The 266,357-nt window shown below is 39.7% G+C and overlaps 11 protein-coding genes across 17 annotated transcripts; 3 read left to right on the top strand and 8 right to left on the bottom strand.

Annotated features, from left to right (window-relative positions):
* Positions 1–7,490: 7,490 nt before the first annotated feature.
* Positions 7,491–14,616, top strand: slc35a1 (solute carrier family 35 member A1). Its single transcript, XM_028604934.1, has 8 exons — positions 7,491–7,804; positions 8,373–8,553; positions 9,190–9,349; positions 9,886–10,038; positions 10,198–10,264; positions 11,271–11,447; positions 11,529–11,663; positions 12,688–14,616. The coding sequence occupies exons 1-8, from the start codon at positions 7,795–7,797 to the stop codon at positions 12,819–12,821; spliced, it is 1,017 nt and encodes a 338-aa protein (XP_028460735.1). The 5' UTR covers positions 7,491–7,794; the 3' UTR covers positions 12,822–14,616.
* rars2 (arginyl-tRNA synthetase 2, mitochondrial) lies at positions 13,871–27,111 on the bottom strand. Its single transcript, XM_028604933.1, has 20 exons — positions 26,824–27,111; positions 26,551–26,624; positions 26,365–26,467; positions 25,765–25,848; positions 25,577–25,677; positions 25,419–25,474; positions 24,538–24,621; positions 24,378–24,454; positions 23,696–23,854; positions 23,424–23,530; positions 22,384–22,479; positions 22,182–22,242; positions 21,180–21,256; positions 18,648–18,772; positions 17,161–17,228; positions 16,943–17,052; positions 15,307–15,402; positions 15,121–15,195; positions 14,970–15,033; positions 13,871–14,082 (listed from the first exon to the last, which is right to left on the bottom strand). The coding sequence occupies exons 1-20, from the start codon at positions 26,857–26,859 to the stop codon at positions 13,996–13,998; spliced, it is 1,740 nt and encodes a 579-aa protein (XP_028460734.1). The 5' UTR covers positions 26,860–27,111; the 3' UTR covers positions 13,871–13,995.
* A 1,335-nt stretch (positions 27,112–28,446) lies between these two features.
* On the bottom strand, positions 28,447–32,628 carry akirin2 (akirin 2). The gene is made up of 5 exons (XM_028605782.1): positions 32,083–32,628; positions 31,116–31,247; positions 30,328–30,477; positions 30,167–30,238; positions 28,447–29,074 (listed from the first exon to the last, which is right to left on the bottom strand). The coding sequence occupies exons 1-5, from the start codon at positions 32,252–32,254 to the stop codon at positions 29,064–29,066; spliced, it is 537 nt and encodes a 178-aa protein (XP_028461583.1). The 5' UTR covers positions 32,255–32,628; the 3' UTR covers positions 28,447–29,063.
* Positions 32,629–34,170: 1,542 nt separating this feature from the next.
* cnr1 (cannabinoid receptor 1) lies at positions 34,171–38,424 on the bottom strand. 2 transcript variants are annotated; one of them, XM_028605252.1, is made up of 2 exons: positions 38,074–38,424; positions 34,171–37,326 (listed from the first exon to the last, which is right to left on the bottom strand). In XM_028605252.1, exon 2 carries the CDS (start codon positions 37,279–37,281, stop codon positions 35,872–35,874), a length of 1,410 nt encoding a protein of 469 aa, XP_028461053.1. In that variant the 5' UTR covers positions 37,282–37,326; positions 38,074–38,424; the 3' UTR covers positions 34,171–35,871. The 2 variants fall into 2 exon arrangements, with proteins under 2 accessions (XP_028461053.1, XP_028461052.1); XM_028605251.1 differs by having other exon boundaries at positions 38,069–38,423.
* A 26,718-nt stretch (positions 38,425–65,142) lies between these two features.
* Positions 65,143–153,874, bottom strand: rngtt (RNA guanylyltransferase and 5'-phosphatase). 2 transcript variants are annotated; one of them, XM_028605866.1, is made up of 16 exons: positions 153,390–153,874; positions 152,023–152,132; positions 151,829–151,932; positions 151,646–151,734; positions 145,142–145,217; positions 143,893–144,142; positions 141,334–141,443; positions 138,963–139,064; positions 124,834–124,969; positions 118,827–118,898; positions 110,110–110,274; positions 92,452–92,520; positions 83,161–83,261; positions 75,864–75,930; positions 68,497–68,620; positions 65,143–65,559 (listed from the first exon to the last, which is right to left on the bottom strand). In XM_028605866.1, the coding sequence occupies exons 1-16, from the start codon at positions 153,451–153,453 to the stop codon at positions 65,393–65,395; spliced, it is 1,806 nt and encodes a 601-aa protein (XP_028461667.1). In that variant the 5' UTR covers positions 153,454–153,874; the 3' UTR covers positions 65,143–65,392. The 2 variants fall into 2 exon arrangements, with proteins under 2 accessions (XP_028461667.1, XP_028461668.1); XM_028605867.1 differs by lacking the exons at positions 151,646–151,734; positions 151,829–151,932; positions 152,023–152,132; positions 153,390–153,874 and adding an exon at positions 150,395–150,606.
* Positions 153,875–154,288: 414 nt separating this feature from the next.
* On the bottom strand, positions 154,289–174,539 carry LOC114573764 (interleukin-6 receptor subunit beta). 2 transcript variants are annotated; one of them, XM_028606091.1, is made up of 17 exons: positions 174,512–174,539; positions 172,278–172,334; positions 167,095–167,364; positions 166,866–166,992; positions 166,592–166,764; positions 166,368–166,480; positions 165,256–165,279; positions 164,933–165,092; positions 163,295–163,377; positions 162,948–163,164; positions 162,682–162,846; positions 161,286–161,387; positions 161,054–161,194; positions 160,817–160,957; positions 156,712–156,796; positions 156,447–156,528; positions 154,289–155,631 (listed from the first exon to the last, which is right to left on the bottom strand). In XM_028606091.1, exons 2-17 carry the CDS (start codon positions 172,330–172,332, stop codon positions 155,221–155,223), a joined length of 2,349 nt encoding a protein of 782 aa, XP_028461892.1. In that variant the 5' UTR covers positions 172,333–172,334; positions 174,512–174,539; the 3' UTR covers positions 154,289–155,220. The 2 variants fall into 2 exon arrangements, with proteins under 2 accessions (XP_028461892.1, XP_028461891.1); XM_028606090.1 differs by lacking the exon at positions 174,512–174,539 and adding an exon at positions 172,451–172,655.
* Positions 174,540–177,620: 3,081 nt separating this feature from the next.
* On the top strand, positions 177,621–180,424 carry rdh14b (retinol dehydrogenase 14b). The gene is made up of 2 exons (XM_028605257.1): positions 177,621–178,258; positions 179,475–180,424. The coding sequence occupies exons 1-2, from the start codon at positions 177,905–177,907 to the stop codon at positions 180,105–180,107; spliced, it is 987 nt and encodes a 328-aa protein (XP_028461058.1). The 5' UTR covers positions 177,621–177,904; the 3' UTR covers positions 180,108–180,424.
* Positions 180,425–182,171: 1,747 nt separating this feature from the next.
* Positions 182,172–219,818, bottom strand: si:dkey-174m14.3 (brain-enriched guanylate kinase-associated protein). Of its 3 annotated transcripts, none has more exons than XM_028605580.1 (8): positions 219,655–219,818; positions 205,737–205,774; positions 195,411–195,615; positions 192,835–192,996; positions 191,277–191,343; positions 188,676–188,783; positions 187,906–187,986; positions 182,172–184,471 (listed from the first exon to the last, which is right to left on the bottom strand). In XM_028605580.1, exons 3-8 carry the CDS (start codon positions 195,506–195,508, stop codon positions 183,044–183,046), a joined length of 1,944 nt encoding a protein of 647 aa, XP_028461381.1. In that variant the 5' UTR covers positions 195,509–195,615; positions 205,737–205,774; positions 219,655–219,818; the 3' UTR covers positions 182,172–183,043. The 3 variants fall into 3 exon arrangements, with proteins under 3 accessions (XP_028461381.1, XP_028461382.1, XP_028461383.1); XM_028605581.1 differs by having other exon boundaries at positions 182,172–184,453; XM_028605582.1 differs by lacking the exons at positions 195,411–195,615; positions 205,737–205,774; positions 219,655–219,818 and adding an exon at positions 205,332–205,533.
* Positions 219,819–222,257: 2,439 nt separating this feature from the next.
* Positions 222,258–231,274, bottom strand: nt5c1bb (5'-nucleotidase, cytosolic IB b). The gene is made up of 6 exons (XM_028605551.1): positions 231,016–231,274; positions 230,683–230,850; positions 227,298–227,427; positions 226,993–227,115; positions 225,284–225,465; positions 222,258–223,670 (listed from the first exon to the last, which is right to left on the bottom strand). The coding sequence occupies exons 1-6, from the start codon at positions 231,127–231,129 to the stop codon at positions 223,305–223,307; spliced, it is 1,083 nt and encodes a 360-aa protein (XP_028461352.1). The 5' UTR covers positions 231,130–231,274; the 3' UTR covers positions 222,258–223,304.
* Positions 231,275–232,103: 829 nt separating this feature from the next.
* On the top strand, positions 232,104–249,075 carry syt14b (synaptotagmin XIVb). Of its 2 annotated transcripts, XM_028605615.1 has the most exons (9): positions 232,104–232,159; positions 235,133–235,180; positions 239,643–239,789; positions 242,161–242,298; positions 243,615–243,874; positions 244,829–245,266; positions 246,106–246,286; positions 246,689–246,745; positions 247,652–249,075. In XM_028605615.1, the coding sequence occupies exons 1-9, from the start codon at positions 232,147–232,149 to the stop codon at positions 247,966–247,968; spliced, it is 1,599 nt and encodes a 532-aa protein (XP_028461416.1). In that variant the 5' UTR covers positions 232,104–232,146; the 3' UTR covers positions 247,969–249,075. The 2 variants fall into 2 exon arrangements, with proteins under 2 accessions (XP_028461416.1, XP_028461417.1); XM_028605616.1 differs by lacking the exon at positions 246,689–246,745.
* A 1,438-nt stretch (positions 249,076–250,513) lies between these two features.
* On the bottom strand, positions 250,514–262,079 carry extl3 (exostosin-like glycosyltransferase 3). The gene is given in 6 exon segments (XM_028605527.1): positions 250,514–254,010; positions 255,620–255,748; positions 255,863–256,007; positions 257,357–257,484; positions 259,781–260,850; positions 260,853–262,079. Coding segments are annotated over 6 exon segments (2,745 nt in total). The 5' UTR covers positions 261,916–262,079; the 3' UTR covers positions 250,514–253,800.
* Between the last annotated feature and the right edge of the window lie 4,278 nt (positions 262,080–266,357).

The raw sequence follows: 266,357 nt of genomic DNA, 5'->3' as shown, positions 1-266,357 counted from the left end.
TCATGATTACCGTAATTCAGATATGAGGTTGCGCTGCCTTTACAGTCTGTTATCTTCCCTCAAGGACATTTAGTCTGCATTAACCACCTGCTGAAGCATGGCTTTTATCTCTCTCATCTACTCTAATCTTTGAACAGGCTTACATGGGCTGAAAAGTATACCCTGTAGTTACACTTCTGCATATGAAAAATCACTATGACATGTCATCCTCGTGATCTGTACAAATAAACTAAAAACTGATGGGCCTGATTTGACCTGGGATTAAAGCACTTCCTTCTTCCTTCTTTGTTTCGAGAAAAGGTGGAACAGACGAAGATTTCATTAAAAATCTTTAAACATCTGACCACAAACAAAACTGGTACCTATTTTGAAGCCTGAGACAGAGAAAATGGTGTTTCAGGTAAGCTCTTGTAGCTGGAAAAAAGATAAATCAAGTGAGGAGATGCTGCTTGAAAAAAGTGCTTAGTGCTCTGCTGTTTATCAAACTGCTAAAAGTAAAATCCTTGACTTTTATTCATTCTTCTAAACTTAACAATCAAAGCTATAATGTAAAAAAGCTGCAGATGTTTCTGAAGTTTGTGCAGATCCTTGACAACATCTGTACAAAAACAGAGGTGAGTATACAGCTTCTGAGACATGTTTTGGAGTGACTGTACGGAGACTAACTACTATTTCCATAGTAAGTCTTTTCAGTTTATTAAAATGAAGTATCAAAGGAGGGAATAGACGAAACAAAAATAAATACTACCAACTGGAGCGATAGACCACTGGATGGATATGTTACTGTTACTTTTCGGGCTGCTGAGAGTAAACAAACATGATTTGTCAACAGATGCAGTCAGTCATCCTGAGGAGAGAGATCGCTTTGCGGTATTTTGGGAGTCGGGACATTCCAAATCCCTTGGCTCACTGTTAAGGTCAAAAGCTTTGAAGTTTTAGAACAATTTGATGAAGACATAAAGGGTCATGGGAGGATGGGGAGTGCATACAGTTGAAAGCAAAAAGCCTGCTGAGCTGGTAGAAGTGGAGCAGGAAAGCATGTGATAAAAGGGGGTTTATAGTCAAGCCTGTTGGATTTTATATTACACCTATCTTTTTATTTGAAAATATGCCATGTATCAGCAGGTAATTCACACTGTCTTGATTTTGTTAATCTTAATCTGTTACTTAATAATAAGTACTTGTATATATATATATATCCCCTTAACGCTGACTGTCGCTAATTTGCATCAAACCCCTTCCATTGCGACTGCAGGCGAGATAGCGTGTGTATTCCCCCCAATGCCGGTTTGTTTACATGCGATACATACCTTGGAACCTTTTGCATGCACTGGTTTCTCGTAGGACCGGTCGGAGTGGGAGATACATCCGGTTCACGGAAGCGAAATTAAACCTAACCCTACCCCTACCCCTAACCCTGCCCCTACACCTAACCCTACCCCTAACCCTAAATAAACTACTGTCAATGTTAGAGAGTAGAAGAGTGTTTTCTTTCATGCCGTTGTCAAGATCCATGTATTTGTCAATTACAGTTTAGAAGTTCTAACAACTTTGTGACATGAATGAAATCTACTATGTGTTTTATTAATTTTACCAATTTGTAAAGAATTTTACCATAATGCCTGTTGTCGCTACTTTGCATCATACCTTAATTTATATCTATTCCATATGCTATAGACAAATTAACAATCTCAACTTAATTTAGCATCAGCTTGGAGCCAGAAACACACATAATATTTTGTTTATATAATTGTGAATAAATTCAGGCGTCAAGGGGATATATATATATATATATATTGTATATATTGCATATACTGTATAGTGATATCTGGGTAGCACATCGGAAGGTGTGGCCTGTGGTTGTCTTGAGCAATGCTGTTCTATAATAATTAATAACTACGTGCACTTTCTTTATCTTCTTTCCAACAGGCTGTTGACTCTGGTGAAGTCACTATGGCTGTAGTGTATTTATGTACCTTTCTGCAACATTAAATAAATTACACAAACTAATTTTCAACACCTGAAAATCCAGGGACTGATCTTGAAGGATAAGGCTGGCATTGTTCTATATTTTCCTATTTACAACAAATCCCATAAAAAAGACCCAAACCAATAATGTGTTAGTCCGTCTCTCAATGCTATCTGACGTCCCTACCTGGCCTATGGCACTCAGCCCATTGGTTTCTATGAAAGATGTAAATCTTCAAAAACTATAAGTATTTATTTGTAGGAAGACATTTAGGCATTGTAATTTTTAGCAAATATTTTTTAAGAACTTGTGCATATTTTAGGGACTATTATGTGTTTTTAAAAATGTCTGGACAACAATGGAGCTCTGTGGCACAAAGGAATAAGCTACATCATGCTTTGGAAACACAGTACTTGTTATTGGGCTCAATTCATTGCTGGTTTTGGTCTTTTCATGGAATTTTTTTGACAAAAAATACAGAGTATCACCAGACGTATCCTTTAATGTGTGTGACTAAACTGCTAACTCTTCAAGATCCAAAATCTTCTCTTCTATAGGTGTCCCCAATTCATTTCAATGCAGCTTAATTTAATCAGGACATTCCATTAATGTCAGCACAGCTTTCAAAGGAGTCCTGAGTGCAAGTATTCATGTTTTACAATTGCATAAAATTAAATTGTGGGTAGATAACCATCCTGGGAATTCCACCATCTGTGGGTTAGTATGCTCTGCTGCCCCCTAGTGGCCAGCATCCAGAGATACACGGAAAATACCAATGGAAAATACTATGGAGACTGCGCATTTAAAATAAAAGCATAGACCTTGTAATTGAATAGAAAAAAACTGGTTACAACTAAAGAGCATGGCGTTGTAGATAGTGTTCGGTAAAGACTCTACTACAAGTTTAAGATGATGAGTGTGGCCGTTATCATTAAGTTTTTACAATTTTAAATGGTCTTGACCAATAGAAACATCAGCAGGGAGTTTTTTATACTGTTGATGTAGCTGTGTCACTTAAATAAAGTTTAAAAAAAAAAAGAAAAAGATTATTAGACTAACCAAAAAATTTCTAATAAAGGAAGAAGTTCCACTCCCTCGTTACTTCCGCCTCTGAACTGGTTGCAGTTCCACCGGAAATCCATATAGGGGGCGCTCACAGGCCAGTGCAGAATGAATGGGACTCTATGGAGCTATACCCCTCAAAACCCACTTTTCTCAGGATATAGTTTTTTGTCTAGTAATTTGAATGTTGCATTCGAAAGGGGAGGCAAAGAAAATACACACTGCTGGGTGTTAGATTTTTTTAAATTCGCTTTTCTGTTATTTTTTTTTTCATTTTTTTTAGTCGCCCGTCAGTGGCGTCATATAACCTTTTTTTTTTTTTGCAAAAAAAGGGTACAAATCACACGTGAATAGCCAACATGTACATAACATACAACAAGGAAAACGATAAACAATATAAAACAGAATTGCTAGGGGAAGCTTATAGGTCATCATAAAGAGAAAGAGGACCATATGTTGACAGTTTTAACAGCCTTTTTGTTGTTTGAGGCAGAAATCAAATTAATATAATGTTCAACTTCATGGAGAAAAAGTACAAAACTAGGTTTTTTAGTGCTGAATTTACACTTATGAATGTGAAATTTTGCCAAAAGAATTAATAAATTTATAATAAAGACTATATTTTCTTTACTATGATATTTATAAAAGCAAAAAATAACATCCTTCCACAATAAGGCAAAGTCTTTATAAATATGGTCAATGATGAATCTGCTGAGGTTTTGCCAAAATGTTCTAGTGTGCGGGCAATGCCAAAAGAGGTGCAGAACAGTCTCTGGGTGGTCTTCACAAAAAGAACAGTATGTGTTGATGTCTCTTTTAAATTTAATCATGTAATGATTAGCAGGGTAATATCTGTGAATTATTCTGAAAGATACTTCTTTCACCTTGTTTACTATCAAGTATTTGTGAGGAATCATCCAGACCTTTTTCCAATCAATGTCATTTACAAATCGGGTTCCAATAAAATTTAACATTTGGAATAGAAACAATCTCTTTTTGAAATAATGCACGAATGTTCTTATTATTATGAGGAAGTTGGGAAAAACAGATTCTTCCAACTGGTGATTCAGCCATATCAGGGAGGGAGACAGTAGGTGGAAGTCTGCCAGTATACTTAAAAAGCATGATTGTGCCTGATGGAATGGCATCAAATACAATTGCGAATTCTTTCGGTGTAACTGGAATGTTATATGTTGATAAAAACTCTCTATAGGAGAAAAGTCGCCCCTCTACATTAAATAGCTGGTCCACCAGCAGAATCTGATTGCGTACCCAATTCTCAAAATAAAGTGACTTGTTCTTATATAAAATATCTCTATTATTCCAAATTAGATATTGTGAGGTGAGAAATATGTTTATAAATAAGAGACCAAGCTAAGAGGACCTGCTTTTTAAAAGTCGACAGTTTTACAGGAAGTTTGTCTACATTGTAGTTACAATTCAAAATAAAGCCCAGACCACCAAAACGAGAGAATATATAATGGGGAATAAAATTCCAAATCGAGAAAGGGTTTTTAAGAAAATGCTTAGTCCAATTAATCTTAAAGGTATTATTTAGAGTATTGAAGTCCAACAAATGTACAGTGGGGGAAATAAGTATTTGACCCCTTGCTGATTTTGCAGGTTTGCCCACTTACAAAGAATGCAAAAATCTACAATTGTAATCATATGTACATTCTAACAGTGAAAGACAGAATCCCAAAGAAAATTCCAGAAAATCACATCATATGAATTTATTAAAATTGATAACCATCTGATGAGGAAAAACAAGTATTTGACCCCCTGGACAAACACCATGTTAATATTTTGTAGAAAAGCCATTATTGGCCAGCACAGATGTCAAACGGTTTTTATAGTTGGTGACAAAGTTTGTGCACATTTCGGCAGGGATGTTGGCCCACTCCTCCCTGCAGACAGCCTCCAAATCATTCAGGTTCCGAGGTTGTCGCCTGGCAACTCGAATTTTAAGCTCCCTCCAAAGATTTTCAATCGGATTCAGGTCTGGAGACTGGCTAGGCCACTCCAGAACCTTGATGTGCTTCTTCTTCAGCCACTCTTTTGTTGCTTTGGCGGTCTGCTTAGGGTCGTTGTCGTGCTGAAACACCCATCCTCGACCCATCTTCAGCTCTCTCACTGAGGGAAGGAGATGTCGGTCCAGAATTCCACGATACATGGCCCCGTCCCATCCTCCCCTCAATACGATGGAGTTGTCCCGTCCCCTGGCTGAAAAGCACCCCCAAAGCATGATGTTGCCACCACCATTCTTGACGGTGGGGATGGTGTTCTTTGGGTTGTACTCGGTGTTCTTTGCCCTCCAAACACGACGAGTTGAGTTGAGGCCAAAAAGTTCTATTTTGGTCTCATCTGACCACATCACCTTCTTCCAGGCCTCTTCTGAGTCGTCCAGGTGGTGAATGGCGAACTTCATGCGCCTGTACATGTTTCTTCTTGAGCAGGGGGACCTTGCGTGCGCTGCAGGATTTCAATCCATGACGGCGTAGTGTGTTACCAACCGTTTTTTTTGTAACTGTGGTCCCAGCTGCCTTCAGTTGATTCATCAGTTCCCCCTTGTGGTTTTGGGATGATTCCTCACCGTTCGCATGATCAGGGACACCCCACGAGGCAAGATCTTGTGTGGAGGCCCAGACCGAGGGAGGTTGGCGGTGGTGTGGTGCTTCTTCCATTTCCTGATAACTGCACCGACAGTTGATCTTTTCTCTCCAAGTTGCTTTCCGATTCTCTTGTAGCCCATCCCAGCCTTGTGCAGATCAACAATCTTGTCCCTGATGTCCGTAGAAAGCTCTTTGGTCTTGCCCATGGTAGTGATGTTGGATGCTGGTTGTTTGGGTGTTCACAGGTGTCTTTTATACAGGTAACGAGGTGAGGCAGGTATATTTGATGTAGATAATTGGTTCGGATTGGGGCTGTGTTTTAAAGAAAAACTAACTGGCTTGTAGGAGCCAGAATACTTGCTGTTTGTCCAGGGGGTCAAATACTTGTTTTTCCTCATCAGATGGTTATCAATTTTAATAAATTCATATGATGTGATTTTCTGGAATTTTCTTTGGGATTCTGTCTTTCACTGTTAGAATGTACATATGATTAAAATTGTAGATTTTTGCATTCTTTGTAAGTGGGCAAACCTGCAAAATCAGCAAGGGGTCAAATACTTATTTCCCCCACTGTAGCCTACCATTCATATTTATTCATAACAACACTTTTTTTGATATAATGGATAGGTTTTTCCAAATGAAGTCAAAAAGCATTCTATCAATGTCTTTACAGATTTTACTATCCAAGTGTAACGAGAGAGCTGCGTATGTAAGCCTAGATATTCTTTCAGCCTTGGTAAGCAACACTCTGCCTTTTAGAGATAAGTTTTTTTAATGACATCTCATTTTCTGATCTTTAGTGATAATAATACCCAAGTATGTAACTTCTTTCTTGATCGGAATGTTGCAAATAGTTACAGTCTTTTAAAGGCAACAGCTCACATTTATTAATATTTAGGCATAAACCAGAGGCCTCTGAAAACCGCTTAATTACTTGAATAGTAACAGGTATCTGGCTTGCATTTTTTTAAAAGATTGTGGTCAGCAAGCTGACTAATGATGATATCCCTACCTGCAATAGAGATTCCTTGTATAGTACTATTACATACATAAGTTGTGAGAATTTGTGTAGAAAGTAAAAACAAATAAGGGAAATTGGGCATCCCTGACGAATACCCCGTTCCAGATTAAATCTAGGGGAAGTTCCATTTTTCAGTTTTATAGAGCTATTTCCATTAACATATACGGTTTTAATTGCTTTGCGGAAAAAGTGACCAAAACCAAATTTCTCTTAAGATAGAAAAATATTTTTTGTTCTAAAAAGCCTTTTAAAATGTCAATGACGTCATACACATATACGGCCGGAGATACTGCTTTACGGCAAGCTCGGAGTCCCTTCCTTCGTTCTCTCGAGGCATCGACAACACAGCTAACAGGTTAGGCTCTCCCTGTCAATACAGATGCTAGAAAGAGGTTTGCTGATGTTTTAAAGACCACGCCGAAATATTCACTCTGACATTCTGGCTCTGCTTCGGATGCCGTCAAGCTGGAGCTCCGATCGTAATCAGTCCTTCACTGACCAATCAGCATTCATTAGCAGAATGCTAGCGTGTTATGGGCTACAACGACTCAACCTGTAAGAAATCAAAAGGACATAAGTACTCATTCATTCAACTTTCGACCTATAACCCATATTGAACTTGCAAAATCTACAATCAAATCTGAGGTTTCTCAACGACACTCAGACGAAAGAGACACATTTAGCCGTCTAGCTCCATTTAGGGTCCCATTCATTTTGCACTGGACCGCGATCACCCCCAGTGGAACTCTGGTGGAACTGCAACCTAATCCGGTACAATGGGACTGGATTTTATATACTGTCTATGGGCTGGATAGGGAGTGGAACGGCTTTCCGTAGACCGGCTTTGGTCTAACGGAACATCGGGGCATAAAAAACAAACACACCTCTCTGTAACGTCGTCTCGCGCTGCATTCTGGGAAACAAAGCCAGTATGCTGCCAGGCAGGCAGGCAAGGCAAGGCAAGGCAACCCGACCCGATCCTGACTTACTTGATGATGTGTAGCTAGCTGTTAAGACAACGTTCCTAGAGTCGCACTGGATACTTTGGTTAACGTTAGTTTTGACGGCATGTAAAGTGAGCAGGATAATCGACTTCCTTGCCTCTTGGACAGACACAAATCAGAGCAACGATGGCCGTCGGTGAGTTTACCCAGTTTAGCATGATACGTCGTTTTTAAGTACCGTTATAAAATGTTAGCTACATAAATCAGGCTATAAATGATATATGAACAAACCCCTCTGTAAAATCTTTAAGAATAGAGATAGGAATAAAACTGGAAAGTACGTGCTACTGAAGTGGAGATTTGCTGACTCAAAATATTAGAACAAAACCTACAGGTGAAAAGGTTAAAAAAAAAAAAACTTTAACAAACCACTATGAGATTTCCCCAGTTGAATACTTACATTAAGGCAATTATTTTTTGTATTACAAGTTTTCTAAAGTTGTTTAAATATGCAAATGAAGCTTTATCTAATTTAACTAACTTTTGGTGAATTAAAGGAGAACTCTACAGGCGCAAATAGACAAAGTGTGGTAAAATAAATACCTAAATGTGTATTTTGGATGTTTTTTCTTTTTTTTTGTTCAGTTTGAAAGAAGACATGTTATGAAAGCAACAGCTCAAACCTGAAAACGTGTTTTTCCTTGTGGTGTCTCCCCTTAAGTTACCATTGTGACTCAAAGCATTTTTACCCTGTCTCTCCTCAGAAAATGTGAGCGTGGCCTTTAAACTGTACTGTCTGACAGTGATGACACTGGTAGCAGCTACATACACAGTGTCACTGCGGTACACAAGGACCATTTCATCAGGAGATCTGTACTTCTCCACAACTGCCGTGTGCATCACTGAGGTCATTAAATTAATACTAAGTCTGGGGATGCTGACAAAGTAAGTGTTGGTCACTGTTACACCTTTCACAACAGAATATACTTGAAAAAATACTCTGAATATGGAAAAAGGTTTTTACAATTTGTAAGGGACCAAGTAACCTTAAGTGGATACAAGAATGATAAATAAGATCTCACAGCCTAGAGGTAGAGGGACGTAAACCACATTGAAGGATAATGTGAAACACAGCAGTCCATGTGTATTTTGATATTTGTTCTCAATGAGAGCAAGTATTATTGGTAACAACAGGGATCAAGATCATGTAAGAACATCATTTGTTCTCCTAAACCTCAAACCTTAAAGGCTTTTTATCACTTGTCTGCTGACTTCAGAACAGGACATGGTTTCCTTCTGTAATCTCTTCAAGCAAACCTTATTTGTATAGCACCTTTCATGCACATTCATTCAATCAATCACCTATAAAGCTAAGCACACTCCAAAATGCGTTACAGGTGACTGAAGCTTGTAATTGTAGTCCAATAATACACATATAATACAATATGTGTCCTCTGTGCCTATACACATTCAAAAACAGCGATTCAATAACTTTGACAATATTTTTGTCTATTTAAGTGAATAGTCTTAAGTATTTACACTTCTTCCTCATCAGTCTGTTTTTTATGCCTCGTCTGCCAGAGAAACAGGAAGCCTCACCAGACTGAAAAACGCTTTAGTGGAACATGTCTTCTTTAGCCCAAAAGAACTGCTGAAGCTGAGCGTGCCCTCCGTAGTGTATGCAGTTCAGAATAACATGGCCTTTCTTGCCTTGAGCAACCTCGATGCAGCAGTTTATCAGGTATGAACTGAATCCTATTTTTAATATGTTCAAATGAGTGTACAATATGTACACTTAATACAGTTGCTGGGTGTGGATGTGAACCTTTTGTGTGTTGGCTGCACCCACTTACTTTACAGTTGCAAAAATAAATATGCGAGCTAAAACTAACATATTTTCATTATCAATTAAACTGCTGATTGTGATGCTTCACATGTCTTGTTTCAAACACAATGACAGTAAACAGATGAAAGCAGCAAATCTTCTGGAGAAACCAGAAAATCATTTTTGTCTAAAAATTCGCCAGTCTATTAACAAAATAGCTGCAGATAAGTTCTAATAAACACAACTGTTGAGTAGCTCTTTTACTATTTATTATTTATTTATGGTGAAATGAGTGTACAGAATAATTTTAGCAGTCTCTATAATATCTACAGTATGTGTTAAGGTTTATCGGTGTGTTACTGAAAAGGAATGCTCAGTTCACCTTCTCTATAAAAATAGGTTTTTAAAAAAAATCAATAGATTTTAGACCTAACTTGTGTTTTCCTGTGTAGGTGACCTATCAGCTGAAGATCCCGTGCACAGCCTTGTGTACAGTCCTCATGCTGAACCGCTCTCTCAGCCGGCTGCAGTGGTTCTCTGTCTTCATGCTCTGTGGGGGAGTAACACTCGTTCAATGGAAGCCTGCAGAGGCCACTAATGTTCAGGTGGGGGTGGCATAAGTTAAAATGTAAATGTTATAACCATCCTGGTGACTCAATAATTTATAATCTCTCCTGTGACTTGGTTTATTATTACCTGTATCACCTTAAACTGCAGGTGGTAATTCCTGTCTGGTGGCTCATGTCATTTCTTTTTCCCCCCAGATTGAGCAAAGTCCTTTTGTTGGGTTCGTCGCCATCGCTATTGCTGTTATTTGTTCTGGATTTGCAGGTAAAGTTTGCAAAAGGTTCTGAGGAAATTACCATTATCGATTTTCAACTTCTTGTCCAATATTAATTTAGATACCACACACACAATACAAATAACAAAGTATCTAATATCTATTTCACACTAATGACCAGGGTTATCTGACCCGTGTTCAACCCTTCTTTTGTCAATTCCAACCAAGCCAGTCAACATGGGTTGATCCCTGGTCATGACAATTTAGATATGACCTGCCTCACAACCTGGGAGCAATACATACCAATTTGCTCACGTGCTGGAAATGATAGGTGGGGTTAAGTTGCGCTGCGAGCTCAGAGATAAAAAAAGAGAGCAAAGAGAGTGGAACAAGCTTTGAATGAGAGAAATAAAACAGTATTTTCTGATTGTTTCACAGCAGTTGCGTTATAAAGCACAAATAAATAACAATCAAACACTCAACAGATGATTTTGTGGAGACAGATGCTCTTTTCTACTCTGCACTTCATTCATTTCAGATTCAGTAGTAAACAAGGACGTATACTCTAGTATCTAGTAGTAGGACAAGGGGAGAACATTGCTCTTTGTTTGATAACATTAAAAGTAAAGTTGGGCTTTGCTGTCTGCTTCCCAAGACCGAAAGAGAGAGACTTGCGCGAGCAGAAAGAAGCGCCGTAGTGCTGTGACGGAGAAAAGGCACAGTGAGACAAAAGGTGCCCTGGAGACCTGGGACAATTGTGTCCCGACTGTGCGCCACAATCTCCAACAATTGACGTAATTGGTCCGTGCAATTTACATTGAAATCGACCTGTGTCGACCCACCTCCCAACCTGGGTGGTGAAGCTGAGTCTGTCTAAACAGGTTAACCCATTCAAACACAATGTCAACCCTGATTGACCCCTGATTGTGAAAAGGGTATAAACAAACACTGCCAAGGCATTTGTAATCATGTTTTTAACATTATTTGAGCTACCCATCGCAAAATATTTTAGTATTTACTTGCCCTAATAGTTTTGTGTCTACTTTCTCAATTGAGGTGTGTACTTTGAGAAGGTGTTGAAGAGCTCCGACACGTCTCTGTGGGTGAGAAACATCCAGATGTATCTGTCCGGCATTGTGGTCACCCTGATTGGTGTTTTCATGAATGATGGCGAGAAGGTCCTGGAGAAAGGCTTCTTCTTCGGTTATACGCCCTGGGTGTGCTTTGTAGTATGTAAGTATGACATAACCTTTTTCTATCTGAATTCACTTTTCTTCACAGTATTTTAGCTGACACTGCTCTTTGTGCTTCCAGTCTTGGCCAGTGTGGGTGGTCTGTACACTTCGGTGGTGGTGAAGTACACCGACAACATCATGAAGGGTTTCTCTGCCGCAGCCGCCATCGTTCTTTCAACTGTTGCGTCCGTCCTCTTGTTTGGACTACAGATAAGTACGTTTGTTTCTCAAAACCACATGGAATACGTTTACATGCACATAACATTCCGGTTTTTGCCCTTATTCCAAAAAAAGACGATATTCTGACTAAGCTGTTTACATGGCTAATGAAAATGAATATTCAACTAATATTCCTATTTACATATAGCCGTGCAAAATGCAATTTCTTTCTTTGCTCACCAGCAGACCGTGCGAACAGAGCGTCCCTCTTTGATTCAGCTTCTTGAAAAGGTCGCCATAGCTGTGTGTGCATATCCAACAACCTGTTGATATCCAAGTCTTTGATAATGTTTAAAAGTAGCTGTGTTCCTTCTTCTTATCGGGTATGCAGCCTTGCAAACTATTGGCTAGTTGGCTTGTGTACAGCAACCTTAGCAACGCACAGAGCTGACCATAAGCTGTAAAACCTCAGATTGAGACGCATATTCTGAATGCGCTGTATACATGTCCAAAGAATGCTTCTAAAACCTGAATAATACCAGAATACCCCATATGTCTTAATCGAAATATGCTGTTTACATGACCTGTATCAAATTCGGAATATTGTCATATTCGGAATAATGGTGTGCATGTAAACATACTCACTGTTGGTATATTGATTTATTATTCAAGTTTTTGCAGTCCTTCTGGCTCATCAGGCGATGGTATGTGTTTGTGGCTTATGATTGTCAGTTTTATTTGTATAGCCCAATATCACAATCTGTACAGCATACAACAACCTCTATCCTAACATTGTGGCTCAAGACTTGTATGTTTGCAGACATTTAATAGAAGGCTTTGTTTAAATTGAAGCCACACAGCTGCTTAACATTTAGCAGAGCGTATCTGAATCATGCAAATGCACTCATGCTTGTCACTAAGCTTGAGAGATACCAGAATCTTTCGAAGCATATTCAGGAATGCAGATTGTTTTGAAACAAAATCTTTGTAAATCAATAATAAAAATTAAAAAAACGCTACCAGTGCACAGTCTTTTTTTTCTAAATGTCTCATTTTGCTTTACTTTCCCTCTTGTGCAGCACTCTCGTTTGCCTCTGGAGCCCTGCTGGTGTGTGTTTCCATCTACCTGTACGGACTTCCAAAGCAGGACACATCGAAGCTGAGCCAGAAAGACGCAGACACGGAATCCAAACAGAGACTGATCACAGTGTAAGTCACCGATTTGCAGCAGAGGACTCTGTCAGCTTCAGCCATGCTGGAGCAAAAAGCACTTTGTTACTCTTATTTCGATGCCTCCATTTATCTGTTCTAGGGTGTGTGTAAATATCACAACTCCTTGTATATTAATATTAACAGTATTATTTTGTTTTTTCAATCGGTAATTAGTCTGTTTTACACAGTGTCTTAATGTTAGTGTCTTATGTCCATATCACAGTGTGGATTCTGAATGTGCCCAACTCACAGGAAAACATACTTGAATGAGAAATGACTGTGTGATTATGTTTATAATATCATCTCGCCCGTGTTTGTCTTTTACCCCATAATGTCATGAACATTCAGTTGCCAGTTTATGTGGGTACACATAGTCAAACCTAATGTATTCTACCTTCATAAAGGTTATAATGTTCAGTTTTTGTTGAAGCTGTTTAAGGGAGGTAAAGATTGAACTTGATCCCGTTAAGAACAAGTCACATAACGCAGATAACATTTCCAGTTTCAGTGAACCAGTTTCACAGCCTGTCATCAAGATAATGACATTTACGCCACTGCAGATGCACAATAGAAACCTTTAGAGTTTGACATGTTTCTAGCTGTCAACAACAATCGGTATGAAAACCGTGGTCATTACGAAAATAGGCATGGGCCGGTTACCGGTTTAAAGGTATTCTGCGCTTTGAAAAAGTGTGTCTAAGGTATGAGTTGTTTTTTTGTTTTTTTTTATAGTTTGAGTCTTCAAGGACAGACAGTGCAATTTAGAAATCCCTCTCCCTGCCAGTGTGCAGTGTGTTTCAAAATAAAATACATTGTGTTCAATGGAAAAGTTTAAATTTTTTATATTTTTGAAAAGTCTTTACCCAGACATTTAAAAAGTAATACATTTATAGCGGTCATCGTAATACCTTTTAAAACGTGATAATTTTGCCGAAGGTTACCATACCATCAGAATCTTATACCGGCCCAAGCCTATATGAAAACAGTGTTTCACTAAGGAATAACTTGCTTTAATCACGATCTGTGAGTGGAAAATACTTGAGACAATTGTAAGAAAAGCAAATGCTTCTGATGAATTTATTCTGAAAATGCAAGGCTTTTTATTTACAGTACAACTAAACTAAAGCAGTATGGTACCTACAGCAGTTAAAAAAACACTGATAAAGTAATTAGTTTTACATTTTATCAACTGGTGTGATTCCCAGGATCCTCATCCCATTGGCCAGGACTGAGCAGGCTCCACTGAACAGTCGTAACCTTGCCTGTTGACATTTAGCAAATCAGAACCTTTTTTTAAATATAGGTTTAATTATTGCAATTAACAGATTTTTCATTTGTTGTCAAGTTCATTTACAGGCAATCACTGATGTTAGCTTAACCTAAAAAAAAAATTCTGTACCTGCGTTCAGCCTTTTTACTCATTAATGCATTAAAAGGCAGATATTTCAGTACCATGATGCGGACGTTGGGCTGAGAGGTATTCCTTTTATATTTACATCAGTATTTGAAAGAGTGATTATTTTCAAATTGCAAGACTAGCACATTATTAGCGATGTCTTATACTATGAAAACAAAATCTGTAACCACCTGTAAATAAATGTTTCCAGCAAATGTATTCAGCTGCAGCTAATTAACACACACAACTACAAAATTAAAAGCTAGACTGTTGTCGGGTTAATGTGTTCTCTACATGCCAATGTGTGTACTGTGTATACGTGACCAAAGATGGCTTCCTTAAAAAATCAGCACTGTCCTGTAATCTAATTGATGTAACTTGTAAATGGACTTTTCTCCAACTGGCTGGTTTTGAATCATTTGATCAGATTATTTTCTTGTAGAAATAAGTTTGTTATGCTTGGTACACAATGGTACTGTGTATAACTGTATATTAAAAGCAAGACTATGTAACGCTTGAAAGAAGAAATAACCCTTTTCTTAAAATGAAAAGTTCTATTCATAAGCAAAAAATTTTTTTTTCAGTTTTTCTTCATTTATCAGTTTAATTGACTCAGAGGTTTTGGCAATACGGCCTCGCTTGGTTTGGTGTGACCGGTAGCTTATGGTGGTTAATGTTAGCTTGATATTTATGGTAATTGCTTTGATGTCTTGTGTGGTAAGGATTTACTGATTGTACAATCAATCTTTCTACCTGTGCAACATCCTGCTTGCTTCCTTTGACTGGCAGCTCTCTATGTGCTGAAGCAATCAGGTGGCTGGAAGAGAGTTAATACATCAGAGTACACAGTTAAACATTGCAGCAAAAGTTTCCCAACCCCTCAAGACTAACATCCTGTTCTTACCACAGCTTCAATAAAAAGTTGACCAGGTGTTTGGGCTGCAGATCCTGGGCTGACTGGTACAACACCTCATCATAGCTGCAAAGAGCACAGAATACAAATATTGATACAACACCGGCCGACTGTGACGGTTTGACGATATGCAGAACAAACCAAGTCGTGACAGGGTTCAAAAAGTGGTTTGCTTACCGAAGGAGGTGCTGCAGGATGGTGATGCTCGTCTGGTCAAATAGAAGGGATGGCTCAAATATAGCTGCCTTGGCACCTTCATTTCTCCTTATTAAACTGCAGTAAGTTAGAACACCACAATAAAAGTTTAAACGAGCAACTTGGTATATATTTGGACAGTATTCATATCCAATACCATGCATATAGATATTGCAAACAAACACTAAACCAATATTAGAGGAGACCTAGGAACTTAAGTCAGCTGGTACAGTGTTTAAAATAAAAACGTTAGCTAACCTGATGGTTATTAACTAAGTACTTGAACTTGATTACTTCTATTTTAGGCCTTATTCTTATTAGGCTTATTCTACACCACATTTGAGAGGCAAATATTGTACTTTTTACCCCACTACATTATTCTGACAGCTGTAGTTAATAGTTACTTTGCAGATTCAAATTATTCTACATGCAAAACATGATCAGTTCATAAAATATGAAGCAATGTTAATTATTAAACAACCCAGCAGCATATTAAAGGACACATTTTCAGGTATGTCTTAGTCAGGTGCACATATGAACATTGTTACGTTTTACTAGCGGTAATCATACCTCCTGTTTCCTTCAAGTACTTAAATTTAGCCCTCAACCAATCACAACAATAAAGTTCTGCTTAAATGATAATGCATTATTAATAATTATCCAATAAAATAATACTCTAAAAGGGGTCATTAGTATTTTGATACAAAAGTACATTTTACTGATACACTACCTCCAACAAAACATTACCTTTAATAAAAAATAGTCAATTGATTAGGTGATCAAAGGAAAATGAAATCAACAACAATACAAAAGTAATTTATGAAGTAAAAACAAATGTGAGGATGTGCTTTTCTTGGTTTTAAATCACTGCGAACTGGACATCAGGGTCAGACAAAACAAGACATTTGAAGAAGTCACCCTGGGCTCTGGGAAAGTTTGGTGAACTATTTATGACTTTTAAAGACTATAGATCACACGTTTCAAACTCAAGGCCCGCGGGCCAAATCCGGCCCTTCGCAAGTTTTGATCCGCCCAGCATATCAATTTAGGTTCACAATAGATTTTGGCCCGCCTAGTTGTGCGCAGAAACCAGAAAGACGGGAAACTCTTTTCAAACTGTAATAAGGTCAAAGCAGAATTTGACAGATTTGCCGACTTTGAGACTCAGGAATTCCCACAGAAGCAGAGAGTTTTCATATTTAGACTGTGAAACAGGTTGCTGTAAAACATGTAATCATTGTTTTGCAAAACATATGATGGCTAAGGAACTTTTTTTTTAGGGCTTTATGTTGACATAACTGTAAGTGAGAAAGCTATATGAGACATGCAATAATACAGTCAAATATGTTAGACTTCGATTGAATAAAAGCATGTCAATAAACTCTACATGTCTGGCCCCTGATGTGATTCTTACTTCCAAGTGTGGCCCTTTAGTGAAGTTGAGTTTGACACCCCTGCTATAGATTAATCAATAATCATAAAAACAATTATTTGTTGCAAACCTACCATAATAGAATGACACTACAAAGATTCACAGAACTAAATCTCCAAAATCAACGAGGGACTACATGACTACTAGAACTCGTGAAATAGTTTTGTTATTTTCAGCAATACAGACCTGCGGAGTCGAGCATGTGTGTACTGGAGGAAAACTCCCGTGTCTCCCTGAGCCTGCAGCATCCTGTCCCAGTCAAACGTATAGTCCGACAGCAGGGGACCTTTGAAGTCCTGAAACAGTCAACGGAAAACTAGAATCTCTTTTATCACACTGTGCAGACAAATCAGGAAAAGAAACTATAGGGTGTAGATGGAAGGTTTACAACTGGAACAATTCACCTGCACTATCAGGGCACTGATTCCAACTTTCTCTGCTGTGTCCTCTGTGTTGTCCATTTCCTTTGTTGCTGTGGAAAGAGCAAGTCCGACCATTTTCTTAGTATTTGCCATTTAAAAGTTTTTCTTTCGCACATTTGCTTCCATTGCTATAACAACCGCAGTAGTTTGGACCTGTCCATCAATATCCTGGCTGAAGAAATTTCTAATGTGACATTACCAAAATGATCCCAATATAATGTAAAAATGAATTATTGTAAATTATACTGTGGTTGAGACAACTGGGAGAATCCACGTTGAGCTGGAGGGGTTGTGTTAATTAAGACAGCGTGTCCCCAGTTCCATACTACATACTGATTGAATACAGTATGTACTCTACACTTATCTTTAAGTGTACTGTTTTTGCAGTTAGCATAGCAATAAATCAACATTAGCGTATACATACAGTAGTATACAAACAGGTTTATGTACGTTTTTAGGATACAATTGCCAATTAAACTTCAGACACAGACAAATATTTTTTTTACAAAATGTAAATGTTGTATGCCATCCACAATAAGTTTTAAATTCTTTCAGCTGTGAGCAGCTCCATTTCAGGGAGAACATTATCAAATAACAGCATGCTCAAAAAGTCTTTTGTTGGTATGCCTAATAACCAGTTTTGTACCTTTTCCAGTCAATGCACTAGACTTCCTTGTACTGTACTGGAAGAACACCAATGCCCTGTTGCATCAGGCAATCAGAAAATCTCACTTGATGCTGTAAAGCAATCCCTGCGACTGAGACACTGTAAAATGCTGTGGAGAATAGTATAGTCTGACAGTGCTTAGAGCAATTTCTTTATCCAGTGAGGTAATTATACAAATGTGTCAAAGTTACAATGGTGATTTTTATTGATGTTAAAATTACTCATGCACCACCTATAAAGCACAGGTCCATATATAATTAAAAAAAAAAATCCTATTTGAGAAGCGCTTTGTAACTATGCGTTTTAAAAAGTGCTATACAAATATTTACACTGCACAGTATTAATTGCTAGGGGTGCACCGATCCGATATTAAGATCTGATATTGGTCCCAATATTGACAAAATAGCTGGACCGGGGATCGGAAAAATTAACAGATCCACGGGCCAATCCAGATTTTCCCTCTGTCGCAGGTGTGTCGCATGCTGGAAGAGTTGAGTTTACAAATAAATAAGAATTCAATACATTACATCTATGTTATTTTGTCTTAGTTAGGAAAGTCTGGTGTCTTTAGTCTCTTCCACATGGTAGAAGGAAGGTATAAGGTGGAAGGTATACAGTGTATTATTAATTCAACAACGGTATCAGATCGGTATCTGGTATCGACAGATACACAAAGCCCAGGTATTGGTTTCGGGACTGAAAAAGTCGGATCGGTGCATCCCTATTAATTGCAAGGGAATATGAGGACACATGCAAATATTCTTTTGGCACAGAATCATGCCTAACGTGTGACAGGCTTTACTTTTTGACTGGCTCATGTTGTGGAGCATCCTGGCCCGAGCTTCGTCCAGCACATCCTCCAGAAACACCACCTCACCGCTCCGGGTCTTCATGCCCCGCACCAGGCCGAAAGGTACATGCTTACACCTGCAACCGGTGGTGGAATACACATTTATATATTAAGTAAAAGCAGTTCCACACTCTGAAAATACTCTGTTACAAGTAGAAGTGTTGTATTAAACTTGCAGAACGTTTATCAGCAAAAGGAAAGGTAGTCATTGTTAGGGCATAACCACAACCCTGGGAAAACCTGATGCTTTCATTACTCGTCTAGGGGCTTCCAGGGCTTGGCTGCCCGTGCATATATGAATCTCTACAGATTAGTGTTCCACTGCCAGGCTAAAAGGTAAGGTGAACAGTAGGGGTGGGGGAAGAAATCGATACAGCATAGTATCGCGATATTTTTCGTGGCAATACTGTATCGATACACAGACTCCAAGTATCGATCTTTTATGATATATGTGTTGGTCAGTTTGTCTGCTTGACAATCACATTTTGCAGCAATAAAATTGAAATGAGATGAACAGACAGAGAAATGGATCTTTTTAGATAAAAACAGATGTTGACAAAATTGTCCTTTCGGGAAAAATCTGAAGTTGGGAAAAAAGGTAATACATTGCAATATATCGCAGAATATTGCAATATGTTTAAAATCGCAATAATATCGTATCGTGACATAAGTATCGGGATTATATCGTATCGTGAGGCCTCTGGTGATTCCCACCCCTAGTGAACAGGCCTGACGCCTCGCTGCCCTGGCGCTGCTCCGATCCATCACCCGGTTAGCCCACACTCGGATGCTGGTTAGTGCTCCGTTGACAGTTCATTTAAAGATGCGGACAATCATTTTAACACAATTTAATGGGGGAAAACGGGAATCTAGTACGTCCTCCATTGCTGCACTCAGAAAACATTTCGATATATACCAAATTCATCATACTAGTACAGTGCCCGTTGAAAATGTGCCTGTTTGAAACGGGCCGATTGCTTGGCCTATGGTATTGCTGCTTGTAGAATTCTTCAAAACCAAATTGTACCCCAAAATGACAGGAGGACCCCAAACCACTTAATATGAAACTCCACTGTAAAGCCTACTGCTGACTTACAGTGTAGGCTATGTCTTCATCAGAGGAAGACATTGTACTTCTATATTTACCTGACAGAGAACGTTGCAGATTCAGAATTTAATCACAAAATATCACAATGAAAATGTGGCAGGCCGCTACCCACAATCAGCACCTATCTGCATTAATCATTTGTGTGTGTGCAGAGAGAGAGAGAGAGAGAGAGAGAGAGAGAGAGAGAGAGAGAGAGAGAGAAAGAGAGAGAGGGTTATTGTCTTGTGTCGTATGATCATTAACGAATTTAACACTTCATCAGAGGTGTTCATTTCCATACAGGTTTAGAGAGAGAGAGAGAGAGAGAGAGAGAGAGAGAGAGAGAGAGAGAAGAGAGAGAGAGAGAGAGAGAGAAAGAGAAAGAGAGAGCGGGAGGAAAAGAGAGAGAGAGAGAGAGGGTTATTGTCTTGTGTCGTATGATCATTAACGAATTTAACACTTCATCAGAGGTGTTCATTTCCATACAGGTTTAGAGAGAGAGAGAGAGAGAGAGAGAGAGAGAGAGAGAGAGAGAGAGAGAGAGAGAGAGAGAGAAAGAGAGAGCGGGAGGAAAAGAGAGAGAGAGAGAGAGAGAGAGGGTTATTGTCTTGTGTCGTATGATCATTAACGAATTTAACACTTCATCAGAGGTGTTCATTTCCATACAGGTTTAGTGGCTTGACGGTTAACAGTGAAGTAGGGGATTTGGATTTAGATTTCGCGGGGGTATTTTGGCAACGGTAATGTTATTAGTGTTAGCAGTAGACTTAATTAACCAGACGTGAGGTGAGTGTGATGAAAACTGCAATGTCTGCCCAGTTCAGCTCTGAGATTTTCTCACATTGCCCTGCGCTGTGAAGGAATAATCTCAGAGATTAGGTTATGTTCTGCCTCTGTTTAGAAGTGGTGAATGTAGGCTACAGCTCACAGCAACTGTGTCTGCCTCTTGTTTGATATTTAGTGTTTGCAAATGGCTTTGTATTGAGTTTACTCTTAGTGAAATAATAGACACTGAAAAGCCAGCGTTATGTAGCGCCTTTTTCCCCCCCAACCTTATTCCACACAACATTCGCGATGTTCCTTTCAGCTATCCTCTCATGCTCCAGGAAAGTGAAGAAAAGTTAGTTTGGTATAACCGGCAATCATGTAACGTTGGATGTAACATTGAAAGCAGGAAAACTGTACTGGAGTCACCATGTTCCACCCTAATGGAGGAACATGATTAGCCTATCTAATCACCATCAGATGTTTGACAAGTGTGGTCTATTTAACATATTAGTGCACGTGTTTGACTGTGATTATTGATATTGAGGAAGGCCTGAGGGACAAAACGTCATCTGTGCGACACTTTTTTCATACTTTCATGTGTTGTTGTGTTCAGGTGTTTTGCGTTTTACCTGTCAGCCCAAGAATGTCCCATAGCAAGCAGGATGTGGAACAACTGGTGGAAGTGATTTGCCTGACTTTTATCTGTCTTAAAAAGAAGAACAAACACAGAAGAAAAATTATATATATGTAGCAATAAAAAAGGAGTGGGTAGAGTGTGACAGGAAACAAGATCTAAATTCAACAGTAGTAGCAGTGGCACAAACATATAATCTAAACTCAAATTAACTAGCTCTGCATATTGCTAGGCAAGTTTTGTTTTTACTGTACTTAAAGAGGATCAAAAATGACATTTGAAAAAAAGGCGGCACTTCAGTGGTAATTAAAAAAAAATGGCACCTCATTTTGGTGAAATTTACGTACAAATGGCCAACTACCTTACTTTTTTCAGCATGAAGCCTTTATCAGAGCATAATGGATACCCCATTTGGTAATCAAAACGTAATTTAAATAAATAAGTAGAGCTGAAACTAACAATTATTTATCTATCTATCCATTTGCCAATTATTTGATTAATCGTTTCAATTATAAGAGGACCATAAAAAAACATCACAATTTTCTAAAGCCAAAGGTGAGATCTTTATATGTATTGTTTTTTCCAACCAACAAAACCCAAACATATTCAGTTTACTAGACCAAAGTAAAAAAAAAAAAAATAGGACAAAGCTTGGGAATGTTTGCAATTTTTGATTTAAAAAATCACTAATTATGAATGAATTATCAAAATAGTTGTCAACTGACTAATAAGTTGAGCTCGTTATGCGAGTGCAAAACTAATGTTGAAGATAATTAAAGCTTCACCCTATATTATGTATTCTCACTTACATATGACTGCAATGCAATGTGCTATTTCCATGTCTTTCACTACTGTAGCTCATGTTGTACTGTAGATAAATGTGTCTTGTGTGAAGTTACACCCCCCGCCCCAACTGTTCCACCCTGTCTTTTAAGGACAGCAATGAAACAATTTAATAAAGAAAATGTAGTGAGCTCGAGTGCACTACTTTCCTTACCACATAAATCATCTCATCAAAATGGTACTTTGCTTTTCGGTCAATCGCTGCGGCAACATCTCTGAAATGCAGTAAATAGAAAATAAGCCATTATTGCGACTTCTGCTTTCAAAATTGATTTCTTACACATTATTCATTTAATACCTAAGCTTTTTTTTGTTGTTGTTGCAGATTTTAATTGACCTTTTCTACGAGCACTGACCTGGTGATGTAGAGAGTTGTGCCGTCACTGCGGAGCACAGTGCAGACGCTGCTCATGTCTCCAGCAGGGGAGAGATCCACAACACCGGTTCCTTTCCTGTAAATACAACAAGTGCATGTAAGCTCACAGTTGGTATTAGTTTAGTTTAATAATGCATCAATGTCAACTGCAGGGAAAGAGCATTCAATCAATTATTTTTACACACGAAAAATTATACCAAAAAAAGAAAGAACTCACAGCCACTAGATAATAAAAATGACTGAAATCTGTCCCCATCTTGTCTTAAAGATATGCTACTGATATCAAAGTAGTAATTTAAGTAGTGATAACATAGAGAGGCAAAAACTTCTGTTAGCAAGTTCTTTGACTATTTCTCCATATTCTTTAGAAATGGCCAGCATAACAAGCGCATTACCACTATACATATGTACATCACTCTGCACTCATTGTCTCAGTACTCTGCAATGACAATGAAATGGAATCTAATCGAATGACATGTACTGATTAGTAACAGTGCCAAAATCAACATGTTAGTACTCTCTGGTGGACAAACTCTAAACTACCTCAAACATTTGTTATTTCTGTACTACAACACACATGCCATGGGAAAATGGAAAGGATATATCTGAGATAAGCTAAAATCAGCTTCCAACACAAAATATAAGATGTGGTGAGTAAGAAACACAAATTCCATGATAATCAAAAAGGTTCAGTGACAAAACAAATCTTATATTACCTATCAAAATAAATAAATACATAGATGGTCTGCAAATACTTTCAACACCATACAAATAATAAATCAATGACAGCCAACTAAACAGTCCATTTGGTCCAATTATGTGATCAGTCAGACATTAGTGGCCACCCAGTAAATAAACCAACTGGGAGCAGGAAGCTGACCCACGGGCCTCCTAACACATGTTTACGTACATGGTTTTTCCTACGTACAGGGATTTTTTGAATTTTTGGCTGACACACTGTGACACACTGAGTGTGTCATGACAGCTACTGATTAAAGGCCATCACATACGGTCACATACTCAGAGGTTTTCAACAGGCCTTGGCTCTGTAGCTGCTGCACCACCTCCTGGGCTTGATCTTGGTGAAAAGACTCTCCAGAGTAAATATCAAAGTGGACCCCTAACCGCTGAAAAGATTTGAAATAAATGTCATTAAATGTAATTTCACATTAAAACAGATTCAATTATATTCATGCAACTGATATTTTCTTTAGTTTATATTTCAGAGTTTAGGTTTTTTCGACCATTGGTGTCAGTTGGTCATGCGTGTTATTCAGTCCGGCTGGTTGAACCTTGTAAATGTGTTGATACTCGTCCACTGTGATCTCTCTGAACTGTTGCCATAACGACACAGCCTCGCTCTCATGCTGCTCCAGCTGTCTAAAGAAGTCTCTGGCAGCCTGCTTCATATCCTCATTGTGCTCTGCTTCCTTGTTCACTTGAACATAAACCTGCAAGACAAAAACAATTACTGCCAAAAAAAACGGCATAGTAATGTTGAAGAACACACTTCTTAATGGGGGTGGGAATCACCAGAGGCCCTATGATACGATATAATTACGATACAATATTATTGCGACTTTAAACATATTGCGATGTTCTGCAATATATTGCAATTTACCTTTTTGCCAACTTCAAATTGTCTCTAAAACTTTGTCAACGTCTAGTACCAAAACATTAAGTTGTCATGTACAATTTATATAATAAAAAGATTGATATTTGGGGTCCCTGTATCTATACAGTACTTCCACGGAAAATATCGAGATATTATGCTGTATCTGATACTATGTCCCCACCCCTACTTCTTAACAGCATATAAGCCACGTAACATAAACTCACAACTCAAAAATCACTAATGAATCTGTTGGCGGCATGTCGGCTAATGGTTTAAGCAGGCGATTAACATAATGTGATAGTCAGTGAATTATAAAGATTAGTGTGGCTATCTGTCTTTATCCAACTATGCAGACTAACCTCAAATAAATGCTGTAAGGGATTCTGTTTCAGTTTCTCCTGACATCCAAACTGACCAAACCCAGCTCCCAACAAACCTGAAATTAGAGAAGGAAAACTAGTTTTGTCAAAAGAGACACTTTTATGAGACCAGAGGACACCTGACACAGTGTTTACTCACCAAACTGCATACCCCAGTCACCGAGGTAATTCATGCGAATTACATTGTTTCCAAGGGACAGCTTTAAGTTAGCAATGAAGTTACCTGGAGATGGGGATTATATTTTTTAGTGCAGTTGACTGACTGTACTATGATTTTAAAATGCAAGTTTACATTAGGGCTGCACAATTAATCACAATTTTATCGAAGACAAAACTATTTGTTAAAGGCAAAATATGTGTAAAAATACCAAAATGTAAAAGTATTGTGGTGCTGCAGAGATGTCCTGGCCCACGCATCATATACAATAGACTCAAGAAAAAGAAATCATTGTTCTGTACAGATAATCGCAAAAATCACACCACAATCATTTAAATATACTTTTCAATGAAAATAATGATGCAAAAATGATCATTTCCTCCAATATCGTGAATCATATCGCAATTACAATATCAACCAAAACTAATTGCAATTAGATATTTACCTCATATTGTTCAGCCCTAGTTTACAGCATAGCCCAACAAAAACAGGATTTCTGAGACAAATATTTATTACTTTTACTTATTTGAGGGTTTAAATCTGATAATGATATATTGGACGATACATACAAATAAACATTTTAATAAATTTCCTTTTTTTTTAACCATTATGAAGATACTGGGCAGAACATTTTACAGTTCAAAAATAAACTTCAATGCTCTCTGGAGGACAAACTACAAAATTAAACACATATTTGGCATTTCTGTACTTCGATTTCTTGTCATTTATCGGTTGAAATATACGCCAATACTAATATTTCTGCTATGAGCTAATACCTGCTGATATTTAGTTCAATGTTCAACTCACATGCATGTTAATCAATATAGCTATTTTGGCTTCAGTTCCTGAATAAATTAACTCACCAATAATTGTCGATCTTAAGTGTCCAGCATGGAATTTTTTGGCAATATTTGGAGAGCTGCAAGATAAAAACACATTAATTCTGTCTGATGACAATCTATAAAGGGGAAGACATTGCATGTTGTGTTAAAGACATTATACAAACACTTTACAAACATACCTATATTCAACTAGCGTTGTTCCTCTCTTGAGAGTTTTGAAAAGTTCACTAGTTAACCCAAATTTCACATCCTCCTCTTTTCCAAATGGCTCCAACATTTTCTAAAACAGATGTAGTAGGTAACAGATAATAATCACAGTAGAAACAGTCAAGATTGTTCACCAAAGTGGAAAAGAAAACAGACAAACCTGGACAAGAAGCTTGCGATTCACTTTAAAGTTGATCACTCCACATCCAGCAGATATGTCCTCCACCACACTGTCCTGCTTCAACTAAAAAAATACAAAGTAGATTTCAAGGAACCTAAAAGTCTGTCTTATTGAATTCAGGATTATATTAAGCACAATAGATTTAGAGAGCATCTTTAAAAAAATGAAGTAATGTGCATCACATAATTTTATATTACACATTTCATACAAATGGGAAAACTCAGCCAATAATTTGAGGACATACAGTATGTCCAGAAATATTCTTGGTTTTCTTAGCTTATGTTAAAAGTGTGGCTCCAGCTTTCTGACTGATCTGCAAGTATCCCACCATCTTCTGTGGAATAACAGAAGGAAGGCCACCACACAAGACTATTTTATAAGTTATAAAAGCATGTACAAGTCTGTTTTTGTGGAGTATACTCTGTAGTATACTGAGTATACTGGTTTGTGCAAACCAAGGTTGTGCATCCAAAAGGATACAGAGACTTCTAACATCTTTAGCTTTCTTGACAAATGTATGTAATGAAAAATGAGACTTAAATTTGTCGTTCCTTTGCCTTGGCACCAAAGAACCCTTACCCGAGTGGCCAGGTCTTCTGTCTGCAGCTGAATGTCACCACTGGATGGTAAAATCCCACTGATCCGTAATGTGCTGATTGACAGTTTGAAGTCAGCAGTCTGCCTGAAGAGTACAAGTTCAGGGAGCTTTAACAGACAGACACATATAGAGCATCTGACTGAAAGAGAGGAGTAAACACACTTAACTGTTTCTTAAAAACTGGAACTGCTGACAGAGCTGGTATTAAGGCATCCTCAGGCTGCTGCAGAGTCCGACCCAGCTACACATCAAAACACACAAAGAGGTAGAAGATTTCAATAAACAGGATGAGATAAGCTATTAGATTATTGTCTAACAGTTATGAGGAAGACTTAACAGACAGTCCTGCCTCCCTCGTTTTTACTTGCTCCAGGGTCAAGGCATGCTGCAAGTTAGCATTAGCATACAGACTTGTCCTTTGTGACTTTCAGGTTCGTTACCTTTTCTGCAATTCTACTTCTGAAGAAACAAGCCATGTTTCGCGAACGTGCAAACACAATGTAATAATAAACTTTTTGCAAAATTAGCAACAATCAAATGCTGTATGATCCATTCTACTGTACTTCCGCCGTAGCCACGCAACGTCCTTTTAGCTGGTCCAATCACAGGCTTCATTTGCTAACGACGTCTGCAAGTAGAAAAGGTTCGCTCGATTCCCGTCTACGTTGCTCCCGACGGATTAATTTTTAATCGTTTAACAAACTTAACTTCTTCATGAGTACTGTTGGGTGTGATTTGGGATTTGAGCCAACTTGATGACGTTTCCTTGGCAACATGAGCAAAAGCCCGACTGGGACTGATTAAAATATCACATCCTCTAAAACCAATGTCTAAAACAGGAGTCGTCAACGTTTTTTAAGCCAAGGACCCCCTGGCCCCTTGACTTAAAGACAGACGGAGCAAGGAGCCCCTTCTAAATTAAGTTGAATATTAAACTGACCCTACAATAACATGTAGGGCGGTCTAAAGCATTTATACCTTTTTAGTGCATAGAATACTAGCTTAGCTATTCAAATAATTGTTGTGGGCATGATTTTAGAAATGTTTTAATATTAAACATACAAGTGGCAAGTGAATCCTCTTGGATTAACTGCATCTGTGGATGGCTACCTTAGGTCAATAAGCTTTAAGTTTTTTCATTAATAGGCTGACTTATGTTTGCTAATATGTTAGATTCCTGTTAACGTTTTTAATTTAGAGAAGAAAAAAAAAAAAAACTTTCAAAAATTGATTTGGTCCCCCTGCAGTAACTGAGGAGCCCTGTTGAAAATCTCTGTTCTAAAATTAAATCTTGTTCATTATAATTTGAGCTGGGTGATTTTGATATGCTCCTTTTTAAAAGACAGCTGCATTTTTGGATTTAAAGCCCACCCAAAGCATGAGGAACATTTCTTTCGTAGAATATTGAAACCTGGACTTTAAAGCCATGATGGTGTTAAGTTTAGTTTATGACTCAGGAGGAGGTCCTGATAATGCTTTTCCAATACAACCAAAAGCTTGAAACTGCAATGACCCTGCCCTTTTGTGAGTTTCCTGGTTTCTAGAAGCCCAGCTGTTGTTCGGGGGGTCACACATTAGGCTTACTTTCTTAAATATTTATACTCCTCTGCAATACACACGCAAGTGTGAAGTTGATTGGATGAACGCATATTTAGATATGTGAAGGTCAGTCATACATAAACACGAGAGTCCTTGCTTTTTATAGACGTACATAGTTGAAGTTTTTGGCCTATTTCATAGCCACTTGCCTGCATCGTTGTGAAATCAGATGCCTTGCATATATCAGTGTCTGGAGATTAAACCATTTCTTAAAGAATAAACCCCGGGGTTTAACTGTTGACAGGAAGGTCTGGGATTTACCACAAATAATACAGGACAGTTTGTGGAAAGAGACTTTGTTAATGGGACATTTAAGACAAAATAAATTCCACTCACCTTCATGGCACTGTGGTGGCAGCATGAAGAAAACTGAAAAGCTTTTGAGATTTGTCCGATCTTTCAAAAAGGTCATTAACTGTGGTGACTCGAACCGCGTAGTCAAAAACAGAAAACCATGCCAAACATTAACATTTGTGTAAACACTTTATTTGTTTGCTTTTCTTGAATCAAAAGCCCCTTTATACCTACAGCAAATAGAATCATGAAATTTTGGTACAATGAACAAAAGTCAAGCAAAAAATAAAAAAATACAGTGTATACAAATGTAATTGCCAGTAAAACAATGCTGAAAAAAGCCAAGATGCCTGTTGCTGGAGTCCAGTCTAAAGGCGGTCTTGGTTCGTCCACTCTTCAATGTTCAATCCCTTTTTCAAAAATGTACATATAGAGAAGCTGCACAACTAACATCCTCTCTGTGAAATAACTAAATTTGACAAAAAAACTGAGTAAAATCAAAAGGCCAAGTGGGTGGTGGCAGTCAGCCTTTTACGAAGGCATTAGAACAAAGCCAAATAAATATTGACACGGCAGTTAAGAGGCCACTGGTAGAGTCACAGAGAGTCCTTGAACAAGTTGGCAGCAGGAAGTCCTCCCAACTCTGGCAGACACAGCAAACGTGGATGCCACAAACTGAGTCCACATAGAGGCGATATAGCACAGCTAGGAGAAAAGTCCAACTAGACCCACAAGTCCCTGGAGTAGCTTGTAGCCAATTGTATTCCTCAATATCAGACGCTGACACTCAGGAAACATCTGTAGAGGACAAACGTGGCAACAAGAGCATGAGGACACTTCAATAATACATTTGTATCATACCACGAGATGGCTTCAGATTGACTTCAGAAGAAATCACACTGTCCTTTCCCTGGTTGTAATGGACAATCACCCAGTGGAACTATTGCAGCAGTACAAATATCTTGGGACTGTGATCGACAGTAAACGGTGCTTTGAGTCCCAGGTTGATGCGGTGTGTATAAAAGCACATCAGCACATGCACTTTCTTCGTAAGCTTCGCAGTTTCAATGTCGATACGGTTTTTATGAAAATGTTTTACTCCTGTTTTATCGCATCAGTTCTTACTTTCTCTTTTATTGGCTGGCACGGGTCACTTTCTATTAAACAGAAAAATCGCACGCAAGGTAACATGAAGGTATGCAGCGAAATTGCAGGCACACCCTTAGATGACCTACACGACCTGTATCAGGTCAGATCCTTTAAGAAGGCGAGAGCCATCCTGGCTGATCCGAGTCATCCCTTGTGGGGTGAATTTATGCTGCTACCCTCCGGGCGTAGATATAGTCTGCCGTGATGCAGAACAAAGATTTAAAAGGTGATTCATCCCGGCCGTTATCTCCACTGTTAATAATATCCTGTAAATTCAAATTATGTTGTACTGGTTTGTTACTGCTGGCTGTAATCCAAATTGCCCTTTGGGGATAATAAAAGGGACCTTGTACAGGAGTGTAGGTTGGCTGTATGTCAGTCAGAGGAGATACAGACTTAAGTATAAAGCACCCCTTTAGAGACACAGGCAGGCTATCTATCTATATAGTGTCTGTAAAGGGGTGCTTTATACTTATTATATATTATATTGACAGTATAGGCAAACTGGCTCTCAGGAGTGTGTAATTCTGCAGATTCCCAAACTCAAAACAGAGCTTGGTGTCATACAAACTGTTCGCCAGATTGGATGTCTACACAGGAAAAATTTTACAATTTAAAACATTGGAAAAAGCAAAAACAAACTGAAAAAAAGGCGTCAAGGTTGACCGGAAGACCGCACAAGGGTTAAATGTATTTTTTAGCAGCCAATGCTACAAAGAGCTACAAAATAAATATACTCACAGCTGGCAGGCTGCTCTCCAAACCTTCGCATCAGTTGATCATGCGTGAACTTGACAAACGCATCATATTGCTCTGTTGGAAGAGTAAACACTTATTGGCACACGGTATGGATTACGCACTACTAATTGTTTACTATGCCACTTAAAAAATAAAAATCATACCAGCAAGCTTTGTTGTCAGTATCTCGTCGTACTCCTCACGGATTTTGTCCTCTCGCTCTTTCAGCAGTCTTTCACAAATCATCCCAACTTGTCTAAGGGAAAATAAAGGCTGCTCTTTTCTGGTGGGAGATGAGGCACCTGAGGACATACCTGTTAGAAGAGTTAAAAATCATACAATTAATACCACATTCATGACATTATACACTGAAACAGCATTGCAAAGTGGTCATGCTCATATTGAAGAAGAGACTACATTGAAATTGGATTGTCTAACTTTAATGCCAAGCAGCAGGTATGGCAACATATTTATGTTCCTCATCTATCTGCAATACCTGGTGTACACTGCCCCTTGGAGCATCAGTCCATCTGACTTTTTCACAGAGTGAAAGTAAAAAGGATGAGGGGGCTTTCCATCTCTACAAATTATTTTTCTCTGGGAGTTGGCTAAGGATAGGAGATTCCCCCTTGTTGTTGGCAATTCAAAAAAGGGAACAAAAAAACATAACTTGTTGACATGGATGGATATGTTTAGTAGCCAAAATCAAATTACCCTCCAAGAGAAAATGGCTAACATGAAGGAAATATCAGCCTAAATTATAAAGTTGGCCAGTCTAAATATCAGGCTTGTAACCATGTACGGTGGCTAGCTAATAGTATCCACGTTTTCATCCTAACAAAGAACTAAAACCAACCAGATTAAACTTGCGTTTGAGTTGATCAGTAAAATGATTTGTGAAAACGATGGCTTTGTGAAAACTAGTCAATATCTTCATTAAGATGGGAGCTACCTGGTACAGCAGCTGCACTGTGAACATTCTGCAGGTCCAGAGGACAGCAGCTGTCTGCCTGCTGGAAGGTGTCCAGGTGTCGTCGTTTCTGCAGCCGCTTGTACTCCTGTTTGATGTTGTGTAGAATTTGCTCTGAAACAAAGAAAAACATTAGCTCCATTATATCAGTGAAATCTTCACACATAGGTGCTGCACTTGTATGGAGAAGAATCCATTGCATAATTCACAAATTTGACAATTTAATGTGGCCTTGCTGATGCAGTACATCATGACCTTAGACATTTAAAGAGACAGTGTAAATCATTCTCCAGTTCAGTGAGCATCAAATACTGCATACATGTATTAAGCAGGCCTGTACACAATAGCATCACAAACCTTACTTTCCTTATTATTCCCACACTTTACTTCCCCAAACCACTGTCAACTAATACAAAAAAAAAAAAAAATTACATTTATAAAAACTCCTATAAAATAATTAAATATAGATAAAGATTTACATTACATCAACAATAGGTTAACCGACAGGGAGAATTAACAACACTCAATTACCTTAGAAGATTAGCTACGTGTGGAGTTGTTTGTTTCATCTTGTTCATTTGCAATTACGGTCTTACATAAAATTGATATTAGCTTATTTCACATTTCATCATGTAGCTATATTTTTATACCTATATTTTAACTTGCACTACTTGAGGTCTAGTTTTTACTTGTGCTTTTCTGTTTTTAAACTAATTTAATTAGCATTGTTGGAGGGAGCCTGACACCCAAGATTTTCAGTGACAATGATAGCTTCTGTAACTTATCTGTTGTTTATCTGACAATAAACTTGTTTGAACACCACAGACACCGGTAACGTTCCACACGGTGTAATGCTAACATTGTCCAGTTTACAATACAAAAGTTGTTTTACTATACAGAATTTGGGATTACATTGACATAACATGTGGATTTAAATTCCTAACGTTACCTGTGGTGAGTCTGGACGAGACTTCCCCGAACGGCGAGGGCTCCATACGCAAATATTTCTGAGGTGATGAGACTGGAGACATGATCGGGGCGCACCTCCTTCTTTTAGGTGAAGCCTGGTTCATTAGTGGATCAAAGTCCAGAGTCCTTTTAAGAGTAGCCCCACAAGCCATCACGCTAAAATCTGTCTAAAAAAAACTAAAACGGAAAAGCTAAAACTCCCTGTTATTTGGGAAAGTCGCTGACCTGGGCCCCGTCGTCTGTGTTGCTAGTGCTAGCTAATGTTAGCTAGGTCAAACAGCGGATGCAATTCCGGGCAGCAGACTAATACGCACTATTTTCGTCTCTCGTTGCCTTCTGCCGATAAATCTCATGTAGATCACGTTACTGAATATATATTGAGATAATATGGCCAAAATAATCTAGGGTAAATGTTCTATAAAATCGGATGATTGCAGATTTTGCTGCACTAGTTCCGAGTACTAGCACCCACAACGGTTCACAAGTTTATATTTCATTCCGTTCAATATGATCGGCTATGAGCATGCGCAAAGAGACGGTGGTATGCTGGTACTTGTAGTTTTTGTGCCCTTTCGGGCCCATTGTTTAATTAACTTGAACACTACATTTCCCGAGGACCTTGAAACGATCCTTTTTTCAAATTTGTTTTGTTTGCTAACAACATCCAAAATCCCCCAAACCACCTCTAAGTTTCAGTTTCACCAAAGATTCTCTAAAACTAAACCGTATCTGGGTAAACTTAAAACGTTTGTTAAAAGGTCTTTTCAAACGTATAAATGCAAAAAAAAAAAAAAACGTAATAAAATATATGGTCAGATTTTAAGAAGGAAATGAAAGTTCCACAAAAGACAAATATTTCTGCGGTGGGGGGGATCAAGGTATGATTTAGTAAGCGTGATTAAAATAATATAGGGCATTTTTTAAAGCTTACTCTGGCTGCAAAACTCCCTGTCTGGCTCGTAGTTTTTGTTTTGAAACAACCCCCCACCCCAGACGTTTCCCTTCCATCATTACCCATTCCTCAACCACCCCTGTACACAAACATATTTTGAACTGTACAAAAATGGAGGAGGATGTGAGAGTAACATTGTTGATGTAACACTTGTACTCCAGCCAAAAAGAGCAAAACATTGTAGGACTATACTAAACTGTACTTTTTGTGTTATTATTCTGCAGGGTAGAGTTGAAAAAGGTACCAAATTTATTGGACAATATGAACAAAGTGAATTTTTAAGTTAAGTCAAGGTGTTATACTTTGAGGTGTAAGTGCTCCAAACTAGGCCTGCAACAAAATATTATTTTCATTATTGGTCAATCTGCCAATTGTTTTCTCAGTTGTTTGTTTGGTATATTAAATGTCAGAAATGTGAGTAGTTTAATTGAAGACTTTCATGGTGGAGTAAATCCGTCTAATGGCTTTTCGCAGATTGGAGTATTTGGTAAAGGTACTTTATTTGTCACATACACGTACATGTAGCGAAATTAATTCTCTGCATTTAACCCATCCCTCAAGGGAGCAGTGGGCAGCCAATGACAGGGCCCGGAGACCAACTCCAGATCTGAGCCAGTGCCTTGATCAAGGGCACTGCCTGGAGAACCTAGTATTAATAATATATATAATATATATATATATATATATATATATATATATATATATATATATAATATATATATATATATTTAATCTTATTTACTCACTTATTAATTTTCCTCTGAGACGACTGTTGGTTAAGGGAGGGAGGGAGGGGATTTTATGACTGTTATTGTTTGTTCATTGTGTATTGTTTATTAATAACAACCAAAAACTCAATAAATAAAGTTTTGAAAAAAAAAGAAAGCTAAAAATCAATGTGTAGAAATGTTCTCTTTCCTCCGAAAGGCTGCCACTCTAAACAATGTTTTTACCACATGGGGGCACTAAAACATCACTGATGACTTTAGGTTGCTGTCAGCTCCGGATTTGGCTCCCTCTCTCTTGAATCAGTGATTGTTGGATGAATTAAGCATCATGTACTGCAACCTCCTGTTTCCTTTCATCAAATAATCAATCAAATAACTGCAGGCGAAATGACAACCAGCTGCAACTTTATTCAAAAGTTTGAAAACAGCGATACTAAAAACACTTGACTGATTGTGGTTTTTAAGTCCTCATTAAGCCACCACTGTACAGAAGCCACTTGACAGTTGACATTTTGATCTTCAATACTCAATAATACAAGAGGCAGCAAAGCATACTGATAAACAGCTGTCTGGATAACTTTACAACACGATAAATGTCTAGAGAACAATTGTGCTGTGAGATTTCTAGATTAAAAGTACTACATCATCTATTAGAAAAAAACACATCTTCTTAGATTATTTTACACGGTCCGTTGTCGGGTATCCACACAATGCATACACACAGACTTCCATCCAAGTTACTAGCTAATGAAAATACCCTTGTTTATTTGTTTAGATAAGTAAAAATTAACAGCAGACATATCTGTATTTAGAGTTACGCCAAAAGTACTTCACTAGGCCTGTGCATGGTTGCTCTTATTTTCCTAAATGATGCCCCACTGCAACAGTAGCACTAAAACAACTCACTGCAATGATCAAACGGCTTGGGGTTGGAAATATATCACCAAGTCACAAGGTATCACGCACATACAAGGCTGAATCCAGTAAAATCATACATTTAATGAAAGCAGCTATAGTCAAAAACCACTTCAGTTTGTTACAGTAGTGACCAGCACACTGCGTCCAAATGCAGTTTTGATGTGTTCAAGCTTTGGTCCAAAGCTTGTTGTTGTTGTTGTTGTTGTTGTTGTTGTTGTTGTTGGCTGTATAGCTGAAGGAGTGGATTTGAACACGTTATTTTGCAAGAAAACACTGTACAGTTGTTAGGTATACATTTGAACAAAGACACATTACTCTAAACGTCTAACAGCTAGCGGGGTAAAGAAATGGACAACAGGGACGATCGTCACTGCCACAGAAAATGCCATTACCGATTTGACACTCAAAAGCTGTGAATCCATTTACCTCCATCTTATTAGAGTTTATTTGTGATGGTGATAAATATGCTTGTTTTCTTATCTTGAGCATGAATCACCTCTCATTTCTCAGTTAGTGATAAATATGGTTGTTGTTGTTTTCTTTATATTGAGCATGAATCCCCTTGTATTTCTCAAAATCTCTTAACACATTTTGCCACCCACTGAGTCTTGTCATAAAGAAGTACAAAAGTGACATGTTTAATGGTAATTTTGGAAATAAACAATCAGTCATTTGAACTTTTTTCTTTACCATTCCCTCATAGAAATGTCTGTATGCAACATAAAGCCTGTAGAAAGTCTGGTGCAAGACACGTTCTAGATGACACAGTAAAACATCTCAAATTAAAAATGTCAGTAGCCCCTTATCCCATAAATGAAGATATATTGTTTTCAAAACCTGAAATCACGGTACAAAAATATAATATGCCTTCACTAACTGGATATCACTAAGTCTATGGTTAACAGCAGACTTTTGATAGTCTTTGATAAATCCTTTCAAATCGTGAGTCCTTCCTATTAACTTGCAATATCATTTGGCACTTTGGCAAACCATGTACTCACAAACCAATGCAAAATAATGCAACCACTAAAGCGTCTATATGAGGATGTATAAGTCAATACTTTCAGGAGTGGATTTTTTTCCCTCTGGGATATCTAACATCTGCTTTATTGTGTTGAATGGCATTGTTTGGGGAGGATGACATTTACACAGTTTCTCCCGTGATGGCCAATTAGACAGCCTCTCCAGAAGTTTCAGTTGACACAGACATTGTTACTTTGGCTATTTTCACAGTGGTCTTCACACAGCTCTCTGCAGCCCTGTTGGCAGAAATGTTGGCATTTCTGTTCTGGCAGTCTGACTCAAGGCTATTATCCAACTGCTGGGCACTGCCCCTGCAGGCATGGCAGGAGCTGAGGAAGGCACGCCGCATGTCTTTGCTCCTCAAGGCGTAGATGATTGGGTTGACAGTGGAGTTGAGCAGGCAGAGCATGCTGCAGAATGCAAATACCGTCTTGATGTCATCGTCCATCTTCCAGAAGAGGTCATAGACCATGATGGCGAGCAGTGGGCCCCAGCAGATGACCAGCACCACCAGGATGAGCACCAGGGTCTTTGCCAGACGGATGTCCATGCGTGTCTGCTCAGGGCGCGTGGTCTGGACTTTAGTCCCATCTGCTGAGTAAACAACAAGGCTCTTCTGGGAGGTGCGGCTCAACATGCGCACAGCATGGTGGTGTGCTTTCCACAGGATGTATATGTAGGCGTAGATAATGAAAAGAACCAGCACGCTGGTTATACCAATCCAGAACAACAGATAGTTCTCGTCAATCAGAGGGAATATGTCTGAGCAAACAGAATTGAGACGTTTACAGTTCCAGCCCAGTAGAGGCAGCACTGCGATGATGATGGAGATGGTCCACATCACACAAAAGGCAATGACAGCCTTGGTCCGTGTCACAATGCGCCTGTAGGAAAGAGGCCGGTGTATGGAGATGTAGCGGTCGATAGCAGTGAGGAAAAGGCTCCCCACAGAGGCAGTGAACGATGCCGTGACTCCACCCAGCTTGAAGAGAAAAACATTGGGGCTGTCCTTCCTGTGAAAGACATGGAAGTCCAGAAAGCTGTAGACAAATATGACACTTCCAAGAAGGTCAGCCACAGCCAGACTGCCAATGAAGTGGTAGGATGGCCTGCAGCGAAGGGTGCGAGACTGGAAGATGACGCAGAGCACCACCAGGTTCTCAAGCACTGTAAAGGTACCCAGAGTCAGAGACATCACAGCCACAGCCAGCTGCTGGCTGGGTGTCAGGATCATGAAACACTCCATGTCCATGAAGTTCTCCCCACATTGTAGATTGTTAGTCTCATCTCTGAATGTGCTCCTGTTGCCGAACAAGTCTGTGGCATTGGTGGGGTAGAAGGGGATGCCCTTGAGGATGAGCTCCTCATCCGCAGGTACTTTGTTAGGGAAGGAGTTGCTGCGGAAAGCAGATAAGGGCTTCTGCAGAGAGAAACCCGCCTTGAAGTCTACATCATTGAGGGGGTCGTCATAGTTAGCGTCGTTGGAGCCCAGATACCGTAAACCAGATGTAATAGTCCGGAAGGTGGTGTCCGCCACATCATCCAGCACAGATTTCATGACTGTGTCTGAGGGTAATGCTGCAGTCTAAGATGCCCGGACAACCTGCAAATTGATGACAAATATTTTATATAAAAAAAAACGCCTTTAACATGAAATAACCTTCACATTATGCAAATATTTGGAAATATTTTGTACAACTGTAGATATTGTTTTTTATTACATTTTATAGAATGCCTGGAATTGGGCATGAACTACATTTGTTCTCTGAGAGCTGGTGTAGCTACTTACAGATACTGCATCATGCACCTTATCAACACACATACAATTTTCTTTTAAGAACTGAAAACCTACTTATAAAAAAAAAAAAAAAAAAAAAACATGAGGGTGATGATAAAAACGCCTCTTTTTTATGAGGTGCAGAATCAGACAATGCTATTTATCTCTACCTGTACAGACTGGAACACTATTGCAAAAACAGATACACATCTAAAATCTAATTTAATATATATATACATATATATATACAGTATATGCATGCTCAAATGTTGGCAGTCTAATTTACTGTAAGAGTAAGCTATAAAAGCGGCATAATTGCTTTTAAATATTTCAAATGTATGCAGGTTTGGAAAATTATTTTCATATTTGGCTTTTTAGAAAGTCTTATAATCTATGCACGAGTGCCGATTTATCATTGATCTGGGGCAAAAAGCAAAAATGCATTCAGGAATCCGCAATACTTCCATGTTGGGACAAAAAACACATAGCATTTAAACTTCTAATAAAAGAAAGAAAACAATATTAAAGCCGCATTTAAACATTTAAAAGAAGAAAAGTGCTTCTTTACCTTACATAATGTTTTTCCAAGTGCGCACTGCGCAGAATCGTCCTTCACCACCGCGCGTTAATCCAAGTCAGAAGCGCATCATCCAACCAACACAAATCTCACATAAAAATAGAGACACACCAGTGTGCATGTGTTAGAATGAAACCATCATTATCATCATCATTATTCGTTTCTATTTCAAATTCTATATGTAACATAAGTTTATCAGCTGTTGAAGTGTCTTCGCTCTTGAGGTGCGCTCCTGCTTTGTGGACACAGGTTGCTCCCGCGTCTCTCCAGTCTTCCTCTCTGTGTCTTCACTTATGAAGCGTCGCTCCTACAAGCCCTGTGACGTGTTTCCATATAGCTTTATCTGCCCAACCCATGAAGCTAGTGCGGTGCAAATGAACAAGGGCTGACAACAGTGGTGGTGGTGGTGGTGGAGGGAGGCTTATAAAAAGGATCTGATTTGAATTCCCAAAGCTCCTCCTAGCAGACGATGTGCTCGGACAAAGAGCCGGCATCAACACAGCACAAAGCACCAAAAGAAAACTAGATTAAGAATAGCTTTGAATATTATCTTCCTAATTCATGAGGTAATTGTGAAGACAATTTCTACATTTCGCAGGAATAAAAAGCTGCATTTCTCCTATGCAATCCCCACATGAAGGTAACTTTTTATCAGGGCTTTTCTTTTTCTTTTCATGCAATCAAAGGCAGATAGAGGCTGCAGACTTCATTGCTAGTCAGTGCATGTCTGTTTATTGTGTGAATAATTAACCAAAATGGAAAACAGAAAGCAGACTTTATAATTGTAATGTTTCCCCATTGATAGCTGTTTTTTGACTGTGTACCTATCAAGTGTTTCACTTTCCTGATATTGTCAGATCCAAACCAATTATTTGGTGTTTGCATTTGGATGAAAATACAAAACAAAAGTGCATTTTACAAGCCAAATATGTAATTTATACACTTATAAATAAAACTCAGATAAGATGAGCAGTGATGTGACCACACAAGATGATTAACATATTTTATTATGTTTTTTGTTTTTTTCTGATGCCCCTTCCCCTCAGGGTGAATCAGTTAGCTATCAGCACATTCAATCAGATTACACACCACTAAATTAACGAGTCAGATCCTGCTATAATTCACATTAGCAACGATACGGCCTTTGCCTGGCCTTAATAAAAACAGATAAAATTCACTGATTATGAATGATCTAATTTGCATGTATTCATTTGGCCACATCCATGCAAACAGATTTGAGTGATGTTTCTTTTTTTTTCTTTACACCGTCTTCCACAATGGCAGAATAAATGGTGCAGGCCAAGGAGGCAGGAGTTGAGTGGCTGCATCGTCGTAGATAAAATCAGAATAGATGAATTAATGTGACATTTGGCGGCCACAGATGACAGAACATGAAAACCTTTTGCCACTTCAGGGACTGAAATGAGGCTATAACTCTATCATCATCACAGGTGTAATTATTAATATCGTTCAGCCATGGCTGCTGTCTCTGTCTGAAATGACAAAAATGTTCTATTTCACAAAATCAGAAGACATTTACCGTCAAAAAATGTCTAATGAATTTCAGGTTCATTTGTCTGTGAATTTGTTTCCTTTTTGTAGCAAAATTGTCTGCTGGCAGCTTGTCAGTGTGAGCAGCTGAGTTACTTGTAAATCTTCTCATCAATCTTTAGGCAAACTGAGAAAGAACACATTATTTAACGTCAGTCTGCAGTACTAGATACAGATAAAAGCTGAGCCCTCCACACGCTGATTCAAACCTGAGAGCGGCCCAAAAATAAGAGCCCTCCACGTTGATAACTGATTAGTTCTAGCAAAGTAACAGTAAAGGTAAGATAAATGCCTTGTTCTAGGACACATCAAAGGACTGAGAACAGAGAATCACTGGTTCACTTCCTTTCTTTAGAGTTTCCTGGGTTGTACAGAAGAAATAAAAGTGTATCTATACTAGCCGCTTCGTTTATTGAGGGTGTCTTTTATGAAGAAATCCATATCTCTGCCACCTCCATGATGGATTTCTCTATTAATTACTATGGGTCCTTGTAAATTGCAGGATTATTTAAAAAAAAAAAAATCCACAATGTGTTGTTTATCATTGACGTTTTAGATCACTGAAAAATGAACTTTATCCTCTATCTTCAATTTCAATTTTATTGATGGTGTCAAATCATACCAGACGTTATCTCAGGACACTTTACAGATGGAGTAAGTCTAGACCACACTCCATAATTTACAGAAACCCAACAATTCTCCCAAGAGCGTGCATTTGGTACAATGGCGGGTGGCCATCTGCCGCCACCGGTAGGGACAAAATAATACCTAACTACAATAAAATATATACATATATATGACATTTGGCAAGTTATTGTGGTGAAGACAAAACAGCCACTCTAATATCGTACCATACCAAAAATGCTTACAGCGACAATGCTAACATGTTCGTGTTCAGCAGGTATAACGTTTACCATATTTACCATGATATTTTAGCATGTTAGCATGCTTACATTTGTTAATTAGCACTAAAAACAAAGTACAATTAGTTTAACAGGTATTAGATCATAAATCAAAGCACTGGACGTATTGAAATGTTGACCGTATGAGATTAACGATCAGTGATTACCAAAGATTTACAATCAATCCAGAAATGTGTGTATGAAATTAGATTTAGATGTTGATATTTTCTGCTGGATAAGTGAATATTTTTTTTAGATATTTCAGTCTATACCATAGTGGTGGACTAACCGAAACAGGCCAACTGACCAACATTTTCATCACGAAACAGGACCCAACAAGTACATCAGTAAAAGCAGTTCTCATACATTTTGGTAGATGGTAATGGTAGATTGAAGTATGAAGTATTCACACCCATTTGATTGATAACCCGACAAGAGCTAAACGTGTCTCTGTGAGACTGAGTATTATCCTCCCTGTCACCTGTGTGCAAAGTAACCAATTGTCTTTTATGTCTGTATAGACCTGCAGTACACATAAATAGCTATACATCTGACATAAAAAAAATCTGCATGCATGGTGCAGAATAACGCACCAATCTTACTCTAAACATAACAAACACCTGATATAGCATAACATTGAACATTGTACAACGTAATTTGACTTTCATCTGCTTATTTTTCTGATCCCAGTTACTGAGACTTTTTAATATCCACCACATGGAGCAGTTAGACTTTAGGCAGCAAGGTTTGCCAAACTGACTGCTGTATTGTGACAGTTTTCTCTGACTTGATGGCCATCTGCGTGTTAGTTGTGGTGCATAACATTTTGTCCTCCAGTGACTCATATTGAGTCCATGGATCAGAGAAAAGAGCTCAGGGGGGGAAATAAAAACTGCAGTCAGAAGGAATTATCTATTCCAGTTGTAATTTGACAAACTGATCGCTATTTAGTGCCAAATGTCAGACTCCCCAGTTTAGGGCCGTTTGGCACACTTTATTGCCATTTAAGCACATGCATAGAGGACAAAAGTACCTTCTGTTCACATTAAGGTGCAAGAACCGTTTCACCATACTATTTGTAATTTTAAACATAAACTATTCGAATTTAAGTGTGCTAATGAAGATTTAATAGAATAAAGCAAAGTCAAAGGACTGGCAATTGACGCTATATGTATTTTGTCTGGCCTATTATTTTTGAAAGTTGTGTTCAAGCTTGTTGTTGCAGTGATTTCCTGGTTACATAGTAGGCCTAGATTGCTTTTTCTTCGCAACTACTTAGGAATGGCTTTACACATAGACTTAGAGAAGGGAGTGCATCCTTGCCTCACAGGGTTCACATTACAGTGATGCTGCCTGGATGAGATGCAGATATGAGCTCACTCAGGGCTCATAATGCATTTTGCACCAGCCTAATATCCTGCCTCTTTCCTACAAGTTGTTCCACATTCAGAATCTGAGCCAGAATGTCCCAGATACCTCACTAATGTATGTATGTAATGTAATGTAACCTTATCAATATGATAGACTAAGGTTGAAAAAACAAAATCTGTCTAGGATTTCTGCATTCATCTCTGCTCTGCTTCCCACCGGTATTCCCCTGATCTGAATCTTCAAATCGCGGCTTCCTTGAGAAACAGGAGAGTTCAGTTGCTCATGCTGTTATTAAATAGGCTAACCAGTGATTAAGGTTATCACATGGCCTCTCTATGAGTGAGTCAACCCCATCTGAAAATAGTGTACAATAGCCATGTGTAGTATGTGCATAAGCAGATACTTTTGCCAGTACGCAGTTCTAATAACTTAGAGCTAATTTTTCACATGTGCGTCATCGGTTCATAACAAATTTCAGTTTCTACTGAACTACGACCATACTGAACTTTTGCTCCATTCTGCTAAACAACGTCTAGTCATCAGCATTGTGATGAATATATTTGATTAGTTTCAGGGGTCAATTGTCGATGAATCTCATCTGTGTTCACTGTGGCTGGGAAAGAGACGTCACCACATTGTGTATGAAATTATTGGCAGATGGATGTTTTCATTGTTAGTTCTTCCCCCTTAAAAGCCTCTGTAATTTCCGAAGGATACCCCATATTGAAATTCGGTCGGTCAGGTTTGTTTATGCTTTTATTGATTTTATATTTTTTTTACTTTTTTTAATGTACAAACCAAACGACCTTGCTCTCTCAATAACAAAAAATACAACAAAACAAAAACACAAAAAAAAACACAGACAGAAAGTTTGACAGTGCAGGTAAAAGAACAGCATTTAATGACCCAAATAAAGACTTAAAAGACTTTTAAAGGGGCGGTTTGATCAGCTGGAACTACTGTAATCTCCTCCTACACATGTTTCTCTTGGTGTAGGTAGGTAGTTACTATCCTGTATATTGTATGTTTACAGTGTACACTAGAATTATTGCAATGTGGCTCTAGGGATGGCAATGTTGGTTTGTCTGTCTGACGGCCACACTGTAATTACTTAACAACTATTTTACTGAATGCCATGAATTTTTGTACAGACATCATGTCCCACAGAGGATGAATCCTACTGACTTTGGTGATCTGACTTTTCCTCTATAGCGCCACCATTTGGTTGACATTTGTGGTTGTGAGTGAAATATTTCACTATTCAATGTATTGCCATGCCATTTGGTACAGACATTAATGTCCCCCGCGATGAATTGTAATAACTTCGGTGATGCCCTGACTTTTCATTTAACTTCATTGTCAGGTCAAAATTATTATTTTGTTAAAGGGATACGCCACTGTTGGTTGAAATAGGGCGTATCACGGTCTCCCCTAGCTGTAGATAGGTGGGCCAACGAATTTTTTGTGCATGCATTGTTTTAGTCCGGTGCAACACCGGCAGCGCCGCCGCTAGCTTAGCGTAGTGAATGGAATCCTATGATGCCGGTTAACATGTTGTGAGTAAAAGTGAGCCAACAAAAGACAAAAAAACAACCTAATTACTTGCACTGAGACAAAAAATGCGTTGGCCCACCTATTTACAGCCAGGGTAGACCGTGATAAGCCCTATTTCAACAAACGGTGGCAAATTCCTTTAATGTTTATGAACAAAAACCTGCAAAATGCATAAGATCCCATCCATAATTAGCAAATGTTAGCATACTAACAAATTAAGATGGCTAACATGGTAAACATTATAGCTTCTAAACATCCGCTTGTAAACATGTAATTGTGAGCATTTTGGCATGCTTGTACATGTATGTACAGTACATATGTGTATGTTACACGTGTTCAATATGTTCAATTTGTCAGTATACAATATATGTCTGTGAATATACTGTATGTTGTTTAATTTATCATGAAGTAATAAGTCAAAGTGGATGTTGGACGAGAGGCTTTTTGGTAGTGAAATGGGGGGCGGGGAATGCTCTGCAAGTAGGAAAAAAAGGACAATCATCATTTGTTTATCTCCCTATTCCTGCTAAACTTATACAAAATGCAATAATATTGGAATGTCTCACATGGATGAACAGTGCTGCTCTCTGCTGCAGTCTGTGGACGGATGATACTGTCTTTGCAAGCATCCTCATACACATTTTAACACACATTTGAACTGAGCATAAAAAGGTTCATACCTACTTCACCTTATCAAGTGTAAGCCTCTATTGGCTGTATGTACATCCTATAATCCTAATGAAAGAAGCATGTGTGCAACTAATATAAAGTAAAGGTACAGAAAGATTGCTGTATTTTACAGGACTGTAAGTTGCACTTTTACACGGATTAAACAAACAAGGTAAAACATGTAAACATTTGGATGTGGATTTTTTATTTTTTATTTTGGACGGAGCCAGGCTAGTTGTTTCCCCTTTTTATTTTCAGTCTATTTGCTAAGTTAAGCTAACCAGCTGCTGGCTGTAGCATATTTGATGTACAGAAATCTGCATTCTTGTTGGCAAGAATGTGAATAAGCATATTTCTCAAATTGTATTTTCCTAAGGAAGTGGATGGAACACATGAAATATAATATTTGTTTAACATTAAGTCTAAGATGACAAGTGCAGTGTTTGTGTCAGACAACAAATATTTGACAAAACAATGCCACCTCAAGGTCCATTTAGTAGCAGTTCTGGAGCTTTCAATCAGTTTACTTTTTTTTTTTTAACCAACTCGGACAAGTGCTCAGAAAAAAGTAACTTTTTTAAACATCTACCTTTTCATGACGACTGAGCAAACTCCATCTGTTGATGAGGATTGTATGATATAATCGATACAGCTTCTAAATGGACTTTGAGGTGACATTCCAGGGGATCCCATCACTTCCTGGGGAAAATATAGAAAATTCCAAATGGAAACATGGTGTTTATCAGACAATCAGGAAGACAAAAGAATAATTTTAAAACTCACTGCAGATTCACAGGCTTATTTAGGCCAGACAGCAGGCTTGTAAATTTACTCCGCATCATAAATAATGAAAGATTTTGTAATATCATGAAACTAGAAAAAAAATAAGACTGTACCAGCCATATCAAAGCGTACACTCTGACCTACCTAAAGCACCTACCTGCCTGTCTGTGAAGTGCAAACATCTCATCTCTCCACTACTGAACTGGCACGACTTAGATATACTGTTGGCATGACAACCAGTGAGGACTGAAATGACTAGTCACATGACACAGCCAAGGTTGAGCACAGACAAAGAGAACATGAAGATTTTTTCCACTGGGAAAGACTTCACAACAGAGAGCACTGCACCAAAAAGAAAAGGGGGGCCCATGACAAGATGTTCTGTGCCAATTATCCGAGGGACATCCAGTAGGTGCAAGAATGCCTCCTTTGCTGCCCAACAGAGCTGAAGTGGGTGTATATTCCCGGCCAGCACATCGTGATCCCACAGTTGTTACTGAGCTGCGCTCAAATGGTGCATTACAGCTCCTTGAGGAAAGTTGAGAAGACAAAGAACAAAAAAAAAACATAAGTAGAAAACGGTAAACATCTGCTATCTGAACCACTGCTAAGCATCGGCGTCATGGCAACTGCGTCCCTCGAAGCCCCCCTCTGAATGAGAGGTCGCTGCATCATGTGGCTGAATAGCAGGCCTCTGCACAGATATGGGCTGCGTTTCATTAGTGTTTCAACAGGCCCTCCTTCACTTACCCTGAGCACTAACCCTTGGGGGAATCCCCGCCGCCATCTTAAGTGTCGTTCCAATTGTCTGAAAAACTGAAATAAACTTGGTGAGATCGACCCTCGGAGGGCTGAGGGAGCGAGTGAAAAATGGTCACTCCAGAAGTGGATATCACCCACAATGCATTTCGTGCAAGAAAATACATCCATGGTTAGGTGGCAGTAATGTACAACCGCTAAAACGCCTCTTGCTGACCACCAAAGAAGGAGAAGATGAATAAATACATTCCGACTTTTTAGTTTCCTCATTGTTAGCTATATATTTTATTGAAACATGAAGGCTAATATCACTAATGTCAGTTAATGTTTAATTTGTACATTTTATTTACTAGATGTAAATGTTAGTATGTGTGATTTCTTTATTTCTAACATTGTCTGTAAATGCATGGAAGAAATTCTGTTTTTGCGAGATATAGTCTAAGCATTTACACGATCAATCATGATACAGATCACAAACTTCTAACTGACTTTCTAAATCAGAAACTCATGCAGCGGATTACCAAGCCTCATTAAAATGCAGGTATTATGTGTAAAAAGCAGTAATAATACTTTTTATAAATACTTTTTGTATAGTGATTTTCACACAAGAAATAGACCTACTGTACACCAAGGAAATTGCATGACATAAGCAGACAGAATAGATAGAATAAACATAAAAACGGGAATAGAATGCCATAATTAATGGAAATAAGATGGAAAATAAAAGACAGCAGTAGCGCTAAGCCTACAACTGGCGGTCGATCCATATAGTTTGGGCTAAAAGTGAACGGTCATGGAGTGGGAGCACTGAGGGGGTGCAGTCATGTGCACATCTGTTGGGCATCGGTCCCCTGAGACTTCAACAGAAGACCCAGTGCTACACACAAGACACACAACCTTTACTGTGAAAGGCTGAGACCTTCAGTCAATAAAAGGTGCTACATCATGTCTTGCTTCGGTTAAACATGAATACCTACAGTATGGCCATCAGGTCACAATCCTGATTAGAAATGAGTGGATTTTGTTGTTGCTCATATATTTCTTATATATATATCCGTTCACTACAGAGCAATTTTCTATTTTTCAGAAATTCAAATGGACAAAAGTCATTGAAGCTCAGCTGAAGGAAATCTTACTGGAGGTAAAGTTCATGCTTGTCTATCAGTACTATCAGGGCATTAGCCAGGAAGATTTTGGAGATACTGAGGTCAGGAATCCAAATCCCCTCAGCACAACCTCTCCCTTTGACTAACCACCAATCATTACAGTCGGGCTGCAACTAACTCGAGACATTCTTTGGTTCATAAAGTGTAAAAAAAAAAGAAGAATTTCCCAAAGTGCTTACTTGCACTTTGGGAAAAACATTGAAATTGTTAGTTTTGCCCGACCAAAAGCCTAAAACCCAAATGTAGTTAATTTAATAGCATAGAAGACTGCACAGACTGCAGTGTGTTAAGTGGTGCAGTAGTAACACACGCAAGAAATACTGTATGTGCTGCTTTATTAGCATCAGGTGATAATTTCTAATGAGAAAAATGCAGTATCACAGATGGAGCTGCCATTTCTACATGAATATGCTTCTCAGTTTTAGAGTAATGTTATTTAGCAAACCAACTTACTTATCCTCTTCCCCACCACGACTCAGCTTACTCACACTTACACAAGCTTTCCGTTTGAACACACAGGTGGGCACAGTGATTATCAAACCTCTGACTCTAAACTTTGCCAAAAACACTCTCACACATTTTTGCTTCAAATTTGAACAAGATAATTATTTGCACTTTGGCAGCTGCAAAATGGCCAAGAGAGGGTAATTTTCAGAGTTCAGTACCCCCAAAATGCACACAACCTGCTGATGTTTACCGGGTTTCTGTTGACGGAGCTCACAGTCACTGCTGTGGGGAGACATTTTGTGTTTCAGTTTCATTATACCAGCTGTTCTAACCCAGCTCCAGAATTAGATTTGGGAAAAAAAGTGAATGTTTGATATGTCAGCTATTTGGGGGTGAGACGCTGCTCTCTGTTGCAGCCTCACCTTGAAGTAAAGGCTGTGTTTTTGTGTTACAACTTTTCCTAGTGCACATACCTCATTTGTACGTGCCCTCTAGAACGACACATTGAATCTGAGCTGATCTTACGCCCCTGTCGGCAGGACAACATCATTTGACTGTTCCTTACAAAACTTATGTAAAAAAAAATAAATCAGGAAATAGTTTGGGCTATGATCCTTTTTATGGATTCAACTAACCAGATAAGGAGTCAAATAGTTAGCTTTAAAGGTGCAGGAAGGCAGATTTGTTTTACTTTAGTCATGCTAGCTGTTTCCCCCGATTACAGTCTTTATGCTAAGCTAACCAGCTGCTGGCTCCAGCTACATACTGTACAAACATCAGAGTGGTTTCAAGCTTCTCATCTAACTCTCTGCAAGAAAGTCAAAAAGTTTCCCAAAATGTCAAACAATTCATTTAAATTCAACATTTTAACCTAAGAATTCTTTTTAGGTTAGATCTCCATTAATGCATCTCTGTGATGATGAAAATGTGCAAATCTAAACTTCACTGACATAACGGCTTATCTTTACAACTGTCATTAGTATTCACTTTGCGTCATCTGTGTCCTGATATGATTTATGACAGATTGCATTTACCATACATATCCAAATTCAAATCTTATTTTTCTCTGCTGAAAAACAGATGAAGATAAGATAGGAGGAAACTTAACGTATATCACAATAATACCACACTATAAAGAAGAATATTAATAATTATGGGTGTTTGGAGGTGGACTAGTGCAGCAAAACTTCAGCTCAGGAACATTTAGTAGAAATACATGATTTACTGAGGAACAATAATGCTTAGCAACATGTTAAGTAGCAACAAGAATGAAAAAGTATGAGTGAGTACAAAAATACATGTACAGTATGTACATACAAGTGCCCAGCCCACATGGACTTATAAGACACCAGCGTTGCAGTGGTGAAAGAACATACCTTCTTAACATTACATTGTAAATTAAGAACTGTATCTTCTGTTTTAAACATCCAACTAGAAGAACTAGTGAGCAATAAAACATAAAAGGAATTTCATCTTTAGTCTCACCTAAATCACAAAAAAAAGAACTATTTCTCTTTCGGGAAACCATTAAAAGAGTATTCATGCTTTAAAATCCACGCATTCTTCTTCCTTTTCAAAACCTGGCACCTACATTACCCACAATGCAACTTGACCGCTGACAGTTCAGTTCAGAGAGAATCAGGTGTGTTACGCTGGTAGTAGTTAATGTAGCCATGAGCCGTAGATATGTGATGGAAAATGACAGTATATAACACAGTGTGTGTGTGTGTGTGTGTGTGTGTGTGTGTGTGTGTGTGTGTGTGTGTGTGTGTGTGTGTGTGTGTGTGCTTTGTACATAAGGAGACACCTTGGCAAGTATCTTTACGTCACAGATTTAGATTGTACAAATTGTACAGGTCTGAGTCTGTCCATAATTTCAATGCCTCAGAGTGAAATAAAATGAATAAAAAACAACTGAATGCAATATAAGTACAGAGCAATGGAAGTCCAAAATAATGTCTAAAGGTAAAGTCTAAAATCAAAATTAGTGTATAAAGGCATCTCTCCAAAACAAACAACAAAAAAGATGACTAAAATTATCATAATTTTTGGTTCACAGATGAACCCAGAACATTGACCTGTCACGGCAAAGTGTGTGTGAGGGAGAGAGAAGGAGGGAGAGAGAGAGAGAGAGAGGGAGAAAGAGAGAGAGCAGTTTGTACATGCGGTGCAGCAGAAAACATTATGCAGCCTCAGAGGGTGGGAGGTGTTTTCTAAGATGGAGTTCATGTTGAGTGATGCAGGCAGGCTGATGGAGGCCGGTGGGAAGAAGGCTGAGCATGTTGACTGACAGACAAGCTGGAGGAGGGGAGGGACGACTGTCATCTTTCTCCCCCTTGGACTATTTATGCACCCTAACCATGTCACATTGATGTCATTTTTTTCCTTCTTTTATTTCTTCTTTTTTTAAATGGAAGAGGAGGTTTGACATAATTTAAAGAGCTTTGGCTGAGCTGACAAGGAGTGAAAAAACTCAAGGGTGCTCATTTGTCAGGACTCTTAACAGAAAATCAGTGAAAAGGAAGTGTCAGGGCATTATTAAGGCATATATTTAAAATGTTAAGTTCTCAAGCACCATAGCTTCTGCTTATTAAAATTGTCTACAAAGAAAGATGCCGCCTTGTTATCCGAGGATCGAGACGTATTCGTGAGGGGAATACAGAAACTGACCAACATGCGGAGGATGCTCAAAAAGTCTTAAATTAAAAGTTTGAAATATGAAATATAGCAATACAGTAACCTCTCAGTGTAGAGTAATATTGCTTTCCACTTTTATCTTATGCTCAGGGTAAAATGAAGACCTAAAAACTGATGGAAATAATGTTGTAAAACCTCATAGTGAAAGCTTCACACAGTTATTAAAGTATGTTGAAAAAAGTGAACACAGATGCATGTGTTTACTTATTAATTTAATTAGTAAATAACAGTGTACAGGCTTGGCAATGGATGTATTAAAAGGAATTTTAACAGTTTCATGCTGCTGTTTGAAAAGCTCAAAGCTCAAGTGATCAGTTTCAGCTTATAAAAATGTATGTAGACAGACAATCTGATCCCCAAACAAAGCCAGAAGTAAGGAGACTGTGTCCTAACACAGGTAGCACCATACTTAAAGTACAGATTCAGGCTTAAAGTTAAACTAGACAGGAGCTTTGATGTGTTTGTTATCTAAAGCACTGTCTAACTCAGGAGATAAAGCACAGCCCTGTCAATAGCTCATTACTCTGGATTCCGTGGTCTGTTAAAACCTCTTGCATCTACACAAGATGAAGAGAAAGAAAATGATTATAAACTTAGTTCAGTAATAAAAAACAAGCCTCATTTCCCGTATCAACCTGCAGTATTTAGGTATATAATCCCATTTTCCTTCGGTTTGTCTTCTCACATCTTTCCCTCTTTAACTGTTTTCCTTTTTTTTCTCTTTCTCAGCACTGAACCTCATGGGGGGGGGGGGGGTGGGGGACATGCCTCATCAACAACATGTTGAGCCTCAACCCCCTGGGTTCCTCGACTTGACTTTCGTCTGCTCTCAGTATGAAAATCGACTGTCGTTCCCCTAATGTGAAAACCTTTTTTCATCTCTGTCCAGATTTTTGATCCCTCTATCTCTACAAAACAATCTTTAATTTTTGTTTTTCCCTTTAGTTTGCTAAAAGTTAAACAGCCAAGCTCCACACATTCACAACACATTATGAAAACTGTAACCCTTTTTGGTGAAATATTTTTTCAGTTTACTCCGGGCCAATCAGCCGGCCAAACCACCAGGAATTCTCCCCATGCTCCCGAGCCATTCTGGGCCTGTAACCACTGCAGTGCTTCTTAACCTTTTTGCCCTTATAATGAAGCAATATCAACTTGTGACCCCTGATCACAAGTCTGAGCTGTACTGTGGCCCAGACCCATTAAACTGTCTCATCCACAGAGTTGGAGTCTCAGATGCTTCACATAGAAAAGCTCAGGGAAGCGCTGCTCTTTATTGGAGGTGGGGAAGTTATTAAGTTAGAGGTAAGTGATATCCCAGCGCAGTATCCCTAGGAGTTATGTCATATTGGACAATTCTTCACCTCTCAATTTATGTAGGCTACAATGCATTGCGAACACTCAGTGCCAATGCCAGAAGTAGTGTGCTGAAAGTAAGGGTCTGGCCGTTAAGGTGTGGAGGATGTGCTGGGTGTTAAACTTTTAAGCAGGATACCAGAGTTCACGTTCTGCTACAGCAGCTTCCTAAAAATGATGTTCCCAAAACTGCATTACACCTGAGGGAAACGTATTTTGGCCCAGATTATGTTTCCCTTTGAAGTATCACAAATACGTTTCTAATCAAAGTCTGCAAAAAGTCCAGATAGGAAGGAGTTCAGGGTGAATGGATGGGTCGAACAAACACAGGACTTTCACCCAGTTCATCGTTGTTCTTGTCCAGTATGAAACCAAAAGTCATGGTTGACTTGTTTATTTAAAGGTCCTATGACATGCTGCTTTTTGGATGCTTTTATATAGACCTTAGTGGTCCCCTAATACTGTATCTGAAGTCTCTTTTATATAGACCTTAGTGGTCCCCTAATACTGTATCTGAAGTCTCTTTTATATAGACCTTAGTGGTCCCCTAATACTGTATCTGAAGTCTCTTTTATATAGGCCTTAGTGGTCCCCTAATACTGTATCTGAAGTCTCTTTTATATAGACCTTAGTGGTCCCCTAATACTGTATCTGAAGTCTCTTTTATATAGGCCTTAGTGGTCCCCTAATACTGTATCTGAAGTCTCTTTTATATAGACCTTAGTGGTCCCCTAATACTGTATCTGAAGTCTCTTTTATATAGACCTTAGTGGTCCCCTAATACTGTATCTGAAGTCTCTTTTATATAGGCCTTAGTGGTCCCCTAATACTGTATCTGAAGTCTCTTTTATATAGGCCTTAGTGGTCCCCTAATACTGTATCTGAAGTCTCTTTTATATAGGCCTTAGAGGTCCCCTAATACTGTATCTGAAGTCTCTTTTATATAGACCTTAGAGGTCCCCTAATACTGTATCTGAAGTCTCTTTTATATAGGCCTTAGAGGTCCCCTAATACTGTATCTGAAGTCTCTTTCCCGAAATTCAGCCTTGGTGCAGAATTACAGCCACTAGAGCCAGTCCCACAATGAGCTTTCCTTAGGACGTGCCATTTCTGTGTCTGTAGCTTTAAATGCTATTGAGGAGGAGAGAGGGGGGGCAAGGTGGAGGGTGGGGTGTGGCCTTGACCAGCTTGCCATGGGCAAAGCAGAGAAAGGGGAGGTAACCTTTCCCCGTATGACATCATAAAGGGAAGATTCCTGATTGGTCCATCTGAGCTTTCATTTTCTCAAAGGCAGAGCAGGATACCCAGAGCTCGGTTTACACCTATCGCCATTTCTAGCCACTGGGGGACCATAGGCAGGCTGGGGGAACTCATATTAATGTTAAAAAACCTCATAAAGTGAAATTTTCATGCCATGGGACCTTAAACATACTTAACCTACATAACCTAGGTAACTTAACCTAGCCTACATACGTGACGTACTTAACTTGCATACATACTTATTTTAATCCAAACCATCATCTTTTCTAATAACCAAGTTCTTTTGTTTTTATTCACAACATTAACCACATGTTTAAAACAGCACCTGTTTCACAACGTGCACCGGTCGCTGGGAAATATGTTTCCCTCAAAACAAAATGCAGTTGTTGCTTTTTTAGGAGACAGTGCTGGCTACAGACCTGCAATCAGCTTTCACTTTTTTAATTAACTGTAACCATGATTTTTCCACAAATCTTACCCATACAGTTGGCATGTGCAGATACAATTACATGAATGTGATGAAGTATAAAACACAAATCAGTGTAATGGCTTCAACAAACTGCAATGTACATTTTTTATTCTTATCCTTGTGCTCAAGTGCACTTGCTGCTTTTGCTTCAAATGGGATCCAACCATTGATCCACCATCAAACAGCATGCAACTGCTGCTATCTGAAAGCAGTTTCTGATCTGAGAGCATCACTCAGCTGGAAACAGAGCAAACTGACTGTATATGTGGTCCTTTATCTGAAGGATTTAATTGTTGTTTTAGGAAGGTGGTAATCCCAAGATGTTCTGACAGTCATGGATGCTGTGCACTATTAAACCACCACGGATGCTGAACAACACTCAGCCTTTTGCCTTTTGAGTTTGTTTTGAGTTAGAGGACCCTCTTTGATGTAGCGGGGGCCAATATTGTCAGGGAATCCAGCCTCTTACAAAATAATGCTGTAACTCAGATCAGCTTAGTGTTGCCTCTGCTCGGATGGAGAAAGAAGCTTTGCAGCAGCACAAAGTCTTTTCTCTGCTTCTGCTAAAGCTCTAATTTCAAAGCTTTTCCCCTATAGCTCCCTCATATCAATTACAAACATCCCCTCACACTAAAATCCTGATTTGATTTTCTGCTCTTGGATTTCAAAAATGCAGTTACAAATAGCAGCCAGGGTTCAATCTTTTTCCTATACAGCCTCACAGCCAAATTCGTAGTGGAAATGTCTTTTTGAAGGATATAATTTTGAAAAGCAATTTGTCATATGTTACTACCATTGTGTTTATTTATGTGTGTGTGTGTGTGTGTGTGTGTGTGTGTGTGTGTGTGTGTATCATACTTTGTGAAAAACGATTATTTCAGTTTTCTCTATCTGGAGGACAGAATAACAGAATAAAGACACTGTTGTATGTTTTCATTCACATGTCAATCGCTCTGTTTAAGGCCTTTAGGAAAGTGTCATATAAGCAGGGCGTTGAAAACCACACCAGCTACTGCAGTGGAACACACTGTTGGCTAAATGAAGCTCGGAGTTTCCCTCCGCTCTAAGTGTCTCATCCTCGGCTATCAAATACCTCGCCAATGACACGTGTCATTAGTGTAGCTGGAAGCCGATCAGAGGCGGAGCCCATAGAACCGATCCCGATCCCTGTGGTGACAGCTGTAGTGTCTGAACGGAGCAACACCAAGATCCTACACTTCTGCTGCTACATTTCAATAGTTTTTTATGAAAGCTGCTGGGAGGGAGTATGACAGGATTGGCCAAAATGGCCCCCTCACTTTTAAGCTGTATGGGCCTGTAATTGACTCCAGAGATAAAGTCATATTTTCAAATTAGAGGCAAGCAAGCTAGCTGATTAGAGTTTCAACAGAAACAATGAATGGAAGATACATCAACAGGCAAAGTATGTCAGTTAGTTAATGGCTTTCTTTGCTTAGTCAGATCATATTCTGTATTTTTCTTGTTACCCATGAAATCACCTAAACCAACAATGAATTGATCCCACTAACAAGTATTGTCTGTGTGGCCAAAGCTTCCTATGTGTCATAGAGCTCCATAATTGTCCAAAAACTATTAAAAACACATCAGTGAGCCACACTGTTGCACTGGGCGAAATGTTCCTTCGTTGTGATGATGATGACGGGCACTGTTAGTTTGTTTTGAGTCAATCCAGAACATGCCTCATTAGTACATGAAATGTGTACTAATACGCCGCTAAAATAGTCCCCAACAAACACACTAATACTGATCCCTTTGGCCATTTTAGCCTTGCTGACAGCATGGCTGCAGGGTCGCCAGTGGCGCAGACAGAAATACTATAACTATTGGATGGACTTTCGATGAAATTTTGTGCAAAAGTTCATGATCCCCAGACGATGAATCCTACCGACTTTAGTAATCCCTTAACTTTTCCGCTAGCGCTAGTGTTTTATAGTGAAATGTCTCAACAACTATTGAATGGATCGCCATGAAATTAGACATAAAAAAACCATCATCTTTTCTAATAACCAAGTTCTTTTGTTTTTATTCACAACGTTAACCACGTTTAAAACAGCGCCTGTTTTACAACGTGCACTGGTCGCTGGAAAATACGTTTCCCTCGAAACAAAATGGAAAATGCAGTTGTTTTTTTAGGAGACAGTGTTGGCTACAGACCTGCAATCAGCTTTCACTTTTTAAATTAACTGTAACCATGATTTTTCCACAAATCTTACCCATACAGTTGGCATGTGCAGATATTGTAGAAAGCACACATTTTAAAAACACTGGCACTGGACCTACAACAATGATGTCATTAAATGTAATCTGCGTTTTTGTTTAGCGATAGGGTTTATCATGATGCCATTTCTCCTTTTTATTGGTTGCCAGACATTAAGAGGGCATGGTCTTACCAAATATCAGAGGGAATACAAATTCAGACATTAATGTCCCCTTTTAGGATGATTTGTAAGAACTTTGAGTATTTTTTTTCTATGCACTTACCATTATTAGGTCATTACTTTGTGTTAACACTAATTAGCAAAATACTAATACACATTAAACTAAGATGATCTTTCGTCATTTTGAAGTCCAGGGCAGTAAAACAAACACCCTTTCAGCTTGTGGAGTTTTAAGTTATGAGACAAAACTGGCTTTGAAAATCTGTCTGCCAAGAGTGTAGCTATTGTACACAAGCCAGTAGAGACCTCCATAAAAACATCTCGCCTTGACCAGTCCAAGAGAACATGCTAAATGTACCACAGAATGAGTGATGCTTGTTTAGTGTGTTGGGCTCACAGTTTGATCTGCTAACACTGGGAATAATGATCTGATAACACATGAGTCATGATACAACACAAATCCTCATGACTAACACTCATATTATTAAATTCCTAAAGCCATAGTCATTACTTTTGCACTTTAACGTCTTAATACATTTTGTTGCACATTCATTCGCTCTGGCTGCAGGCACATGAGGGTGATATCGGTGCTGTGATGGTTTAATGGAAGCAGGGCAGGCTTAAAAGCAAAACCTTATCATTGTTTTGAAGGAAAAGGGTTTGCATGAAAATTTGAGCCTCAACCACATTGCATCAAAAGTAATTACTATCAAAACCTTCACATAAACAAGGTTTTCCCGCCCTCTATAGCTCATAGCTTTCATTCAATAACAGGTAAGGTAATCTTTCGTGTTTGGTCTTTGCACTTGGACGTGACGATAACAGTTTTACTAAATAACAAAGAAATAATCCCTTTGCAAACTGTTATAAGTATCCCTAAGAACAAAGTTCATAAAATGTGCAGATTCCGCCTTGCAAGTGCAAGTTTGGTATGGAAGATACATATGATTTTTTAAATCTCACATAAACTTATGCAGGACAGTAAATGGAATAATCATGAGCAGTGAAGGACTCATTACTGTGTCTGCACATGTTTAAATGGAATATTAATCCATTCAATCTCACCACAAATGGCAGTTTAATGGGAATATTGGCTATTTATTGGTGATTTGGTGATGAGGCTCAAGTAAACTGTGTCTGCAGCACTGATAATGAAACATGCAGGAATACATTTATATGATAATTAGTCATACAGAGCTAGACAAATATGCGATTTATTACAGCAATTCCATTGCTGCTTTTTTTTTAAATTGTGCATCAGTGTAATGATTGAGACCGATCTACATCAGCCGGTTGGAGAGTGGACTGCGGTTTTAAATGAGGCTGTATTCAGCATCGTTTGTTCATAAGAGGGAACATAAAGGGAGCTTCAGAGACAGAGATTGAAGGGGTGAAATGAGTGTTGAGAGCAGTGGAGACATATCAATAATATATATAATAATGTAAAGATATTTAATGTCTCAGAAGAGAGTCACTGCAGTCAAGAATAACTTGACAGATTCTCCAAAGACAACAAAGTATTTTCTCCTTGTTCGAGGATCCTTTGTCGAGTCCATTTCCTTTATGGCTCCTCATTGGACGCATGCCACCCCTCACTGTCGCTGTTTCCACAAACATAATGATGCGTGGCAAGATGAGACTATACCTTCTAGCATTTTTACGATAAAAGTTTGTCAAGGAAAAAGTAAAGTATATGGATGTGCCCAGTGAGCATAGATTAGTTATTTTTCCCTCTCCCATTATTTTCATACACAGCAGCAGCTGCAGTTGCACACAGTCCTGCAGCTATAGGCTACCACATGAAAAATGACTTTTGCTGTGACAAAAGCTGCCCCCTCCTTCCTGACTTTCCAACAAATCCAATTTACTTGTCTCCAAACCACTCCGCCGCCTCTTTTAAGTATGATAATCTGTAGATCTGTCAAGTCAAGGGGAGATTCTGGTAATAAGTAATTACTTCTACTGTGAATATCAACTATTGTATATTTCTGTTGTACATAAAGTAGCAGACCCTACACATATCCAGATGTCCAGAGAATAATCTTATCCGGGTTCAGCATTTGAAATTAGCATTTAAATTAAATAAAGTGCTGCCAGTTCATTGCACACAGCAAGCATTTACAGACACAAAGGTGTGCTGATGCTTTAGAGACAAAAGATGCTCATGATCAGCTTCATCCAGCTGCCTTGGGGCAGAACGCTTTTTTTGATTCTGTTCAACTAGCAAATTTTAAGTTGAATTGTTTCACTTTCTGTGGGTGGAGAGGATTTTCTCTCTGTGACTTTTAGGATGTGGGCAACAAACACCATCTCAATTAGTTAAAAAAACAAAAACTGCTGCTCTTTTCTGTCGCAGCAGAACTTTGTGAGTTATGATGATAAGATGGACGCAAAAGAAAAATCCTGTCAAGAGCAGCTTTAAACTTTGAAGAGCAAATCAGCTGCATTGCAGCCCTGTTTTCGTATTTTATTTGTCGTTTCCCATTTCATGCAGCAGGACAGTCTGAAGTTGATTTAAAAAAGTTCCCGTCATAAGGATTTGAAGAATAGCATTAAACAGGGGGAAAAGGATGGAAAAAGACATTTTATCTGGAAGGAAACATTATAACTTTTCTAACACCAAATTAAGTTTAAGGCTTTACCTTGCCTGTGTTAATAAACAGCCAATAAACAGCAATGCAGCAAAATTCTCAATTTAGAGAAAGAAATGAAAGAAGCATTGTCAGACAGAAGAGCAAACAGAGTAACAACAACAAACTGAAACAAAACCAATTAACATTTTTGTCAGTAACATCAAGGTCACCATAGCACCCAGGAGGGCATGAATGTACGGGCAACAGATCTATTTATTGATCATGAATGGAGAGCTAGTGCAGCTCTGTTCTCTGCAGGGGTCTGAATTTTTCATTAGAACAGCGTTCCACTTTGAACTATTGAACTTGCGTACAGATGGAAAATATAAGAGCGTGAGGTTAGTCGAGGACTGCTGTTTTGGGAACATTTTTTGGTGCTTCTGTGATGGAGCATGCTCTTAATGCACTAAAGTATCTCCAACTTGCTATTGTTAAGTACTCCCACAGCAGAGGTTGATCAGTCTCATGTCCCTGGAACAAAGATAATGCTCTGTGCAGTGTGCACCAAACAGGAAAATCACCTTATTTCCATTTTTTTTAAAATAAATGACATGAAGAGTACAATACTGGACTTCCATGAAATGTAAACACAAATGTTACAGAGGCTGAGATATACCTTGAAATATTTAGTTCACTTACACAGTAATTCACTGTGGATCATAAATTTACCATGATGCAACTCAGTAGCCCCTCTGATCAAGATGCTTTCAGATAGAGAACAGCACAACTTTCATTCATTTCAATGTAGTCTATATAAACGATGTTCCACTTCCGGGATTGTGCCTCTTTTGGCCGGATGTCCGCTACCTTCCACTTTCTTTGTGTTGTAATTTTAAACTCCGGTGGATTTATGAGGACTATGGTTAACTGCTCCTCAGATCTCTGCAAGGTAAATCCAGACAGCGAGCTAGACTACCTGTCCAATCTGAGTTAAACAACTTTTGAACGTACACAGGTTCCTTCCCGAGGCTATTTTGCAGCGGCGCCGTTGCTCTATACGGCACCTAGCTCCGCCCAATATGATTGTGATTGGTTTAATGAAATGCCAATAAACCAGAGCACGTTTTTCTCCCACCCCGGAATGCTGTGTGGACTATCCAGACCTTCCTCCGCAGTGCTGTGGAGGAAGGTCTGACAAAGTGACAATAATTTCAATGAGACCATGCTCCAGGAATATGACAAACAAACAAAAACAAACATTAAAAACAGTCTAAAAGTTGAACCTAGCTCAGTTTTCTTGGAAAGCATTGCAATGTCTGGCAAAGAATTTTGGCTGATGAAATAAGTCAAAGCGCACATTCCATCATTACTCCATATACCTATAGTTTACCTTGTGATTGTTATACTTCCCGGAGTTGTAAAATCCTGTCCCATAGTATCATCAACTTTGTGCTGCTGTCCTGTTACTCAAACCTGACTTCCTGGATCATGTTTTATCAAAGTAAAACTCCTGCACCAATGCAGCCTCTTGTGTCTTTGTAATGTCAAACTCTACACCTCCAGTTTGTGACATCTGTTTTAAATGTTACAACAGGCGCGGTAGTACTTCCCATGTCTACTTAACTGACTTTGGGGTGTAAAATCAGCAAAGTTTTGAAGGGTGGTAGTCGCCACTTTTCCATGTTTGCATAATTTACTCAGTGCCTGCCTGCTCTATTAAAGCCCCAGTGACTGGATGCAGGGTGGCAGGGAAATAAGTACCGTAGCAACAATTGCCAACATTTACACTGAAAGGGCCAGGCCATTTTGTATTGAATTTCCCCCTGCTTTTTTTTGAAAGATGTCTCCAGGGACTATAATGCAAACGCAGCTCCTTCAGCACACCAATAGTGTAATCAACATCAAATCACTTCACCAATAAGTTTTCTGCAGTTCCACCAAGTGTGTATAAAGTCAATGACTTTTTTTTCTCCCCGCTGGCTACTGAGGAGTAAAAACCCAGAAAATGAAAAAATTAACTCATTCATGATTCATTCTTTTTCTATCCTGCATTTACTTTGGTGCATGTGAGAATATCAGCGAGAGTTAGAGGGACACATTCAGTCAGTAGGTGTAATTTCCTTTTTTGTTTTGTGACTGACATTTTCTAAATCCTTTGGAGTCCTTAAGAGTGACTGCAGTTTGCCCTAAAAGATTGGAAGTTGATGCTTTAAACCCAAACCAAGCGTTTGATCGTTCCTTTCATCATTCGCTTAACTCAGAATAATGCCACATTAGCGCTAAAGATGCTCATTTTACTGGGACTTTAAAGTTATTTCAGTGGCTTGAGGAGTCTTCAAAAATGCCTCAGCAGCCACCACTGCAGTTTCTGTCCGCCTCAAGCTCACCTTTGCGTCATGTTCATTTAAAAACTGTATTTGAGCAGAGAGATCAGACTTTAACGTGACGATGGCAGCCTCGATGTGCTCCGGTTACAAATGATGCCAGCAGAATGGCACAAACAACCACCTCCTGATTGCTGCTACAGATTGAGACCGAGGACGAGCGCTGCAGCTTCATCGCTATATTCCCCTCGAAATGGGAGTCATTTGTTGCACCATGGCATCACGCCTGAGAAGAGCTTATGAGGAGGAGAATCTGCGATAATAGATTTGTGGTGCCATGCTTCCCCAACTCCAGCAGCTGAAAAATGTATGCAATTAAATTTCTAATTTCAGCGGGCTAATCAGGTCAACGCTGTCATTTCATTATTAAAAGCAAAGCTTGTTGTAAAAAAAATCAATCAGATTATTCACGATTCTGAGATCAGTGCAGTGAGCAGTTAACTTCTTTAACCTCTGCAGAACCTTAGGATGAAACTAAATAGACATAAATATATAACAGATAGAGCATATAATTTGACATATGTTGGGGCAGTTAATGAAAAATGAATAACTCCCTTTTAGTTAAAATATGGACTAAAATACATTTATTTGTTGGATATGTCTAAGTTAGGAGCTATTTACACAATCTTGAATTTAGAGAGACCCACTCCATCCATTTATTTCATATCTATGGAAAAATGATTAACTCCCAAATTAAATAAAAAATGTAAATAGATAAAACGTTTGTGAATTGTCGATTTGTGACAAGATGATGTGCAAGCCAAGATAAGCTGGGAGGAAGTTTAAAGTCGTCTCATTCTCATAAGTTTTTAAAATGTAAAACCAACTGAGTCAAGGTCACTAAACTTGAGATAAGAAGTTCAATACACGTGAAATATGCAAGTATGACAACAGGTAAGGCTGCTCTTAATAACTTGTTACATTTTAAGATTAAGGGGTCGGGGCGGATGCGGATACTGTCCTTAATTGTCATCACAAAGGGTCTCAAACAATGCATGCTGGGAAGTCTGCTACTATGCTCAATACGTTTCTTTATTTGATGAGAATTTAAGTCAGAGAAACTCTTGGTGGTCTGAAAATAAAAACTAGAAATTCAAGTTGAATTAACTTGAAATTAATAATTACTTTTAGATTATTACTGTGTCATGAATATGTATTGGACATTTTTTGCATTATTTTGAAGATGAAAATAAAAAGGGAAAGTATAAGAAAGTACAATTTCAGTAGGCGACACTGGTTTGAGCTCCACAGAAAGCTTTGCAGCTTCAACTGCACGTGAGACAGTAAGGGCCAGATAAAGGCATTTTTCAAAATGCAGATGATATTGGGATGATAATGGCCTGCAAGTCGTCTGTGCCGATTTAATATCGCCGTGGAGCTTCCAGCTTCTAAGCACCTGAGCCAAAAAAGGAGCGAGCCTCATAATCTTTGCTGCACCACCTGTGCTCATGCAAAGAGTGTTTACATTCCCAGATCCATACAGTCGCTCCCCTTAGGGGCTTCCTGCACTAGATGACACCCAGTGAAAACATATCTAATTATATACCTGGATCTGCCTTTTGGTGCGTTTGTGTGCATTTTCTCAAGCTTCCACCCAACTCTCATGTGTTTTCCCCATAGGTTTTCACAAGGAGACAGACGCAGATACCCCCCCACAAAGAGGCGACCATTTTGCGGAAAGGGTTTTGGAATAAAACAGGTTATATTCGATAAGGTAGCTTCAGTAGCAGCTCGGTTTGAGAGGATGGATGACGAATTTAAGTGAATGGAATTTAAGAAGAGAAAAACTGGTATAAATGTGTCTGCACCTGCTGCATGAGTGGCGATGTCTCAGTGGCAGCAACCTCATGACAAAAAGGTGAGAGAGGCTTTAATAAGAATCAGCCAGCTTTCATGTGCAGCCAGAGGGGAAGAGAGCCCTGGGAGTACAGCTCATCCATATCTGCTATAAGGAGAACAGTCGCCTCAGGCACCAGAAGACAGGAACTCAAAACACACACAGGATTTGATTTGTTACACCCTTGTGAGTTATACTCCACTGACTTACATTTATTCCTTAACTTCTGATCTAAATTCTCCACGCTGCATGACTAACCACTGTCGTCACGCTCATCTTAAAAAAGGCATACATTTTGATGCTTGTCGCTCGGGCCTAAAAATAAGCCATTTCGCTGCATGGGAGCGCAGAAAATCATATTTCAAACAAACTTCCACAACACAATTGTTCTGAAATGCACACTGTTTTTTTTAGTCAGACAGAAATAGAAATATTTCCTCAACGGTGAATCATTTCTTTAGCATCATCCACTCTTGGTTAAGAAGAGAGATTATCCCTCATAAAAAACAATAACATAAATAATAAATAAAACTGATGGAGACATTATGGCATGGTGAGAGCTGCCGAGTAAATCATTTCTACAAACACTACAGTGGGTGATAAACAGTGCAGATGGGCGACACTCCTAGCAACAGGCAACAACGTGGGCAACAGGGTAAGAAAAAAAAAAAAATCAAATGTTCCCTGGTAACAAGGTTTTCCAATGGGTTTAAAATAAAGCAGTGATTATGAGCATGTTTGAAATCCGATGGGAAATCATCTTCATTTACCTGCCCTCCACTGGGAGGTCAGGGATCAACTATGGCGTGTTTAATGCTGCATTCATGTAGTGTTGGAATAATTAGTTCCAGACTGGGAAAATGTATGTGAACGCTCAAGTCGGAACAACAAGAGTTGACGTCATATTACGCAGTAACGTGGCGGACGAAAGTAAATATTGGGTTAATGGTAAGAAACCTTTTATTAATTCACGTATTGCATGTCAAGGTTTTGCTCACATGTAATTTGTAAAATGGTATTAGGTTGTAACGTTAACCGCTAGTAGCTGTGTACGTAGAGTGACCTAGATTAGGTAGAAAAGTTATTTATTTGTATTGAGCCTGATAAGTCAGGTAAAGCAATATTTTAGTGGTTTTAGGGAATGTACTGGTGCAGCAACAAGTCACGGCTCACAGTTTCCTTTGTTTTTCGTTTTCACGCGGAAATAGCTTTCAACATGTTTAAATGCTCTTCTTTTTAGCATCCATGTTGTTGCCACATAACGACTTAAAGCCCGTGAACACACCGAAGTCGGAAGAACAACTTCCCAACTCGGGAAAATGGGATAATCTGAGGAGCAAGTTAATGCAGCTGGTGGAAATTGCAGTTTTCCACTGTTGGTTAAACAGTCAACCAATCAGAGCTTTGTAGGTGGGATTAAAACATCCATATCCATGTTAATAGCATCAAAAGAAATGGCAGCCAATATGGATATAATGGAAGCAGCTGCTGTTTTCAAGTCCACAAACAACGCAATAATAACTCTAAAATCTGGATTTTTGAACACACATGAACGCAATGAACATCTGAATCATCCGAATGCTGAGAAAATTCTTGCTATCAAAATAGCAAGAGGGGAAAAGATGTGAGCAACTTTATCCTATGATGAAACTTTTTTTGAGGGGCACTGAATGGTTCAATCAGTCTGTCATGCTTATAGGGTCTTCACCACCAGATCTCAACCTGATGGAACACCTTTTTGTTAGCCTTGATAGATAGACCTCTCCATCTTCAAAACACCACTTGAGTGAACATCTTCTGGTAGAATGGTGTTCATCCCTCCAGTAGAGTTCAGAGACTCAAAGAACACTAAAACTATTCACCTTACTAAGAAACTTTATGTTGCTTGATGTGGATTTGACACCCATCTGTAGCTTGATTTCACTGTTTCTACTCATTTGTAGTTTGTTGAGGCTTCATAATCACGTTGTCATCTCCCGCCCACCTGTGTGGCCTTTAAAACAAAAAAGTCCACACAGATGGGCTTCCTTTGGACATAATGTTATGGAACAGAGCCGAGATCTTATCAGTTTAGATATATATATATTTGGAAACTTCTAACTTAAGCTTGATTTATGGTTGTTCAGAGGCTCCACGCAGAGCTTTCGCCATAGCCTACATAAGTGGCCTGAAATTTACACTTGTGCGTTGGTGTATGCGTCGATCTCTTGCAGGGCCGGCATGTGCGTGCGCGTGGGGAGTGTGTGGTAGAGCGAGTGATGGCGATTAGCTTCAGAGCGAGTACCGACTAGAGTCATAGTGAGAGAAACAAAGTGTCTCCCTGGGTTTTCTGACCACGGTGGGAAATCTGTAGCAGGAAGAGTTAACCCTCTCCTTGATTTCATGGTGTTTATGGAGAAGGAGAACCAGGAAATGAGTCGGGGAGAAATGCAACGCTACCAAGCCACAGCAGAGCGACGTGTAGTTACATTTTCCGAGAGTTGCACATCAGGCTACGGCGTAGCGTCCAGCGTGGGGTCCCCATCTCCACGTACCTACGCACGTAGCCACGGCGATTAAACGCAGAAGCATAAATCACACTTTAGCATTATGGGTTAGAAGGAACATTATTCTGTTAATTGAACCCAAAACACCTGCCCCTTTGTGTAAAGATCTAAATGAGATCTTTGACGCGGCAAACTATTTTAAGTGTTGTTTTACTATATTTTTAAATGCATTCAGACAGCATACTGAGTGTTGATGATGTTTACTCCTCTTTCAATACAAATAAGGAACTAGTTGACAAAACATAAACAAGGTCTGCATTGTCTGGTGTTATTTTGTAGCCATAACAATGTCCCTGTTGATAAATAGCTCAGACTTTAAAAAAGATAAATAGGAAAAAAAACTAAGCATCATGTTTTTAATTTTAATAAGAACACCAGCAATTAAAGCTACAAATAAGTCTACAAGGTAAATTCATGACGTTGAGGCAGTCAATCAAAGGTTTCTGGAGTCTTTACATGTACAGCCTGATAAAGCAAGTGTGCTGAGGGTAAGAAAGCCTTGAAATGTCCGTTTTCTGTAGGGGGGTTGATGTGGCTGGTGATGTCGATGTACACTGTGACTGTAGAGCAGTCCGGAGAGCCCAGCTGCGGGCTATGGGATGGCCCGGTTGGGTCTCTTTGGAGGAGGAGGGGGCATTAGCTCAGAGTCTGGGTCTGGTGGGTGTTTCCGGTTCTGGGCTTGGACTCCTTGAGCACAGCGGTCCACGTACTCCAAGAGGATTTCCTTTGTGACGGGCTCCTGGATGCTTTTACACACAGCTGGAGAAACAACAAACACAGGAGGAAGTAAGGAAGTTTCTACCGCTGTTGTGACAGGCTTCTGCACCATCCTGGAACACAGGCAACTGATATTTTATTTATTTTAGAACAGGCACAAAAAAATACATTTTATAAATAAATAAGACATTCTTGACATTCAATGAGTTTGAAAGGTGGCGTCTTTTTTTTTTTTGTCTTTTAAAAATAAAAAACACAATAGCATGCCCAGCTAGCTAGTATACTACCAACAGAAGTAACCACTTCAAAGGATAAACGTTAGCTATTTTATGTTGTGTTTTTTTTTTTTTTTTTTTTTTTTTTTTGGTGTTAGAAAAAGGCCCGTTCAGGACTGAAATATTCATTGTGTAGTACTCCTGCACTGTCTCGAAAAGAAAAGCAGTGGGATTCATAACGCAACGCAAGAAAGTTGGTGAAATTAACTAGCTAGCTACAGCTGCTAAAATCTGGGCTGGGCAAAAACAATGGCCGCAAGCTAAAAGTCTGAAATAAAGGACAGATTGTTTCAAAACGTACTACTAATGTTGATAGATAGATCTGCCACCATAGATATAAGACAATAGATGTGACATATATCTATGTCTACAACCATATTCACTGTAAACACCATTTGTGACATTATATAATGCAAAGCTTGTCAGGCATAGCAACTATGGTAACATCCCATGGTAACATATCAGAACATTCATGACCATTCCATGATTCCAACAACACATAGACTAGACTGTGTAGTTTCTAAATAGAACACAGTGTTGTTGTCAGCTTGAGGAGAAATGCAACGCTATCTGTTTGGATTTTAGATAAAAGGGCTCCAAAGCTGCACAACAGCCTGCCTGAGGCTAAAGCTCAATAATTCAGTACAATCTTTTCTATATTCTTCTATCAATTCAATTCATTCTTTAAATGTATTTTCTCTCGCTTGTGCTTCCCGTTTTTATTGCTTCAATTTGTACTTTTATGTGCCACCATGTCAGGCATTGGAAAGTCAGCATTTAGGGTTTAAGTGCTACACACAAATAAGGTTTATTGGGGCGGCCTCTAGCTCACCCAGTAGAGCGTGCACCCCATGTAGGCTGAGTCCTTTGCAGCGGCCATGGTTCGAATCCGACCTGCGACCCTTTGCTGCGTGTCAAACCCTCCCTCTCTCTCTCTCTCCCCACTTTCCTGTCTATCCACTGTCACTATCTAATAAAGGGAAAAAGACTCCAAAATAATCTTAAAAAAACAAACAAGGTTTATTACTGTGGTAAACCATTATTTTTGTTTTCGTTATCAGTCTTGCTCCCTCTTTGTTTTCCTCTATTTGTTTTTTCAAGAAGCTTATAGCTGTGTAATGGACCATTTCAGAAAAAAAGTTTTGTTCAAATCCGAGTTGATCTTTGTTTTTCTTTTATTGAACAGTGACATAAATAATAAATAAAACTGATGGAGACATTATTTGGAGACACAGCTGAAGACATGAAAGGGGAGAGAGAGGGCAAAAGGCCGCAGGTTGGAGTTGAACCGGCGGCCGCTGTGTCGAGGAGTAAACCTCTATATACCTTGACCAACTGCCACTTTGCTTGTTTGCAAGCCATGATGTCTCTCTCTCATGGGTGGGCCAAATTCTCTGGGCGGGCAAAGCAGAGAAAGGGGAGGTAACCTTGCTCCTTATGACCTCATAAGGAGAAGATTCCAGATCGGCCCATCTGAGCTTTCATTTTCTCAAAGGCAGAGCAGGATACCCAGGGCTCGGTTTACACCTATCACCATTTCTAGCCACTAGAGGACCATAGGCAGGCTGGGGGAACCCATATTAATGTTAAAAAGTGAAATTTTCATACCATGGGACCTTTAACATTATAAAACTTAAAAAAAAGGCTTTATCAAAATGCTGAAAGAATAATGACAAGCTGGATCTAAGAACTATTTATATCTGCTTTAATTACACTATTGGCTTCAATAACCTTTTTATAATGATTTTTTTTTTTGCGAATCATTTTACATGGTGTAGTGAAGATAATGGGTAGACACTCAGACTAGGTGCTAGTTCTGGGTTTATCACCACGTTCACTCAGGTGTATCGGCCAGAACACCACTTAAGGCCAAATATTCCAGAGTATAAAATGAAGAGCTGAGATGGTTCTTATTCTGTTTATTTCTTCCTCTTTCGTGTGTGTGTGTGTGTGGTTTTCTTCTCATTTATGCACACTCTGAAGAAAGGTGCTGCTCACAACCACAATCCAACTGACCAACTAACTTTATCATACTGCTTATTAACTGTGTGACGTCAGCTATAATATACAAACCAGCAAGCGATTTGGCTACCCTGTTACAAGCACTGAATAAACCGGAGTAAATGTGAAAAATAGAAACACCATATGGTCAACTAAATAACAGCAACACTAACATAACTTTGGGGCCTTTTCTACACATGGTGAACAGTTTAATAAACTGTTGCTTACACGCCCAGCAGACAGCATTCATTTGAAGTTGTGTTTCCAGCCACCCGACAAATGCAAGTTTGATATTAACTCTCGTTTTAGCTCCGTTTTGGTCCCCACCAGCTCTTGAGGGAAATGTCTGGCTCTTTAGCTGCTAAATGCTCCAATATGTTTACCAGCTAGTCGCCAACGTTGTCAGAGCTTTTTCAGGAAACCAGGTCATGAGAACATTGAGAGTGAACCAAAACATTAAAGGTGTATGCCGTTAAACTTAAACGATGAGCTGCAAGATGCTCCGTAGAGATGAGGGGAACTGCAGTCAGGCGATAATTTTTCAGGCTAGACTGTCTGCAGACAGTCTAGCCATGAGTACACAGTAAAACATCTGCCCCTCCAGACACGAATGCACGCTGACTGGTTGTTATTCCCTCAGATGGAGGAGACAGTGCGATATTAAATATGAATAACTGCCGGACAGAGAAGGACAAAGTCTCACCCATCGCTGTTTCGTAGGAGTTGGGGAAGCTCTTGTCCACCCGCTGCCTCATGAACACCCAGGTGTTATTGGCGAAGGTGCACTCGATGATCTTGTTGTCGTACTGTTTTAGCTCTTTAGTGGCCTGTGAAGACAAAGATGAAAGGACACACATGGTTTTTACTTTAAAACACTGAATGAGACACCAGTGTCATTTTATTTTCTTCTTGCTGTCACCATTGCTCGAGAAAATTATGAACCCTCTAATTTATTTTGAGACATGCTGCTGCACTGATGAAAGACAACAGCTCACAAGGATTTGCACAAGTAACTGTGTTTCAAACATGACATCAATATGCTGCAAGTTATATCTTCACTTTTGCGATTACTACTTACCATTGAATACTTTTAGTAGCAGTTTTTCTATATTTTATTGTTTGTATTGCTGTTTTGTATATCCTTCTTGGAAGTGAACTCAGAGCATTGCTGTACAAGAGCTTAATACACATTTTACCTAAACAAACAATGAAATAATGAAGAATGAACTTTCACACTCTGTACCAAATTATATTCTATAAAAGGACGAGAATATTGAAGTCTCTGTAATGTAAAAACAGAATAATATTCCTGTTTAGTGTGTGTAGGCCAAGATGCTCCACGTAAACCAAATCATACAAATGAGAATATTTATTTTAACTGATTAGTTGTGTGCTCACTGCTGTTAAGGTGTGAGAAGATTTCAATGTTCCCATTCTTGACAGAATTTAACAGATGTTTTATATTAAATAACATAAATGACTCCTACTTTAGAATTTGAGCCCAAACTGGTGTGATTCTACATAAATACAGACAGATACCGAGTGTGTCTGTATCGCTATGATACAGACCTCAACAAAGCAGTGCAACAGTTCCTGCTCCTCCTACTGAGCTACACAGTATCACTGACTTATTACATCATATTCTGCTTTGAAAACAAAATCAATTCTAAGCACTGAGCACACTGTAACACAGTTGAAGGATATGAAAATTGCACACAATACTGAAGATCAAGTATGAGTCAAAGACGACATTTGAGCATCCGTTGTTTATTTGTCGAGGGACTGAGTCTCACTGAGAGGATTTTATAAAACATGGAACATGGAAAATCCAAAAAAGTGCAGCTGAAATAATTAAATGCAACAAGTGCTCCTTTCACCTTCATCACGCAGAGATATATATTGTGCTGAAAGGTTGTGTGACGAGTAGCTGCAAAGAATAATCGATCAATCGATTAGTTGTCAACTATTAAATTAATTGCCAATCATTTTGATAATAGATTAATCGGTTTGAGCCATTTAAAAAATAAATAAATAAATAAATAAATAAAAAGTATAAGATTCCAGCTTCTTAAATGTGCATATAATCTAGTTTCTTCACTTCTCTATGACAGTAAACTGAATATATTTGAGTTGGGACAAAACAAGACATTTGAGGAAGTCATCTTGGGCTTTGGGAAGCACTGATTGTCATTTTCTGACATTTTCTAGATCAAACAACTAATCACTAATCTAACAAATAATTGGAAAGTGGAGACTCAAGAGACAAAGAGGCTGACCTCCAGGGCTTAGTGTGACCCTCGCTGTCAGAAGCTGACCATCAATGCCAGGAAAACAGCGGCGTTTGGCAAACGATAAAATACAAAGTAGGAGCTTGTGTGATCCTGGACTGTGGGGCAGCTGGGCTCACAGTGGGGGATCGAAATCACACAGGACACAGGAAGCAAGACTGAGAGAGATGCTAGTTTTTGGATTTCAGATTACGATCTTGAAATATAACTTACGGGAATGCCTAATTAGTCATTGTCATCATTTCAAAACTCTGATTTTTCTCCACAACATTTTTCTTTGATCTCAGTTTAAAAGACAAACAACACAATAATAAGACTAACTGCAAATCAAATATCTCTGTATTTGGAGAAGAACAGACGGACTAAAGGAGAGACAGACTCACAAAGCTTTCCTAAAGCTCGATACAACAAGCTGCCAGAGAACTGTGAAAGGCAGTACAAGCGGGCAGGACGCTCTGCTACAGACTGGGAGCTCTTCCTGCTGGTGAAGGGTGACATGTTGGCTGCCATTTTCCATCACCACTTGGTGCTTAATCCGTCCAAATCCGTCTCATTATGGCAGCACACGTGTGCCACCAGTTATCGGGGACTTTGGCAGTAGAACTCCTTAGCAGCCAGTGTTGCACTACTGCAGAGCAGAAGAGATCCGTCTTTCTGCCTTTCTGTTCCAATATTTAATCTGATTTACAAACTACAAACAACACCAACAAGAGGGAAAGATAGTGCTGCCAGTCGTCTTTTTTGTTGTGTGAATATTTTTATCATTTACATCCTTTTAAGAGATGTGAGTTTCATGCTAGCTACTTGTATGGGAACAATGTGTGTCCTTCGTTTGTAACATTAGCTGGTTTGGATGATTATATATAGACATAAGAAATACAAAAAGCTGCAGTCTTGAATGAAATAACTAATCAGTTATTTCATTTTTAGTGCCAATACTTGAAATACTGTATAGAAAATAATCTTGGGTGCAATCCCTTTGAAGGATTAGTATACACTTATTCACTTTTTTTCTGAGTTAAATGATACTCATACCACTTTAGTACAGAGAAGGATCCAGGCAGCTACGCAGTAAAATACACACTACATAAACATTGTGAGAAAGGGCATGCATTGCCGGAGGTCTGCATTCTCAGAGCGTCCTTCTAGTGTAGTTAACATGATGTGTCTCCTTTGTTTAATTCATACAAAAACAGAAATGTATAAACACACTTAGTGGTCTTCAGGCAGAACACGCATTATGACTGTTATACCCTTAGAAAGTTCACTCACCTCCAAATCTCTCTAAGTCTGATTGATTAACTGTAATATATACATTTTATTTTTAATTTGGGAGAGAGCCATAACACCCGTTTTCCTCCTGCTTGCAGTCCTTATGCTAAGCTAAGCTCCTGGGTCTTTAGCTCCATAATTAGCATACAGATATGAACGAGTTATTGATCTTCTCATCTCAGTCGCAGTAAGAAAGCAAATAAGTGTAGATCCCAAAATGCAAAGTTATTTCCTTTAAGCACAGGCTCATGTCCTTAAAACGCTTAAGTCACTTCCTGGATTCAACATATTAATTATAAATGCAGTTGCACCGCATTAATTAACAGTACAAGCCACTGTGTCCCCTGATAATCTCACCCAAAGTCAGGGACAACAGCACCGAGTTTTCATCCCTGACACTAAACAAACACGGCTATTCTGAATCATGCAGTAAAGCAGAAACTGGGACGAAAGCAAACAACTACAGACTACTGGAAGTATATGACCTTTTACTAGTCTGTGCACAACACAACAGACAGTCAACCTGCTTCTTTATCAAATACTGGGATCTGTGGGGACAGCTGTACTGGTACATCGGGCTATAGTTTATTACAGGAGTTTTCTAGAGATAGCGACATGGATGAGCAAAGACTCAAAGTTTGGGATTTTCTTGCAAAGCTGCTTTGTTTTCCCCTACATTGCTTTTCAACTGACCCCGCTTTTGTTTTATTTTGAGACTTAATCAGAACCGGCCTGCGGCTCTGTGTTGGGCAGAACTCGGGTCCATTTTAATAACGTGAAATTGGATGAAAGAATATATAAATAAGGAGTGGATATAAGATGCAAAAGAAGGAACATGAGCAAACTCTCTCATAAGTGATGGACGGTATTGAAACAAATGTTCAATCTTTAATATGCTTTATATGCTAACAGAATACATTAGATGTCTTCAGTACATTAAAGCAGCTCCTGCTAAAATATGCACTACTCAACTGAGTGACTCAGCAAACTGTTAAAATATTCACCTCACATGTTCCATTAGCTACAACGTAATTATTAGGTTCAATAACAGCCATATGTGGCCCTAAATTGCTGGGTCAGAGAGCACATGGCAGCACAAGGACTCAGAGACTCCTTATCAACACATATTATGATGTCAGTGTTCAGACTGACTGTCAAAGTAGACCCAAGGAGATTTCCGAGGAGAAAAACTAATTATAGCAAATAATGTGTAACTGAGGCAAATGAGGGTGTACATTGACAGGTTTGACAGTTAACAAAAGAAATTAACTAGCCAGATAATTGTCTTTTTACCTCCCAAACTTCTAAATGATTGGTTTGTTCTGTTATGCAGCACAATTGACTGTTTTCTGTGGAAAGCGTGTTCAATTACAGGTAGTCTGACAGTATTCATTTTTCTTAATCCCACATTTCAAGTAATTTACAAAAAGCTGTGGGCAAACAAACTTTGACAAATTATCAGAAAATGAAAAGCTATTCAAATACTTTAATTGCAGTTCAATCAGAAAGTCTTACGGTTCATTTAACAGAAAAATACTTGTTCTCAGGTGCTGCCAAACTCTCACAGCTTCATCAAAGCAGCTGGTCTGTGACAGAGAGCTGCTCTTATCTCAGTCTCTGCTGACTAGATCTGCCAGGCACCATTCAAATTATTTATGATTAATGAGATGTACTCAAAAGGCCACATAAATTTCTTCACAGGGAGTTGACTCCATGAAGTGGTGAGAATAAACCTAAATGGGGAATCAATAGCCATTACTTCTACCAGGCTTTAGCAAGATCTACCTTTTCAAGAAGTCAGAACTGGAATAATGACACTCAGAAGGACTGAAGAGTAGAAACTAGTGGTTCATCACAATGGTTCTATTGGTTTTATAACATTGTACTCAAAGTAGTCGCTGAGATCTCGAAAGGGGACATGGCTTATAACGGGTCCAATGAGGCAACAAGCTTAGCACTAAGACTGGAAACAGCAGGAAACATCTAGCCTGGCTCTGTCCAAAGGTAACAAAGAGCCAGAATAGCGGTTTCCCTGTTTCAAGTCTTTGTGCTAAAGCTAACCAGCTGCTGTCTGTGGTTTCATATCTAATGTACAGACACTCGCGAAGAAATAAGCTAATTTCCGAAAATGATGAACTATTAGTTTAAGACTAGGGCAAGTACAGTAAGTCAAATAGGTCGATCATAGCTGATTGAACCAACAGCAGGAGCAACAAAAATAAAACCTAAGTTATGCTGTAAGGACTACACCTGATTTACTAATCTATGAATGTAGTGGAAAGAACTTCAGTTGCAACATAATTAAAAGGTGATAAACAAAAGAAGGCTGAATTTCTGTGATTACGTCATTGGATCTGAGGAGATACAATGTAAATGTAATCCGTAAAGCTTGCATCTACACGTTTACAACTGTATCTTCAACATACATTAATTCATAAATAGCTCGTGGTAATAAACACTCCTCAACCTATAGTGGTTACACAAAATGTTTTCAGATTGCTGCTCTTTTCGAAAGGCTGACCTGATGAGTCATCATGAAAACTCCCTTCCAAAATTCATTTTAATGATTCCCTGTAGGTGCCAACAACAGCTAAATTGGAAGAATCGAGCCAATAAAACAGGTTTTCATGAAGATTAGGACATCTCTCTAATTACAGAAAAATTTGGTTTCTTTTTTTCCAGCAGCCCGATGCTTTCAAATGAGCCTGGATGTGGCCCAAATTACATCTAATCGACACATCGACATTAATGTACTAACATGCCCATGGGCAAGGCAATGAATATCAAAACTACTTTGTGGTGGTGCACAGCCGGCTTCATACAAACAAGTCATGTGTCCCGTTCTGGCATGTAATTACAACTTTCAAGCATATTCACACTTGAACTAACTGTAAAACACATTTCACCACAAAAATAGCAACATGAAAGCCGACTGAAGATGACCCTAGGGCTGCAGCTCTGTCTCCCTGAGAAGAGCAAACAGAGAACCTTGTTCAGATACAGAGCCAAGGGCTGATACATGGGAATCTGGCAATACCAGTAACAGTGACAGCGCCAGAGAGAAAGGAAACACTCATTTACTGTGTTTCTAAAGCATGACTGTGACTATTGGAAGGAATACATATTTACATAAGAGTCATTTACTCAAAGTGGCACATTTCCATATACTATAATAGCTTTATAGACATTTACATAAAAATAGAAATTATAGAACAAAATGTAATAATTCTATCATGCTGCTCCTCAAGCTGTTCTCCACCCCAGATAAGTGAATTCCCATAAGAGCCCAATGGAGATGAGAGGCTAGTTACTATGGAGTGCACTTGACTTGAGTCTGTGTTACTGCAGGTCAAAGGTCTGATTATGTGTGAATCTATATAATACAATGCATGTGTATCAATGACATCTAACAGCGAAATCATTGAAAGCAGTCTCACCGTGTTAAGTACAGCTGACAAATGCCTCTCTGCAGTAGAGCATATCACAGAGCATAGCCCTGAAGGAATCACATCAACACATTATGTTGATTCCAAAAGCTTGTTTTGACGGACTAAAAGTCTAAAACAAACAAATTCTATCACATCAGACAAAGAAAAGCAGCAAATCCCCACAATCAAAAAGCTGGAACAAATGAATTAACTTAAACAATTAATAAATTATCAAAATAGTTGCAGATTACTTTTCTGTCGATTGTCTAGTTGAGTAATCAATTAACTGTTTTAGCGCTAGTTAAAAGTATGATAAGAATTACTTACATATTTATTTATAGATTACAATGAGTGATTAGTTCATTTAAGCTATGAAAATATATAATAAGAATGTTGTTTGTATTAATGCTTGTTGGAAACCCTCTTTTCATCACTCGATTGTTTAAACTGTCAACTAGTTTAAACAATTAGTAAACAGATATGTAGGTACTGTTGTATCTATATCTATATGTTCAGCAAAAGGTATAGAGTAGCCAGCGTTGCATCATTTCAGAAGCGCATACCAATCCACCAGCGTGAAACATCTGTGCAGGAAGTGTTGTGTGTCACCGACGGCGGCTTAACATATTACAAAATAAAACATAGCAAATGAATTGGTGAATGATAAAAGTATTTCTGTTAAAAAGATAAACTCAGAGAAATAAGTATGTTGTTATACTGATTAAACTTGTGCACATGTATATGATCCTGAATGTACAGTATCAAGACAACAGGTAACTAGAGAGAATGTGTTACGTTTGCATTAACATCAAATTAAAACGAGTGGATCAGAAAACAGATAAGCTTTTTACTAAAATCTGATAAAATACATTACAATTAGTAATAAAAGAACAGCTATATAACTTCTTCACGTCATGCAGTAACAGATGAAGAAAAAAAACGAATGCATTTCTTTTATTCTTGGGAGCTACGTATTTCCAACAAAACAAAAATTTTAAAAAAGGTAAGCAGGAAAAGCCCATGGGGCTTTGGCTTGTTGGCACGAGGTTGAATTCAACAAAGCAAGACATTTATTTTCTCACCTTCATCTTTGCAAAGGGCCTGTCATAGCTGCCGACGTAGAGCAAGCCGACAGTCTGTGGAAGTAGCCTACAAAGACAAAAAGATCATGGTTAACACCCTCAACACGAGAATATCTGAGTGGTAACGATGCAAATAAATCTCTACACCACTTCCATTTTTCCAGCTAGTAACAGATCGGCAGAGATGTGAGATTACACCTCTCTGCGCCCTTCTGTCTCTCTGCGTGCTCGAAACTTACAGAGAATACTACAGTATGGGCACGTTCAGATTCCAAGGCAATAATAAATCTATGGAACACCTATATAGATTGAACACAAGGATTAATACAGTACTGTATATGTCTGTTAGAGGACTGAGCACTCAGCACAGTTAACTCAGACTATATTGTGGTTTATATGTGCAGTAGTCTTGTGTGTGTGCGTCTCCCAGCACCGTGAACATGTGTCTGTGCAGTATTTATGTCTCATCATTGAGACATAATGATGCCCAACAGATGTCTTAATCACACACTTCTCCTTGCCTCCCTCCACCAAAAACACACACCATGATGTGCCCGTTGTAATTTCCAGACACTATTTCTGCTGTTATAGACTGGGTGAATGAGCACTGGTTTCATATTAGTTAACCATTTTTAGAACGGAAATAATGAGGGTCTATTGAGCTAAACAACAGTGGGGCTTCGTAGTCTGATGCACCTCATTCAGAGATTTCAATTGGAGCTGAAACCGGAGACCATCTCCCCATCCACCCTAGCCCCCTCCTGTGTAATGATAGCTAACACAAGCAGGAAGGAAGCAGCAGTAGACATTAAGAGAGCCAAATAGCCATGCAGTGATGGATACTGCCACGTGCTAAGACCTCACAAGACAGAGTCCATTAATACCTCTGACTAACATGTTGTGTGTCAAATACCACTTTCCTAAACCTGCAGGACTGATCATGGAACACTCTTCTAAAGCAACGTTATCTAAAGCAAAGATATCAATGAGATTTTGTCAATGAAACAGATAAGAGTATATATTAGAGTGCCTCCAAAGAACATATTCTGCTGTTTCACGATGCTTAGTTGTTGTTCCATTCAGAATCTGAATGTTTAAAGTCCTGAAAGTCCTGCGGTCTTAAATTACACTGCCAACATCATATCTTTGAGTTAGGGTCCTATAGATAAATTATGTTTAAATGAAAGACCTTAACAACACAGAATTCTGATGAAAACAAAACTCCAGCACAAGGCAGGGTTTTTGTTTAACAATCAAGATGCTGTTAAATGTCATGGTAGCCTTTGAACAGACTGCAATCAGACCTGTATTACCTAAAGGCTGTGCTGTGTCAAATGATTCATAAATCCATAGAAGTAAAATAATTAATACAAAAAAAAAAACTATAATGTCAAAAATAAATGAATATGAGGTACTGTGTAAAAGAAGTGGCCACGGTGCTGTTTCTCAGATGGAAAAGTATAAAAAAAAACTATATTGCCTAGCTAGACAAGCAAGACAGTAAATTATGACAAATGTGTATCCTATATTGCCTACCTGCCTTACCTTAACACACCTGTAAATGTATCAGAGCGCTCTTCTCTGCACTTATTTTTTCTTCTCTAAGTTTAAGGATGAGGCTGGTATTTATATTTTTGTTAGTGTTAACAAATCCCAATATTATCAATTAATTGATCAAGTATTGTCTGTGTATCCAAGCCTGATATAGCCTATTCCTCTGTGACAAATGCCTCCAATTTAGTCAAATCACATCAATGAGTCACAGCATTGCAATGTTCCTTCATTACCATGAACATGAGCGCAGTGTACTTTATTTTGAGTCAATCACACATACTGTCTTGATGTAAATACTCAGTAGCGTACCAAATGTGTATTAATTGGCAGCTGAAAATAGTCCCCAGCAAATGCACTATTTTTCTCCTGTTTGAGTAATGCTTGCTATAAACCACAGCGCCCAGCTGTTTTCAGACTTGTTTTATGAAAAATGTAAGTATACTAAGTACACTATATATTCATTTTCAGTTTGGCTGAGGGCAGAAGTCTAAGAGTAATGAGGTGGTAGCTCTCAGTTTTTTTGGCTCGGTGACTCCTATTTAACATAACTCTAAATGGATCATGAATGGGACCACTCAAGTTATAACACCATATAAAGAGGGAACAGGGGTACTGAATGATCCGGAGTTTCTCATTGAGTTTTATTGTGCCATTGTTTGTGTTTTGTGCTGTTTTGTGATTTTTTTTCCTGTTGAGTTTAGTGTATTTGTATGAAGGTCCATTTAGGAGTGGGAATTGTAAACGTAGGCTATAAATGCTGTGTTATGTGGCACTGCTCCATGCTATACACTTGGCGATATAAAAATAAACATTACATAAATAAGCAATTAAATATTGAGCGATGGACTAACGCATTGTTGGTTTTGGTATTTTAATGGATTTGTTGACAATAACAAAAACTCAAACATTATAATAATATGCCAAGTGTAGCCATTATGACATAATGAATATTAATTAATAAATACTGTGAACACAGGCACAAAAAACAAGTCTGTTCAACAGTGGAACACTTAGACAAAATGTGTAAGCTGGAGTTCAGGCGACACACTCCCAGTGATGACATGCAATTGGAGATAGCCTTGGTCAAATTTTTGTGTCCATACAGAGAAATCCGTTCACAGTTCAGAGTCCAAAGACAGGCTCCATGTTTGTTCTACATCATCCTTCATGTTTGTGCTGACGGCTGAAATGCTGCGAGCAAAGGCTCTCTTGACCTCTCAGATCCACTTGCTCTGAATTACACTAAACATCTTTTCTACCCAAGTCCTTCTCAGCAGCAAATGTGCATCCTACAGTTGACCTCGCAAAAATAATCTAAAATCTTACATCATAAAACCATGCAGGGTCTCTATGATCAGGGTGCGAACTACGGGGGGAGCTAGGCTCCTTAATAAGACATGGGCTCCCCTGAAAACGTGATTTGTGAAATTTTGGGGGGTCTCTAAAAATATTGACAATGTGTCATTTTGACGTGCAATTTCAGTTTTGTGTAATTTGATCATCGTGATTATTATGTGTAAAACTGCAAAAATATCATTCATTCATGCATGATAGCGATTTAAACCTAATTCACTTCAATAAAGATAACTATACATGCTATTCATGTTATGAGCATCAAGGCGTGGCGGCGCTGCGGTGCAAATTCAACTCATGTTTAGTAGGCTACATGTTAACTCAAAGATTCGCAGAAAAAATATAAACGAGGCCATTAACCGGCGCGCAAAGTCCTTGAAATCCATTCTTCAGTAAGCATCATATAGCCATGGCAAAAAGAAAACAAGGCAGTTTAATCAATTTTGGTTTTACTAAGAAATTGTGTAGCGATGACGTTAACACCACGACTAATTCACTTGTTGCAAGCCCTGTTAGCACATCTCCCACCGTGGGTGACAACGAAAGAAGAAGCTGAAGAAATAATGTCCTCTCTGGCTGAAGGTGATCCTAACCCCTCTTGCTCCTCTCTCTCCCGTTAAATTGGAACGGCCAGCAGTGGAGAGACTGGAAGAGTCCATATACATGGCTGTTTGTTAAGGATGGAAGCTTGGGGTGCGTGCTAAGGTCTAATTGAACGGAGGAATTATAGTATTCTTCGGTAGCCTGAGTAACTTTAACCGTTGTTCATGTGAAACCTCAAAGACAGACTATTTGTGGCTGGCTGTTTGCTATTTGACCTATCTATTCCTGTCGATATTATAAGTATAATAGGGTAAGTCCTGTAGTGCATACACTTGTAGCGGTTATGTATTTTTGCAACGGTACAGATCTACTTTTGCGACACGAATGTCGCGTGGTGTCGCGACGCCTCCCCTCATCTGTACGTTCCTCAATTACAGCTATGGGCGGGTCCAGCGGGGAATGTTGTGTCTTCCCGGTCGAATTTTGAAATTTGGAGGGAGAAGTGATCAGAGGAGACCTCTGTGCTCTACTTCTACTGGATAGTCGCGTCGCGTTCAACGGATTAATTTGCATAAAGCTGGGCATCGGCCAGCTTTTTGATGCGCCACATTTTCTCAAATGTTGCGCTGCCTTCCCGGAATGCTTTGCGTGTGCGTTGAAGTCGCTTGACGTCACCCATAGGAATAGAGTGGAGCGCAACTCAACAGAAGCGTCGCACGGACAAGTGGATCTGTACCGTTAGTCATTGTAAGTCGCAAGCGCACGAGGCTAAAGGCCATGGTATAGTTCGAACACTGTCTATGATGGTTTGATCTTTTCACTCAAAACCATAAATGTCACATCGTGGAATGTTGTAAATGAGATGAATTATCACGGTAATATAGTCAAGAATAAAAGCATTGATCTCATGTTGTTGACTTCACTTTGATGCTTTTACATCAGACAGATTCACGTGAAAGTACCTGACTGGGTTCCTTTACACAAAGTATGGATCGGGATGCTGTAATGACACTTGAATCCACAGAATAGAAAGACCTGTAACATGAATCCTGTCCTCTGGCCTCTGGAGAGTCAATCCAAGCCAATCAGGAGGCACCATTCTTTTTCTCTAGGTCCTTGAAAAACACTGCACACCTAATGCATAATGATCTAACCATTACTCATTACTTCTTCACACAGAATGCTGGCTCAAACGATCCATAACTCAAGGTCATCTTTACAATACTCAAGACTGTTCAATTCCACACTTGGGAGGGGCACTGGCATGCTTTCTGGGATTGCTTCATCTTTCCATTTTGTTCTTTTCCACCTCTCCACTCCTACCGCACAGTAATCACCTTCTGCCTCTGTGCTTACTTTTAGAGAAGGTAATAAAACTTGCAAGGCTGTGTACTATGTGCCTCAGTGGTACACAAAGACGTGCTCAAGCATTGACTGTGTGGGCTGATGAATAAGCAATTTTTGTTTCCTTATGTCTCTCTCCCTCTCTCTCTCTCTCTCAGACAGTAACTAAGGAGAGATTTGAAAACAGACACCAAGACTGAGTGAGGTCTGCTGGGTGCTCCTCTGCCAGCAAAATTCATCTTTCGGGGAAATATCAGAACATTAACAAATGGCAACAATGATCGTCTGTGTTCTCCCACACAGGGAGGAGTCTAGAAGCTGACTAGCAGGCTGGCTTTGCAGTAGAATGAGTGACTGTACCCTGCTGTGATCCTCTCAGTCTGTTGTTGGTGAATGGTGGCAGGCTCATGGCTACAAAGCTGGGACAGTCACTAAGGTCACCTGGCTCTCAGAGAAAAAAGGCAGCATGACCAGAAAGCTCACTGCTATGAGTCTGTTTGCTCACACTCAGACAATACTTAAAGACTGATCTGAAGAAAAAGCACACAGAGCAAAGATAGGTGCATTGTGCTGACAAAAATCAAAGAACAAACAAAAATGTGAGATTGCACCTAGGCACAGTGTGGTGCTTTGAGATAAAAGTGAATATCAGCAATGTTACAATGTTTACATGGCATGCTGATGTTTACAAGGTAACATGTTCATTTTTAACATTTAAAGTGTTGGCATTGCTAGCATTTGCTAGCATGTCGTTAGCCTTCGTCAACTTTTTTTGTCCTAAAGTATTTGGTCATAAACCAAAGTATTGGAAATGTATTTAAAATTTTAATTTTTGTTATTACAATGCATCCTATGGGGAACATGAATATATGTACCAAATATCATGGCAATCCATTCAAAAGTTCTCAAGAAATTTGTAAATATCTGAAAACGCTAGAAGAAAAGTAAGGGAATGACCAAATCCATTAGGATTCATCCTCTGGAGACAACGTTGTGCAAATCCATCCAACAGTTGTTGCAATATTTTACTAGATAAGTAAAAACTACTTTGACCTGGGGTGGTGCTAGAGGAAAAGTCAGGGGCTCACCAAAGTTATTAGGATTATCTTCTGGGCACCATAAACACTTAGCAAAGTTGTCAACAGTAACGTAACCTATGTGAATACGTAGTTCCATTTTTTGCAAAGGTTTGCTTTTATTTGCAAAAGTTTCTCAAAAACATCATATCTTACAATTACATTCCAGGATAAAGTGTCCTTTCTCTCAGCAAGAATCTTTCAGTTTTCCTAAACTGTGATTATGTTCAGCTTTACAGATATCACACCTAGCTAATGAATAATTCCAGATACAAAACACATTTTGCAATGTGCATCTCCTATCACATTGTCACTCACTATGACCACTACTACTGTTATTACTAACATAACATTATGCCAAAATATAACCAATAACGTCACCGTCAGTGGGCTCATTTGCTAGGAACCTCAGTTTAGGAAAATCCAGCAAATAGACGGTACCTTAGGATACCATACCTCAAACAGCCGCTTTAAAGTCACCACTCATTTAACATAGGCCTACAGTTTAGCAACAAAATAAAATGCTGAGGGAACATTACTAAATTTTTTCATGTTGGTTTTAACGGTATGCACTCATACTAACCTGGAATTGTTTTAAACAGTAACGTTATTATGGTGTATATGTGTCCTGCAGCGGGGATCTGTCCTGTCATTGTTCCAGTTGGACACAATCATATGGGGGAGAGAGCGGATGACTGTTTGCTTAAGTTCAGCAGACGACTCTGTATATTCGTATAATTACGACTTCATGACTTTTCATTAACAGCTGAAGAAGCGGCGGTGCGCCGCTGCTAAATGTATATAGTGGAAACACTGGATAGGTCTGGTAAGCTAGACTACCCCCAACGTTACAACTAGTTTCAAATTCATAAGAGAAATACAATCCGTAGGCTGTAATGACCTCCAGGAAATGATTGTTTTTTCTAGTTATGCACTTGTTTTTAATGTTTCTAATGTTTACCAGAGTGAGGGTTACAGTAAGATGAGCACCAGTGGATCTGAATAATTTATGTAGCGGAGGAAGATAAACATAAAATGAGAGAAAATGGGAATGACAGTAGTGTTTGCACTTATAGGCACATATCGCAAATTAGAAATTCCTGGGACTGGAGACAAAAGCGCATGTAGGCGCTGATGGTGAAAGGAATGAACGTTTGTACGCTGCAGTAATGTTACTGTAACAGAAATTGAACCCCAAGGCAAAAAGGAAATGTGAGATGGGATGGAATAGTAAAGAAACGATTGAAGCATTGCCTTTGACACCAACACACATAGCAACTGCACATGTGTGTGTGTGTGTGTGTGTGTGTGTGTGTGTGTGTGTGTGTGTGTGTGTGTGTGTGTGTGTGTGTGTGTGAAGTACTCTAGTGCGTCCCAAAATGATAGGTGCTATTAGGCAGAGCGTTTCCCTGGCAACAGTGACTTACCCTTCTCCCCCGACTTTGGTGATCTTGAGGCGAAAGTCCACAGAGTTGAGATTGGGGGGCTTCCACTTGAGGATGTCATCACACCTCCCAGCCTTGTATCTCTGGAGGTAAAACCCAATTTCAAAATTTTTTTATAATGTGGTAGATTTGTTAGGCAGAAATACATATTAAAGCTGCTTTCATGGACCAAGGATGACACTGTGAGTAGTAGTCAACGCGGTGCAGACCTAATGGCTAGGCAATTTGTGAGTTTTTAAGCAACAGTCACAGTTAATGAGCTGACAACCCTTAAACAAATTAGGCTCCATTATGATACACTGTTGGTATCTATCCAGAGCTGCCAGATGAGGAACTGAATAGATCTTAGGTTAATAATTAGTCTCTGGGTATCAACAACGTCATGAAATGCAAACAAAAAAAACAGCTTATTAAAGAATTTGTTCAAGTACTCTACATTTGAAATGAAAATAATTATAAGTAGAAAATTGTGGGAGCACAAAAATAGATGTGTAAATACATTACAGGCTGATAAATTATGAGTCAACATGATTACATTTGTCACATACCTACTGTGTCTCAATGCGTAGCAACATATGACACATAACCAAACAACATAATTTCCTCCATAACTTTGATTACTTATGCGTGGCTGACATTTAAGGAGGACATGAAATATGCGCAGTGGAACATGAGAAATGTAAAGGCATGACGCGTGGAGGCGGGAACAGATGACCAGACTATGTCACTGTCAGGTTGCCCAGTAACAGAAGTCTACACCAGGGAAATGTGTGGAAAAAAAGACAGGATTCCTCAGGAGAACCTGTGTTGTCACAGCACATGACCAAATAAAGGGTTCCTGGATTTGCCCATGTATGATCCTATGGCAAGACTTTAAAGAAGAACTTTAAATCATTATGGGAAGAAAGAAACAAACCACTACTTGACAACAACACACTACCCTACTCCTCCACAAAGGCCTGCTGTTTGAGTTTGGCAAGCTATTGGATTTGCTGAATAGCATTAAAATCGTGTAGTTTTCTAATGGTTTTCAGTCAATTCAGGGTCAAGCCCAGTAACCCATAAATTACACTGATGGGTAATGGGTTTTGTATGCTTGGAACCAAGTAGGTTGTTTATATATTAGATATTAATATACAAGTGTTTATAGCTGCTCCAAATGACCCAACTTGATGGTGAAGCAAAAATACATTATAGCCTCCCTGCAGGCGGCATCACAATGCCTCCCTGATATTTTTCAAGAAAACGCTGTCTTCTGCTTGTCTTTGTAGTCTTGATACAATAATGCATACAAATGGGTATAAAGGTGCACACGTTTGGACAGTCTGCCCTTGAAGGAATTCATGGTGTTGCACTCCGTATATCCTTCGTGTTCCACTTCCGGGATTGCTCCGGTGCTGCAGGAAATTCCGCCGGATGCATGTATTTTCTGTTTCCTTCCGCTTTCTTTGTGTTGGAATTTTAAACTTCAGTGGATTTATGAGGACTATGGTTGACTGCTCCTCAGATCTCAGCAGGGTAAATTGAGACAGCTAGCTAGACTACCTGTCCAATCTGAGTTTTCTCTCGCACAACCATTTTGCAGTGGCTCTGTGCGGAGTTTAGCACCGCCCAAGACAATTCTGATTGGTTTAAAGAAATGCCACAAAAGCAGAGCATGTTTTCCTCCCATCCACGAATGCTATGAGGAGTAGCCAGACCCTCCTCCATCGTGCTTTGGACGAGGGTCTGGCAAAGCGAAACTACACTTCGTTAAACTCAGGAGAAGTGACAGAATTACAATAGTTGCATAAAAAACTGATTAAAGGGAGCGTGAGACAAGAGTTCTAACTGTGTCTCACTTTCACCTCTCCGCACCTGGCCAATTGTTGCGTCAAGTGAATATTATCAACTGTTTTTGGAAAATTGTCGGCCGAAGCCCTTTCAATTTCTGATGTCGGAAATGGGAATTGTTCATGGGTATGTAGCACATTTGACTATTAAGTTGAAGAACAGAGTTCACAGCCTTTTTTATTGTCCTTTTCCTAACCAAGTGCTTTAGTTGTTTAGCATGAGCCATAAATAGCCATAACTATAACTATACTTTCTTTACCAAAGCTAAGGCAGAGCAGATGGTCAAACTGAGACAGACCGCAGCCTGCTGCAAAACACAACAGCCTCTAAACAACAACCCACATTAGCTTTCCTAATAAAATCTCCGTCCTATCCAACTTACAAACATATCTTGTCCTGCACCATGTATCGTTCCTATTTTGCACCCGACGCACAGCGGACTTTTCTCTCCACAGACGCATGTCGGTAAATTAGGGAATGTATTTGGGCCCCCGGGGGCAGTTCAGTGAAAAGACAAGGCGTGTTCAGGCGCAAACGTTCCCTGGTGCTATTTTGCAGTTTCAGAAAACAATTCCGCAAAGTTAGAAAATTATACTTTTATAAATTGGTAGAATCAAGGGCAGGTTGACTGTGTTGATTTAGGTGTAAAGTGAAGGGAACACGAGTGTGGGGTGTTGATCTGCTTTGTCCGCAGTGGAGCTCTCCGTGTGGGAGGCGGCCTTCGTGTGCCTTTGAAACCAGCATACTCCACAAAAGCTATTCACTGCAGTTAGCTAAAGAGCGGGAAAAGAGGGAAAGTCTTTTGAAGAACCTCAACAGAGTACATATTTTCTTCTGAAAACGTGGGTGTAGAAAGAAACATTCTTCAATGCAGTTAGTTATGATCTGCTGCACAGGCATCAAAATAACCTCTTGTGAAATGACTTATTCCTCTCATGTAGATCTAATGCAAAATTAAATATATATACACAAGCATCTAGTCATTAGATTCTCCGCAGTTTATAATCAAATTACTTTATAATTGAGCTAAGTGAAAGACAGATACAAATCTCTAAAGCGTTAACTCCATAGGCAAAACGTTTGCATGGTTTATGTGTTTGCGCGGTGGTAAAACAACAGTAATACATGTAAACCTTTATTATGGAATGAATAGTCAGCCCCAGAAAATACCATGCCCTCAGGATCTGTTTAGGCTTGCTAAAATGTTTGTGCAACATTTTCAATCAAAGTATAAATTTGCTCTATCCAAGCCAGCAGAGACAGAGCCATAGCAACAACATCATGAAAAGCCAATCAGACTACAAATTAAATAAATAGGCTACCTTCAAATTCATTCCTAAATGAAAGAGTGCGGCCAGTTGCACTTGCGCTTTTATTACTATTGTTCGCCTTGTCAATAAGTGACTGCATATACAAAACAAGAGCTTTATTATTGGAGCGAAAAACAGACCTTCAAACCCAGTCTTGCATTCAAGAACACGTCTCCCATCTATCTAAATCATTTTCTTGTAATGATGTTCCATTGCATAACAATTGCCTGCTGTTTCAAGCTAGAAATTCAGAGGCAGTGACAGTTAGACTGAGGGTAGAAAAAACTGAGGGAGATACACAGTGTGAAAGAAAAAAAAAAAAAAAAAAAAAAAAACGGTATGGTTTCTGCAGTAAAAAAAAAGTTTATGCCAAAACAAATGATTGTAATTACTGTATTATAAATCAATTACTTGAACAGTTATTTGGAAATATGCAAAAACATCTGTCTGGTAATGGATAACTAGACAGTCACACCACAAATGGTTGCAAGGTCTAACAAAAGCCCTAAAATCATCTAAAACTTAACCGTGATTTAGACCTTTTTAAACTTCGACCTTTGTAGACCTCTCTATCTACTATTTCTAAACTGCAACTCTCTCAGTGCCTTATATTTGACATTCCTATTTTCTGTTCCCTGGACTCCATTTTCTTATCTCGTTTAAGAATTCTGAATACAACAAACTCTTAAAAATACCAGCATGACGGGACTGCAGGCATCACCAGCAGTAGGAGTGTGCGAGCACAGCTCGGCTGACTCTGCAGTTTTCTATTTCTAGTTAAACTAAACCTTTTTTTTTTTGAGACACATTTTTTATAATCATGCATTTATCTAATTATTAGTACGTTAGTACAAACTTGCAAAATACTGTAGCTGAACGTTGCCATGGATACAATTTGCTTTGGAGTTTCTAAGATACGATTGCCTTTACATGGATGTACGTACTGTACCTCATTCTCACTTCTGTTGTGGGAAATGAGTAGAAGTTAATCAATCTTTAAATGAATTATCTGGCAGTGATATGAGACATACAACCCAGGCAATATCTGCATTACAACTATTCATAAATATTTGAGTGTCTGCTTACTATCACAAGGCTGATTGTATTTGTATTTTGCAAATATCATAATCATAGATGTAGTGAAAATAAAAACGAGAGTACAAGGCAGCCACAATAAAGGATAGCTTAATAAATGTTTAAGGTATAATTCTTTTGAAGAAAAAAGCAGCCTGCTTGAGGGTGTGCTTCAAGATAAGTCCTTTGATTAGTGTTTTTTTCTTAAGTCTCATTTCAATAACAGCTTTTTGCTCCGAGGCAGACTTATTGTTTAAGCGTGCTGCAGATTATAGACAAAAGGCTGGACAAGTCCAATAAATCTGTTCCCCAGAGAAAAGCTCCCTCTGTTACAGCTCAGACACACTGGCTCGTTTCTTGAGAATAACATTAACACTGTGTGTGTGCGTGTGTATTTTGGTGGGGTGCATTAGTGTAAATGTGCAAAAATAGTTTGAAAAGGTTGAGGAAAATAGGGACGGGAAAAAGTTAAAGAGTAATTCTTGGTTTGCAGTTATGACATACAGATAAAGTGAGGAATAGCAAAGCCCAGATGAAATGATTATACTGATTCAATCACAAAACACAAAATGCACAATAGCCAACAATGTGACCTCCTAAACTCACATATCTGTCTCGGATCATCTTTAACAATATAATTCAAAGGCTTCACTGAGTCTTAAACTGATGTGAATCACCTTCTGTACAGATTTTTAAGTGAAGCGGAAATTATTTTAGATATGTTTTTTAATTTTTCTTTATATTCTTTGTACAGAGATCATCATTTGGAGTGCTCTCCCATAAGCAATTATACCATCTGTGGCAATAGTTCTTTTACAAATTCAAAATCTTTCCAATGTTCCCTAAACAAAGAAAACATATTCCAAGGACACCGTGTGTTGGGTAAGATAACACACCCAGTGACTGTGGGCGAATATTAATGGATGTTCACAGCAGCAAGACCCTGCTGAGATTAATCCAAAAACAACCCTAATCCCATTTACACAGGGAGAGATTAACATTGCACTGATTGGTGTAGAGATTGACCATATCAATGACTTTGGAAAACTATTGTTTTAACTAAACCTCATGGCAATCCAATAGTTCAGACATTTAAATCTGGACCAAAAACTAACAATGCCATCCTTTGAGCCACACTGCTAAAACCATTTCATCAATGTAATGTTTAAAACAACATCTTGACAAAAAAGGTTTTAACGTTAATGCCGAACACAGCCCTCAAAGTTGGCCTAACTACATTTGAACCAGACGCTGGTACAACCTCTTCTACTGCCGTCCAGTGTGACTGAGTGCTTGGCTAACAGCGCTGTCAGTAGTTAGGCGGGAACAACGCTCCGTGGTGGGTAAAATATACATGAAAAGCGGCCGAGAGATAGCGTTTTTTTAAGAATTAATATATTTGGGTAAATTAAAGCAAATAACCATTTGTTAGTGAAGAGGGAAACACAATGGAACTGCCCCATAGGAGAATGTGCTTCCACATGGAGAGCTTAAGGTCGTCACTCTAGGAGGTGGCTTTAGGAGCACCCCCACAACCCGACATGTTGCTTCCGCTGCACGGCATCCTTCACAAATAATGGCTTATTTACATAGGTTGGCAAATCAAAGGGATCTCAAACAACAGCCACAGTGTCAATCAATAATCCAATAATACGAGCTAAAGGTCAAAAAAGAGAAAGTTCAACTGAAAGTGTCAAAAGGCAGCAATGCCCCTCATCCCCTTATCTGCCTCTGGCCAATATCCTTAAGTATTCCCCTGTAAATATTTAATAACCTCTTGGAAAATACTTTCAGTGCTGTTTACCATCATGCTGTACAGATTGTATTGGGTGTAGACCATCACATCCCACAATCTCCTTCAGCATTACGTTAGGTTTCCTATTACTATTCCTAATAGGACTGTGTGGATGCAGATGCAGAATACTAATTTCCATGTTCCACTGTTTTCCGTTATGACACCATGTGGACAAAAATTAAACACGGCAACATGGACAGAATTTTTTCATATTTATTTTTAAAATGCAAACATACATTTGGAAGAGGATTTGTTAATGATGACTTTGGTCTCTTTCAATTATTTTCTAACGAGTCTCATAAAAATGGTGAAGCTATGACATTAGGCTAGCACAAACTATTTAAAAGACATACAAACAGTAAGTGCAGTCTGTCACCTTGCTATCACCAAACCTGTTGTTGTTATTACCATTTAAATGTGTCTCTGCTGCTTGTTTTAAGTGCACGCAGAGCCTGTCGTGATGACACCCAGGCCACACTGTTGTTCTCATTGGCTGAGTGTGGATGAAATGCATGGGAATAAATCTAATCTACTTGAAGTAATTACTGTTGTTTTATTCCAAAAATCCTGTTTGTGTTGTTTAAAATGCTTAAGACTTTCAGACTGATAGAACCAAAACACTCATAAACAAGACGTTTTATTGTTTTAGATGCTGTAATAAAAAAGTAAAGCCAGACAGTGTTACATATTATCTTCTTTTGTAATGTCACATCAGATGGCATCATCACATTTAGTCACAATGGACTTGCCAGTTTTTTGAGAGAATTTGCAGATGGGAACCAGCTGCTGATTTTCAAGATGTTGGAGAGATTTCCTTCTGTCAAATTCATAAACTGCTATAAAAAATCTTAATGAACGGTGATTTGCTCACAGATTGACGAATCAGACTGAGCACAGACAGCTTTAACGGGACACACGGAAGAACTATGGTGGTAATTTCTAAAATGAGCTGTATATCATACACAGACTTGTAGCTCTGTGGAAGGACTTCCATCCAATTCAAAGGCGAGAATTATATAAAAAAGGGGTGAGAAAAAGACAACCTGTCAACAGAATGGATTTGTCTGAATGACAACCTGTCCACGCACTCAGTTTTCTTTTTGACAGAACATTTGCACATCCTCCCGGCTTTCTATTCCTACTTGTTGAACAGCAATCATTTCAAAAGCACCTGCCAAAACAAATCACAAACCCTGTTTAACAGTGTACTAATCCATGACTGGGATGGGGATGATATTGTTGCAATTTCCTCAGTCGGTTCGATAAATGCCACATTCTTATGCACAGAGTGCCACAGTGCTTTCAACACCTTTCTCCGGGTTTGATCCATCAAATTCACTGAAGCTACAGAGGACAATAAATCAATAGCTGACTACATCAACCCTAGTGGTCTTAATCTAAAACAAATCTGTCAGGATTGTGTATAATTTGGAAATTCAATACAATCTTGGAAGAGGAAGTCTTGACCCGAATATCGGCTGGCTACATCGGAACCCTAGAAATATTGCCTGTTGCCCCCTGAGCAGGGTTCAAAATTAGCCTTTTCGTCAACCTGCCAAATGGCTAGTGAATGTTCAAATTTACCTGCCACTTAGTCTTGCTTTGCCAGACCTTCCTTAACAGCGCTGTGGAAGAGGGTCTGGCTAGTCCACACAGCATACCGGGATAGGAGAAAAACGTGCTCTGGTTTATTGGCATGTGTACGTTCAAAAGTTGTTTTAGTCGTGCAACAGAAAACTCAGATTGGACAGATAGTCTAGCTAGCTGTCTGGATTTACCCTGCAGAGATCTGAGGAGCAGTTTCTGTGTTTAAAATTCAAACACAGAAAGCTTAAGGTAACGGAAATCCGGCCGAAAGGAGTAACATGCTGCGGAATTTCCAGGATATAGATTACCAACCACTCAATAGATTACCATTGTTTTTTTGGCTGGTGAGTGAAGCAAATCTACCATCCCCTTACATATTTTACCAGCATTTGGTTAGTAGATGGTGCTTTGAACCTTGCCCCAGAGGCTAAATCATCGTCAGACCAATAGCTGATGGGTTCCGAGATGATAAACCAACTAAATTCAATTTTAACAAAATACAGAAAAACGGAAAGATTATGATGTACAAGAAACAACACAGAGTGACAGGAATTACAAGCTCCTGCAACATTTATGTTGCCATATTGATCAAGACAGTGATGCATCAATTAACTAGCCTCAGGGAGACATCTGCTACTTGGAGATGCAGATCATCTCAGCTCATGTTGTGGTGGAGAGAAAGTGCATCGGTGTAAACTTGCCTCCTCCAAATTTAATTTCCAGCCCTCCTGAGAACTGTTGCTACGTGATAGCTATTGCCACAGATATACACTGTATTATAATTACTTCACAAATCACAAAGAGCAAAAACTGAAAATGCTCAACAACAAGAAAAACAAAGACTAGTCACTAGTTTTGCTTTAAAACAACTAAGAATTATCTTACGTGCTAATGTGACTCCAGATACCTTTGCATCCAATCCATTAAATATGGAGTAAACATACTTACAACCCGCTAAAAAACTGTTAATATTAATAATAAATTAATTTTCATCAAGGCCAGTGACAAGTGTTGTACCATTGATTTCATTAAAACACAATTATTTTTTTATATCCGTCACCACCAGGGACATGATACGTCCCCGTTTGGTCGATGTCCTCTATAATCACTATTTGAGCCCCATACATCATTACCATTCATTTCACTATATCAATCCATCTCACTATATCAACCCAAGGCATGGTGCAACATGGAGAAAAATCACATCTAGATACCTACCTGTCCTATTCCTGCACTAATGTTATGAGTAATAGGATATTTCAAATATTAAACAGTGGAATATGGGCCCTTGAATCCATTGAAGGGGAAGGAAAGAGGAATAGTATTACGGCCACAGATCAAATTGATTTTCTGCTGTTTTAACAACCAAGTAAATTGGTTGGTATTCTTACTAAGGCCATTTCTGTCCTAACACAAACTGCCATGTGTCTGTATTACTGATCAGCCTCTTACAGAGAGCCCTGTGTTTATGTGGATTCATATAGGAGTGTGGTTTCCTTTACAATAACAGAGGGCAAGACTGATATAGAAAGTGACAAACGGCGGATGGTAGTAACAAGATGTGAGATTCTTATGTAGGAGCTCAGTGGAAGAAAAAGCTGTCTGACAACCTGTGGCAAAGAGGCTACAGCTTTGAAAAAAAAGACAGATTGCCATACATAAATGAAGGCTTACCCCGCATGGCTGGAAGATAAGCCCGTCAACTTCATGGCTGACCTGGGACGTGAAGCTGCCTTCCAGTAGCTGAAAAATAGAAAATAAGGAGGACACAGTTTCAGCCAAGAAAAAATTATAAATGACAAGATGGATAGCTGAAAGATTTAGCTGGGAACACATGAAATGACATTGATTTATAAAGTCAACTACAGCTATGTATGGAGTCTGCCTAACAATACCTGACTCTCTAAAAGAAGAAGAAGAAAATTACTGGAAGGCAGATAAAAAGTCTAGGACCTTGTTTTCCTCCATCTGACCCTGAAACTAAGCACTAATTTCTTTGATTGACAATACATGACTGCAAGATCAATATATGTAACTTGACAGCCCAACCTGAGGACCAGAATAGCGACAAATCGTTAAGTTCCTGAAGACTGAAAAGAGTCGTTTTCGTGTCCTTCATTAACACCAACCACCAATGGTGTAGTAGAGAAAGGGAACCTACAGCACCATATTAGAAGAGGAATGCCCAGGAGACGTGGCAGAGCTACTGCATGACAAAAGCACATTTTCTACATCAACAGCCATGGCAACTACAGCAAGGAGAATTAGAGGCACTAAAATAAGGCTGAATATACAATCTGCATAAGGAAACCGATGAACAGATCCCCCCAATATAAGAGTTTTCCTTTTTGACTTTTCTTTTAAATCAAACTTCTTCCCCCGAAACTAAAAGGTGTTTTATTTCCCAGCAACAGCATGGAAAATACAATTACACTAAAACCTTTTTCTTTGAGTAAGGCATTTTGTTAAACAGCACCTGCCTAATTTTGTCATCTCAGAACCAGATAAATTAGATGTTTGTTTGAAGTCAATTTCTGATTTAAAAAAGAAAAATATCGATCCTATATGATAAACTGAAACGTTTAAACTCACCCTCCACTAAGACCACTGAACAAACATAGGAAAAAGACCACAGAGCCACAAAGACTGTCCATGGCATATGGCCTTATACAGTAACAGCAAAAACACTTTTACTAAAACATTTGAAATGCCATAAGCATCTTCAGTACACAACATTAGCTAAAATTATTTATCATGCACGCTACACCTTAAGAGAATCAGGTTTTCAGAATTTTGGGAAAATTTCACCCCCCTTCATTCTTCACAGTTGATGATTCTCAAGAATGTCTTTTTTTCTGTGATTTCTGAGCAGATTTATTGACGTTTATCTGCTAATGACAATGTGTGTTCAGATTTGACTGATTTAAGATTTAAAGGAGTGACACTTTTGTAACTGAAATGCAAGACTTGCAAATCAATTTAAAAAGTGAACACGAGATATGAGATGAAACTGCACAGTAAATCCAACGGTCACTTTCACAAAAATAAAACCGTGCATTAAGTTGTACATTATGTTGTGCTCTTTGCGATGGATGACCATTCAGAACAGAGTTTATTTCCATACTACACTGGTATGAAGGGAAACCTGCTGCTGCTGCTTGGAAGGTAGGAAATCAATCCGACACGTATCATTTGCCTTGGAAAATGTTCAGCTATACGGTAATACCAAATGCTAAATCTAATATATGACTGCACAAGTACACAGAGCAGAATCTCAATGCTTTTTAAAGAGTAGATATGAACAGAGACCACACAATCACTGCTGATCATCAATTCCCAGTGCAAGTATTGCAAAATATTGAGTCTATTGAATTACTTTGTGTGAAAACTTGTCAAGTGATCTTTGCTATTCTGTATGTGCATACAGATGGTTAATATATTTAGGCAGGCAGGAAATAGCCTTGGCCAATAAAATAGAAAGCATATGCATTAGTGCACTGCAGCACATATCAGGTATCATATTCAGGCCTTCAAGATGAACAAAAGCAGAGAGCAATGCATCTGAGCCATGCAGGGAGGTATTGAAAGGTGGAACAACAACATTGTGCTTTGAGTGGCCTTATATAACATATTGTAAGTCGTCTCCTGTCTGAATGAAAGCAGACAGTAAAATGAAATGACTACATTTTAATTAACAATGCCTGCATCTCTGTCCAGCTCTGAAATTTCAATCAGCAGGCATGGTCAATTTAAGTGCCTGTTGACTAGGAGACAGCAACGTGTTGAGGAGATATGGAGACTGTCAACAATCATCAGAGCCAAGACACATTCACTACGCAGGACATTACAGATCACCATCATCTGTCCTGGTGATGCTTTGGGACAAACCAAATTATAACCTTTAATCACAAATACAAGAAAGCATGTTAATAGAACATAACTACATTTGCACTTCATGCAAGGCTGGTTAAGCATTTCATACACAGCAGCACTGCACTCTCCTGTAAAAAATGCCTTTGACACATTTTTCCCAGCATTAGACTAAACTGGTCTGTCTCAGCTGCTCGGTGGATAACCATCTATGACGACACATTTAGTCTTTCTCAAAAAATCTCTTTGAAGTGAGCAGATGCAACTGTATAATATATCAGATAATATTTGCTGCAAAGTAGGTCATTTATCTATATTTCGAGATGTATGAAGATGCAAATATACTAGTATGAAGACATAAATGTCTGAATTATTAAGTGAAATCTACAGAGCTACTGTTGTAAGTGACGTCCCGTCCTGGCTAGCTTCTGCAATACAATAAACTCAATGCGATCTCTCATTGATTATTTCTTCCATCGGTAGAAAACAATGAAAGGTGTTTTTAAGGTTTACTTTCCTTTGTTGAAGTGCCATGTTAAAGAGTTTTCTCGTAAACAAACGAAAAGTTATGTTTACATGCAGTGCTTCTAACCAAAACCTGAAAGAAATGTCTTTCTTATAAAACATTTACAAAGCAGATTTAAAAAAAATAAAAAATAAAAAATTTAAATTGTGCATTGTTAACATCCACGTTTGCTAGCTTGCAGTCTTCTCTCCTGTCTTTATTGGCACAATGCTACGTGTCTTCGCTTGTTGCCGCCACAAACTGTCAATCAGTGTCACCCACATGTTTACCCTGCATGCACGATACAAACAAATGGGAACCCACACAAAAAAACAAACATTCATGTCCTGATTTATTGCACTCAAATTTCCAGTGTTTCTACTCAGATGTTTTTATGCGTAAATTGAAGATGCACATTAAAACAGGTAGATGCAAACGCATCTAAATGTGGTTGGGAATGGTTTTCTTACTTATCAAACAGAACACAGATGTTCTGGTCTCACTTTGGCTCTCTTTAGCAAATAGAACCTGTAATTGGTTTGGTGAAACTCCAGCTCTCTCTAGCTGCAGAGCAATCTGATTTTAATAGAGAAAAATATCCTGTGTCTGTTATATTTATACCGCAGGAGGATTTCACCTTTTCACAAAATACTTTGATGCAAAACATGACTGCTTCTCAAAAGATGTGCGTCTGAGGGCTGATGACTTCACTTCATCAATCTCTGAGGAGCGCTGTGTACATCTAACTACAGCCACATGAAACCGTTCGGTCTCTGCTGTATCTGCAAAGAAAGCAGAGCAACATCAGTGCTCTCCAGAATGATGAATGAGTCACAGCAGATCACACAAAGCTTGACAATCATGCTGACATGGAGAAGGCAGATAGCCAGACTATAAAGAACGGGTGCCTTTATGAGGGAACGGCATGTAGGCGGTAAGATCTGGGAGTTCCATTTCAGTTCTCTTGCCATTTTAGCACACCCACCCACCACCTTCGTCGAGCACAGTGAACCCTGGATGGAAAGATGAGCAGAAAGAAGACTTCCACTCACACATCCTCCTACAGTAAGGAAGTTCCTTGGAGCGATAATGCAGAAAGGGGGCAGCAACCCTGCTTTCATGGTAAACCTTTTAGAAAGGAAACACAAAGTTGTGCCTGGTACAGTAGGGTTGTGTGGGCGGAGGCCAACAGCAAAGCCCCATTAAGAGATCAAGCTTTCATTGCAGACTCCAGGGCAGAGACAGGCCAACGTAAGAGCTCGGATGGGGGACAAATCAACTGCTAACATGCTAAGCAATGTCTTTCTTCTCAAGATGTCAGGGTGATGGAAGTCAGACCATTTTCCTCTCCAGTGTTTCATGTTTAGGCTCATTTCACAAAAGGCCACAATAGTGAATGATATGTGGCTTGGTGTTAGCCAGATAGCATCGAAATGAAAGTATGCCATACACGTTCTCGGTTTCATGTAGTCCGTCAACTACACAGCAAGGTTTATTTTTATTAGCCAATCAAACAGAAAAATCCCTTGCCACGAATTGTAGTTGACAATCGTATTTCGATAAAAAATAAATGCAAGTAAAAGAAACAATATACATTTTCTTTTGACCAACTAACCAACCAACACTTCCTCATATCTAAACAATAGAATAGGTTGACTGCCAATGACTCCCAAAATGAAATTTATGAGCGTTTTTAGCACCTGTGATACGGCCGCACGTGGCCGTTTTAAACATGCGACCATAACATGTGACCGCAGTGGCAGTTTTAATCAAGTTACTGTTGTATTTAACATAGTCTCGCTTTGCCAGACCATCCACACTAAGGGTGTCACGAAATGAAGTCACAATCTCGAATTTCGAATTAAAAAAATGTAATCGGCGATGCTGCCACGCCCCAATGTCACGTCCGGTCAGCTTGTCAAGCGGAAAAAAAACCTCCTCTAATTTAGCTACAGCCAGTCAACAGATAGCATGGCAACTGCAGATGCAGGAAACCCATCGACAGAACTTGAACCCCCTCCTCTTTCAATAAAGTTGCCGATGTGGAAGTATTTTGGATTTCCAGTGAGTTATGTTGACAATGTTCGCGTTGTCGACAAAAAGCCTAAATGGAGCAGCTTATATTGGTTATATTAGAGAGAGCAACAAGTTAGCGGACTGCCGAGTTGCCCTCTCAGCTGCTAAGACCGCTGTGCTGGCTTGATGGCGTTTTAAACCCACCAACCAAGCCTGCCTGGAAGACGAAGTTGGGGTAAAACACCAAACACCGCTGTGCTGTGAAGCGTCAGCCCTCAGCATTGTCGGCAAACTTTTTTTTTCTTTTTACTTTATTGACAAATTGTCAAGTTTCCAATTGACTGAAGATATGCGTTATTGTTACATTATGTTGTTAATAAATGTTTTACATTTTAACAACGTAGTGTGATACATTGCGAACAAAGGTCAGATATTATATTGCATAAAAGTCTAGTCTAAAAATGGCATAGCAAGCTGTGCTTTAAAAAATAAATAAATGTAAAAATCGAGAATTGAATCGAACCGTGACCATAGAATCGAAAATGTAATTGAATCAAGGATTTGGAGAATTGTGACACCGCTAATCCACACGCTGCGGAGCGGAAGAGGATCTGGCTAGTCCACATAGCATTCCGGGATGGGTGAAATTGGCATTTCTTTAAACTAGTCACAATCGTCTTGGGATGGCGCCATGCTCTGCACAGAGCCGCTGCAAAATAGTTGTGTGGGAAAACTCAGATTGGACAAATAGTCTAGCTAGCTGTCTCAATTTACCCTGAAGAGATCTGAGGAGAAGTCAACCATAGTCCTCATAAATCCACCGGAGTTTAAAATTCCAACACAAAGAAAGCGGAAGGAAGCTGAAAATACACACATCCGGCGGAATTTCCAGCGGCACCCGAGCAATCCCTCAAGTGGAAATGTCAAGTATATAGACTATATTTAACATTACAGTGGCAGTTAACGTAGTTAACACATAGTTAAAGTTGTGAAACAGAACTAGTTAAGTTTAGGCAACAAAAATAATTAGGGGTTAGTAAAACATCAGGGGTTGGTAATAAAGCATCACAGGTGGGCAAATTACACTTCTGACCTAGACTTTGAATGATTTCCTGGTGTGACTTTGAATAACCGATAAAGAGTAAAGGCCTGTACGTTTCTTAAAGCAATAAGCAATATGAGTCAACACGTATGTGTCATGTATTTAAAATATGTCTACACCTTTTGATTTATTAATATGCATTTGCAAGAAAGACAACGGAGTATGGTCTCATAAACAAAGCAATGCCGTGGCTCACTTTCTGTTCGATATTGTCAGCTTTTCATCAGCACACCTGAAATGATATGACGCACTTTCCATTTCTGAAGCGTTTGTGCTTTCCTGCGGTCTGCTCATCCTCGTAGCTCCGAGGAGGTTTAGGTGCGGGGGCTGAATCAAAGGCGGAGAGGATGGATTGATATTCCAGTCAGACCAGAGGGATGTTGCTGGAGGCTCCTTTCAAGCCTAATGTGAATGATCCTCTGAAGCCAGTACGCAGTTCCCTATTAAACGAAAAGTCCACAGAAGAATGTGCAGGGCTGCTAAATCACTGGCTGGCCTGAAGTCAAACAAGGTTACCGTCTGGAGAAATTTAACATCCTCTGATAACTTATCTTTTGATGGATATTGGACAGTTCATAAAAAGAACTATTACATTTTACACATTCATTTGTGGTGACAGGGAAAAGATGAACAGAGACGTTCAAATTTTAAAGATTAAACCAATTAGGGGATGGTATAAGATTAGAAATACCGGGGAACAGCATGAAATTGAATTCTGGTATAAAAAAGAACCTGCGGTGAACAGGACGTTCGAAGTGTCGTGATGGGTGACTAGCACCTTACACGTCCTACCATGAAATTAGAAAAAGTTAGCAGCAAGTTATTGCAAGACGAGAGTCTCAGAGCAAGAACTCATCGCACTGAAATTCATAATCTGAGTTGAGGCCAAGGGACACTGTGGGAGCTTACATGTCAATTTTGAATTATGCCATTTAAAATCTCAAATGATTAATCTATTATCAAAACAGCTGGAGATACATTTTTTATAATGTTTTCTTGTCTAATCATTTTTAACTTAATGGAAAAAGATATTTTTAAGGATAATAGAGACCATGGGCCCTATCTTGCACCTGTAGCAGCGCATAGCTTGATGCAAGGGTCTTTACTAGTTTAAGACCAACGCATTTGTCAATTTCCCGTCCAGCGGCCACGTCGTTAAAAACTGAAAATTCACCTGCGCCCATCTGTGCGCTGGTCTTACAGGGAGGTGTGTTCAGGTGCATTCTTAGTGTATTGCTATCTTGAGGTAACGGAAATTGATTGCGCCATTGACCAACAAAAACCTAGAGTAAAGTCAATAGCATTTCATTGTTATTTTAACAGCGCATTAGTAAAATGCGCCTAGGCTCCTCAGCGGTGCACACTATGCTTGTTACACACACAGCAGCACACAAACTAGCACAAAATATTAAAAATGAAAAAATTACAATGTGAAATAGAATTATGATATGATCTGCTCACGCTCTTTCACTTCACACACGAGCAGATCAGTTTTTTCTCCTGAAAATCTCTCCTTCATGCTTAGCAAATCCACCATCATAATAGCAATGCGCCAAGGTACAAACACGCCTGGCTTTTAAAGGCAATGTGAGATGACACTCTGATTGGTTTATTGCATGTTACGCCCAAAACACACCTATGATTAATGAAGACACTAAGTACAACCCTTTTGAACCAAGCGCCTGGCGCACGGACCTTTTTTTCAGCCGTTAAACTTGCAAAAGTGGATTAATACACGCCCTAAACGCACCTGCACCAGGCGCTTCATGCAGTGCGCTTAGATCGTTAAAATAGGGCCCAAGGACTGCACTCTGTACATAGTATTTGATTTATATACTTTTGTTGAGCGTTTTAAAAATCAAATAGTTAAGCTCAGGTAACCGCTACATGCATGGCCATTAGGACAGTTGATGCTACAAATGTTGGTAGGACAGAATAGTGAAATGGACAATAATATAGGTAATGCTAAACAAATAAACCAAACCGGATTAAATTATCATGTTGCAGAGATGGGACTGGAGCTAGTTAGAAACCTCGCTGCCACATCTCCGGGAGAGAAAAGATAAACAGACAACCACAAACACACAGAGGTGACGAGCCAAGCCCACATACTCAGACACGTTCAGTCACATTCATACAGACAGCAGACAGAGAGTCGGTGTGAAGAGGTAACAACTGGGAGGGAGGGAGCCCTTCTTTGAGCTCCAACAGCATGCTGCTGTATGTATGCTGTCTAAGACACAGTAGGAGAAGAGACGGTCTCTGCCCTGAGCTGGAAAGTGCTAGTGTCAGACAGAGAAGAATGTTTGACTGAAGGTGTACCAAAAATTTGCTTCCCTAGTTACAGAAGGGAGATGGAGTCAACCAATCAAGAGAGATAGATAGATAGATAGATAGATAGATAGATAGATAGAGAGAGAGAGAGCTTAAACTGTCAATGAATGTGAAACTGTAAATTGTAACAGCTGTATATTAGTTTAAAATTAAATTTAATCAATTAATTAATTACGCTAAATGGTTAGCAGAACAGCTGCCAATTACACACAAATTAACAAATAGCTCTCATAGAAGTGATTGATTCATGATTTATTGCACTCAAATTTCCAGCGTTTCTACTCAGATGTTTTTATGCGTAAATTGAAGATGCACATTAAAACAGGTAGAGTGAAATTTTTAGTTGCTGTTGCTAAAAGCTCTGATCAAAAAACCTTTCATGAAACAGTGATGGTCTATTATCACCCCTTGATAAGTGAGGATGATTTTTTTTTTTTTTTTTTTTTTATATATATATGTAATAATTTTTTAAGTCGACCTGAAATAAATATATACACATTTCCTTGTGTTTGTCCTCTTTCAGAGTGGAAGCTAGTTAGCCTAGCTTGCCAAGTTCCACTTTTGAGTGGAATACAAACTTAACCGCATGACGTGTCCTCCCAAATGTTACCTTCTGTCAAGGGACAGACAGCTTAAAACGGTTAAGCCAATGCTTTAAAGTTCAAAGAAAAAGGGTGGAAAACATATTCATAGAAAACACAGTGAGATGTTTTCCAGTCCATAGGGCACCGCAGAAGTCTCCTGGTAATGTCTGCTCTCAGATTTCAGTCAGCCAACCGCTGGCATGTGAAATGGCCACTAAGCTTTAAGCTTAGAAGTGTCCAAAACCTGTTTTATTCTCCCTTGTAGTAAAAAAAAGTGGTGGACTTAAGCTGTCAGATACAATACTACAATATTTTTCTCTGAATTGTGGAGTAAAAGTATAAAGTAGCATAAAATGAAAATACTCAAGTAAAGTAGCTCAAATTTGAACTTAACTACAGTACTTCAGTAAATTTACTTAGATCTGGGTTTCCCACACATAGACTAATTTGTGGCATACAACACCGGCCGACGTTTCGTTATTAATTTTTACGCTATTGCAAACATGCAGCATATTCGTTCAGCTGCATTTCCTTTCCCTGCTCTTCTCTGTCGCTCATGCGTCGCGACACACACACACACACACACACACACACACACACACACACACACACACACACACACAGGGTCTGTCTCCATCAAAAGTTCACGAAAGGTTGGTATCTCGTGAACACCTTTACACAATCACACATTAAAAAAGTCCTATCAAAAATATTATATATTCTGAATACCATGTTGTCACTGTGTTAATGTTGGAGTCCCGACCCAACTCTTAGCAATCAAGCGTTTGTGCCCGCTTTAGAAAGTTAACTAGTTGCAAGTTTGCGATAAAATGCAGTTGGGTTGTCAAGGTCAAAACACTATATGTAGCAGCTGTGAATCAAATAAACTTATTATAAATAATGTTATGTCATTTTTTACTCTTACACTGAATGTTTGCTGCTTCAATCCAGATGAGTATTGAAAAGTATTTTCTGCGACTGAAAAAGGCCCGTGTTGAGGATGAGGACCAGCCTGAACCGGAGGCATCTGTCTGAAACAGAGCTGAACAGTCCGACCAGTGTAATTAGTTATGTTATTAATTTGTTTACAATATTTTCAGGCTTCAACCAGCGCTGCTCAAGCAAAAAAACAGGGTCAGGGAGAGAAATAGATAGATTTGTTAGGCATTGAAGAAAGAGTAGACAAGGAGGACAGCATCCAACAGCGTGTCGTCCTCAGTTTTTGATACTTGATTGTTACGAAAATAAGTATTTCACCTCCCCGTGACACAAATTGCAATCTAATCTGTGGGAAACACTGCTTAGATACATTCCACCACTGACAAATACACACAATAGCTATTAGTATTATGGTACTGTATATGTCCTTACACAAAAAGTGAGGAGAAAGTCAGTTTGAAGCTGGAGTGCAGGACTTTTACATATACAGTAAAAGAACATTCGTTACATTAAAGCCCTTGTCAAACCAGTTCACACAATGCTGATTGGGCCAATAGCCAGCAGGGAAAGCTCTCTGTATTTCGCAGTATATCGGAGTTGTGGTGTTTGTCGAATTTCCTGAGCTGTCGCACCGGAAGTGATGCCTTTAACGTCAAGCAGCCATAGCAAAAAGGGGGCAGCAGCTAGGAGTATGGCAGAAGCTTTGGCAGAAAAATCTTAAGCATCCATGTAAAGTTTCTGGATAAAAAAAAAAAAAAAAAATATCAACCACTAGGACAAACGTGGATCACCATTGGTGTAGCTTTTCCTTGTTGGAGAGCGCTGAAAGAAGAGAAGGGACTAATGCTGTGTTCACACAGCCTGTGTTTTGAAGTGCGTGTCACGATTACATTCAGTACAGTCAATGCATAGACGCAAATTCACGCATGACGAGTGAAGCGAACGTTGCGAACGCGCGAAATCTGTGTCATTCTCATGTCCGCGTGAGTTGAAATATTTCAACTTGAGCGATCAAACTCACGCAGGTAACGGGGCGCAAAACGAATTTACGCGGCGGGTGTGAACACAATATAAGGGCGCGTGTCACATTGTGACAGAGGGGGGAGACAAAAGTTCCGCACTGCAGGTTTGAAATAAGCACAGCACAGAAATTATTAAAAATGTTATATTTTGAAAAAGGAAGCATTCCAGAAAAGAATGATGTGGATTTGTATTACGAGGGATGGAGGGCAAGGTTGTCTTGACATCTCCATGGGCCATACAGAAAAGTTTGAGACTAAAGGCAGAGAGCAGACTAAATACTGTAAGTAGACAAACACGAAAAAAAAAAAAAAAAAAAAAAAAAAAAGAACATCTGAAGAAAAACACCGGTTGACCAGACCCAGAGGTTGCATGTTCATTTCACTGAGTACATCAGCTCTGAGCCTGGAAGGCACAACGAGGGCAGGCAAGCAGAACAAATAAAATGAGCCACTACACTCGATGCAGCCACATTTTCACCCTCTCTCTCTATAGTGAATCCGACCTTCACTGTATAGAGGTGCTGTGCATCATCAGATGTTGCGTAATGTCTTGGAGGCTTTGAAGAAAACAAAAAAAATTCTAAGCAAACTGAGGTACGCAAACAGTCATCGAGTCCATGTTGTGTGTAGCCCTTATACAACAAATGTTTCCCTCTGTGAGTGGGTGCAGCTTGTTCTTCAACCTAACGGTGGAGGATGGGTGTATTACCAAGGCCAGAGGTGCAGGTAGATGAATGCTTTATCTGGAGTGCATTTCATAAACTGAGTAGGACACAGTTGTGAAACAAACAATCAATCTTCCCCCGTTGAAGCATTCCCACATTTTCGCTTTAAATTAGAACAAATGAAATACAGTAGGTTTACAGGTCAATAAGACAGATTTTAGTTTTGTCATTTTCTTGCAAAAGGCATTTTGTGAAGTGACAGAAAAACACATCTTAATTTGCATTTGAGCTGATGCAGCAGACACAGAATCATCGACAATCAGCACAATACCAAAGCTTTATTTTGTTAAAGCACAAACACAAAGGAGACAAAGACAATGGAGACCCAGGGTCTTGCTTTTCCATCTTCTGCAGAATCGAGAGCTGACAGAGGGGTGAGGTCAGTGACCAACAGGGAAACCTGCAGACTGACAGCACTCAGCTAATGAGACATGCTGTTAAGAAGGAGCTACTTCTTTTTTTTTTTTTATCTGCCCTTGCCACTACAAAAAGCAAGACTCTGAGATCTGAGTCTAACAACAAGAGACAAACCATGAGAGGACATTTACATTGAATTAAGGTTTGTTAATGACGACTGAGCAGACTGGCGGGGAAGGTGAGTCAGGAAAAGAGAAATTGTCTTGTCATTGCAATTATGTGGTTGGCTTCAGTAACTCAATACACTGTCTGGGATCAACACTTAGGCCTTCTACACAAACAATTGTTTTCCTTTGACGAGAGAGGATGGAGAAACTGTGCGAAGCATGAGCTGCAGTGCACGCTCTGAGATTTGGTAATTCTCTGCACTAATTCTGCAACCCTGTCATACTGTACGTAGGCCTCAGGGCCACACCCCAACCAGATGTGACGATCAGCACACTTCAAGTACAGTATATTAACAATAAGCCTGAGACCTTATTGGAGATGATGTCTCTTAATAAGATTCAGCCTAACCACAAGCTTGGCATGGAATGGAGTATGACCCTATCAAGGAACACACAATCAGAAAATAAAAATCAGAAAATGCCTAGATAGTCTGGAAAGGATTAGCAAAGAACCTACAGGTAGGTCTCAGTTACTGTAGATTAGGTAAATGATTAACCGCTAGAGGAGAAACTAGTTTGGTCGCCCATGTCGGACAGGTCACAGCAGACTACATACAGACACATTGCTACAACAACACTAGTAACACTCACTCACACACAAAATAAAAATATTTCCAGAGGACATTGGCGTTACTCAGCCACTAAATAAAAAAAACAACTATATTTTAATGCAATCAATTAATAAATGAAAGCAACACCTAAAAAGAGGACCAATACAAAAGGTGATAAATATGAAATTAAACCTTCAAAATCAACAAAAGGTAAATAAAATACATATAACAGAAGACCTTAAAAGAGTGGTATCACAGGTTTCACAACAAAAGACTTGCTGAATTGTTCTGTGATGCATCTTGGATCTTTAACCAGTCAATAAAAATCCATTTGAGACTTTAAAAAACACCAAATGGGGTATATCAAGTCCATAAGAAGCAGTCAAGACAGAGGTTTTTTGACTACTTTGGGTCCCACTTTTAAAGCTAATATTCTTTCAATCACACTGCAGCACCAAAGTAGCTCTCAGCACAAGAACAAAAACAGCCCAGCAAACAAAATAGGCACCCAGCAATAATGCACATCTGTAATCTAAAATCTATTTAACTTCACTATTTAGATTCTAAAGAAAGTAAATTATTTTGGCTATTTTGTATTCAGTACATACTCGAACCTTAATCTCACCTGCTGTAATTAGGTTTGAGCTCCAAGAAAACACTGCAATCTAAGATTATCTTACAAAAGTATCTAAATAACTGGCTTTCAGGTCTCTATCCAAATTCAATCTCAGCTAAAAGGCATTTCAACATGAGATCTACTCTCAGGTAAGAAACACATGGTCACCGGAAGACTCTCACCAATCTGGACTCCTGGGAGGAGGCGGGTGATGGCTTGGGGTCAATTGGAGATACCAGTTTTATTAAGGGGAAACTTGATTCATTTTAGGCTTAATTTCTTTAGAGATGTGATAAATGAGCAAGAGATATTATATATTCTGAGAAGAGGATAGACAAATTAACACCATCTAATTCCCTTTTGTAATTTTAATATTATCATCAATTGTGACTTTATTAAATCTGACTCACATTTAATTACTGTATGTTCTACAAATGTTAGGCCTATTCAAGCAGGGTACACCTCGCCATTTTAGAGAACTGAATAACTACTCCACTTTAAAATGTTTCCTGCTTCAAAAAATGATGTATTTAGTAGGAAAAATGTAACCATACTTTGTGGATATAACAATGGGTTATATTCAGAATCTAAATCTAAAATGTATAAAATTGAGTTGCATATTAACTGGGCCAGGTGTATGAAAATGGATGGATGGATATGCATATATACATCATGTTTTAATGTTAAACATACATGTGGAATGCACAGTTAATCTTTAAGCTTAAAACTGTATGGATGGCTACCACAGTGGCTACCTTACTTACTTAGTTAGTAAGCGTATCATCGATGTTGTGTAAATTAAATGTTTTTTTTTTCACAAATACGCCGATGAAATGTGCATACTTGAAACATTAAAAACAAGTTTGAGTTGGAAGTTTATTTTTACTCGTTAGGCCCACTCTATATGGAAATGGCAAAATTCACCATCAGTGGTCTGTAGCCCCAAAACTGTAACACTCATTTCTATAATCCTTGGAAGAATATGAATTTCTAACTGATAAACGGATTCTCTTTGGAAATTGCCAATTCTGTTGCTGTTAGCAAAGAAATGACCAGAAATCCCAGTCTTGACCAGATTTCTAAACCCCTGAATGAAATACACAGTTCTCTGCCAAATACATTCTTCGGTCAATGTACCAGTGTCACCAGTGTACCAAAAGAGAGAAATTTCATCTTTATGTACTGTAAAGGCTAGCCATATAATGCTGCTGTGTGTATTAAATGTGCAGCATCAGCAAATCAAAGGTATTATAGTATAATAGTACATTGTACATCAGTTGATACAAAAGCTTATTTGACAGTCGGTATACATGCTTAAAGGCTTGCTCATAACAAAAAGGGACTGTTGCATTAGAATTAAGGATGTAGTGCTATATGTGCAGGAATAGTACAGACAGCAGTGTCTATAGAATTCATTAAAACATTTTTTCATCAGCTTTTCATTTTAGTTTTAAATCTGGACTCAAAACTTAGATTACTTCCAGGACAAAGACACAAAGAAACCAAAGAAAGGGTGTGATAAATGGGGAATAGTTTGTACAGACACTGCAACGGTTAATCTGATATATTGAGCCGAGGATGGGATTTTGATATTATGGGTATCATATATAATCAATGGAAGATTTAAAATGCCTGTATAAAAATAAATCAAACAAAGAAATAAAGTCAACAATACACATGGTAATATGTATTTACTTTTTTATAAATGCATTTACTGTCATAATTAAATTAAAAACAGAGGTTAAAGGTGCTATAAGTGATGTGACGCGTTTTTTAGGCAACAACATTTTTTGTCACATACATATAGCTGCCTGTCCCCTGAACACAGTTTGTTATGGTTCGTGGCGCAGGTTGGCGTCGTTTGTTTTTGTTGCCGTTTGTGGAGCGTGAGCTGTCTTCAGAGACCGCGTTTTCTTTACAGTGTGTCCAGGGGACAGGCAACTAGCGGATAGTGAGGAGATGTTTGCTGTATGTGACGAAAAATGTTGTAGCCTAAAAAACGTGTCACATCACTCAGAGCACCTTTAAAAAGGCAATTATTTAGCTTCTAACCCCTGAAACTGCTGACAGTCAATGACAAATGTAACTAAATGTACAGTCAATAGTGTCCCTCCAGCCAGATGACCCACAGTCATTATGTGAATAATAAAAATGTGAAAGGCTGTCTGTCATGGCTGCCATCAGCTTGTTTCAGCAATGATAAAACTCCATCCAGGGTTTTGCCTCCAAGCTGTGATTGGACAGCTGATGGTTTTTGATGTTGGCATTGATGATGCATCTTATCTCATGCAAAATGCAATTAACTGTAGAACAGGCACCAACATCTGAGTTGTGAAGTGCCATTAAATTCAGAATTATTTTCTACTCAAAATACATTTTGTCAGCCAAGTCCTTCAACCTACACAATAGGGAAATTCCAAAATGTATTATCTGGTTGTCCCAATGTACAATTTGTGTAATACAAAAGGGGGTCTTTGTAAGATAATTGGACAAGTGGAGGAAACAAAAAAGAATAAATGGTCCCCAATTGGTGGGAAATGGCAGAATGAATGTGCAAGTGTCTGAGATGAAAAACAGAAGCCTAGCAACAGACAAAAGCCATCATACAACTCCAGTCTGTGACTGATATACCCCTAAAAGGAATTGCTGGTTGATATGCAATGAAGTGGAGGGTTGTGCTGCTATGAATTAATGAGCCAGATTCCAGTTCCCCTCTTTTAATGTCCCATACAACAGAGATATGACTGTATGGGGAGCAGATGGCTGCTGCACAACACAATAGAGCAGTCAGAAACCAGACAGTTCCAGTTACTTAATTCCTAGAGTATCTTCATCAACATGCCCCTCAAATGGTGGGGGCTGATCCTTCATAAAAAAGGTTACTAGAGGGGTAGACAGCACAGGGTTAGAGCAGAGTTAACCCAACTAAGAATTTTACAAAGTACAAAAACACCAGGATATTAAAGTTGGCAGAGGAAGGCATGTGACCGCAACACAAGAAATGCCTTAAACTTCGCCCCCTCCGTAGACTTTGATCATCTGCGAATGTGCAGCGCCAAGATTTCCGACTGATCTTGGCCCAAGCAAAACATGAAATTATTCGTGCTCTGGCCTCCCACAGTACTGATATTAGGGCACAAGTGCAGGCCTTTGAGAAAGGCTCAACTGCTATTAAGAGGATACAAGCTCTGCTGTCTTGAGCCTGTGAACAGCACAGTACTACGGCTTGAGCTGTGATCATTTACTTATTATATAAAAACTAAAAGGAAAATGCAAAAAATATAGTCAGAACCAAAATAGTATAGAGAAAGTAAATAAATCAAAAATGTATTTTTTACTTAGTCTTGCTATTATCGAGCAAATTACATCAATGCCGGGTGCTAGGCAACATCTAACAAAATCTATGAAATGTTCTCATACCTACCAGCTAACACAGTAATGACTTTTCAGCAGTGTATTGTAATGTTTTATTCCACTGCCATCTTTTCATCGGGAAAAGTCAATCATTGACAGTCATGGACAAGGCTCAAGGCATGTGTTTGACCAATTAATGATACCCAGTACAGAAAACACCATGATAGTTTCTGGGCTAAAAGAGGTATCGCCTACAAAGCAGTGACTTTTGTGGGGCCAAGAACAAGACATTTAGTTTGTCCTCCGGTCAAAACACAGGTAAAGTTATTTGCTTAAAAAGATTCCTGAGTTTCTGGAAAAGGGTACATGAAAATTAGAATCAGTGACCAGACTAAACCTTGGTAGAGCTCAAGTCCACAAAAAAATTAGCTCTCACTGCACTTCTACAAGGACCAGATGACAACATCCCATAACTCAATTTTTACATCCCCAGAAGTTATCTGAAGTGACAGTCATAATCCTTCCTATAGTTCACAATACACAGAAGCAATATATATACAAACTCCATTGACCCCTGTTATATCTTTGCAACAGTAAAGAACTGGTCCACTCCTCCACAACCAAGATGGACTCCTCTTCCCCCCCTCCTGAATCTGAGGTTTAACACTAGGGATCGACCGATATGGATTTTTTAGTGAAAAAGATATTGATAACCTTTGGCTTCTCTTGCAAATTTCAACATTTTTCTGTCTACATGTAGAGATTTTTTGGTATTTGACATTACAGTATGTGTTTATTTTAGCTTTTTAGAAAAAAAATCTTCCAATAACATAAAACATAACTTTCCCTATTCTGGGTGAGACTGTGCTTTGCACAAGACGCTAGTACATAGATGTCTTTCAAAGTTCTGCTCTCGCTCTTGGGGCCAATTAGCCATCCAGGGAGTTAAATGGGACGTTACTAACTCACACATTTCATTTGTAGAAGCAACATTTAAGAATTTTGGGTCATCTAGGTTTTGTATATCTTTATGTGAAAAACAGGAATGTGTTTTGACTTGGTTACTCCTGTGAAAGAAATGGGAAGAAAATTGTGTTGGAAAGTAAAAAGATTACTTTTGTTCACGGTACCTTGCGTGCTGCATGAATGTCAAAGAAGGGTTTATTTCGGACACTGAAGGGCTCCTTGGTTTTGTCAATCTGTCCAGTCTTCATCTTTTCCATCCGGGGAGAAATTATCTCCTTTTCCATGCATAACAGCCGGATACCAAAATCACACTGGCCAACAGGCTGTCCCTAAAACACACAGAAAAAAATACAAAAACTTAATCTCTGAATAATACTGAATCTCTTAATTCATTTATTTATTTAGACACGCATGCACTCTTTGCTATACAGATGAAGAAAAATCATTGTTACCAATATTATTACAATCAATAAACCACAACAATACCGAATTACATTTATTTAGACTGAATCGCACAATTTATCCAATATTACATTAATGGCATACATCTAACATATATACTAAAATAAGTCTCTTTTGGAAAAACATTTCACACATTAATAAGCTGACAATTCACTGCCATGGCAACACTGTTAATCTTAGTTGTTGCGAGGCGGAGGTAAAAAAGAACAAGACAGACATTTTCAAAAGTGGACAAATAGACACCCACTCTAATGTTTATTCTAATGTTAAAATTCTTTTTAGAGCCTGACATGAAGGGGCATGGTAATGAGCCATAGGACTAGCACTGGAGACGAAATGACTGGGGCACTGGCAACCTTTTTTATGTATTTATTTAGGTACTTTAATAATTTTTTTAACTTAAAAATTCCACAAACTATCTGGTTCCAGCTTCTCAAATGTTAGTATTTGCTGGTTTTCTGTGTCTTTATTTTTGGTATGATAAGGGTTTAATAAGTAAATATAGCAAATTTAGCTAATGACGGCAATTTACTCTTTTGTGGCATTTTATGGACCAATCAATTAGTCAAGCAAATAATCAACAGATGGATCAATAATGAAAATAATCATTACTTGCATCCCTAACAAGCACTATAAAACCTTGGCACACACAATAACATCCTCATTGTATTTATATAAGTGACTGCAACAGCTCTTATTTATAGCTACACCATAGGTGAGCAGTATGCAGGTGCATATAGTAAGACAACAAGACCTTGACTTCAGTTGATCCCAAGGGAATGTCAACAGTTACAGTGGAATGTTTTTTTCTTTTATCACTATGACAACAGCTTCCTCCCATCATTGGCCAGCCACACACAGTATTGTTCTCAACAGATAAGCACAGCGCCCTGAGCCGTTACTGCCTCTCAGACAGAGGGCCACTGATGCAGAGCAAAGGTGCCTCCAAACCCATCTGGCAGGCCACCGTGACTGTGGCACAAAAGAATACAAACAATACTTGAGTTTCATATCCTGGTTATTAATAAAGAAACTTGGGTGGAAAATTAAAACAGCATGGCTGTGTAACTATTTTGTGTTAAATAGATGCAGAGGAGTTGTGATGAAACCGACAACTGTCACCAGCACATAGCTCTGTTGTGCGATTGACAAAGTGATTAAAAACAATGACTCACTTTTATCAGCATAAAAAAGGATTTTTGAAAAGTTGCCATTTGGACATGGACTAAATGTATGACACTCTGACATTTAATATTTCTCACAAGTTATCGGATGGGTGGGAAAAAAACTGCCATTTCTTTTTTTGCCAAGAGACAGAAAACATTATGAGAGGCAAACATTCTCTAGGTCTACAATATATCCCAAAGTGGATGTTTTCTTGACTTTGAATAAAGATATTGATAAAAGAAAAATCATCAAAAGCATTTGACACAGTTAAGTATATTATTACAAAAGCAAACATCATGGGAGACTATACTTTGGAGTTTCTCAGGGATCAATCTTACAATCTTAAGACCCTTATTTTTCAAATTTTATGTAAATGATTGACTTCATCAATAATTTAGGTTTTCTTTTTCTATTGTTTTTGTCAAGTAATGATAAGCAACAATGTAATCACATCACAAGACTCCTATCTCTCCAGGACATTTCTCATTGTGTTATATTATTTTAAAATGTATCCCTACATGTTATACTTGCTGCATGTCCGCTTTTACATGTAATGTTTACTGTAAGATATGGTTTACAAATACTCATTATTTTTCATTATCGATTAATCTGCCAATTATTTTCTTGATTAATCAATTTGTCTATTAACCGTCAGAAAATAGTGATGCCTGTTATAGTTTCCCCCAGACCAAGGGGACATCTTTAGATACAAGACAGAGAAAATAATCAAATCCTCACATTCAAGAAGCTGGAAGCAGCAAATGTTTTGATGTTGATAGGCTAATGGATTAACTGACTAAATGTTGCAGCTCTACTGTAAACCTTTCTTCAAAGCTGTGTGTCTAACACTGGGAGGGATCCCAGACAAACCTTTGGCTTCTCTTGCAAATTTCAAGATTTTTTTTCTCTACATGTAGAGATATATATATATCTCTCTACATGTAGAGAAAAAAATAAAAATAAAATAATATATATATATATATATCTATCTACATGTAGAGAAAAAAAGTCTTGAAATTTGCAAGAGAAGCCAAAGGTTTGTCTGGGATCCCTCCCAGTGTTAGACACACAGCTTTGAAGAAAGGTTTACAGTAGAGCTGCAACATTTAGTCAGTTAATCCATTAGCCTATCACACACATACATATATATGTATATACATATACGTATATACACACACACACACACACACACACCTTTATTGTTCCTACACAAAGGGTTATGGATCAATATTCACTGATCTACTGTATATCGAGAGGCACGGAGCAGGAAGGTGTGACTTGGGGGCATATGTATTCTGCTGTTAGTATTTGTTAAAGGCCATTCTCTTCTCAAGACCTTTCTATGGAATTATTGGACCATGGGGGGAGGAAAACGATTTTTTTTTCCAAAGTGGATGAGGAGGTGGATGGCCAATGATTAGTTAAGATTAGATACAATTACTAGACTGTACCATCTTGTGAGTCATGCAGATATTCAGCAAAACAGAAATGATCAGAACAGTCTTGTGTAAGTAAGTACAATATCAAGCCTTATAAATGACAAAACATATCTTCAATCAGTTACTTTTCATATTCAAACCGAAAATACAGTAGTGCCTGCTGTGTGTAGTGATATTAAAACGTGCGAGAACAGCCATTACTGTTCCTAAGATGGTGTGAAGGGTGAGAACTTAGTTTCTCATAAGAAGAGTTTACTCAATTTTGAATTACACAAATTATGTCTTATAAATACAGACGGAATTCAAAAATGTAGTCCAAACGGAGTTAGGGAATGGCATTGAAATTGAAATAAATAAAGTAAAATATATAAAACACAGTTTGGGCTTTATCTCCAACTATTAGCCTAGTTGAATAATGAAGACTACACCCTGTCAGGGTTAAAGTGTTAAATTTCAGCCCATTTATCCATTTGACCGTGCTAAAATTTAGTGCCGAAATGTTTTTATCAACAGAAAGTCTTATTATAGTATTTTGACAATCAATTAACCATTTAGGTCATTTTAAAAACAAAGATGCAAAATATTCTTTAGGATTTGCTGCTTTTCCAGGTTTTCTCTGGTTTATGTGCAGATACATCTAAAATGAAAATAATCTTTAGTTGTAGGCAGTAAAATTCATTTGTAAATCACCTTAAGGAGTGGTTAGACAAAAACAGGTAAAAGGTAGAATAGATATTGGACTTGCATTCTTCAGGTGGCCTGATATGACTTAAATGGGATGCCCATGTAGCCCTGTGTCTGCTGCATGTCTAAGTAAGCAATTGTTTGCTCACACATTAGCCATAACATGATAATCAAGCATTATGCCATGATTGTGTCTCTGTTTCAGACTCTGTCTGACTTGCTTAATGCAGCTAAAAATACTATAAGGACAATTTGGCTACAACAGATAAGGGTAAAGGCAAATTAAAAGTTTGAGAAACACTCATTTAGGACTTTTTTTAGTGCGACTACAAAAAAAAAACACTACATTTTCCTGGAGCAACAGCTGGTATCATGTCCCACACATTCTGCACCATCTGTCAGCTGTGTCATCAGGACAGAACAAGATGTAAGTGTGAATGATTCAAGGCATGTGCTGTCCATGCCTGTTCAACAGGAAAACAGAGCCGATAAGAATCTTGTTAATCCAAAATTGATGGGAACAAAGATCGATCTTATCTTTTGTAGCTGCCACATATTTTTCTGTGGTGGTCCACTTTAACTTACTGTCATCACTGTGGGATTTTGACTAGAACAGCATTTAAACACAGCACAATGCACCACTTTTTGACAAGCAACAGCAATATTGATATAACTGATACCGATCTACAAAGAAATGCCTTGATCTGCTCTGATGCTGATAGTGCAGATCGCCTCAGGACACCTCTGCCTATATAGCCTCCCGCAACTACTGTGAACTGTAAAGTAGGGGTGCAAGATAGATCGACTCAATATCGTTATCGCAATATCACGTTGCGCATTATATCTAGGGGTGCAAGATATAGCGACTCAATATCTTTATCGCAATATATCGGAAGTGTCGCAATAAGTATGCAATATTTTGTTTATTTTGTGGAGCGATGCGTCCATCCGTTGGTAGGGCTGGGTACCAAATTCAATTCTTTTTAGGCACCGACTGAATTGCCTCTAAAGTATTAAATATCGAAAAATGCCTCGTCATTCAATACCCAATTTCAATACCTAAGGAGTAAATCTCATCAGCGTCAGTGAACCAATAAGCATTCAGCATGCTCCTGGCAATATCTAATAATGCTTGTGATTGGCTGTTTAGTGTTACACATCGTAGAGGGATGCAGGAAAAACTAAGTTATGCACAGAGACTGGGCTCACGTAGAGCTGAATATAAACAAAAAGATTTGTGCCGTAATGTTGTATTTTTTGTAATTTGTAATTTTTTTTTGTCTTATAAATTTGGGATCGACAAAATGATCATTTAGGAACCGGTATTGAAGTCACGGTATTGGTATCGGTACAGGTATTGAATTTCTTTTAACAATACCCAGCCCTATCCGTAGGCTGTGTGGCTTAGTTGTGTTCGATTTAGAGTCCGCTTGAAACGCTATAATGATCATGTTTCATTGGCCAGTTACACTTGCACGTTAGTGCACGTCAGCGCACGGGTCCACTATGTGACAAACCCTATGTAGCGTACCATGTGTGTGTGCATATTTCGCGTGACAGTGTAAGTGAAGAAATTGATAGAGACAACAAAACAGAACAAATCAAAGAAGCGAAAGAAAAGTTGTGTCCTGTTCTATTTATTTTATACTGTACAACATGTAAAACATGTCCTGTTCTGTAGACGTGGTCGTTATTTATTCAGGTTGTACCAGTCCAATATGACTGTTGAAATAAACCTTGTGTTGTAAGAAAACTTGTTTAACTTGTTATGAATCTATTTTGATGCATTTTCCCATAACCTTTGTAACTTTACATGTTTAAAAATACTGACATTAATATCGATATTGCAATATTCATAATCAATATCGCAATATCACATTTTGTCAATATCGTGCAACCCTACTGTAAAGCTTAAGTTTCTACAGACCTTTACAGCTGGAACAATTTGGCAAAAACAAAAGTTTCCTTCGTTAACTTCTTACTCGTGGGACAAGATTTTGTTACACCTCTATAAGTAATTTGATAAAATCAATATAAAAAAAAAAGTAAATTACAACATTACATATTACAGTACAAATCGTTTTTTTCTCAAGCGCCTTTACACCTTTGTGAAGCACACTGTCAAGCCTCTCAAAATGCAACACACACTTGAGCCCCATCTCTGTGCGTAACGTAGAGTTTCTATGACGTGTAGACGGCCAATCACAAGCATTATTATATCTTGGTAGAAGCATGCTGTATGCCTATTGGCTCACTGACACTGATGAGATTTAATCCTTTGGTACTGAAATTTGGTATTGAATGATAATGCATTTTTCAACACTCAATACTAGGGAGGTGATTTGGTCGGTGCCTAAAAGTATCAAAGTTCAGTACCTAGACCTAATAATCAATAATGTAAACAACTGTCAGTTGCAGACCCAACTTTCAATCAAAAAAGCTCAATGGTTCCAACTACTCAGATCTAAGTATTTGTTGGTTTTCTATTATAATAAACTGAATATGTTTGGGTTTTGGACAGAAATTTCAATATTTTCTGAGATTTAAAATGAATCAATAAATTCATCTACAGTTGAATAGCTAATGAAAATATTTTTTAGTTGCAGCCCTAATAATCTCAGTTTAAGAGGCACATATCCTACCTGTGGTCAATAACAACAAATGTATGACACTGGTTCTCCTCAACATACAGCTATGAGTTTACATACAGTATTCTGAAGATTCTTAAAATATTTGACATTATATTATAGAACATGCATCTACAGATGCATTCATCATAAATAGAAAGTCAAAGACTGTATTCAGTCCAACAAGGTATGATTCTGTGCATTACATAACCCCCTTTATGGGTAAATTGATGTAAGTGCATAAAGAATCTATATATAAAGGCTCATAAAATGTTAAACACCAGAGAGCTGCAGAATCAGAAATAAAAGCTTCCCCCACAGTGGGAGAGCTGACAGTGACTGATGGGCAGGATCAACTTTCCACAAAAGACAAAAAAAAAAAAAAAAGGCTTTTAATACTTTACAGTGAGAGCAGAAATAGAAAATACTAGGGGTGGGGAATCGAAAACTGTATGTATTGTGATTTTTTGCAAAAAAAATTTAAAATACATTCTTGTATTTAAGACCATATTTCAATAAAGTATTTATTAGACTATTGTTGTGTTCATGATTGAAATACTCTGGACAAAGGTCCAGAGGGACCGAAACGTTAAGTTTTCTTTAAAATTGTCTTTAATAAATGGTGATGCTGTGGCAAGAGCAGTGTACAGGATTTTCTCTTTATTCAAGTCTTTGTTTTAGTCCAACACACCTGCAAAGTTTGGAGCTGCGAATTTGTCTTTACATTTATTTATTTTTTACCAATGATTCACCTAAATATTTCTTACCGCGATTACATCATATCTGTTTCCAGCAAAACAGAAAAAAAGCAGAAAATGCTAAAACTACATGGTATGTACTTCTTTACAAAAGGAAATACATGCCAGCCTGATTGACTGACTTTATTTTTAGAAAACAATTTATCAGGCATTTAAATATCAGGCACAGTCAGTTAAATGGTTGGAGCGGTATTGTACACAGCAGCACTCTCGACATAAAAACAGTTTGTAGGATGACTAAGATCCATTGCTCTAACATGAACAGCACAGTATATGCTCTCTTTATCAAAATCCACAGAACTAAGTATACTTTGACCCTCCATACAGCTAAATCACCTATCACGGCGAGAGGACACACACTCCTCATCAAGCTCTAAACAATAAAATCCCAGTACTGTGCTTCACCTGACTTTCCAAACAAGTAAGATGTCACGTTGGGCCATGGGCCGAGCAGGTGGTGTGTTCTCCCTCCTGCTGCATTTCCATCCTCGGGCTCGGGATGGAGCCTCGGTGCCAAGGAGCAGGCCTCCACAGATAATGGAGAAAGCTAATGGCCAGCTAGGATCAATACGACAGCGCTTTACTGATGGCTTGGGGGTGGTAGAGGAAGTCATGTGGAGCTGCTAACCTCTGCACCATGTTACAAAGACGTTCCCCTCACCACAGGAGCCTTTATTGAGCTACTTGCTTGTGTGATCATCCTGATTGATGGAGAAAAGATGGTGACAAACATAATGGGCGAAGTAACCCCTCCCATCCTCCCCTTTGTCCTGAGGTATTCATCAAGTAAGAGAACGGAGGCTTGCTAAGGGCAATCTGAAGGCTAATTTCTCTCTGTGCTTGCCTGCTTGCCATTAGAAGCATGCAGATTGGTTAAAGGGATGAATTAATTTACAGTTTGGACAAGTGTTAGCAATTAACAGCCTTTTAATGTTGTCCTGAGGCTGTTCTCAAGAAAAATGGCCACGTCAAAATAATGTAACAGGACAAACATGCTATTACAAAAATATATATATAAAGCTAATTTTACATGTTAAAATGCACCAGGGCAATTACTGCTGCCCAACTATAATGCAAGTAATGGACTAAGCATTAGGTTCTTTTCAACCCAATAAAGTGACTCTGACCATGTTAAAAGCTTGGATTAATATTTAACACAATTTTAGTTCTAAGTGATAATTAAAATTACTGGTCAAGGGAGTTCAGCAAAACCAATTTTAGTTTTGAAAGCACAAAAGTTAAAGGTTCTAAAGCTGCCTTTGTTGTCATTCACAGAGAAATGAAATTTGTCATCTGCATTTAACCCATCCTTAGGCCTACATAGGAGCAGTGGGAAGCTGCAGGTGCCTGGGGACCAACTCCAGTCTTTTTGCCAGTGCCTTTTAGGCATGGGGCACTGACACAAGCACTAACCTGACATACATGTTTTTGGTAATGGGAAGAAACCGGAGCACCCAGAGGAAACCCACGCGAACATGGGGAGAATATGCAAACTCCACACAGAAAGGCTGTCGGCACCTACTTGCTGTGAGGCGACAGTGCTAACCATTGAGCCACTGTGACCACCGAAGACCTAGGTTATAAATATTCAGTATGGGTCAGACGTAGTTCAGCCCCAGTGTTGTGGCGTTGGCTGTGGGGGTCAAGTTTGTTGATTCTGTCTGACATCTTGATATGGCAGCTTTTTAGGAGCAATAGGTCAAAGGAAAAGACAACACATTCTAAAACGGCCCAGCCTACTCACATTGAATTTGATGATGTCGTATATCAAATAGCGGGGGACGGGCTGACCATTCACCTTGTCGATGATCATCTCCTGCAGAGATAAAGACAAGAGATGCATACTGTTGTTATTAAGATAATTATATATACAATTGAGTAGCGAAGATGTACAAAATAAAAACAAAGAATAATCCTTATTCTGGGCGGTCTTAACATTATAGCAAACAGGGCTCCATAATGCGACCAAATCCATTGTGTGAAAAATTGCTTTGCAGGTCGATTTAAGGTTTGCGCTCCTAAATGTACTGCCTGTGACCCTAAACATTTTTAGTTAGGGGCTGCAGTGCTCCTAGTAAAAAAAAAAGTTTGAAAAGCAGTTATGGAGGAAGGAAGTGTGACACTAGGGAGTGAGTGCTCTCAAGGGAGATGCCTGCAGTGATGAGAAGGATAGATAGAAGGGGAGGTGGGTGTGTGCGTTGTGTGTGGTGGGGTCTGGTGAAGAAGGACATGAGCAGAAATACAGTGGGGGAAATAAGTATTTGACCCCTTGCTGATTTTGCAGGTTTGCCCACTTACAAAGAATGCAAAAATCTACAATTTTAATCATATGTACATTCTAACAGTGAAAGACAGGATCCCAAAGAAAATTCCAGAAAATCACATCATATGAATTTATTAAAATTGATAACCATCTGATGAGGAAAAACAAGTATTTGACCCCCTGGACAAACAGCATGTTAATATTTTGTAGAAAAGCCATTATTGGCCAGCACAGATGTCAAACGGTTTTTATAGTTGGTGACAAGGTTTGTGCACATTTCGGCAGGGATGTTGGCCCACCTCCCTGCAGACAGCCTCCAAATCATTCAGGTTCCGAGGTTGTCGCCTGGCAACTCGAATTTTAAGCTCCCTCCAAAGATTTTCAATCGGATTCAGGTCTGGAGACTGGCTAGGCCACTCCAGAACCTTGATGTGCTTCTTCTTCAGCCACTCTTTTGTTGCTTTGGCGGTGTGCTTAGGGTCGTTGTCGTGCTGAAATCCTCGACCCATCTTCAGCTCTCTCACTGAGGGAAGGAGATGTCGGTCCAGAATTCCACGATACATGGCCCCGTCCATCCTCCCCTCAATACGATGGAGTTGTCCCGTCCCTTGGCTGAAAAGCACCCCCAAAGCATGATGTTGCCACCACCGTGCTTGACGGTGGGGATGGTGTTCTTTGGGTTGTACTCGGTGTTCTTTGCCCTCCAAACACGACGAGTTGAGTTGAGGCCAAAAGTTCTATTTTGGTCTCATCTGACCACATCACCTTCTTCCAGGCCTCTTCTGAGTCGTCCAGGTGGTGAATGGCGAACTTCATGCGGGCCTGTACATGTTTCTTCTTGAGCAGGGGGACCTTGCGTGCGCTGCAGGATTTCAATCCATGACGGCGTAGTGTGTTACCAACCGTTTCTTTTGTAACTGTGGTCCCAGCTGCCTTCAGTTGATTCATCAGTTCCCCCCCCTTGTGGTTTTGGGATGATTCCTCACCGTTCGCATGATCAGGGACACCTCACGAGGCAAGATCTTGTGTGGAGGCCCAGACCGAGGAGGTTGGCGGTGGTGTGGTGCTTCTTCCATTTCCTGATAACTGCACCGACAGTTGATCTTTTCTCTCAAGTTGCTTTCCGATTCTCTTGTAGCCCATCCCAGCCTTGTGCAGATCAACAATCTTGTCCCTGATGTCCGTAGAAAGCTCTTTGGTCTTGCCCATGGTGGTGATCTTGGATGCTGGTTGTTTGGGTGTTGACAAGTGTCTTTTATACAGGTAACGAGGTGAGGCAGGTGTATTTGATGTAGACAATTGGTTTGGATTGGGGCTGTGTCTTAAAGAAAGACTAACTGGCTTGTAGGAGCCAGAATACTTGCTGTTTGTCCAGGGGGTCAAATACTTGTTTTTCCTCATCAGATGGTTATCAATTTTAATAAATTCATATGATGAGATTTTCTGGAATTTTCTTTGGGATTCTGTCTTTCACTGTTAGAATGTACATATGATTAAAATTGTAGATTTTTGCATTCTTTGTAAGTGGGCAAACCTGCAAAATCAGCAAGGGGTCAAATACTTATTTCCCCCACTGTAGCAATGCACATCCATTATGCAAGACTCTCAAATTGAGAGGCAGGTGCAGCGGTCGGGCAGGACACCCAACACACGCATGAGAAGTTTTCAAAGAAATGTTACACAACCATGTAGTGATGTAGTGACAGCAGAGATGCAAACGTCACCACAGCTGAAGTAGTGTAAGCGTAAGTGAAAGTAGGGTCGCAACTCAGATGCTTTACCTGGGACACATTTGAAAGTGAAGCACTACATTTAGAGAACTAAATTTACTCCCTTTCCCCTCATGAAATATTCAGGTAACTGTGCTCTGACAGGAAGAGGAGAGGTAGGTTAGAAATCACTGAAAGGTTCGGCAATTACACAAAACGTTATTTTGGTAGACGGAAATACTCCGACATACATTTTGACCAAATGAAACATAGGCCTGCAAGTATTATTACACAATTGTCTAATAGCAATTTCTTTTTACATAATCCACAAATCTTTGTTTAACCGCAATTAATTGCTAACATTAGCTAAGATCCTAAGATCTGTTGATGGTAATTATCAGTTTCATGTTCATTTAAGAAAAAAATACAATGTTATATGAAAATGAAGAGGTGTGGTTTACTTCATAGATACTTGCAGTGTTTCCCACACATAGACCATGGTGTGGCGGTCCGCCTCACTATCAACACCGGCGGCCGCACATTGCGTTTCGTTATTATTTTAAACGTAATTTCCTTTCCCTGCTCTCCTCCGTCTCTCTGTCACACTCACACTCACACACACACACACACACACACACAGCAGTGTTGGGTTTGTTTAAGCCCCCAAACATCACCTTCCACGCACCGCGGCAATGGTTATGTTTAAGGTTACGGTGAGGGTTAGTGCCTGTAAGGCGACGTTGGGGGCTTAAAACACCATCGATGCCACTGTGCACACAGCGTCTGTCTCCATCAAGGAGAGAAGACGGCTGGCGAAATTCACAAGTTCACAAAAGGTTGGTATCTATCTCGTGAACACTTTTACACAATCACACATTCATAATCACCGACCCGACTCTTGGCAAACAAGCGATTGTGCCCGCTTTAGAAAGTTAACTAGTTGCAAGTTTGAGGTAAAATGCAGTTGGTTGTAGAGGTCAAAACACTATATGTAGCAGCTGTGAATCAAATAAACTTATTATAAATAATGTTATGTCATTTTTCACTCTTACCGGTGGAGACAGGCTCAGGCTCCGCGGACTCCGGGCTCCGCGGACCGCTGCGGACAAGCGGATGCATGTGTCCACGACAATGCTCGCCACATTATGGCTGTGCAAACGGTACAAGTCCGCAGCGGTCCACGGAACGAGGAAAGTATGCTCGAGCCTACCGGAAAGGTGAAGTGGGACTCCGTTGCCTGCTTATCGGTCAACGGTTAATGATCGGTTTTACGAAGATCAGCTATTGGTCAGAAAATAAATTCAAAATTAGCATCCCTAAAAAGAAGGACATTATTTTGGGTCATTTAGGTCATGAAATGTTGCAGCCCTCTTTTGGCCAAGTTGTATTTTTTTTTTTATTGAGAATGGCTATATACGAGCTCCAGGGACTCTGCTGTAGTGGTCAAGTCGGATGAGTACACTGTGGCCCCAGACCGGCATTTCTCACCACAGGGTTTGTGTGGACAGCTACTGTTATTGTGCTGCACGTTGGTAAGCTCCAGCCCCGTTGAGTTGATATAATATTTGGGTTTTTGAACCAGGAACAAAGTTAAATGTATTATAACACACACACACACACACACACACACACACACACACACACACACACACACACACACACACACACACACACACACACACACACACACACACACACACACACACACACACACACACACACACACACACACACTTGAATTAACTGTATGTAGTATAGCTGCACCAAATAGGCTATAATAACCTCTTTGGCGGCACAATCTGGCAGCAAAATCTGTTGTTTCCCAAAAACCAAATGAGTAGACATGTTGATGACAGCTCCTTCTTGTTTAAATTCATCAGCAATACCATGTGCTTTGAATGTGGATGAAAACCTGTTTTTGAATCCAGGATTTAAAACAATAACTTCTAGTGAAATGTCAACGAAATGACTAATGTCACCCATTGGTTTCAGAAGTGATGAAGACAAAGCCTGGGTGAAGCTAAGGTGGGACTAAGGGAGAGCTAGCATGCACAGTCGGTGCAGTCCTCACACGTGTCACAAATGTTGGGCTGCTTGCAGACACCGCAGACTTGGGCAAAGGACAAAGTCTACATCATGCGGGCTCACACCTCACTCAGCCCTCAATACAGTGGCAGATTTTGAAAAAATCTGGCAGCCACCAGCAAAGTCACGTTGACGTTAGTTTCACTAGTGGCGGTGGGTGCCACTTGACTACTTGCATTTTTTAAAGTTAGCTTACAGGCTATTCATAGTGTGATACCCTTAACAAGGCACTCACTTTAATTAAATAACAGCTATTAAGTACGATAAACAATAAGCAAATTCCTCGTTTGTTCCTCTTTTTACCTTTTCGGGGTGATGACGTCATAAAATATGCCGACAGACATTGGAAGTTCCATTCGAAAACCTCAATAGAAGCTTCGAATGTAAAAAAAGAAAAAAAAAAAAAGACATTTGGTACAGCCCTACAAAAGACCAAAAATCCAAACATGATTGCCAAAGCCAGCCTGGTAAAGCAGAGAGAGAGGAGTGAATGGCGCCATACAGATCACTGTAGGAGGGGTTGGAGAGAAGCAATGATGTCATTCCAGGAGGCTGCCATCAATATGCATCTGGCGCACTGAACCGTTGCACAGACAGACAGCAGCGGATGAATCAAAGTGTGACCAAAGGAAATTGCCAGGAATTCAATCTATATATTGCACACTCATCCAATATTGGAACTCAAGTTGATGTAAAGCTCATTAAAAACTGTAAAAACAAAACAGCATGTCAAGACAAAGACCTGTGCCTTTGGGCTGAAGATGAAACATATCACACAACACAGCTGGGCTTCTACAGGGACCGTAAACAGCCAAACACAGCCTCTCCGAACTGAGAGCCCAGAAGCATCAACAGATGAATAAAGAAAGTCTAAACAAACCTTGTAGCAATCTAAACACACACCCGCACCACTCCTTCAAAGTAACACTAATACACTGCAATTAGGTGTCCTGCCTGAATGAGGAAACTAAATTCACCGCATCAATCAGCAACTGTGAAGCCAAGAGGAAGCGCATACCTATTTTCTATAAAATTGCTAAACTGTCAAAACAAGGCTGGGAGCAAAACAAAAAACAATCACAGGCAACTTATCGGTCATCTCCCGTCCTAGAACATCAAACACAAAACGCTGCCAGGCAATTATAACAAAATCTCGGGCAACTACATGATAATGCAGCAGTTTTGCAGTTAGGGAGTGTGATAATGACTCATGCATGGGCACCTGCTGCTGGGGACCTGTGTGACCACATAAGCACACGCATGCTAATAAACATCTGAGCCTTGTATAAGAGGGTGAGGATAAGTCTCCGACCCCGCCACCACCCAGGGAGAGTGCACCGCTGAGTATTACAACCCAGTGCGGAACAGAGAGGCAAACATTACCAGAAAACTGTAAAACACTCATTTAACCAATTTCACAGGAGATGGATGATGATTTTCCTGTCAGCCGTGTTTGACAGGCTCTACTGTCAGACTCAAACGTGCTTTTCTTTCACCTAAGGTTTGGCAACTGATGTCAATTATCTGCTAAGACTAAACAAGCGGGATGTTGCGGCAGGGGCAGGAAGGGAGTGGGACAAGGATGGAGACGGAGGCGACGTGCAATTCAAGTCAATGGGAGAAACAGTTGAAGCAACGATGGAAGCTAGCATGGCACAATATATAACAATCCAGGAATGAGAAGGATAACTCACCCCGTCCAATAGAGTATTTGATAGGTGAACACGTGGATCCTTCCGAAAAGGAAACTCTAGGTTTGCTATGTGGAAGATCGTGTTGTCCCTGTCGATCATGAATACTTCATTTTTCCCGTTGATCAACATCATGTACCTGCGGAATGAAAAGAAGAACCATCATGCATTTAGAATTACAAGGTAGCATCAAGTCGTATTCGTGCTGGTCTTTAGGTTAGAAAGACTCTCGATGCATGTAAGCACGTCGGTTTTCAGGCGGGTTTAGGTGTGACGCAACGAGAAGCGACTGTTCAGTCTACACAACATGGCGGCATCCACGGAATAAGATGAGCCTAGCTATCGCGCAAGTTTTATCCGAATTAGAAAGTATTCCTTCATTGAAAGAAGAGCAAAAAAACGGCATTGCCGAGCAAATGCGAAGCAATCCATCTGGCGGAGTCAGGTTAGTTAGTACGTCATACACTTCATTGATCTGATTGGTTGATTTGGCCCGTCTATCACCAACATAGGTGGTGATAGACAGATGGTTTATCCAATCAGCTAACCAGTATTTTCGCCCCTTCCCAAAAGTTCTCCAATGGAAAGTTCCCAGATGGATATGCCGAGCAAATGCGAAGCAATCCATCTGGCGGAGTCAGGTTAGTCCTGAGTCTCCCCACTACAGTATGTTAGCTGAACTGGAATGTATAATACACATGTAATGTAAATACTGCAAGTGGCCGTGTACATAATGTGAAAGCATAAAATTGGGGGCTGGGGAAGCATTTTGTGTAATTAAATGAACATGCAGATTTTTTTTCTTCAATTACAGTAGACTGGACTGTTTTTTGGGGGATTATCATCAACTGTTATGACCCTTATGACACTTAATTAATACAATACCATTGTTCTGCGAAAATGCCCTTCCTCCACACAAACAAATCTGTGTATAATTTTCTTTAATTACTTTATTTGGAGGAGGACTTAATATGGTAATCACACTTTAAAGCTGAATTGCCGTGAGCGAAGACTTGAGATTTGGGCTCCACTCGGCAACAACAAAGACTCTGTGTATCTCTAATGTGCAAATTGTTGATCAATTTAAATGAAAAAATAAAAAAGGTGAAGCCGTAAGAGCTTTTATCAAAACGAAAAATCACCAAACAGATACATGCTAATTGCATTACCAAAACAACAACTTTTCCTTTTATCTAGCTTTGCTTTGTGGGAACCATTGTCAAACAAAAATGGCTTTTTGTACAATGTGACTGCTCAGCAACAAATATACACATGGCAACTACCAACTTTTACCTCTCATACCTACATCAGGGGGATTTGTAATGCTAAAAGGAGTACTCTCTAATGTTCACAAATACTATCTGAAGTATTTGCGGCCATGTGAATAAAATGCTTCATACAATAAATTGCAAACAAATTCTCTTTATTAAACTTGTCCCCGGTTGCCTTGCACCAACACAAAGAGCCTTCACTTGTATGAGATTCCTCTATCTTCAAATTGCATACATCACCAGTGGTTAGGTGCTTTGTCTGCATGAGCACGAAGCTCAACTAATCCATGGCCAGCCCTTGCAGGTGTGATAAAGACTTAGAAGCAAACATAACAAAAACTAAAAATCCTTTCCACAGTTCCCCACAAATTAAACTTCTGCAGGAATATAAAAATGTAATACTGTACTAAGAGGACACTGTGTAACTATTAGCAACTTTAAAATCCCTTTGGCTGAATCCATTAAAGTAGTTCTACAATATCTACTATTATTGTTATTATTTAAATGTTTGATTTTTGTTGTGTATGGACATACTTGGAGTTCTACCTTGTTGGTATTATTAGCTAAGACTGCATTACACAAGGGTTTTACTGATTTTGTTCATCTTATTCTGTATATTTCCCCATTTTTGGCTTCAGTTAAATCAAGTAGAACCAATGGAGAAACTCCAAAGACAAGTTATTGCTGGAAAATTACTTTTCATACACGAGTGTGCTCGACTGGGGGGGGTTGAAAAACCTGAGGGCATTGACTGTTAAAGTGTTAAAATAGCGGTCAAAAATAGGCTAGTTTACCAGCATGAGTCACGATACGAGCATTTGGCTGATATTAATTTGTCTCCACTCTTCTTCTACATTATGCTCACTGGTGTGCCAGGTTGCTTGAGCATGAAGCACAGACATTACGACCTTTAACCTTTTTATCAGCCTCACACCTCCATCTCCACTCTCAGAAAATACTACAGTGGAGGGGGAATGTTTTTCAAATAACAGGAGTGAACATATTTTTTTTTTTTTTTTTTTTTTTTAGGTATACTCTTCTCTGGAGCTGTAAAAGTAATCTGTTAACAGCTCCCATTCCATTTGAGCTGATCTTTTATAATATACTTAAAGCGCCCCATCTGGACAACAATCATCCAGATCATTTGAAACCTAATTACATTTCCGAGCAATCACCCTTCTCTGTTGAACTGCTCAATTTAGAAAGATTGGCCTAATATGTGGCATATGCTGTAATCTGTCTGATTGGGGTTAAATTAAAGAGGGGTTATTTGTATGAGGTCAGTTTGTTTATTAGTTAACATTTAGAAAAGTCCCCTTTATATAAATAAGGGCAAAACTGCTTTCATTTAACAAATTGGTATACAAAATAAAACCTCAATATAATCAAAGTAACGGTCATTATTTGTAATTGTAAATAGCAAAATATATAGGCATGGTGACAATATATAATATTCTGGAGAGGCACGAGCGCAAGCAAAGTGTTCATACCAAATGTTTGTTTGATCAACAGAGTCGGCTGATCACTGAGCTGGCAGACATTACAGGCAATTTCAAATGAGCAAACAGACAAAATCCTTGATCCTCCCTTCTGTTGGTTCCCAAAGATGAGCTGAAAACATGGGCCACACCCAAAAACACAGGCACCATTGTTGCCTTTGTGCTATCCTCCAGAATAGTCTTAAATTGTAACAGTGAGCATTCACTGCTTGAAAGAGAGTCATCCAACTGTTTTGCTAACACTGTCATTTACTGTGATTTCTGTTTTGTCATTTCTGCTACTCTGAAAATGGTATGGATTTTCATAAAACAACCATTATTTCCATATAAATGTATTTGGGTATAATAATGATAGACAGTATGTGGTTCTGTAATATTAGTGTACCATGCATTACCACAAAACTGTAGGCCGATTAACACAGCAGTGTCATTTTATGGTTTGAAACCATCATTCACACACATGTACTCTAACATTAGAGGCATTACAGCTCATTCAATTCAAGACTGCAACAACCTAGAGACAATCCATTGTCCTTGTTTTAATTCCCCTTCATGAAATTGAAGCACAGCTTGTTTTGGCTAAACCTCAACTACGTAAAAGGTACTTCAAACTAAATTGAGGAAAACCTGATCTGCGCTTTCTTTCCCGTTCCATATAATTAATTTTTAATTAGCCACTGCAACTTGAATAAGAACAGGAACACATTGCTTGGTAAAAGAACTTCTTCGTCTATTAGATTATATTTTGTGACCCATGTCAGGGGTTATCTTAACTGGCAGTAGGAACAATTACAGAGAGTTTCAATATACATATGGGCATGGCGGTGTTGTTTTAAGGCAGACTTGAAAAAATGCAAACCAAGACAGACCCTACTACTGTGTGAACAGAAACTGACCATTCAAATCTCTCTCTCTCTTTCATGAGAAACGACTTGAATAATTAATCAATTACCTAAATTGTTCCCAAAACATTTTCTGCTAATCAACCATTTCATTTATCAACTGACTTTTTCCAGCAATAAGTCTATTATATCTGTTTGTTTTCTGGTAAGTTATTTAGACTGGAGTGGGCTTATCTTGTGAGGCATGCAGTTGTGAGCTTAGTCATATTGTACATGACTTGTCTGTAAAAATAAAATATTAATAATTAAAAGACCGAAAACAGTCTACTGGCCATTTAGCAGTCTGATGGCTTCATTACACCTCTTGTATGAACCCAATTACACTTTGCAGGCTGCATGCTGATCTTTAACACAAAATACCAAGTGGTGAATAAAGCAGGATGAACTAATGTCCTCATGAGCAACTGCAGACGTATCCTAATCAATGTGACTGGAAACAGAGGATAATTATCTTGTAACTTATATTATGGAATTTATGCCATTAAAATGAGTAGAAAGCTTTGATGGTGCACAAACTCGGAGAGAACACAGGCTGAAGGGATGCACATACCTTTTGGGAAATCTAAGTCTGACGACAGACTTGAGATTAATGACTTCCCCACTGACAAAGCTATGCATTTCTCATACCTGCTGTGACTCCCGACCCTTATCACAGAGGGATTAGATGTAATAAATATGCCATCAATACCAGCTGGTTCAAAGTGGGAAACTTGACAAGCTGCCAAAAATGCGTGTCTGCGCAGAATAATTCACCAGCTGACAAAAGTCAGCAGTCAAAGCTACATTTTACCAGGTTTGCACCAGAGGAGTGAATCCAGTTCATCGTACAGAGCTGCGATATGTTTTTAATATCAATAAATCTGCTGAAAATCTTCTCAATTAATAGACTAACCCTTTTCTCTTTAAAATATCAGAAATTAGCACCCAAAAAAGCCCATCGCAATGCTTCGAAAAGCCAAGCTGACCTCTTCAAATTGGGTTGTTTTGTCTGACCAAAAGTCAACCTCAAAGTTTTTTTTCCAATTTACAATGATAGGATATAGATCAAATGTCCAATCTTATTTATAATTAAATAAACTGGGACCAGATAATGTTTGGCATTTGTGCTTGAAAAACAATCCAAGCAATTAATCAATTTTCAGAAGAGTTACTATTTTTGCCATTTGTGTCAAACCACTAATCGTTTCAGCTCTACTATACTATCCCAATAATGACATAAATACATCAGGGTGAAATGAGGGCCATAATACCAGATTGACAGAAATCATGGTTGAGAAATATAAACAAAAAATAAAAACATTTGGTAAAGTGCAATTTCAATATTAGGCTGCAATTTGGGTTATCATATAGAAATATATTTCAAATGGCTTGAAATACTGTACAGAACTGCAACCCATAAATGACAGGAAACCTCATCAATAAGAAATCATAGGGTGGTTTTTTTTTTGTACAAAAAGATACTTCTGCGCTTTAATACTGCATTATGAAGCCAAAGGTAAGACAGAGTGCATTTTCTTGAGAGGGCAGTTCTATTTCACATCCATTATTTTTGAGGCACAGTATGGTGGAAAATGACTGGAACTTGACAGCATAATTCAAAATAGCAGTAAATATATAGTTATTGTTGTCATACCAAGTGAAGTTGGGTCGGGATTAGAAGAGACGAAAACCAACCTAGGAGAGCGGTTCATCATAACCCTCTGTACACTCTTCAGTTAAAAGAGATCAGTGCGATGTGTTTGACCCCCCTCTCCAGTCATGACAGGGGAGGCAAACAAAACACAAGCCTAGGAGATATAAATCAGGGTCATCCAAAAGTCTGCAAGAAAAAAAAAACAAAAAATGTGGGAGGAGAGGGAAAGAATGGTGAGTGGGCCAGATATTTAAGCCGCACTTAAATTTTCAGGGTGGGAGTGGACACAATGAAAGCATTAAAAAGATGTAAAGGCAGTGAAGACTGTACTCAATAAGAAAGAGAACATGAAATGCCTGCTTGGCTTAGTTTAGGCCAGGAATCTGAAACAGGGGGTCCGGGACCCCTAGGCGGTCCTCAGAGTCAATGCAGGGGGGTAAAAGTTTTTTCAAAAATTAAAGTCTTAACATGAATCCAATATATTATTAGCAAATATAAATCAACACTGCTTACTCGCCTATAGGTGAGGCACTAAGGCCATCCACAGATATAATTAATCCTAACCCCCAATTTCCACCAACTGCGGAACCGCTGCGTTCCGACTCCGTCACAGCCCGGTCGGTCCGCAGCCCTCCGGAGCAGATACGCAGAGCTTCTATTTTTGACGGATGCCGCAGAGCTCCGCAGCAATTTAGCACAGGGCAGATAGTGCGAGACAGGAAGTCGAGCACAGAAGCAAAATAAAACATCCGGTTAATTTGCAAAATAAAATACACCGTGCTCACGGCAGATCAAATTTCCCTGCACTACACCTTGAAAATTTATAAAAACACGCCAACAATTATGTATAAAGGCTTTAGGCCGCCCTACACGTTATTGTAGGCCCAGTTTAATATGCAACTTAATTTTATACAATATATGTAGTAGGAGGTCCCTGCTCCATCTCTCTTTTAGTTAAGGGGTCCTTGGCTTAAAAAACATTGAAGACCCCTGGTCAAGGCAAACCATGATTCTCGCAGGCAAGAAGGTCCTCTTGTGCAAAGGGATATCTTTCATCTAAAAAAATAACCAATGCCTGAGAAGATCAAACAAATAGACTAACAACAGAGAAAATCTGTCAACCAGTGAGGATCCAACAGATGTGCCCTGAGCACAAGTGGTTCCCCTGGTGTCTAATTGGCCAGTTAGCCATGTCCAACACCTTCAAGTATGTGCAGAAGAAAGCAAAGGGAGACCATTAGTGCTAACACCCAGTGGTCTTTTTCTTCATCACGGTTCCTTCATCTCTCCCTGAAATACACTGTATGGTCTTTTTATGACCAATTGGAAAGTATTCAATTTAATGTGCACCTTTATTCCCTCCCCGCCTGCGCTCTTTCTTCCGCTCTCGTCCTCTGATGGGTGCCTTGAGCCTCCGAGTGCATCCGTTCCCCCCCCTGAGCACTTTAGCCCTAATGAGGCACAGACGGCCATTGTTTCGGCTTTGCCAGTCTAGTCCCGCGGCATGACTGACAGCAGCTGAACTCCAGGGGAGGCCTGAGATCAGATCCAGCAGCTTTGCACATCATTAGTGGTGCGTTGACGGGCAGGACTGCTGTCTTATACCCAGAGAGGCCAGGTTGAGTTCTCATTTAGATAACAGAGTTAAGAGTCAAAACAAAAAGATCCATACTGCAGATGACACATACTACATTCTTCTGTAAGAAGTGATGACGTTCTGATGTTTTTTTGTAAACGTTCTATGTAAAAGAAAATGCAACAAATTGCACGAAGTCATTTAACTATAAAGGCATTTAAACATTTGTTCATAAAGAAAACAAGTTCATATCACATTTGATAATTTTGTGAATCATTGCAGCAGTGAAAAGTGTTCCACCCAATTTACCCCAAAGCAACTCTGATGTTAGACTGGGACCATCTCATCTATTGTGTAGGAGACAGCCCCGAGTGCCTCCCATAGAAAAGCTCAGGGAAGCAGCTGTGCACTTCATCAGAGGGGAGGAGAATGTTAACCAGACGTACATTTTTAAGTCTTTTCTCTTGTAAAACTGAAACATACTGTTTGAAAACACTTGTTTTGGCAAATGCACTTGTGGTTAACTTCTCCACCTCCAAAAAGAAACTGCTGCTCTGTAACCAAGAGAAGAAAACAAAATCCAACAACAACATATTCTCATGAGAAATCACAATGCAGTTTACAAATTCCCTGTTAGACAATTTCTACTTTTGTGAGCTGAAATTTGTCCCGTGCTCCCATTGTCATTTGAAGCAGCAATAAGCAGCCCAAAGTTTTAGTAACAATAATAACCAGAGTGTGAGGCAGAGTTCTGGTGCAGTCTGGTATACAAGCCATCCACTATAGACATTATTATAATATTATATATTATAAATTAACTAAATAACCAACAGACTGTAAAACACAAGTAATAATGCTCCAAAATAACCAGGCAACAGGAAAACAGCTTTGTTAAACTCAAAAGATCTAATCAGAGAGAGTCCTCCTCTCTCTGATTATTAGTCCAATTTCTCTAATAAAGTCCAAGTTGAGCAACATTGTTTATTTAAAGTCCCAAAGACATAATTGACCCAACTCTCTCCTCCTCTTCCTCTCTGGGGCTCAAACCAATCTAACCCTGACAGAAGGCTCTACAACAAAAACCCAGCTCAGCCTATGTTGTCCCTCTTGGCAAATAAACAGATTTTGCTGTCCTTTCCAAAGCCCATTAGAAGCCACCTTCTTGGCAGATAGTGAGTTTTTTTTTTTCACTGTATGACTGGTCTGTGCGTCAGAGAAGGCTGCATAACATTCTCACGTAAGAGGGGTTGGTTCAGTACTTCGTCACCATATTGTCAGTTATTGTGCTACTGAGTAAGGCAGTTTAACGGTCAGGATTGTTGGTGCATTGTTCGGTGGTCATGAGAAGAGGCTGTAGTTGTGCTGGGAATCCACGTGGGATTGAGACGAAGTTCCTGCAAAAACTATGCTTTTGCATGAAGTAAAAAAAGCAAATAACTCCTTTTAAAAGTAATAATGACTTGCATTATAGTACGAAACTTTCTTATCCTGTCCAGTAACAATAGGTAATTTGGAGGAGACAAATTGTGAATGAAATACATAAGTGAAGACCCACGGCAATATGCAAAGAGATAAATCTTTCTGGACCACCTTGAAGAGACAAATTTCCTATTAAAAATCCATTTCCGATTTATTTAAATGCCACCAGCTAGAAAGTAGGACATTTAATAAGAAATTCTCTGCACACTCTGTGCGATGCATGGCGAGAATGACAAATTACACTGCAGCACTGCGATCAGTAAATCTCACTGGAAATGTACAAAACCTCAAAACTCATTCATATTATCTGTCGCATTGCAAGTACTCCCATATTACAGCTACTTTTTCACAATTCATACATTATCATTAGAGAGATTTTAGGATTAATAAAGCCAAATAAATGGAGATTAATCATCTTCTATAGTGATTGCTTATATCCACTGACCCCAGAAGAGCCCACGTCCTTCTGTCTTGGCTTTGACGCTGGGGTTTGTTGTCCATCAATCTAAGATATTGTCCAGATTTAATGAAGACCCACACATGTGGAAGGCCTGTGGAATTTTAATCATAATACCAAACTGTCTCTCATCATTTTTACTTTCTATGTGCAAATTCAATTTCACACCAAGGCCAAACTTGTAAGAAAGACTTGGCTATTTTGCTGGATGAATCAAACACAATAGTGGTTAAGGTGAGGCACTAATAAGAGTGATTTTCTCACCTCAGTAGAATAAAGTAATATCAGACCAGCAGCACCAGAATAGACTGTCCCTCAGAGCTTTCCCCATACAACAGCAACACTGTATTACCTGCAGGAAGACCACAGCAAGACAAGAGTTGCGTGACTATCCGCCAAACAACACCGCAAGCTCAGTCCGTAGGGGGGTGGGTTGGGAACCGGAGGGTTGCTGGTTTAAGTCCCCAAACAGACCAAAGTACGGAGTGTGGACTGGTAGCTGGAGAGGTGCCAATTCACCTCCTGGGCACTGCCAAGGTGCCCTTGAGCAAGGCACCAAACCCCCCCCAAACTGCTCAGGGCACCTGTCAAGCAGTCGCAGCCCACTCACTCGGACAGCTCTCCATTTTTGTGCATGTAAAAAGGACCTGAGCATGTGTGTGTATTTCAGGCCTGTGTGTAGTGTGTAATAACAACAGCGTAAATTGTAATTTCCCCAATGGGGATTAATAAAAATAAAAAAATAGTATGAAGTATAAGTATACTTTCTGCAAATTCTTATAGCCTTTGTCAGACATACATACAGCCTCTTGCCTGTGTGTAAATTGTCCAAGAAAAACAATGATAAAGAAACAATACTGCCGTCCAGGCGCGTAGTCAGTAATGGGCCAGGGCGGCACTGGCCCGCCCACTTTACTCACAGGCCCGCCCAGCCAAGTTTGATCAAAATATGTATGGTTATGTAAAATATTCAAATATGTAAAAAAAAGAAATAGTAACAGAACTAGTTGTGTGTTTAATGTGTCTTCCCTTCTGATTAAAACCAAACTGTTTAAACCACTGACTAAGGATCAAACAATTAGGAAGCCTTGGAACGTAGGTGGTTGCTATGGTAACAACAGGCGGACTCTCCGGGCTGTCTTCAGCAGCTAACGTTAGCTAGCTAGCTTTTTAGACAATGTACCATGGATGAGTTAAGCAATGTACTGTTAAAAGTTACCGGAACAACAATAGCTTCTCTTTAACGTGGTATGGACAGTTTTCTTGGATGGAGTACAGTGTAAATAAGGAGAAGCTTTTCTGCAGCATGTGCAGACATTTCCCCAGTGGAGCTGACAGCCCCCATCAGCGAGAGAGGAGTGTGTTTGAGTGCTGGCCAGGTAACATTAAGTAAAACGTGTTTCATGCTTCTTGCGTTGTTATTTAAGTAACCTAGTAACCTTCCTGTTAAGTAAGAAATGGTGAACACTGATGATGACTTCTAGCTGAAACGCGTTTGTGTTTTATTAAATAAGAAGATAACATATCTGTGAGTGACTTAGTTTTTAGTTTTCTCTGATCCCGTCACTGCCGTGGACTCGATACACGGTCTAAAATTTGGTGCTTTGCTGGCCACTTTTCGTTATCTTTCATAATTCAGTTACAGTCAAATTCTTTGATTTTCTTTTACTGCTGGTAGCGCATTTGCTGCTCATGATCTGACCATAGTCCTGAAGCAACAATGCTGTTATTAATGCACAAAGGATATGTTCCATGTGCGATTTCTGTCAGATGTAGGCTATTCAATGCCATGCAGTATGTAAATGCCTTCTCTGCTGTGTGGGTTCATGTTTAGTTGCCACTTTGTGCAATAAAATGGTTAATTTTATAACAGTGCTGTGCAGAGCAAATGCTGCTGGTTCTGCCGGTGCAAATATATTTTAGCCGGAATAGGTTAAAATCATCAGGTTTTTGTCTATATTGTTGTGCACAAACATTTTAGACTGAGCTTTGTTGGTTGAGCTTGTTGTAGACCAGGCGTCGGCAACCTTAGGCACGCGTGCCACCATGGGCACGCGGGACCTTAACCAATGGCACGCTGGCAATATGTGTGCAAGAGTTATTGATGTGTTGAAATCATGGTTGAAATGCTGAAGGACTCTCTCATCCACATGCCAAATTACAACATTCACAGTTGCACGACCTGTTATGTACGGTATTTTGATTGACTCATATCTCTGACTGGGAACAATACAAAGAGGATTACCAACGGCCGCTGGGACAGATGAACTAACGCTAGTCTTGTTACTGTAAGTAGGCTACATTAAAACCTTTCGCGAGTTAAAAGCCAATACTTATCAATGCACTCACCTGTGTAGACCGGCATAAACATGTAGGAGGCAACATTTCAATCTGCTCTGTCTGCTCATTACACTCTTGTCCGCCGCGCTGTTTTACGCAAACACAGCTCTACTCTGCAAATAGCACATTTTTACAAAACAAGCTAAAACAAAAGCTGTCGGTTTGTAGTCTGTTTATCTTAGTTTGCAAGGAATTTTGGACAAATTCTTATAAAATTAAGCTGGCTGAAGAAACCATCCTCTCCGCTGGAGCAGTAAATATGGACGCATTATAATACCAAAACAAATATATGTGGCTACTTCATATGCACGTGAATGACGCAATCGTTATGTTCGTGTGCTTCATTCTTGATAATGATGCTGGTTGTGTTATTATTATTTTTGCCATAGCATCGTTTCATTGAAAATGAGGCATACAGGACCTGTTTATTAGTCCATTCATCATTAAAGATGGGCTTTTCCACATCAACTTTTGCTTCAGGCTCTTTGACAGTGATATTTTTGTCAGCCCATTTTCCACCAATCAGGACACTGCATACTAAAACCATGTTTCCATAATCATAATAATAATAATATACAATAATAATAATTACATGGTCTTGATTATGAGAAATAAATGTTATCAAATGTTGCTATGGAATAAAATTACAGATTCCCTGGATATTACATTTCAATGTGATGTCATAATTAAACTTAATGTTGACATGGCACACTAATAAACAAGACATTGTTGTAGACAGTACTGCTATTGTTGTTGTAATGTAGTATGTGTTGAAAGCTAAAATTATTGGTGTTATTTTTTTATTATTATTATTGGCCCGCCCAAAATACTATTTCTGCCTACGTCACTGCTGCCGTCTAATCAAAGCAGAATTAAATAGAAACAAAGACAATCATCAAAGTACACCATCCCATTCACCCAACCCTTTTGCAATGTAAATAAGCTGAAGTTGAGGTTCTGAGGCTGTTGACGATGGTAGGACTTGAATAGCAACTCCAAGTTTCTGTCGTGGAGCGTCAAACTTCAAGAACAAGCAGATATTTTTCAAAGGAGTTAGTTATTTCTTAGAAAAGTGCATTCATTTTTTTTTTTTTTTAATGCTGTTATACTTCACTGTAGTTTATTATGATCTGGTGAAGTTTTACTGACAGCACATCTCCAAGTTTCCTCTTTTACATGGTGTCCTAGTTGTCTGGAAAGAAGTTCCAGTGGTATAAACAGTGACTGGCAGGAAGGGCTGCATGTATAAGGGCAGCACTAACATTATGTATGAAAATAACTGTAGAGTCTAAAGTTTTCCAAAAACCAACAATGTTAGTACCACAACACTTCCAAGACTTCCCTACCCTGCTCATTAATTCTTGTGTTTACCAGAGATGTGCTCGTACGTTTCTTGGAAATAAGTCATTCAGCATGAAAAAATCATAAAACATGACTAATCGACTAAAGAAATCTAAGTTGACTAAGACCAAAACGACCGATTAGTCGACTAATCGACTAAGAGGGAGCAGCCGTAATTGTTATTTTCTGACGTGGATTAGTACATATTTAGCACTCCAGAGAGTATTTGATTGTGTACTCAAAATAAACTACTTCTGGCTACACTGGCAGTAATTCAAGTAGGTTTTATTATGAAGCCCCAAATCACAAATTCTTTATCTCAGAGAGATTTCCAATCTGTACAACACATAACACTCAATACTTGGTAGGTCACGGTCAATGCTGGTCTTTTTTACATAAAGCAAATATAAAATACAGTCGGCCTGATCCTTTAAAGCTCAATTTTTGGGCATCATTTGAATCTCCACGTACAATTATTCTGCATTACAATTAACTATTATTACATTAAAAGAAATAATTGAAAAAAAAACAGTTTAGTATTTGATATTGGCAGTTTTCTTAAATCATGGAACTTCATTTTTGCAGGTATTTTTGTTGAATTCATGATTACGTTTGAACTTAATAAAAGCGGAGGAAGGTGTTCTTACTACACACACTTCATTTACCTGGATTTGCTGATCTTGCTTTGATCATTAGAAATAAGACTTTTATTCTGTATGTTGTAAGGTAGATCTCTAAATGCAAATTTGAAGAGAACATATATCACACATATCATCTTCTCAACAAAGTAAATATCCTGCAGTTCAGTGATGACTCATACCTAGCATACTGTGTCTCTCTGTTTGTCACTACTCAGCCAGACTCTTCATGTAGGAAATGCAGGTGAAGGACAAGAGCACCAGACAGGAGAGGAAGAGCTTAGAATCACTCTCTTCACAAATTTTGAGAGCAACACTTTCTTACATACACTCTCAAGCTTTTGCAGATTAAGGCGTTAACACACATCTGCAGCATCATGGTCAGGGGCCAACTCTGTACTCTGCTGATCACACTTTGACAGGAAATTAAAGCACCGATATGTAAAATTCTGAAATTGACTGCAGTCATTAAATATTCACCAGCACACTGCATATTTGCACCAGCGAAAGACAAAGTGCATCACAGCAGACTACTGGAATATGAAGACCCTTTTTTACACCTCAACACTAGCTTTTGGCAACAGAGCTCTAAAACAAGAGAAATTCACCCTGAAATGTGACAGGAAAGAAAAAACACCTTAATGCATTTCTTATTCCACATTGGACACGGCCATCCTGTTCTGTCTGTGCCTCAATCAGTGACACCATTTTACAATTCCACAGTCTACATTTCCACTGTGAAATGAGCACTCAGGTTGATTAGCTATATGAAGGTACTGTAATTAAGATCTAATGAGAAACAGAAGTCTAGCATTCCTCTCAGTCTTCTCTAACAAGCCAGAAAGGTAAATTAACATCCCATGGAAACTCCCATGGTATACGTCTCAACTCTCAAAAAGAGGCTAATGAATGAGAAGAAGCGATACCTGTATTGACATATGTAGACCCTCGTCTACATGGCTTTTCTCATACAAAAGCCATTAACATTAGACCTACCTTGTGCCATCAGCCTTCCAGCTGACTTTGTATGGATTCTGTTCCAGGAAACGAAGGTTTTGCCTGTCCATGGACACAGGCTGAGCACCAGGAAACCCAGACCTGCAACAACAATGAACACACACATCTTACATTTGTGTTTCTAACTGACATTCATTCATTTGATCATCGACTCTCACCACTCTGACCTCTGGTTAGAGCTGGGCAATATATCAATATTATGATATGAGACTAGATATCGTCTTAGATTTTGGATATCATTATATCGTGATATGGCATAAGTGTTGTCTTTTCCTGGTTTTAAAGGCTGCTTACAGTAAAGTGATGTCATTTTCTGAACTTACCAGACTGTTGTAAGTGTTCTATTGTTTGCCTTTATCCACTTAGTCATTATAGCCACATTACAGATGATTATTTATCAAAAATCTCATTGTGTAAATATTTTGTGAAAGCACCAATAGTCAACACTACAATATTGTTGCAGTATCGATATCGAGGTATTTGGTCAAAAATATTGTGATATTTGATTTTCTCCATATCACACAGCCCTACCTCTGGTATTAATCTATTTCACGCCTAGTCTCGCTTTGCCAGACCTTCCTCTACAGTGCTGCAGAGGAGGGTCTGGCTAGTCCCCACAGCATTCTGGAATGGGAGAGAAACATGCTCTTGTTTACTGCCATTTCTTTAAACCAATCACAATCATCATGGGCGGCGCTAAGTGCTGCATGGAGCCCCGTTGCCGCTGCAAAATAGCCTCGGGAAGGAACTTGTTTTGGTAGAACGTATGTGTTCAAAAGTAGTTTTAGTCGTGCAACAGAAAACTCAGATTGGACAGATAGTCTAGCTAGCTGTCTCGATTTACCCTGCAGAGATCTCAGGAGCAGTTAACCATGGTCCTCATGAATCCACCGGAGTTTAAAATTCCAACACAAAGAAAGCATTAGGTAACGGAAATCCAGCCGAAAAGAACAACATGAAGCGGAAATCCTGCAGCAAAGGGGCAATCCCCGAAGTGGAAGGTCGTGGATATTGACTATTTCAGGCCTAACCCCTCACCAAAACATGTACTTCAGTTAAGTCTAAACCTAAAGTATAACCTACGATCAATAGCCAGAGCCTCTTACAGTCAAAGTTTGGTCTTAGGTGTGTCAAAATTCTAGACGGGATTTTTATTAAGTGCCATGCATAAATGCTCCCAAGTGTTAAGACTTGGTCTTAGCTCCGCAATTACTAAAAATGAGCTCCAGTCAGTTAGGAGTGACCAGCAGAGGAAGTAGCTACACACTCTCCATATTTTGGAAATATTTTCGGCCTTTATTTTTGATAAGACAGCTGAAGACATGAAAGGCAAGCAGTTAAAGAGTGTGCTAAGAAATTATTCGGTTTTTGATACTGTACTTAAATTGGCAATTGACAAACTCCATTTCTCTAGAGACCGAAGCTGTAGCTGCAACATGTTGATTGACATGTTTTAATTATGTAAAGACCTGTTCAAGGAGTTCAGATAGAGCCTGTATCAGGACCGTATTTAGTTCAATGTGTTATATGTCACTATTTTTGGTAGCCTACTGTACCAGTAGGGCCAGTATGTACTTTATTTTCTTCATTCATTGAAGCCTCTGTGTTTACAGGCTTGTGGTGATGCGCAACGTGCATATGTTTGGTACTGCCAATTTGTTTTGTTTTGTCATGGTTCATGTGTGCAATAAACATTACACTTCGTGAGAAAAAGATCGTGGCAGAGAATCGTGATATCAATTCTAAGCTAAAGTCGTGATTCATACTTTTCACCGCATCGTGCAGGCCTAGCCTGTCCCATACTCCTACAAAACATAAAAGAAGTTTGAGAAATTATGGATTCAGCATAAATACAATCAAATGTTCACATTAACGTGTAACAATTATAATATGTGCAACACAATTTTTATTAGCTTAACTGTGAAATACGCATTTCATCATAACATTTTATAGGACCTCTACAGATGATTTTCATTTGATTATTAGAAAACATCCTCTACAAAAGTCCATGTGAAATTTAATTTTGTGCGAATACTTACTACAGTCCATTAATAACTGCATTTGGATCTCATTATATTAAAAGATAAAAGCCCTTACAGGTATAACTAAAAAAAACAGTGAAAATAGCAGCGTGGACTGTTCCTTGCATCAGAAAATAAAAATCTATTTCTGACTCTGCCGCCTGTCTGAAAGTATCAAGATAAAAAAAAAAAAAAATAATAATAAGATAAGGGTGATTGTCAACAAATGAGTCACTCACAACACAGTACAGTACACCCACATATATGTGCGTACACAGAGCCACACAGCTTCCCAGAGGGGTATGAGGAGGGTAAGTGGAGGTTCTTACTTGTCCCACTCGGCCATCCGCTGACACATTCTTTGGATCTCTCCTAGTTTGGGTTGTGTGGTGACTTGTGTGACGCCTTTTACAGTGATGCCTTCAAGGAATACCGCACCCTGGGAGGAAAACAAAAGAAGAAAAACAGAAGGTTGAACTTGGATTGAATGTAAAGAGACACTCACACCCTCCTACACATACAGGAAAAACATTTTATGTCCCTGTGCTACTTAACAAACGGCTGCTTTCTTTGCTTTATGAATCCCTGTGTGCAAAGACAACAGGTGGAAATATTATAAATCCAGTTTTTCTTTTGACCTCTCCATTTTTAAAACGATTTCCATCCTTTAATTATTTTATGAATCCTCTGCATAAACTCTGTTTGTCTGCTTCATCTCCCAGGAAATTCGACTCTACTGCTGCCTCTCTCCTCACCTGCTTCACCCTTATACGCCAACATCATCTCCGATCCACTCTGAGAGAAACATTGACGACATCTGTAGCACTCCTTTTTCAACAATCAGTTCACCTCATTTCCTAATCTCACCCATTTCTCGTTTGACATGCCCTTTTCCCCCTTATTCTGCATATGAGTCATGCTAACTGGTATAATATGAATATATATGCCAATTCGAACAGAAACAGATACGGTATGATAATATAGGTCACCCCAAGTGCCATTAGTGCATATGTTTTTTAGTATGAATGGCTGCAGTGAGAAGAGAAAGTCCCATTATGGTCATATAAATATTAATCTCCACCTTTCGATCTAGAAGAAGGTTTTACTCTCAGTCTTCATATGGTGTGAAAATGTAATTTGAACAAATTGCACAAATCAATCTTAAAATGTAAGGCACATATTCAGAAGCAGTGTACTAAATTTGGAAAGCCTTGGTGAACATGGGGCTGGGCGACATGGCAGAAATCATTATCATGATGTTAATAAAGATATTTTCTGCCATCTACACATATTATGCAAGTCCAACTGGCATTCACAGCAATGAACTGCATTCTACTGTAAAGCTTTACATGAAACCAAACTCTTCATGTGTAAGGTTTCTGCACAGGAGGCGTTTGGACCTCTAACAATTAGTCAATTAAACAATTAGCCAAACAAGAGGAAACTAATTGGCAAGTGTTTTGATAATTAGTTAATCGTTTCAGTCATTTTTCGAGCAATCCTGCCAAATATTAACTGTTTACAGCTTCTTAAATGTGAGAATTTGTTGCCTTTCTGTGTTGTATGGGATAGTTAATTGAACATTTTGGGGTTTTGGACTGTTGTTCAGATAAAACAATACATGTCATCTCGGGCTCTGAGAAATTGGCTCTTTTTCACTGTTTTTTTTTTAGGTTTAATCAATATTCAATCAATATCGAAAATAATCAGCAGACTAATCAATAATGAAAATATTTGTTAGGTGAAGCCCTAGTTTGGAAGATATAATTATACGATCATATCATTACAACATGCAAAATCATTGCAAATAGCTATATATTCATGCCCCTACTTTAATACTAGGGTAGTTTTATTTCTAACATTATTCTATCGACACAGACATTTACATCGATTCGATAGTCTGGCGTGTATTGTGTAATGAATTTGCCTCGGTGTACTGTGGAGTGGGTTTAGTGGCAGGCTAGCATAAACCATTGACTTGCGCTAGTCTAGCACCAGCGAACTCTGCAACTAGAAGGACTGGATGAAACGTGTTGAAAACGGTCTCCACCGATACATGGAAATGGGGTGCTATGTCCAGAATTCTGAACCACCCCTTTAAAACAGATTAGATTACTTTGTTTCACAACAGCCAACTGGCTGCAATCCAGTCTGACTGTGAGGCAGGCCACCCAACCAAGAGACAGCATCTCTTAAATGACAGTGAAGTAATGCAGTCTACAAGAGTTAATGCCGCTGCTCTCTGCCCTGGGTTCTGCCCTCTAGACCTGTCTACTGTATCACCACAGATTGGATTAGATTTGCCATGATACAGGTTTGGTAGTAAGCACTGTGCGATAACAGAGATAAATACATTTTCTCTGCTGGTATTTTGATATAATTGTAATTTGTACAATGTTCCGCACCACCAAATTGAATTTACTTTCTAATGTTCAAACTCCGTTGCTTTTGCCTTTCCATTAGCTCTGCACTGACTGCTTGAAATGTCAGTGGTACCACTTGAATTCAAGCTTCTTTAAACTACTCAATTAGTCTGGATGAGAGCATCAGCTCAACGTAAACAAAAGGAAACGTAATTATATGGAACTGGAGATGATTCAACACTTATAATTTCACCTTTAGCTTTACATTTAGACAGGGCGACACCTTTCATCTAATCAAATAAATACATTTGACAGCAGGTGAGGAGATGGAAAGTGTCACGTTCTCTACATTTGAACATTAAATGTATTGAATTCTATAAAGCTGAACACAGTAGCTTCCCCACTTAAAAGAGAAGCCTCCCAACAGACCCTCCATCCCCCTACATGAGGTCCATGTCGTGCAGAGAGGGACCAACGGATTTCCTACTTAACAGTCCATTTCCTGGAGCTCCCCGGAAGTCTTACCAGTTTTAGCTTCTCTTTCTTTCGTTTGCCAGGCGCTGACCCAGAGGAGCTGGGGCCCGACTCCTGGCCAACCGCGTTACCGTCGTCATCCACATCCCCGTCGTCGTCGTCGAAGCACCACTCGGGGAGCTCAGGGGCAGGGGGCGCGTCCTCTTCGTCGCCATAGCGACGGAAAAGCTCTTTGAGGTACTCTCCCTTGTAGATCCCCGGGGCCCGGGCCTGGGAGAAAGCAGCCACAGCTGCCTCGATGCTGATAAGAAGCAGCAAACACAGACAGGGGGTCTTTTAAAAAGCTGTATTTTTTTTTTATAGTTAGTATAGTTTTTCTACGATTTTTATATTCCGTCATTACTGTATTTCTCATTTGATCTGTCACAACTAAAAACACTACGGGGAAAAAATTAATAGGAAACTATTGTGATAATCGATTAATGGTTGAAGTAATTCTTAAAGCAAAAATGTAAAACATTTGATGATTTTAGGTCTCAAATGTGAGACTTTGCTGCTTGTCCAGGTCTTACATTGTATTACATTAAATTGAATTAGGGCTGCACCTATAGGACAATATGGTTATTTTCTTGATCTCGTTTAGTTGAAAAGTGAAAACTCCCCATCAAAATGTCCTGCAGCCCAATGTAAGGCCATTAAATGTCTTGTTTTGTCCAAAAGAAAAGCAGCAAATCCCCACATAGGAAAAGCTCATGTTTAGGGCAGGTCTTTTTCAACAACTAGTCATATCCATTTAAAAAAAAAAAAAAAAAAAAAAAGGTACCATTGTTGATCATTTGATAGTAATATTTTGCAACACATGATACTGGTTGAGGGCTGTAAATGCTCCTAGAGTATTCATTACACAGGGATTCTGCCTTCTCAGACTGCTGCTCCTCCTCTGACTAAACACACATCCTCACCCTGCCCTCTGCTCAGCTGGTGTCAATTATTTAACATCTCTGTTGAGGGGCGACAAACTCGGTCACTGCTAACCAGCCAGCTTCTTTGTCAAGCCTGTGTTGATTTGAACCGACAGTGCAACTTCTCGTGCCGTCACAAATATAGAAACTATCAGGAGAAGACAGGATTATCAGCTCAAAAACACTGACAGGGGTGGGAGATTTCAAAGCCAGAGTAATGATGTAAGACACTGGGGGGGCTCCGTGTTGTATGGTTTGTGTTGGCATGCAAGTCATCTGCGAAGATTGTGAAGCTGCACTCCTGGCAGTGTGAGTGATTGAAGGGGGTCAGCCCTTACCTCCAGTCCATCTTCTCCACCAAGTATGCACACATCAGAAAGCCGGTCCGGTTGAAGCCATGCGTGCAGTGAACACCTTCAGGGGGGGAAAAAAAAAGAGGCAGCACAGAGGTTAAAACTGAGAATACGACTTTAGATCTATATTTATATTAAATCGTAAGCATTAAGCAAACCTTCTCAGAAGTCTAATGGTAAAATACGCTGCGTGTCTTATCACTACATCATCTATCTATGCTCAATACCTTGACGCAATCAAGCGTCAGTATTTCAATAGCCCTGTGGTTTAGCACAATTTCATCCAACGTGTTCCCCTCTCAAATCAATAACATCAGTCTCTTGATATGTACTGAGTCAGAGAAAAAGAGAAAAAACCCTAAAGGTTATAGTTATATTTTTTCACCACTTCAAGAAAATGTTCATCTTTTTGTAACAAAGTGACGTTCTCACAAAGAAACAGGTGCACAGCAGGGTTTCAAACTACACCAAATAAACATGTGGACATGTGAACCACAGAGACAACAATGCCTAATCACCAGCTGGCTAAAGACAGGACATTGCTCAGATGACATTCACACATTCTGCTCTGATATTTGAGCAATTTGATTTACAAGCCAGGCAGCAGTTAGTAGGTAAGAAGAGGGATATCATTTGCTAGAGTACGTTATAAGAGAGCACCCTGCTGTCTGTACTGTGAAAGTGCAACTTTTAAATCAAATGTCCATGATAAGAATCTCACTGGCTGTCTATGCACAATGTCCAAGCAGAATATTATTCCAAACTAACATTTTAAATGCAATTAGCTAATATTGGTCATTATATCAGATTTTACTGCGTTATACGGTTCACCTTGTATATATATATATATATATATATATATATATATATATATATATATATATATATATATATATATATATATATATATATATATATATATATATATACAGTATATGTCTCTCAGCTGTGTTAAAAACTATTTACACATACACGAAGACTGTTAACATTAAGCAAACAGCATTGTCTAATTAATATCCCAACTCATATTAACATACAGACAAATAAAGTGAGTGATGTTAAATGCACCCCTAACTACAGTTTTCCCATGAAGTTGAAACAACAGTGCAAAAACCTTCCCACATACAAACATCTAGACAAATTTGCTTTTTAAACCAAATGCACTATTCAGGATTTAGGTTTGGTGTCTATTGATTTCCTTTCACCTGAAGATCACCTACACAGCTTTCACTGGGAGAGGAGCGTTGTTTCTCATGTGAAAAACTCCCACACTTATAAAACCAACAGCATAGTGACTTGCAAGACACTGCTTTATGTTTTGATTCATAAGGAAGTTGGGTTAGAGAGCCATGCAAATTCACTCCCTATTTTTAACAATGATGCGTGAGCATACCTTGGGAGGGACATTTAACATATAGTTGGTACATGGAACGATTCTGTGACCATCAGCAAAAGATTGGTTGTACTGTGAAGCTGTCTGATGTCTGAAGAGCGTTACTATATGAATATAAAACACGCATACTGGTTAAAAAAAAAAAAAAAAAAAAAAAAAAAAAGTTTGTTATTATATACAAGCAACCTCTCATCCATTTTCCACAGTCCAATTTTAGAATAAGGCTGCTCTCTGCTGGACACATAAGGTGATGCAGCTAACAGAACAGTTTAGTCCCACACTCTATGGACAAATATTACAATAAACATGTAGCTACAAAACATAAATCCAAGATCAATTTAGTAGCTTTTCCTTAATGTTCCCAAGTGCAAAAATTTGTTTTCATGCTCAAAATAAATGTAGTATGTAGACTACATACAGCTTATTAGCATAATAATTAGCATATTAGAGTAATATTATTATATCATGTATCAAAGAAGCAAAGCAAGAAAACCATTAGTTCATGAGTGAGTACATGTGGAACACATATGGAATTAACAAATATTAGCTGCGGGATGCAGTTAGATTTTACAACCCATAAAGTTATTTATGTTATTACGGGAATAATAATAATAATAATAATAATAATAATAATGTAGGGCTGTCAGCATTAACGCGTTAATCACGATGTGATTAAGGGCCGAGCATAAAGCGTACATTGTTTTTAAGCGCTTGCTGCCATTTCTTAATTTATTTTCACTTCACTCGGCCTGACGTCGTGCCCAACAGGCTACTATTTTGTAACCTGACACCGCCAGATGGATTGCTTCGCATTTGCTCGGCATATCCATCTGGGAACTTTCCGTTGGAGAACTTTTGGGAAGGGGCGGAATACTGGTTATTTGATTGGATGAACCATCTGTCTATCACCTATGTTGGTGATAGACGGGCCAAATCAACCAATCAGATCCACGAAGCGTATGAAAATACAACCACAAGCCCGCCCCTGCTGCTGCTGCAGGCAAAGCATAGCTCGTAAGCTCAGCATGCAAGCAACATGTCGGTAAAGGATATTTGCCATTTGTGTAACGAGAATTTAGGAATAAAAGGCACTATTTCAGGTTCCCGGACCATATTCCAAAAGAAGGATCCAAGAGAAAAAAAGCATTAGCGAGCGGCTAACAGAATTAGGGCTACCACTGGCTGATAATACTGGTTAGCTGATTGGATAAACCATCTGTCTATCACCACCTAACCCACCTCAAAACCAACGCTGATTGGCCCGGTCGTTTGGCTAACGGCTCCAAATTTTCTCTGCCTCAAGATGCCAGACTGATCTGCAAGTGGAAAACTGGAGCTCGCGAGATCAGGACAGTCTCACGAGGCTAACTATTTTGACCCTTTGCCATACTTCCTTGTAACACATCCTGCTGCTGCAGGAATAGCAACGCGGATTTCGGTGCCACTGATATGCCTGCGCTTCTCTCTGATGCTCTGAAACAAACGTTACAGGCAACAGAAACATCGCCGCAAGTGACGCTAGTTAACACTACACTCGACAGCAACTAACGTTAGCCTACCGCTAGCTAGTAGCTGGATTAAACACGGTTACAATGCTGACAGCTAAAGCTAAACGGTGTCAAGTTTGTCTGTATTTCACTGTAGAAGATTCTGACACCAGGATGTAACAATCTGCAGCTGCCGTTATCAGAAAAACACAGACGGTGCGTTCAATGGAACTGGTAAACTACAGCCTCATGGTGCATTCAAAGTTATTGTTAAATGCCCTTTTCCCATCTGGTGGTTGTTGTTGTCGTTTTAGCAATAAACAAGCCGTTCTTTTATGTCGCCAACTGTTGTTTAGTACCCTTCTTTTTTTTTACTTTTTTAAAAAGTATCGGTTCAGGCACCGGTACCGTTTTAAAAGTACCGCTTTAGCACCAGTATCCAAACCAAACAACACCCAACCCTAATATTGACTCTAGATTCAAATGCGTGACTAGATTCACACATTTGTATTTGGTTTACATTAAATAAATAAATAATTAACAAATACAAATCTTAAAATCAAGTTCATAAAGTAACTTTCTTTGCATTCATTTGATTCCCAATCAAGATACACTGGTAAGAATTGCTTTCCATTGTTAATATGTACTTAAAAACAGTTTTGAAATGCAAAATAAAAGAATTTTAATCATGTGATAAAACATGTGATTAATCACGATTAACTATAGAACTTCAACGATTAATCGCAACTATATTTTTTTAATCTTTTGACAGCCCTATCATAAAGAAATACATTGCTGAAAAATCTTAAAGCCTGTTTTAGTGAATCTCAGCAAGTAACTAACACCTTGGGAGAAAAAATTCTTAAACAATCTGGTCCAGTGTAAGTTTTCAAAGCAGGCAGAACTGATCATTTCATCATTTTTAAATATAAAAAAGAAAACTGACAGTTATATAAGCAACGGTAAAACACACAAAACTGCAATCAGACCTAGTGCTAAGTCAATGTAGTGCAGTGACAGGTATGGTTTCCACTCATGTACTTCAGATTCAACATCATAACAGCCACAGTAGTGTACATATAGTAACAACAGTTTAATCCTACTATTTCAAATATCAGGAAATTACCGATTATTTAAAAGGAACCCCGACTAGTACGACATGTTGGCCTTATAAGATTAACGTGGGCGTCAGCTATAAAAAGGTGCTACAAAAACACTCCAAAATGTTTTGTTTTTTTGTTAAAAAATGCAGAAAATATGTTCTCTCGTAGGCCGCCATGGTTATTTACGTCGCAATGCATTCTGGAGTAGTGACGTTTGTCGGTACACGATCCGTTCTGCCTGCACGATCCGTTCTGCACATGCGCAAGATATTACTGTTTACGACCTGCACGTGCTTAAGATATTACTGTTTACGACCTGCATGATCTGTTCCACGCTAGCCTATGGCTAGCCTCCAACAGGAAGCTAACTTTAGTTTAGCTAAAATTACATTAAGTCAAACTTAATGGGAAAAGCAGGCTACAGCTACATTAAGACTTTACAGTAATAACAATAAAGACAAGTGTTGAGTGATTGGATTTTAAATGAGCACAAGTACAGTAGAACTGACGTAACAGCTGTTATATATGTTAACGTTTATTTTTACGTTTTATTTTGAGGGTCTTTTAAGGTTATTACATGCTGTCTCAGCTAGCGGTTAGCCGAATTAGCTGTTAGCTAAACTAACGTTAGCTTGGCTGTCGACCGGAAGCGTGGAACAGATCGTGCAGTATCGTAAGTCCTCGTACAACAGCGCATGTGCAGAACGGATCGCGCAGGCAGAACGGATCGTGTAACGACAAGATGAACACGTCTGCCTTTCAGGCTTTTCAGTTTGACCGTAGGCTTAAAGGACGAACCTAGGGGTTAATAACAGATGTGTACCCACTCTGTCGTTCTCTGGGACAGGTTTTCATGCTAATTGATTGTGTTTGGAGCTTCAACGAAGCCAGCGCGGACCGCTGGTTAACCTAGCTTGCAACGCTAGCTTGTATTCGGGCACAGGGAAAGTAAAAACAAATTCGCTATTTATACCACAAAAAAGGCTCAAAATATCACCAAACTTCAACGGTAGCATAGTGAGGGTCCCTACATGTTAACCGAAGCACTGAGAACTTTGTAATTGTACAGACGAAGAGCTGCGGGAGCTCCGTGAAAGGGCTACGAGAGAGAGCCATGCCGCAACGGAGCCTCGTACTTCGGGAAACCAGTAATGACTTACAGCTGGCGATGCCAACTAAAATCAAAAGCAATTTGCACAATATATCTGAAATAATCGCACCGATGTAAAAATAACTTGTCTAGCTAGCTAGTTACTCAGTGGATAACTGTCCATCTTGTCCCTCAGGTCTGGGTCGCCGTCTCCGATTTTTTTTCGGGACTTGGAAAAAAAGTTTCCCTGTTCATCAGAGAGGGGGAATCTTCAGACTGTACAAAACACAGCGTCTCTTGGGTGTCGTGATGCAACAGGTCCCACTCCGTGCAACACAGACACTCCTGTCCGGTGGCCATAGCTTTACAATGTCCGCAGGTACACCACCAGTTTCCCGAAGTACGAGGCTGTGTTGCAGCATTGACAACCGGTAGCTCTCTCTCTCTCTCTCTCTCTCTCGTAGCCCTTTTCACGGAGCTCCCGCAGCTCTTCGTCTGTACGAAGAGCTGGGACCCTCACTGTGCAACCGTTGAAGTTTGGTGATATTTTGAGCCTTTTTTGTGGTATAAATAGCGATTTGTTTTTAATTTCCCTGTGCCCCGAATACGAGCTAGCGTTGTTAGCTAGGTTAACTGGTGCGCGCTAGCTTCGTTGAAACTCCAAACACAATCAATTAGCATGGAAACCTGTCCCAGAGAACGACTGAGTGGGTACACATCTGTTATTAACCCCTAGGTTCGTCCTTTAAGCCTACGGTCAAACTGAAAAGGCTGAACGGCAGACATGTTCATCTCGCTGTTACTGTACTATCAATAGCCGGTACGTGGGTACACAACCAATACACGTCACTACCCCAGAATGCATTGCGACGTAAATAACCATGGCGGCCTACGAGGGAACATATTTTCTGCATTTTAACAAAAAAACAAAACATTTGGAGTGTTTTTGTAGCACCTTTTTATAGCTGACGTCCACGTTAATCTTATAAGGCCAACATGTCGTACTAGTCGGGCTTCCTTTTAAAAAGGGAAACTTTGTTGATTTTAATCCAGCTCTGTGTCATTTTTGTGTGGGCAGTGCATTTAGATGAATGGTGTGTGCCTTTCCTCCGTGGCACCAGTAAACAGAGAAGCTGTGGTCTAATGAAAATCATGTTTCACGTCATCCAGCGGAACCCAAGCAGAACACTACTGCTCCGAGCTCTGTGCACTGGCGCCACGGAGGGAAGGCACACAGCAGTCATTTAAACACAGTGCCCACACTGCCATGACACAGACATATTTTTAAGCCTTCAATATCAAAACATGTTCACAGTCAGATAAACATCTCTGACTATTGAAGAAAATGCAAATCATCTCAAAGAAGCATGTAAAGAGTTATGATTTGCTCTAACTATTAACATATCGATTTCTTACCTATTAATTCTGTGGGATTCTTCTCGACAAAATCTTCACAGAGCCTAATGAACAATGAAGTTGTCTCTTTTGAAGGGCATTCTCCATGGCTAAAAAACAGAATGACACTCACTTTAGCACACTACCACTGAATAAACTACAACTGACAATTAGTTGAATTAATGAAAGTGAAGTTACACGTACCCTTTACACTGAAGCTTCAAATATTTAATGCCTTCTTTTTCAATGTCGTTGCGGTCGTAAAAACGCGTAGTGTTCGTCAAATCCACAAGCAAACCCATTTTCACCTGAAGAAAGACAACAACAAAAAAGACAAGGTGAAACGTGGGTTTTTCAACTTCAAAATGTCAAACTTCAGTCTTTACAGAGTTACTTACCTTTAGACTTTTTAAATAGTTAGACAGCATGCTCGGGTGAAACCTGTTCTCCTCTGCAACTTGGTCATCATATCTGGGTCCCAACATCGTTTTCATTGGCAGGAATTTACCTATGAGGGAAAATACAAGTAAAGAACCAGTGGTCCTCAGTATAACACCCCCTAGCAAGCCGATGCATTGATTAGTTGGCTTATTAGCCAAAGCATAACTTTTCTTTACAGGAGGATGTTATCCTAATTCTGCAAAGCCCAGTCTAATACACTATAATATTGTGTCAACAGTTGCCATAATTTCCACACTTTATGATAGGGCCTATCAAATCTAAAAGTCAGCAGTTTAATTGCAAATCAGGAGAAAGTATGTGTTGTGGTCTATTAAATTAAGCATTAAATAGCACGCAAATAGTATTAGTTGGCATATCTAAAGTGGTTAATAATAACCAATAAAACTGTGGACCCATCCATGTGTACTATAGCTAATTTCTTAAAGTAATATGTCTGGATTAAGTGTCACTGCTGTGCCTTGAAATGTAAATGTTGTCTACACTACTGCATTGATATAAAGCAAACGTGGGATGGATATACAGTAGGTCTGGCAATGCGGGAACCAAGTAAACATGCTGTTACACATGGCTTTAATAGATAACGAACACTACGTAGAATTATGCAGCACAACTATGCTACAGCCACGGTTTGTTTTGACACGTGATGCTTCGACAGCGAAGCTAGCCAATTTAGCAGCACTTTTCCGATGCACTTTTTCAATCGAAAATAAATTAACAAACCACAGCCAACAAATGCAGCTTTTGTGCTGAATTAAATTAGAGGTATTAAGCAAAAAGCACGTGTATCTGCAAAGAATGAGAGGACATTGACAGCCGATTAGCCACTAGGTGCAAATTAGCTAAACAAAGCGCGCCCGAACATAGTGTCTTACCAAACTCCATTCAAAAATATGGCTACCTAAATTGGTTTTGCTACAACTGGCAAATGTACCTACAGTTTAAACAACGTCTGAGCTTCTGTTGTTTATTAATGCTATCCAGTGAGGTCGGCATCCCTGTTCACACCAACCATCCCTTAAATAAATGAAATAACATTCATTTGGACAGCACTGCTCGCCAACGTCACTATGTTGTGATGCTAGCCTTGCAATTTATGTTTGACTGAAATTGGATAGCAATAGCTAAATCATGCGTGTTATATCAGAACGTTTGGGAAATTCAAAAGTGGATCATAACGTATAAAAGATGACACCCAGTCATGTTTAACCCGCATGTTGTGCGACGAAACTACAATAAGTGGCTAGTAGCAATAGCACTACGTACATTAAGCTGGTTAATCTCACGGTATATTATCTTTTCGTACCTGCCACAGGTTGTCCTCTTCTGGGACAATTCCGCCATCGAGGAGGGGGTCCGGTGTGTGACATGTTCAGGAGAAGTTTCTGTGCAGCCAATCTTGATAATAACTCAAACCTCGTATTACTAGCTAGCCTGTAGCTCGATGCTCCCTCTCTCAGAAGGCGGTGATCCCCGGTTGTCGTTCACCCAAGCACCGCGGACTCAGGGCCCTTTAGCTACTAATTCAGGAGAATCATCCAACAAGTTTAAGCCCGGTCAACCTTATGACGGGCCGGCAGGTAAGTACACGAAACATAGGTTATTACGACTCACGGCTGATTAGCATCCCAAAATTATGTTATCTTTTTTATCTGTTTTCCTGAAATCCAAATAGTTAGCAATTAGCTAGCATAACGTCACTCCAGTCACCAAACGAGGGTCTGGTTAATGTCTGTAGTTCAGACGACATCCTGCGCAATACTGCCTCCTGCTGGTATATACGAGAAAGGACACAAAACTAGAAAATCGCAAAATACTTAATTTCTCCGAAGTCTTTCTTTTGTTGTGTGGCAAGTCAGTACATTTATAAATCAACATATTGACTCAAAATGGCCTCTTCATTATAAACATGTGTTGTTGTTTTACCAATTACTATTCTTAAAACAAATGAGAATTACTTATCTGATCTTATTGTTAGCAAAAACACACCCACACATTGATAATTCAATTGATTACAAGCAGTAGCCTACATTAAAAACATTTTGTAATCAAACAATAAGACAGCTTGTAAAACACAAAATGTCTGAACTTTATTTCATGCCCATTGTGATTTTTCTGCTTCAGAAATAATTATATTTATTAAATGCTGCAGTGTCGTTTGTTAAAATAAAATGTAATTCAAAAAATGAGTCAAATATGTGATAATGCATTTTATTGTCTATAAACAGCTTGTTGAGTGCAGTTCTGAAGCCGTCTGTGCCGCAGTTTATACAAAAAGACTATAGTTATACTTACTATACTCAGGCACATTTAAAAATGGCTGTAAAACAATACATGTTACACTATTAAGCAGCTTATGGATAGTACATGTCATTGTTGCATTTGAAGACAATTTGTACAGAAGAAATTGCAATGAGTAACAGTTTTCCAGTGTCAAGCAAGCAGTTTACTACTGTTTTAACAAGTGCAGATATCACTGATAACAGACAGGAAACATATGGCTTATGAGAATGTTATTATAATACATAGCTGATTTTATGAATTTTACAGCAAAATGCAAAATATAATTCTCACCGTTTACATAAATCCTCAGCATGTTATCACTGGACAAACCTGGGCTTTGTGATATAATACAGTCTGCAAACGCACATATTTGTTTAATCATTTCAACCGCATAATGTGGGCTCCAATTTCATTGCTTTATAAAAAGAAAAACTTCTTAAAATGAATGTAATTTTTATTAAATTTCTGAATGGTCTACATTTAGGTGTATATGTTGTCACTACTGAGAAAAAAAAAATTCCTTTCATAGACTTTAAATTAAATGATACCAAAAAATGTTGCTAGAGGTATATGCAGTTATCTCCATATATTTAATATCTCTGCAAAAGACATCAAGTTGACTCAATAAAGCAGCTACTATACACATTGTTTAGCTATAAATATTACATGTTTGTATCAATAAAGGATAGACGGTCGCAAAATGTACATTTATTTACACAAAACAATGCATTTTATGACCTGGGTTATGAAGTCTGATATAAGTTTACAATCATTCTTCTTTTACTTCACAGTGGGCACATTGCCAAGCAGGATAATGTCACACACAATCATGGAATTCTTTGGCAAGCTTAAACTTATCTGCCCTGACCTTGTTGAAACATGTCCAAAGTGACATACACTGTCACCAGTGCTGTCTTTTCTGGTTGTTTCACTGGAACACGCTTACAATGATTAATGGGTTTCGAGGCAGGGCTTTCCACAAAAGTCTGACTTCGATATGGGCTGGTTTCTGAAGAAAGCAGTTCAGTGGAATCATCAGGAGAAGATAGATGCTGTGTCTCAGCATGATTAACTAAGTCTTCATTCTGTTCATCCGGCGCTGGAACCGTGCCTGGGTCAACGTATTCATCTGTCTGGTCACTCATTAGGTTACCATTACAGCCTGTAGCTAGTGGAGAGATGGACATTCTCTGAGTTTCTTCTGTGTAAACCCTGTCACAGAGGCTTTCAGTTGGATTGCTGAATGGCTGGAAAGGGCACATTCCCTACGGACATATCCACACATGACACACAAACGCACACAGAAAGTCAATTATTCAGGAGATAAACCTTGGGTACAGAATCATGACAGTGATCTCTCCATTCTCAATTCTCACTCTAACCAAAGCTTCACCATGAAACACTGTTTAACCAGAGGAAAATGACCTCAAAGGTTCCATGAAGGGATGGTGTCATTTTTGGTGGGAATTAAATTGTATATAGCCACGAGTACTGATAGGATATGAAGGCTGTGGCTACCTTTGAGGACATAGTAAATGTATTTTTAATTATTCTTATTACTGACTCAGAAAGCATGTTACATACAAACAGAACAGCAACAGACAACACAAACAAACAAACAAACAAAAATTAATGTAAAAACCAGGATGCCTCTGGACAGTAAATTGTTGTCCTTTTTTTCTGAGAATTTGGGGATTTAGCAAGCAACCTGGGGGGAGTTTACATTCTACAATCAAAGACTCAATATATTTAAAAAAAATATGATTATTTTAAGGCTAAACTTGTAATCTTGGAAGTGCCTAGATGGCTTTAAAATATGTTGAAAATCACAATTTAAAGTAGGACTGCGACTAACAAATATACTGTGTATCCACCATTATAATTGATCAGACCAAAGGGGACATCTTCAAATTCATTTTATTCAACGGTTTGTTTCATCTTAAATTCACAGAAAATATAATTTAGCAGACTTTACTTTTTTTGGTGTCTGGATCAAAAGCTCCTGAGTGGGCTAAAGGCCAGTGTTTCATGGATACAAACCACTGCAATTTATTTATACACCACATTTATATGTTTTCACCTCTTGACGACTTAAAGCTGGCCATGACGCCACAGAACTGTTGCCAGGATTAGGCACCACCTTCTCCCGGAATTTCTTCCACCTAAAAAGCAGATTATTAGCATCATTAGAACACAAGTTTTTAAGGTTTTGTGGTCATAAATGTGTAGATTAGTCCATGTATGACCACAAAATGTAGTACAATATGCCTTTATTACTGCTGACATGGAAATATCCTTGGTTCAGTGTCTTTTATCTGAAATAAATCCCAAAGTTTGAAACTTACTGAACAGCACAGCATAATCCAAGAGATAACACAAGAAGTATTATGAAGCTTCCGCAGACACTGACTGCTGTGATGAACTCCGGACCTACCAAAGAAACAATAAAACATTGTCGTTAACTGAAATAAAAATAAAAACAAGGCATTACAAAAAAGACGATAACTAACTAAAACTGTAATTTCTCGTTGAAAAACTAACTAAAATCAAATTCAATTATTGAGTAAATGTCCTTAGTTTTCGTCTTTGTCAATGTCTTTCATAGAACAAATAACATTATATCTTTCAGAGTTGACATTTCCGACCATAGACCTGTTTTATACAATCTATATATATATAGTTTCTGACTGGGAACCCAGAAATTCCAACATTCCATGTCAAATTTGTCTGACCAGAGTTCCTGTAACTCTTTCAGCTCCTACTTCAGGGCAGGGTCTTTTCCGCGTAGTGGTGGTTAGATGGCTGTGATTATAATAACGAAAGGTCGATTCCTATGGCCACTTGGCCAGTGTGAATGCAAATGGTAAAACGGTTTTGGGGGAGAGTAGTTAGTAGAACTGTTTAGAAGTGGACTGTTCCTATAACTACATTCCTGTAACTACTTGGTCGGAAAGAGGCTAATAGTCCATGCCGCTCGCCTGGCATCATGGCGGTACCAAATGTCGGAAGAAAGTGGCAGATTCCTATTTGATTAAGACTGTGTCAGATAAAAGCAAGTGCCTTTCAGTGGAAGGTGTTAAAATATGTGGACAATTTATTATTATTATTATATTTGAAAGTACATTTGAGAAGCGCGCACAAGGAGGCTAACCTAGCTTACCTTAACAAGGTAAAGGAGAACGCAAAGCCCCCTTTCCCCGAAACAGAAGCTAACAACAGAATATGTGTGTTGATACTGGGATGTCTACACAACTGTGTGAGTCGATTGACTTCAAAAAGTTCGCCACTTTACTCGAACCACAGTTCAAAACACCTTTTGATGTATGTCTTCTTTAGTCCATTGGCTATATAGGTTTTTTCCTGGCACATGTCACATACACATTTTCCACTTACTGTGGCGTCTTGTGTAGACTGTTTACATATTTGTGCTCATCATATGTACATTTTATGTAACTTATGGGTGTTATTGTTGAATACATTGTGAATAGCCTACATATTTCTAAAATTGTATGTTTTTGTGGAGTTATTATTACACAATACTTTTTCTGACCTTTTTGAATCTTGCCCCTGACAAATAACCCATATTACAAAAACTAAACTAAAACTAAGCATTTTCAAAAAACAAAAACTAAACTAAACTAGCAAACACGCTTTTAAAACTAATTAAAACTAAACTGAATTTCAAAACAAAAAGTCAAAACGAAATAAAAATAAAAACTAATGAGAAATACAAAACTATAATAACCTTGCTTCTCACTGATGGGTAAAGCATGTTCCTCAGATATTGTTTGAGTAATGTGAGTAATTATGGTGGTGGTTGGGATCTGATGAATCATAGCAATGCAGCTGGTAATAATTTGACATTTGTGATGTCATACTGGTTTCCAAACCCCAAACAAATATTTAGATATGAAACAGTACTTCTATTTCACACAGGCTTCATCTCTGTCTTCTGTCTTTGTTTTCTATTTGCTTCTAGCCCCTTATTCTGCCCACATCTCACTGCACTGGAACTCAGCTTGCAGCTGGCATCCAGGAACCTCCAGTTTGTTTGGGTTCCTAGATACTTCCCTCAGTTTGCCACAGGGGAAAAGAAACTGTGGCACTACTTTAATGGCCATCACTGCAAACAGAGAACCTGTGGCCCATATCCACATATGGGCCCCAGATAATCTTCTCTCCCTCAAGGCCCTCCATGTCTGTGTGTGGCTCTGATTTCAGGAGCAGGTTTTTGTAGCAGCTGTTGTGAGTCAGATGTGGGTTGGTTTAAACAGGACTGTGTCACCTTTCCTGAACAGTGGCTACTGTAGCCACAAGTGACAATTACAGTACAGGATAATGGTAACTGGTGAGACATAGCAGTGGTACAACTAGAGAAGAAGAACTGGTTATACCAGAAAAAGTCAAGGCCGTTATATGGTCACGCGTCAAATCGACGGCGTATCCCCGCAGGTGCACGGCGTGGCCTGACGTGTACCTCTCGAAAAATTTAACTACACATCGCAGCGACGCACGTCACTCGGCTGTGGCTTGGTAGCGTTGCATTTCCCCTGACTTATTTCCTGGTTCTCCTTCTCCATAAACAACATGAAATCAAGGAGAGGGTTAACTTTTCCTGCTACAGATTTCCCACCGTGGTCAGAAAAACACAGGGGAGACACTTTGTTTCTCTTATTATGACTCTAGAGTTGGTACCCGCTCGCGGTCACTCTCTCACTTCTGCCTCGCTCTATCATCCGCTCAACACACACACACACACACACACACACACACACACACACACACACACCAGCACACAAGTACAAGTTTAAACATCAGGCCACTCACGTAGGCTATGGCAAAAGCTCTGCGTGGAGCCTGTGCACAACCTTAAAACAAGCTTAAAAGGCTCTAGCAGCAAAACCTGAGTGTAATGAACTGAGCAAGGTTGCATTTCATTTGCTTATGAATGTAACCTTTTTTTCATAAGCGGGATGATGTGTAATTCTATCTTTAACAAATGACAGCCTCTCTTGCAGCTGCTGTGAGCACTTCAGCAGCCTGTACCTGACATGCCAAAGCATGAAGGCAACACAAGTGATACATCTGCCAAAATTAGTGAAAGAATGTGTTGCGCTTCTGACTCAAGGCTTATCCAGAAATGCAATGAGTTGTTATTAACCAAGGTAAACCAAACTACCCCCAGGCTCTCCCTGACTTTCCAAAACAATCCACTCCTGAAGTTAGGCACATTTAGACAATTCCTATGGCCAGAATTTCTTACAGTTTTTTACAATCACTAAAGTTTTTTTGCATTACTCTTAATGCATAGTTGTATGGAAACAGACAAACAATATTCCATGTTTAGATCATGAAAGTTTCAAGTTAACAAGATTCATTGTCACCAACTAGAGTGGAACATAAACCAATTAGACTACATGATCTATGGTTGTATGCTCCCATGTACCACCTTTAAGAATATTTACTGTATTGACAGTACTGCACTGTATGGATGCAGGCCCTTGGAATTGCAGGTCCAATTCTGCCAACTCCTTACTGATGATTTAGATATATAATTCATATATATATATATATATATATATATATATATATATATATATATATATATATGTATGTATACAGTTCAGTGGCCAGCAGATCAGACTGGGGTTGTACTGGGAAGCTTCCAGGTATGAATGTGGAACTGTGTGAATGTGACAGGTCATTGTTGCAAATGAGAATTTAAGAATCAAAAAATGAGAATCAACTTACCTGGATACTGTAAATAAAGGGTAAATACAGTAAATACAGTAAATATATATACATATATATATATATATATATATATATATATATATATATAGTTTTTGAACCAGTAAGTGCAATATTTCTTTAAAGATATGAAGGCAAAATGCAATGTTTTGAACATTGGATAGCCTGTGTTACAAGTGATGAGCGTTTTGAGTTTTGTGTCTAGAGTTTTGAAAAATTACATCAAGGTTCTGAAATTAGTAGCGTAAGTGATTGTGAAAAACTGTCGCATCATGGTACACAGATGTGATGCTGTGCTGCCATTGTGCCTAACCTTCTCCATTTCTGAGTGTCTATTCCTTTGGACAGGACAGTTCTATCGGGTGGTGAAGCATTCTTGTTCATGAACATGTTTAGGATGGCGACATTTTCACTGCTTTGTTGCCACAGCAGGGGGTGCAAGTGTTGGCCTGTGTACCTTTCTTAACCTATAGAGCCTTCAGAGGAATACACCTGTCTGTAATAAAATAGTTATGGATTATACCCCTAGTTCTATGAGTGCAGGCAGTTTAACCTTCTCAGTCTGCTGCTAGTCAATCTGGGCAAGTATGAAAATGTCTGGGCAAGCTTATACAGTAGATTCAGTTTAGATGGCTGCAGTTGTGCTCATAGAACAAGGACTAAAAGGTGTGTCTTCGCCCTACAGAGTAGAGTACTCACCAAATCTTTTGGTTTTAAAGCTGTTCTCACTGCTTTTGGTAGTTCCAGTAAGAGCTGTGGCCTTGACATAGACACTGTACTGTGTGTCTGGATTCAGATCTTTCAAAGAGGTGACCCGCTCTGTGCCATCGACAGTAATATCTAGAAGAAAAACTCATGAATTAAATGCCAATGGTAAGAGGAAATAAATATCTTCAATGCATTTGCAAACTTCAAACAAGTCTGAGGTGGACCTACTGAGCTGTGGTCCTCCGTCCTGTGTGCGGTAGAAGACGGTGTAGTTAACAGCGCCATCACTGCATGCCTCCTGTGACACATTCCAGCTCACAAGGGCACTTTTGTCATTAGCCTTAACATGGATAGTAACATTTCCCGGATCTGTAGGGACGTTTTTGAAATCAGATTGTGTTAAACATACACTATAAAATACTTTTTCAGAATCCTAATAAAACAAATCTGAATGATGTACCTGCCACTCTGGAGCAGATCTGAAGGGCTTGCGTGCCATGACCTGTCTTGTCATCAAAGAGGGGAGTTACTGTAATATTGTATGGCGTCTTATCCAGGAGGTCTGAAAGGAAGGGAAGACTTCTCTGAAAAGCTATTACAGTAAAGTGGCAAGTGATTTAGATTTAATTCTCCTTCTGCTACTGGTCCTGCTTAGCATTTTAGCCGTGTTAGCGGCGTAGCTTTAGAGTGGCAACGTCAGGCGGTCCATCACAGACTGAAATATCTCAAAAAACTATTACATGGATTGTCATAACATTCTATTTTGAAATTCATGTTCCCCAGAGAAAAAAGTCTACTGGCTTTAGGGATCCCAGATTGTCCCCTATTTTTTTTTTATTTTTTTTTTATTATCTTTAGGGGTGTCTGTGCCTCGACAACAATTGAACGAAATTGTCATGACATTTTGATCAGACATTGTTGTCATGCAATCCTGAATAGTAATAACTTTGGTGGCACCCTGACTTTTCATTTAGCACCATCATCAGGTCAAAATGTTAATTTGTCCAAATCTTTTAAATGACATTCCCATCCGCCTCAGTTGTATTTTGTTCTTACTGCTAATTAACCGCTAAAATGCTAAACTAAGACATGAACTTGGTAAACACAACATGATGTCATCTGAATATAAATAGCACGCCACTTTTAAAGACATTTTAAGGTAAGGTAAAAGGTAAGGTAAAGGTAAAGGTACTTTATCGTCACATTCTCTGCATTTAATCCATCCCTCAAGGGAGCAGTTTTAAGCTTTTCGCACACCCTGTTCTCCATCCCAACTCATCAGTTATAAACACGTGGTTAACGTTATGAATTCAAACAAAACTACTTGGTTAGGTTTAGGAAAAGATCATGGTTTTGTTAAAATAAGTATGTTTTTTATGTAAATTAAGTTACGTACACAGGTTAAGTAGTCAGCGTAAATAAGTCAACGTTGACTTTTGGTTTCACATGGCACTTGCAGGGAGCGGGGCAAGAAGGGGGGCATGGTATGGCACCTGCCCCCCCTGAAATATGATTGCCCCCCCTATAATAAAAAAAAAAATATATATTTCTAAGCAGATTGTCCATGCTGTATTCTGATGAAATGCCCCTCCCAGAGAAGAATGTAGCATATCCCATCTCTGTGAAAGGTGAGTCACAGATCTTGAAAACTCTACATTCAAAATGTAAAATGCATTACAGAGCAGCTTTTAAACGTTTCCACCAGTGAATCCATTATTTGCCACACCCAGACGATGCAAGATAAGACACTAATTGATCTGATGGTCAAAGTTAAGTCATAGCCCATAACTCATCCTGGGTTCGATGATGACTCAGACTCAATCCACAAAGCTCATTCTGCCTGTTCTCTAACCTACTCGACAGTGCTGTGTTAGTGTCGTTGCTCTCCTTCCATTGGTATTGATTTCCATTGTGGGTCCAGTCGATCATGTAACCACTGACCGGCTGTATAGGAGCTTTCCAGCTGACCAGAATAACGCCTTCAAGGGTTGAGGTCTGGATGTCGGTAATTTGAGGGAGGCCTGCCAAGTTAGATCAAGTGTCATCCATTAAAATGAAGCAATATGATCCATAAATTGTGGTTATCCATTAAAAAAGCAAAATCAATAGCATTAAAACTCACTTTCTCCAATGGCTGGAACATACACTGAGTCCATAAACTCAAGTAGGGCTTTATTATGGACTGTGAGATTTATTCTGTGTGCATCTTTGCTCACATCAACATCGCAAGTTGACTTGCCACATAAAGTATCCATATAATTTACTCCCACCATGTGTTCCTTGTAGGGAGTCTGTTTGATAGTGTAGGTAAATTTGTCTTGACATGTTGAAGGAATTTCCTGCAGAGACAGTTTAAAGCACTTTAGATCAATAAGTAGGCCTAATGTAAGGAGCGTGAATATGAGATTGGAAATGAAGGAAGTGAAGTTTTAAAAACATGCTGCAGTTTGTAATGAGAGGCTTCCTTACCGTCCACATGGCATGAACTTTTCTAACTCCATTATTGTCCAGTTCATCTATCTTTCTCCACAGGCGCAGCTTGACATCCCTCTCTGTAAAGGGTTTAAATATGTACAAAATAATCAGACTGGAATACACTGTATACAGAAATATGATGATGCAGAAACATGATAACTAAGTTAACTAAACAGTATCACTGTTCACACCTGCAATCGAAAGCAAAATGGCCTTGAACTCATGGTAACAGCTGCAAGCAATGTAGGGGTGATAGCACGATTTGTCATTTGTAGGGCTGTCCTCGAGTAAAGAAAGTCTTATTCAACTAACACTGATTGATTAACTGATTTTGTTGACTAATCAATCAATTGATATAATCAACAGCTCTGTACAGCTGAGTTTCTCTAAAAAGAATCATGCAAAGGTACCACTTTAAATCTTGTTTTAACCAAAGATGTGCTCATAAGTTTCTTGGAAAAAACTTTCTGCATGAAAAAGCATAAAAAAAAAAAAAAAAAAAAAAAGACTAATCGACTAAAGAAATCTTAGGAAGAAGGTCTAGCCATAGTCATTTGTCTAGGGATCTATCAAGAATTCAATACACCATCAACTCTGTGATAACCTGAGTCAACAGGCTGTTATCAGTTCTCTGGAGTTCTCAGTTTAAATGTGCGTCACACACAGGCATTTCACAATCAAGTCCCAACTTGCAACACAGACTGAGAGCCAAAAATAATGTTTTCTGAATTTCAATCTTCCACTATTTATTCACAAAAGTTCGCAAATGTATATTTTTGGTTTATTTATTTGAAACAAAACTAACGGTAATTTGTAAATGGGTGAACTAGGTGCACATATTACATCAGAAACACAAACCATCATTCTCTGCCAAGTCCATTATGTATATCTTAGAATCAGTATATAAATATAGCTTCCAGGTATGAATGTGGAACTGTGTGAATGTGACATAGTATATAAAACAGTATATGCAGACACACTGTACTGTATATAAACATGTTGTCTTTTCCCCATTCATTTGTCACCCATCTGGAAGTCACCCATTGTTTGTTTTCGTTAAATATGAATGAAAATTCAAGTAAAAAGTTTCCCTAAGACAACACAGAACTGAATCTAAACATGAGTAGTCATATTGGTATTTTTGGTTTTCCTGAGTAATAGGCAGTTGGTGAGCATACTTCAAGAAATAGATCTCATTAGAGATATTACTGACAATAATTCCATCTAGTTTAGCTTATTTGTAAATAAAAATGTAAGAATCAGTAACATTTAAAAAAAAAAGAATTGTCCAGCAGAGCCAACAAAAGCAGGTCAGGGTCTAACACAACTGTAATTGTATTATTAGCAACTCAAAGCTCCACTATGAACATATTAACATCTTGAAGATGTTATGAATGTGTGATTCCTGATCTTCATGAGCACCTGGACCATGAGAGCAGATTAACAGTAGTGCCAAATATTTGTCTTATTGTAGCCAATTCATTCAAATGTCATCTACAGGACAAGTACTAAACATAAAATCCAAAACATCAATACTTATGTAAGATATTTTAACGATATTTGTGCATAGGTGATTTAGTAGCCTTTTATCAGTCCTCATGTGGATGCAAGCTGTTTCAACAATGCTCTTACTGTTTAGTTTGGTGGTCAGAACTTTCTCCTGGCTCCAGTCGCTCCAGGGGGCCTTGTCTAAAGCACAGCGGACTGAAAATGTGTAGTTACTGCAGGATTCCACTTTTTCAATGGTCACGTTCCCATGTTTGACTTTCGTTAGATTCTTATTGATCACCCACTGGGAAAAACAGAACGATTCTGGTCAGAAACATCCATTCAAATTCTCAGGAAGTCCCAGAGGGTCCAAAGCTGAATATATGATTACCAAGAAAGATTTTAAACAAACACAGCTTTGTTTAGTTGAAATGAGACGCTTTTCCAGGAGACAATGTGTTTCGTACCTCTGAAGTTCTTCCATTCACAACCTGGAACAGAAAGGTAAACAGAAATGGCCTCAATCAGCCATGAAGAGGAATCCAAAAAATATAGACAGAATCAAAAACAACTGTGCAACTTTTTTTTTTTTTTATATTTCCATTGGGAGAAATAAAGCAAAAGAAATGGTAGTGTTCTGCCGGCTTCAGTTCAACATTATGTTGCTATAGCAACCCCACAAAACATCAAGACCGCAACCCTTTTTGGGGGAATAGAAAACTGAAGATCCTTTGTCAATGCAATTTGACGAGTTTGGATCATAATTTTGACAAGTTTGTACCCATTTATTTCTTGTTTGTTTATTAAACGTTTGTTTTATAGACATGATTCATATTTATTTTGCGACTTAAACCTAGCTATCCATCAGTAGTAACTGTCACCACATCACTGAGCGATTTACCACACTGACAGTAAATATTCACGTATCTTATGTGCCTCGAATTTGTTTGTTTTTTCACAAAAGCTTTTTTTCTTCTTCTGTTTCTCCCTTTATTTGACAACACTTTTCTTTCGCCCCAAAAGGGGGCGCAGCCGTGCTTGATGGTGCGATGCCGGCGATTAGCACTTGACGACATGATGATGTTGTAGTTACTCTCGGTCATTTTATTTTAATGTGTCCAAAATGTATCCACTATATTTAGTGCCCTAAATATTCCACAATGGAATGAAAAAAGTAGCGTCTATTATTTCCAATACTTTCTGCTAACAATTCCACAATGCACAGTATTTGATAGATGAGAAAAATTACAGTTGCATGAATTTACAGCTGTCAGCGATGACCCGAAATGTAAATCTCAATTATCTGCTCGCTACTGAGTAAACTATTATATATTGAGGAGCAAATCAGTGACCAAGGGAGTAATTTTGGACTCATCCATTGTTACAAATTGTTGTTTTAAAAAAATTCTATTTAAGTTAATTTCTACAATACATTTGGTCTAGCTGTTGTTTATGGTCATCTTTTTCTGATGGGGGATCACTATTATTGACATTGTTGCATTTTATTCCATACTGTTTTTATAGTTGCTTTCAGGAAATACTTCAAATGCTGTATTTAGGTGATCAAAGAGGGACGTACCTTGCTGTATTTGACTTGACAGCGACACCATTTTGAAAAATCTACCCATTCCCACTCAACCAACAGATCATCAGAGACGGTAGGTTCTTTTAACTGCGGAGGTATCATTTTCACTGAGGGAATATGATTATGACACATTAAAATGTAAAAACATACAATGTAAAAACACAAATATATCATTAAGAAGTATATTTTTCTTACAAAAAGTAATTTATGTTACTTACATATATGATTTGAGTTAAATGTATAAGGGTCAGAATCAACTTCCCAAGCAAAAGTTTTAGCTCTCACAGTAATAGTGTGATCAATCAATAATAGATCAATTTTATTGTTGCAGTTTGTTGAATTACTCTTGCAGATTTCAAATTGGTTCAAAGGTTCTTCTGATGAAGAGGCACTGAAAGAAATACATGTTTTAAATTAAGTCCATAAATCAAAAAGACAAAGAATTGTTCCTGCATTAGTTCTTACACAAAAGGAAGAAAATATGACACGCACCGGAGTACGTAGTTTACGTCCATGGAAGGATTAACCTCATGCTCCCACTTGCATGTGATCTGGTCTGGTGAACCTTCACGTGTCTGATCTTCTTTATGCAAAAAGCATGATATGTTGCTGGGTTTTGCTGTGAAAAAAAGCAAGTCACCAATGTCATAAATTTGATGTTATTGCAGGCATCTACAGCTATATGAACAGTCAGCATATAAACACAAATTATGCTTCTTACAGTATGTTTTGACGGTGGTGCCTCCAAGGACTTGCTGAATATCTTCACTGTGGCACTGCAGTATAGCGTTTTGGTGAGTAAAGTTCCTCAGTGACAGGACTGTGTGTGACGAGTTGATAGTGTTTGACAGGCTTTTATCTACAGACCTGTTGTTGATTGTCCAGAAGATTTTGCCATGGACACACGAAGTCTGGCACACTATATCAACATCGGATCCCACTTCAATGTATTTATCTTTGGGGACAACGTTGCAGGTGTTCTCATGTTGCCCTGCAGGACACGTTAATGTTATTTAACATTTCAAAATATAAAAAATAAAACTCTAGCTTAACATTTGCTCATTTGCTTTCTTGCTGAGAGTTGTATGAAAAGATTGATACAACTCTTGTGTCTGTACAGTAAGGCAAAGATGCCCGCTGGAGCCAACAGCAGGTTAGCTAAGCTTAGCACAAAGCTTAAATAAGCTGGTTGGGTCCAACAGAAAGAAATCCGTGTACCAGCACCAAATTAATTAACCTAGCTGTTTCCCCCTGTTTCCAGTCTTTATGCTAACATAAGCTGCTACTGGCCATAGTTTCATTTTCAGAGTCCAGGGGTACCAGTCTTTCCAACTTGGCAAAAAAGCAACTTTACTAAAAGGCTTTACTATTAATAATTTACTGAAACTGTGTGATGTTTTACAGCAAACAAACAAATGCACTCTCCACACACACAAAGCTCAATTGCAATTATCTCATGCTTTCCTGAAAAACTCTCGTAAAGACATAAACAGGATAAACTCCAGAAAAAATGTTCACCTCATACCTGCCACAAGTTAAATAATTTAGCGTAAACCACGCCTGTATTCACGGATACTATACAGAAGATGAGGTGTTAGCTGATACTATATATGCATACTGTTTATGTTCACAAGATGCACAGGTACGTATGTTATTCTACCAACAGTGATACACACAATATATAGAATTTCAAGCCACAACATCTTTGTGGATCTAATGCCAGCAGCATATGAAACACAATGTTCTCTTAGATGATTGGTTTTGTAATTTGAATAACAAAACATACCACACCACAGCATTGTCGGCTGCCACTACCACTTTCACGTTAATACCCTCCACTGGAAATACACATTAGGTCACTGTTATCTTCACCCAGTATCCAGCTCAAAACAAAACCTCTCTCAAGAGTAACTGAAACTAATTCTGGGAAATGTTAAAATCAAACAGGAAATGTATCAAATTTTGTTTTGAGGCTCCTGACTGAGAGCTTTCACTCCCATGAGCACACTTTAGTGAGTTGCTGAGGGTGGTAAGAGGTCTTTATTTTGTACAGAATAAATCCTGTTTACAAATTTAAGATATGTTCAACTAGAAAAAGACCATGGTTTGTCGTAGGGATGCACCGATCCCGGCCCCAAAATCAGGTGTCTACGACTTGACCGATCCACATTGAATACGGTTTCTTTGTCAATGTGATAAAATTCAGTTTCAGCTCTCTGGCCTTCATGTTGCCCTGGTTTGTTTTTTGTTTGATGACCTAATATTAGCCAGAGGATATCTGGTAGCCTCTGAATCTCTGACATCTCAGATTTGTTCAGCAATTCAAAAATGAATGAAGAGGGATGTGCGGGTGTCTCTCTGACTTGAAAGCCGCTGGATTCGCAAGACTTCTCCTCCTCCTGACTTGTGTATCAGCTATTAAGAAATTCACAAGGGGAATGTACGCAGAGTAATATACTGGTATTATATTCGACACATGCACTCAAATTAGAGTCACCCATGGTGGTAAAGGTTGTGTGAATTTTGTAATGTGTCTTTCTGTTTCCAAATACGGTAACCTGACACAACATCCTCTCTAGCGTCCTTCCAGTTTTTTTTTTTTTATTTTTTAGACCAATTACTTCACTTGTGACTGCATCTTTTCTTCCAGTTTTCCCTTGTGTTCTTAAAAACAAATCAGTCAACAATAAAGTGCAGTAAAAAAGTCCAAATCTACATGCATAACGAGTTAGTTGGTTGGTTGGTTGGTTGGTTGGTTGGTAACTAACCTTGATGACTCAACACTTCCTGTTGCTGCTTCACAAACGGTTCAGATGGAAATCTTTTCATCTGACGCAACTACAGGAAGACTTCAGTTTGGATTATGGCTACATTAGCACTGCAAGAGACTTTATTATAGCTACAGCAAAAAAGCCCATTAGAAAACTATTAAGGTTCCTTCAAAACAGGAATATAGGCTCCAAACAAAAGCCACTCCTACACTACATAGAAGAGTCACAGAGCTAAACATCCGTTTTTCTGGAGAAAAAAAATATCTAGGGATTTAGATAGACCCAAAAGGTCATTTTAAAAAAAACTTACAGCGTTTGTAAGACATTTCCAGAATTCTTGAATACTTGGATGGTGGATCTTAAAAGGATACTTTGCTGATCTAAATCCAGCTCTGTGTCATCTTTGTGTGGGCAGTGTTACGCCGGATCAGCCGGATGATGCAAAACAATGACCTCGGCTGGTCTGAGATCCGTGCACTAGTGCCACGGAGGGAAACCAAACACCGTTCATCTTCACACACTGCCCACTCTGCCACAACACAGAGCTGGATTTAAATCAGCAAAATAACTCTTAAAGCACCATTACAAATATTTGGCTAGTTTCAACTAGTTTGCTATTCATGACATCATGAACATAATAAATGAGTTATTGTGTTTGAAAATGAACCAATGAATCTAAGTTTGGTTCATGTTGTACAAAATGTTCCAGGAGATATGTAATTTCCAGTAAGTAGGATAACAGGTTAAAAATATTTTCTTATCATCAACAGTTTTTGCCCCTTTTTTTAAAACACTTTACATCGTTGCCTTTTAGTTCTGGTTAGGTTCATGTTCACCCTGACTTTTTACAAGTGCACCAAGAGGAGGAACATGAAGTTATAAGGACTGACAGTTGATTGGACAGTTTTGGTTATTGTCATCCTGCATCAAGAGTGCATCATCAGGACCCATCCATCCATCCATCCATCCATCTTCGTCCGCTTATCCGGTGTCGGGTCGCGGGGGGAGCAGCTCCAGCAGGGGACCCCAAACTTCCCTTTCCCGAGCAACATTAACCAGCTCCGACTGGGGGATCCCGAGGCGTTCCCAGGCCAGGTTGGAGATATAATCCCTCCACCAGGACCAATGTCGGAAAATCACATTCTGACTGACAGCAGGTCATGCACCATTTTAATGCTTCTTATGTGTATATTCTTTGTGTTACTAAGAATAAAGAAATAAAACAGAGTTTGATTGACATCTTTCACACTAGCCCAGACCAACTGTACTTATCACACCTAAACAAACAGGTTAGATGTGAAAGCGAAGTTACACAGCAGTAGCTGAGTCCGTAGGGACTTGGCTTGAACCGGCGACCAAGCCCCTGTACAGACCACGTCTCAACCCCCTGGGCACTGCTGAGGTGCCCTTGAGCACGGCACCGAACCCCACAACTGCTTGGGGCTCCTGTTCATGGGCAGCCCCCTCACTCTGACATCGCTCCATTAGTGCATGTATATAGTATAAGGTCCTGTTTGTGCATATGTGTGTATTTCTGGCCTGTGTGTAATGTGTAATGTGTAACAAGTTACAACACAGTGTAAAAATGTAATTTCCCCCCAGGGGATCAATAAAGTGTCTGCTTTCTTTTTCCTACAACCGTGCACAAACTATAAGGCGTCATCATCAGTGATGTGACGGCAGCGTGTATGTTCAAAAGTTGTTTTAGTCGTGCGAGAGAAAACTCAGATTGAACGGATAGTCTAGCTAGCTGTCTGGATTTACCCTGTAGAGTCCATAGTCCTCATAAATCCACCGCAGTCTAAAATTACAACACAAAGAAAGCGGAAGGAAACGGACATTGGCGAAAAGACATGCATCCGGCAGTATTTCCTTCGGCACCGGAGCAATCCCGGAAGTGGAACATCGTGGATATAGAGAATGCGATGGCAAACTGCTCATTGGCCAAATGCCAGTACAAAATATTTGTGTCTGAATTATGCACAATGCATTTCCACAACTATTGGTATACTGACTGTTATAATATTAATATTTAGACGAATTTTATCACGGATAAAGTTGATTCAAAACTACTACCATCCCACTACAGCTGAGGCTCTTATTCTTGGCTGTGCAGATGATCCACAAGTAAACTGGTCTTCAAACGGTGTGCTCACCTTCGATCTGTGTGGTTTATCTTTGGATGAGAATGACTCAAGAAAACCTCTGCAGCTGAACTGGGGCTCCAGCAGATTGTTGTGCTTTTCTTCAATACTCAGGAGAGTCATTTGACCCTCAAATACTACAAATCTCTTTTGACTTTGAGGACCTATTTTCAACAAATTCATTTTCCTGGATGCTTAATCCATAATCATATATCATAATTTATTTGTTTATTATATTATGTATTAATTAATTAATTATGTATCTGAATCTGTAAAGTAACTAATAACTACAGCTGTCAAATAAATTTAGCGGGTGTAAAAACTACAACATTTCCCTCAGAGATGTAGTGGAGTAGAAGTACAACGTAGCATTGTGTTTTAAGTAAAGTAAAATGTACCATACAGTATTTGAGGTAAGGTACTTAGTTACTTTCAGCACCTGACTATATTACTTTATGTTCATATGTGGTAGTAGACTTTTGGACACCTAAAACAGTTAGTATTGTATGTTCAAGCCATACCTGTGTTGATATGAGAATAAGAAGTAGGCTACTATAATATTAAAATGCCAAACAAATATTGCTCAAAATCTAATAAGTGGTTTGTGGTTATTCTACTGTATGTATTCTTGAATAAGAAATACGACCTGTGAATTAAATAGAATAGAAAATACATTTTAATGCAGTTGATGATGTAGGCTAGATGAACAGTTTTTAGTCTTGGACTAAAGCCCATCTGTAGCTGTGAATAATAAGGATGATTTAAAATGCAAATTAGATGAAAGGAATATTATATTATGACTAGTAAATAATTTCTAGTTCAATTTAATACGGATTTTTAGTGACCCCAATTAACATGTTATGAAACCAAAACAAAACAAGCCGTTCCATACATCCCAGAAAATTCTCTGAGCAGTCAGCTGCTCTGCATTTTAATATTATGCTTTAACTTTCACAATAAATATCAAATAAGTTAAGAGGTTTTCTTACCTTTACAAATGGAAGGGATTCCACCCAGGATGAATAGGACTAGAAAGAAATACATTTCTTTTATCCCGTTACCAGAAAGAAAGAAAGAAAGAAAGAAAATCGCCTTTTAAAATATCGTCAGAGCTGTGAGACATTCAGCATGCGCAAGATAAAATAATTAAAATCATCTTTACTGTCTGATAATGTCGACTGTCTCCTACACTGCACCGCATTGTCTCACTAACTTTGTTTTTCAGCCATCAAGTAACAGGAACTGAAGCCAATCCTGAAATAAACGAGAAGTATTACCCAACTGGAAACACAGCGAGCAATAAGAGGAAGTTAAGCAGGCTAACTTGACCGCCTCCTTCCACCTTGTTAAAGTCTGTCTGTTTATTCGCGTAGCAACGTGAGAGCAGCTATAGCGTGTTTAGACAACAACCCTCCCCGCTTGTAATGCACTGAGGTGACTCAGAATCAAAACACTGTCAAACAATAAATCCTAATTTTCTCGTGCATATTTGGCTGCACCAGAGTTCCCAGAAGAGAGTTTGTATACAAACTTTTTGCCTAGATAAAAAGTATACAAACAAATTATAGGATTAAGACAGAAAGCAAGTAGAAAAAATACTTTATTTATTTATTTATTTTGATACACCCCATATTTCGTGCTGTATACGTCACAACCAAAAGTGGACGACCTAACTCAGATCCATCATAGATGCATTCCATGCAAAGCCATTAGGCTACAAAGATGATGAGTGTCAGCAAACTCATGCCACACAATCACATGTCAAAAGCCCCTCACCAAGGAGTCACCTACAAGAAGAAATCGACAGGGCAGTTCCCCTAAGCAACAATTGAATTGTTTTTATCATGTTTTTAATGCATTAAAAACAATTCAACTGAGGCATCACGTGATGCCTTAATTGCCATCATCTGCGCTTGCTTGTTTGTGCTTGCTCCAATTGTGTGCCACGTTTGTAGGTGTATTTGGTAGCGATGCTGTAATGTTGTGTGGAAAGGAATCCGCCGACACTGTTTCTTGATTATAAAGGTTTATTTACATCAAAGAAATCAGCATCAATTGACAAGCTCTGAAGAGCTTGGAGAGGACCTTTTTCCCCGATTCTCCAGTGGTCCTCTGACTTTCTTTGTTTGAACATGGTATATATTCTACAATGTGTGTAACATAGATAGGGGAGGAAACAATACTTTGACCAATGGCTACAAGCCAACTGGCTTTCTTTCTCCATCTTGGGGGCTCCATTAATAATACTTTCCAGAGAGGTGTCTTCTAAAGTAGACTAAAGTTCATCACTTCTATCTACATATAGATAGTTCAGATATGGCCTAAATACAAGTTATAGAATGATCAGATAAAATAGAATGACAATACACCTCATAGGCTATGTCTTACTCCCTTTTGCTTAGGCCTGCTGTAATTATAAATGTAATGTAATGTATTTTAATTCTTTAAACATTGTATTTCATGATGCATATTGACAACTGGCCGGTGACTACAGCTGGAAATTAGCCGTAGAGGCTAAAGCTGCTCCTTTTACTGTACAGTTAATTAAAGGGGACTCTCCAGACATGATAAACTAAACTAAACTAAACTAAACAATATAAGGGCTGAAGGGGACATTTATTTTCCAGCCACCTTCCCCAGTTCTAGTCCTAGTTTCCACTCCATCTGACCAGGGGTCTAAGCTAAGACGGATTCAGAGAAGAGTGAATAGCCTATTAACAAAAACTACTATTAAAAAAAAAAATACCAGTATTTAAATGTGGCATGAATGATATCCACTGCATTGATACACCTATATGAACACATTTGCTGATGTTATCATTCAGCAACCAATAGGCTATATCAAGTGTAGGCTATACCTATATAACCACTTTTAATGACTTGGCTTGTGTTCAGTCACACAAGGGCACACAAATGTCAGTAGGCTAATAGGCTACAATGCGCTTTTTTTCCTTCACCACAAATGGGTGAAGTCAAGCTCCGTTTAAAAAAGTAAGCTGCCTTTAACTCCGACAGCCTATCCTTTGTATCCTATTTTCGATTAGCTGAACTTTTTAAAACAGGTGTAACGCAATATTTAGAATAACGTGTAGTTCGGTTACGAAAATATCCCGGAAGTAGAGTCTCGGTAGCTTACCCTGCGTTCATGGGGAAAGACCCCAGAATTATAGATAACAGAAGACCCATTACACTCAGAAATTCAGACTACAAACTCCTAACTTACATCGTTGCTTCTCGTCTTCAAACAGGGATTTCAAATATTATTGCAGATACACAGTCAGGGTTCTTAAAAGGAAGGTCAATCCACAACAATATAAGATTGGTAATGGACATCATTGAGTATAGAAACCAAATAGAGGATGATGGTTTCCTTCTTTTTTTAGACTTCTATAAAGCATTCGACTCCGTGGAGCATCCGTTTATTCTTTTGGCGCTCGAACACTTTGGATTTGGAATCAAATTTAGGAAATGGGTTGGTGGATTATATCGAGATATTAGTAGCTGTGTCCTATTACCTAGTGGTACCACCCCAAGCTTCAAGATTAATGTGGGTATTCCTCAAGGTTGCCCCATCTCACCATACCTGTTCATCTTAGCTACAGAAATGCTAGCAATCTATATCAAAAACTGTAATGATATTAAAAAACTTAATGTACTTGGCACAGACATAATAATTAGCCAACTAGCGGATGACACAACAATATTCTTAAAAGATAAATACCAAATATCAACAACTATTGCCAAAATTGAAAAATTCTCCAAAGCCTCAGGTCTAACATTAAACTTAAAAAAGTGTGAATTGCTGGCTGTACACGACACTTCACTGAAAAACATCTGTAATATCTCTATTAAATCAGAAATCAAATACCTGGGGATTTACCTCTCCAAGGACCAGAAACAAAGCCAACTTCTGAATGTAGAAAATAAAATTAAAGAATGCAAATCAAGACTAACTATATGGCTACAGAGGGACCTATCAATACTAGGTCGAATTTACCTAACTAAGATGGAGTGTTTATCAAGATGTACTTATCCAGCCTACTCCAATGCCATTCCAAACAATTTGATTAAATCTATCAACCAAATCAACCTAAACTTCATCTGGAGAAACAGACCACATTGAAGAAAAGCAATATGGTTAAAGACACAAAGGATGGAGGACTAAAAGTTATTGACTTTGACTGCCTTAATGGAACCTTAAAAATAAATTGGTTAAAATCTTGGATCAAACACAGCAACTCCTTTTGGTATTGTATTCCAAAGACCTTCAAGAAAATTGGAGGATTAGAATTTCTTCTCAGAGCGGACTTTAATGTTAACAAACTACCTATTTCATTGTCAGAGTTTCACAAACAAATACTCTTGTATTGGAAAATGTTATACGTACATAACTTCTCACCCCACACACATCTGTACTCTGGAACAATAGATATATTTTGCACTGCAAAAAATCTCTATTCTTTGAGGATTGGTATGGGAGAAGCATATGGTCCATGGTCGACTTAATGGATACCAACGGACAATTTTTAAATTATGAACAGTTTTGCATCAAACATAATTTCAAACCCTTAAAATCAGACTTTACTAAATTACATAAAGCACTATCCCAAGGATTTGTCTTTCTAACAAGAAATATTTTGGCATACTATCCAATACAACCACAACTGGCCCCACTATCAATTCAAGGGTTCTCTATTCTGGATAAAAAATGCACTAACCACTTTATTAGAAATTGTTTTATTGATTATCTTTACCCTAAAATGCATAATAAAAATAATATACTACAAAAATTTGATAAAGTTTCAATCACTAAACTAAGAACAATGTATCTAACACTCCCTATTTCTCCTAAAGTGAAAGAAACACATTTCAAAGTAATGAACAACATTTACATTGGTACTAATAACTGTGTTTTTTGTGAAAAAGAAATTGAGGATTTAGAACATGTTTTTTTTCTGTGTGAGTCGGTGAAATCCTTCTGGAGAGATCTGCAGAGCTGGCTTCAGACCAGGGATATTGAGATACCATCTCTGACAATGAAGGATATAAAGTTTGGTGTCTTTGTTGAAGATAAGAATTTTGTTCTAAACAACTTGGTGCTGCTAGGAAAACATTTTATACATAAATGTAGATACTTTAAGACCAAACCCTCCCTGATCCATTGGAAGAATGAGTTCAATCTTTTGTGCAAGTCATTGAAACGGGTTAAAGATAAAAAAGCCCTTGAATTGATTGATTTATTTGAAATGTTTAATTTAATTTGAGATAGCCCCTTCTCTTTATTTATTTATGTTTTATTTATTTTATTTTATATCACTTTTTAGGCTGATTTGTAAGATATAAGCTCCTAGGTTTTGTTTTATATGCTCGACCCGAGGCAACAGTTCTATTTTTTTTTTTAGATGGATTTGTGATTGTGCCTTGTTTGTTTGTATTTATATGTTCTGATTTAATAAAAATAAATAAATAAATAAATAAAAAAAAAATTTAAAAAAAGTTTTATGCAGCCATGTTTGTTTGTAAATCTTAAAATTTCAAAAAAAAAAAAAAAAAAAAAACCTGTGTTCATGGTCGGAAAAACGTTTTTCCGAGTGAAAACGTCACCATTCACGTAACTTCCTGTGGGAATCAGAGGTCGGAAACTCGGGCTGGATTTTTTTATTTTTTTTATTGCAAAAAAAGGGTACAAATCACATGTGAATAGCCAACATGTACATAACATACAACAAGGAAAACGATAAACATAATATAAAACAGAATTGCTAGGGGAAGCTTATAGGTCATTATAAAGAGAAAGAGGACCATATGTTGACAGTTTTAACAGCCTTTTTGTTGTTTGAGGCAGCTCGGGCTGGATTTTCATACCTGAGTTTCCCAGTTGGTGACGCGTTGTTGACAACTGACATTTGATGGAGGCAACTTCGGTTCACTAAACATATTTTAATGACAATAAACTGTTTATTGTGGACAAATGCCTCTTCCAAGAAACATACACAGACATAATATGTTTCAAATTATTCATAAATAGGCCCACGTATAAAAAAACAACAACACATTATCCGTGTCCTTTCCCGTTGGTTGTCCTGCAGATAACACGAACAAACACCTGGCGATGTGCTGTTTGGATGCTCGCATAAGAAAACAGCAGAAAATCTTTTGTTATTGTTATTGTGGCCTCCATGTTTTCACACACCTGGTGCTCTCGGCTACGGCCGACCGTTGGTGGCAGTAATGCAAAAAGTTGTTATGCCAAACGGCAATATAACAGAAGAAGAAGAGCACGCATCTATGATCCCGACCATGTGAACGCTACCAGTCGGAAAAACAACGTAACCACGGGGGCGGTGCCTGTTATTCCGAGGTGGCATGAACGCAGGGTATGGGTTAGTCCAGCATCAGCTACATTTCTGCTTTGCGACCGTTGAACTTTAACTGTTTGCTTTAACTCCGCTTGTTTAATTAAAGGCATGTGTTAGTTATGCAAACATAGAAATATAATATAATACCCACGATATATAGTTGACACATTTGACAAATTAGAGTATAAAGTACTTCCGGGGTGACCGTGCCACCGAGAGATCTCGTCCCTGCCGACCTGTCACCGAAGCCCGCTGTCATGTCCGCTGCGGTGGTAGTAGCCGCTGTTGTCGGCGGTGGGGTACTGCTCCTCATGCGTCGTCTGTTCCCCCGGCAGAAAGCTATGAAGTTGCTCCGGTATCCGGCCGACACTATGCGAGGAAAGACAGTCATCGTGACCGGGGCTAACTGCGGGATAGGGAAGGCCCTGGCCGGGGAGCTGCTGAAGCTCCATGCCCGGGTCATCATGGCCTGCAGGGACCAGCGGAGCGCCGAGGAGGCAGCTAAGGACATCAAGAAACAAGCGGGACCAGAGCAGGGGGAGGTGGTAATCAAACACCTGGACCTCGCTTCTCTTAGATCAGTTCGACAATTTTGTGAGGAAATTAAAAAGGTAAGTGGCATGATACATGGGGTTGGGAAGTTAGGCACCGTTTCTCCAGCTGACAGGGGTTGTTTAGCCTACTAGATACCGACCAGTTTAGCTTTTTAAATGACTGATGTGATGTCTAGTTCATTCTAGGAAGGAAAGCATTACATGTATGCTTTAGCTGCAAGGGGACTGTCCGTGGTGCTGAACTTCAGTATTGCCCCTTAACACACAAACGTTGGTTTGATCTCCTATTTGATTATAAGGATGAGAGAGTATGACAGCATAGCTAAAAGGTTGCTCCCTTGGCAGAATAGTGATATATTTTGGGGGGTGGGCTTGACCAACTGCCACTTTGCTCGTTTGAAAGCCATGACGTCTCTCTCTCATAGGTGGGCCAAATTCTCTGGGTGGGCAAAGCAGAGAAAGGGGATGTAACCTTGCTCCTTATGACCTCATAAGGAGCAAGCCCATCTGAGCTTTCATTTTCTCAAAGGCAGAGCAGGATACCCAGGGCTCGGTTTACACCTATCGCCATTTCTAGCCACTATGGGACCATAGGCAGGCTGGGGGAACGCATATTAATGTTAAAAAAAACTCATAAAGTGACATTTTCATGCCATGGGACCTTTTAACTAGGGTTGCAACTAACAATGAATCAATTTGTGGCGTATTAAACACCAGAAAATAGTGACATAGTGGCTAATCACAATTTCCAAAAGCCCAATGTAACATCTTCAAATATCTTGTTTTGTCCAAACAACAGTCTAATCCCTTAAACTATTCAATTTACTATTTTGTAAGACAAAGATAAGCAGGTAATTATTCCACGCGAAAACGTGGAGCCATCAAATATTTGTCCTTTTGGCTTAAACACACACACACACACACACCTAGAAAATAATAACATGGGAACTCATTTAACTGCTTCTGCTTCCAAATGAGACTCTTTAATTTGTCTCACAGTTGAAGCCATGTCTGTGTTATTATTTAAAAAAAGTAATGAATTAATGCTTTAACAAAGGCAGCCAGGTAAATTGCAAAGGTCTGTTAGGTAAGCATGTTCAAAACAGCGGTAGCATCACTTGTGACAAATGTAGAATACATCATCTGCTACAGGTGGCTAATTACAGGGATCACTGCTACTTATATTTATATACAGTATATACGGTATTTTGGTGTAAGTTTCTATGTCTGAATTGTGGAGTCTTAAATGCTTTAATTTTCTTTAACCGTTTAGGAGGAATCCGGGATTGATGTGCTCATCAACAATGCAGGACTCTACCAGTGTCCCTACACTAAGACAGAGGATGGTTTTGAGATGCAGCTCGGTGTCAATCACCTGGGTCACTTCCTCCTCACTCACCTCCTGCTGGACCTCCTGAAGACTTCGGCTCCCAGTCGCATCGTCATTGTTTCCTCGAAGCTTTACAAGTACGGCCACATCAACTTTGACGACCTGAATAGTGAAAATAATTATGATAAGGCCTTCTGCTACAGTCAGAGCAAGTTGGCCAACCTGCTGTTTACACTCGAACTGGCTCGTCAGCTGGAGGGCACGGGCGTCACAGTCAACGCTCTCACCCCGGGCATCGTGAGGACCAGACTGGGCAGGCATGTTCAAATCCCTCTCCTGGCAAAGCCGCTGTTCTACCTCGCCTCGCTACTCTTTTTCAAGAGTCCATTGGAGGGGGCCCAGACTCCTCTCTATCTGGCTTGCTCCCCTGAGGTGGAGGGAGTGTCGGGGAAGTGTTTCGCTAACTGTGAGGAGGAAGAGCTGATGGCAAAAGCTACAGATGACCAGGCAGCCAAGAAACTGTGGGACATAAGCAGGAGGATGGTCGGACTCGCTCGTACTGTGGACGGTACTTAGGTGTTCTCGGACAAACTACTTAATCTCTAGCAGCCCCACAGACATTGCTCTGTAGGAGATGGCTTGTGAAAAGACAGATTACCATTTTGGGGATGCAATCAATAATTGAATGATATATTGTGCCAATGAAGTTTGTACATTTGAGTGCAGAGTGTGTATTTTGCAGTCGGTTAACCAGAGAATGTTTAAAAATGTAAAAGTTATGGTTTAAATGAAGATGCATCGCTGGTTGAAATGATTTCTCCTTTCATCTACCTGCTCCGCAATAACGCACGTCTGTGTAAACAGCCAATAAAAATAACCTGGTTACCCGTATACATGGCAAAGAAATCTGTGTTCTCCTGAAGAAATTTAGCTGGGGAAATCATGTTTCTTTAATCCCATTACCCGTTTGGTGAAAGGGTTTCTTTCAGAAAATCAGATTACTGCAGAAAGCCATAACCCAGTTACTAAAGTGCATCTAGACTACAACAACATCCACATAAAGTTAGGACTTTTTGGCTTCCCTGTAAGACACTCAGGAAGGTGGGAGAAAATCCAAAAAGGCCACACATTGTGCTTAACAGTAGATTTTCCTGTCAAAACTACTTTAAAACAGTGAAGGAAATTCAGAAACATTTCAGTGCAAACAGGAAGTATTGGAAGTATTAATAAAACTAAATAATTAGTTGTATCCAGCAAACGTCTTGTTTATGAATGAAAAACCTAGATAGCACCTTGCTCTTCCTTGTCTTCCTTTATGCCAGTCATTTGCACACACATCAACATCAAACTCATCTCCCTCTTTGCATCCATCAAAGCCAAGCTGAGTTATCACCTTCTCCTCCATTGTTAGGTCACATTATTGCTTGTGCTGTACAATTCCTCAGAAAAGCATATATTAAGCATATTTTAGCTATTCTACTTGAATGCTAAATTTGTGCATACTTAAGCATGTATTTTGCAGGGCAGCTGTTAATCTACTTTCCCTCTGTTGATGTGTTTGAAGTGTAAATAACTTCTGCTGTGTCTGGAGGAGATTTAACAATAAGGTTGACAATGCAGATCAGTGAGATGCTGCTGCGCTGTGGCTCCCTCCTGTGGATGGATTACTGTCTCTCACCTTCGCAGGAAGGACGGGAAGAAGGTAAAGCAATATATACAATGTAAAATTCAGATGCATAAGAATAAATACAAGTCCATTTCTGAAATCACTGCCCCATACAGTATATGATAATAAAACAACAGTTTGCTAAGAATGCTGAATATAGAGAGAGGGCTAAATCTAGGCCTGCAACTAACAGTTATCGATTAATCTGCGGATTATTGTCATTGTTTGGTCTATGGATAGCAGAAAATACAAAGAAATCACAATCACAATTTCCTAAAGAAATTAAAATGTCTTGTTTTGTCCAACTAACATCCAAAGATATTCACTTTACAACAGAGAAAAGTCTTAAATCTGAGAGACTGATACACTAAGTGATTAATTAGCTATTGCAATATATTGACCTAAAAAGAGTTGGATCATGAGGTTTCTGCCACAATTTATGAAACTTCACAAAAGTGGAATTTATTCTAGGGATATATTTGAGCTTTATATTGTAAGGTGTAGTTGTTATTTCCCCCACTGTATATGTAATATAAGCATGACATTTGTATCATACAACAGAAGAGCAATTACTGCCAACGTAATTTAGTGTGTTTTATATCACAAAAACTCACAGCGTAAGTAGTATTTTCTTGATGACTCTTTAGAACACAAAAATAAACTCACTTTCTGTTTTGAGTTTGCTGATCTTGGCCAAAATCCGTCTCTACAAACCTATTTTTAAATGCACAACAGTGATAAAGCAGGGCTTGGTAGTGACTCAGCAGACACGAACCACATGGCTGCAGCAATGTGAGTTTGAGTGATGAAGGGTTCGGTTCAATCACTCGACTTGAATCAGCAGACATGTAATTATCTTAAAACAGCAACCGATCATATGCGACTGTACTTAAAAGTGCATTTCAAATCCCCACACAGTTCCATTTAAACAATAAAGGAAGTCTTGGGAGCGTATATGTATAACTTGTGCTTTATTAGCTGAACAAAACAACCAAAATATATAAACATGCATTGTCGTCAAAAAAACAGGATTACAGTGGCTTGATGGGGTGTGGGCATCCAAAACTGAGGTAGAATGGGGGGAAGGAAAACCTCTCCATGGGATATAGAAGAGCAAAAATAGAGTAAATACTGACTGCTAAGACAGATCTCAAAACGTTCCATCAAAAACAATTATAACATACCCACCGATACTGTCAAATTCAATCAACGGAAGAAAAACATTTCTCATTTAAGTGATAAATTGATTTTGTTGTCTTCCAATGTTCAACATTCACATTTAAATCCTCACAAGGCCAACACCGTTTCAGTCCATTAAAAATAATGACTGAATTTATGTGCAGTTTATACAGGCGTCAATTCTCAATTAAAATACCTCTCTGAGTTTTCGAATATAGGATTGGTTTTTAATTTATATACAAGTTTTTAGAAGATTTGCATTTTGTCTGATTGTTTTGGATGTATTTCTCGCTGACAACTAGATTCAAAATATATGACTCAAACTTTAGTTACAAGTATATAATTAATTTAAATACATACACATTCTTAGAAATGTTATGGGCCGCTTGAGCTCCTCTCCTCCCACTGCCCCACATCCAACTCTTACAACGTGACTTACTTGTTCAGGGCAACTGTAGTGTAAACTGTTGCCATCCACTGCCATACGATCAAAGCTTTTAAATAATCAGCAATAGTTCCATGTTCATGATACTGAATTATTTTGCCCCTTGCTGCTATTTAAACCATTTTCTATTAAAATGATCGTCGCAACAGAAGGGTGTAGCTGGACATACCAGGGCCTTGCCTCTAGTGTCCTATCAAAGAATAAACCTGATGGAAAAGCCCTTCAGTTCAGAAGTGTTCCATAAAGTTGGGCCTTGGTCAGACTGTCTTTTCTGGAAAGTCCCAGGGAGCCAAATTTTTGGTTGTACGGAGGAGGAGGTGGTGGGACGGGTGGTGGTGACTGGCTCGCCTGCTGTGCAGGCAGGTTGTGCATTTCCACTTGGTAGTGCTGCAGTTCTGCAGCCATCTCCAAGGACCTCTGGTTCAGAGACTCGGTGGAGCTGTTAGGACTGGGGTCTACATAATCTGTGCTCTGGCCGCCAGCTGCCATGTTACCCTCCCTTTCTTTGGAGCTCCCTGAGTGGTAGAGGCTGTGCTCCGACCCCTGGCTGTCCTCGGCCCGGTAAAGGTGGGCTTGGCTATGCGCCTGCCGCAGCCCTGGGCTGCATTCGGGGCTGGGGCTGGTTCCTACCCACACTGGGTCCATGGCAGGGTCCATGACACCTGCTCCGTGATGGTAATAATCAGCGCCCTCCTGGAAGCTGCTGTAGAGCGGGCCAAGTCGGATCTTGGAAGGCCGGACGGAGAAGTGCTGCTCTGAGAAGCTGTAAGGTGAAGCCCGGCCTGGGCTGCGGTAGGTGTGGGCACTTAAGTCCTCCACACTAAGTTGTCTCCATCGGCCAATCAGCTCCTCTTCCTCGGGGGCTAATGTGCTGCCTCGACGACTGTCTCCGTAGGCAACACTTGGGGATGAAGAGGGAGGGAGCGGCTCATAGGGCTCGCTGAAACAGGAGGACATGGTGCGGCTGTAGACGGGCGAGCTGCCGTTCTGGTGGTGGCTCAGCTCCGTCTGCTGGAAGGGATGAGCGTTGGCAAAGCCTCTTGGACTGTCTCTCTCCCAGGATGAGTCACTCTTTCTCTCATAGTCCCCTGCATCTCTCCATTCCATGTAGAGGGAATGGTGGTGCGGGGAGGATGCTGCACTGCTGGGCGGGCCGTTGCCTTTGTCTTCAGAGCCCCCTCCGCTGAAGCTGGAGTAGGAGCTGGAGCCTGCACCCAGTGCGGCAGGGAACTTAGCAAAGTGCTCTTGGGAGAAGCCAGCCCTCAACCCCACCGAGCCCTCCTCTGGGTTGCTGTCGGTGGAGTTTTGGGGCCCGTATAGCAGCTTCCTCTGACCGTGGAGGTCCATGCTAGGCCTCCGCTCGCGGTGCCGGTCTTCAGGGCAGTACAGGGCCGTGTCACTACTGTACAGGTCGGATTTGTAGGCTGCGCGCAGCCCCAGCCGCTCTCCCAGTCCCAAGCTCTCCAAGATAAAAGCATGGTCCTGAGTTTGGGGGCTGGGGGAGCGGGAGGCCTGGCTGCTGCTGCAGGCCTCGTCTGGCTTTTCGAGCACTTTGCCAATGAGAGAGGCCGGGACAGAGTCGGAGTAGGTGTGACAGAGAGGACCCTCCTCCATGTGCATGGTCAGTCGCTCCTGAAAATCAGCAGGCAGCTAGAAGTGTCAGAGAAAAAAGAAGGGCAGGAAAATCCATGTAATTCAAGTGTCGCTGCTCCTACAGATGGAGCTGTACTGTAGCATGAGCTCACAACATGCACTGACGATTGTTTGAGGATGGTTTTGCAAACTACAACATTTAAAGGCTTTGAAATTCTCATAGAATATTCTAAGCACCTTATTCTATTTAGTGTTAAAACAGTTTTTGAACATTGTACACTCTATTAAATAGCATATGAAAGCAGAGACACGTCATCAGCTGACGTCATGCTCTTATGTTTTGAAAATGCAGATCTGCAAGCTTTTCTTCTTTGCCAGACTCCCACACGCATCTTTTTTCATTACTTACTTGCTGGATCTTATTAATTTACTTATTTTACTGGATGATAAATATCACATTTACATATGCAAGTGGCCCAACAGATCCCTCTTTTAATTTGTTTCTAGTTGATGGATTTATTTTAGAACTTTATATCTAAGACTAACAGAAAACTAAAACCCAATATTGATATTCCTATTTATTTTGCTGCTATCTAATTTTTTTCTTGACAGTATGCACATGTCTCGTGCGTGCTTTTGTTGTTGTTCCATTTCTTGTTCTGTAAGTTGCTTTTGTATTTTTCGTATTGCTTAGTAAAAGCTGCAGCAAAGAAAAAACATTCTTTTTTCGAAACTCACTAACAGTATGTCACGTAGTACAGTAGTATATATGTCACCACAACAAACACATCTGCATGTATCTGACTTTACTAGAATAATTGTCATTATGTCATTTTCTGTGACAAGAGCCTAATAAAGGGAACTAAATATGTGAAAAAAAAGGCGAACTAAGTCGTCTTTCTTGGAAAAGAAAGACGCTCACTTCCGAGCATTTCTCAATTAAAATAAAGCCTTCGTCCACTATCTATGCCTCTCCATAGCAACAAGCATTAAACCAACTGCAGCACATCATCAACAGGAATCTAGTCAGTTGTTCCTAATTGGCAATGAGAGGTGAGCTAATAATAACGTTTTAGATAGAGTGAAGACTAACATGAAAAGACATTTAATCATAACAGTTTTATTACAACTTGAACTAAACTAAATGTCACTTAATTACAGTTCAGACATTTTTCATTTGGGCTTGTTTTGAACAGGATCACGATTAGCTTTTATGTTGCGTATAGAAATCCGAGCTGGTTGTTTGTTTTGCAGCAAAACAAATGACTGAAGTACTTCAGTAGGCGCTGAAGAGCCACTGCACTCCTCAAAATGCTGCAGCACTATTCATCAATATGCTTTCAATTAGCTCCCACCCACAGGAGATATGGACATATACAGAGTGCATGTATAGCCTCTGACCCCCATTATGTTTGGCAGTGAGCCTGCATAACAGTTTTTTACTCTATAAAAAAATGCTATAGTGTGTACAGCAAGAGTGTGTATGTGTTTGTGTGTAGGGGAATATTTTATGAGCCTTATGCAATCAAATACATTGATATTTCCATTCAGCCATATGGGCCAAAACGTGGAGAGACATTCTTTTCATTTGCCAGCTTTAAAAGCCACCCTTGTCACATGGGTGAGGCACAAGGCCCAGGGCTGATGCAGCAGAAAGTGGCACCAAGCTGGCCTGGTGTTAAAACACACATGCAACTCTTTTCACAGGCAACAGCAGGATAGCATGATGATGCTGCAGTGTGCTCTAAATTTACATTTTTGCTGTTTTAGCTCCTTGAACAGTTAGCTGCCCCTGATATTCGTGCACAATTTGCCTTGAAGTAGTTCCCGTTGTTCTTCATGCTTAATCATTGTCAAACAATTACATGATTACTAAACCCCAGTGCAGTATAATTACACTCAGACTGAGCTGCATATTGAGTGACAGGCGGAGAAAGACTTGCGAGCCCTGGTTTACTTTAGACTACTGTCTCACAGATCGGTGCAAACATTATATTTTGGCTATGCGCTATAACTACTATAATTACTTTTCATATCAAAGCCTGCATGTAATTTCAGTTCACTTCCAAAAGGATTTAATAAGAGGAAAAGCAAAGGTGGTCAGATATTTAGTTTAGTAAAAATAGCAATACAACGGTGGAGAAATACTCTGTTACAAGTTAATGTCCTGCATTTAAAATAACAGAAGTAAAAGTATAAAAGTATTTGAATCAAAATTAAGTAAAAAGTACTAAAAGTTAAATTACTCATTATGCAGAATGGCCCATTTCAAAACAACATATATTATATATTTGTTTTTTAATTATTGATGCATTAATATGTAAGCATTACTTTAATGTTGCAGCTGGTAGTATAGTAAAAAGAACATGGTTTCCCTCAGAAATGTAGTGGAGTAGAAGCAAAAAGTTGCATGAAATAGAAATCAAATACCTTTAAATTGTATGCAAGTACAGTACTTGAGTAAATGTACTTACAAGTAATTACTTTCCATCACTGGTTTATGTTTGCAATTTGTACATTTTAAATTATATTTATCCCGCTTGACATACAATAAATGGAGAAATGTAAAAGAGGAAAAGATATATTTAATAAAAAGCAAAGCTTTAAACCTAAATAAGTAAGTGACTGTTGAATTTGCCTCAGATATTTGTGACAGAATTATTACTATAATAATAGTATTTACATGAATCTACATGAAATATAATGTTGTAATAATTTCAATACATTAGGTAAATATAAATAAGCAAAAACATTTCACTTTTTATTTTTTGCTGTAACCACACTCGAATGGCAAATATAACATATAATTTTCCATTCACCCATGACCATATAAATTGTGGCTTTCAAGGCATAATTTTTTTATAAAGTAAATAATAATATGTATAGATATCTTTTCTCAGGTAGCATGTTAAGCTGTGTTAAATTAGCTACCAACTTTTTAAAACCTCTTTCACTTCTCTCAGTTGAAGGTTATTTTGCCAGAAAACCGCTTCACCTCTCTAATCTCCGGCCTTGGTGCAGTGAGCTACAGCAGTCACCGCTCCACCATGTCTTGTCTCTTATCTCTTCTGCCTCACAAAAGGGCAGGATGACCTTCAGTTATAGTTGATACAGCACATTTTCTTGCCCATCTTTATGTCATGAGCTGAAAATTCATCTTAGTGCTCCTCAAGACACCTGACTCACATCTCCTCTTCCTTCACAAATCACAGCTATTTCACCAAATCTTTCCCTTTTACCTGGCTACCGTTGTATTGAAAGATTCAGTGCAAATTGAATTTCAGGGCAAGAAGGTTACCCCTGGTTGCTTGTAAAGTAAAAATTGAAATGCACTCTTCTGTTACACTCTGTTAAACCTCTAGGGATATGTGACCAAATTGACGGAACAAGGAAAAATATCTGTCTATTTAGAAAATGTGCATTAAATTCAACACAAAATTAACATTTGAGCTTGATTACAAGACTGAATGCCATGTCAGTGTAGGTCTCACCTCGGAGAGCTGCGCCCTGTAAAGAGATTTGTTGCACTGGAGAAGCTGAGCAGCCAGGTTACAGTCCTTCCTGTACACGTCCTATGGAGACACAATTAAAAGACAATAAATAACATTAGGGATGGGTATTCACTAGAGCATCATCCCCACTGATTATTCCAACCACCGGAAACTTACTCTGCCTGCTTTGCTTTGAAAACTGAAAATCAGCTGCAAACGTCACCTTTTTATTGCTTTTGTGCAGAATTATGAAGGTTAAAAAAACAAGTATCTTGAAAGTATCTTGTTATAATGAGGAAAATTAATTCCATCCATCCATTCATCTTCGTCCGCTTATCTGGGGTCGGGTCGCGGGGGCAGCAGCTCCAGCAGGGGGACCCCAAACCTCCCTTTCCCGAGCCACATTAACCAGCTCTGACTGGGGAATCCCCGAGGCCTCCTCCCAGCTGGACGTGCCTGGAACACCTCCCTAGGGAGGCGCCCAGGGGGCATCCTTACCAGATGCCCGAACCACCTCAACTGGCTCCTTTTGACGCAAAGGAGCGGCGGCTCTACTCCGAGCTCCTCACGGATGACTGAGCTTCTCACCCTATCTCTAAGGGAGACACCAGCCACCCTCCTGAGGAAACCCATTTCGGCCGCTTGTACCTAATTAATTATTTATTATTATTATAATTATTATTATTATTATTATTAAGGCAGGTTAACAAAGGTAGAGCTACTTTGCTTTATTTTGTTCTCTAAAGATGACAATATAACAAGGCTCTTACATTGTCTTCTCGTAGCTTATCAATGGTGAGTTTTGCCTCCATCAGGTGGTTGTTGAGAACGATGATCTCTCTGCTCAGGGCTCGCTTCTCATCGTCGTGGTGCTGAGACTGACAACAAGAGAGTGGTTTATAGAAATGACTGGAAAGAAGACTTGGATTTTCACATTGATTTGCAAAGTTTTCTGACCACACACAACACTCATTCACTTTTTAAAGATTCCTAACCAATCAAATCCATTACGGTAATTCACAACACTGAGCACATACTGTATGCCATGACCGGTCTATGTCCACTTACTTACTTAGGCCTTTGTGTTCTCTGAGGAACATAAACTATAGAAAAAAGCTCTCTATCCTATCTGGTCTTGTGTCTTTCGATTCAGTTGCTGCCATGACAGCCCCTCAGCCTTAATCTCTTGTTCTGTGCTTCTTCTCCAGGTGGTTCAAGGTCTTCCTCTCGCCTTGTGGGTTCCATGTTAATGCCTGCTTGGCGATGGATTGATTGATTTTTTTTTTTTTTGAGTATATGTCTAGCTTGTGTATCTAGCTTCACAGCTTCAAATTTCTAAGGGTTCTTGCTTGGTGCACTCCCACAGGTTGGTGTTGGTGATGGTGTCTGGCCAGTAGATTCCCAGGAGGTGTCGGTGGCAGCGGTTGGTGAATGTTTGTAGTTTGTCTATAGTCTGAGTATGTTGGTGGTAATCTTCCATGTTTCGGATCCGTAAAACTGAATGTATTTGATGTTTGAATTGTCTTTTGTCAAGGTTTATTATTAATATTTTGTCACTTAAAAGGATATATTGCTGATTTAAATCCAGCTCTGTGTCATATTTGTGTGGGCAGTGCATTTAGATGAATGTTGTTTTGCTTCCCTCTGTGGCGCCAGTGCAGCTGAGGTCTGCCAGGACCCCCCTGGATGACACTATACACGATCTCAACAGACGTTGTCCAATCCAAGCTCTGGATTGTGGTACCAGGGCACATTGTGGTTTAGATATTGTGGGTATTTTATGTTTCGCTGTATTGTTGTTTGTCTTATCTTTATGTGTGTCTGCTGGCTGTACAAATAATTGCCCCTCAGGGATAATAAAGTTACCTTGACCTTGACCTTGACCTTGGAGGGAAGCCCCACACCATTCATCTAAACACACTGCCCACACCGGCATGACACAGATCTGGATTTAAATCAGCAAAATATCTCTATAGGGTACTTTTTCCTCCAAATGAAACAGGATTCACTGACTTACTCATTTTTTGAAGCTTTTAAAAAGCAGCTTTCAAAAGTTGGTACCCTGATAAAAGTATAATATAAACTGATTTTGTTTCCTCTTTATAAGATTATGTATTAGATTCTGGCTCTAAATATAAACACAGGATGGATACACTAAAAAAACACTAAGCAACTATCACACATTGAGAGTGTTTAAGTGGCAGGAAGAGATACTGTAGCTGGATTGTTTTGGTTTCTATGGGTAACCAAGAAACCATGACGTCAGTAAACTGAGCAGTCCACAGAAGAAAAAGTTATTTTCTTGTTGGCTGATGGAAACAGAGTCCAGGTTTTTCTTTGTGAAGCACTGCTGAAGTTTTAATTCATTGCTTACTGCCTTTCAAGCTGATTTCCTGCCAGTGTTTGAAGTTAGTATTATATGACAGCTATGATGAATTAAATGTGGCCTAGTGGCCAAACGTTATGTCTTCATTCTTCAGGCTTTTCGGCCGTTGAACAGTGTAGCTGTGCAAGCAGAAGCACACTCAAACTATATCACTGTGTTAATCTGTCTTGTAATTACATTCTCTATAGTTGTGCAGGGCCACAGGTCAGATGGGTTTGTGGCACCTCTAGAGTAAACAAGCTTTACGATTACAGAGAGACTTACTCAGCTCCTCTTTCACCCTTGAGGAGGAAATACATTAGATGAATGAATACCAGCTGATGGGGATGCTTCACGAGAATAAAAAAAAAAGCTGTTGCCGTTTATTTAAAAAAAAAAGAGAAATCTTTTCTTCTCACAAAAAGCCGGCTGACCCTCAGCTCCTTATTGACCTGGTACTTCGCTGCTGTAGCGTCGTAATCACGACGAGGGCTGTGGTGATTATTATCTTGTGCTGTAACAAACCCATTCGCTGAGCGTTTTCATCTGTCTATTCAACAGCTAAGAGACACCTGATTGTCATACAGTGTTCTCCGGCAGCCTTAGTTAATTGTATCTTTCCACCGGCAAAAGCAATGTCTAACAAATGAAGTGAGGTGCGGCGCACTGAAGAACAATGGGTTTGCTATCACTCTGCCATTGGAAGGAGGACAGCCAATTGTAATAGGCCGTAATTAACGTCAGTGGTACCAACAGAAGGGCATATTGATATTCAAATTGGCTCTCCAAGTGTTCTGCACCATGTCTGAACCTCATGACTTACTTTGTGCTTCTTTTTCTTCTGTGTCTGCAGTTACTTAAGTGAAAGCATTGGGAATTATTATGACTGGATACACACACACACACACACTCGCACACACACATACACACGCACACACGCGCACACACGCGCACACACACACACACACACACACACACACACACACACACACACACACACACTTACATTTCTGTGGATCTTTTCTTCCAGATCTTGGTTGATCCTCTGCAGTGCTGAGTAGCTGCTTTGTATTCTAAACGACACATTAAATGACATTGTACACTTGCAGATAATAGTTTGTACGTACACATACAATATATACTGTAGAGCAGCAGCCGGAGACCTCTCCAAACTGAACATAAGAATATCGGCAGGCTCAGCAGTACACAAGTCAGGGCTAAATCGCATGCCACAGTTTCAGTTTGTAGTTGTTTTCACATCTCACTGACCTAACTCTTCTGATTTGATGATTAAGTAAATGTTTTATTCTGTTATTTGTGATCCAGAAGGCAGAGACATACTGTATAAGGCAACATAATAGTGTGAATCACTCAATCCCTATGCCCAGTGGATCCCAACCTGGGTGTCCCAAGATAAATTTGGGGGGGTTACAAAATGATTTAAAAAATCTGTTACACAACATTTTGTTTACTTTCCTCACCAACTTGGTTTTTATTGCAACATTCGGGACACATGCACTACTTCATCTTTCTAAAAACAAAAATCCCTCAAGTGAAACAGTACAGACTCTTTGATTCCACTGCTCACAATTAAATGTATGTTAATTTTTTTAAGGGGTCACAAGATAAAGAAAAAAAGATTTTGTCCAGCAGGTAAAACTAAATAATATCAAATAATACAGTTTCACAAATTACCCAGATAATATACAAAAATTTCATCTGACTTCGTGGAAAAAAAAAATAGCTCAATATGTTTTCAAATTAGCCATTTTTCATTTCCTGAAAAGCAACAGTTTTGGACATACAAGGTTTTCACCAGACAGCGACGATAAGTAATACACACTACACACTCCTGAACTTTCTATGAAGAAATACTTATTTGGTATTCATACACTAAAGAGTAATGCTACTTGGCTAGTATAGCAGTTACTTTGATACTGTTTTATTTTACAGGTCTTTTTTCCTTATAATCTACAGGAAGTTTCCTAGATTGAATTTCACAATTTAGTACTAATTCTAAGAAAAATAGAGACTGTGTCACTTGGTCTCTTTGTATGCGTGTTTCTCTTTAGATGACAGAAAAAAATATCTGGTCTGTGCTTGATATTTGAGATTCTCATACTTCATTAGCAGCAAGAAAAGTATTGCTTACTGTCCTTTGTATTTAGGCAATAAGGGCCTCCTCCTAAAACCTCTACAGTATATTACATCTCTCCTCAATTTTAAAGCTGCTGTTCAGTGGACCAAAACGCAAGACTGGCTACCTTTAGATACCCATGGGTAAATACTGAGTTTTGAAAGTTCAGTGCAGCACTTCATAGCATATAAATGGAGTGAAAAACAAAGGATTTATAGCTTGAATGTCTCATCTCACTGGATCAATTTAAACTTTTAACTGTGGGCCTTTTTGGATAGGATTGTTTTGGATGCAGTTAGTATATATCCATGTGTCTGTCTGTCCATGTTTTGCCTGCTGTACTCAGGTTTGTACGTAGGTATTTTGTATGTCTTGTGGATCTGAGCACTTCTTCCACCACTATGTTGTACAGTATGTATACGCCTACCTGCGCAGTTTATCAGTAAACTTGTCCAGCTCCTCCTGTGCTCGCCGCAGCTCCGTCTCCAGGTACTGCCGCGTGGAGTCAAACTCACTCTGCAGCAGCTCCAGCTTGTGTGTCGTGTAGGAAAGCCTCTTCCGTAAATCCTCCTTTTGCTCCAGCAATGAGCTGCAGACACACACACACAGCAGATGGTTGTGTTCAGGGCATATGGTGCAGGAAACAAGCTTGCAACTTGGGTATTTGCTTATCTAAATGGACTTATAAGGGTCTACATATCTTTTTAATGCACCCCTGAGCAACCATGCAGCGTTGATGAGAACATCATGAGAGGGTGATAAAAGCAGAAAAGTTCTGTGAGAAAGTGCTTTGTATGAAGAAAACATGGGACCAAAACACAGATCTCTAATTAGGAATCCAGGTGGGGGTAAGCAAGGACACCAAGCTTTTTGAGTAATTTGAGCATTAGATCTCTTTTTCAGCATTAAAGCTCTACAGCACATCACAGAAACCCAATCATCAGTGAGATTGGTCCCACCGAGAAAAAAAAGAGAGGGTGTAATCTGTGATGAAATATGAGCCAATGAACTCTAATACATCACATGAATAGAATGTGAAGGCTCAGATTTACGGAACAGCGATACCCCCCATATGTAATTCAGCCAGACAGCACAATGATGACTATTTTCAGAGTATGTGCATTACCTGGGTTTCAATCTAATAAAAAGGGCAAGTGTGAGTGGGAAAAGAGGAAATGTCTGTTGCCGTGATGGATCTGAGTGTGCACGGCTGGGCTTAATGGACCCTGTATTGACGGGCAGATGGAGGAAGGAGGGAAATGACTCTATCTGCAGCCGGATAACAGATAGCAGAGAGTGGATGGAGATGTGGTCACGTTGCTCTTTTCACTTCCTCTCTTTGTCTCTCTTTTAACAAGATCATAGATACACAATGTGGGGGCTGAGGAGGACTGAAACAAATATCAGGGATAGGTTCCTTTCAATGTTTTCAGGTCACTAAGTGGAGGTATTGTGCAGTTTCCAGCTCATTAATATGCATGATAAGAGCTACAGTTGGTAAGAATAAATATCAACTGTCTAGCCATTTCTCTGTAATTCTGTCTAAACTTTAGTCAAATGTTTTGTCTTGCAAACCACTTTAGCTGGATTATATATTGTGGACAGTCACACAAACAACACAAATGTATTACTGATATGAATTGATTCACAGACATGCCACCAAACACACAGTTCCCAACGGTACGTCATGGGTTTGTTACATATGTAGTGTATAGAGTGCCATGCATTGGCTTGTGTTTCTTGTTTTCTCTTGCCTCTCTATGTGATGTAAGCAGTGGCATGTAAGCCCATGTGGGCTGGGCACCTTGATGATCAAATACAAAATATTCATTAACTCATTCATATAGTAGAGATGCAGCAGACGTGCAGCAGAAAGATACATTTCTCAGAGACAGAACTGCTCTAGAGGCAGGAATCTCATGAGCTGATTTTAATTTCAGTAAGCAGAGTCAAAGACTTTTTGGCTTTAAGTAATCATATCTAAACAACAAATTACACTGTTTGTTTTGTTGTTTGTGTTCGGAAAAACTACACATGAGCCATTTATGATCTGACACTCTATTATTAAGGTATGACTAAGTTTAGGCAACTAACATTTCTTGGCTAAAGTGACTGTTAGAAGGAATATGAACAATGGCTTCAGCATCAGTTTCACAGGCTTTAAAGGCACCACCCTCCTCCCTAAGAGGGTTTGTGACAACTAGAGGTAAAAAACAATAATAGTAATAATAGTAATACAATATCAAAATACACTAAAGGGCATTTAAAATTAATTTAATTTGACCACAATTCATATTAGGGTTGTTAGTTAGCTATTTTGTACTTCTGAAATACCGTGATACTTTCTTTCATTTAAGTTTTTTATTTTTTTTACTCAACCAAAGGAGCATTTCTGCCTTCAGCACAGCTCTGCAGAATGAAATGTTTGTACAAATAAAGCTCCAGTCACCACTAAATACAGCGCTATAAAAGGCAAAATGATAAATAAGTAAGTAAATTAAAAATGAAAATTTTACTCTAGAATAATATATTTTTTTTCAGGTGCTTGCCATGATTTGACATGGAAAGCTTCTGCATCTACAACCAAGCAAGTGAGTAAAACAATACCTGCCTACGGAGGGATTCAATGAATGTCTGAACTGACTGAAAGGCATTTCAGTACTGCATTACCCAGCAGCCCCCACCTCCTGCTTCTCTTTGATTGGCAGACATTAGCAGGGGAATACAGGTGTTTGTTGTTTGATAGAGGATGAGTTCGTGAAGTAGCTCCAGGGATGAAAAATCCCCATTAGTGACCTCCTCTGTGAACAGGAGCTGAGTCAGACATAATAAGTGCTTTCATTCCGGTGAGATGAAATGACGAGGCAACATGACTTCTGGGCTTGGAGAGGTGGGATGAGGCCGCTTTAGCACCACTGGGCGACACCTTGTGGGCGGACGAACGGACAAACAGATAAAAACGAGGACGGATGAAAAGATGGCGTCTGAGAGTTACTGTCTTACCTCTTTTTAGGATGTTTGCCGCCATTTCGGGGGACTTTTAAGGCGGTTTTGCCAATGTATATCTTTTTCATGGTTTCTCTGTGTTCCTTCCCTCTCATGTGTTTATAGGGGTTGACCACAGGGAGCCGTCATGTGTGTTAGTTTCCCAAAGGACACCAGCTAAGTGTGGCCTGCAGAGTTACTGAGTGCTCTACCTGTGTTGACCCTGCCAAAAAAAGCAAACACACAGATTTGCAACTATTACTAAGTACTGTTCAACCAGGGATCCTGTTTGAAGGATAAAGTCGATATATTTTGCAGTGATAGTCATTTTGATGGCAGAATTCCCCGCAGTTTTGTCCTTGGCAGGAAAAGAAAAGCTGAAACAGCATTAAACTCTGTACTTAATTCAGAGTAACAGACCATTTTGAAGCTCTTAAAAGGTTAAAATCCACCCTTGGTGATGTAGCTTTTGGGCTAATTTTAGTTTTTTTTTTTTATGTGTCACACTGTGTTTTTTTTCTGGCGAAGATACAGGGGAAGTGAAAATGAAAGTATCTAAGACATCAGTGGTAAATGTCAGGCTTTGGTCTCAGTCCTACAGACTTAAAGAGCAAAGGCTTCTTTCTGTTTTGCAACAAAGTTCAACAATCATATGAGGATAAATCTACAGAGGGAGAGGCAGCATATATAGCACAGCTTGCAATTTATGTTGGTTAAATTAAATTAAAGTTATTTTTTTGTTTTTACTTAAAGGTGCTCTAAGCGATGTCACGCGATTTTTAGGCTACATTTTTTGTCACATACAGCAAGCATCTCCTCACTATCCGCTAGCTACCGGTCCCCTGAACACACTGTAAAAAAAACGCGGTGTCTGTAGACAGCCCAGGGTCCACAAACGGCAACAAAAACAAACTGCGCCAACCTGCACCACGAAACATAACAAACAGTGTTCCAGCCAATAACCGACAAGAAGGATTTGGGGGTGGGGGTTGGGGGGTTAGTGCGCGGAAGGAAGGGGTAGGGGACGGGATGAGGAGGAGGGAGGGGCGAGCTAGCCTCGTTTTGTTTGAAAATACTTTGAACGTCAACAAGAAGTGCCGTCTCCCAACATCGCTTAGAGCACCTTTAAATGCTGGTTTCCGACTCCATGAATTACACATTTGGGGAAAATGGTTTGTAATGCAAATCACGAGCATTTTTCTATAACATATCAATTTCATGACTAAATAAGCAACAATAAACGTTTAAAGTTCAGAAAAAAAAACATCAGTAGGTATAATCTATTGAATTTTGACGGACAACAAAAACAACCAACCCCATAACTGATATCACATATCGGTTTAAATGTTTCTGATTAGAACACGGAACAGCACGGTGAAAAACTTCAAAACAAATCTCCCGTATGAGATGACTAAAACTGGTCTAAATTTAGCAGAAATTATTTTTGCTTCAGCAAGAAGCTGACAGAGAAAATGTTTTCAGGGCCCTTAAAAAAATAAAAAATAAATAAATGTATTTGGAGGTTTTATGCCTGCGTTTGTGTTCTCTTGCTGGACACACAACCCTGCTTCATATCACTGGTGTTTGATGAAAGGCCTTCGTGACAAGAAGATATCAGACTTATCAGTACAAACAAACATCCCTCAAACCCTTTTTTGCAGACTTCATCTCTTATATGTCCAAACACAAAAGACACAAACTGACACATCCTCCCAGTCTTGAATAAAAAGTTTGTCCAATGCACCGAAGCTTCTTTTTCGAATATTTCTACCGTCCCCCACAATCTCGTGTGTCTTCGATGGCGTCCACAGCACAGGTGCAGCTGTCAGCCTGAGGACAAATAGTGTGCGTTATTGGATGAGACGGCCCGTCAAAGCTTGATCAAAGCTGTTCTGATCCGAGGGCTGGACTGGAAGGAAACAATGAAGGTGACTGCAGTGGGTTATAGCCAGGGAAAGCGCCACGTTTGATGTTGTATCCGTGCATACTGTACACACGCATGAGTAAAAACCTGATGACGTACAGAAACATGTTGATCCACTGGCACGCAGTTGTTGGGAGGTGATTTATGCTGCTGGCTGAGAAAGAGGGAGACATGTACTCCTCCAGATGGTGACAGCTCACCACCGCCACTGGAGCCTTCACTCCAGCTGCTCCCCTCTGAGTCATAGCACACCAGCTCTGAATGTGTGTGTGTGTGTGTGTGTGTGTGTGTGTGTGTGTGTGTGTGTGTGTGTGTGTGTGTAAGAAGTGGTGGGTGTGAGCATGTTTTTGTGCATGTATGAGGCTAAGGCTCAGGTTTGTGTACATGTAGGTGCATACTTGTTTGCCTATGCATGCATCTATATGTCTTTGCACTTGTGCATGAGTGTGTGTGTGTGTGTGTGTGTGTGTGTGTGTGTGTGTGTGTGTGTGTGTGTGTGTGTGTGCGTGCGTGCACCTGGATGTGTTTTTGTGTATGTGTGTGTTTTTGTGCTGCGGCATAAGCTGTGCCAATTCAATCCCCTATTTCAAAGAATGAAATAAACCAACAGTCTCCATCCTAAAAGTCAAAATAAGGACAGCTGCTAGCGACACATCTCAGGCCACGTCAGGTGGCCGCTGTCAAACCGCCAATGCACAACAACTCTCACTCCCTCGCTCATTCACTCGCTTGCTTCTTCTTCCTTTAGCCCGATTCTTCACACTGCAGCAAAAACCATAGACGGGGCTCGTTCAGATGGCGCTGCCTGCCACCCACTCGTGCCACGCTGACATTTGAGAGGAACTCAGTGTATTGAAAAGAAGAGGAAGGGGAGGTGGTAGGAGGAGGAGGATAAGGACATTAAAGTTGGGGAACGGAGAAGAGGGAGAAGCAGGAAGCATTTTTTTTTAGTAGAGTAGTTGCAATTTAGTCAAAGACAGCAAAGAGAGAGAGAAGCATCACACAATTAGAGAGGAAAAGCAAACAGAGTGGGTGTGAAGTCTCCACTGAAAATCACAACTTCTCTTTCTCTTTCCTCTCCTCTTCTCTTGCTTGTTCTGTCTGTCTGTTTTTCTCCCTTTCTGCCTTGCTGATCGCATCTACATTGCAGATAGGCTCTCAGGAAAAGCCCTTATAATAGGCCCAGACCTCAGCATTAAAGCAGGGGGACCCGAGTGGCTGACTCATCCAGCAGCAGCAGCAGCAGAGGAAGAAGGCGAAGAAGACGCTCTTTCTGCCACGCATGCCTTCAGATTAACAAGGTAGCGAACCCGCAGCAGTCACAGACAATGACATGTACAGTATGACTCAACCGCCTCATAGAAAAAGAAATCCCGCTCAAATTAGGGTATTATTCTGTGAGTGTGTGTGGGTTTATGTCTCTGCTGTTTCTCTGTCCAGCATTGATTAACTTGGGAGCAGACAACCAAGTAGACACACACCAACTACCAACATCATTAGCAGCAGCAGGAGATAATGACCCGGATTTCATGTGCTGCTGATGGAACTCGGCACAGGGAAGTGTGTGCAATCATGACAACCATCCCGAGAGGATTTTGGGATCAGCGTTAAGAGGTGATGGAGGCCTGTTGAGCTCCAAATACAAGAATAATCACAGCTCTGTTCTTCTTCTAAAACCCCAAAAGTCAACACAGAGAACAGATTGAGTCCAGCGTCAACGCCAGAGCAAGTTATAATTTAGTCTGAAAATGGCACTGCGTTAAATATCTAGGGGTTTTGTTCCAGGTACCACAAGGGAATACAATCAGACATGGACAATTTTAGTATACGTGAATATGTTGCAAGGGAATATTTCAACATTTTGAGAAATAAACATATTCGCTTTTTTTGCTGAGAGTTAAATGAGATGATCCATACCGCTCTCATGTTCGTACAGTAAATATAAAGCTATAGCCAGCAGCCGGTTAGCTTAGCACAAAGACTGCAAACAGGGAAACAGCTAGCTGAGCTTTGTCCAAAGGTAGCAAAATCTGCCTACCAACACCTCTGAAACTCTGAACTAGTTACCATGTTGTATCTGATTTAAATCTTGAACTAAAGGTTAAATCGTTTCATAATGAATGTTGAGAAAAAGCAATATTCAATATTCAAAATATATACAGATAAATTCCAAAAGAGTAAAACCAATTTGACCATTGAGTACTATGAATATGTGAATATACTATGAACATTGTATGACACAAATAACATATATAGGCTATAAAACATGCTGTTACTAAAACTAAATCTTTCTCTCGAAAGTGCTTTACATAAATTATTCAAGTTGATAAAAATACAAGTTTGGAGTAGAGTAGAGGCAAGAAACCCCCCAGTCACAGGAGTACACACATACACATACACACTAAGCAAATTAAACACACACACACACACACACACAAAAGCTCATGCTGTTCCATAAAAAACAGCGTCTGCCTCTAAACGAGAAAATCATGTTACGGTGCCAGTAAATCCTACTGAGAGCTGTACTAGCAAAGCCACAAAAGAATCCACACACTTAATCTGAAACTTCTCACTCAATTTGAAACTCAAAAGTTTGTAGTTTCCTGATGATTGCTGTGTGTTCCAAGCTAGTGAGTCTGAATTGCTTTAGCGTTTACATTTTTCCATAAAGTAGAGGGTAAAGAAATCCCAATTCCATCCACTCCGTTTTCATTCAGCCCCCTTATTTATTTGATGCCCGACTTTTTGGTTGAACAATAATTTTCTAAATAAAAGAAACTAAATGGTGTGGCATACACAAAAATAGGGCCGTTTGCCATCTTTTCAGCCACAACAAAAGGAGATGGGACGAAGAAACACGAGCAGCTTTGAAAAGCGTTGAGCTCACTAAAAATAGAACAGACCCAAACACACCAACGTGCATACACACATACACGACACACCCACCACCATCACAACATATTGTTTACAAGTGGAGCTCGAATGGACAGGTGGTGATTAGACACAACAAAAGGAACCACCTCTGCAAATCTGCTGGCCTGCAGTGTACTACTCTGTTTCTCCTGTGTCTCGTGTTTCCGTGTGTGTGTGTGTGTGTGTGTGTGTGTGTTCATAAGCATTTGCCTCTTACACATATAGCGGGTGGCTCAGATGTACTTACAGGTCCATCCATGAATCTCAAGAGGCAGCCTGAAAAGCTTCAACTCGAGGATGCATGAATGGAGCTTTTACAAAAAAAAAAAAAAAAAAAAAAAGAGACTATACTTAGAAAATATAGAAAGCAATATAGCACTAATAGCTTTCCAGCAGAGTGCCATTAATGTATTGGCATAAAAAAAAAAGTGTAATCTGTGACCTCCAGTTTGGGATCATCACAGGCAAACAAGCAACAGAAAATAGAAAGAAAACATTCATATACATACAGTTAGATGAGAAGGTCCTTACTATCATATCTGTCAGGTTAATATAAGGCTTCAGCCAGCAGCTTTTTAACAGCTGGCCTGTCGTTGTCTAAAGGTCTGAAATCCCCCTTTCCAGCTAAAGATCACACATTATCACATTATGTCTTGTATTTTTTTTTTTTACAAAAAAGCTGAAGTGTAAAAATGTCAAGTTGTGGTTTCACGGGGATGATGTGTATGCTCAGTGTATGTATGCTAGCTTCATATTTAGCATGCAGACATGAGAGTGACATCTATCTTTTCTGTTCCTTCAATAAATTACTAGCTTATAAAACTAGTTTTATTTTATATTATGTTGTTTGATGTAAATTTGAAGGCCCATTTTTGTAGCAGTTTTTAATAATAATACATTTTATTTATAGGCACCTTTCTCTGCACTCAAGGACACCATACAGGGATACATGAGATATTTAAAATCAGCAAAAAAAGAATTGAACAACATTGTCCCTTACATAACGGCTGCCGTTGTCAGATACAAACTTCTTATTTTTTGTTTGACACATTTAGAAGAGGAAACAACATTTTCCTTCTTGGTTAAAATGAAAAGTTGAATTCATAAGCAACAAAACACAATACACGGTGTGCTGCTTTAGCCTTATTTGGTCTGGTTTGACCATTAGCCTACGGTGGCTAATGTTAGCAAACTTTAGGTGAGTATATATTCTAACCTAACACACACTTTGCATTACTTTATGACTCTTCTCAACTTGTACTACTATTGATTTAGCAAAAATGTACCACCATTCCATTACTGTCACTTGTAGTCAATTAAATTAGTGACATGCGCTCTTATTTCAGGTAAAGGCTGACATAACACGTACTGTAGATTACTTTGTAAATGTTCAACTCAAGTCAAAAACTTTTGTTATGGCAGCTGTTTTATGCAGCGGAGCCACTCAGCCATTAACATGGCCGACGGCTTTAAATAAATCTGACCGGTACCATCTGACCACTGGTGCTGAAGAGGGCAAAGGGGAGGAGGAATAATGTGGTTGGGATACACTTAATAACCCCCAGAAGAGCTGTCAGTGCTCCAGCAGAGAGAGAGGCTTCAGACCACAGAGGACAGAGGAGAGTCTGTTAGACCAACACTGTCCACTTAAACTGATCAAAACTAACCTCTAGCCCGTCAGACCAACCTCTCTCCCAAACCACTTTCATACATACAAATGTTCGCTATTGCTCTTCTGTATCACCACCTCATCTATAATAAAAGTGATTCAATGGATGCCTAATTCATCTGGGATTATACAGTGGCTAAAGTGTTTAATATTAACATGAATTAACAATCGGTTATGCAGTTCAGCATGAGCAGTGACGAAAGAAAGAAAAGAAATTTTGCGCTTCTGTTTTGGATTGTCCATTAAATATGAATCTACCACTAGCAGCCAGTTAGCTAAGCTAAGCATAAAGACTGGAAACAGTGGTAAACAGGCAGCCAGGCTCTGTCCAAAGGTAACAAAATCTGCCCTGCCAGCACATCTAAAGCTCACTAATAAACACGAATCTTGTCTGTTTGATCGGTACAAAAACCAAAGTGTAAAAAAACGACAAGCAGCAACTTTACATCCTGAAGTCTCCGCTGGTTGCCTGGACAACAAAACTCAAGCTCAAGTCACTACAACTTGTTTTCACACTTTGGTTTTTATACAGACTAAACAAACCAGATATAGCACGTTAATTAGTGAGCCTTAGGAGGTGCTGGTGGGCAGATTTTGTTACCTTTGGATAGAGTCAGGCTCACAACAACAAATGCAAATGCTTCCATTCAGGGCAGAAGGGATCACTAAATGGTTAGTCTATATCCACGACGTTCCATTTCCGGGATTGCTCTCGGTCTGCCGGAAATTCCGCAGGATGTATTGCTTTTCGGTTTTCGGTTCCTTCCGCTTTCTTTGTGTTGTAATTTTAAACTGCGGGTCGTTTTCGGAGGACTATGGTTAACTGCTCCTTTAGATCTCTGCAGGGTAAATCCTAGCCAGACTATCTGTCCAATCTGAGTTTTCTGTTGCACGACTAAAACAACCTTTGACCGTACACACGTTCCCCCAAAACAAGTTCCTTCCCGAGGCTATGTGCAGCGCCACCGTGGCTCTCGCTCGGGGCTAAGCACCGCCCATGACGATTGTGATTGATTTAAAGAAATGCCAAAAAACCAGAGCACGTTTTTCTCCCATCCCGGAATGCTGCGTGGACTAGTTAGACCCTCCTCCGCAGCTCTGTGGAGGAAGGTCTGGCAAAGCAAGACTACAAAATGGTTATGTGAGTATGAACATGATGTGAATGATGTACTATGGCCTTCACCACTAGATCTCAACCCAACTGAACACCTATGGGACATTTTGAAATGTCTTGAGAACAGCTACTTAATTCATCTTGAGGGGAGGGTGTTGTCAAATCCAATACAAAAAAAAACATCCAAATATTATCTCAGTTACTGTCGTGATATCCTTAATTTTGGTCATATTATTAGTGAACAATGTTATAATCTCATCTCTACGGTCTGTGAATAATTTAAACTAGGTCCTGTGTTGTCCTGTATTGTGTGTTGTGTGTAATGTTGTTAGGTCTTGTAATTATTTTCATTGTTCTTCTTTCAGTGATGTATTGAATGTTGTTTTTTGGTGGTTGTTTTAAATGTAATGATGCACGGCAATGTATAGCTGCACAAGTTGTGGGTGGACTCCAGGAAGAATAGCTGTGGCTACGGCCCCAGCTAATGGAGATCCCAATAAATCAAATCAAATCAATTTTAACTTTTGGAAATATTTACTGGCAAATTGCAAAAGTGTAAAGCATTTGATACTGCACACTGTCTTATATGTTGCTAGTATTTAATAAACACTCATATTTGCCTTTTCTCTCTGTGTAATGATGGTAGTGTAAATGATAAACTGACTACAGATTATTCAACATATTTACATCCACTTTACCTGAATCTCATCATTCAAGTTTTAAAAACCCTAAAACTACGCCAAACTTTTCATTTTATTTTGCAAACCAGGAAGAGCATTCAATTTTGGGCTGTCAATCATCCCAAACCGCTGTCACCTTTTCTTTTTTTCTTCCACGTGGTGTGTCATTTCTAAAATAAAACACTTCAGCAGAAGATTGGTTTCTGACATTAGCTTGAACACTTAAAAACAAAAAAAAACTCTTAAAAACTTTAAATCTTTTTATCCAACCGAGGTCCCCTCTACTCTGGAGCTCCCTGCTTGCAATGTGCCCCCATGTAAAATTTACATCTCTATCTCTGCCACAGGGGCCCGGCAGAGAAGCCCGGCCAAGGGAGGGACAGATATTGCAAAAGAGAGAGCAAGAGAAGGGGAAGAGATTTCAGGACATTTCATCACTTAGACTGGAAGGTGTCTTGGAGATGAGATGCGGGGGTGGGTGGGATGTAGATGTAGGGTCAGACTCTCAGGTAGATCCAGCTTACTGTTTGACCTTGTCAGAGCGTCTGCAGAGGCCACCGGTGACATGGTTTCCTATTCAGCGCCGAGCGAGGAGAAAAGGCACAGGACTACCCCCTCTTATCTCGGCAGAGCTGCTTTAATTCAATTAAAGCTGTGACACAGAGGTGAAGACAATTGATGCCTGATACTGGAGAAACGTCAGATTAATTACACCCTCATCGTCTGGTTAAACGGCTTTTAAACTGTAATCTGCCTGAAATCATAATAATACCATTGGTAATCGAACACAAAAGGGAAAGCTCGGGAACCATTTCCATCCGCACCGGATTAATAATGGTTCATTAGTAATAGTATCAATTACGACGTGTCTACTGTAGGACAGTGAGGTAAAAGGAGAGAGAGTCAGAGGAGAGAGAAACGGCAAAAAGAAACAGAGCCTTCCCTGCATCTCGTCATGTTTGCTTTGCTGCTTTAATTCCCGCGTAATGCAACTTTAATCAGAAAGGTGTGTGAGCACTTGTAATTTTGTAATGGGCTCATTAAAGTCTGTTTATGCAGGCATGTGAGGGCATCAGTTTGATTTCACCTAGGCTTTGTGTGCACGTTTGAGACTGTCAGCTTTATTAAAATACATACAAACTCCTTGATTAAAGCTAGTATTGATTAGCTGCTTATAGTGGTAAATAAGTGCTGCCATGCAGAGTCATTTATCAGTGCTATAGGTGCATTTCAACAGGTGACTGTTTGAAATCATGCAGAAGCAGATATATAAGACTCAAGGATGGACATTTTTACTGACATAACACATTCAAGACTAATTAAAAAACCCTCTTGATTGATCCCGTATAAAGCTGTTACAGTAACGCCACATTCGCTGCAGTGAATTTTTTAGCCAAGAGATTCCCTGCGTACAACCACCAGCTTTGTTCTGCAATAAAAACACTATTTCATCTTTGGCAAACTATCAGAAAAACAAATCATTCCTAACAGCACTGCATAAATACACAGAGAGCACGAACTGACACTGTGAGTGCAGCCACATCACATACAGATGAGCACATTATACACACATATTCACACAGACACAACCAAGCCAGCTTTGTAATCCAAATCAAAGATGCAAACGATAGAGCAGTACCTTCCGCTCACGCAGAGCTTCATCCTGGAGACCGAGAGATAACAATCCTGGCGCCTGAGCCTTGCAGGGGAAATGGAGAAAACCCCACTCTATATGCTATCTGGATTGGCTTACTTAAAGCTCAGAGAAACCCCACCACAGGCACACCACTCCAACACCACTGCTGCCACCTCCAACACCACCACGCCACTCCAACAGCAGCAGCAGCAGAGCCAGGAGGGAAGACAGAGGGAGTGAGGGAGAGAGACTGCAAGAGTGGAAAGACAGAGAGGAAGAGTGGGAGGGAAAGAGCTTAAAGGAAGAAGACAGGGAGAAAGCGGGGGCGTGTTGATGGAGCGCTGAAAGATATGTGCAGAGAGAGAGAAAGAGAGAGATAGAGATGGAGAGAGGGAGGGAGAAGCTCACCTGATAGTGTCTATGTTGTTCGTGTCTTCGTCAGTTACCTAAAGGAAATGACAGCATGTTAGTGGAGGGGACCCATAAAACTGGTCCTGGAACTGCCAAGTAGAGCATCGCCGCAGCACAAACAGAAACAAAACATACATATTCAGTAGGCACGCTCTCTGTTTCCCCCTCTGTTTTTGTTTATGTTTCTCCCCCCGCCCCCCCTCTCCCTCCACTCCATCTCTGCTCGTGATAAAGCCCTTATCGGGCTGTGTGCACTACATCTGCGCTTCCTTGAGGTGAGAAGAGAACAATCATATCATAGCAAGAGTGTGAGAGGAGAGAGTGAAAAAGAGAGGGGAAGAAAGGAAGGAGGGGAGGGGAAGTGCGGAAACCTCCATTGCAGCCAGACTGCAGATACATGGCAAGCCCCCCCAATGAGGGATACTGGCAGCAACTCAATATCCTTGTCTAGGTGCTGAATCGGAAAAAGAAAGTCGAAAGAGGGAGAGATAGAGAAGAGGAGGGGGTGTGGAAAGAGATAGAGAAAGGAGGGAGAGGAGGGGGGGGGGGGGGAACAGGTGGTCCAATCTGTTGAATCCTTTAGCTCAAGTCCCAGGCTGTTAGGGAGAATACGTTTTATATGTCTGCTGCTGGCCCTTTTTCTGAAGGCAATGAATTATGCATCATTCCCCAAGTATTCTCATCTTCATTCAGATTTAGGGTGCAGGCCTGCTCGAGTGTGGCATTCATGCTGCTAAGTTATCATGTTTGGGGGAGATGCTGGTAAGTAGGTTTAACCATCAGTAGTTAGGGGAGGGATTCATGCACGTCCACTAGTGTCTTTAATGAAGGGAGCAAGCATTGCTAAGATATTATTTGATCCAGATCTCCACTGGGAAACATAACTGTGTCAGAATACCAACAAAAAAAACACTTTTTAGCCGGGGTTTGAGTCCGAGTTTGCATCTTCAGCGAGTGCACAGCTGAAGGTTGCGTGCCTGTGAAGAATGTTTTGTTACTGAGCTTGCACAAGTACAAGGACTCCTGTAAGGGAATGGAACTTTGCAGCTACAGGCACACACACACAAACAAATACACACATGCACAGAGACACACACACACACACACACACACACACACACACACTACACTGAGATGAACACCAACAGGCTTGCATGCCTGCCTCTCTCAGCCCCCACACCACCCACCTTTTTTCAAGCAGTTGCTAAGGTGACGGCAAAGGCTGAATTTTAATCAGACAATAAATTAAGGCAATGTGATCTTCTCCTTTATTATTTAATGGGAGCGGTTCCACTTTCGGAGATCTGTCAAGTATGTTTTGGCTTCGGAGAGAAACGCTGACAGACAAATTAAAACTCTTCGTAAACAGTGCAATCACTTGTTTAGAGATTGTCCAGGGAATGCAAAACAAAGTGACATCTGAGCTGAATAACGCGTTTTATTTGTTTCAGTAAGTGAAATAATACATTTTCAAAATAAGAGGAGGATAGCCGGATGGATTATCATCTACCACTGAGATGAATGTAATGCTGAGCGTGCAAAAACACTCACTTCTGATGCAGTTATTTCTAAATGAGCCTTCAGGCCTGTCTTCCTGTGACACGCACACTGCTGCTGGAAGTCTGGGGAAACCACCGGTTGCTATTACTGAAGAAAAACAGGTTCTTTGCATCCACAGTCATTTTAGCAAGGTTATGTCTCAAGTTGACTAAGTGATGGATATCACCCAATAAATGCTGGTGAGGGGGCTGAGTCAGTAAATGACTGCATTGTTCAGTTCGATTGTGTGGAGGAGCTGCTGATGGGCAGAATGCTAATGAGCACGCACCCATAAAAGCCTGTTCAGTGGTCAGCAGAAAGCACAGCTCCTATGCACATTTACAGACATAATGATTATCATTAACATCATCATCATCATCATCATCATCATCATCATCAACTTGTAGATCAGCGATATATAGGCTAAGTTTAAATTTGTTTTGTGTTTTCATAAAGACAATTAAGTGTTAAAGGGGACATACCCTCACTTTTTCAGTACTTGTACACATGCATTTGGGTATCTGGAGTCCCAACCAAGCCACAAACTGTAAAATATGACAACCCAGTCAGTTTTTTGTGGGCTGCAGGTCAGGAAACATGGGATTTAAAAAGCCATTCAGATTTGGCTCCCCTTTTAATGTCACATGCAGTCTCGTTAAAATATACCGCCACCCATGTGAGTATCTCCACCAACAGCTTGAGAACTACCTTTGCAAAGGTGTGCGCCATACTTTTCTTGCAAGCCAATTAGATCTGACTGGGCTTATCGGGAGAGGGGCTCAAAGAGACAGGCACTGAAATGGAGCGTTTTAGACTGATTAGTCTATATCCTTGACGTTCCACTTCCGGGATTGCTCCGGTGCTGCAGGAAATTCCACCGGATGCATGTCTTTTCGCCGATGTCCGTTTCCTTCCGCTTTCTTTGTGTTGTAATTTTAAACTCCAGTGGATTTATGAGGACTATGGTTAACTGCTCCTCAGATCTCTGCAGGGTAAATTGAGTTTTCTGTTGCACGACTAAAACAACTTTGAACGCTCATCAGGGCTCCACACTAACTTTTTGCCTTGGTTGCACTGGTGCGCCTAACTTTTTTTATTTAGGTGCACCAGCACAAAACGTAGGTGCACCCAAATTTTTCCTCGCATCGCCGTAACGCTGAATGCCGATACACGATATATAGCTCTGTATTTTTTTACAAAGTGGGCTAAATGTTCAGTTTCAAGTCAAAGCCACTTTTCACAAGCTCTTTTATTAAAACAGATTGTGATTAAAATAAAGTGCAAAGACAGGGTTTCCTTTACCAGTTTGAAAATATACAGCTGCAACACATGTAAATGAAAGTTAGCTATTATAAATAGCCTAGGATATATATATATATATATATATATATATATATATATATATAGAAAGCTCCTTCATAAGCTTTCAACAACAATAACAGACTGATTAAAAGAGAAAGAGGACGCCCGGATAGCTCAGTTGGTAAATATAGAGGTTTGACTCCGACCTGCGGCCCTTTCCTACATGTCACCCCCCCCTCTCTCTCCCCTTTCATGTCTTCATGTTTTCGTTCATTTATATATACAGTTAAGTATATACATATCTTTGTATCTATCACTTTTTAAATCAATTTGTGTTATTGCTGTATGTATTATTTCTTGTATGATGTGGTTAAAAGCTTGATGAAAACAAAACCTCATAGACTGCATTAGACAAAGAACTATTAACTTTATGACTTGCCCATTTTTTCCTGTACCTCTTTATGCTCTGAATAATAGAGCAGAAAAACCCTAGAAAAGCCAAGAACAACTGACTCAAATCATCCAAAGACTTGATTTATTTAAGGCATCACTTCAAACTCTGTGAGAAACAATTTCCTCTCCAATCATAGCATATGTTCCAAGGCCTGGCTTTGACTAAAGACTGGAATGACTTTTGATCACTCACCATGTTGATGCCCCTGGGCGGAGAGGCAGATTTGTAGGGGTATCTGGGGAAGTCACAATGAAACTCCGGAAAGGGACTCCTCATTTCAAACCCTTGGCCGAACTGTGGAGGAGGTGGAATCACGTCTATCTCCAGCTGTGGCGGTGTCGGGACTTTTATCTCCAGGTCCTGTCGCTCATCACCCCTCCTCGCAGTAGTTTCTGTCTCCAGATAGGTTTTCTGTGCCGGGTCAAGGGGAGTCTGCTCTTCTTGGGTCTTCTTCTGCCCGAGTAAAGAGCCGTGCTGTTGGGCCATTGAGCAGGGCAGCCTGGGGCTCCGCTGTGTCGCCGCTTGAATATCGTCTTCAGGCGGAGGTGGAGTTGTGGTGCTGAAGCTGGAGGGAGAGACTGGTTTCCCAAATACCTGCAGGCTGTTTGGGTCAAGCACGTTGGACGTCACCTCATTCAGGAACTGGGAAAACTTCACTTTGGCTTCGATCTTTTGCTCCAGCAGACACTGTAGTTGTACGCTTTTAGCGCTGTTGTGGGTCTGTGCAGAGCCCCTCCCCTGGCATGGGCCACCCCTCTCTGGCCAGGCGTGGAGTTTGTTGAGGTCGCTGCCTCCATCCTGCTCCGCCTGTGGATGAGCTCTGCCATGAGGACCTCTGGAAGGACATTGTGCAAGCTTCCCCCACCTTCTCTCCTCTCTCTGTCGAGTTTGAAACGCGTCCTGGCTTTGCTTCTTGATAAAGCTGTGCAGGAGGCAGGTCACCCCTGAGCTCCAGCTGTACAAGCTGCCGGTGCCATTGCTGCTGGGACTGCTGCCTCCTGGGCTGCTGTTGGGGGCACTTGGGAAGGATGGCTGGCTAGGGGAGGGCTGGCTATATGAGCGGCCTATCAGCTCCTCCAGCCAGACCTGATCGCTGTTAAACATTAGAGCTCCAGAGGGGGCCCAAGACTTTGGCGACGGCTGGCCCTGCTTTGCTCTGCCTCTCTGGGAGAGGATACAGGCTGTGGTGCTTGTCTCGTACATCGGCTACATGGATGTGCTCTTTCTCTAATTGTTGCAACTGGCAGATGATCCATGGTCCAGTGGACAACCCCAAATTTAAAGAGTTCTACCCCAATCCTGTCTCATTATTGTGCAAGCCTGACCTAGAAGAGATCCAATACATTTCACTCTAGGCGGAACAGATGGCCTCCTTTAGTGCCAGAATAACTCCCTGCTATGCCAGGCAAGGACATCCATGACTTAAAATTTAATGCAGATAATTAAGGAGACATCCTATTAGGTCAGTCTAACAAAACTTATCACTAATTGTTTCAATATTTACCCACAAACACCATAATATCCTCTTTTGCTGAGATGTTCTGAGGCCACAGACAGGGAATATAACAGTTTCTCTGCTGTTAATCTGCAGAAGCTTCAGGTTCGGGTTTAATGAGAGGGAATTTTAGCACAATCGTGGCAAGTGTCTGAGCAGAGCTTACTCTGAGGGTGCTGTTCTTAATTAGACTGTCTATTGATAGCAGAGCAGGCAAAGCTTTTTCAGCTTTTTCCAGGTCAGTGGTTGTAGAAGAGCATTGATCCAACAGAGCACACGGCCGCTGACACACAGCCTAATGGACGGACTTGTTTAGTAATGGATTACGGTAATCTTATCAATATCTCTCATTAATAGAACAGTGGTGCTGTACTGTATGTTTGAAATAGACTTTATATTGTGGAATAATGGTTAGCTCTCTCCCCCCTGTCTCCGGTCTTTATGCTAAACTAAGAGCTTCCTGGCTCTAGCTACACACTTAATGCAAAAACATACTTAATGCAACAACAACAAAAAGTTTCCCCAAAATGTCAAACTATTTATTTATGGAAATAAGGTATTAAATTAGATATTAATTAATCTTATTGATAATTCCACAATCTAAAATCTCTTTCTATTTCAAACTTACGGTGTATTTTTTTTCATAATTTAATCAACATTTTGTTAATGAAAGATATTGATACAATCACCGTAATCCCTTACTCAACCAGATGGCTAAACTAATTACCTCCTGGCTGCAGCTCCATACTTGGTATTGATCTTCTCGATCTAACTCTCACTGAGAAAGTGAATAAGCATATTTCCCCAGATTTCGAACTATTCTTTTAAACTACAGACATTGAATATATTAGTTTTAATTCGGTATCACAGTGATATTTTTCTTTCCTTTTGTAGTTTACTAACCTAACTGGCCATGGCTGCTGTTACAGTTTCACAGTTTGTGGGGCTTCGGTATCTTCTCTCTCTCTCTCTCTCTCTCTCTCTCTCTCTCTCTCTCTCTCTCTCTCTCTCTCTCTCTCTCTCTCTCTCTCTCTCTCATTATTTAATCATCTCCTGATACGTATGCAATCTGTATCATGAAGACAGCTTTCAAATACTGAAGTGTGCATTCATATGGGCGTACCGTAGCTCAAATGTTCATCAATATTCAGGTGATTGCATAATTGCATCGACGACACCTCTGCTAGTCTTTACACAGGAGGAGTGAAAGAGAGCGGGATTGGCAAGTAAGTGAAAGCAGTTTGACAGAAATGAAATGCCACATCCCACGCCAGGTCAGTGGGAGTCTCCTTAGTGTAAGGCCCTTATCAAAAGCATATGTTAAAAATGAATGCTTGTACACAATATGTACTGGAAATTGAAGGCCCATTAGTCTTCTAGAATATGCAACAGGAGAAACCACCAAGTGCAACATTCAGCATTTCAACTTGTGATATGTGAAACAATGAACAATAATAGTCTTTCCTGCATTATTCCACCACAAAAAAACACTGCAAAGATGTATTAACCGTAATATATTTAACATGCCAAGCCATTATGATCTGTTTAGATTTCTGAGCAAAAGACCACACAGGAGACCTTGAACTTGTCCTACCTATACCTACAGTCTTTCACAGAGTCTTTCACTTGGATCAGACAGCGTTAATATATTGTATAGTGCATCTTGTCATGCAGGAGCCAGACTGTTTCTGTCCCCAGGGGTATCATTAGTGCCGCATAGGTTTGAGCCATGACTGGGTAGCCTGCTGTGCGCATGCGTAAGACTTGGGCCCCACACCGCGGCTGCTTTAGCCCAGCCAGCTCACAGGACACCCAAGGGGCCACCTTGTCTGGTACCAGGGAGGAGCATCAAGCCTTCAGCACACAGACATATCTCTATATCATTTTCTCTCCACTCCATCCTGTTTCCGCTCCTGTTCCTCTCCATTGTGCTGCCATTTCTTACCATTTTCAGACTTTCCAGACAGGCCCAGGTCTCTTCTATGATGAATGTCTTTAATAATCTCTTTTCAATCTCAGTAGGAGGAGAGGGGTGGGAGCCAATTTAGAACTATCACCCTGATGGGAGCGACTGTCAGCCCATGGCTGCCCAGAGGTAATGGTGCTGAAATGTATTCCTGCTACAAGCGCAGAGGTGGAGATAATTGGTGATGCTTGCTTGCTCAGTGGTTGTGTTGAGATTTCCCTCGCCAGCTAGTTGTGTCCCTGCCTGTCTGGGCTGAGCCTCTGCAGGAGCCACAGTTTCTGCATCCCTTACTAAGCCTGCAGAGCAGACTTAATGCCACAGCTAATCAGCTCTGGCCATGAACAAGTATGGCCGCTCAGCTTTTACTATGGCAGTGTGTTTTGTCTCTGCTCGGCCTGCCCTTCTCATCACATCAGCTATCTCACCGGTCAACACAGATCACGCTGAACAGTGGACGGACTGGAGGTCAGTTTGATGGTCCTCAAAATGACCAAAGCCACTGTAACTTGTGGATGAATTACAGCAAAAAAAACCTAGCATGGAACACATTAAAGATGGCAGTGACAGAGAGTAGACCGATCCCTTTCACACAGGGCAGATAAATCTAAAACACTGGAAGAAAAAGTAATTTTCTATTTCCACTCTGCGCCATTTATTGTTTTTACCCTACAAAACTGATACAATGTGTCAGTGAATGAATAGCTTAAATGAGCAGACCAGAAAGCCAGACCTTAAACTTAAAGTAACATGCTATCAGCAGGAACACTGCCTCTCTCTGCTGCTCGCTGTTTAAAGCAACACGCAAAGCAGGGATTGATTTCAGATTGTTGGAAGCATTTTCAGAGAATCACTTAACCTGTTTCCATCCTTAGGTCTGCATATTGGATATTCGGGTATGGAGCTTACTAACTGTGTCTCGTACCTTAGCCGAGCCTGTCAATAATGGCTAACAGGTGCACCTGTGAAAAGCCAAAATGAGGAAACGTCTCATCAGATGCAGCGTCAGTAATCCATCTCATGCAGAGACACTGTCTTGTCAATGACCTGTGGGGTCGCTTTCAGAGAACCACACTGTGCAATCAAATGAGAATGGGCTAAATTGAATAAAGGCCAGCTCATTCTGGAGGTGTAGATAGGTTTCCTGGGATCCCTGCAGAACACACAGTAAGGTCTGCAATAACAACAGTCAGACGGCAATTGCAGAAGCACAAAATGCATACCACAAGGGCGATGAGCGTCTGTTTCAAACAGGAAGCCTATTTGAACAGACAAAACCAGTTTAATCTTTACAAAGCATCATCCAACAGCTCTGTGCTGGATAAAATACTTCAGGAATCTCAACACTACTGTAGATTTACAACACTTTAATATATGGCTTTACTCTTTGTTTGTTTGGAGTGAATGTACCCAGGATAATATTTCTATAAGGATGTGCTACTCGGGAGGGGGACCAACTGACCTCAATACATGTCATTATCATACCACAGTTTTCTGTCAACAGAGCCTGTCATATCACTGAGTGTGTGCTCCACCAACTCAGTCACACAGCAAATGGTCACTGTAGCATCGTGCATCAGATTCACTGAGTTGTTATCACACGAGTGTTGACCGTTGACAGACTTTATGATTGAACAGATGAAGAAGTAAGCGCCACCTACAGAAATCCCTAACTTCAACAACAGAAACCCAACAGAAAAAGACATCATGGTAGTAGCTTCTGGGAAGTGCAGTTCAGGTACACCTAGCTTAAACTAATGCAGTCTAACACAACAGTCCTGCAGGGCTAACATCAGCATACTAATATAGATAGATAGATAGATAGATAGATAGATAGATAGATCTAGACATGGAAATTTGTCTTACAATACAAGCTCCAATAATTCTAACACAATAACAACCTGAAGACAAAAAGCTAAAAACATGTAGGCATCATTAAAAACATAAATAATTAATTAATATGAGGGGGGCCCAGCCCTGTAAGAGTGGTCATAAATAGCCATAAATATTATAAAATATTATTAAAGTTATTACAATTCAAGGCAATGTTTGCCTGCACCATATTTCATGGCAATTCATCCAGTAGTTGACAACTTATCATCCTGGACACAGTGTATATCTGTTGTATTTGTTGTTGAGACATTTCACTAAACCCAAAATGTTGTGTGGCGCTAAAAGTTATTGAGATAGTTCAGTATGGATGGAAGTGGTGGAAGAACAAACCAATATTGCCATAGAGTCACGCCACCAGCATGACTAAAAACAACCTGAGCTAGGGCTGGGCAATATATCGATATCATATCGACATTGTGATATAAGACTAGATATCGTCTTAGATTTTGGATATCGTAATATTATTGTGATATGACATATACTACCGGTCAAAAGTTTGGGGTCACTTAGAAATTTCCATTCCAGACAGAATACCAGCAGAGATCAGTTGCATTGTTTTTTTTAATCAGGGCAGCAGTTTTCAGATTACATTATGTGCTTACATAATTGCAAAATGGTTCTCGACTGTTGTAGACAGAAGTGGCTGAAGAAATGCTTGAAATTCCATGCTTTTTGGTCTAAACGTCATACCCAAATTAAAAGTGGTACAGCTCCCATATACTTTGACACTTAGGGGTGTGCCTGATATCATTGGAAAGGAAACACTCAAGTTGTGTCAGGGTGATTCTAGGCCTTACTGACACAGAGTTACAGAGGCTAGAATGGAGATTTTTTATTTCTGTCAAAGTTATAAATCTGTAAAATTATTAAAATACACTGCTGTAAACACATCTGACAGGTGACAGGCAACACAGCATTAGCCACGTCTCAGCTTACAACAGAAAAAAATTCAGAAGCTAAAAGACTCAAAAATGGATTTTATATGAATTCTTTTCTACAAATATGTCTGTGTGTTTTTTTATTTCTATTTGAAAAGTGCAAATAAAAAAGCCAAAAAACTACAAAATACAACACTTCTCAAATACACAAACAAACCCACATCAATCACCTTTCCAATGGTATCAGGCACACCCCTGAGTGTCAAAGTATATGGGAGCTGTACCACTTTTAATTTGGGTATGACGTTTAGACCAAAAAGCATGAATTTCAAGTGTTTCTTCAGCCACTTCTTTCTACAACAGTCGAGAACCCTTTTGCAATTATGTAAGCAAATAATGTAATCTGAAAACTGCTGCCCTGGTTAAAAAAAACAATACAACTGATCTCAGCAGGTATTGTGTCTGGAATGGAGTGGAATGGAAATTTCTAAGTGACCCCAAACTTTTGACCGGTAGTGTAAGTGTTGTCTTTTCCTGGTTTTAAAGGCTGCATTACAGTAAAGTGATGTACTTTTCTGAACTTTCCAGACTGTTCTAGCTGTTCTATTATTTCCTTGCCTTTCCCCACTTAGACATTATGTCTACATTACTGATGATTATTTATCTAAAATCTAAATGTGAAGATATTTTGTTAAAGCACCAATTGTCAACCCTAGAATATCGCCGCAATATTGATATTGAGGTATTTGTGATATCTGATTTTCTCCCTATTGCCCAGTCCTAACCTGAGCTTGTCCTCCATGTGAACAATTGACAAAGCTTCCGTACATCCATTTGTAAAGCTACAGTTTATTAAAAAATATATCAATTTACATTTAATAAATGTTCCCAAGATATTCAGTATGCAGGTATCCAGACACCCACCAAGGTAATGTTGGCCCACATAAATTCCTTTCACAAAACATATACCTACAAGTTTCTGGCCGCCAACCAAGGAAACATATTTAGAGCAAATTGCTTGTCAAGAAGATAAATGCAGCAGCAGAGTATGAGAGTACTGTTTCCACGCTTATGTTTCGGTAACTTTTCTTGTGTCGCCCGTTCTTCCTCTCTCTCTCTCTCTCTCTCTCTCTCACACACACACACACACACACACACACACACACAAAGGGTGCCAATTATAGTAAGTGTGTGATGAGGTTTCTCATACTGAGCCCCATGCTACCTTTGCCTCTAAGCCTTTGTTATTAATTATATCTTCAACAAGCCTACACAGTTCTTCTGGTGTCAGCACCCAGTATCCATGGCAACAGCCAGTTGGTCCCGGCTCTCAGGGATGCATACACACACTCTGCTGCCTGACAAAAACGTGCCTCGCTGCAAAGATACTCTACTGACAAGATGAATAACTCAACTGTTGAAAAATATCATAAAAATATAATAAATCCTGCCCCCATAGCATTAAGCTTTAAGCCCAACAAGCTTCCCCTCCTCACAGTCTCCAGGCAGGAAACAATATCCACTGCCATTACTATAGTGACCAAATAGTTTAAAGTGCCTGTTGCTAAAAGATTGGGGGAAAAAACCTGTGACGCATCTCAGAAACAAACAGCAAACTCTAATGTAAAGCTACTCCAATATAATTGGCTGATGCAGACATACACAACTACTGTTAAATTAAATATATACAACAATAATATACTTGTTAAAAGTTGTAATTGCGATGAAAAATCTATAAAAAACATTGTTAAAAAAAGTGCCTGTTGCTAAATCGAAACATTTCACCAATACAGATTACACAAGTTAAATAGAATAAAGAAGGCATATACCCAGAATGCAGGGGTGGGTTTTAACTCAAGTAATGTACTTAAATAAAACTTTGAGGTATTTCATCACTTCATATTTCTAATCCACCACTTTTCCGAGGGAAATATTGTACTTTTGACACACTACATTTATGATATAGTTACTTTTAACGTTTCAAGCGGGCCCAAATAGACACTGCTTTTGAGGTCACAAGTCAAACTGTTAATTTATGACTTAAATGTATTTTAAAAGCTCATGATATGTTTTTTGATGTAAAATCTACTAAATCTCACATCATGAATGTATAGTGGTCGAGTAAAAAGTACAATATTTCCCTTGGAAATGTAGTGGAGTGTAGAAGTATACAATGGAAATATTCAAGTAAAGAACCTCCATATTTGATCTTAAAAAATATGATACATTTTAATAATGTATCATATTTTATAAGATCTTAAACCAAACTGTATATTAGCTCCAGCTCATCTAGCATGTCAAATTAAATACTTAGCTACACAACAGCAGGAAAACTCCACTAATCTGACATTTAATCCTATAACAACACTTTTCTACATTGAGTACTTTTACTTTTGATGCTTTAGCCTAAGTATATTTACCTAATTGTTTTTTTTACCTGAAAGGGGGGACTTGGGGAGTACTTACAGTTACTCTAGCTATATGTCAGTGGTTCTCAACCTTTTTTGTGCCAGCGCCCCCCTATCCATTATCCAGGTCCCTAACGCCCCCCATCAAATATTATGTAGGCTAAATGCCCCGAATATTAATGATTACGCCCTGATATAGGCCTATTATTGTTGTTACTATTGTTATCAAAAATAATTAAAAAATCAAATAATTGAATGACAAACAACACATGTATTAGTTTCCCAGGTATCAAAAACGCCATGTGAATAGAAATTTTATATATTTACAGTTTTTTTTTTTAAAATGCAACCATTTGACATTCAAATTAAAACCAGCAGCCAATCAGAACGACTAGATATGTAACACTCAAACTATAATTAGGTATTATCAAAAGACCTGCTGCATGTCCCTGGTGTGAACCTCAGCACCTTTAGAAGATGACTATAATTTGAATGTCCTTTTTTGTTTGTGAAGTGACCTTGGGTGTCATGAAAGGCGCTTTAAATAAAATGTATTATGCTTATTATTATTATTATTATTATTATTATTATTATTTATATTATTACAAACACTAACAGTAGCCAATCAGAAACAGCTTAGCAATTTAACATTCAAATCAATTTTTCATTCAAATCTAAATGTTCCAACGGAAAACAAGCTGGCACTTAATCAAGGGGTAAAAGCAGAAGAATAACACACACACACACACACACACACACACACACACACAGAGAACAGTATTTTGGTAATGACAAACGACTTGAAGAACAACACCTACTGCCGAATGGAATTAAGTTTACAACCTTTGAAAGTTAGTGAGAGCCCTTTTTTGATGCTTTGAATAGTCTAGGTTAGAAGAGTCTAGGTTAGAATAGTCTAGGTTAGAATAGTCTAGGTGTGCTATCGCCTGTTTTACGAGTAAATAGCAGAAAAAAACGTTTGGAGAAACGCAACCCCACATCGCGCTGTGTTTTGTGGAGGTGTGAGAGTCCCGTACAGTAAACGGTGACATCAGTTCCTCGATCGCTTCCATAAGAAAGTTTTGAAACACCAAACACAAGCCCTGAACTGGCCGGGAGTTTGGGGAACAGCTAAATGTTTGCCAAACAACAAAGCACAGTCGATATCTCGCACGTCGATTTTCTTTCTCTCTCGTGAAATTAAGCTGCCTTCAGGTCCAGTAGGAAACGTTGTGTTCTACAAACGATCTCACGAAAAACTGTAACTGTGAAATATAAAGTTGTGCTACATTAGGGGAGGGGGGTAAAGAATAGAACAGGCGGCGATTGCTTTTATTTATTTATTTATTTTTAAATCTGAACGCAGCTTCACGTGGTACAGAGCTCATTTAAGATGATGCTCTGACGTCCCGTTTCCCTGAAGGCAGCACGGAGCTGCGCCAAACAAAGCTGACAGAAGCACAGAAGAGAAGAAGAGTTATGATACCGGTCTCGTCCAGTCGCAGTGCTGTAAACTGGCAGCTTTTAATGATACAGACTTCCGATTTTTTAGTAGTTTAAGTGTAAACATGTATTGTTATTGTAAATCTTTGGTTTAAACTAGCTTTCAAACAAACGCCCCCCAAGGGCACCTCAACGCCCCTCTTTCCAAAATATTGCTCCAACGCCCCCCATCATCTTCTTAACGCCCCCTGGGGAGCGGTACCGCCCCCGTTGAGAAACACTGCTATATGTGAAAAAGTTGCATTAAGAGAACGCGTCTGTGGCTCCAGCAGGAGCTGAGCCAGACCATAACAGTCTATGAGCCAGACATGATCAATTGACTCAAATTATGTCAGTTGAGTCAGCATGGGTTGGGGCCATTATACAGTCTATGGTTGGGGCCATAGACTAATAATATACAGTCTATGGTTGGGGCTAAAGTCTACAAGTTGAAAAGACAAACAAATATGGACGTGTGGAGTTAGAAAGTAGTGCGCTTACCAGACCTTTCTAGCCTGTAGGCCTAGCCGCTCCTTATCTCTCCCGTTAATAATAAGTCCATGATTTCTCCTTGCAGGTAGCGGCTCCGGGCACAATTAAATGCTACTATCATAAAACCAAAACATCAGAATCTCTGAGCCCTTTGAGTTGCATTGTGGGCAATGTAGACGACTGGTACTGTCTATGGTTTTGACCACACCAAGCCTCCAGGAACAGCGCCATGGGCTTAGCGGCCAACGGTGTAACTGCACCCCTCTGGCCCGGCGAAAGAAACTGGCGAAAGAAACTTGGAAAAAGAAAAGAAATTTCTATATTTTTATATATTTTTTTCATTTATTTATATTTTATTGTTATTATATTAAAATGTATTATTATTTATTTATTATTATATTTTATATTATATTATATATATTTTATATTTGACAAGGAAGACGAATGCGGGGATTCTGCTGCATCAAATTCTTTTTTTAAAACTGTTTTTCGTGAGCATAGGAGTGATATTAAATCAGAGGAGTAGCCTACTTTTTTAGTTACATTGTCAATACTTTTACTTGTAATGGAGTACAAAATGGTATTTTAAGTATTAGTAAATAATCTTTAGGCTACTTAATAGGCTACTCTCCCTTTAAAAAAAAGTATTGCTATTTCTGCTATATAACGTTAAGGCTATCGGCTTATATAATGTGATATTAATTTGCCAGAAATATAGGTTTCATCATTGACCCAGCATTAAAATTAGTTCTGTTGTAGCTTTTTTTTCATCTCAGGATTGCTAAACTAAAATCCTTCCTCTGTCGTAAGGACTTGGAGACTGTTTACTGACATGCTCTTATTTCGTCTTGTATTGACTACTGCAATTCCTTCTATTCTGGGAGTTGCCAATCATCTTTATCACGCCTGCAGCTTGTCCATATAGCGGCTGCTATATAGTTATAGTTATATATATATATATATGTATGTATGCTATATTGTTGACTGGTACCAGAAAGAGGATATCTCCCCGACATTGGCTTCTCTTCACTGGTTACCGGTCAAATATAGAATCGATTTTCAGGTAATGTTACTTGTTTTTAAGGCATTACATGGATTGGCCCCTTATATATTGCTGATCTCCTTACCGTATACATAACTCCACCAGGAACCTAAGATCGTCTGATTTGTTCCTTTTAGCTATTCAGTGCCTTCTCCGTTGTGGCCCCGAGACTCTGGAACAAACTTCCCATTCATATTAGGTCCTCCTCTACTGCCGAGATCTTTACGTCTCGTCTTAAAACATATTTTTATTCTTTGGCGTATGATTTAGTTTAGGGACATTAGTATAGAAATGTGTTGTTTGTATGATGTTCATTGTGTCTACAGTAGCCTATATTTGTTTTGTCTTCCTTTGTTTTTATGACATACTTTGTATAGCACATTGTTCAGCCTAGGTTGGTTTTAAATATGCTCTTAACTTGACTTGACTATTTTAGTCCAAGAAGCATAACCCTCAGATATTAATAATATCATATTATAAATATATCTGGGACCGCAGGATAGCTCATTAACTTCCAATTAGGCCTAATGTTAGTTCAGTGAATGCAGAGTGATTTGCATTTTATTCTTGCTGTGCTTTGCAGTGATGTTTTGGTACCTAGAAAAATAGGCCGAGTGGGAGCTCATCTATTAAAAAAGGAGGAAATATAGGCTACCTCAAAGCATTGTACACCGTGTAAGACGTTTTTTTTTTAGATTTCTGGTATCATGAAATTTATTTTTACACTTTATTTTGAATTCACTTTTAAGTCTAAAACGATCTTATTCTCCCCCTCTTTCCATTTTTTTGTAGACTATATACTTTAGAAAACGTATAGCCCAGAGTGATAGAGAAAACTCTGTTCTCTCTCTATGGTTCTGACTACACAAACAAATGGGGCTCCTTGGTTGTTCCTCCTGTCCTTTAACTGTCTATGGGGAAATCCCAATCTAGTTAAACAGGAGCTCCCCCTTGTGGCTTCTCTCATCACGTACAAGATGAGATCGGTCTTCATCAGCTGACGTTGGACTGACACTGAGGAACACATTGAGGTTTATTAATTAATTGTAATGTAAATGTAATTAACTAATTACATTTACTCAAGTACTGAAGTACACATTTGAGATACTAGTACTTTACTTGATTCTTTACTTTTCATGCCACTTTCTACTTCTACTCCACTACATTTCAGAGAGAAATATTGTACTTTTTACTCCACTACATTAATCTGACAGTTTTAGTTACTAGTTGATTTACAGACTAAGATTTTTGCACACAAAACGCATGTAGTTAGTAAAGGATCTGAATACTTCTTTCACCAATGATTGACAGGATAGATCTGCCCCAAGATAAACTCCTCAAGTTTGATCTTTCAAATTTACTTTCACAGGAAAGTGACTCCTCACCAATCACAAGTTTGCAAACAAGACGTTTAAAGCATTCAAAAGTGTATTTCCCTCTGAAATGTAGTAAAGTACAAGTATCAAGTATAATACAATTGACATAATCAAATAAAGTACATTATTTTGAAATTGTATTAAAGTAAATGTACCTAATTACTTTCAACAAAAAAATGAAGAAGACAGGCCACTGAGATTCCTCCACATTCCTTTACTCCTCTGCACTCAATGCTTAAAAGCAAGATAGTAATCCGATTATAGAAAAGTGAATTGGTGCAAACATCATGGTATTGTGTACTTAAGTACAATGAATGCTAAACATTGCATGATCCGGCACTGAGAAAATTTACCACACATGATATAAAAATGTACAAACAAGTGTAACTGGAGAAATCCTCGACGACATTTAGTTATGAAAACAATTACATATTTTTGCAACATGAAATACATTAAAAATGCAATCTGCAAACATTTACACTATATGTAGTCCGTCCTATTTAAAAATACTAGAATGCGATAGAAAAGTGTAGTTACAGTGTGCTGCCTGTCTGATATCCAGACACTTAGAAAAGTGTAAACAACATGCAGAACATTAGTTTAAAAGTTGGAGGAAAATTATAAAGTTTTATACAGTTTGTGCACATCAACAGCAGGAACAGTAACAAAGAAAAACAGCATCACTGTTGCCTGTAAGCCATAGACATATCAATATGTCCCGTTAAATGAGCAAAGTTAATCCCAAAAACGTTGGAAATTTTTAGTTGAAAAGGGCCGTTTCTAACTGGCTGGTGAATTTTAAGTCTATGAAAGAGCCAATGCAGAAAAAAATACTACAGCAGATACATTCTCCCACCTTGGTAACTGAATATACCAAGGACCAATAGCCAAAACCAAGATAAATAAATGTGTTTATCCTATAAAAGTGTAAAGAAAATGACAAACTCAAACGTAAACAATAAAAGTAATCTCAAAACAGTTAGATGAATCTGGTGTTTCTCTTCCAGAACAGTATCAAGTGAAATAGTGTGTGGCATCTAGTGTAACCACTCATCAATAATACTCTAGTTAGCCTAAAGAAAACAGTAGAAAATATTTTATAATATTTTGTAGACACAATTACCAATTAATTTGCTAAATTCTCCATAAATTCTGTTATTCTTTTAACAGATTAATTTCCTGAATCTCATTATAGGCAGGTGACAACGCGGTGCGTATTTCATTTTGCAACCATTTTTAGGTTATTCCTTTTTTGCAGGCTGCTCGATGAGTTTCCCCTTGTGGTACTTCTGTCCGATCCCGTAGGGGACGTGTGCAGATATGGTGCCCATTTCATTGGCCCCCTGAATGTGGAACATCTGGTCGTCAAAGTAGATGTGCGGTTTTATTTTCTGCAGCAGGGGCCCTTTAGGAGCCCCGGCCAGGAAGAGAGCCTCGTCGATCTCCAGGCCCCAGCTGCGGAGAGTCTTCAGGACGCGAGCCCCGGAGCTGGCAGCACTGCGGGCCGTCACCAGGTAGGTTCGGATGGGACAGTTCATGCGCTCGTTCTTGGCGTAGAATTTTCTCTGGAGCTTCCCCAGAGCCTCCAGGAAACACTTTAAGGGACCCTGAAAGAGCCAAAGAATTTAGTTAATTTAAACAGTTTCAAAATAAGGAACGCCGGTAAATAGTAGAGATGGCCCGATACCATTTTTTGCTTCCCAATACCGATTCCGATACCTGAACTTGCGTATCGCCCGATACAGAGTACCGATCCGATACCAGTGTGTCATATATTTTATTATGTTTTAACAGCTGTATACTACTATCCCTGTATGGATGTGATATTATTTCTATCTTTGTTGTCGGTCTGGCTCAGGTTAAACTCTTTGTGAAACATGAACAAACACAAACAATGAATGCCACAGAACTTTCTTTTACTATCCAGTTTGACAGTCAGTTATAACGTAAAAAGAATATAAATAAACTACTTTAACGTAGATTTTCTTTAGGGCTTTATTACGTGGTATCAGATCGGTGCATAAACTCCAGTACTTCCCGATAAGATACCAGCGTTGTAAGCAGTATCGGAGCTGATACCGATACTGATATGGGTATCGGAACATCTCTAGTAAATAGAGGGAAGAGGAATGTAATGCACAAACACACAAAAGGGCACACATGGACAAAAAGGAAGCCCCATTTGATTTAAAACTTATAGCCAGTAGAGCAAGTTCCTCAACTCTGCAGACATTTTCCAGAGCCTTCTATCACCCATACAGGTGTTGTTGTAACAGCCAATAGATTTGGTGAACTCTTTGGTTTAGTTAGTTTGTTTCTTAGTATGATTAATTTCTTTGTATTTTGTTGAATCGTGTTTTATTTATTGTTAAGTATTTACTGTAAATTGTGGAGGTCCATAAGTCTCTAACTTCTTGACCTCTCCTATCACATGGGTTTTATTTGTAATCTGGTTTTATGCTATTGTATATATCTGCATACAAAAAACTAAACTACTCATCTAAGACGAGTCCCTGGGGCATCTATTAGGACTCAATCAACTAAAGGGAGATTCATTTGGATGGAAAACAATGATCAGCAGTACTTTCTATTTATTTTGGGTGTATTCTTGTCAAGGTTGAAAAGCTAGCGAAACAGCAATTCAGCCATCGGAGCACAATGGATACATTACTACGATCTCCTGAAACCCACACTGAGGAACTTGTTAACCCTCGTGTTATCCCCGGTCAAAACTGAAAATCAGCTTTTTAAAATATTTTTATCGCCTTGTTTGACACTTTTTTATGCTGTTTTCGAGGCTATTTCTCGCTTTTGTAATTTTTTTCCAATTTTTTTCCAATTTGTTTAGACTTTTTTTTTTTAAACATTCTAATTGTACTTACAAAGAGCGTTTTATGAAACCATCCATGTTATTTTTGGGCACATTTTTGTTGAAAGGAGCCCATATTTCAGAATGTAACACTAGACTGAAACACTAGATCTACAGTATGCTATGAAGATGTAACTAAAGAAGAGAACTCTCAACAATCCGAAAAAAAATCTATATGATTTCGAAAGAATGTTTCTGTAGCTGCGATTAGAGGGGAAGGATCAACACTAGATAACACAACTTCCTTAAAAAACATAAAGATCAATATAAGGGTATTTTTTATACAGCCTATTCTGGATATACAGTCTGCACACAGTGATGTTGAAGTACACAGACACAAGCATCTGTTACCTGAGCGAGAGGTTTGTTCTCAAACTGCTTCTCATGCTCAAAGAAAGTGTCGAGGCCGTGTTCCTTCACGATTATCTCGGACTCGTCCGAGAAGAGGACGGCGTCGCCATCAAACGCCACTCTCAGCTGAGTTTCGCTCAAAGTCTCCGTTTGTGTCATGAACATCGTGGCTGCAGCAATGCCTGAAGGAGAAGAGGGTTGGTTACAAATATGCTTTTTAGAATGGGCGTCCATCGTTTAATGGTGAAAATGTGACAACTCACAGCTGCAGGCTTATTCAACTTCCTATTTTATTATTAATGTTTTAACTGCCACGTTAGGTTTGATTATTGATACCTCTGTCTTTCAATGAAGACATTCAAAAGTTATATCTACACAGTTCAGCCAATGTGGTCCCACAGCTACCACGACATTAAAATGTTCATATTACAAAAAAAAAAACACAACCTTTTTCTGGTTATTTTGTGTCTCTGGTGCTGTTTGATGATGATAGTGAGATACAGTTTCTGAATGTAACCTGCCTTCAGTCTCCAGGTGAGCTGTTCAAAATCTGCAGGGCTTTCTACGTCACTAGCCGAAACAAAGGGGCTAACCGTAGCATGCTAGCGCTAGCATGCTAGCTCGTTCTCAATGGCAAAACACTACTACAACACACACTAGTTCACCATAATCTACAAAAGAACTGCTTACATGTCCCTGTTCTGCAGGTATCCCACGCAAAGTTGGAAGTGCGCCCTCGTTTAGAAGAAGTCTCCCGGCCAATCCTGCCTTGTAACTGACCGAAGTTGTTTAAACAGCTAGCTAGCTGATATGATCCTTACCTAGCTACTGCGCATGTGTGACTGCCAACAAAGATGTTAGAGCAGTGAGATGTCTCACTCTGTAGCTAAAACAGAGACCTGAACACAGCAATGTGCAGTACAACAAAAATATGGTGTTTTTTGAAAAGTAAACCTATTCTGGTACAACCTCAAAATACAATAATGAACCTGAAAATGAGCATAATATGGGCACTTTAAAACGGAAAATTGTGAAAGATTTCTTATTTCCTACCCAAAAGACACTGCTTTGTCTGGGAATCAGTTATAGATGTAACACTAAAGTCTTCACATTACTGACGCACTATCTATCTTTTTGGAATAAGTGGAATTTTTTAAGATTTGTAAGTATGGAAATAGAATCTAACATATGCCTCCTTCTGTGATGACAGGTTCACCGTTGTGACTTTTGTTTTTCTATAAAAAAAAGAAATTCCCATCACAATTTGTCAGAGCCAAAAGTGAAGTCTACAAATACCTCGTTTTGAACAACCAACAGGCAAAAACATAAACATACTAAATGTACAGATAAAAGCTGTAAATCCTCAAAATTGCGAAGCTGGAACCTGCAAATGTTTAACAATTTTATAAGCAACTGTAATCGCTTATCAACATTTTCTGTTAAACACACATAACATTTGAATGTCAGCGTTTCATATGTGTTTGTTTTGTGTGTATTTAGACGACAGGGAGCCATAAATCACACGCTGTCTTCAACCAGCTCCTTTTTCCTGCACAGCGTGGGGTCGAGGTTTCCCTTAACAGAGTGAATGAGTCACACACAAGTCAACATGCAAGTGTGTAAATATCAGATGCATCTCGAGGCTGCTGAAAGTAATATTAGGAACGTTATAGAAATCAGGGTTATAACCCAACAGCAATATCACTTACCTTCCTCTATGGCCTCTGTGACTTTCTCGGAGTCCTTGGAAAGGTAAAGGTTTGTCATGTAGGCCTTCAGGTAGCCTATAGGACTTTTCCCTCCGGTCATACAGAATCTCTCTATAGTCAAATCTGAAAGTATAAAAGCAAGTTGAAGATGTGTGGAGAAAGAAGTCCCACTCTAATTACACTAGAACAGCTCTTCTTCATTTCTAGTGTGTAATGAGACTCAGTGCTGCTCTTGATTGTTCCTGTTGCTGTAGTGTGCGAGCCGCCACCGTGTTAAACAATTAACAATGTCTGCTTTAGCGTACCGTAGTGATTAATGCTGTTTATGAGGCGCACTCCAACCTGGGCATGGTTGTTAGTCATTAAGACGATGTCAAACAGCTCCTCGCTGTCTGGGTAGAGCTTCCTCAGTCGAGAGTTGACATTCATCAGCGCCTGCGTTAGAGGACGGATTGCTTTACATCAGAAGCCAGGATGTTACATCAGAGCGTTCAACACGAGGTTACAACACAAACATTACAGCAATGTACTACAGATTTCTTTTAGTGAAAGAGAACATCAAGGCATTAAAACAACACTGAAACAAAGAAATGTGTTTTATAAACCACCAACGCTTTCATCAGGGTGTTTTACAAGTCTTTGTATGGACATGCATTACACAGATGACTAAAGCCAGACTACTAAATTGGCCAGGCTGACAAATGGCACAATGTTAGCTTATCACGGATATATTGGTTTCGGTGAATAGGCTACGTCTGCTATTTAACTAACAAGATATTAGAGAACAGATATGCTGAGGATATGTTTGAGGTACTTTGTGATGCCTTGAGACCATTTGTCCACACAAAGCACTGACAAGTTTATTTTTCATGTGTACAATATGCCGTTATGCCTTACATATTTCAAATTCAACAGCACCACAAATTAAAGCTTTCAAATGGCCATGAAGTTGAATCAACATATCTTTAAAACCTTTATAACCTTCATGAAAGTAGGATTTATTACAGGACTGTTGTATTAGACTTCACTAGTTTTAGCTCGGTGTACCTAATAAACCTAGCCTAGAAATCTAGACGCAAGCCAGGGTCGTCTAGCAACTCTCCGTTGGCTTGCAAGCTGGAAAAGCCAAACTCTAGCCGGGCCAATCACATCGTGTATAGAGTCGGTGGGCAGGCTTAACATAATAACGGCAGAGTTGCGAAAGTTCAGCGTGAATTCTCTGCTACTTGAAAACAAAGAAGATGGCTGCTGCTGCTGCTGGCGAACAGCGGTCTTTCGAATCGGCTTTGGCCGCGACTCTGGAAGACTTGGAGATAAGCTTTTCTATAGAGAAAAGAACAAAGAACGACACTGAAGTCATTCTTAAAAAAGGAAGATGCGTTTGGAGTTTTGCCGACCGGATACGGCAAATGTTCAATCTATCAACTATCTCCGCTGGTGGGAAAACGCATGGGACCTTCTTTGTTGCTCTGCCTGGTTGTAGCGCTATCCTATTGTGTGCAGAGGGAATTTGAAAGACAACTGTTTATCCCACCCATCGGATTGAGCCCTGCCAATAGTGAGTTTCTCTGCCCAGACCCAACATCTTGATGTGGGTCTGGCTTGTCAGGCTATAATAAATCGACAACTGAGCGTATATCCACAATTTGAAGAAATTACAACTTCTATACTGGTAATTTTGCAAAAGACATAAACATAAAAATGCATGCAAATATTTAACAATTTATTTGATATTTTCAAAATCCTTCATACAAGGTAATAGGGCTGGGTATCGGTCAAAAAATGACGATTCCGGTACCAGTACTGATACAAATACCGTGACTTAGATAGCAATTCCTGAACAATAGTTTTTTCAATACAAAAAAGAAATTACAACATTAAACATTGTTTGCATAACAATGTTGCATAACAGCCGAGGAATACAAGATTGTTTACAGTAACAAGGTGAAATCGCTCTTCTCTTGATGTTCCCCTATCCAGGGTGATAATGCCCGTGACAAGTTGCTAAACACATTTAAGAGTGGCCTGATGAACACCTGTATTGTATTGATGTACAGTAGTTTAGCACCACCTTCATCCTTCAAAAAATCCTAAACATGTTGGATTGTTTTGGCTGAAGAATGTTGTGATTTCATGATTTGCATGACTGCATTCCAATAAGAAGTAAAGCAGTTTCAAGGCAGAGTTTTTGATAGGGATTTTCCTTATTTTGTCTCGGGACTATACATATTAAGCAGCAGGGGAAAGTCAGGATTGGTTCGTCTTTAAAGCTCCATTGTGTAATTTTTTTAGTTGATTCTTAGCAACTAAAAAGCTTAGCTCTACCATATTGCGCCTCCATCTTTAAAATACATTAGCCAAAGAGGGACATACCTCAGCTTTTATCAGTGGCTCCGTGACAAATGCCAGGGAGGGGGAGAAGATTAATCAGCGACTGCCGGCAGATTTGAAAGCTTGTTGAAGATGGAGCGCCTATCTAGGACATGTAACGGAGTCGCCAAGGAAGTTAAAAAAAGAATTAAAACGACAACGTGACAGGCAAAGCAACAAGACCAAAGTTAATATTGGAGGGGCTTTTCCAATATGGAAAGAGCTCATAAGGAGCAAGGATTTTAAAAGGGATGCCAAAGTTGCCTGCTTTCTTCTCGACAGGTAATTCTGCCTGTTTGTGTAAATTCAAAGTTGTATAGTTGCTTGGCTAACTATAGCATGGTTGTGCATAACGCTAGAACGACGTCTAAGATACTTTTCCTCGCGTCAAAGATGAAAAAGGATTGTCTACCTTGTAACATAAATGTAATCATATGTGTCGTGATTTCCCTGGCAGACAACTCACGTTATGCAGTTGTAACACAGACTAGCTACAGCTAGAACAGCTGTGTGTAAACCATGAAGATACTAAGAGCTAATTTCGGTTTCATTGACATTGTTCATACTGCTCAGAGAAATATATTAAACTCACAAACCTCCGTTGCTTCTCTCCTACACTGTAAACATTGCCTTACACTATTAATCTCGCACAATATACAGAACGATAGCACTGATACTTTGCTAACATTAGCTTGCATATGTTTGGGAACCTGATAGCTGATGTTAGCAATGAAATTGTACCAAAATAACTTCAAACTATTATTACACTGGAAGGAACACTCACGGACGAAGTCGTACTTCTTCGAATAATACGGCCACCGTAGGAGTTAGAACGCGCTCAGAATGGGAGGGGTTAGAAGGTAATATTCAGTTGGTTGTCATATACAATTTCACCGCTAGATGGGAGAAATTCTTTCACAATGTGGCTTTAAATGAGGAATTGAATAACTCAGTGAGGAAGCTCCATCATATGAGAGGTGGATATCTGACATTAAAAAGAATGAATAAACAGATAATTAAGATGTGTGAAAATTAGGTGAGAAATAGTGTCTTTTTGATATAGGTTTATGATTGTACTGGATCTGATGGTGCCAAAACTCAAACACTTGCCATTACATGACTTATATACTCATGATTGAGGTTTAACGGGGCTTTACGTTTTAACACAAAAACTAGAGTCTAGATGTGCAGTCCATTATCAGACACCACGGTAGGTTTTTGCAAAGCAAGTTTTTCCTGTCAGCATTGAGATTTAGCAATACATTTCAGGCACACCACCACACCCTGCAGACACAAGTTTGCAGATGGACTCAGGCCTACCTTGACGAAGGGGAAAGCAACTCCTGGCAACAGAGGATCGCTTTCATGCTCCACCTGATAAGCCACGTACTTCTCCAATCCTTGGTCCTCATAGATTTTCCTCTCTGCCACCATGTCGAAGAGGGTGCGAGACGAGACGGCGATGGTTACGGCATACTGGGGTTTGGGCTGTTAAGTAGATGGAAAACATTAATGTGCGTACAAGGCTAGGCTTGTCTAGCACTTATGAAGGCACAAATTGTATGCAATTGGAACCTATGGCAAGAACATATACGTGAAGCTAAGACACAAGCTTAACGCTATGCTAATACAACTTTTCAGGGAAATACTCACAGGTCTTGGTTTGTTTGTTTTGAGGCTGTCAAAAACCGCTTTGGCAGCAGCCCAGTCTCTTTCCGCTCCGCTGTCTTCAGTTGGAGCTGAATTGTTTGGTTTGACTTCACACATTTTTATTAACGTTTGTAACTTACGTCGTAAACCGGTAATAAACCGCGTTTGAATGCAAGGCAAGCTGCAGCTTGCAACAAAACTTTGCGGAAATGTATTTTTTAAACACCAGTGGGCATGTCCCCAAGCCGTGACGTAAGCAGGGCTTGGCTTCATTTGAACTTGGTTGGCTGGTGACGGATCCCTTATCAACATTCTTGTGTCATTTTGGTTTAGGGCTGTTTTTTTGTGCTAGGCCTCTTCCAATTAAGAAAAATCTTAATGCTACAGAATACTACTATAATTTGGACAATACTGTGCTTCCCTTATTTTCGTGATAAAAAAAAATGTTATTTCATCACTGTAAGAAAACAAAATATATAAGAATACATGCTGTTTGTCTCCCATCTTCTGAAATAAGTAATAACAAGTAAGTCATTTTGAGGCACTTCATACCCATATGATACATATACCCCACTACATTTCAGAGGAAAAGCTTTTTACTCTACTATACATTTATCTAACAGCTAGTTACCTGTTCTTAAGAATTTACATTAAAATGTAAGCCTTGTGTAAGGTTTTTTTGTCTCTTGTCACATTTCACATACCATCAAATACCATCATGCACACCTTTTGCACTTAGTGTAGTCTGTTTCTTATGTCTGCTGCTGCTAATCAAATCACTGTCACTTCGTCCTGTGACATGATTAATACACCTAGTCAGGAATATATAAACAGCGCACACCGGAAATATAATATAGTATATGATGTGGTGACAGTATAACATATTAACATAAGCAATATATACTACTACTACTACTACTACTACTACTACTACTACTACTATATATTAATATCTTACATATTGCCCTTACTGAAATAGCAAATGCTTATACAATCTCTCTCTCTCTCTCTCTCTCTCTCTCTCTCTCTCTCTCTCTCTCACACACACACACACACACACCGTCCACTCACTGGCACATGAATGAATGACACCCCCCCCGCCCCCACAGTTGGTAGAGTCCGGGACGGAGCATCATGGCGATTGACGGTAAGTACTCGGTCTCAGGTGTCCTGCGGGGCTCGTGTGAAACTTTGCTCGAGACAGAATGAGAACGTTGTTTTAAAGAAAAAAAACCTTTTATTGCAGAAGTCTGTTATTTAAAAAAAAAAAAAAAAAAAAAAAAAAAACACGACGTGAGTACCGCAGTGCTCCGGAGCTGGGACAGCTAGCGGCACGAGGCTGATGCTGATGCAGGAATGTTGTGATCCCTTCATGGGATGCGCGCGTGCTCTCTCAGCCGCGTGAAGAGATGCCTAAGTGGACACAGATAGTCCCGGTGCTTCGATTGACAAAGTCACGTTTGTGCAAAATATTCGATTAAGACAGCCTGTTGTGACAGCGATTAAATATAGCTTAATTTCTTCTTCCTTTTGCTATAACCGTAAATCACAGCAGGCTGCTACTTAGCATCACATGAAAACTACTTTATTTTGCTACTGTGAAGGAACTACATCAACTGGCGGATTAATATGGTGTAATGTTTTCGATGTAAAAGAACGGTTTGAGTTCAACCACTGTTGTCAAATAACCGTTATTTTTGTGGATGCACGTGCTGTTGATATTCTCCCTAATCTCTATGGGCAATGTGTACAACGACGATGGATACATCCATGCGATGGATAAGTGTCTCTTCAAGGTTTTAGTGAAAGTGACCGGATCACATGACACCGAGCAGCGACAAAAAAAAAAGATGCAGAGAGTAGGCGCGTGCCTTACCCTGTCCCGTAATAGGCATAGACATAATATAGAGTAGGCTAGGCACTGTTCTTATTGTGTCACGTGCAGCCATGCGTGCACCCGTGTTTGTTGATACACCACCTGAGAGAGAAAGAGGGGGTAAGGTTTCATAAAGACATATCAGCAGTGACTCACCAGTTATACGGGGGACTTATCAAATACAAAATCTTAAATTCGATTATACAATATTATATATATATATATATATATATATATATATATATAGATAGATAGATAGATAGATAGATAGATAGATAGATAGGTATATACAATATTATATATATATACAATATTATATATACACTGTATAATATTGTATAATCGATTTTAAGATATATTAAGATTTATTAAGATATATATATATATATATATATATATAAAAATCGAAAACAATGTATGTATATATTATTAGAATCAGAGTAGGCCTACAATGTCTTAAAACGTATTTATGTGAATCAGTTCGACCGAGATGACAGAAGGACGTGCCACAATGGCGTTGCACTTCATAGGACTACGTGTGATTTTATTGTTTTTAGCCGATCATCAAGCATCTGAAAGTAATCAGAAATCCTTTTTGATAGAATCACATCAGAATAGATTTTTCTCTAAACCGATTTGATGTGGTGATGGCTTTTTAGAAGACCAGAGTTACTCCAAAAAACAGACTGAGCAGCTATTGTTGTGTTACTCCAAAACATACTTTAATCTGCAAAGTGCTGTTTTACTTTAAAACCATCAGTAAATTGTCATCAGTGATGATGGTTTTAAAGTAAAACAGCCTTTGTCCTTTTTTTGGTCTACTTTCATAGGTTTGAAATATCTCCAGACTTCTTATAGTATATCACGTCAATCCTCTGGTAAACTCTTTCCCCTTATTGGTGGTGAATATGCCTTTGGAAGTGTTGCCTCCTGCCATGTGGAGTATCCACTGCTTTAAGAGCAGCATAACTTATTTTTGTAATACTTTTGTTCCCAGCGTGCTTTCTATTGGCTAAACAAGAAGACACTCACAACAGCTTCTTCTACTATTACTGTAAAAAGATCTACCTTTGATTTTTAAGGATATCAGTGACCAGTGTATTGCTGATTGCTACATTTTGGCAAGCTTTTTGTCTCTGCAGAGAGAGAGTCTATAACATTAATTGAATTGGTCCAGAGAGCGTCTGTCTGCTGTCTGACAGAAGACAAGTCGGCCTCAGACCTTTCTCTTCGCTGTGGCTTCAAGTCATCGCCTCAGACCATTTTCAGCGTCCAGTCCTTGATGTGAGGGAAGTGATTGAGTAACTCTATAGATGATTTGTGTAATTCGACGAGTGGAGTTCAGGGGAGGAAAACATTGTTTTTCAAAATCAAGACGCTGACACAATTTTCTAATTTAGACCCACATTTCAAATGTTAGGCCTACTAAGCCGAGATCTGCTTCTGCCACATCGTACATACCTGAATCATTAAATACTGTGGTGTCGAGCCAAGAGAGATAAACGTGTGAACGTATGTGTGTATGTGCATAAGCCTGTGGGTGTGTGAATGTGTGTGTGAGGGTGATACAAGTGTCAGTATCCTTCATTAAATGGAGCCTCAGAGGGATTGTGAAGGGAAAGTAGTTAAACCTTAACATATTTCCAGATAATGTAAGAAGATCATAATAATTGGTGATACACAAGTCATGGCCTCAGTCCAACCGGGGGGGGGGCGGAGTTTACATTAACCCCACACATTGTGAGTGTTTTATACTATGATTTCACCATTTCAAAACTCTTTATAATTAAATTTGACTACTTTTAGACTAATACACAAATAAAGAATTCATCCATGTTCAGACAGCATTTAAGCCTTCATGTTTGAAAACACAATTACTACTAAATGATTACTTTAGATCTTGTGAAAGATTCATTGAAGTAATAATTGCTGAATTTAATATGAATAATGTATTACATTAATAGGCTTTAGCACAATTTTGACCCATTTAGAGAGAGAGAAATAAAAGAGTTTGAAGTTATTTCTGCTCTAGAGATGGTTACAGATGGCTTACAGTGTTACGTTTGTATGTATTTAGAGTTATTTTCTAGCTAATCAGTTTTATATTTGTTGGCATAACCATCTGCCAGCTTCCCTAAAACCTGAGGCCTGGACATATGTTTCTACAGTACATGGAATCATATTTATAACCTCTGACTCCCAACTTTTTATCTCTCTCTCTCTCTCTCTCTCGCTCTCTCCCAGGAGGGGGGAGGAACTGTGGTGTTCATGAGCTCATCTGTGCCAGACGAGGTAAGGCCATGTTACAACCGAGCACTGCACTTGTGTGTCTGTATTAGAACATATTTTTGTGTGTGTTTGTTTTCATCTTGAGTACAATGGCGTACGTATTTGGCTGTACTCCATAACATTACTTTAAATTTAAAGCACAAAGATGGCTACATCCAAATATTTAGTGCTCAACCTACCTTATTCCTGTGAATTTTCACTGGCGTTTGGTGTATAGAAAGTGTCTCTATATAGACTTCAGAAAGCAAAATGTCTGTGTATGAATTAAACATGTTGTATCAAGTTTTGGTTTACTTCAGCAAAAGAAGGCAGCTGTGTGTTCATGATTTATTCAGCGTGGAGGTTTTGTTTCGTATCAGAAGCCCATTTGTAAGCAACATTTCCAGATTGTCTGCCTACTTTTTAAACAAGCATGCCCTATAAACTACAGCCAAGTTAGGTATGCACTGGTCTTAAAGCTTAAAAGTGCATAACTTATTTCATGAATAAATTAAAGGTCCCATGACATGGTGCTCTTTGGATGCTTTTATATAGACCTTAGTGGTCCCCTAATACTGTATCTGAAGTGTCTTTCTTGAAATTCAGCCTTTGTGCAGAATTACAGCCACTAGAGCTAGTCCCACAATGAGCTTTCCTTAGGATGTGCCATTTCTGTGTCTGTAGCTATTGAGGAGGAGAGAGAGGGGGGCAAGGTACAGGGTGGGAGTGTGGCCTTGACCAACTGCCACTTTTCTCTTTTGAAAGCCATGATGTCTCTCTCTCATGGGTGGGCCAAATTCTCTGGGCGGGCAAAGCAGAGAAAGGGGAGGTAACCTTGCTCCTTATGACCTCATAAGGAGAAGATTCCAGATCGGCCCATCTGAGCTTTCATTTTCTCAAAGGCAGAGCAGGATACCCAGGGCTCGGTTTACACCTATCACCATTTCTAGCCACTGGGGGACCATAGGCAGGCTGGGGGAACGCATATTAATGTTAAAAAACCTCATAAAGTGAAATTTTCATGCCATGCGACCTTTAATGAAGGTTAATTCACAATGAGGATATTTGACATAATTTGCAAAGATGTAGAAACACAGCAGAATAATTTGTTTCTTTTGTTTTTATGTCACAAAAAAATGTCATCTAAATGAGCACATTGAATGGTTCAGTAGCTGCCATTTCATGTTTTATTGTCAGCTTTCTGGAGTAATTACCTTAAAAAAAAGAAAAGCAGATTGAGTCCTGAGTTCACACGCAGTAAAAAAAGAACAGATTTATTCGGTTATATTTTCTTGTTCATCCTGTTCAGACACACAATTTGTACATGCACACACCCAGAGAGGATGGGGTAGGATGAAAGAGGAGCAAAGAAAGAGAAAGCAAAGTGGCTAAGAAAGAAAAAATATCACTTTAATCTTTTCTGCGGTTAAGAGAAATATCAGGCTTTCCTGGTATGCTGGGTATTATATCAAAAACTAACTGATAGCAGGGTGAGCTGTTTCAAAGGCCGGCTTGCAACCGCTCCACTTTCCAGTGTACATTGACGGAGGCATCAGGTTACCTCAGGTCTCTAAATTATTCAGCTGTTGTTGACATTTACAGACCAGGGCCATGTATGAAGTGTCATCACACCGCCGGGGCACAGGGCCATAAGCGGTTCATTTTGACAGGCGGCTGCTGTGCTGTGCCTGATGGCTACAGAGGTCATTCTGGCCCAATCAACACAACTGTCTGCTGTGAGAGTTGATACGTAAGCCTGACAAGTGCTGGCCCAGACTAAGTGTAAGGGATTTATTACAGGACAACTTTGTTTTTCCCTCTTCTTAGATCATTTACTATCTATAGCAGCAGAAGTACTGCTAGTGCTTTTTTTGGGAGCAGCTGGTTTTAAAGAGGATATTCATTTAGAGAAGGTAAGCCTCTGCCGCCACATCGCCTCTCTTATCTCTCTCCTACTTTCTCTTGCCATTCTTGGGAATTACGCATTCATCACTTTGGCATCATGCAGCAGCGCTAGATGTCAGGCTGCAGTGGTCTCGGCCTGTTGCCATGGTGAAACAAGTCTGTCCATAAATTCAGTCTGTGGTCAGGAGGATTTGAAAAACTATGTCTCTATTTTTCTCTTCGCCTCCTCATTAGTGCTCTCAGGATGATGCCAGTTTTTAACACTGTTGACCAATTAAATCAGCGAGAGGTGATGGTTGATTCTGAAATGAGCACCAGCTACAAAATGTTGTCCGACACCCAGTGCTAATACGGCACCGGTGCCTTAACGACCGTTATCTACCGGACCGAATAGCAACGCGGATTTTGGTGCCTTATTTAGGTGCCACTTAAATGCCTGCGCTTCTCTCTGATGCTCCGAAAACGGACGTTAGAGGCAACTGAAACATCGCCGCATGGGACGCTAGTTAACACTACACCTGACAGCAGGGATGTGTCACCTTTTTCAGCCCTTCTGAGTTTGCAGGTATGGTATTGACAGGTGCAATATTTGAAAATCAATAATTATTTATTATTATTTTTTTAAGTTGCATTCATATCTGCATTTCTGTCAAAACCTAGAGACTTTCAAACATCAAAATTTCATTTGTTAAATATATTTGTGTCAAACATCTTTTCGTATTCTATTTTCCCTGGAAACGCTTCCAACGCGCTTGCGTGTCGCATGAAAAATAGCCGTCGGTCGATTCTTTGTTTTCGGAGTGGCTTGAGCCGCGCCTGAGACGTGCGTGTCACGCAGGCAGAATGCAAGCTCTAACCTGTAAACATGACAAACGCCACGCAGCTGACACGCTCACGCCACGCAGCCAGTGTGCAGCCGGCCTTATGGTAAAGGGGTCGCTCGTAGTGATGAATCCACAGAGAATTATTACCCGATTCTACAGTTAATCAGCTCTACAAAGCATTTTAGCATCTTTCAGCTCATTGTTTTGGTTTTTGGGCCCGCAACTTTATTGTTGTGGTTCAGTTCCAATGCTCTCATCAGTGTCGTTTCCAGCCACAGCAGGCAACAACAACAAAACTCCTCAGCACCAAACAGGAGACAGACAAAGTTAGCGACTAGCTGGTGAACATATTGCAGCATTTAGCAGCTACAGAGTCAGATATTTCTCTCAGGACTGGTGGACGCCAAAAGAGACCTTAAAGGATGATGAATATTGGAATTACATTCGTTGGGTGGCCGGAAACACAACTCCAAATGAGTGCTTATGTTACAAGACAGAAATATATTTTCGGATGAGGACAAACATTGGCTAGGGTTGCTGTAAACTTTCCCAAATCCAATACAGAGCAAGCCTAAACACTGATAGCATCCAATACACAGTGAGAGAATATGACACAATGAATGTGCTAGTCGTAGGTAGGTTACTATTGCGGGTAGTAAGTTAGCCAGACATGCTAACTTTTCCAGCTCATGTTAGAGCAAAGAAACACATGCTTTAATCCTACAGTTTTGTTCTTGTGGTTTTGGTTTTTGGAAAGGCAAAAAAAAGACACCACCCTCCAAACTCTTTAAATGCATGAGTATTGCTCTACAGCACCATACTCACCGCCAACATGTGGAGAAATCCACAGCTTGCCAACGGTTGCTAAGCTACAATTGGACAATCGCTGCTCAGGGGAGGGGTTTAACAGCCAGTTGAAAACAATTATGCAATTATACAATTAACGCCACTAAGACTGGTGTCTCATTGGTCAGTCATCGTTCAATATGTCCATAGGATCAAAAGACTGCATTATGTGGCTCAAGTAACCTATGATCCAAACATTGCACATCACAGAGGCCCGCTTGCAGTGTGCTTAATTTTACATGCTCCCTTTCCACTGAGACATTTGGTCATTAGAAATACCATTCATGCTTTAGTGTCCCCTTTTTTTCATCTATTACAATGTGTCTGTGTTGCAGCCTATTAAGTGCAGGCCCAGTGCGGTTTTGGCTGGTTTACCGAGTGTACGTATCAGTTAGACACAGCCCCTTTGAGGCTCTCATAAAAATAGCACATCAGCAGTGCAGAGCTGCATGGTAACATGAAGTATGGTTGGCCTACATACGCTGCTGTAGATTGTATCTGGTTTGCCTTTGCAGTGGAACAACCACAGACTGTTTAAAATCACAATAGCTAATACTCCCCTGACAAGGCAACATTAGAGGAGTTTGATTCCAACCAAAGATGCGTATCATCAAATAGAGCTATTTGTGGTATCAATGTGGGGTTGCTTACAGCCTTAGAAGCATTTTGTTCAAAATAGCATTTTTTTTTAGCTTGCAGCCATTTGTGTTTATTTTTTATTTATAGCCATTTTGTCTTAAAAACGAAAGACTTGGTTTGGAAATTTTACTGTTACATACATCTATAATCAGTATTATGTTTGTCTTAGTCTAATTATTTTGTTTTCTCTTTTTCTGTCTGTCTTTCCTTTCCTTTTCCTCCCCCGTCTCTCTTCTTCCCTCCCTCTTTATTTCTGTTCTTCTCCTCCTCAGTCTCTCCTGAGCTTCTGGGTGTCCTGTCTTCCATTGCAGCCTTCATGGCGTTGATAGCTCTGTTTTTTCTTTACCTCAGCAACAAGCTGTCAGTGGAGAGTCCTGCCGATCTGTCACATCTCAGTGGCTATGAGAACAACCAGCCAGGTACTCAACACACATAAAGAGAAAAGAGAAGTTAGTATTGGGGGAAAAACATGAAGGATGAGAATGAAATGTATTAAACGTTAGGTAGAGGCTGAACTTGTGACTAAACTGAGGCCAACAGTTTTTACATTTTCTTGTGTTTTTGGAGTGCTTCTATCCCAGTTCATAAATGAATTTACATGTTATTTTGGTTGCTTTCTAAACCCCTACTATAATGTCTGAACATGAGAATATGAAAACACTGCAATACAAAACATCTATCATAGTCTTTACAATCGCCATATGGTTTGTATGCCTGTGTTGATCTCAGCACGCATTGTGATGGTGGCACGGCACCCTGCTAACACCCACATGTCCATGTCAGAGCCTCTGATGAGCTAATCTAGCGGCCAGCGTGGTGACGGGATCCCCGGCCGAGAGATGGCCTTCTTTAAGAGCTTCCAGCAGAACCTTCCATCTGTCAACATTTCCTCACTCTTGGACACAGTCACCAGCCGCGTGGACGACCTGGCCAACGCTGTGAGCGACGCCACATACGCAGTCAGCGACCAGCTGACCGAGCAGGTCACCACCATCATCAGCAAGGTGCAAGATGAGGAAGATGTGGAAAACAGTGGCCAGGAGTCTGGTCAGACTTCCACAGCACAGGAAGGAGGAAGCAAGACCAGCAGCGCGGCGTCAAAGACCAACCAGTCCGGTGATACTAAAGAGGCTGAGTGCGCTCCGAGCCAGCAGGAGTGGGAATGGAGGGACGGATGCTGGCGAGTTAAAAAGACAGAAGCCGAGTTAGCAGAGGAAAAGAAGAGGAAGAAAGAGGAGATAGAGCTGCAGGAGAAGAAAGAGCAAAGGAGAAAAGAAAGGAGAGAAAAGCAGCTGGAGAAAGAAGCCAAGGCACAGAAGAACAACGAGGAATCCCCAGATGGAAAGCAAGAGGAGGAAGCTGATGCTTTAGAGAAAACCGACACCAGTAGTGGACAGGGCAGAAAGGCGAGCGGCGGCGGAGACCACTCCACCGCTCAGCAAAGAGGCGATGATGACTGCGTCGAACCTCCTTCGTCACCTGGTCCTGAGACTGAAAGCAGGTTATCAAAACAGAAAAAGCTAACAGAAGAGGAAGAGGTGGAAGACAGCCTTGAGAGAGAGGGAGATGACGAGGAAGAGGCTGAGCTTTCTAGATCTTCCTCAACAGTGAAAAAGACAAAGTCAGACAAGAAGAAGAGGAAAGGAGAAAAGGAGGGTTCGAAGAAATCCGAGGAAGCCTCAGACGTGGAGAAAAAGAAGGAGAAAGGGAAGAAAAGCAAGAAGAAAAAGAAAGGAAACCAAGGTTAGATGGCGTGGCGTGCTGCTTCCATTTGACTGCCTGGGTCTCTTCTTTTTCTTCTCTGGTTTTCAAACTCCTCAAATTTTACCCTTGCCCTGAAATTCCCCTTTTGAGAGTGCTGTGTGCCAGTTTCTGCATCTGCATCTTGGTTCTTGTCATTTATTCAACCCTCAAACTTGAAAATTTACTTTTTTTTGGCGCTTTTCCCGATGTTTTTGTCGCTTTTTTTATTCTTTATTAAACATTTTTGTCACTTTTTTCAATGTTTTCTTTAAGTCATGGTCAATTAACCTGATTTAAATGACATTATACCTATTATGAGTTTTTAAAAAAAAAAGGAGGATGCCCAGAGGATGTTGAGGGAATCACATCACATCAAAGTTTAGTCAGGAGACGTTTCAAAACTTTTTCTTTTTTTTAATTGCTATGAAATTGAATAAAACACCCAAAATTAAATGGAAGTCATCATTAAAGCTTTAGTATGTAACTTTTTGATATTATTGAATGTCCATTTATTCAAGCCGTTGCCAAATGAATTGCTACAAAGCTAATTAAGGCTCTCTCTGTATTTCTCAGTATGGCTATGTTCAGAAGATTGTGGCGTCCGGTGACTTTCCCGCACAGAAACTCAAGTGAAGATAGTTATCTTTTCTGAAGAGTCCATCATGTTTTTTAATCCTCCATGCCATCTTTGGCTAGCAACTGCGTGGAGGGGGGGGGGCGGTCACGGAAGGCTTGTGTCATGTGGACGCGCTGACAGTGTTGTTGTCATTACTTAGAATTCTTCATGGGGCGACAGAAACTACGGACTATATCTTTAATTTTAGCTGAAAAGAATGTTGTATGGCTTCCATACAATGTACATCCATGCTATTATTATTTAGTTATTTTTGGACAATTTGGTTGTAAGAAACACATATTTCTGACATGAAAAACTATGAAAACGGGTCAAATTTGACCGGAGGACAACACAAGGGTTAAACACTTGCCATATTATGTTTGTGTGATGAATGTAATGTTTGAACAAGAGTCTCCGTGTGTTCTGTCCAGAGGGAGTTTTATCAGGCAGCGAGGAGGACAAAGGGCCCGAGGCCGTGGCCCAGCAGAACCCAACTTCTGCGTGGAGAAACAAACGCAAACAGTCCACTGATCAGGGAGGCTACAGCAGCGAAGCCTCCAGCGAACAGGGTGAGAATGTGCATAGTTATGCCAAACTTTATTTAAAAGAACACATACACTGTAGATCATAAAACATAAAGGTTACAATACACACTGATAATGAATTAGATAAAATATGAAGAAAATAGTTACGGATCACAAAACACATAACCTAAAAAGATAGTGTAAAGTGTTGATACAACTACAGCAATAATATACCATAACAAAGAATATAAAAACAGATCAACTGTAGAACAACAAAGATTCTTACAATTAAATACATAAAATGTGGCTTTATGGAGCTATGTAGAGGTAAACATTCAGTTTTAAGATGTAAAAACTATGATTTAATAATAATAATAATAAGTCTACAGTCTAACTACTGTGTACAAAGTACCACTGTTTGTTTAGTTTCACTTTCTACACTTCAAACTTGTATTGATGTTGCACCCAAAGTTAAAACAATGACAACATTAATATCAGTTAGATATTTTTACATCTTAAACCTCCTGGTAATGTATGTCCCTATAATATTTCTATATGATATTCCTGCAGGATGTTCTATTGAGTCTCTATTGAGCCCTCATGTAACTTTAAAGCCATGTTCAAGAAGTTACTCAAAGTTGTAGAACTGCACTTAATGTCCCGGGCTACCTTGTTCCTTCAGTGTGTTTTTAGTTATTTAGGATCTTTTTCTTTTACTTGTGTAAAGCGTCTTTAAGTATCTTGTAAAGTGCTCTATGGATAAAATATATCATTATTACTTATTTATATATTTTTTCCATGTGGGGAGTTTCAGTTGAATGTTTTTATCTAAGCTTTTTGAATGACATTATGATAAATACACTTATTCAAGATTTTGTAGGGGAGATAGATGAAAAGATTGATACCTCCCGCTCCCACATCATGGGGCAGTGTTGTGCGAATAAGCATATTTCCCAAAAGGTGGAACTATTCCTTTAATCGTATTTAAAATTACTACATTGTACAACAATACACAGTTAACTTATTCTGTAGGTGCCTTTTTCCAACACTTCATTGAACCTACATGATGATTACACAGAGTCAAATAGTTATTCATTACATGGAATGACCTCTTGAAACAACAATTTAAAATGTAATCCTGTGAGTTTGATCAACTCTAGGCTTTCTTTGTTTGTTTACAAGGATGGACTCACCTGTGGGTCCGGCACAGTTTAAGAGGTTAACATGACTCTGTGGGCGACTGTATGTGAATGTTGTATACATAATGAGTATTTCCGCAGAGCACAGTATGTCTCCAGTAACACACCTCTCGTATTACATTACTCCCTCTGTATCCCTCTCTGTCACCCTCGTGAAAGCAGCCAGCAGCATCCAGAGAATAAAGAAGAATTCCTCCCTCAGTGATCCCCAGCCTCCCCCGTACCAGGACGAGGGCTCGGCACCGCGCGTGTCCTCTCGTTCCCGCTCGGAGCGAGGGGTCCGGAGGGGGTCGTCCCCCCAGCACTGCGACAGCCCCCGCTGCTCCAGTGAGGCCAGTGTGGACCAGGACACTGAGAGCTACCTCAACAAGGGCTGTGGGGAGGACATTCCCAGTGACAGCACCGCTGTGCTGGGACCAGAGGTGAGATACTTAAACTTGTTTAAGAGGAAAACAAATGTACCAGCATTGATGCAGTCTCCACTGGTCCTACAGAATATCTGGTTACACTTTACATTAAGGTATCTACATAAGAGTGACATGACACTGTAATGAACGTGTCATAAACATCATAAACAAGTCAAAAACGTTTATGACATAACGCTTCTTTTAGGAAGTGTCGTTCGGTTTTTGTCATGACAAGTTATGGTAAGGGTTAGGCTTCATGTGTCATGACAGTGTCATGTCACTCTTATGTAGATACCTTCAAGTAAAGTGTTACCGAATATCTAATACCAAGTCTGACTCAGATTCCAGAAGTAGAACTCCTAAGGATCATTATATTTGTTAATTTTTCATTACTACATCTGGGAATTTATTGGGTGATTATTTTTTAACATAAAAAACAGATAACGTCTGATTCTACAGTGACTTTAAAAGTACCATTTGCTCTGTAGCTTAATAATGTATTGTTTTATCAAGGAACTTGAGGGGCATTCAGAAGCACGACTCTCCACTTTTTTCACCTCTCTTTTTATTGCTGAAAACATTCCCTGACCTGTCCTTGTCACAAGTGCTAAACAAATATTTTTGCAGCAGGAAAAACACAACAATATTTGAATGCGTGGTGTCATTAAATCTGGGCGGAAATTATTAAGATATATATTATTAACAGATTTTTCTTTTCTTCCTAATTTTCTTAGAGAAAATCGGTAAAAACCTACAAGCTTTAAACACACATTCAATACCACAAAGCATTTCAAATTCAATTTGATATAAGACTGCTGCGGACATAAATAGTAAATAAATAAATGAACTTACCGAATACTATTCAGGAAGAGGATGAAGGTCCCTCTAACACTTCAGATTCCCATCTCTTTTATACTCAGCTTTTTTTCTTCCTTCACTACTCCTCTGATTCTCTCTTTCCTCCCTCAGGACGGCTCTGGTTCTCAGCTCCCTACAGCCTATGAGCCAGAGCCATTTGCCAAATACGGCACGCTGGACGTCGCTTTCGAGTACGACTCCGGTGAGCAGTGGTTGGCCGTCACAGTCACCGCGGCGACAGACATCCCTGCTCTCAAACAGACGGGCAACATTGCGTGGCAGGTCCACCTGGTCCTGCTGCCCACCAAGAAGCAACGGGCCAAGACGGGCGTGCAGAAGGGTCCGTGTCCAGTCTTCACGGAAACATTCAAGTTTTCCAGGGTGGAACAGGAGGCCCTGGGGGACTACGCTGTTCGCTTCCGCCTGTACAGCATCAGGCGGATGAAAAAGGAGAAGGTCCTGGGAGAGAAGGTGTTCTACCTGACTAAGCTCAACCTGCAGGGCAAGATCGCTCTACCTGTCACCCTGGAGCAGGGCTCTGAACTTACAGTGAGAACACTTTGTGAATTTCTATCTTGCACTGTGCATAGTTTAATCTGAAGCATTGAGATATTGGTTTGACAATGGTCTCGCATTGCCAGACCTTCCTACACAGCGTTGCGGAGGAGGGTCTGGCTAGTCCCCACAGTATTCCGGGATGGGAGAAAAACGTGCTCTGGTTTATTGGCATTTCTTTAAACCAATCACAGTCGTCATGGGTGGCACTAAGCCACGGTGCCGCTGAAAAATAGCCTCGGGGAGGAACTTGTTTTGGTGGAACGTGTACGTTCAAATGTTGTTTTAGTCCTGCAACAGAAAACTTAGATTGGACAGATAGTCTAGCTCACTGTCTAGAGTTTATAATTCCAATGTGGAGGAAGGTCTGGCAATGCGAGACTATCCTGGAGGGAACATAAGTATCTGTAAATTTCATGGCAGTCCATCCAGTAGTTTGTCGAGGCATTTTACAAAAAAAGCCACACGTCAACCTCATGGTGACACTAGAGAAAAAGTCAGAGGATTACCAAAATCAGTAGGGTTCATCCTCTGGGGAACACAAAATTCTGTACATTTTTAAAGGCAATCCATCTCATTTGTATTGAGATATTTCTGTCTGAACGTAAATGGTGGACTGACATCCCTAGAGCCAAGCTGCTAATGTGGCAAAAAAGTTTTTTATTTAAAAAGATTTATGTAATTTGGTTACCTGATTCTCCTAGATGAAGAATGACCTTGGAATGTCTTATTTTTTGGTTATGGCCTAAAACCAAAAACCAAAGACTTTGCACAATCTGTAAAAAATCCCGCTGAAGCTTTCTCTCTTCTTTCTTTGTGTTTCATCTTGCCAGGGTTGCGGCTCTGTAGTGAGCGTGTCTCGCAGTGCAGGAGCTCTGTCCTATCGCTCTACTGAAGACTCGTCCTTGCCAGAGATCCTCCTGGGTCTCCTCTACAACTCTGCCACGGGACAGTTATCTGCTGAGGTCATCCAGGGAAGCCACTTCAAAACCACAGCGTCTGATAAACCCGTCAGTATGTACAAAAGCTTCCATGTTAAATCATTTCATTCTTGGGTTTTGTGCCAGCTTTGAATGAGGTGCTGAGTAACAATGTCAATTTTCCTTTCAGTGAAATTCTCCCTTGTAATGTTGTTTCGCCAACGTGTGCTGACAGACTAAGCAATTGTTTCGGCAAAACAGATGGGCAAGACTGCCAGCAGCATGAAACAAAAACTAATTGTGCACCATTACATTTAAATGTTTCCTGGCAACAGTACCAGCTTTTTTTTTTAGTAACGAAAGTGATTAAAGCCATAATGCTGAAGCAATTGCTGCTTATCAGAGTTCCCATGAAAGCTGACCTTCTGGTGTGTATCTTCAAACTGTTTCCTCTCTTTCTTCTTTCCAACTTTGTGTGCCGTGGTGCGTGCCACAGATGGTCTGTTCTGTTGTATAAAACACTTCGTAGGGGGGCAGCTTTATATCATGAGAGGTAAGTCAGCAGTGAATTATGTGAAATCTAATCAGTGTTAGAAATATTTGAAATACGCAAACAGTATGTTTTAAGGTTTGGGCCCAAAACTGCACATATTTGGTTCATTGGATGAAGTTTTATAATGTGTGTAAATAAAAAATGGTACATAGCCAAAGTTTGGGTTTTATTTTTCCAGTTTATGGTGCTCTCAGCACTGACAAATTCCATTTCCTTTAAAAGATAGTTTAAAATTTGAGGAAATGCTCTACTTTGCCTTCTTGCATAGGGGCACTCTCATGTAAATATGAAGCCACGGCCTGGAGACAGAAAACAGCTAGCCTGGCTCTGTCCAAAGGTCAGGAAAATAAATGACTTGACATTTTATAGGTTAGTTGTTGTACAGATATTAAAGAAATACAGGAAATATAAGCAACTACAATTTATAACATGTCATCCGTGAGCTTTAGAGGAGCGAATAGGCAGATTTTTCCCCTTTGGACAGAGTCAGGCTGGCTGTTTCCAGTCCAAACTAAGCTACCCTTCTCCAGCCTGTAACTTTAAATTTAACGGAATTAGTGTCTGAATAATCCAGACCTCATTGTGAACAGATTTTAGGACTTGAAAATTGTCCACAGTCATCAACCTGGGCAAATAAAACTGAAACTATCTTCATGGCTAGATACCAATAGGGATATACTTTTGGGAACTGACCTTTTAAAAATGTACACTAATTAATGTAAAGTACTGGTCTTCACTAACTTCTCATTTACTTCCATACACTGACTCTGCTTCCAGGGATTAAATTGTTCTTTCATTAGAAAGACAGTACACCTATTTAAAACCTCTGCTGCACAGTTAGTTCCATTACTGCTATCCCACCACTTGATGGCACTCTCTCACCGTTCTCCCACACCCTTCTTTCAGACACCTACGTGAAGCTGACCATGCTGGACTCCAAGGGGAAAGAGATGTCCAAGTGTAAGACGGCTGTGTGCCGCGGCCAGCCCAACCCCACCTACAAGGAGACGTTTTTGTTCCAGGTGGCGCTCTTCCAGCTGTCCGAGGTGTCCCTGGTGTTGTCGGTGTTCTGCCGCCGGAGCAGCATGAGGCCCAGGGAGAGGCTGGGCTGGGTCTCCCTGGGCCTCAACAGCACCGGCGAGGAGCAGCAGGCCCACTGGACAGAGATGAAAGAGGCGGAGGGACAGCAGGTCTGCCACTGGCACACACTTACCGACACATAGGAGGGCGATTTATGCAGAGTGACATTAACAACATTCCCTGGCTGGTCAGAGTTTTGGGGGAGCAGGAAGCACCTTGTGAGATGTGAGATGTGTGTGTGTGTGTGTGTGTGTGTGTGTGTCGCATACAGGTGTGAGGGCAGGCATGGGTTTCCTGCCAGAGACTGCATGAATACCCTTTAATCTGCCACTTCTCTCGGAGGGCGACAGACTGACTTTATTGGTGGAGGTGTAAGCTCCAGCACCAGCCTTTTTAATGACAGAAAAAGGCAGTGGCAGACTGAAAAATTAATGACATTATAATTACCGAACTAACCAAGAACGCAAGGAGGTTTTCCAGTAATTCCGCCTAGCGCACGATATGCATGTACACTGACTGTTTACAGGACAGTGTTTTCTGTTTTTGAATCTTGGACCAAAGAGCTCGGTCCATGACTAGCGGACTCCTCCCTGTCTCTCCTGGGCTTCTCTGGGCTTCAGCTGCCACCAGCATACCAGACATTTCTCTATCAGTCATAGCCATTGACAAAAGAGAAGGCAATGAAAAGACTGTTACAAAGGGCCTACGACATGCTGCAACTATGCTTACAAGCTATGCTTTGTACAGTTTGTTTACATGCACATGACATTATGCAAGATCCATTCATAGGTTTCCCCTTTTTATGTTTTTTGGATTATCAGTCAAATGGTTTACCAGATTTATGGGTGTCTCTCTGGGGTATGTAAGATAGCTTTTTTTTTTTTTTTTTCTTTTTCAAATGTGGTCTTGCATAACTCGGTACACTATGCATCTGACGCCACTATAAACGAGAGGAAGGAAATTCTGTCTTGCGCTCGCTGAGTCTCTTACAGAATTGGACACAGCTCTGCATGCCAATGGTATCAAAGAACAGCTTCCTTTCCTGTGTAATACAGATTGAGCCTGTTTCACCATTCAGCCTTCTGACAACTCAGCCATGTTCATTCATGCAGAAACACGGTGCTTCCCGCTGAGGAGGAATATGCAAAAGCCTGCGCGGCCCAATAATCCTGGCTGTTTCCATGAAGCAGAGAGAGCAGTGTAGACTGTGAAGTGAGTTGGAATGGCAAAATGAAATTGCAGTATATATATAAAAAAAAAAAAAAAAAAAAAAGTAAATCATATTTTCTGATTACAAAGTGAATGGATGAGGGATTATTAAATACAAGCTAAAATAAATGAAAACATTGTCCAGAAGTGTGAGAAATCTGGTTATACCTGCGCTGTTTTCATCTGGAACGAAGCCAATTTTTAACCCTCATCAGAAAAGAAAAGCTATGAGTCAGAAAATCCACTGCCCCCCCCCCCCTCTCCCAAAAGACTACTGAAGACTACCCAGCCACACCCCGTGTTTCAGTCAGAAGTATGAAACCCTCTCTCCTCTTTCCGCTGGCTGAAGCCAAGGGGTATGGGATGCATTTTTCTTTCTCACTGACCCAGTGAACCTCTCCTCTGGGTTAAGGGTGTTGCAACCACACATCGCCCCTTCAGTTCTCTTGAGGGGCAAAAGTTCTACAAATTCTTACACATTTTTATTCATTATAAGATGAATTAAAACCAGATGTCTAGCATTCCTGCCAAATAAACAATTGGCTTTTGATTCCAGAAACGAGGAATAACAGCATGGAATGCATTCATCCAAAGTTTGGCTTGCATTTTGCACAATGCATTTACAACCATTGGCGGAATATTTTTGACATTTTGGGAAAAGACTAATACCGCTCTCATGTCTGTCTGATAAATATGAAGCTAACAGTTAGCTTACACTTACAGACAGCAGCCGGTTAGTTTAGCACGAAGACAGGAAACAAGAGTAGACAGTTAACCTGGATCATGTCAAAATCCGCCTACCAGCATCTCTAAAGTAACATATTGTATCTTGTTTGGCGTTTTTACATTTTGGTTGTTACGGATTAAATCATTTGTCATTGCACAGGGAGTTAACAGTTATGTACTAGACTATTTCTCAGTCCTGACCAGTAACGCCTGGCAGTTTCTGCTGGTTCCTGTCCAAGAAATAGTCTGGCCCATAACCCCCCGTAAAAGGGCTAATTGTACACATTGGTTTTAAATTGATTAAACATATAATGTGTTATTTTATGAGCTTTAGAGGTGCTGGTAGGCGGTTTGGTTTCCTTTAGACTGAGCCAGACCAGCCATTTACCCGTGTGTCAAGTCTTTATGCTAAGCTGCCTAGCTGTTAGCTTCATTTTCACAACGCAGACATCACAATCTTCTCATCAAGCAAGCTATCCCTCTGTTGAAAAAAAGAAGCAAATAAAACCCCATTTCCAAAAGGTCGAACAAATTCTAAAGCTCTGATTTACTTTACTTATTTTAAGACATTATCAAATAGTCAAAGTGTGCAGGAATGTGTTTTGTAAATATGGAGAAAATAATGAGGCCATAAGTCAGATAATGTTTTATCAATGTTGAGTTTTTATTTCCATTAATCTGGCCTTCAATGGTATGTTTGACACGGTCATCAGTCATCATCATCAGTCTGGCACAGCGCAAGCAGCGTCACAAAGTGGGGGATCAGACCCAGGAGCACATAGTTTCACAACTCCTACCACCTAGCAGAGGGATTGCGGCTTTCCAGTGAAATGTATCCTGATCTGATCCATGGAAAACCAGCTGTGCCACAGACCCTAGAGGGGGGAAACCAGGGACTGGAGGTATGGGAGGTTCTGACTTCCAAAATACCAGCTGATCCTATTTATGCCCCAGGACAGGTTTCATCAGCCAGGTAATTACGAGCCCCCCCCTCCCCCCCGGAGCTCCAATATAAAGTGTTCAGGTGTGATGAGGTTAGGAGGTTAGGTTTTTCCAAGTCTGGTGCAGCAGCAGTGTACATTTGGATTTGATTTAGCTGTATTGCTATTTTACACCAGTGCAATTAGGAATTTGGCTTTTCATTTGTCCCTTTTAGCTAAACATGCTGAACAAATATTATATTTCACTGGAGGGGCCTGAGAGCAGCAACAGCCACCTGGAGCAGGTAGAGATTTGTCTTTAAAGATAAGACTTTACTGTGTGTCCACTGACTGTTGCAGTTTGTGACATTCTGTTACAGGTGGAGCTTCCTAAGAACCAGGTCATCTGCCTGAGTGCTGCTCTCAGGTCAGTCAAGCATTCAGCGGTACGAGCTAGTTTTCCTTGGCAATGAAATAAGCTGCCGGCTCTATCAGGTTCGGACCTCTTTGCTATAAGGAATAATGAACTACAATGTCTTGTCATTTTATTGAATGTCATTTTATTGAATGTGTCATTATCAGTTTAAAAAATCTTTTTTAATAATATATTCAATAAATATACAGGAACCATGGACTTATGAGAGTTTTTGTTTCATAAAAGCATCCTCACAGTTTTTCTAGGTCACACCTTTTTAGGCCAATCTTTTGTTCAAATTACAGGAATTAGGTTTGGTCAAATAAAGGACTTTGGATTCATAATACATGATGGGAAGGGCTCGAATGATCAACTCCTAAATAACTAATAAAGTACCATGCAGAGTGGATATGGGTGTGCCAATCTGCATCCCTTTAGCAACCACTCCCACTGTGCACCCTGCAAATGATGCTGTAAAGCAGCAGACATCGTACCTATTTGGCAAGGAAAACATTCATCAAGCAATGGTAAAAAAACAAAGTGAAACCAATATGGCGACATTGTAAAGTGACCTGTCTGTCTGAGCTGGGGAAGTTCTATACAGGGGGCTGTCGTGAACATGGCGGGACATATCTAATACTTCTGTCGCACAGTCAGAGCTGGCAATACAGTATATAAAAGAGAATAGTTGAAATGTTGGCAAACATGCTTATTTGCCCTCTGGTGGAGAGTTAGATAAGAATATCTATCCATCTTTAGATAGCTAGCCTTATATCTAATATCTATTAGATATAAGGCTAAACGTTACAGCCTGCAGCCAGTTAGCTTAGCTTAGCACGAAGACCGGAAACAGGGAAAGGCTTTTCATTTTTACACATTTTTTTTTGTTCGCATTAAACAAACAAGACGCTAATTAGTGATCTTCAGAGGTGCCGACAGGCAGATTTTGGTACATTTGGACAGAGCCAGGCTAGCCGTTTTTTTTCAGTCTAACCGGACAGATTGGAGAGAGAGGTAAAGGTAGGGCTTAGTAGCGTTAGTTAGTTACCGATAACAATAGAGTACTTCATTTGAAATAATAATTCTGCATTTTATGCTTTTATTTTTTATCAGATGCACATTTGAACATTTTTATGGCATCTCGGCAAGCTGAACAAGTTGTCAAATAAGCCGCGCTTGACTTCACCACACCACAGACTGTATGGGCCATAGCTGCTGTGGTAGTGGGCCTCTTGCATTAAATCAAAAAAAAAAAAAAAAAAAAAGTACGCTTGCCAACAAAACCCTACAAAGTCAATTTATTTCTATATCTGAGTAAAAAAAAATAAAAATCAAATGCAGGTATGGTTTGGAGAAGTTTCCATACCACTTGGTACTGGGTTATTATCGTCATGGATTACCGATACCCAGCACTAGATATACATCTTCTCATCTAACTCCCCGCCTGAAAGCAAATAATTGTATTTCCTAAAATGTCAAGCTATTCCCTCTAAACTTTTTTTTTTTTACCAATCCTAATAGTACATTTAATCTTCTTTATAATTACAACCTTAATTAGACATCTAAACATTTTTTGTTGATTTTGGCAGCTGTGATTATTGAGTTTGTTGCACTTCAGTAAGGGACATTGTAACCATTGATTGGTTAATATTATTACATTTAAACATGACTACTTCAACCTCGGACCAATTTTACAAACATTAGTAAACACCCTATAGCATAAAAAACAGGCCATTTCAAAGACTCATCAAAGAGTGCAGATCCTGTAAGCATAACAAAATGGTGGATAATTTTCATGACAAATTTGAGGCATTATGGTGACCGCTGAAGTAAATTCCTTCTTGAACACGTAACACTACTAAACATGATTGGGCCAACCTGTTAAACTCTTCAGTCGAGGTCCTGTCTCTATCTCAGACTAACGAGTCTGTGTTTGATCTTCCACAGGCAGAGGTTCTGGAAAATGTTAAAATGTTCACCGACAGATTTACACATTTAAACAACATTATTTAAAAAAAAAAAAAAAAAAAAAAAAAAAAAAAGATTGTTCGTAAAATACTTCTAACCATCAGTGCTTCTCTTACAGTACGTACAAGTACCAGAAGTACAGTTTGTAACTGTTAAATGAAAAACAAACAAAAAAGCACAGTGGCAGCCATGTGACGTTGCCACTTTTGCTCTCCCAGCTGAAACTGTCCAAAGGCTGCTGGGCCAAACGCAGCCCAACATCAGTGTGACAGGGATTCAGTAACAGATAGCTCCGTTGTCAGGTAGAGTTTATCGTGGGAGAGTTTCTGTACACTGTGTACAACCCTACTCTTTCCTCAGCAGGCCGTTAAGAGGTGCAAATGACATCTGTAGTGGTTGATGATGGAGCATGATTGAAAAACATAAAAAAGGAGGAGTGACATCCACTGAAAAGGCTTTTTTTTTTTGTTGTTGGTTGTGGTCCCTTTCAGCTTCCACTCGGTAAATATTCAGTAGAGTTGTGGATTAGTCTACCAAGCCAACAGCTTTTAAGGTTAACTTGTCTGTCCCCCCCCCGGGCAAAATCCTAACCCCAAACTTTCTTTCTGTGCATTTCTCTGGCAGTCCATCCATCCATCTTCATCACTGCTCGTAGAGGGAGCTGCTGTTCTTTTAAATACTTCCAGTCCTTCAATCCTCCCTACTTTTGGCTCTTTGCTGGGCCGCTCAGCCCGAAGCTAGATGAACTTGAAGCACTTGGTCTTGTCATGGGGCAAACGAGTCTTAAACAGCACAGAGTCTACGCGAAACTGCGTGTACAGCAGTGGCATGTAGCCGTACACCTTGACGAAGAAGTTGATGCACTTGTGGCGTTCGTGGAAATGCGAGTCATCGTGTGAAAGGGCCTGAGGGCAGCCGGGACAGCGGAAAGTCCAACGCGATGTTACCTAAGATGGACAGAGAGACAGTCTGTATTTCATTTGTGCATGTGGTGCTTCACAGCACAATGCTGCTGTAGGATGAATGACGTTTGTTTTAGGCATTAACTAGTCGCTAAAACACTGAACAGCAATTGTCCCATCATAGCTAGAAGTTCCATCAAGCTTTGGACTTTGGACTCCACATAATAAGAGCGCTACTTGGCATTTACAAAATTAGGAGGGTGGTGTCTTTATTTTGGCCTTTTCAAAACCAAAAATGCGAGCAAATGTGTAAGGAATGAATTCAACAGTTTGTCTGCAGCAACTGTTAGCATGTCCAGCTAACTAGTTTATTTTACCTACAGTAGTAACCAATCGTTACTTTGAAGAGCACGGAGCATTTCATTAGCTAATTGCATTAGTTTGCGGGGTTTATAGTTAAGCCCTTTTCTGTGTAGCATTTCCTCACTGTGTGGAAGCTGGGATAATAGCGGCTCTTTATTGGATTTGGGGAAGTCTAGACTCCGGCAACCCAAGCCAAACTCGTTATCAGAGATAGCGTTAGGTTTGCCAAAACACATCGGCTAGTCCTCATCCTAAAAGCTTATTCTCTTACAACGCTAAAAGTCAGAACATACCATTTGAAAATATGAACACGCTAAGCATATTTTATTTTATAATTACATAACCGTCTGATCTGATTCATCTGATATTATTTATAATAATACACTACCTATCATAATACACTACAAAAACAATGCCGTTTCTTTATTTCATGGATCATCAACTGGTGAGAATGCTAACTTTTTGCCTGGGACCATTTAGCACAATATCACGTATGTAGCCATCAAGTTCGTAAGTTCGTAACAGCTGATAAAATATGCTAGCAACAGTCATGCTTGTGTTAACCACTGTCCAAAATCAAAGACCCATTGGTTTAAAAAGTTTAAGTATTTCAAGTGGTAATTCTCATGCAACTGTAAACTGCATTCTGTATGTCTCACAAAAGGGGGCGGGGCTTAGCAAATGGTCAATTAAAAAAACAAACGAAGGGAAATAAAATCCCTAAAACTGAGTTTGAATGTTTCAATTCATCACCAATGATCCATAAAAACAGCTTTTTATTTCCTGTTTTATTTGGACTAAAAAGAGAAATATATACTCCATTTGGGACTCCACGTTCAAACTTGCCCCAAATTCATTATTCACAAGGCTTATTCCTAGCTGCAAATTGCTGTCATGCAACACCCTCCATCAAAGCTGTCCTTAATTCCCCTCTGAAACACCTCTGAATATTAACACCCTACTAAATCAAAAAAGAACTTCAACTCGGGGAGTGCAATAACATTTCTGCTCCAACAGCTTCCATGGCTTGATTGCTATAATTATTTGTCTAGCCATAAATATGCACTCCGGTAATAAATGTCCTTCCGATAAAAATCCAGTGAAAGAAATCAGGCGTAACGCACCGATTCGATCTTGTGTTTCTGATTATCATTTATGTGGAATATTGGATATGTCAGTTTGAGTAATGGCACGGCTAAGTGGACAAAAATATAAATACACGGGGCCTGAGGGAAACACAAAGCTTACGGATGCTGAGCAGAGCACAGCTGGACTGGATGCTGTCACTGACCTTGATGGGTGGTTTGCGGGTGATGTGAGAGACCAGGAAGTTCATGGCAATGTCCTCGCAGTTTATGTACTCGTCCACCATGTCCCTGATGGCTTGGGGCATCACGTAGGAGTACAGGTAGGCATAGTACTACAACAATACAAACACGCAGGGGAACAAGTGAATGATATGGCTATGAGACAGCAAAAAAGAGGATTTTGGCTGAATGTTGTGATTTTTCTTTTTGGAGGTACAAGTTCTGACCTTATGGAAGAAAGCAGCTCCTGTCAGGACCATGGAGAGCTCACAGGAGTAGTTGGAGTTGTACAGCCAGGACTGATGGTTCACGTCCCACGCATGATACCTCCCGGGGAAACCCACGATACGATCTCTGGCCTCACGCCACACTCTGAGAGACACCACCAAACACAAAGTCAACAGAATTCCTCATTTTCAATCAATTAATTCAAACTTGACTGGGCAGAATTAATAAATGTTTTACGGCTGAATTTTTTATTGTTGTTAATTGTCACTTTTTTTTTATGATCATTAGTTTGGCTTCTGAGTGTCTGTCCCTGCATATGCAACCCTTCTGAATCCATCTGTTTCAACTCGTCATTTATATAACCAATGTGAATGTGAAACAACTATTTGCCTCTCAGGAACAATCAAGTAACCATTCTGTTGTCTTTTATTATAGTATATTTAAAACCAAAATGTCACTCTTGGCTCAAATGTACACATTAGCCCAGTAACTACAGGAAAGTCTTGGACAAAAAAAAAAGCTGTTTATCAGATTAGATACTTGGAATTCCTTCTACAGATGCTGAAAATGTGAGAAATCTCAAAAAGCAATCTACTGCCTCAAATGAGCTCATGTGAGACCACTTAAATGTGTAACACACTCAGCTGCTGCGTAATGTTTCCTCTTTGGCGAGAGTGGAGGTGAGGAAACATTCTTGGGTAATTCTGGCGGAGTTTGAGATAATTCATGACAAATGACCCCCTACACACATACAGAGCCATTTTTGCCTGCCTGGACAAGCTGCTACAGCACCAAGCTGTAGATGAGTCTGGGAGAGGGAGGGGTGGTACACAAGAAAAAACCTTAACATGCTCCATTAATTGGTTTAAACATGGCCTTCACATTTGGCTTATCGAAGTACAGTATTAGCAAATGAATCATAAATACAAGGCACTGGCAGCATGTTTCTTGGTTCTTTTCACTGGTTCAGTCTCAAGTGGTTGGTTCAGTTTTTCCTTCTAATTCAGTGTTTCCAGGAATGTGATGCTTCTTTTTTTCATTTTCACTTCTCACTGGAGACAAAGCTTTCCCTTCTATATTACTTATTTTATCCAACTTTCTTCACAGCACTTCTCCTGAGAAAATAACAATTATATTTAGGGTTGCAACCTATTATTATTATCAAACCTTTAAATCAATTGCCTTGTCAATGCAGTGCTTTTAAAAAGGTAAGCACGTATGCAAACAACTATCGCTGTATTTTTCATTAATTTAAATTAGTAGAGATCTGTTTTCACTTTGACAAAGTTTAAAAAAAATCTACATTTAAATCCACTTTGATTCAAATTAAAAGGCGATGAAATACTTTTGATTTTAAAACGGAAAAATGTCAAAAGGTAATGACAATTGCCTATGTGTTACCAGAGCCGAAAGTGACTACAAATTTTGTCTATAGGGTAATTCTCTTGTATATGAATCCTTAGAGCCTCGTGCATTCTGTCACCATCGCTGACCTGAACCCGAACATGATCTCATCATGGCGAAGATGAGCATCATCATCAATCGACAGAATGGCCTCGGTTTCCACGGCGTCCCAGGGAAGGAAGCGGTTGTTGAGGCTGTTCTTTTCTGTGCGGACTACCTGCAGGCGCAAGACAGGATTCTGCTGAGCAACATTTGATACAACTACTCACAGCAACTCCAGTTAGTATAGTTAAGTACATTTTAAGTAATGCTACACACAGAACATTTTGTACTTCTACCTGACCTTAATAACTGCACTAACCAATCTCTATTCTTTAGTAAAATTCATCTGAGCACAGAAGTATTCTATACATGGGATGACATTCCATCCACGTGCCATATACAGTGGTGTGAAAAAGTGTTTGCCCCCTTCCTCATTTCCTGTTCCTTTGCATGTTTGTCACACTTAAGTGTTTCGGAACATCAAACCAATTTAAACAATAGTCAAGGACAACACAAGTAAACACAAAATGCAATTTGTAAATGAAGGTGTTTATCATTAAAGGAGAAAAAAAATCCAAACCATCATGGCCCTGTGTGAAAAAGTGATTGCCCCCTAAACCTAATAACTGGTTGGGCCACCCTTAGCAGCAACAACTGCAACCAAGCGTTTGCGATAACGTGCAATGAGGCTTTTACAGCGTCCTGGAGGAATTTTGGCCCACTCATCTTTGCAGAATTGTCCTAATTCAGTTACATTAGAGGGTTTTCGAGCATGAACGGCCTTTTTAAGGTCATACCACAACATCTCAATAGGATTCAGGTCAGGACTTTGGCTAGGCCACTCCAAAGTCTTCATTTTGTTTTTCTTCAGCCATTCGGTGGTGGACTTGCTGGTGTGTTTAGGATCATTGTCCTGCTGCAGAACCCAAGTTCGTTTCAGCTTGAGTACACGAACAGATGGTCGGACATTCTCCTTCAGGATCTCTTGGTAGACAGCAGAATTCATAGTTCCTTTTATCACGGCAAGTCTTCCAGGTCCTGAAGCAGCAAAACAGCCCCAGACCATCACACTGCCACCACCATATTTTACAGTTGGTATAATGTTCTTTTTATGAAATGCAGTGTTCCTTCTCGCCAGATATACTTGGACACACACCTTCCAAAGAGTTCCACTTTTGTCTCATCGGTCCACAGAATGTTGTCCCAAAAGTCTTGGGGATCATCAAGATGTGTTCTGGAGAAATTGAGACGAGCTTTGATGTTCTTTTTGCTCAGCAGTGGTTTTCTCCTTGGAACTCTGCCATGCAGGCCATTTTTTGCCCAGTCTTTTCCTGATGGTGGAGGCATGAACGCTGACCTTAACTGAGGCAAGTGAGGCCTGCAGTTCTTTGGACGTTGTTGTGGGGTCTTTTGTGACCTCTTGGATGAGTCGTCGCTGCGCTCTTGGGGTAATTTTGGGCGGCCGGCCACTCCTGGGAAGGTTCACCACTGTTCCATGTCTTCGCCATTTGTGGATAATGGCTCTCACTGTGGTTCGCTGGATTCCCAAAGCTTTGGAAATGGCTTTATAACCCTTTCCAGACTGATAGATCTCAATTACTTTCTTTCTCAATTGTTCCTGAATTTCTTTGGGTCTCGGCATGATGTGTAGCTTTTAAGGATCTTCTGGTGGACCTTACTGTGTCAAGCAGCTCCTATTTAAGTGATGCCTTGATTGTGAACAGGTGTGGCAATAATCAGGCCTGGGTGTGGCTAGAGAAATTGAACTCAGGTGTGGACAACCACAGTTATAGTATGTTTTAACAAGGGGGGCAATCACTTTTTCACACAGGGCCATGATGGTTTGGATTTTTTTTCTCCTTTAATGATAAACACCTTCATTTACAAATTGCATTTTGTGTTTACTTGTGTTGTCCTTGACTATTGTTTAAATTGGTTTGATGTTCCGAAACACTTAAGTGTGACAAACATGCAAAGGAACAGGAAATGAGGAAGGGGGCAAACACTTTTTCACACCACTGTAGAAACACTAATAATATAATCTCAGTGCCAGATAGCACCAAAGACTTGACCAGCACTGACTAATTAGAATCTATTCTTTAGTTCCTCTATTACAGCCTACCACTTATCCCCATCACAAACTAATGATGTGAATATGAACCACATTAATAGTTTATTTTCCAGGACTAATTCAAATGCACAAATTGTATTATTCATGGATGTCAGACTTCTTCACGTCTTTTTAGAAAAGCTGCTGGTAATTTGTATGGACTCCTGCGGAGTTTCAAAGAGGCACTGATCCAAACAGCTCAATGTAATGTAGTTCAGCAAACCACCACCTCTGACGCGGGTTACTTTTTTGCACTTCAGAGAGACAGGATGAAACGGAGATGTTTTCCTTACAAAACAAAACCAACACCATGTACATGAACATTTGTTGAATTGGAGGATTTTTCTGAAGGAGCACTCACCACAATCGGCAGACCGATGTCTGGCCACAGCAGGTCATCTGAAGGAGGCTTGGGTGAGTTCCACACCACCACTACCTTGTTGAGGTACGGCAGTCCATTGAGCCTCTCCAGAGAGTTCATCAGCACCTCCTCCCTCTCATAAGTCAGCATGACCACGGTGAATTGTTCTCGGGGCACGTTCCCTCCAAGAGCTGCCTGAAACTCCTTCCCCGAGCCTCCCGTACCTCCACCGATAGGCCTGAAACCAGTACCTGAGCCAAGGAATTTGGCTTCAGAGGGCAGGACTGGGTCCAGAGGAGTGTGAGGGAAGAGATGGAAAGGACCCGGGGCCTGGTTCCATGCTCTATAGGTGTCTGCAGCTGTGTATGTGAAGTTGCGGAGAAAGCGTGGAGAGGCGTAGGGGGGCTCTGTCTCGACAGGACCCAAATCCAGATCACCGTTGTCAGCCAGGTTGGCATCAGTTCCTGCCAGCTTCCCGGCTTTGTGGGGAATCTCGTGGACGGGCTCTTCTTTGATGGGTGCAGCAGGGACCTGGATGCTGGTTCTGATGCTGGCCAGGAGGGTGTTAAGAACATTCTCTGAGGTGGAGAAGTAGGTCTCCCACAGAAAGCGGCCCTGCCGCCTCATAGCCAACATGTCATTGTCTGATAGGCTGCGCAGCAGGAAGTGCAGCTCTGTGACACGAGGCTTGGGGACTATAATGGCAGCTTCACTCCATCGAATAAACTGGTGATATGGAAGTCTGGAGTGATCCCCCAATACGACTGGGATGGTCCCTACCTCTAGGGCCTCAAAGAGCCTCATCCCACAGCCTGCTGAAGCCACCAGCTGTCCATCCCCTGGAGCAATCACCAAGCCAAACGTTGAAACCTTGAGCACCTCCAGCCTGTCCTCCCTCTCTCCACAAAGAGCCCACTCCGTTGGCAAACTTGGCCGTGGGTTCTTGCAGGTAAACTCCACCAGCACCTGATCCAAGTGGCTGTCCTGCACCGCCTTTAAGGTGCCGATGATGCGATCATCGTAGTCAGCTGGTGGGTCTCCCTCCATTTCCTCCTCGAAAGACTGAGGCGTGCCTCCTGTAAGCTGCTCCTCAGTGACTCCACCCTCTCGCCCTGGAAGGTGAAGAGGTATTTCCTCTTTACAGGAACTTGAGGGGGCACTTCCAAAAAGTTTGGTTCTGTGAGGGCATGAACCAGTGGGGACACAACCAAGTCAAAGCCCTCACGGTACTGCTGCTCCAGAAAGGTGGACTGAGCGACCGCCGCCCGTCCTGTGCTCACATTATACAGGAAGTTCTGTGTCATAGATTTTCTAGAGAGATGCACCAACATGTGATTGTGTCCATCAGATCGCCAGTAAGGGAGAGCTTTTAGTTGCTTCTCCAGCTCGGAGGGAGATGGCAGTGCGGAGACGGACTCCTGCAGCTCCCCTACCAGCACCAAATATAGACAGGCAATGCTGGGGTTGTCAGTTATATAAATGTTGTTCTTAACGGATGCTGCAAAAGCCTGCTTCACCAGGGGGTCAAGATAGTCCGCCCATGGATAGGAGCCCGTGTCGTAGACATACACAGGAAACCCAGACGTAAGAGGGCAGCGCGCATAGTCGAAGCAGGAGCGTAGGCGGCAGGAGCGCCCAGACTTGGGTGGTGGCAGTCCTGGGTCCTCTTTGTCTGGCAGCAGCCTGACCGGCAGTGATAGCTTGGGCTGGTTCTGGGCCATTAGTTCTTTATAGGAATGCTCTGTCTGGCTAATAACATTCTTCAGCTGTAGCAGATCCTGCTTGGCGCTGTCAATGCTGCGCTTGCAGGCCTCGATGCGCAGGTTGAGTCGGGCGATCTCCCCGTTGAGCTCCTGCCTCTTGGCCTCCAGCTGCAGCAGCTCCTCGCTGACAGACTCACGGATTCGGCACAGGTCCTGCACGTGTTTGGCCTCGCACAGTTCACCACCGGGCCGCGGCCCAAAGATGCGCTTATCAGGACCCCCAGCTTCGTCAATGGTAGTGAGGTAGTAGTGGGCAATGAGTGGGAAGAAGACCAGGATGAAGAAGAGCATGAAACTGAGCCAGGTGAGACGCACACGCCGCAACACCCACGGCTGGCCACCGGCACCGACCCCACCACCGTTACGCTGCATTGTTGACTCTCTCAGAATGCTCCTCGCCCCACCAAGGAACCGTTGCTATGGAGATCAGCAGCAGCCATGATACGACCTTGTCTGCAAGGCAGTGGGATGGATATTAAATCATCAAAGCTGGGCTGTGGCTCTGTCCTCCTGTAAAGCTCATCTGAGGCTGTTTGCCCCCCTTAAGAGTCCTGTGGATATTGGCTCGAGGTTCAGCCTCCCCTGTATTCTAATATGTACTCTGATGTGTTATAGCCCACACAAACTAATGCCATTTCTATTGTGAGGTTCAGCTATTCTTCCAAATCTATGTCAGAAAACAGTTCCGCATCTGGAGAGGGGTTCCCCTCGATGGGCAACGCAGGGAGGGCATGGCTGCTCACAGGTCAGCGAGGTAGCTGGGTGGGCAAGTTGCTTCTATCTGGGGTTGTGCTCATTTTCTGGCCTCTTGTCAGGAATGACTCTAAAGATGGGGGCTTCTGAAATCTTCCTCTCCTTGTCAAAACAGGCACCTGGGAGAGAAAAATTGAAACAAAAGATTAAATAATTATCTGTAGCAAGATCAAAGTGACTTTAAGTATAAGAAATAATGAGCTGCATTAAATAGATTATTTGAGGTGGAGCCCACAAACATAGTCTTAGTTTTATGTTGTAAATCATCTCATTCGTGCACCTATCAAAACTTATGACCGAGAACTGCAAGCTGCATTTAGTGAAGCAAAGCCATTAAATATGTCCAAGACTCTTCACTTACACTTATTCATTTTGCACTAAAAGTGACCGTGTTGTTTTTCGTTACAGAGACACAAGAGGTGAAAGGACGCATGGCCCTAAGGTAAGGTCCAGTAGCATTTATTTATAGTCAGGCTTTCCATAGTCAGCCACTGTAAAGGTTTCTTTATGAAGCAAGACTGCAGCTCGTCCTTTTTTCCACTGCATTATGTGCATGATTGCCTAGTCCAGGAAAATAAATCATCAGTGTGCTGCAGAATACCAGGGGGTATCTTTTTATTCTTTCAATTTCCTCTCTTTCCAAGTCACACAGAATGAGCACAAAACAGGGGAGAGCCATCACTAGTAAACTACACACAGTAGGCAAGCCAACACCACCAGCACCACCAGCAAATCTCATTAAAGGCCTCCTCCTGCATCCCGACCTCATCACAGACTCAAATTACTGAGCCTCCCTGATAACAGTACATCTTAGAAAGTGATGTGGAATTATCTTCACTGGCTCAGAAGAGTAAAAAGGCTCAGGCTGTCACAAAAGAAACCATCTGCACCTTCTGATGCAGACCGTATTCCTCCCAGTAATACTTCAAAGTTTCCAAGACGTTCCAGAGGCCACTGGAGGTGAGCTTTCAGAATATAATGGCTTGTGTGTTATCTTAAGATCAATGCAAGAATATCTACAAATCCATTTTCCTCTTCAGCTCATTTTACCCTGTTAGTTGCTGGTTAGAAAATACAAAGAATGTAAGAAAAATTCAAGGCCTCAGGAGTTGCGTTTTCAGTTTGCAGATGTTTTGACAAGACAGCTTGAGGCTAAAATCCACAGCAAAACTGGAAGTTGTAGGAGGGCCCCTTAAAAACGTGTGAACATCTCTAATCTTACATCATGAGCATAATCTAAATTTCAGGACAGATTGTTTCTTTCCACGAGCAGCAGGCTTTTTGAGCTCTATAGCTATATCCCACCACAGCACAAGCCCCAAGGATGTCAACTGATAGGCTGCGTGCCAAACAATTCTTATCAAATACAGTACTAAACTCAGAACACAGAGAACTCAAGAGTGTGAGCCTTGAAAAAGCAGTGCAGCTCAGAGTGACACAGTCACAGAGACCAGAGGCGAAAAGGAACGCAGGTGGTGTTTACCTTTTGTCGACATTAACAGCTCCTCTTGATAATTATTCCCACTACTGGTGAATAAAACCTCTATGGGTATGTTTTCATTACTGCCTACTGCCTGGTTAGATCACAACATAGACAGATACCATCTTAAAAACAAACAAAGAACAAAAAAGCTTTTTCTTTTTTTTTTTTTTTTTTCGTCTCAGTTAAGTAATCATTTCTCTGTGCTGCCTCCATTTGACGGGCATTTCTGATGTTTAGAGATTACTTCTCCACCGACTCTCCTGAAAAACAGCATCTTGCAAAACAGCTGGCGTGGGTGTGTCAAGGAGAGGAATGAGGAAAGGTACTGGCCAATCACATGACAGGCACGTGATTTCATCTTGCTTAAAGTGACCGACATCCTGCAGCTACTTGCTCCTATCAGGATGCATGATGTGAAACCTGAAACGCAGTTTTTTGCTGATGAATAAAATGTCTTTATGATCTTTTTTTAAAAACATACTTTAAACACACCTCTGTCCACATTTTTTATTTGAATGTAACATGTACATTTGAGGAGCAGATGCTTTTCTTTAAGCTTTGTCAAATAAAGTTGTGTTAGCCAGCATCACTAAGCATGAAGCCACCTGGATACATCTGCATTTACAACACTATCACAACATTACCAAGTTACGGACCAAAGGCTGTTTGAATTATCCAATTGCCAGTTTAAATAGCAATTACAGAGCGTCAGTATGCATTAGATACAGAAGTGGAATGAACAGTGTATTATTGGCTAGAAAGGTGCAGCCACAGTCAAATGAGGAAACCAAGCAATCCAGGTCAACATTAGACAAGATGCTCTGCTACTACAAAGTAACTACAGGCCAGTTTGGTGTAGTTAGGAAGGAACATGTACAGTAAAACCTACCCATCATCTTGCTGCTCAGTGATGTGCCGGAGGTGCGGAGTGGCGACTATCACAACAGTCTGATTAATTGCTGCATGACTGCCAGTGTCACAGGGGTAATGGCAGACAGATGTTGGCAAATGCTGTTGCCTGGCCTAATCTGGAGCCAAAAACATGCTGATTTAAAGCTCTGCCCGTGGCTGCTTCTGGGAAACAGAGCAACACACACAGAAACTAAATCCCAATCTCAGTTGTAGCTTTCTAATCTGCAGAAAGTCTCCTCTGCGCTGCAGTCATCTTAATCGTTCTGCTGTTTGCATGGAAAACAAACAGGAAAGCATTGATCGCTCTGGATTTACTTTGTGGGGATCAATGATAATGCCATCATTACCTACCGCTGAGCTGCGGGGCGGTTTGGTGTTAAGCACGTAAAGAGCTGCCGTTAGAGCCATTTTCACTGGTAGGCTTTAGCATGCAAGACGGCTCAAGTCTAAGAGTGAGCTATAAAATATATTTGCACTCAGAGAGTTACTGACATGCCCGTCCTTGCCTTCACCTTATACAACACAGTCTGCAGTTACAATATTACATGAAGCCGCTGGGCAATAGTCACTGTATGGCTGCACATTACACATTACATTAAATTATTCTTTTGATAGAAGTTGCCATGTTGAATTACGTCCTTACAGATGATGACTAATCTCTGAGTAATATTATAGTGTAAATATTCCATTACTAACACTGAAAATCAATGCAAATGTGTTATACAATCCAGCCGTTTTTCAGAAGGCTAAATCCTGCAACACGTACAAATCAAGCGGTCTGTAGTCTTCTCAGGGGGAAGTAGAAACTACAGCACGGCCGCCTCACTGATGACCCAGATAAAAAAAACTTTTGCTCCACATGGTAAGCACTTAGCAAGCAATGACTTAGTCAGCAAATTACTGGTCAGGCCTAAGAATAATGCAGACTGAATTAGTCTAGCAGTATGTTAATTTGATTTAGAGGTACGGAAACTGACGAGATGCATTTAACACAAGCTTTAATAATAATCAAGATCATGTTCTTTGGTCCAGATAGGTCAGAACGTGTGAGAGAACGATATGTTTGCAGGCACTCAGCGATGCTTCATGTTGTGATTAATAGTACCATGCAGGTCTGGGCAGAATATCTTTATCTAAAGTCAAAAGAATACCGGAGTCTCTCTCTGTCTCTCTTTGTCTGTCTGTCTCTCTCTCTGTGTCTGTCTGTCTGTCTCTGTCTCTGCCTCTGTCTGTCTCTGCCTCTGTCTGTCTCTGCCTCTGTCTCTCTCTGTCTGTCTGTCTCTCTCTCTGTGTCTGTCTGTCTGTCTCTGTCTGTCTCTCTCTGTCTGTGTCTGTCTCGGTCTCTCTCTGTCTGTCTGTCTCTGTCTCTCTCTGTCTGTCTCTCTCTGTCTGTGTCTCTCTGTCTGTCTCTGTCTGTCTCTCTCTGTCTGTGTCTGTCTCGGTCTCTCTCTGTCTGTCTGTCTCTGTCTCTCTCTGTCTGTCTCTCTCTGTCTGTGTCTCTCTGTCTCTGTCTCTCTGTCTCTGTCTCTCTCTCTCTGCACACTGGTTTTCTGAGACAGTCCTGAAATTTGTCTGTGAAAAAACAGGAAGCACAGACAGAACTGACTGACATCCAACTATAACAGGCTTTTTACTTGAGAACAATCAGCCCAACACACGGTCCCAT

This window comes from Perca flavescens, chromosome 18, assembly GCF_004354835.1.
Source record: "Perca flavescens isolate YP-PL-M2 chromosome 18, PFLA_1.0, whole genome shotgun sequence".
In the NCBI taxonomy this organism is placed as follows: domain Eukaryota; kingdom Metazoa; phylum Chordata; class Actinopteri; order Perciformes; family Percidae; genus Perca; species Perca flavescens.
Note: the sequence above shows the minus strand (reverse complement) of the source record. Positions and strands in the feature narration are given on the sequence as shown.

Coding starts and splice junctions, on each gene's coding strand:
- slc35a1 (XM_028604934.1), top strand. Junction 10,265..11,270: donor TATTTGTTCTGGATTTGCAG/GTAAAGTTTGCA, acceptor TTCTCAATTGAG/GTGTGTACTTTGAGAAGGTG. Junction 11,448..11,528: donor CTGGGTGTGCTTTGTAGTAT/GTAAGTATGACA, acceptor TTGTGCTTCCAG/TCTTGGCCAGTGTGGGTGGT.
- rars2 (XM_028604933.1), bottom strand. CDS start 26,859: ATGGCTTGTTTCTTCAGAAGTAGAATTGCAGAAAAG. Junction 15,196..15,306: donor ATCCTGCAGCACCTCCTTCG/GTAAGCAAACCA, acceptor TGCTCTTTGCAG/CTATGATGAGGTGTTGTACC. Junction 14,083..14,969: donor GCAAGCAGGATGTTGCACAG/GTAGAAAGATTG, acceptor AAATGTCAACAG/GCAAGGTTACGACTGTTCAG.
- akirin2 (XM_028605782.1), bottom strand. CDS start 32,254: ATGGCTTGTGGGGCTACTCTTAAAAGGACTCTGGACTTTGATCCACTA. Junction 31,248..32,082: donor CTCGTCCAGACTCACCACAG/GTAACGTTAGGA, acceptor TCTTTGTTTCAG/AGCAAATTCTACACAACATC. Junction 30,478..31,115: donor CAGTGCAGCTGCTGTACCAG/GTAGCTCCCATC, acceptor CTCTTCTAACAG/GTATGTCCTCAGGTGCCTCA.
- cnr1 (XM_028605252.1), bottom strand. CDS start 37,281: ATGAAATCTGTGCTGGATGATGTGGCGGACACCACCTTCCGGACTATT.
- rngtt (XM_028605866.1), bottom strand. CDS start 153,453: ATGTCACACACCGGACCCCCTCCTCGATGGCGGAATTGTCCCAGAAGA. Junction 151,933..152,022: donor ACTATTTAAAAAGTCTAAAG/GTAAGTAACTCT, acceptor GTCTTTCTTCAG/GTGAAAATGGGTTTGCTTGT. Junction 139,065..141,333: donor CGGATGGCCGAGTGGGACAA/GTAAGAACCTCC, acceptor TTGTTGTTGCAG/GTCTGGGTTTCCTGGTGCTC.
- LOC114573764 (XM_028606091.1), bottom strand. CDS start 172,332: ATGTATTTCTTTCTAGTCCTATTCATCCTGGGTGGAATCCCTTCCATT. Junction 162,847..162,947: donor TGTTCCAGCCATTGGAGAAA/GTGAGTTTTAAT, acceptor CTAACTTGGCAG/GCCTCCCTCAAATTACCGAC. Junction 160,958..161,053: donor GGACGGAGGACCACAGCTCA/GTAGGTCCACCT, acceptor TTTTTCTTCTAG/ATATTACTGTCGATGGCACA.
- rdh14b (XM_028605257.1), top strand. CDS start 177,905: ATGTCCGCTGCGGTGGTAGTAGCCGCTGTTGTCGGCGGTGGGGTACTG. Junction 178,259..179,474: donor TTTGTGAGGAAATTAAAAAG/GTAAGTGGCATG, acceptor TTAACCGTTTAG/GAGGAATCCGGGATTGATGT.
- si:dkey-174m14.3 (XM_028605580.1), bottom strand. CDS start 195,508: ATGAGAGGGAAGGAACACAGAGAAACCATGAAAAAGATATACATTGGC. Junction 192,997..195,410: donor GGCAAACATCCTAAAAAGAG/GTAAGACAGTAA, acceptor GTGTGTCTGCAG/CTCATTGCTGGAGCAAAAGG. Junction 188,784..191,276: donor AAGAAAAGATCCACAGAAAT/GTAAGTGTGTGT, acceptor TCTTGTTGTCAG/TCTCAGCACCACGACGATGA.
- nt5c1bb (XM_028605551.1), bottom strand. CDS start 231,129: ATGTGTGAAGTCAAACCAAACAATTCAGCTCCAACTGAAGACAGCGGA. Junction 230,851..231,015: donor AAACAAACAAACCAAGACCT/GTGAGTATTTCC, acceptor TCTACTTAACAG/CCCAAACCCCAGTATGCCGT. Junction 227,116..227,297: donor AAACAGCATTAATCACTACG/GTACGCTAAAGC, acceptor TTATACTTTCAG/ATTTGACTATAGAGAGATTC.
- syt14b (XM_028605615.1), top strand. Junction 242,299..243,614: donor CGAAGCCTCCAGCGAACAGG/GTGAGAATGTGC, acceptor TCGTGAAAGCAG/CCAGCAGCATCCAGAGAATA. Junction 245,267..246,105: donor AGCAGGGCTCTGAACTTACA/GTGAGAACACTT, acceptor TCATCTTGCCAG/GGTTGCGGCTCTGTAGTGAG.